This window comes from Lichenostomus cassidix, chromosome 4A (genome assembly GCF_008360975.1).
Source record: "Lichenostomus cassidix isolate B80296 chromosome 4A, HeHo_3.0, whole genome shotgun sequence".
NCBI lineage: Eukaryota > Metazoa > Chordata > Aves > Passeriformes > Meliphagidae > Lichenostomus > Lichenostomus cassidix.
The window spans coordinates 12,628,481-12,843,877 of NC_139485.1; the positions used below are offsets into that span (position 1 = coordinate 12,628,481).

Here is a 215,397-nt window from a genome sequence, read left to right on the forward strand (position 1 = left end):
ATGGGTGTTTTTCTTCCTTCCACCTTCTCCAGAGTGACACAGTTGCTGAGGGAACGTCAGTAACGGTGCCAGAGCTCAGGGGGCTGTATTTTTGGAATGAGCCCTTCGGTAGTTGCTGCATTTAGCAGAGGGATAGATACTTCCCTCTGGAAGAGAGGTACAAATTCCAGGAAAAATGAGCCTGTGCCTCAGCTAGATTGACTTGCAGGGTCTTCTGTGTGTTGCAAGCAAGGCAGGTGACCTGAATGCTCAGCTGAGCAGCTGCCCGAGATCCTGCTGAGATCAGTGTAAGAACTTAATCCTAAATTCTTTCTTTTCACCTTTTTTCAGAAAAACTTGAGTGTAAATGATCACCAACCCATAGAAACAAAACAAGTCTCCAAACTCTGGTGAGACTGAGATATTTCCATTTATAGATGTGTGCTGTGGTTCCAGTGTCAGTGCTGTGTTTGTGAGTCCAGCCCTGCTATTGTGCAATGAGTTGCCAGTGAAGTGATTGGAGGGACCTCTGGCACTCCATGAGCTTGAGAACAGCTTGTGCCTTCCTTAGCAGTCGTCATTTCAGAAATGTTCACTTTATGCTGTTGTATTCTTGCATATGTTGGAGTCGTAATTCATTTACTTAAAATAGAGAGCTTCAGGAGTCATAATTAAACTGTGTGAGCTCTTCCTATCCTGTTTTAAGCAACCTTTCTCATCACCAACAGGCAGATGGAGTTTAAGTTGATCCCTCTTCTCCTGGAAGCAACAAGTTAAAATATTTGTAAATGCAACTGAATGTTTACAGCTACAGTGCAGTAATTAAAACCTTACTGACACAGAGAGGAGTGATTGGCAAGAATCCTTTCGAATAGCTGGGCACAAAAATTGTCATCTCAGGTTCATTTTCTAGGGGTGATTGTTTTACCTGTACCAGTGGAGCCATCCCGTTTCTGCATATCTGGTGGGAGCATCCTTGTTTGATGAATGAGAGCAGTCACCAGCCAGCCCAGGCTGTGCTCAGGAGATGCCTTTCCTCTGCACAGAGCACTTGGGGCAGACAGACACCCTGCATCCCACAGACCCAGACCCCACACACATGCTGAGGCTGCTTCCACCACTGGGGCCTTGTGGTAGATGCATGAGAGAGGAGGCAAAAAAAATAAACCACTGAAGGCGAATAACCTTGTTTGACTTTCAGTAGCTGGCTCGGGAGCAGAAATTTCAGAAGGGGGGAGGAGTCGGGTGCATTTAAACCAAAACCAAACAGCCTCCCCATGCCTTCGTGCTGGCTCCCTTGTGTCTCTCAAGTACTGGTGAGATCCCCAATGCCACAAAGATTCCTCAGACAAAGCTGGCATTTATCAAATTTAAAATTCTTCTGTTAGTTTGGTTTCTTGTTCTTCTACTTGCTTCAAAAGAACCTTAGAAAATGCCATTTTAAGATTTCCTTCCATGAAAAATAATTACATGTTAATGTTTAGAATTTTGCTGGATGTCAACCCAGGTAGGAAGAGCTGCTCAAGACGAAGCAGGTTTTGCTGCAGGGACTAATCATTGAAAATGTAGTTCTCCTGGTTATTTCTTGTCTGTATGGAGAAAAACCAAACCCATGGTGTGCACAGCACATGTTGGGGTTTGTGGCACAGAAATCAGGTACTGTGTTGTCTTTCAAGGCAGTTTAAATAAAGCTGGCACTGAAATCGCTCCAAGAAGCTTCCTGCTAAAAATACATCAGCCTCCTTTCATTTTAAGTGCATTCACTTCAGCAGTCAATTTGGATTGTGGAGATTCCTGGCAGATTCCTGAGGGAATGGATTTGGTGACGTTGACGAAACACAGGTTTCCAGAGCCTTACTGCAGTTCCATTTGTCTCTTGATCGTGGTTTCTTGTTTGTCAAAGCAAATGCTCATCTAATACCTTGATGTTCATATCTCAAGCCACTGAGTGCACAGTTTTCTAGAGAAGAACACTCTCATTTTGTTACTGTAAATCACATTTTGATATTGAAAATTTTATTGCTAATTTTTTTTTTAAATACAGGAAACATGGATTAAAGTTCCATTACAGGGTGCCTGCTCCTCAGGTAGACCTTCCTGCCTGCCTTTTTCCTCACAGTGAGGAGACAACCATAGCTGTAATTGTGGTTGTGCTCTTGCTTAAGTTCTTCGCAGTCTCTGCTGTTTTGAGGACCAGCGTGGTCACTTTGCCTGCATGTAATTCCACTTCATACTGTCAGTGTGGTTATACAGCTTTGCAGATTTTCAAGAGCTGATGTGCATTAGCTACAGCTCATTATCCAAAGTAAACAGCTCGTTAGCGTTCAGTTGAGAGCTTCTGCAGAAGACAAAAATACACCCAAAAGTGAGTGTATCCCCTTACCCAGCTTTGGCTGTGAGGCTGCGAGTGTCGTTTGCCTTCATTCCTCCTTTTTGGAGGATGAGTTTGTTCTCCAGGCTCCTTTCACTGAGGTCGTTATCTGTAAATGGCTCTTGCTGCTTGCACTGTGGTGGCTTCCCAATCCTCACCAGCTCCTGTGGGGCAGCAACAAGTGAGTGATGGGCTGCTGGCAGCAGTGAACTTCACTCCCCTTCAGTGGTTTCAGTCTTGATTTCATTTCCTCAGGCAGCACGCTATGCCTGCAGGAAAGAGACTCCAGCACGATTAACTTTGGCTGTTTCTCCTGCAGCTCTAGTGGGAGATGGAGCTTCCCCTACACTGCAGGGAGCAGATGAGTGCCCTGTTCCCCAGGGAACCTGTTTTCCACACTACTTGGCCCCTCTCTCTGCACACAGCTGGCAGGAGGGTCAATACCAGGACTGCTCAGCCCTGCATGCTTTGTAGGGCAGTGTGTTCGTTCTTTTCTCTGCCCAGAGGGGTTCATGCAAGGTCAGAGGGCAAAGCACCTGAGCTGCTCTGACCCAACAACTCAAATTCCCACCTGGCAGAGAAAACGATTCAAGGTTTAGGGGTTTTTTTTAAGGCCTCCTGATTCTTAAATTTGAAGTTGCCCTGCAAGTAAGTCTGAATTGTGAGATTGACACTCCTGATTAAGGAAAGGGGCAACGGAACTTGGCATTTATAAGGAAAGCTGTTACAAGTAAAACGAGGTATCTTAAATGTACATTGACAAATGAGGACTAAAATACAATGATTTATTGCCAAACCTATTTGGCAGCCTTTTTCCAGTTTAGGCTTGTTAGTTATCAGATACTTGTATGTATGCATGAGCCTAAGATTAAATAACATATGATTGGCTTTGACAGTGCTTAATTAGCTGATTGCAGGATTTCTCTCTTTTATGTGGAAGGCACAGTTCTGTGCATGGCTCCTCTTGGAGCTGCTGCAAATGCCCCGTGGAGCTGTTTCAAGAGGAGCAGTGACTGTTCCCATCTGACAGCAACACTCTGTTCTCCTCCTGGGGCACATCTTGAGACGTGTCAGCAGCAGCTCAGCTTTTCCCTTCAAAGCAGGGACTGATGTATTTCCAGGTGGTGGCCATGTGAGGGATGCTGGACCTGCTCTCTGAGGCTCCATCATCAGCTGCAATCCCTGGAGGAATGAACTGACTCTCTGGGAGCCCCATCTGCCCCTGGAGCTCTGGAGCAGTGACACCAGTCTACTGCAGTTCCAAGCACTCTGTGATTCACTCCTCCAGAGGAACAGGATGGTCTCAGGATTTTCTGATGCAGACAAGTGCAAACACCTAGAGAAGATCGTGTACCAAGCCTGCAGCGACTGGGAGGGCCACTCCCCAGAGCGAATTCGGCAGCGTTCCCACTTCCTGCTGCCAGCACGGCTCGGCTGAGATATCAGTGCCATAGCAAGTGCTGGGTAAACACCAGGATTGTTTCTGCTGGATGAGCTCAAAGCCCTCCCAACTGTCTGCTGAAAATACTTGCCCATTGCAAGGAAATGACTGTTTGTTTGTGTTAGGAGTCAGGAATGGGAAATGACGTGAACACTTAACTGCTTTTCCTGGTGTTTCTAAGAGGTATATTCACCCTCGGGTCGTATTTCCAAAGGCGTTCAGTGTTTTCTGAAATTCTAGTGTGTAAGTACCAGAGGTGTGAGCATGCACATAAATATATATGAAACCAGGAAATATCTTACAAATCTTGTGTATCCACCTGGTAAAATTTTACTGGTGTCCTGCTATGACTGTGCTGCAACATAATTTGATGTATTCCCCCTCAGTGCTGAACCGACACTGTCTTCAGGTCTTGTTTTCCCAACTGCGATAAATCTGCGATCTTGCAGTGTGCTGCAACCTCCCTGAAGGAGAAAAGTCAGAATTCACACTTGTCATCCTTATTTCACCCAAGCACCAGTTTTATCTGCATCTGTTGAGTTATACTGTGCATTTAATATTTTTCTTTTCTGTGTATTGCTCCTTGCTTGCCTTGACAAAGAAGTGGTCCAATGCTTTTAGTCCTTTTGGTTGATGATAGGTTTTTGTTCCTAATTTCTTTGGTTGAGGTGTTTTTCTAAACCAATCATTTATCTTCAGATTCCTTGAAAACAACTGCTGGCATCTGTGTCCTGTGATTTCCCTTCTCTGCATGTGATCTCCCTTCTCTGCTGCCTCAGGACTGAGGCAGCTGCAGGTGTCAGAGACTCTGAGCTCCTACAGGTGAGATTGTCACTTCTGTCCTTCTGCAACTGCCTGGCAAAATATGATCTTGGTCCATGACTGGAAAGCCAGGATATAGGAAAAAAAGTAGGTTTGCATAGTGCTTTTAAAATCAGGTTGGGCACAATAAAATGTTTAGCCTGGCTGTTGGGTGCTAAGATAAGGTACCACATGGTGCTTTCATCTCCCCAACTTCTGTTCCATTCCCTCGCCTCTCTGCAGGCAGCAGCAGGCTAAAGCACCTCGTGAAAATCAGAATTCACAGTGTAGGTACTGAGGAACAGTGAAGCTGCAAGAACAGAGCCCTGCAGAAAACACTGACCCAGCCACAAGCTCAGTGCTGGAGGGAAGTGCTGTGCCTGCAGCAGGCTCTGGCACATGGCCTTCTCAACCAGCTGGGAACCCTTTTTTGGCTTTTTTTTACTGAATGTTAATGTTTGACTTTATCATCTGATGCTGATAGATGACACAATCCCAGTTCTTCTGAGAATCAAACTGAAGTAACATTATATAAGAAAAAAATGTAGTGGTTAACAACTTTTTTCAACTTCTCTTTCTCTTTTTTTTTTTTAAGGAACACTGGTTTTTGCACAGTTTCTTTTTATTTCCATGCATAAGCAGAAAAGTGACCCATAACAGGGGGAAAGAAAGTTTGATTTCCAAACTGTTTTTTATTCATATCAGAGCATACTCTATAGACTTCTTACAAACAAAGATTTGTCTGTATGAATCCAACGCAGTAATAGCTGCCCTTTTAAAATGAACATCTCAACAATGAAATGTCAAATGAAGGGGAATACTTGTTGTATGAAACAAGATTAATGTTCACCTCAAATATGAAACTGGCATTTGAGCAGGAGTTTCTGATAGAAAAGAAGTCCCTATGGTAGATGGGGGGGGAGGGATGTAGAGAAATGCTTTAGCTATTACACTTAGTTTGGTCTAAAACAGAAAAAATGGTGAATTTTGTATTAGTATGAGTTCAGCTTCCATTAATGCCACTTCCATGCATCCCTAAGAAATGAAGGGATCTGATTACAGAACTTGGTTTTATTGTCTACAATTGTGGTACAAAATGGCTGTTGCAAGAAATTATTCCCCCAGGTAAGAAAACGAGCACTCAACAATATATTGGTAATGATGAAGTAAGAAATTTGAGAATTACTTCTTCACCTAAAATTCATGGTTTATTTCATAATTTCACTGATGGAATTTTTCATTTTCTTCAATGATCAGTCCCAACTCTCAGCCCTCTGGTATGTATATACAGAAGTGTTATGTGCCAGCTTCAGCAGGTACAACCACAAACCAAATGAGCGTTTTTACAGAAGACAGTATGCTTTTATAGTGATCACGCACTGATGTGAACATAGACTAAAAATAACAAATGTTGCTTTAATAAGGATTTTTTACAGTAGGCATAGATATAAAAGTTTTTTCAAATTATTTTCACAGGTATCACTGAACATTTCATAGCTGTCTGTTACAGAAGCACCGCAAAGTGCTTTGAGTCTTTCATTTATTATACACAGTTAAAATATATTACACTTCTGAAGGTATCTTAAATCACTGAACAGTTTTGCTAGCATCTTAACGAGCCAAATGGGAGTAAAAGGCAGTCCACATTCATGATGTGAATATACAGTAAGGTGTTTGACATCCTATGAACTCATTGCTCATGTTCTCAAAATAACCATGGTGATGAGACCTGAAAGACAAGAATTAAAAACTAAGCACTTCAATTTCACTGAATAAAACATTTAAAATACAGACAGTTTACCCTGTCACAGGCCAGAAAATATGGTAAAAGTGCATAAATACATGCAGAATGCATTTATATGTACACTTAAATATTAGAAGTATCGCTCCAAATTTTGATGTACTCAAAAATCATCGCTGAAGTGTGGTATATCTAATAACTGAATGTCAGAGAACAGATAAATACTCCAAACAATTACTGATCTCTCTACTGGAAAATCTTAAGCTTTTAAAATTGAGCTTTTGAGTTGGGTAAGTGTAACACTAAAACCCAAACCCCATTTTTCATGGGGGCCAGTTATGGGCAGTCATTTGAATGCTGAATCATCAGTGAGGCAGATTAGTTGAAGGCTCCAAGGCTTTTTTTTCTGCTCTGTGCATAATAACTGATCAAAGACCAGTTTTAGACAAAGATATTAAGCTTCCTTGTCAGTCTGCAGAGGGAGCTTTCAACAGATTCTTTGTTGTGACCTTTAAAGAGGGAGGCAAAAAAAGAACTGCTCTGATAGAGGTCAAAACCAATTAAAACCAGATGAAAACAGGAAATAGGGGCTAATAAACCTACTCATGACACACTGAAAAGTTCACTTTAATTATGTGCTGATACAGGAAAAAGTACAGATCTGCAGTACTTAGCTATGGGTTATACTGCACAAGGTAAGGGAGGTGGAAGAACATAAGGGTTCCCTGAATTCCAGCCTTATGTAACATGAAAATAACAATTTATCAGTTCTTGGGCAATCTCACTTTCTTGCAGGCTCAGATGATGTCACTGTAACAGCCTCTCGCTGCAGAGAGCTCAGCCAAAGCCTACAGATCTCACCATGGATAAAGACATTTCTGAGACTATTTTATCTCCTGCCACTCCATAGTGATGGAACTTGGCTACTTTATGAAGATAGTGAAGGCAGAAGCACAACAGAACAGATATGCAACACTGCCTTCCATTAGATCAGCAATTTATCCCTTAAAGAAGGACTACAGCTCAGCTATTTATTAAGGTCTGTATTGGTTCAGACAACCAGTGCTCCCAGAACTGCTGGTTCCTTATTTGGATCAATTCCATCATCTCAGAGGAACAACAGAGACTCCTGGAGAACACCCTGTACCACTTGTACAGGGACTTCCAGACAATAAAGGGTTTAACTCATTTCTGTAAATCAAATACTTCTCAAATGTCATATAGTTGGTGTGGTATAATAACCCTTTCCACTTAAATGGTCCACAACCCGGTTGTACTTCCTTGTGGAAGAAAGTGGTTTCATCTTCTCAAGAGCAATTGACTTTCTACATGAGCAAGAGCAGCACACAAAAGAATTTGTCCATGAACATTAAAAATGCTGCCAGCAAAGAAGTCAAAACCTGACAAAACTTCATAGAGAATCTAGAAACAGGTTCTATTGTTGCAAATGTATAAAGTCAAAGGGCTTAAAACTGCAGCTGGCACCAGCAGAACCTGGAGTAATTTTCAAAAGCAGAGATAAAAACAAAGTGAGGATTACTGCAAGGTCCTGATCTGAGAATCCATCAGCATCAGCTTGGGCAAAGAGCCACACGTGAGATTTCAAACCCCTTCAGCAGATGGACCTTTGTGAGTCAGCAGAGTGTGCATGAACCATCACGAACTTGCACCTTTCCCCATCACTACCTCACCTCTAGCTATCAGTTTGAAGCTGCCTAGCTCTTTTCCTTTAAATCCTCATTTCTGCCAGGTAGTGGGACAGGAGAATTGAGTTTAGTGTGACTGTTCTTCAAATCTGAAATAGTTACAGAGAAATAGTCATAACAAATGAAATGTGCAACTCATCTATGCTGGCGAATGCAGGAGCAAGTTACAAATCAGGAAGAGCTGTGGATGGCAGTGGTTTCAGACAGGGTTTACAACAACTTCTTGATTCACCTGCTTATCAAACAGGTACTGAGAACGAAGCATTAAAAAAAGCTCAGGGGGGCTGGAGGGAGAAACAGAGTAACACATTCTACATGCTGCAATAGAGTAACTACTGCAATGCAAGAGTAAGAAACAGCACATTCCGTTCAGGTTTGTTGGCAGATGACTGTGGCTGGCCCATCATCAAATGAAGCTGAAATTAGCATGTAGGGGCCTGTGTGCAATGGGTATTAACTCAAATCTGGTCTAAAACACTTACAACAACTAATTTACCCTGCTATCACCACGGCTGCAAATTAAGATCTAAGCCGAGATGCAAAACAAAATGTAATGTGGTGCTTTGTCTCCATCCAGTTTCCTGAGGCCACTGGCAAAGATGGGCAAAGGTTTCCAAACTCATAGATGTTGCAGGAAAAAATGTTTATAAAATCCAAAGTACTTACCTAAAACATAAGCAGCTACTAACTTTTGATTCACACTTAAGTGGAGGTAGAGAGGCACCAGGGATTCCATTTCCCCCAATGTAGGTAGCATTAGTGCTGCGACACACACCACTCCAAGGAAGACTGTGAGTAAACTAGGTCCCGACGAGGCAGTTCTGTTTTCTGAAAAAGCAAGACAACACCAATTGTAAGGAAGATCTAACTAATATAAATGTTAAATATTCTGAAAAAATGTCTGCAGTACATGGGAGCTGAAATATTCTCCGATTTTCCTTTTTGCTCTGAAGTTTGGAGGGGGTGGAAGACAACTCTTAAAGCCACCCTTCTAAACCTTCTGCATTCTGCAGTGGAGGAGGCTGCTCCCTGTTCTGATGCTGGAACTTGTTTTCACATGACTTCCCAAATCCCTCCCTTCTGGAGGAACAGAGCCTGCCAGGCCCAGTTGCTATATATACACACTCAGGACAGCTGGATGTCTCAGCAAGTGCATCCTGACTCCATTCCTTGATATGTTCCTTCAGTGATTAGTAATCAATCAGTTAGGAGCACCCAAAAGAGCTGCACAGGCAGGTAACTGCTCACATGTCCTGAACAAAACCTGCCTGCAGCAGAAGCACAGGTTCTTGTGCCAGATGAGCTCCCCTTCATTTACAGGGCTCATGGGCTACACCTGCCAGAGTCAGTCTAGATGCCACAAATTAGTAAAATTTGAATCTTACTTTAAAAACTGTGAGAGTGAACCACTCTGACAGTCCAGTATTACCAGAATAAGGAAATGCAAACCATGGACAATAAAGAGTCCTTCATAGTCTTTATTGCCCTGCACTTTAATAGCAGGAACCTACTCAAAGGCCCACTGTGTTATCTTTGAAAAGAGTTGTTAACATGTTAGCTGAATACTTCTAACCAAATCCTTAATACCCACTGGAAAATAGCCAATGTTTTTATCAACTTCTATCCTCAGTGACTAGCAATATGTGCTTTAATTCCATCAATCTCTTATTTCCAGGTTGCAGGTTACATGCAAAGACTGCAGTTTCTTTGTTTACTGCTTTTCCTGTAAGTAAACAATATAATGTAGTCAACAAGGTTTTTAAGCAGAGAAATAGCATTTGGATTAAGACCAGTATCAGATTGCTCAGGATGGCTCAAGCCCTCCACCCTGGAACAACTACTACAGGAACATTTTGTTCTGTGAGCCCAGAGATCTCTGTAGGTTTGCTTTAACTGTGTATCATGCTAATATCTGTTGTGAGCGGGTTTTTTAATAAAAAGTGTTTCACCAGTCAACAAACTCAGGATAAATAGTGGAACAGATTCATGTTAACAACATGAACACTCTCAAGGAGGCTCGTCTATTTTTTGCAATTGCTTTCTGTTGTCCTGAAAAGTGCAACAGTGACAAGAACATTTCACTATAAATCAGTAATAGTAACAAGTATGTAAACCATCCAAAATGAGTTTGATTCAACTCAGGTACAACTTGACACTTTTTATTCTGCACCTTCAATTTAACTCTCTGGCCCAGGTTTTCCAGACTGTTGATTCACTTCCTCACATATGAAACACTCAGAGTTTTCAGCCACCAACTGTGCTCTTCTGTTCTCGTGGGACAGACAAAGGAGAGGGCGCAGAACAAGGAGCACTTTAGAAGATGTTCTGACAGTATTTCCTGCTCATCAGGAAACAGGGGATTAAGGGTTTGGAACTAACTCAGAAGGGGGCATATGCTCTGAAAGAGCCCAAGTGAAAAAATAACTACCATCCTTTCACAGATGAATTCCCATATCTGTATGAGAACTCCTGCTCCAGAGGAACAGTGGATGCACTCTCCAGGTTAAGACAACACAGGGCAGCAAAGGGTCTTGACTGATCAAGACAGCATAAATAGAATAGCCACAGTTTGGGTTCTTGGGCACTGTCATCCTCAAGTGATAAAGACAGCAGTCTTACAGGTAATTAAAAAGAATAATTTTAAAATTTATTTCATTTTATATTTTAAAAATATTTTAAGTCTAGTCTTTCTAGTCACTTGAGCTATTCAAAACTGATTCAGAACACAGGAAAGGTAAAAGATTTAGCTACCTGGTTGACACAAAGTCTGCTCAAAAAAGACACTTTCAGCCAGGTGTTCTTTTATTCGTTTTTCCTCCTCTTCCTTTTGTTGTTGTTGTTCCTTTGCAGATGGAAGCAGAGTAGCAATAATCTCCTTTTTCCCTAATGCTTTCCTCTGGCTCTGCTCAGACACTTGAAGACGGAATTTATCTATGACACCATAGTAAGAAGCCCGAACGTCTCTGTGACGAATCACACTGCAGAGAAAAACAACATTTTCAAACAGATGAACTATTAAGAAGCATGTCTGTTGTGGAATTATATCCTATATCACAAAGTTTGCCCTCTGTCCCCCTCTCCAGATAAACTGGAATAATCCAGACCTCCATTACCTCCTCCATCACTCAATGTTCTTGAAGGGTTGACCTTACTTCCTCTCTCCCCTCCTCATATTTGCTTTACTTCCTAAATATAAATGCTCCTGGTCAAACAGGACAGTTAAGTCTCTATCTCAAGCCCATCTTTGCCTCAGTCTGAGGCCCAGCTGCCAATTGATGAAACATCAATTATTTCAAAGATCCCTCCTCCTGTGTCAAGGCTGTTTGATGCTGGCCAATGATTTTAAAAGGCATGAGGGGACTGGAGTGGACAGGGAAGGAAAGGAGTTGGACAGGTGTTTGGCAAGCAGAAGTCCAGCTTCTTGAGGAAACCAGGCTCAAAGCTTTACAATTCTACTTTCTCAGAAGCAAAACTCATTCCCACTATAGACAAGAGTCAGCTACAGATTTTCAAATTCAGAAACCCACAACTGAGAGCATGTTTGGAACCTATAAAAAGCACAGCTTTAAAATAGCACTGATCAACAACAAAACAGACCTCTAAGCAGGGCTATTCTCAATTGCCTCCTCTCTGTATTCGTGATTCATCATGAGAACACACATCTAGCATTGAAAAGCTACAATGTTTAGGTTTTGAAGTGGTGTCAGCTCTTAGGGTAAATAAGGATTTCAATTCTTTTTCTAAATGTTTTTTCTGAAAGGTTATTCCAAGTTTCTAAGATAAGAGCAGCTAATCTGAAAAAGATACATACAAATAAGAAGGCTGCCATCTCATGAGGGAAAAAAATGACTACCCTTAGTAACACATGATAGTAGTCTTAAAATCGTTTCAAGAAAGTGATCTTTGTGATAATATATACATTAAAATGCTGCAAGAAATGGATTTTTGTTTTTCAGTCTTCATTTAAAGCAACTATATCACATCAAGATATCTACAAGCATTAGCACGTAGCCAGTGCTTGCAACTGGTATCTAGTTTGAATAGACTATTCAACACAGAAACAGAGACCAAGTCATCCCCTCAGCAAGAGGGCTGCAGGGATGTTTTACGTCACTTCAATGGCAAAGGAGTGTGCCTATGACAGGCTTTCAGCAAGTGGAGCGTTGGCTGGGCAACTGCCTTCACTAAAACAAAAGGCTTTTTCCCCCCATAACCCTAATTCATACAGTTCTCAGCATATCAACCCTGATTTCATCCTTTCACACTTCCTTTAAAATTGGTGTTTCTACTCCCAGTACCACGGTACTAACTACCAACCTAAACAGAATCTTTACATAACACTGTGCTAGGAGAACACATATCTGCTGCCAGGCAAAGAGATATTTTCTGCAGACCCTTATAAACAGATACATTCTCCTGTTTCTTTTTAGACATCATTGCATAATTGGAAGCTCTGTAGAATATCTGTTTGTCTGGCAAATGGCTACACTTGCATAGTACTGCTCATATCCTAGCAGTAAACACTGCCCTTAGACAGCAACCAGTGGAACGGGATGGGAGGTTTTGCTACACAAAAAAATCCCCTTGGAACATGTGTATGTCTTATTTTCCTTTATTTAATAAAATCCATTTGTTTAACCAAATGTAATCAAGCTTGTGCAAATGTCTGCTAAACACTAGAATAGTTCACTGATACATTGGTATATTTTGACCTGCTTTGTTCTGTTTTTAGCATGGTTGCCCCTGCTCACTGAAACTTTCTAGCTCCATGTTTTAAACTTCCTTTCGATTTGATGAGTCCTTGGAATTTTTCAAATTTCATCTATGGAAAACAGTCCCTAAGAAAGAACCATTCCCCAAGTTGTTATTTATCTGACAAAAGACAGATCATTCAGTAGTGGAGGTTTCTGTATATGGCCATTTGTTAGCCAGAGATTCCAGAAGGTGTTTTACAGTTTGAAAAATTCCTATTCAAAAAGCTCAGTGTGCTCTATTAGGAACTTCAGACTTTCTTCAGCTGTATCTGTACATCAGCACAGAATTAACATGGCAAATGGAAGATAAAAAGAGTTGGTCTATTTTAGCTTATACACCTACTCTGCTTTGATTTTCAACAGCCTACAGACCCTGTACATTACTGTGGTCACTTAACCAGCCTCCTTCTGTTCCGAGTTACTGCATTGAGACCTGACAGGAGAAACAAGTAAAGAGGAGACACAGAGATCTGAGAATGAGAGGGGTGGTCAGGGTGAAAGGTAGGCAAAAGTACTTGTATTAAACATGGCCCAGGAAAATGTGCTCAGCAGAACTGCTTACATTTCCATTTTGCCAATCTGCAAACAAGTATTTCTCACAAAGAAATCCCAGCCCCGGGGGGTTTTGCTTTTCTTGCTATTTCTAACAAAAAGGTACTCAGAGGAGACTCATATTACTCTCACTCCTGGTTTACAAACTACATTACAAGATGTATTTACTGGCATTTTATTTATGCCTAAGGACAAAATTAAAGAAGGAGATATCTCCAATACAGTAATACCTCTGCCCTAGAGGGAAAGAACAGCAAAAACCAGAGGCACAAGTATACAGGAGATTAGAAAAACATACCTTTATCCTACCTATATTTTATAAGATGCATGCTGTCATTTACAACCTCTTAAATGATAAAAGAAATTAAGATAATAAAATGTTGTACATTAGGAAAAAACCAACCAACTTTTACTTACATATCAACACAGCACTGAGGCTTCACTGCACCAGTAGCATCAACCACTGCATATTTATTTGGAGTTGTACAAAGAACTGTAAGGAAAAGGACAGGAGTGGTAATAAATCAAGAATTAACCCATCACCAACTTCATCAACAGATACATGTAGAGACACGAATTTGGTTTTGTCACAGATATTATTTGTTACATGAATTATAATTGGACTGTTCAAGATCACCAACTAACCCTTAAATAGAACTTAACCTAAGAAACCCACCTTTGAATTTTAAGGCAAACTCATAGGGGTTATATAGAGTCAACACCTGCTTGTGTGTTGACTGGTCATCTGCATAAAATATAAGTTCTGTAGGAAAAACAAAAACAGGAAGATTTCCTTCCACTAACTCTGGCTGTCTTTTTTGTTGCTGCATTGGCACTGAATCCTCCTTGCTGCTTCTTGTGTTCTTATGATTTTGTATCCTCAGAGACTTCAGTTTTTGAATCGTTTAAGAATTCCAAAGCATTTTGGCAATTCTAAAGGAAAAAATGGGAAAAAAAGAGAAAAGGCAAGAAGATTATTTCCATAAGTCTATACTAAACTGAGGCAGTTAACAAAGGTGTAAAAATATAGAACATGACGATTGATTATGAATCTACCTCTACTTACATTCCTTCAAAAATACTAAAATAGAAAAAATACTAGCATCAGGTTTCCATGTCTTTAACAAACTGCTATAAAGTAAATGGATAAGCACCTCTCAAATGTATTATGGCAGCACTTGGGGGCCCAGTCCATGACCAGGGCTGCTTATGCTGGGTCTTTGCAACACAAACCAAACAGTGACAACAAAAAGAAATCCCATCCTTGCCTCAGGACATCAACCAGGGCAGAAATGAGGAAACACAAGGACATTGAGGCAGCAGAAGTCACTGTTTATGCAGGAACCTTTCTGTAGGGATGACCTCTCCGGATGAGGTATCACAAGTTAGGAATCTCATCACCTAGGCACCCAGGTGTGTCACATCCCAGGGATTCAGAACAAAGGAATGGGGAACACCTTCATGTCTTGTTTAAACTAAACTAAACTGTTCCAACTGCGCAGTAGTTACAGGTAATGAATGGAAAAATTACTGGGATGAATAACACCAAACAGATTTGGGATTTATTATTTTACTAAGAGACAACAGGTTTTCTACCACCACTGCCTCTAACCAAAGTATCATCGCAATTCTCCCTCTGCCACCCCCCACAGTTCTGTTTTATTTTGAGTGACATTCCAGAACTAAAACCAGAACCCATGACCCAACCAAGAAACAATCCCAAATGTAATTCATAAAATAAAATTAAGGCCAGACTCCTCAGCACACATACCATTGACTTTACACATGACAGAGAGAACAAAGTCTTCTCCTCTCGCCCCACCCCCACCCAGAACATCATATTTTACTTCAGCTTCTGCTGGTTAATTATCAAACTGAAGGTGTCCTTTGAGGCTTAACTTTATAGTAAAAAATATTAAAGAACAAAAAGTTCCTACTGACTCATTAGATGTCATTTCCAATTCCCATAAAGCTTTATAAAATAAAGTACATTTCCCCTGTTCTCGAGTCTAACACACTGGTTTAGTTGCACCTTTAAGAATTTAGTTTCTGAACCTTTTTGCAGCAAATAGCCAAACACTGTGAACAATCAAAAACAAACACTTGTTTCTGCATTCTAAACACCATGATGATCACATTTCCAAGCACCAGATACGTGTTCCATACTTGAAACATGACACATGTTCATGTGTTTACTAAAGTGTATCTGTCATACCATCAGATTTACAGGTTCTGATTCTTATTCACAAACTAAGCTTTTAAATTTATTTATTTATTAAAACAGCAAATTATCTCTGTAGAATTTAAATTCACAGATCTCACTGGAATGTCTTTCCCCATGATCCAGTTTCTTTTCAGAGCACAGGTTTGTTTCCACTTCACTGAAATGCTACTAATAATATTCTGAAAACAAATCCCCAATGATAGTGTTCCAAGCTGATGTTCTGTTACCTTATTAAGAAGAGTCTAGAAAAAGAAATGGCTCTGTAAGTAGAAATTTGGGTTCTGAGTGCTTCTTGGAATTTTGGTGAATCCCTTTTGTTTCAGAAGAATCAACAAACTCTGGAGTGACTTTGTACAGCAAGAATTATTTCTTGAACAACTTCATGTAGTATTGCAAAGTGAGGTTCATTGTTCCATTTAAACATATTAGGACTATATGAAAAGCTAATGTGGAAAAACTACCAGCTCATAGGAATACAAAATAACCTCTTTTGATGCTTGTCATAGGCAGAAGATTAAAAATTATTTATTTAAATTTTTTTACCAAAGTTAACTCAATGCAGTAAGAATATGTCGGAATCTTTGGTTTTTATACCTATCTACACTGTGCACATCATGTGTAACAGAAACATAGGCAACATTTGACATTAACAAAAGGGATTTTTTCAAAATAAATATTTTAAGCTACCATAAGACCAACAGCAAGCTACTGCTACGCATCTTAAGTGACAACATTTAATAAAATTTTCAAGTACTATTTATAATAATGGTCATTATTTTGATGTTTTAGTTTCTTATTTAAACACTGCACATGTTTTGTTCCAATTCCTGGCTTCATACCACATCTCCAGTTTCTTCAGCTCAGCCTATGGCAAGTGTTCAGTGTCCAAAACCTCACAGATCTCAGTATCAGTGGAGGTATGGATCACTAAGCCTACCAACAGGCTCATTTTTCTTACACATCTGTGGAAAACAGTGCTCAAGCCTCCCAGGATTCCACAACCTGCATGCGGAAAGCCACCAATCTTAAAAAAGTATATCCTATTATTGCTTCCTTTTCCTATTTAACTTGGCTGGATGAGGAGCTACCGCCCAAACTGGCAAAAGTAACATCTGGCAAAACCAGGCCTATAGTAGAACATTTGCTGACACAGCAGTGTCATTCAGAGTATAAATTTTTGGATTCCTAAGCAAGCAACCAGCATCCTTTTCGAGACAACGTTTTCAGCTTAGAAGTCATCTTGCTGGGACATCTCACCAAGTGACAGCAGTAAAAGCACTTTTCCCAGACTGACTGACAAACCACACATTATGGTGGGGAGATGTGACAGTTTAGTATCAAGAGCCTTCATCACAGCACACCTTTCACATTTACGAGAAACTGCCTACACTTTTACTGAGAAAGTTTGTATCACCACAACTTCTCTGCCCAGACTAACCCTGCAGCAGCTCTCATGGTGAGAATAAAGTCATGTAGCCCAGACAGTTCATGAACAGAAACTCAGCTGCCGCTCTTCTGCACCTCCACTGCAACACAACCACTAAATTTTGTGGTCAACAGTCACCACGATTACTTGCAGCACATAAAAGTCAGCACAAGCAAAGGTGTTCTGACACAAGATCTGTGGTCTCAGGTCTGTGATTTGCACTGCACAGATGGGCTTCTCCCAGCAGCGCCGATGAAATTCCCACAGGAGCAGAGATCTGTCAGAGGTAACGCTCGCCAGGGCCAGCGTGTAACACCTGAACAATGCCAGCTCACTTCCCAGCGCCCTTTGAAGTCCTGACAAACAATTGTCACTGATACTTTTGCAGCACAATAAGGATCTTTCCTCCCTGAAGTTACTAAATATATACTGCTGGTGTCACAATAGCAAAGATCTGCCAGTGTTTCCTTTGAAATCCCTTTCTTCGTAAATTTAACTTGACAGAGAAAAACACGAAGTGAAACACAGCTTCTCTCCAGGGTCAGAAATAACATCAGTTGTGATTTCTTTTTACTTAACGAGTATCTGCTGAATAAATAAATCAACTGAGGAACTTTTTTGTTCCCATTTTAACTTCCAACAGCCTCATTGCCATGGCTTTCCAGTGCATTTGTTGATAGTTTTTCTTCATAAGAACTGCAAATAACTCTACAGAATGTCATCGAGTAAACACTTAATTAAGAAGAAAACCTCTTTACATTCATGTCTCCACACTGCTGCTTTAAAAGTTGCCAAATTACAGTGTAATCTATTTTTGTTACTTCTCATGATCTACCCCCTAAATCTACACAAGCCTTTCTACACCATATATTCAGTAAAATTGATGCCTTTTGAGTGCCTATTTACAAAATACACCACAAACTCTTCTTCAAAATCCCCTCTGTCAAGCTGAGCAATCACTTTAAGCTACATGCAAATGCAGCACGGGATCTGAAGCACTCCATAAACATTTTGCTCCTCCAAAATGTTTTGAAGTCCTCAACATGCACTTACGCAAACCAATGTTTAAACTACCTGCAATTATTTGGGAGAGTCACCCAACGATGGGAGCACAGACCCAGCAGCCAGGATGGCTGGATTCCATTATTGCTAACTCTGTCACTGACACTCCATGACCTTGAGCAAGTTGGTTAACCTCACCTCAATTTGCTGATCTATGAAGGCACAAATTCTGCAAAGTATTTCGGTAGGCGGACGGTTCCCTTTGAACTAGCAGAACTGCTCTGATACTTTGCAAAACTGCTACTGTTTACCCCTCCACAGGATGGTGAGAAATGTCATCAGTAACTGTCTCCAGGATGCTGTAAAATGAAATAGTCTCGGAGCATTAACTATTAGCATCGATGACAACATGCATAAATCACGCTGATAGTGACAGCAAAATGCATTAGGACCACGTTATTTTTTTAAATGTTGAAAAGGTGACTAACAAAAGGAAATACTCAAAATGCAACTAAGAGGCACGTAAAGCCGGGAAAAATTAGGTAACAGCTGTGCATTGCTTCTGATCCATTCTGCCACAGGCTCACAAGAATCCTAGAGAAGACATTCAAGGGCACATCTGCTTCAGTCTATTTTCTCACTTTCGGTTGTGTTTAATGCACTAGACCGCCTGATTTTTAAACGCGTACTGTGCTCATTAGCACTCCGCGGCCCCAATCCGCCTCAGACTAACAGAGGGGAGCACTCTTCCCCGGGAGAGCGACGGGAGCAAAGGCGTTCCGAGCTGTGCCTACTGCCGGCAGGGCACGGCGGTAATTGCACACTCTTAATTGATCCTCTTTGTTCTCCAACGAGGAGCAGCAGCGATACGGGCTGAGGCAGCTGCGCGATAACGGCGCCTCCCGCAGCCGGCCCGGCACCCCGCACCGCCCCCGGCCCGCAGCGAGCCCTGGCCCGCACCGCCCGCAGCGAGCCCTGGCCCCGCAAAGAGCCCCGGCCCCGCGGGGAACCGGCGCCAGGCCGGGCCCTCGGAGCGCGGCCGCCGCCCGCTCCCCATGCCGGCCCCGCCGCGCTCCCGCAGGGCCCGCGGAGGGCAGGGGCGGCAGGCGCGGCCCGCGGGGCCACACGGCCCGGGACAGGCCGCTGTCGCCGCTCCCCTCGCCCGCCCCGCGCCCGCTGTCGCCCCCCGGCCCGACTCACCCGCCCGGGGCCGCTGGTGCGGGCTGGCGCGGCGCCCCTTTGTCCGCCCGTCACTGCGGGCAGCGCTGGGGCTGCCGGGACCGACCGGCCGCCGCCGCCGCCGCGTCACCGCCCCGCCCGCCGCCCGCCCCCGCCGCCATGTCGGGGAGCCCCGGCCCGCCGAGCTCCGGCACGGCCCGGCCCGGCACCGAACCGAACCGAGCCGAGCCGAGCCGCACCGCTCCGCGGGGTTCGCCGCTGCTTCCCCGCCCGGGCAGCCCCGCCGCACCACCGGCTCCCCGGGCAGCGGGGCTTGTGCGGCCGGCCCGGCGCCCCTCACCTGCAGGGAGGTGTTTTTTAATAATCCTTCACCTCACCGGATGGTTGCCGAGGTCCGAGCCCGTCCCGGAGGGGTTGCTCCCCGCTCCCGGCTCCCGCTGTTCTGCGCGGCGGGTCGCGGAGCAGCTCGGGCTCCCCTCGGTGCCGCCCATCGCTGGCAGGTCCCCCTGGCAGGGTCGGCGAGTGTCACCCCTGGGCTGAATCAGGAAAAAAGTATTAGCGAGCCGAACATGCAGGCGTGACCGCCTGATCATCCAGCAGCACGGCTTAAACGGGACACGCTGTCCCTGTAAACACTTCCATGCTGTTACCTTTGTTCTCTATTCCTCTTATTTACTTAATGTGCTTTGATTCAATTAGACTATTTGTGGACTTCAGCTCGTGTTATGCATTATCCACTTTATCATCTTCGCTTGGTTTTCTTCCCAACTTCCCCTCTGTATAATACAAACAAATCCATGTGTAATCACCGCCCAATATAAGCCCAAACTTTAAGCTCCTTAATGCATCAAAATGTTTTGTTGCAAGGCAGGTGGGTAATTAAGGTTTATATTGAGCCACCCACTGTAGGATTGCAAAATCTTTTACCTATTGCCAAGCTTTACCCCTCAGTGAAATGAACACACATCCGTGGTGAAATAAACACAGCAGCCACGGGTGTTTCACAACAACATCATGAAACAAACCAGGACAGGAAGTAACATATTTTGTCTATGTAAAATCATGGAGGACATTAAATAAAGAAATCCTAAAAAGTACATTTTCTAACTTAGGTGAGATGCGTGTGTTAGCACTCACCTTTCCTGCAGATCTAATGGTTCATTAAGAAGTTCAGTCCTAGAGCCACAAATTACATAATATTTTTAAATTACTATATATAGAAATTATAATGTCAGAATTTCTGAAAATCTATGCAGTGAAAACTGGCAAAATATTTTGTTTCTTGATGAGTGCACGTTTCAGATTCTAGCACATTTAAAAATAAACTGAAATTCTTGTTTTTAAACAGACTATTAGACTTCAGCCTTTCAGGATATGTTCAGAAAATTATTATGTTTTTACTGAGTATTAATCCAATGGAGGGTGTTCCTCATCTTGGAAACCTGTCTCAGGAGAAGCGGCAGACATAAACACACCTCAGAGATATTCAAATTAATAACAAACAGACTGATCAAATAAAAACAAAATCTAAAATGGCTAGACTTAGAATCACATTCATTAGACAAATTGGTATGTTCCATTTCATCCAGCTCATTTACAAAGAAAGTTTAGTCTCTCTAAAAGCAGGTTTTATGCCTTGCTCTTTAAGTTTCCCAGGATCCAAAGTTTTCCTGTCACACATTTAACAAGGTTTGCATCCACCTGTTGAAAACCAGGAATCATGCTGGTGTCCTTCCTCTCCCACCCGTTGATCACTGCAGCTTGTGTCCAGGCTGTTTTGTGATTTTCAAAAGCCCTGTGTTAACTCCAATTAAATGTGAAAACTTGTATGCATGTGAGTAGGACTCGGTGGGGTTCTGTCCTGGCCGCTGCTGCTGATGCCTCAGAGATGCTGATGCCTTGTGTGGCAGTAACTGGGATTATCTCAGATCTGTGGGAAGTTCTCTCCTTTATAATTTCTATTGTTTCTTTTCCTTTCTCCTTTTTGGGCTGCTTTATTCTGCCCAAATAATTAATGATCTCCAGGATCAGAGGCAGATTGAGGTTGCATTCTTTGTTACTATGCTGGTAGAGCAGGGAAAAGATGAGAAGAGAAAATGGATAAAGAAGACAACAGAAATACAAATGCAAAGGAACAGAGACATAAAATGCAGCAAAGAATCTGCAACAAGTTTGTCAGGTCATCTTAAGAGTGATCCAAGGTGTAAAAACATGCTGTTCCTGCAGCTTATGTTTGGTCCTCTGACTTTCTTCCTACCTTACAAAGTGCTGTGAGTTACCTAAAAGCATTGTCTAGTCTTCTGTTACATAAAATATTACCTCCTTACAGCATGAAACCTGAGAGTGGAGTGTGCAGAGATGAAATGCTCCTGAATGACTCTGTGGTGGTTTTGGTTGCTGTGGTGATTATCCATCTGTTTAAATACTTCATATGGGAGATTCACAACTCATTTATCATGGAGAAGACTTTCTTAAGTTGTGAGAAACACAGCATTATGCCTGATTCCTATAATTTTGCACACTTGATTATCAAAATATTCCACTTTATCTGCCATGGCATAAGGACATGGTGTGGCATTTAGAAAGAGAGGGTACCACACTTGGATTCTGTGTTACCACTAGCCCTGTGGCTCTGGAGCATTAGCACATGTGCAGTTGCAGAGCCTGACTGCCAACACTTCATGAGGCCCTCCTTTAATGAATCCTCAGTCTGAAGAAGTCACACAGATTAAATAGTATGTTTACAAAGTCTGATACAAAAAGAACAAGCCAGCAGACAGAAGAGAACTAAACATTTTATGTATCTGAATATTACCAATAACTTGTAATGCATTTAATTTTTACTGGTGAATATTCTTAATGTGATGTTTTGTTTTTCTTGACAGTTCCCTTCTCCATGGCACAACATGGCAGATTCTCTTTGGCTTTGAAGCAACTGAGGAAAGGGAGTGATATATCTGCCTTTCCATTTGCACTCATGTTGTCTTTCTGTAGAAAATTATTTGAGTTTTCTTTCTAATTAATACCAATTTATTCAAAAGTCTCCACAACAGATATTTTTTTTCCACTTTAAAAGACTAGCAGAAGAAACAATACTGCATTTAAACTACCATCTTAAAGCAGCATGTTCTGGCTTACAGTAGAAGCAAGAATTGCTCAACATAAATTGTCCAAGCTGTTCTTGTAACTTTAATTCACCAGCAAAAGTGTTTTGGTTTTTTAAAACTTGCTTATGTGGCAGGTTTTCAAATTTCCCCCCTCCAGTGGCAGCGAGCTGTATTCCCATTTCTTGTCACTGGGGATTTAGATGTACTCGTGTGCATTTTTTTGTGTCAGAGGTTAGACTGTTTGTTTTTATGACTAATGATGTGGACCTTGGGAGCCACATATCTAAGCACCGTTGAGGAAATATCTAGCTTCTGTTAAAGTGTAATCCCTTTCAGGGCATGCTTATGCAGGAGAGCTAAAGGCAGCTCGAAGCTCTCTCTGCCCATGCTCCCCACTGGCTGGAGCCAAGCCAGTTCCATCTTAAGAATCTTTTAGCTCAGCTCTCTGCCTGTGCTGCTGGGTCCCTGCGATGTGCCTATGGACATGGTGAGCACAGCATGCTGGAGAATCACATTTACTGCAGAACAAATAAAATTATTTGATGAAAATATATTGTCAAGTGTCCCTCTCTTTAAAATACGAAATATTAACAAGGGCAGGATTCATGCATGCTCAGTGAGTAAGGCTAAGTTTAAGATCTAAGGGATCAAGTCCCTGTTGGGTCTGGTATTGAGTGAATTTTGCCCAAAATATGTTTGCATTACACTTCAGACAGGCATCAGGGTTCACTTCCTTGTACTTGGTGTCTCATGGTTCTTCGTGTGGGAGCTCCTGACATGCTGTGCTCCTAAGCTGTACGAAAGAAGCCATAATTGAGTCTTAGACACCGTGGTATTTATAATCATTTTGAAACCTCAGAGAGAACAAACATTTAGAGGTTTATAGACAGTCATCATCTTTATGAAGTGTAGGATCTATTTCTGCATTGTCTGCAGCACCCTGCTGAGAATCTCCATGTCCTGCTCATCAGAAAGCTGCAAACCCAGCATGGGCTCTACTTTTTTTCCAAGGATGTGCGCATACATCTCTTATAAATAAGCAGTTATGGTTGTTTCATTAGACCTCTAATAACATCTCTATTTTATTTTCCTTTCAAAGATGTTTATTCAGTGTTGACACATATTTATAATATCATCTCAACAGCAAGAGTCTATCCTGTCAGATTTACAGCTATTATAAAATATGATGCTATCTGCATACAAATGGATGGTGGGAGCCCTACAGACATTTCCCCTATTATTACTGCCTAAAGAAGCAATAAAAATTTAACATTTACCATTGGGAAACACCTGCAGAGATTAAATTAAAACTAGATTATATGCTTATCAGTTATATGTTACAAAAGCAAACTCTTTAGAGATTAACATAAAAATCATTGTTATCAAAATCTTATTAAAAGCTTCAGTTAATACGCTCCATTTTGCACCTCTGCTGCTCAAGCGTTCTCCATGTGTGACTTATTGAGTCTTTGTGCAGCTGTGGGGAGGGGAGGCAGGGCAGCTTTGCTATCGCCTCAGCAAATGCCTGCCCTGATATTTGGATTTGTCGTTAAAAGCTGACCACAGGTACCATTTGTCCTTCTCTCTCTGATCCTGGCTGCTCTCTGAAGGGCTCTCCACACTGCATGCTCTGTTTCTTGAGCATGGCGCCAAGGCAGGCTCCAGGCTTCCTCGTGGAGCTCTGCTGGGAATTACTCTGGAGAGCACTTGTCCTTCCTGCTGAACTTGTTCCTTAGTATGGTCAGCAGGACCAAGACAAGGGATTTTTAAGAGGCTAGAAGTTCAGGACAAGGAGCTGCTGTTGCTGCTAAGCAGATGGTCTGGTGTTTAGTTCCTGCAGCCCTTGGTACATTGCAAACATGCTGCAGAAAAGAGACCTGGGAGGTGACTGGGCTGGAGTTGATCTCTGACCTGGAAATTCAAAACACTTCTGGATTTGGGCTTTGCTGCCACCAACGACTGAGAAGCTTAGAGTGCAGATAATCTACCTGCTCTGGCTCGAAGAGGACACGCAGATCCTACCTGTGCCTGATTTGCACACACACTGGTTAGGGTTTATTTCTCCATCTGGTGTTACAATGACCCCTTTGACTCCAGGCATTAGAACAAACTGCCTTGGGCATATTACAAACTGTATGGGAGAGTACAACTCAGGAACAATCTGAATTGTTTACCTGAAGGCCCAGGCCAAAACTCCCTTTCCAGAGATTCTGCCCAGTTTGGTGGATCTGGAGAAGGTCACACTAAGAAGAGGTTGAGATCACTGTTTCTGTGACTGTAAAATAACTGGAGTCATGTAGTTTAGGAAAGGCCAAGCCCAGGAGAGGACTAGGGAGTGTCAGACCATGGTTTCCTCAAGACATTTATCCTGAAGACAAATTTGATGTAGGGAACCTTCTGGCCATTTTTCAACCCCTCGCCATCTCCTCTGGTGTGTTGGCACAGACTGTAACATTTAATTAAGTGAATGAGGGGGTTTGGGGGAGTCCAACCTAAAAAAAACCCAGTAACAGCTCAGTTTTATAGAAATAGACAAAATAGTACACAGAGCTGTGGGGTGGGAGAGGCAGAGCCAAAGAGGAACCAAAGATTACGGGACTAGAAATGGCTTGAGCTTGCTTTGCAGGGAAGAAAAATGTCTGTGCAACCATGGCCTAACATTTTAAGTAATAAGGATTTGCTGGCCCAGCTGATTTTCACTGAAATAGGTTAGGGAGTGTTCAAACAAGTATATCCAGATCAGAGGGGTGGTAACCTATTGCTGGGCAATGCTCACCAGCCTCTGGGCAGACTGGGAGAGGACTGTGCTGTCAACAGAGGTGGATTTGGGAGGAGACACGTGTCCACAGCCTGACTCCCAGCACTGTCACAGCCTAACCCAGGCGTGCTGTGTGCCTGCCTCTCAGAGCAGCTGGAGAGTGCACTTTGCCTTCCCTCATGCCTGCAGGGACAGGCTGTACATTAGCCTTTTTATAACAAGCTCTCCTTTGAGGGGAGCTAATAGCCAGACTTGGCCACTTCAGCAGCAGCCATGGGCACATCCAAATTCTGCGTGGAAGCTTGAGTTCTGTCATTTTACTTGGACAAATCACTGTATTTAACTTGGAAAGGCCTGCTCATCCTCTCTTGCTCCACTTTCAGGCTCTGAGCAGCATGAATTACTGACAAGGGGATTCAAGATTTCATTTTTCAAAAATGACGCACATTTTTGTATGCACATACCTGTAGCCAAGATGTAGAACCCCCTTAACTGTAATCTGAATTTTCCATCGTCATTATGCTAAATAATTCACTTCTGCTGCCACTAGAGGTATAACATTCACTTGAACAAATACCAAAGGAAACATTTAGTTGGAAACCTTGCCCATATTAATATTTCATTTTTCAAATAATGTTTTTGATCTGGGTTCTTTTGGAGGCCTCAGCCTACTTTGCCTATTCCTGTTGGGCAGCCTTTCTTTTATTGAACTACAGCTGGCTACTCCTGAGATGAAATGCCACTTTGTGATTAAAGGGTACAGAATTGAGTGCTCATTTAAGCAGCATAAAAAGCTAAATTACAGTATCAGTCATTGTATCAATCATCTGTGACTACCTCATGTGCAGCCTTGTACCAACACATTTTTAAGTCTCATTCCACATCAATTCTGGTGCAAATTTACATTTATTCTGAAATGCAAACATAACAAAATTTATTTTAAATGAATTTGCTTTTTTTCCCCCCATGTAATAACCAGCTCTCACATATAATCTCCCTCTTGAAAGTCATGAAAATGTCAGTGGGGACAAGGGTAGCAGTGAAGTTCCCAGATTTCCTTTGGCACTGGTAGGAGATTTACTGCGTAACCTGGGGTTTCACAGCAGACCTGCAGTGCCTACGTGGTCTGAGTGCAGCCCGAGGGATGGCTCAGCTCAGGGATGATGGTTTGTTGTAAGGGGTCTAAATTACACCTGCCCTCAACCTGGTGGGAACATAATCTTTATCTGTTTGAAGTGTTCTGCCAGGCTCAGAGCCAGGCTCTGCTCAGTGGGCTCTGCAGAGCCAGGGAGCCTCAGGGAGGTTTCTGTGGGCACCCCCAGCTCTCCTGCTGCCTTTTGCATGGCCCCCTTCGCCTTCCCACTGCAGTTCCACGTGCTGCTTCCCACCTCCCCCTCAGCTGTGCCTGAGCAGTGCAGCCCAGCCAGACACCAGCAACAGCTCGGGAGTGAGCGTGGGGACAGCGAGTGATGCCAGCCAGAGCTGCAAACCTGCGTGGAGAGCAAGCCCCAAAACAGACTTCCTGTTCTCCATGCTCTCCTTGCACCCACCTCGCTCCAGGGAGAAGTGGAAGAAAGCAGGAAACAGCACCATGAATGCTGGAGGGAGAGATCTCCGTCACCAGTTTTGTGAAGTTTAATTTGTTTGGGTAAAATTGCAGCATTCAGAAAATAAAGGTGTGATGGACAGACTGAAATGTGGGCTTTAATTTAGAATCTCCTGCACTGCAGCATGATGTACCCCATTTATAGGTCCTGTACTACATGTCACAGGAAAATTATTTTGGAAAGAAAATATTGAAACAAGACACCAGATGATCTCAGAAGTTTCCCTCTAAAATGAAATTTTGGGAAAATTATTGATTACTGGAAGCCTTTCATTACATTCAGTAAAAGTGGGCTTTAGCTGGGAGAGGTGCTCCCATCATAAGTGAAGCACAGATCCTCATAAAACTCCTGGCCTAGTGCAGTCTTTCCCCAATACAACACTAATAGCACAGTTTGGATAGACCACATGCAAATTGCATTTGGTGTATTCTTACTTTTAGTTTCTTTGTACCTTTTTGGTAATACTGATAAATTTTCTGAAGTCTTATTACACTTTCAAGAAATATTTTATTAAGAGAAACAATGTACAGTTGGGATACTTGGATTATATTAGGATAAAAGTCAATAAAGTGATACCACTGAAATTATAGCAATGGGAGATAAAAATTAGATCCATGGAATTTATTGAAAAAATACAGCACTGCTCTCTGACCTTATTTCTTCCCTCTGCACAGTCATTAGCAAGACTGTGCCATTTATTTACAGCATCCTCCTATTGCAGGCCCCATGTTAGGCAGTAAATTCAATTGCAGAAGTATTCTCATTGAAGCAGTTGTGTTTAGAATAAAGTTACCAACATGCTTTCTCCCAAAAATCAAGAAAATGTGTGGCAACCTTGTAAGCTTTGTCCACAATTTTGATAACTCTTCCCAATGATACAGTTTAGAGTCAAGTTGACCTTTATGGGTTTCACAGCTAAGGCAACAGTTACATAAAAAGGATGAATGAGCAACAACAAAAGAGGAAGGCTGGGATCATATAATCTGAACACCAGAACTGCCTGCATTTATACTTTACTATTTCATTGAGTGAGGCAGCACTGGAGAGTGGTAAAGCTCATAACTTTAAGTAAGGAAACTGAGGTTCTGCTCTCATTTCTGCCTTTTATTCCCTGTATTGCTGTAAGTCATTTAAGACCAGACTGCAAATGTTACCTAACATCTATTAAAAAGGCAGAAAGTGTATAATTAAAAACAAACAAACCAACAAAAACCAAATCAAATTTGTTACTTATAGTCAAAATTCTGCTGGGTGGTGAAGAAAAGGGAACATACAGCAGTCAAGGTGATTTTCAATGACAAAAGTGCCTTTGGCTCCTATGATTAGATGCTGATTTCTTCCTCAGTGAATGAGAATAAAGCACTGACACCATGTGAAGCATGTTGGATGTGAGTTGGTTTATATGACTGTTAACAGTTGGGACTAATATTTGTAACCAAACTAAAATATTGGCAACTACACAAGTAACAGGAGAGCGTCTCTGTTGCTCAGTCTTGCTGGTTGGTTATGCTCCCCTCTTTAGTTCTTGATGAGATACAAAAGGCTCAGTTTTCACAAAAACTAATAATTTAATTATTACAAGAGATGTATGACATGCCCATAACCATAGTTGGAAGAAGTATTTAAATTTGTTATGATCCTAGACCAGATCTGGGCTCATGTGGAGAGCTTCTTCCAGTGTGGTGATACTTGGTTTTAATGGGACATTCTTTTCTTTCTCTGCAGGATTCTGGGGAGACATCTGGGATGGCTTAAGGAACTGGATAAAGTTTGGGTTCCCTTTTGTGACTAGCAAAGAGCCCTTAGCTTTTGAGGCCACAAATTCATATTTTCATCACTGAGTTCCCAAAAATTGACCTGTTTGTCCCTGTCTCCCAAGATTCAAACTAAAAGGGACTCCTTTGGAGAATCAGCAGGCTGGCCTCAGTGCTGTTCAAGCCAACAGAGTTTTTGTTCAGCTGCTGTATTTGAGGCATACCTACTTCTGATTTTAACTGTTCTTAAATAGTTCTGCACTAACAATGTGGAATATTAGCACACATAAATCTGCGGGTCTTGATGAAACAGTTTGCTTATAGTTTCATTGACCTTGACAGCAATAAACAATAGTTTTTCCAGAGGGAAAACTGAGTTTCTCTGTATGTTTGTTGTGCTAGTTCTTGGTTCAGGATCTTTTCCCTCTATTGTCTGTTAAAATTTGTTTTATGGCCTGTGTGACACAGTAACTGATGCTGAAATCCTCTGATGTCTTTTAGAAATGCAATAGAAGCAATTTCCAGCCCATGTTGCAGGAAATTTGCATGTTCCAATGAATAAAATTTAAGATGAAAGCAGGATGTGTGGGAAGACCTGGTAGTGACAGAATCATTCCCAGCTGCTTTCTTGGTTGCAGAGTAATCACAAAATGAGGATTTTTACCAAGCTTGTTTAAATCCTCATCACCAGATTTTGGAAGGATGTGGCCACTACCAGCTGCCTTGTTCACTTATGTGTATGTTCTGTACTTCTGTAAAACTCATGATTAGGCTCTGACCAGAAAACAAACTTCAGTGAGAAAGAACAGTCAGCAAACCCCTAAAGTCCACTGTCTGCAGTGCCCTTTCTTAAATGGGCTGGCTTTGTTTTAATGGTGTTCAGGAAAAACTCTGTTTGCAGTGAGAAGGCAGAGTGTAGCCCTGGCCTCTGAAATCAGATTCCACTCCTTTGCCTATCTACTGAGAAAGGAGCAGCTGAGGATAAAGCTTACACACAGGCAGCTCTGTATAGTGTTTCAAGGAAAGCTTTGGAAAAGATAAGATTCTCATTTTGTACTTTGACAAAGAGCTGCACTGACTGCAGGAGTCTCCATGTTAGGCTCTCAGCAAGTGCAGCAGTTTTCCATGGCATTGCTGCAGCACTGCCCTACCTCATTTTATGGCCCTTGCTGTTTGCCACATCACCAGCTCCTGGGAGTTGGGGATGCTGTGGAGGTGCCAGTCTCAGAGCCTGGAGGCAAAGGGTTCATGGGAGAGCTTTCTGAGTCCCTGCAAGCAATGGGAAGTTAAGAGTCCAGACAGCCTTTGCTGCTTTTGCTTGAAAATAGTAAATAAGTAAGGGAAATATTATGGTTGTATCTGGTATGCAGCAAGGCTTTACATTTGAGTTTACCTACTTTTCAAGTGCTCCACATATCCCTTACTTGACCAGGGGTTTGCAAACGTGGCCCTGGGAGGGTTGCAGGGGTAATTGGCTGACAGCCTAGGACTGTATTTAATCAGCAAGGAATGCACCGGCCCTAACTGCATTCCCTGTAGGAGCCACAGCCCACATGGCTACAGGTGCTGTCCTGCTCTCTCCTCAGGCCCAGGGACTGCCCTTCCTCAGGCAGGAGAGCTGCATGTTGCAGCTTGTGCTGCATTTGGAAAAGAATACATTTGGATACCACTATCAGGACAAGAGTCTTTCTATGTTCTGTTTTTTGCTCTGCCATGATGGCAGGCAATATGCTTGCATGTAGGGCCCTGCTGCCCTCTTAGTACATGAACCCCTGGTTGCCATAACCTTGCTCGATTCACATTTTTAAATGCCTCTTTGATCAACCATTTTGGGTCAGCTGGGCCTAACTCTGACTAGCATCAGCTGCTGATCTTTCTGAGTTCACCTGGAGTTTCAAGTGATTGATACCTCAGAGAATTAAGCTCAAAGTGCACCAGGCGAGACTGCCTAGAGCTAAAATACCCACAGTCAAAGCCCATTAACTGAAACGTCTGTGTTTCGCTGAAAGTCTCTTTGGAAAGCCAAAACGGATTTTTTTCTTTGTTGCCACTATTCTGAAGTATTCTGCCTTGATACACTAAGATGTAATATACTGTTCTGGTTTTTTAAGCAGTCTGATGGCTAAATACTCTCTTCAGTACTAATTTCTGAATTTTAAAAAGTTTACTTCTATTTTTATGGTGATTTTAGCTTTATCAGGTGATTGTTTGCCTGGGATGTGATTCAGGTAAGCTCCTCTTATGTGTAGTGTATCAGAGGGTAATTTATGGTTTCAATCCATTAAGCTATGTGTTTTGCATCATTGTGGCTCCTCCTGGAGAACAACTGGAACCTTGTAGAGTTGTGCTTCTCTCGTTGCTTGTTTTCCTTCTGATTGTGGACGTGTGTTGGGGGGAAAGGACAGCTTGCACAGGGAGATGGCAGGGGGTGGCAGGAGGGTGGTACTGCTGGGGATAAGGGACAAGCTGCCTGTCCCTGGCTCGGTGGTGATGTGGAGTGTGTGTTGTGCAAGGCTGCAGAAGTGTTGGGGTGACGAATGAGTGTGTTGTGACATGGGAAAGGACTGGCACAAAGTCCCAGTTCAGTTGGATTTTCCTTGCAAACACAATGGGTTTAGCTGAATAGGGAACAATTGAAGTTTGAAAATGTTTGGATGAGAATTGGTATTATTACAGCTTTTTTTTTTTTTTTTTTTTTAAATAAAAGGGTGAGCATAATCTTAAATGGGAATTTTGGTCCTTTATATGAATGTTGAATAGAAATTTTTTCTTGCAGATCCTATTTTTTAAAAGTTAACCTGAGTGACTTCAGGGTGGAGTGTTCTGGTTTTTCTTTTTGTTTGTTTGGTTTTCCTTGCTGTCTGAGGTAAATTGTTACTTTCACTTGGCTATGGAGAGTAGTTGTTTGGTTGCTTTGCCTTTCTTTCTTTTTGTAGAAAGCACTGAATTATTATTGGGGACTGATGAGCTTTTTGACCAATAATGGAGGCAGCTACACTTTTTACCCTTTAAATATGAGATAAATGCTACAATTAAGTGCCAAAACATAGGATTGAAATTTTCCTTGGTTTAACCTGAGCTAATGCAATATTCTCTCTCAGCACAATTATAAGTGTGGTTGCACTAGGGAAAATGGGGGGAGGGTTGATTATAAAGCTCTGCCAGAAGCCTCTCCTGCCCCCAGAGAAAGCCTGCTGGAAGATAGAGCAGGGCAGAAGAATTAAGAGAAGGCTTACTGCTCCTTAGTGATGTACAACACCCGGGCTCATGGCTCAGCACGGAACAACAGGAACTGCCACGCTGTTTCCAGGAACAGCCACCAGTACTCAGGAAGGGAGGAAAAGGCCAAATACCGAATCAGCTTGACTTGATGCCTCCTCCCAGCTCTGGGTAAACGTTTGAAAACCCAAAAGTTTCACCAAAGCTACAGGGGGTTTTTGCTGTTGATCACACTGTCCCACATGAATTTGTTTAATGCCTTCTAAAATGCATTTTCAGTCTCCATAACCTCCTGAGGCACTGACTGCCACAATGCAATTATGGATGGTAGGAAAGAGTACTTCCTTTTGGGTGTGTTTGTTTTAAACCTGCTGCTAAATGCCTTTGTTGGATGCCCTCTCAGCTTTTGTACTGCAAGAGAAAGTGAACAATTACTCTGCATTTACCTTCTCCATTTGGCGTTTTACGGACTGCCATCATTTCCCTCTGCAGTCATTTTTCTTTTCCATCCTGAAGAGCCTTTGTCTATTTCATTTCTTCTTGCAGTGAAACAGTTCTGTATCTCAAAAAAGATAAATATGGGCTTTTTATTACTCCTCTCTTTTTTTCTCCTCTCAGACAAAACTGTCAAGGAAAAACTATACAGGAATGCCATGGTTAAAAGATTCTTAGGTGCTTCTTCATGCCAAAATAATTAGCTTTTGACTCTTGGAAATTACCAAAAGCTTCTGAAAAGAAAGCCTCGTTCTTGTAACTCCCTCTGCTATGAGATTGTGTTCACATCCAAAACTAGGTAAGAGAATGCAGCAAGTAAACAGAAGTGTCTGGATTTGAAGTTCTCCTTTATTACCAACAAACCCTCCAACTTAATACACAAAAATCAAGTGAGTGAAAGGAAGTGACAAAACTGGGACCTGAGAGTTCAGGAAGTTCAGTAATTCAGTCTGTACTGAGCAAGGTCGGCAGCACTAACAGGACACAGAGAGCAGCTCCAGAGACAGTGAGGCTGTTTTATTCTACCTAGTCCAGAATAAGGGCAGTATCTTTTATTGTGTCTAAATCTGAAGTGACAAAGGAGAGCACATTTTTTATTTTAAGTTTCTGTGTTCCTATCTGGCACAAATGGAGGGGCAAATGCAAATGTCTCCAGATCTGAGCACAACCATCTGCAGGGAACACCTTGCTGTCCTTTCAGCCTGGCAAAGTCACAAAACTCTTCTACCTTGTGCCCCTTTTTCCTATCCTGTCACATTTGAGCTGACTCTTCAAGACTCTGCACACCTACTTCTTGCTTCCTGCTGTGTCTCAGTTCTTTGGATTTCTCATCTGCTGTGTGCTGCTGGCAGTGCTGCTGCCCTGCACTGTCTGCTTCTGCCATCTCCTCTTTCCATGCCCCTACACATAAAATGAGGTTGTGTCCCTGCCTAAGTCTTCCTGGAAACTTGTTTCTTCCGAACACCTACCAGATACCTCAGGAGATGAGCTTTCACTTCCTCTTCCTCATTATCAATCTAAAAAAAAAAATTATATATATATATAAATGAAAATATCTTTGTTTTATTTTCCCATGCACATGCTTTTTGCTGAATTTCCTGCTAAGCTCCCAGTGTTGCTTGGGCCTCTTTCCCTCCTGTCTCTCCTCGTTGTCTTGTTACCACCCACTCATTAGATCATGGCTGAAATTAGCTGGTGAGAACTACAGGGCAGGCTTGATTCCTCTCGCCTTTGTAGCGAGGGCTTGATACGCTTTTAAGTGGTTTAAAAAAAAATTGAGAAAAACAAAATAAGTGCTTCTGCAATTGGGGAAACCAAGGTAGGAAGGCCAGGTATCCATGGAAAGTGCTGGTGAAAGTCTTTAACAGAGCCAGTGAGAGCTGACGTGGCACCAAAGCCTTGTGTTCCAAGTAGATCATTCTGTTCATTTTTGTAACTGCCTTTAAAGACAAATAGTCTTTAGGATTAAATATGGGATTCCTTTTGGGGAAAAGAATATTTTGTGAAAATTTCTTATGGTGAAATGCAATGCTTTTATGTCACAGTGTTTTCTGTAGTATCTTTGGGTGTTTTGGGGGAACTAAATAATGATAAATATACTGATGTCATAGAAGTGTTTGGTTTCGGTAAGATGATGACGATCTGTTAAGGATATGCTGGAAATGTTAATATTCATCCCTAAATGATATGTCATATTTCCTGTTTGGGACCATAAAGTTACTTTAGATGCCCTTAGCACGGAGTTAATGTCCCATGGAGTGGTTCTCAATATTTTGGAGACTGTCCCTAACTTTTTTTTTAAGACCCAAGGTGCCATGCCAATGGTGGACAGTGGGTGTTCCCAGTGCAGTGAAATGATGGTGAAGGGTGAAAAGTGACCTGCTGAGCTGAAATCAGAGGCCTGAGGCTTCCAGCAGGGTCTGGTCTGCTTTGGATCAGGCACAAACTTCATGTGGAGTGCAGTCAGGTTAACTAAACTTTCTCTGTGGGAGACACTTTGAACTCTGCAAGGGAGAATTTCTGTTGCAGACAAGCCACGTATATAGTAAAAAATCATAACTGTGTCCAGAAATGAAACAGCCAAGTGTGGCTTTTGCTTTATGATAAATCCTGTCAGTTCAGAGCAGGTCCTCAGCCCATGAGTATTTATTTATTTAAAATAAATGCTGATAGGTAATAGATGAAGCAGTGTGAATTGCACTTGGTGACACAAATCTGTGTAGCATAGCCTGGGAAAATGACTCTCCTAACTAGTCCCTGCTTGCTCCAGTCTGTTTAAATGTATGTGTTTTCAGGTTTCAGTTCTGGTAACGATATGCTGCTTTTATGACTCTTCCTCAGAGGAACCCAGGCAGAAGGATGTAGTTTTCCTCAGAAGTGGTAGTTTTTTAGTCTGTCTTTATATTTTACATTGCAGCATGCAATAAAATCCAAATCCTGCCACTTTGCACATTCATTTAATTCATATTGTTGCTTTCCACATGGGTAATACTCTGGATTTTTGGTTGGGGTTGGTTTGTATTTTGGTTTTTTTTTAATGCCTTTCATCCAAAGATCCCAAGCTGATTTGGCCTGATTCCCAGGTACAGCTTAGCAACACTTAGCATAAGACCAGTAAAAGGAAGTAATGGGGAGTTTCATGCAGTTCTTGGCTGGCTGTCAATTCAAATGCACCTACAGTTGGAGCATCCCTGGCCCGTGGCCCCCTTCTTCCCGGGTGCAAGGCTCCTGTCTTGGCCACAAATCCCTCTCCCTTTCTCTTACCCCCCCAGAACAAGCTCTGTTGTCTCCCAGTGTTTATGAGTGAGAGATGATAAATCTTTCTGCGGGGAGAGCTTGGCAGGACATCTTGGGGTTTGGGGCTGGGGGTGCCACCTCATTAATCTGATGTTAGCTGTTGCTGGATCACAAACATGCACTAGGCTGAAGCACGCACTTTCAGTTTTGTATCTCCCTGCATAGGTATGTGCAGAATTTTAATTTCTTTTTCTTGTCTTCAGATTTCGAGTAACTCAGTTCTCCAGTTTGCTAAACTGGAAAGGGTTTCAGTTTCTTTTTCAGCAGACAGAATGTTTTTCAAACTTTTATTCTGAGTGTTGTTTTCCCTTTAGAGAGACTCTTGGACTTTGAAACCCGTTCTCATATGGAAAGCCTTGCCTGCCTGGAAATCTGTTCTGGCTTGCTGTGCTGTTCAAAGTGCTGCTTCGTGGGTTCATTTTACGTCTCCTCGGAGACATTTTGTCAGAATTTTGCTTATCTACCAGTATTGCAAAACGATCCCCCATCTTAGGCAACCAATCACTTCCTCATCCCCTTCTCATTGGTCTTTAAAGCAAAATGGAAATTAAACCGTGTCTGCTGTTATGCAGGCTGTGGATCTGGCTTTCACCTTTGGACTGTGGGCAGTATTAGCTGTGCTCGCATGAAAACCTAGCAGGAAGAGGAAAGGTGCTCTGAACTGTGCACAGCAAAGGGTTAACACATGTCTGGGGGAGAAGGGAAATCAGGATGGCTGGACTCTGCCTCTTTGCTAAGTGGCTGCTTTTTTCTGAAGTATGTGTAAGACAGATGAAAAACCTCAGAGTTGCCTTGAATTATCTTCCTGAGCAAACAGCTCTCTCTTTTTGTGGTTAAATATGACAGTTATAGTGCAGTATTTATGCACAGTCAATAAATCAGCAGAAAACCTGCTGCAGTCAGGGCATGTATCCATAGTCTGTTCCTTATACTTTAGCTGAAAATGGGATTCCTGAATTTGCTGAAGCCTGTGGAAAGGAATTCAGGTGCACATCTCCATGGTAGACTTACACAAAGTCTGATGGCCTACAGCAACCAGGGTTTGCTGCTCAGCTTCCATTAGTGTCCTCCCATCTGCAAACCTAGACCCCTGAAAGGCAGTGAAAAGGCAAGTTTTGGATCAGGTTCCCAAACTCTTGAGTGGAATGATTGCAGAAAGGAGATGGAGCAAGTGAAAGGGGCAGAAATCTTTAAGGGTGAGTTACAATTTTGTGGAAGTTTTAGTGTCGTTACAGAATAGGAAAAAAAAAAAGGTCCTGCTGAGCAATATCCTGGAAAATACTGGTTTGGGGGTTTTGTTTGTGTTTGTTGGTTTGGGGTTTTTCTCTGTTTTGTTTTTCCAGAAGGGGCTATGTGACACACACTGGAAGAAGTAGCCTGGCCTTTTCCAGTGTCTGGCTTAAGAGCAGCTAACTGCTGACAGGGGAGAATATTTAGCCCTGATACAGCACACACTATCAAAGGACTTGAATTTGCTCAGCCTCTGCCATCTTGAATATAGCTCTGAAGGAGTTGTTACTTAGTACAATTTCTTACCTTTCATACCCAAGTCCAGCTGCACACAAATTCTTTAATTTAACAGGAGATTTTACCTTTCTGAAAGGGATAGCACGGATCTGTGGCTGGCCAAGAGCTAAACCCTTCTGAATTCTCACTGTGGTACTGAAAATTGCACCCTGTGTGCTGCCAAGCAAGTCCCTTAGCTCTGGTGGCAGCCCCTTTTTTTGTGTGTTAGGGATCATACCTCCCAGCTCACGGCGTGGATTAATCCATATTTTTGTTGTGATTTAGCAGTGACCATTTCTGCTCTGACTTGGAAGCATTTTAAATTAAGCAGGAAAGTCATCAGGGCAGCTGTATTACATGACCAAGATAGGGAGCCATAGCAGCAGAGGGAGGTTTGAAGGGTTTAGCTGTTGATCCAGATTTTAAGTAGATAATTTCTGACTAATGTATCCAGTGTGGCCCAAATTCAGGGCTAATTGGTGCCAAAGCTGAACACCTTTGGTGTCTAAAGCAGCATGGCTTCTGTCTCACAGGTGTATTTCTTGTTCAGCTAGGTGAGAAAAAAGTAACAGATGAAGCAATATAAAAGTATTAAGAAATGAACTATTAGTGCTAAAATCCTATTAGATGCAACATCTTAGATGTTAAGCTGTGTTAGGACAAGAAACAGAAAAATAGTACTTTATCAGCACAACAGTGGAAAATACCACTGATCTGTTTTGTTCAAACCTTGACTGGAATTATTAATCCAGAATTCTCTTCTTTTTTACTGTGGTATGGAATATCTACACAGAAACTATTTCAAAATATTTAATTACAGGAGAGCTTAATCTGCTGTAGTTGTTGTGATTAATTTCCCCATAGAGACAATTTCTTTAACTATTGCTGTTGAAGAAATGTTGATGACTGTACTTTCAATTAAAAACCAAGAAAAGTTTAAACTTTATAGAGATGATGAATGTCTGCTGCCATAGCTGCCAGGTAGTCAGCACTGCAAACACAAATTGTACAGAGCAGCAGTAAAAGCCACTCTAGCTGCATTCATGCATGTTAGCAACCATGGTGTCTGTAATTTCAGGAATAAAAAGTGTCTCATTAAACTAAATAAATGTCTTGCATTGTGCCTAGAAGATTGCTAGACTTCAGCTCTTGTGGTGTCCAGCTGGAGCAGGATCCAAAAAAACGAGATCCTCAACAGAGAAAGAGGGAGAGTATGTGAACTTTGTCTTCTGCTGCCCTTGGAAAGGTCAACCTGTAAAATGGGAAGCAAGAGTTTAATCTTGACCTTTAAATACTATGTTTGGATGGGAAAGAAGTGGCTTTTAGGTATCTGGCAGTCTGAGATTAAAAAAAAAGAGGTGAGGATATGAACTTGTAATTGTTTAGCATTTCATACAGCCAGTGGAGGAGGCTGCAGGACACAGGGCCGCTGGGTTGCCAGCTGGAATTGACTGAGGTCAGCTGGAGGCAGAAGGGAGTCTCTGATCTCATCTGGTTGACATGAGAGCCATGCAAAGGTGGCCTCATCGAGTTCCCAGGGCTGGGACCTGGCAGTGTTAGGTGGCATCTTCTACCAATAGTTCAGTTTCCATTCAGGCCTTTGCAAATCCATTCCTGTCCAGAAGTTATCTTTCTAGACTAATATGCAGCAGTACAAAAATACAGTATCTGCATTTTTATCTTATCTATAGAGATTCAAATCCCATTTGTTTCAGTCTGGCTCCATTCATGTGCACTAATCACTTGCATAAAAATATTTATCTGTTTATCCCTCCTGGCATTTCTAATATGATTGTTAAAATTCAGAAACCTTGATCAGAGATACACTCACACATACACAACTTATGGAGAGGGCCTGGATAATGGAATGGAGTCTCCAAGTTTGACAGAATTCTTTTCCAAAACGAGCTGCTTTTCAAGTGTTAATTTACCCCCTTTTGGTTCAATAGGATTAAATAATGCGATAATGTTACTTGAAAAATATCTGCAGCAGTTTTTTTAAAAGACAAACTTCTTTCTAAAGCAAATATAGAGACTTTGCAGGTCCTGTGTTCAGGTGTTGAGCTTTTTCTGGTGACAAAAGGGATGAGTACATGCCTGAATTAAATGAGTTTACACCTCTGATTGTTCTGATCAAAATGGGCATTGGTATCTTTACCAACATTCATATTTTGTAATGCTTTGTGATGGGGACATTAGAATTCACCACAACAACAGTATTGTTCAAGTGGTTCACAGAAATGGAGTGAGAACTGAAACTGACACTGCTTGCTCTTGAAATGAATGGCAGAAAAAATATGTGGAAAAAGCCTTTGAATTCAAAAGCATTGGAAAATATTATCAGTTTCTTTATTATTTTAAAGTAAGATCCATGTTGACAGTGCTGCTTTTGTGTGTTTTGGATTTACTCCTGGAAGCAAACAAGCATTCATGAGTGGACATAGTGCTAAATGTTTCCTCAGTCCCCTTCCCCTTATCTGGTTAGTGTCGATGGTGGCTGCTGGGTCCATCAGAGCAGGACACCTTGAAGAGGAGGTTCAGGGAGGACCTTATTTCTCTTTAATATTACCTGAAAGGAGGTTGTAGCCAGGTGCAAGTTGGGCTCTTCTCCAAGGCAACCAGGGGCAGGACAAGCAGACATGGTCTTGAGCTCTATCAGGGGAGGGTTAGGTTGGATAACAGGAGGCATTTATTCACAGAAAGGGTGATTAGACATCGGAACAGGCTGCCCAGGGAGGTGCTGGAGTCACTGTCCCAGGAGGTGTTTAAGGAAAGGCTGGATGTGACACTCAGTGCCAGGGTCTGGTTGACAGGGTGGTGTTGGGCCACAGGTTGGACTCAATGATCTCAGAGATACTTTCCAGGCTAATTGATTCTGCGATTCCTCCTTTCACATAATTTTTTTTTTTTTTAAAGTCTGAGTGGTAGGAAATACCGCAGGGTTTATGTATTTTCAGTTTTGCCACACTTAATTTGCCATCCTGCCTCGATCCAGGTACAGAGGTGCCCAGCTGCTGTGTGATGCCCAGATCCACGCATTGCCTGTGGGAGATGGCTGCTACCTGACCTGGGAAAGGATCGCCCGTGGAGGGCTGGGGATTTAGTGCTTAAGTGAAACCTCCGGAGACCAGGAACGGGGGCGATTATGTCACCGGGTGACCAGCTGGGAGGCTTCGCTCGGCCCCTCGGGGCTAACGCGCAGCTCCCGCACACTCCCCGCAGCCCCGCGGGGCTCCCCAGCCACCGAGGGCTGCGCGGGCCGAGGGGAGGCGGCGGCGGGGAGGTGTGAGGCGGCGCGGCGGTGACTCAGCCCGGGGTGCCGGGAGGTACCGAGGCCACACGGCCGGACCGGCCCGGACCGTGAGGGGGCGGGCGGGGCGCCCCTGGGGCGCGGGGCGGGGGACCCCGCAGAGGGGCGGGGCGGGCGCCGTGTGTGTGTGACAGGTGCGGCGCGCGCGCGCCCGCCGTCACCCCGCTTCCCCCCCTTCCCTTCCTTCCCCCCCGCCCCGCGCGCGCCGCCATGAATATGCAAATGCAGGTATAATTGCCAGCCAATGGCGTGCGCGCTGGTCACATGGTGCTGGTGGAGGCTCAGGGAAGAGAAGTTGAGTCCGGGCGAGCTCGGGCAGCGCCGCCAGAGCCGAGCGAGCCGCGGGCGAGCGCCGCGCCTCCTCCGCAGGGAGCCCGCCGGCCGGGGCTCTGCCTGGACCATGCCGATCCTCCTCTTCCTCATAGACACGTCCGCCTCCATGAACCAGCGGGCGTACCTGGGCACCAGCTACCTGGACATCGCCAAGGGCGCCGTGGAGATCTTCATGAAGGTGAGTGCGCGGCGCCGGGGGAGCCGCCGCCCCCCTCGCCCCCTTCGCCCCGCTCACGCCGCTTCTCTCCGCTCTCTCCGCAGCTGCGGGCCCGGGACCCGGCCAGCCGCGGCGACAGGTACATGCTGGTTACGTTCGACGAGCCGCCCTACTGCATCAAGGTAATGACCCCCCCCGGCCGCCTCGGCCTCGCGGCGGGGCCGCCCTTGGCGCGGTGCGGCCCCGTCCGGCCCGGCGGCGGCAGCAGCAGCCTGTGAAGATGGCGGACATTTTGCTTTTGTATGGAGGAGAGAGGCTGAGGGCGCTGCTGAGATGGAGGAGGGGGGGGGAGGAGACGGGCGGGCCGTGATTCACCGCCCCGGCGCAACGAGGGGCGGCCGCGCTCCGCCCCCCGCGGGGCGGTGGCTCCGGCGGGGCCATCTCCGCGCTCGGGCCCCGCGCAGCCAGGAGCCCCCCGGGACACGCGGGCAGGGTGGGGTGGGCAGTGCCCGACCCCGCCGGGCAGGGCAGGGCACGGCGAGTTACCTCGCACGGCTGCGGGGCAGGGGCAGCGCGGAGCCTCGGCCCTAGCGCGGCTGTGGGACAGAGCGCCCGCGGCTGTTTCCGCCTCTGCGAGGCAAAACCCCCCAGTATTGGGGGTCTCCCGGTCCATCCCCTTGTTCCTGCTGCTGAGCACGGCAGCCTGCACCAGTTCTGTGGAAGGTGCTCGCAGCCGCCGCTCCGTTCAGGGTTGGGGTGAGCTGGATGTGGAGCCATCGAATCACCAAGGTTGGAAGAGACCTTTAAGATCACCAAGTCCCACCACCAGCCCAGTACTGCTACTGTAATTCCTAAACTACTAAACCACATCATCCAGTGCCAGCCTCATAAACACCTCCAAGAACAGTGATTCCACCACATCCCTAAACAGCCTGACCTCCTGAATCACGGAATTTTTTTTCAAGTATCTAATCTGAATCTCCTGTGTCCCAATTTATGGCCATTTTCTCTGGTCCTCACTGCAGGCACAGCAGAAGAAACCAGTCCCCACCTCACTACAGCCTTCTGTAAAGGAGTTGTAGAGAGCTATGAGCTTTCCCCGTGAGCCTCCTTGAGAGTAAACAAATCTGCCTGGCTGGCTCCTCTGTCCCTGTTTTCTCATTCCTCGAGCTTGAGGCAAGTAGGGCCATGCCGTTCACATCACATTGGCTGCACTGTGAGGTTTAGGCAAAAGTTTAAAAAAAAAAAAAAAAACAAAAGGTGGTGCTGCATCCCTTATGCTGTAGGCTGCAGCTTGCTGATAGAAACAGCCTGACTTAAAATACTTAGATCGAGTGTGTCACAGAAAGCATTGCTACAGGACTTTTAGAATCCTTCCGAGTAGCCCTGGATTAGGACTGTATTTGCCCAGAGTAATACAGTGGTTATTGTAACTGTTGGGCTGTAGACCCATGCTATGAAGGCCAAAGAAGTTAACGTACAAATACGTTGTTGGTCATCCTAGAGGAAAAAGGAAAACATTCTCTAGATCTCACAGCTAGAATTTCTTGCGATGTTTTAAAAAGGAGTGTGCTCACTACTGCTGTCTTATTCACATATTTGATAATGAGGAAATGCAGTTATTATGAGCTATGAATCTTGGCTCCTTTCATCAGTAATAAATTTACACAGCTTTCTTAAGTGACAAGTCACAGAGTAAGTATTTATTGTTTGGTACTGCACCTTTCATTTCCTCAGAAGAAGGCATGGAAGTAATTTCTGAGAATTGAAACTGTCCTTGATTTAGAGAAACCTGCTGTCAAAAAACCTACGTCTGCCTAGGAAAGGTGTTTCTTAGCCATGATGCACACACCATTTGCTCTATCCATGACTGTGGCTGAATGCAAACCCCAAGTCTTTGTTACGCTAGTGTTAACAGTGGATTTCTTGTGTTCTAGATTTCTTTTCTCCTAGTTTTGTGTCAAATATTTCACAAGTATATCTTACGTTTCAGAAATGAACTTGCTCCCTGTAGTGACAGCAAGCATACTGGTGATTTAATAAAAAAACTACTTTGCTGCTGTAGGTCTGTGTGCTAATGCTACAGGTTATTACCACATCTGTACTCAAATTTGCTGAGGAAGATCCTTGTGTTTAATGAGCATCTGTGTACATTCTGATGTGCTAATGAGCATCTGACTGTTCACAGTTTTAGTAAATAGTAATTGAAATAAATAGGACTGTGATACCCATCATAGCATTCAATCATATTTAATATACATTAAATAGCCAAGGGGAAAAAAAGTATTGTTGTTCTTGTAACTTGCTAATGTCTCTTTTTAGAAATTTATATTTCTGCCTTTAGTACGCTGGTTTTTAAATTGGACCTCAAACAGTTTTAAAATATTTTTTTCAAAAATTAGTAACTTTTCTAGGAACAGGCTGCAGATTCAATAAATATCTGATTATAGTAATTACCATCACAAGTGCAGCTCAGCTATTGCATGAAGACTTCATAGCATAAATAAGTGTTATTGGGCTGTCATCATGTCTATTCCTCAAGCAGAAAGCCTCACAGCAGTGATGACTCCCTGTTTGAAGACTTGTTCTCAAGACCTGTACTGGTATTTTGATGTTCCCTCCGTTGTGTTTTCTAACAACCATAGTTGTACCAGGAAAACTTCCTGGTCTAGGCCGGATTCTCTATGTCTTACAGAGCATGTGTGTAAAAGACATAAAATTTAGTTTCTTTGTTAATGCTGCTGCAGTTAAATGCTTTATTTCTGTTGATTTAGAGAAGGTGAAAACAAACTTGGCAAGTGAGTGTATTTTGCAGGCTTGTTTTCCAAGTATGTGCAGCAGTGGCTGCTTTATCATCTTGTTTTCTTTATGATTTATACTAATTAAATTATGTAGTCTCTCAGATAGTTTACCAGTGAAGCACTTGAGGGAAATAATCTGATGGTGGAGTTGGGACCACCTAGGAGGCAGAGGAATTACAGGAACTTGAGCTTTGGAGCAGGGGTAGCTGAGATAAGTGAATTGGGGTTTGTTAGTTTCAGAATTCGTTTGCCTGTAGCATTAAAGTATTTCAGACCAATAGCACTGGTTCACTTTTGATGGACAAGAATATGTCAGGAAAATATTGTGCATCTATATGTATTGTGCTAAATGGAAGGATCATGCTATTGCACAAATGATTTGCCAAAATCTGTGAAAATAAGGTGATGCTTTTGAAACTGTCTTTAGTACAGAGGGTTTGAAATTATTTTCAAGACCTGTTGCTTCTGTTTAATTGGCTGCTGTGCCACTTTTTATGTCTTAAATATAAATATCTTTTAAATATCTCTCTGTGCCACTTTTTTAAAATTGAATTATTTAGTCTCTGAGTTTGCAGTGGGGCTTTGCAAAGAACTGTGATACTGAGTGTCTGGAGAGGAGTCAGGGTGCTGTCCTGGGAAGCTGGGGACAGGAAGATGGGGATGGCAGGAATTTCAGCCCCACTCTGGCAGCAGATGCTTCTGGAACCTCGTCAGCTGTTTGGCTCCTCTTTGTTATATAATGTATAGGTGGTGATTTGTGATAGCAATTATGGTGCAACCATTTATAACTCTTTACTTTGTTTCCGAAATACTGTACAGTAAGAGACAAGTATTTAATATTTTTAAAGCATGTTATGAAATGTATTAACCTTACAATAGTCAAGTGATGTGATCCTGTATAGGTCAGTGGAAAAATACCTGCAAGTTCCATTGGATGTTGAGTCAAACTCTTCATTTTATGAACTAGGAAGGAAAATTGTATGTTATTTCATGAAGCAAGAATGTTCAGCCTAATGTTTTTAGTGTGTTTTTTAGATTAAAATTGTGCTAGGGTGCTATCAAGTGAATCTCTCTTAGTTAGTGGCATGTTAAACATGGAAGTGAGCTGGTCTATTGTGGTATTTGGGTATTTGGCATGTTTGGGAAGGTAATGATAAGTATAGTAAAGCACCTTTGTAAAAGGTGTCTATTATTATTGAAACACTAGTGCTTAAATTTGGGTATGACAGGAGTTTATTCTCCAGTGTGTATTGAGTTGGACAAGAAAAATGGGTTCAAGAACAGCCTTGGTACCTGGCAGAGTATTTGGTGTTCTTGGCCTTCTAGCTAAGAGAAATGCATTCATTATCTGATTCAGGGAATATGGTACCTGATGTGTCCTTGTTTTGAAGACTTTATGTCCATGGATTGCTGGAACCCTTAGCTTGCCCACTGCAGCCATGCTGTGAGTGGTGCTGCAGTAGCTCCCAGCCTTGTGTTCCAGCCCCACCCTTCTCATCCCTTCTGCACAACGTGGCTGATCCGGAATGCCTGGGCAGCAGGGTGGGAACAGGCCAGGCCTGTTACTGACAGTTCTGCACAGCACTTCCCGAGCTGCCATGGTTTCAGGGTCAGGGAACCGTGATGAGCTGTTAGTATGGCCCTAATGGTCTTCTGTGGCTTTTTCCATGTATTTGCCCAGTTGATTTTTTTTCTTTTTTTTGAAATCACTTAAATTTCATCATCCTCTATCAAATACAGATGTTTCCCTATATGTAAGCACATGCTGTGGTATAAGTGGACAGAATGTTGAGCCATTTTATTTAATTTTTCTAATTAAGTGATGGTGCTAGAGTAAAAGTACAGGGAAAAGGGATCAGTCTTCCCATCTGCCCTTTTCCTGTTTTCCAGTGATGTTTCAGCAAGATCTAGCTAGATTTCTATGAAAATGGAGCTCATGCTAAAATCTTAACCTAGAAATAGTTTCTGAAAAGGAAAGCAAGGCTTAGATCTTAGTTTATTTTTTTCCATTCTTGATTTTTGTGAAACCTCACATCCTGCAGTTTGTGGTTTGCTTGTGGATTTGGGCTGCAAATGGCGAGTTCAGGCCCAGACCAAAAACACAATGGTGGCCTTATGTGAAGTTATTGATTAACTGGACTGCCCTGTTCCCTTGTGACTGATATCTGGCTGCTGGCAGTGATACTGCCTTTCCTCAGGGCTCGAGGAATATTATTTATGGTCTGGTCACAGAAATATGACTTCTGTTTTATGTTCCTGTGAGACTGTATAGTCTGACCTTCATAAATGATCTGGTCACAAGTCAGAGGACTGAGAGAACATAAGTTATGTTCTGAAATACGTATTTTCCTCCTTCTGTTATGTGTTACACTGAATTCAAGAGTCAGCTGTGACTGCACTACAGAAATAGGCTCCACGAATTTGAGTGCAGAAATATGTACGGAGCTGTCTAAGAAGTAGCTCAAATTACTTTATACAGTGTGTGTGAAACACTGCACTGTTTGAGATGTGCAAACTGGAGCTGATGGATAGGATGCCTTCCAGTTCCGCTGCTGTTCCCTGCTAGCCTGAACATATGTTACACTGCTAAAGAGCTCCCTTGTGGAAGCAGCTCTTCATGATGGACGCTGAGCAACCTCTTCTTTTTTCCCCTGAAATTCTGGAGTTGGATTGGGATATCTTAGAGGCTGGAGCAGGAATTTGTAGAAGGATTTTTTTAAACATCTGTCTGAGAGTAGTTACTGTATGTAAATAACCTGTTCATTTATGATATTGTAATAGTGCTTCAAAACTGAGCCTTCATAAGGTTGCATTTGAGGAGACTAACTTTCTGTCTCCTATTTCAGTGACACAGAAGCTTTTGCCAGCATTTTTAAAATTTTGCTTTCACATAGAAGCTATGCTGGTGCAGAATGGAACTGATTACCACTGACTCTGCACAGGTCCGTGGCAAATGAATAGGCTATGCTGCAGAAAGAGAGATGAGAGATCTGTTTGTTTCTTGAAGAAATTAGATCAGAGCTCCTGATCCTGAGCTGCAGGGAGAAAGAGAAACCCAGCTGTGAAACCTGTTGGGTTTGAGGCAGAGATCTGCAGGAATGCTGCCTGAGGTGGTAGGAAATGCATTTGTGTGTTTTTTCACTTCTGTGAAGGAAGAAAACCAGAGGAATACCTAATAAGCCAAACTGTAGCAGATCGACAGAATAAGCCTAACGTGATTAAGATTTTACAAGAACCTTGAGACACTGAAACTCATCGGATTTCATATGTAAAAGGTCTGACTTCTGGCAAGCACAAGTACTTGGTGGTCTGGCCTGTGCTGAGGAAGGGGTGGTGTGAACAGCTGGGAATACGGTTGGAGGTTTGCAAGCTGGCAGTGGGGTGTGCAGGCAGAATTGTTGGTGCAAGGCAGATAGCAGCTGCAGGGGCAGGAGGGAAGCTGCTATCCGAGAGGTGCAAAAGGGAAAGAAAGCTGAGGTCAGTGAGAGAGGCCTATCTTTCTCTCCAGATACGCTGTTAATAATGTACACACTTAGTGAACCTACTAGCCAGGCGTTGTTGGGAGGAGGGAAAAAAGGTGCAGAATGTAGTACTGAGGAACTGAATGAAATGTAGGCAGCACACATGGTGTCTGTTCTTGATAACTAATTCAGGAGACCACATTCTGTACTTGCTTATGGGGAGAGATAACTATTCCTGCTCTGCCACCATAAACTTTTTGGGTCAGTTACAGCAGTATTTTTATTTCTGAGCACCAACATCTTCCATTGCCTGTGAAGTACTACACACACCTCTCCTCCACTTCTTTCTCTGTGTTTGCTTGAGGTTTTGTTGTGAAATTTGTGTATTTTCAGAAGGCTGTCGTTGAGCAGAAATGACTGGCAGGTTAAAGTCAACAATTGCTTTTCCTCTGTTAAACACAATGACTTAAGGAAGAGAAACAGCAGTCAGTTGTTTAAGGAGCACTCATGCAAATCCTGGTTGTCTAGTTCTTTTTGAAGCAAAAGGAAATCAACTTAATACTGTTTGGGCATAACCACCAAACAATTTAACTGCTTTATGACTTAAATCTGACTGAAGAATGTGTGAAAAAAGTTCCTTTTTTTTTTTAAATTAAGCATCTATTTTGAAATTGGATAAATAAAGCCATAGAAGATTCTTGTTGGTGCAAGTGGTAGGTTTTTATTTTATATACTGCAGCGTATGTCTCAGAATCTGAAAACATCTAAAAATCTATTTCACTAAAATCTTACCAATTTTAGTGAATTGGTAAGATTTTAGTGGTAATTGGTAATTACCAATCAGTATCCCTGTGGCAAGCAATGAAGTAGTGTAGCCCCTTTTAGCTTATAAAGGTACTAAATTGATTCCTATAGAGAGTGTCCTTTAAAAAACACATTCCCACTTCTGAGAAACATCATACTAGGTAGTGTAAAACATGTTAAAATGCTTTTAAATGTGCATAAGCATGCTGTCTTACTTCTTTGTCTCCTGTTTGAGTTCTAGTCAATGTCTTCTTCCAGGAACTGGTGTGGTGAGGACAGAACATTCTAATGAGGAATTTTGTGAAAAGTAATGTACATTTTGCTTTAAAAAAAAACCCCAAAGCAGTAATAATCAGAGTGATTCATTTTTCTAAAAGGAGTAGTTTTGTGCGTTCTGAAATTGAGGTCTTTTGTGAAAAATCACGTTCATGCGAGACCTTAAAGGTGGTGGTTAAATTTTTGAAAGGAATTGATTTAAATGGAAGGACAGTTCAGAAATTAACTTCTTGGTAGATATGATGGACTGAGCTCTGCTTAGCTGTCCTTTTTATTATTGTAATTTTGAAGTAGTTAAATACTTGGAACTTGTGCTTTCACCTGCTCCTTGTCTTCACAGAAGGGCGAGTCTCTTGCTAGGTTAATTCTCAATGAAAATATTTTAACTGGTTCTGTTCCTACTGGAATCTGCAAAGGAAAAGCTTGCTTTTTCATCTGAGGTGGGTTTCTGCTTTGTACTGTACAACAGACGAGATGCCAGAGGCCTTGAGTGGAAACCAGCATCTGTTCATAGCCACTATAGAAATTTGTATTTTCATCATTTTATTTGGTTCTTTATTTGGGCTTGGACACATTCGAAGATGTAAGCCCTTAAGACTACAGGATAAACTAGACAAAAGTAGATATGTTTGCATTAAGAGGCTTAACTCATCCTCAGTGCAAAGGTCACTTTTATTTTAAAAATAGAAGCTTAAAATGTGGAATCAAACAGTTGAGTTGGATCTCCCTAGTTGTATTTTTGTAGGGAGTTGTTCTGTAAGGAGGAAGGTGCTTTGTGAAGTTGGTGGTTCCTGCCACCTGGAATCTTTATGGTCTGCCTCTTCCCCTTTTGTGCTGTTACTATTTGAGCTTCAAATATGAGGTTTTTGAAAGATGTCTTTTTTCTTGGTATGTATATGTAAGAAGGCCTGGGCCTTGTACCCTGGCTGTGTGGTGTGGCTAAAAATATGCACAAAGTACATCTGTGATACCTTGAAAATGGGCATTCATTCCTTTTAAACCTGATGAGAACTAATGCAGCATGAAGTGCTTATTGACTCACATTTTAACAGTGGAAAAAGGGTAATTAAGATTGTAGACACTTTTACCCTGTTCACTCCTGCATATTTTGTGACAGCTTGCCAGGAGGAGCTTTGATTTGCAGCGGTGGTGCAACAATGATGTTTTTTGAGCTTGCTGTGATCTAGAAAAGATGTAACTTAGTGCTGTCTCCTGCAGTGTTCTTGTACCTCAGGCAGTTGGGATCCAGAGGGAAAGAGCACGTTCTGTGCTGTGTGACCTGTGTTCTGGAGCTGAGTGCCTTGTCAGAAGGTTCCAGATGGCTCCAGCCTTAGTGATTCTCTTCATTGTCTGTATTTTAAATGTTTGTAGCCTTGATTTTATTTAATAACATAGGCAAAAAAAGGCAGTTGGTGCTGTTCTGAATTTTAAATGCAGATTGTTACTTAAGTAATGCACTCTTGTAGATTGAGTCTTGGAATTTTTTCTTCTTTCTTAAACTTTATCCTTACAATGTACCTCTTAATAACTCTTGTGCTACCTCTTGTAACTCTTGTTCTTTTATAACCCCAAAAAAGTATAGCAGGCAGTAAATTAAAGGAATTTTTTTGCTTCGTGTTTTTTCTGGCTAATTTTAGAATAGTTAGAAAACACTTATGTAGCAATCAATTTCAGCTGTAAGTAGCATGTTCTAGGGTTGAGGTTTTAGGAAGGTGCCAAGAAAAAGATATGTTTTTATAATGAGACTCTGTTTTTGTGCAGATCAGAATCTGTGGTTGCCCATAGACTTGTATTGATCTGTATATTTTCTCTGTAGAGTATTGAAAAGATAAAATTTTTGGTGTTAGAACTGAGATTGACAAGGATCTCTGAAATTTGAACTGCTTATTGTCAGATAAGTAAACAAGTAGTTTTATTTTCAAGTAGCTATTATTATTGTTGTTTTTATTTTCTAGCTCACAATCTCACAGCTTACCCAGTTATGATTCTTTCCTTGTGTATGTATGCAAATTTCAGGATAAGCAGAACTAGATGTGTTAAATACTATTCTAGACTAAAATCTAACAGTTCAGAACTGCTTAATTTTGCTTTTTGAAGATAAGGCAGTTGTTGATTTTTCTGTGTTCTCACAGATGCTTTTAAAATCTTAAATGTGTAAAATAGTATTTAAAAAAATAAACGTCTTGGTAAGATGGATGTTGTCGAACAATTAATTGAACAGAAGACAAAGATCTACAGTGTGGTTAAGCTGGTGTTGCCATGCTCTGCTTCTAAGTGAGAATAATGCATTAGCACTGGTCTTCATAGCATGCTAATGGTGCAGCCAGTGAGTTTTGATTAAAAAAAAAAAAGTTAAGCTCTGCTTTGTGGGAGAATGTGCATCTGTTGACACAGAACACTTGGTGCCTTTAGCTGCTGCCAGGTCTCCCGAGGGTGCTGCTGGCCTGGGACTGGTGGGACCAGAGGGCTGGGTTGGGACCATGTGCTCTGCACTCAGAGGGCCTGGCCTGGGGGTGCCTCCTCTGATCAAAAGAGTTTAAGCTCAGGTAGTTTCTTTTGATCTAGATGACTCTTGCATTGTAAATAAATCTAACCTTGCCATCATCTGAAATAAATACCTGACCAGTAGAAATGCTTCCAAGGCCACCAGTGTGTTTTTGGCTGTATCAGAGTGATTGTGAAGTTATTTGCTAGGCTGGCTAGTTAATAATGCAGTGACTATATGAACTTAATCATCATCTAAAGTTTGGGGTTTTTTTTTCTCAGCAGTGCCTTGAACAACATTTCAGACACGAGTTGAGGAAAGCTGTTGATAACTTCTTCTAGATTTACCTTCTTGAGTTTTGAAGTAAATTTGCAATACCTGCAGCACTTTGGTGTGCTGCTCTAGTTCTGTGATGTGCTTTTGGAAGGAAGGAGGAAGGAATGTGGCAGTTTTAAAAACAAACATGAATCATATTGTGTTGTTTCAGCTCTAGGCTGTAAGGCTAGAGTATCATCAGTAGTGCTCTTCCACTTGATTTCCAAAGATGTGCCATGAAGAATCCCTTGTGCTGGTAGCACCTACTCTGTAATCTCTTAGCTATTGCCTTTGTGCCTTGTGACTTTTCTAGCCATGCTGAGTGTGGGAAGGGACCAGGAGAAGGACAGAGCTGTGGCTGGCTGGTATTGAAAGTGTATTTGATAGGCTGGAAGAGCAACAGGCACTGTGAGTAGCTGAAAATGTTTGTTTGAAACCTCCACATTTCAGCAGTTGCACTCTCTACAGTGTTTGGATAAGATGCACCTGTAATGGTATTTCTGAAATGACTGCTATGCTGCTGAACAGGAGCATGGAGCCTCTTGTTATGCTTACTGTGCTAGGGCTGCAAACTGTTACTATTTCTGTGTTCCCTCTCCATTAAGCTGTTGTGTGAAATGTAGCTTGTTCTGGTTCAGCTCTGTACTGAAATATTCTTGGGTGTTTCTCAGAAATAGGTGCATTTTTAACTGGATAGTGTTTTTCTACTTAAATAAGAATGCTTTGTGGAACAGGGTGATACCATGATCTCTTTGGTATTTGTGCTTTCCTTTCTTCAGGTCTTTCCTTTTATCCTTGTGCAGGAAAAAGAGTAACTGTCAAAATACGTTAAATACTGTTGACCAAAAAGCTAAATCCAGAGATGGATTGAAGCAGGAGCAGCAGGTAGTGAATAAAAAGGTAGTGTAGGCTTTTTTCTTTCTGCTTGGCATTGATAATTATCACTTGGTTCCAAGCAGATTCCAGCTTTGAGTTGTTCATACAGCATCTGCATTTGACATTCCTACAGGAGGAGGTGCTGCTTCTCTCTACATGCTTATATTAACAAAAGGCCCCAGTACTCATTTTGTAACTGGAGCTTAAGAACCTCTCTGCTAGTGTTTTGCAGGGGTGCTGTGCTTAAATATTATTTGAGTTGTTCTTACATAAATATATTGAATTCTTCTCGAAGCAGAAGTGTTTCTATATATATTTTTTAATGGCGAAGTCATCTTGAAAGGACAGTGAACTGCGTGGTGTAGTTTGACTGAGCTTGTTTCTTTGGGTTTTTTTATTTTAAGGTTTTGTGGAGAAATACTTCTTCCTCTACAAGATAAAATCTTTTTCTATGTAGCTGACTGCCTGTAATAAAAACTGGCACTTACATACCATGCTGGAATGCAGTTTTGATCTTGTTCATATTCACTAACGTGCTTTAGAAAACCAGCTGGTTCGATCTGCCTTTAGAAATGGTTTAATCTGATGGGTGCAGGTACAGGACAGTTCAGCTTAGAAATGTGCAATAGAAGGGCATCCTGTGCACCTCACTTCACACTGCAGCCCTTCCTTGGAGTTCAAGGTCTGGGTTGGTTTGAGGTGAAGTGAAACTGGAGGATGCTCCCCAGGCACTGTGTGATGAGTGTCCAGGAAGGGCCATAGCGTGGCTGTTGTCCCTCGAGGGATACCTGCCCTGTCTGTGCACTGCCCACGGGCCTGGAGGTGCATGATGCTGTCCCTGCACTGTTTCCAGCTGTGCAGGGAAAAATAGTGTGGGTGAGGGAAGGAGGGGTGCTGTGTTATCAAGGTACATAGTGTGTCTCAGAGAAAAAGGAAGAATTGTGGTACCTGGCGCTGGATGGAGATAGAAGGGTGTGCATCAGCTCTGTGGGATTAAAGGAATCATCTACTCCAGTGTCTTTTTTTCTAAGATGTGTTCTTTTCTAAAGATGTATTAAAGCAGTTAATGCTTCTCTGGTCTCTTGGAGACATTTTGTGTATATTAAGCCTCTGTGATGTTTTATTTGACTGAAATTTAAGTGCTTTTTAAAAAATTTTCAGAAAGTCCCCTCTGGGTTTAAAGAAGCACATTTAGTGGCTAGTTTTCAGTTTGAGTGTTCTACAAAAGTAGCAGAAATAACTTTACAGGAAGAAACAATTAGCTTACTATTCACTATACCTAGCCTTAACACTCTGACCTGATTCTCACTAGCTCTCATGTAAGGAGGACCAAGTGATGCTTTTGTAGACTCTTTACTGTACTTGACTGCTCTGTAGGCTTTTTGAGGGAGTAGTTTAAATCTGTGACTTGGTTACCTGCTAAAGTACTCCTCAGATGAGAACTGAGAAGGAGGATTTTTGTTAGGCAGGTCTCACAGCAGACAGCAGTGTACACTTGCTGGAGCCACCAGTGAGCCCTGGCTGCTTCCTGCATTCAGCACTGCCCCAGTGATAAGCTGATTTCAGACCTGTGTGCCAGTATCGTTCTGTGCTGGAGCTGTGCTGATCTCAGATATGAGAGGTGGGTGCTGTGCTGCTCTCCTGTGCCAAGAACAAAAAAAATAATTGATTTTGGGAGTTTCTTTGCTAAGGGTTTGCTTGATGCTGTGCGGTGGCAGGACTGGTGTGTTGTATGGAACAAATTAGAGAAGAGGTGCTGAAAGGAGAGAAGAGCTCTCCTGCAGCCAAAGAGTACAGAAAAGCTGAGAGATCTGTAGCCTCAAAAATGGGATTCATAAGTATTTGGAGTGGAGTCAATGTCTGTAAATGTCTTCTAGAACTGTTTTTCTGCCCCATTTGCACAAACATTTGTGAGGATGAAATTAGTAGATGATCGAGGTCATGTGATTTTGAATTATCTTAGGACGTGAAAAATGTTAAATAAAAATGTATATGGTGTTCCTACTATAGTCAGTGCCTTTCTTCTCCTCTGTGCTAATTTTTGCTAGCAAATTGCTGAACATCAAATAAAACACGTGGGGGTGGTGTGGGCATTGGCTCTTCTGTACTGACAAGCAGCCTTACCTTGTCCTTCATGGGCCACATGATGCCAGCACCTCTCCCTTTCCCTGTTTGCTGAGTTTTATTCTAGCAAAACTGGGGTGACCAAAACAGTCTTCATTTGCTAGAGCTCCTATCCCAGAGTTGCTGAAGCTGGGACAGGGAAGCTCAAGGCTCCATAGGAAGTTGTTCCCTGCTGAGAACCCACTGAGCAGTGCTGGGGCTGGGATCAGGAGATTACAAAGAGGTGAAAGTACTTGGACATTTGGGAAGTAGCCCCTTGCATTGTAGGGGGTCCAAAAGAATAATTCACCTCTGTACAAAAGAAACACCTGCTTGAATTTGGCTCAAACAAGGCAGGTCTGAGTTGTGACTGTGTGTCCAGTCACCAGTGAACAGAAGGGGAACTTAATAATGAACCATTCTGATAATGTGGGAGGCAAAATGCTCTGCTGGTTTCACTGTCTTCCCAAGGTATTTCAAAATTCCATAGCAGGAGTGGTTTCATATTTCAACAGCTGGATTTTTTTCTTACCTTATTTTTTCCAAACGATTGCTACTGACAAGCTAGGATGCCACAGGCATGTTATCCTGAGCTAGTCTGTTTTCCTAAGATGCATACATTTAATAATAGCTTGAATTATTGAGATACTTAAATACTTCAAACAATTTGTAATATCTGAAATGCAGTTGTTCTTTCTAGGAACACATTAGCAGAACTCTTAAAAAATCTGTATGTTTGAATAAATATTGAGTACTTACTGTAACACAGGCTGTTGTGATTGGCATGAAGGATTGCAAATTGTCTTCCTGGAAGATTATTTTTAGTAATGTTGCAATTTTTGAACCAGATCTGAAAGCAATCCAGTGAACAATAAACTATACAGTTCAGTCTTTTGGCATTGCTTATTGGAAGCATTGAAGATAAAGATTTGAAGCCTCAAAAGCACCACCTCCCTGGACTTCATGGAGCTGGTGAAATTGGGAACTGCTTTGGAGCTGGAATTCTTGAGCTCTAATGCTCAGCCTTTGGCTCTGCCCCTTTTTTTACCAGCTGACCAAACGGTGCCAAGAAATAGTTGGAAGGAATAAAAGAAAAGAAACACAGCACCAATCAAAGCCAGAGCAAGCCAACAGTGAACCAATAAAAAAATGACAGTACGACCAGTAAATCTGACAGTTAAGCCAGTGTAGCTGAGACTACAAGATCTGTGTGTTACACCTACTCAAAACTTGGTAATGTTTTACTTGTACTTTGGTATTGCTCCCTTTTATGTGATAAAGGTGGGGTGGAGTGGTTTGTTTTTGTTTTTTAAACTCCCACTACAGCATTTTATACGATTTTCTTTCCTGTCTCTCAAAACTAAAATGTTTTGTTTCTCCTAAGTCTTGAAGGTCTTCTTAAGCTCCTGATTCTGACCAAGATTTCCTTTTGCTGCTTAAATCTGTTCTTTTGATGTTCAGTTACCCCTGATCTGGTTGGTCTAAATAAGGCCTCCTTTTCTTCGCTGGATTTCTCACCTTGGTGTTTGAATTCTCAGTAATCTGTGCCTTTCTCCTGCCGAATTAAACTGTTTTGACCTTACCTACTTCTTGAGGCAGCTGAAATACTTCCATAGCTCTATGGTGAAATAGAGCAGGGCATGGATTTGTCTGAAAATGAAGTCACCAGAGAAAAATGTTACTTTTTAAGTATTTTATTTCTTGTCAGTATGATTTACTTTCAAAGGCTGAAGCTGGGAGCTGGAAGGTGGTGTGGTACTTCCAAATCTCTGGGTGGTTTGTAGAATGGTATCCAAAGCTTGCAGAAGGCCAAATGACACTGCATTTTTGCCTGTTGTTGGCATAAGTAAAGAGGGTGAGATCTCTGCTTTTAGTACTTGTTTCTTCCTAGGTATTTTCTAAAGTCTTTTGCTATGTGTTTAGAGTCTAAAATTATTTGTCCATATAAATTATCAAAGGAAAGGCCAGTAACATACTGGTGAGGTAAGGGCTGCTCAGATTGCTATTAATAAATTCTGGGCATAAAAGTGACTAAGTTGGAATGTAATATTGAAGATTAGGAGGAACTACTCTCAGTGTTCAAATTGGTTCATAAACAACTGAAAAAACTAATATTCAGTTCTGACTTCTTAGCTACTGACATGTAGAGGATATGTGGTTTTCTGGAATATGTTTGTGTTTGGTCCTTAAAGGTTTTGGGGTGTTGGTTGGGTTTTTTTTGGTCATTAGTGTTTCTGCTGGCAAATAGAGCCAGTGGTTTTTTTTGTAAGCAGCGTTAGTGGCAGTGTTTGAATTCAGGAAGGATTATTATTTAATCACTTTAACATGAACTCATTGTGCATCTGCTCTGTGTTGGGAACTTGACTCTGTTTTGCCCTAAGAATGTTCCTACTGTATATGTGGAAGGGAGAACGTACAGACTTCTTTGAGGCTAGAGTTTCTGTCCCTGAAAGACGTGTTTCATTATATACATTGGCTTGAGTCTTTCTGGAGAAAAGCATTTTACAGAAATAGACCTTCTTATTGGTTTGTGTTTTTGATTCAAGTATCTTTTCTTGAGGATAAGGTGGAGAATGTAGTATATTAACTACTCAGACTTTTATTTAAAGCTGGGTAAGGAAATCTTGCATTTGCTGCTCTTGTTCTCATAATGAAAAGTTCTTCCATTTTACTCTGTACATTTCAAAGGTACAGCTCTCCTTGGCATTAGCTTTAAAGATCCTGTGAGATGAAAAATAGTTTTCTTGGACAGCAAACCATTGGTGATCAGCTGTTCCTAGTACCTTCATCTTCCCTCCTTATGCCTGGGGAAATGGTACGAATTTTATTTTGCAGGCAGTTGACCACACTGCAGCGAGATCAAACAGAGAGCTGGAAGCTGAGCAAACATTTTCACAACAGGAAAATAGCAGAATCTCCAAATATCAATGAAGACTCTTACTGTTTATTTTATAAAGAATACTCTTAAATTCATTGGAGTTCAAATCAAGCAGTGTAGACTGGGAATAGCGTTTCCTTTGTAAATGTTTTGTTCCCCCATGTGCTTTTGTAACAATGTAACTCAAATGGTTTATGTTGGAAAACACTTTGTGAACTCCAGCCTGTCCCTTCCCAAGAAGCTGGACTCAGTGATGAGTATTCTTGCCAGACAAAAGGGAGCAGTCTCACCTACATTTACCAGTCCATAGATTTCAGACAAAACTATTTTGGTAATTGTTCACTTAAATTGTTTAAGGGAAGCATTTTTTTGGGGTTTGACAAATTATCTTGTTGGGATTTGGTGCTATTTCACTCTGAAAAAATCATGTTACCTGAGTTACTCTAACTCCGTAACAGTGACCCTGTGCTTACACTTTTTTCTTGCCTTGAGCTGACCACAGGTGTGGGAGGTTGCTGTGGCTCTGTTGATGAGATGCTATATTTTGTTCAATTGTGGTTGTGTGTGAGTGTTGATGATATTTTATTGAGAATTATCTAGTTCTTTTGAGCTTCCAGGGCAGTTTATTCATACAGCTGGACCAGTCTTGCCGAAAGTGTGTTTGTTTTTTGCCCCATTGTAGAGTTTTCTCTCTTACATCCCTTGCATTAATCTCAAGCTTGAAGAACTGGTTAAGGGAGCTAAACCTGACCAAAATGTTTTTGTTGTATCATCTTAGGATAATTTTCCACTCTGGAAAGAAACCCACCCAGCTTTGGCTTGTCAACTCAGCAGAGATATTGATCATCACATCTCCTTCCTTCTACTCCATTCTTACATTCTTTTATGGCTCTGAACATGTCTATCCTAAGACCATTTCAGAGCCCTCAGTGTGTACTAAAGGTTGGCAATGGTATATAGCTGCTTAAAAATGCACAGGAAAATCCTGTCCTCTCGTGTTCTTGCACAGCTTGTCACAGTCAGCAGGTGGTTGCTGCTGAGCCCAGTGCACGGGGAGCAGAACCTGCTTCAGCTGGAGGATGTGCTGCTCAGAGGTTGTCCCAGCAAAAGTCAGGCTTTCTGAAATGATTTTCTCCATGTCTGCGTGGCTGGGATTCCTGGTGGAGCATGGGAGTGTCTCTGGTGCCAAATGTTAGTGAGCCTGGGTGAATAACTGCTTGCCTGCTGGAGTGATTTGAAGAGTACCTTGTAATAGCAAGGCTGAGAGTTGTGGGAATATCCAGGACTTTCAAGCTTTGGTGGTTTTAGCAGAGGCATCTTTAAATCCTGTACCAATTCCCCTGTGAGCTGGTCTGTTCTAAAATAGCTTCCCAACTGTGCAGCAAAACACTTTCAAGGGAAGGGTATGTCAATCACACCTGTTGGGCCTGTTCACCAGAGGGTCCAGAGTGCTTGGTTGGACTGGTCCATCCTCATCACTTGCTGTTCCTTTGATCCCCTTGGTCTGCAATAGCTTCTTTAAATGTCTCCAAAATTTCAGGCTGTTACAATGAGACACTCTAAACAGTGATTTCGTTCTGTCTCAGATAGTGTTTGCAGCCACTCCTTTCTTTACTTTCAACCTCAGATGATGGAAGAAAGGACAAAAGGGGAATGGGTATATGCCAGAAGAGGCAGTGACATTATGCTGCTTTTATGTTGGTTTTACCTTTGCTGTTACTTTGGCAGCTGCATTTCTGATTTCCAAACTTGGCAGTTTCTTCTAAAAAAAAAAATTCATATGCGAAATCCAAATACTTCTATTAACAGCATCATCTCCACAGCAATTTTCATGGTAATGCATTTTTTTCCAGTGCTTGGCAGTGTGTGTTTCTTGAGACTCCTATTGTAGGTGTAACCATGTTTCACATCAAGTTGTGCATACCTGGATTAGGTGTGTGCAGCATGTAAATGGTGCAGTGCATCTGTTAATCAGGAATATAATTAATTTTTGTTGGGAAGAGAGATAAATGCCAACTTGCAGTTGATTGCAGTTTGCTGCTAGAATAACTAATAAGCTTTTTTTGTTTTATGTAACAGGCTGGATGGAAAGAAAACCACGCAACATTCATGAATGAACTGAAAAACCTTCAGGCTTCAGGACTAACAACCCTTGGTCAGGCACTCAGGTCGTCGTTTGACTTGTTAAATCTCAATAGATTAGTGTCTGGAATAGACAATTATGGACAGGTAACAAATCTATTCATAGTTTTCTGTCTTTCATATGTCTGTGTTTTTTGAAATTACGGTTGGGGAGGGATTTTGGTGGTTCAAGTTAGGTTTTGCATTTAACTTTTTTAATGTTGGATAGCTCTGTGTAAAAGCTTGAACTGGGAACTTGGGAACTCTTTTTTTTTCTTATTATGGCTGCTGAAAACACCCTGGAAAATGCTGGCATTTTTTTTCCTTACTGAAGTACAAAGAAGTGAAATATAAATACCCCAACTGTAGACGCACAAGAATGGCCCATCTTGTGTAGTTCTGTGATGTTCCACACCTATTAAAAATTACAGGATTATTTTGAAAGATTGCTTATCTTACTGTTTATTTTATACTGATAAAAATACAAGCTTGTGCATCCTGACTGTTATGATTTCTCTTAGCATTCCTGTGTTTTTTTCTGTAGGGAAGGAATCCGTTCTTTTTGGAGCCATCTATTTTGATTACCATCACAGACGGAAACAAACTGACAAATACGGCTGGAGTCCAAGAGGAGGTAAACTCGCATTAAGTTCTTTCAGGTTATGATTGTGCAAGTTGGTGGTATGCTGAGGTGAATATTAATTGTTTTTTTCCTGCTAATTGTACTTCTGCATCATTGATCTGTTTTTATAGAGACTAGAAACCAGCTATCATGTCACTGCCCAGCCACTAAATTCAGAGTCTGTAAGGGTTTTGAGATGAGAACATCAGATAAATTAGTGGGTTGGAGAGAAATGGGGTCTTTTACAGAGAAGTGAATGAATTTGGATATGTTTTGAGATGGTTTGTCAAATACTGGAAAATATTTTTAAATCTTTTTTTACCAGCTTCATCTTCCGTTGAATTCTCCTTTGCCTGGAAGTGAACTAACCAAAGAACCATTCCGTTGGGATCAAAGGCTGTTTGCTCTGGTACTGCGTTTGCCAGGAGCTGCATCTGCTGAACCAGAGCAGCTTGGGAGTGTGCCTACTGATGAGTCTGCTATCACACAGATGTGTGAGGTTACAGGAGGTAACTGAATGCTCTCTTGCTTTGCTTCATATTTGGTGTTAGCCTTGAAATATTTCTTTTCCTTTAATTCGCCTTTACCTCTTCCTGTTCTCTCTGTCTGAATTACTCAGTGCCCATGTGAATCCATGTGGTGCTTTCTTGGATTCCAGTAGCACAGGAGAACTTCAAAATAAAGCAATATTCCTATTTGAGATCTAGATGTTGAGAGCATTTTCTAAATGCAGTAGGAGGCTTTGGAAAATTTCTTTGGTTATTCTGGAGGTTGGCTTTTCTCTTCACAAGATTTTTTTTTTTTTTTTAATTTAAGTGTTGAATTGAGCAGGACTGCTATTAGGGAGTTGTTAATTCTACTGCAGGGCTGATAAGCTAAATTTAATCTTAAAAGAATTAATTCTGGAGCCTATTGCTTGATATGTTGATCAGAATTTTTTTTAATTGGTGCTTGGAGAAATCGTTGTGTGGGAGGAGGAGGAGGTTTGGGTAGACAAAAGCAGATAGATTACATAGTCTTGCTGAAATCAGGCCTTCTTGACGGCCTCTATAAACCTGGCATTGGTCCAGCCTGATGAAGCTTTAATGGCCTCTTTTAGTAACAAGTAAAGTCTCAGCAGGTTGTGGGATTTTGGTGCTTTTTCTTTGTTGTATTGCACTTGCAAAGTATTTTGCCTTTTACATAAACTTGTACAGATTTTCTTGCCATTATTTTGGATGAAATGTCAAGCCTTGGTAGAGTGACTTTGAACATGAAACATCTTCCTCAATTAAGATTACTCAAAATGTGCTCTTCTATTTCCCCATGTAATTTCTCTCTTGCATAGGTCGTTCATACTGCGTTCGGACACAAAGAATGTTGAATCAGTGTTTAGAATCTTTAGTTCAAAAAGTCCAAAGTGGTGTTGTTATTAACTTTGAGAAGTCAGGACCAGACCCAGCTCCTATTGGAGAAGGTACAGTGATTGTTGGGCTTTTTTCCCCCCTCCTAATGATTAAGACAAAATGTTTTGTTTGTATGTAAATGTCCTTAAGTGTCTTCCATGTCCTTCCTGCCAGCTTTTCCCTGTAGTGTACAGGATGCATCTTTTACAAATGTTAGTTTGATCCTTGCTAAGTTAAATGATGCCGTATGTCTGCACATGCTTGTATGGATCATCAACTGCTGGCTGGCTCTGTGTCACTCTTTTACCTCTTTTGGGTGGCTGAGGAAAGTGAATGTGTGCAGGAAGCATTTAAGTTTGAATTACAGTGTTGTCAAGACTGTGCTTAAAATAATTAAATCTAGCAGTAGTGTATTTAAACACTTAAACATCTCTAAAGCAATCTCAATGCTTAATTTTCTGTACATTTTCATTCTGCTAATTGATCACAGAACAGTTAGTTTCAGGTGCATGTTCTTAGCTGCAACTGAAAAACTGTGCAAAGAGCAAGGAATTACTTTGCTGCCTGTAAGTCAAGTGCATAAGAGGAAAGAGGACAGTGCACTTCAGGTTTGCAGAAGTTCATGGTTTAAAGGAAGAGGAGAGGGCTGACCAGTTCCAATTTAAGAAGTTAGGATCCTGGAATATCAGAAAACATAATAGCTTTTAGCATCACCTGAACATTCGAGCAAAGCCAGCTTTATTCCTGCTTTCATTCTGGAATCACCTTTTTCTATGTTTGTTTTCTCCCTTTGCTTACTTGAATGTCATTTTATTGGAAGGCTTTCCTATAATACTGTGCAGGACAGTGCAGCAGCAAATTCCCATGTCTCTGGTGGCCCAAATGTTCTCTCCTATGTGGCAAAATGACTGGTGAAATTTGGGAGTTTTTTTGTTTACTTCATTTTTTGTCACATTTGAATGCTGATGGAGTGTGGATATGAATGTATAAAAATGTCAAGACTTTTCATCTCTATGGGAGTTGATGAAGTCCTGAACTAGAGGGAAATATGATAGTATTTACCCAAGCTATAAAAATCACTGTTTTTATAATGCAGAGAAACCAAACCGAGATGTCACTGAAAGATGGTTTCCACAGTACTGCTGGCCAGTTTTCTAAATCAAGGAAAACTAGTAGTGTAAAATCATTTAAAAACAAAGAAGGTTCTTTAAGTGGGTGATCTCTGCTGTGCTGTTTGCTTTGAAGAGCAGTCTTTGAAAACTAGTGGTCACATCTGTAGAGCTGCAAAGTTCTTCATCCTCAGTGTGCAGGAGGTTCTGTGCTGGTGCACTGCAGTGAACTGGCAGGGAACACTGGCCTTTCCAGCAGGCTGTGGGGTTTTAGTAATCTGTGAATTCTTGTAACTAAAAATGTGACAAAAGCTGCCTCTTGCAAGATGCATCCAACTTTACCGTGAAACTTTTCTCCTCTCTCAGTTTCCACTAGTGGCAGCATCAGTCAGTGAGCATTGCAGCCCATGTAGAAATGTGAATGTCAGTTCTCAGCCTTTCCAGGTGCAGCAGCAGTAGCTTGGTGCTGCCTGTGGGAACTGTGGCAGACACTGAGCTTAAGCAAATACACTTTCCATAATATGTGAGTATGCCTTGCTGCACTCACTGTGTAATGGCTGTGCCACGGGAGCAGAAGTGAGATCAGGGTGAATGTTGTAATTGTTTCTCAGATGATTCTGTGATACCCCTGGATGCATAGGTTATTTCAGCTTCTGATGTAAAGATCTGTATGTGTTTGGAACAAGAGTAATGAAATGCCTTAATGGCTGCTAATACAGAGATTCTGCTAGCAGACAAATGCATGCACGTAGCTTTTCATTTTCTTTTTGTTTGTTATTTTGCTTTGTTTAAATTTTAGATGGACTTGTTGATTCATCCAGGCCCATCAATTCATTTGCTTCTCAGCCGTGGCATAGTTGTCATAAACTCATTTATGTACGGCCTAACCCTAAAACGGGTGTTCCTGTGGGGCATTGGCCAATCCCAGAATCTTTTTGGCCTGATCAGAATTCACCAACACTGGTAAGTAAAATAAGAACTGAAAAAGGATTCTACACTAATAGTTGAACAGCCTGAAAATTGATAATGGATAGAGTAGTTTTTGTTTTCTCTGTTTTATAATATTGTGTGACTTTGCTTTAAAAGGTTAAAACTGTTTTTAACAGTGGTATAATCTAATGTGGATACTGTAACCTGTGACATTTCATGTATTCAGAAAGTTCACTTCCATGTATATGGTTAGTTAATTTGGTGAATGGTTTTTAAAGGTTTTAAAATTGAACTGTAAGTTACTTCACATACCACGAATCATAGTGAGCCTATTAAATTTTAATCTGAGCTTTATAAAATTCATTTACATGGAAAAAGGAGTACTTATTTTTGTAAGAAGATCAACCATGGGGTTTTTTGCTTAGTATTACTTCATGTGTGGATTCTTCTTTCACTAGCAGGAAGAATTAAAACTTAAAAAGAGCTACTCCCTGCAGAAAATGAGGAGAAAACAGTATTCATTTCTCCTTTTCTTACTGAAATTATCATATGTTTTGCATGCCTTACTAGCCTTTCTAAACATCTCTCTTTTGTTAGGCATGTTCTGTTCCTGCACTTTTCAAGTGCTCAAGGTACTGTCTGTCCATTCCCCTTGCTCCCACCTCCTGAATAAAGAGGGGAAAAAAAAAAGATTTCTAGAGAATTCCTTGAGAGATTCTCTGTGAAATGAGTGCAGTCTCACATCTGTTTTTCTGTGAATGTCAAGCTGGGAAGCAGAATTGAAGTTTCCTTTAAACCTATCTGTGTTGCTGTAGCTTGATTGAGATAAGTAGTGGCATATTAACCATGTTTTTCTCTTGGTGGGAAGAATGTATCTGTGTGTGAGCTTTTTTTTTCAATTAGAGAAATATTTAGTTAATCTATATTCTATTGTGGGAGCTTGTATTTTATTCTCTTTGGAGGAAAATTGTGGAAACTGAGTGTTTCAAGATTTATAGGATGGTAAAATACCTGTCTATGTTTTTAAGAGAATTGATTTGTTTGCCATAAATGTGTGAAAATTGATACCCTTTTCCCCCTTCAGCCTCCGCGCACAGCTCACCCCGTGGTGAGGTTCTCCTGTGTGGATTGTGAGCCCATGGTCATAGACAAGCTTCCTTTTGACAAGTATGAGCTTGAGCCTTCTCCCCTCACCCAGTACATCTTGGAACGAAAGTCTCCCCATACCTGCTGGCAGGTACTTGCCCTTTATGATTCTGGAAATGTAATGGGTGATCTGAGGTACTTCAGTCTTTGCAAGCCTGGAGAATTGGGGTCTGGTTCAAACTCTGCAGCAGATGAGAAGAAACATGTCAAGGTTTCACTTACCTCCTTTCTAAGAGAATTATCAGCAGTCAGAATGAGTGTTCCCTCCACAGGCTTTGTAATCTCATTTAATTCTCTTTCTAGGTCCATCTCATTTTGCTAAGAAATGTGCCCCCCAGGTTCCATTTTTGGCTAAATTGAAATTCTCTGCAGGCTTCCATTTGCTTACAGGGAAAACCAGCACTAGTTTCCATCATGTTACCTAATGAACAGCTGCAAATCATTTTCAGTAGATGGTTGAAGCTGCTAATGGGAATTGAATGGAAGCTGTTGATCCTGTTGACTAGAATGGCCTTGAAGAGGTCAAAATTCTATTGCTGAAATCCTTTGTCACATGCTCCTTTTGTAATTTTTTTTGTAAGTCTTTGTGTCCTCTGTAAAATAAGACTCCCTTCTTGGTGATGTTCATGTAAGTACTTGCTTAATGTGTACACCATGTGTATGCATATTCAGAAGAAAAATTCAAATTACTTTGAAAAAAACCTAATTTCAGAAATATCCCTTAAACATTCATAGGTACAATATTTGCCTGAGTTACTAAAATTACTCTGTTGTTTTTCAAAAACTGCTTTTCTTCTCCCAGCTACACATCAGACCCTTACAAATCAGAGAAATAGGCTCATTGTCATAGAAACCATGTAACAAACTCAGTTCCTTATGCCCTGAAAAAACAGAGGAAAACCACTTGGTATCTGCTGCAGGGTTTATTTTTTCTAGGAAAACTATTTTTGACTTAGATGTGGGTTATTTTGCTTGCCTCAGTCAAGAATATCTACCATTTTTATCCTGTTGAAATACTGTTTACATATATTGCTTTTCAGGGTTCATACCCTCATACATGTGCACTTAAAAAAGTAAAGTCAATTTTAAGAATGTTGGCACTGAGCATAATCAAGACATTTCTTGAATGTTTGTTTGTTTTGATTAATTTCTATGCTTAAAGTTTTGCATTTCTTTTTATCAGTGTTGTGAATTTTAGTTGTGCTATTTTATGAGTCAGAAGACTAAGTTCAAATAGTTGGTTTATTTAACATTCCTTCAACAGACGTCCCCTACCTTATTTTAAATAATTTCAAAAACTCTTCAGGGCATCACTTCACAGTAGTTTCACTAAAGCAGTAAAGATTATTCTGTGAAGAGCATTTCCACACTCACTGGGAGTACACTAAATGTTGCATGTCTCAGTTTTGTGACTGGGAAATATAAGTCCTTACTCACCCTGATGTGTTTGGGTTTGTCTGTTCTTGGTAATTTACTGTCTTAATGCAATTGGATTCAGATTGATTTGAATTTTTAAATGCCCCATGTTTAATATTTTTCTCGTTCTTCTTTCTAATACAGTGATCTTTCTTATTCTTTGTCAGGTATTTGTGAGTAGCAGCGGAAAGTACAGCGAACTTGGCCACCCGTTTGGGTATTTAAAAGCAAGCACTACTTTAACCTGTGTAAACCTCTTTGTGATGCCTTACAACTACCCTGTTTTACTTCCATTGTTGGGTAGGTAACACATCTGCATTGGACTGCCAGTGCAGCTCCTTCAGAGTAAAAGCAAAACAATAATGGTTGGTGTTCTGCCTTAGTTTGAGACATTATAAAATAATGGAGATCAGAGAGTAGAGAATGTTGCAAACTCTTTTAACATACTTTGGGAGGAGAGGATTTTCATACCCCCTCTCCCTTTTTTTCTCTCCAGCAGAGGAGGAGAGCTACCTGCTTCCAGTGCATGTTTGATGCTGTTCACCTCCTAGACACGTAGCCTCTTCCTTAACCTGGAGTAAGCTTCAACCTCCATTCTTTTCCCTCATTTAGGGTGTGGTATATCCAGGTTTTGCAGTTGCTCTTGTAGCAGCTTATTTTTTACTGGAAGATGAGATGCAGTGTTTGTCACGGGTGCTGGGAAGAGGGAATTCCCTAATGCAGTTTAGAGCAGTAAGAAGGAATTGAGCAGTGAAACAGTCTGCATTTCTTTCTTGCCCAAAGGACCAGGTTTTGTTTTTGTTTTTTTTACTCCCACAATGAAATTATTTTCTAAGGAAAGACGATATGAAGAGGTGCTGTGTGAGTAACTGCCACAGTAATTGTGGTTAGTAGGGATCTGGCATAAAGGTAATGGCAGAGAGGAGTTTCCAGGGTGCCACTAACCCTTTCAGTTGCACATGCTGTAAGGCTTTTTTGTTCTAGTTTTTGTGGGTGTGTTTAGTGATACAGAAGAACAGTGATGGAGAGAATTAACAGTGAGTCTTACTGTCTTACACAAGATTTTTCCATTCATTTCTAGGAAAAAAAGAACAGAACACAATTCAGAAATGCTTTTTCATAATCCTGGTCATAACCAAAAAAGAAGAAACTTGTCCTTGCTGATAATGTGTCTTTTATAGTTATCTATGTAGCCTGATAATTGTCCCAAAGTATGCGAGGAGGATGAGAGTTTCTGTGATTGTGGTTTCGGAAATACTGCAGCAGATCCACTACTTGAAAAGCCATCACTGATCCTAAATTAATTTCCCTGTTCATTTGGGTGTTGACATTTGCAGTTCTGCTGTGTCTTCATTGGCAGCTCTTGTCTTCCCCCTGCCATTTTTTTAAAGGGGTGTAAAGCTCTTCCTTCTCTTCGAGGAAAGGCACTTTTCAGTGTGTGCAGTGCTATTCTGCAGTTTACTCACCTGGTAATCCCACTTCTTAAATTTCTGAAGGCTCTTTAAAGGAAAATGCAGAGCTTCCACATTGCCTGAGTTGTAAAGCGGTTATTTTCTTTAGGGCACAAATCCCATGCATTCCATATTGTTCACACAAGCACACACAATGTTACCTTCAGATCTCCTTCCAGGACTTTATCCTTGGGCTCTAAGGCATGGTGGAGTTAAGTTCTGTGGAATATACATTCAACACAAAAGTAGGGCCCTTTGCAACTTAGCAGTATGGAAAATGAGTGAGATGATAAGCAGCATACCTGGTAAATTATTTGTAGATGTTTCTAACAATACTGACTCTGTGTTTTGCTCTGTAGGGTAGGTAGGAGCACTCCCCATGTCTTGCTTCATATATGCCAATAGTGGATACTGATGGTTCAACAGAGGACAGATTTGAGTGCATAAAATCAGTTTTTCATTACTTTCACCATGATTTAAAAGGATGTGAAAACTCCCAAGACCAGGAGAAGTCTGTTCCATTCAACCACTATCTCCCATATTGGTGCATCAGTTCAGTTCTGGTGGCTCCTGCCCTACTGGTAGAATGTTGTGTTGGAAGATTTGTTGGGATAGTACCATGGATAATCTCTGTTCCTTCTGGTGACTCTTTCAAAGACAAAACCACTTTACAACTGTATATTTGTACTGTATTATCAAATGTGTTTGATCTTATAAACAGGTAGTGAGATGCTTAAGAATTTTTTTGCTTGCATTTTTGTTTTCCTCCTGCATTCCTGAGCAGCAGGGGAAGTTTTAATTCTCTTTTTGAAAAGTAGTGTGAGACACAGCCCTAAAAACAGCTAAGATAAGTAGGGATGAGGAAGCTTGCTGGTGAAACTTGAGCAAACTGAGTGGTCTGTAGCTGAATTAGGTAAATTGTGCCATATCCTATAGCTTTGGTGATTTTATGTCTTGGTTTCTGCAAGAGTGGATTTGGGAGTGCCGTAGCTTCTCCTGGCGTTTGACTTACAGAGCCAGCTTTCAGAAGCTTTTTAAGGGAAAGGAGCCAATTAATAGGACTTGATAAATCAGTGAAGCTGCACAGTCTGTGTGTTAACCTGACTTGTGCACTGTATTTGGTTATCTGACAAAAACACTGCTCTCTGGTCCATTTCCAGTGGTGATGGATAATGTGGGATGTGCAGCTGGAGCCGAGCAGCTCCAGTTTTCTCTCAGAAGGCTAGAGAGAAGTCCTGACTAGCTTGGTGGTGGTTTGCTCCCAGAACTGAGGAGGTGGGGTGCAGTTCTTTCTGTTCAGTGGGAGGCTGCTGAAGGCAGAGCTTTTTTCACAGGCAGATGCTGACATGCTTGAATACTGAATGCTTGGCCCACAGATGATAAAAATTTCCTCTTGAAGGGTTGTTGCAAAGCTGTTGTACTTCAGGTGCTGTTTTGTTTCAAAATACTTTTCAGCCAAGTTCATGAAGCAGAACTCAAAAGAGGGGTTTCAGGGAGAGCTGAGTAAAGATGGGGTATATTTCTAAATGCTTCTGCCTTGCCTGAGATTTTTTATTTGGCTGCTTTTAGCTGCATGGGTGGGAGGGCAGGCACTGCTGGGCAGTAGGAGTGACTGTTCGTTGGGAATGCCAGCAGAAGCTGCAGTGAAACAATCATGCGGGAGGAAATGCCTTGAGAAGGTGGTTAATACTGTATTTCTGTGAGTCTAAATATGCATCAGGATGAGAATTTAGAAGATGTCTGCCTACGAGGGACTGCAGCATGGACAGTTTCCTTTGATGCTTCTACAGGCTCTGTGAGAGAACCTGCAAATAATGATTTTATATTTTGGAAATCAAGGGCTGTGTTCACACACCCCTGTGAACACAGCGTGCTGTGGCTCTGGGAGGGAGAGCCAAATACATTTTGATACGTTTTGTATCAGTGGAGAAACAGTGACACAATACCTTTCTTAGTTACTGATGGATGCTATTTTCCATTGCAGTACTTTATTTTTGACTAGATGGTTTGCAGGGAAGGGTACTGTTTTCTGTGAATGTAAAATCATGAGTCTCTACTAACTAGAATAGAGCAGTGTATCTATCTACTAGTGCATAATTAGGATAATTACAGGAGTCAACAGGGAATGATGGTGTACTTGCTCAGATGGAATTTAATGTGAGTGGTGGTTTAAAAAAAAGAGTGTTAAGTTTTACTTTGGGTTACATGGTGCATGAACTGTTGTAATTTGGGCTCCAGCTGAACTACTGAAATTACCTGCTGACTCTTCTCTCTCATGCTCTATTTTTTTTTAACTGTTCACTGATCTTAAAAGGTACATCCAGCCCTGTTCTATAGTACTGAGTTTTAAAGGTGTGTGTTGTCCTGATTGTCACAATTTGGTTGTTTTGTACATTATTCTGAAGTGGATAAAAACTTTGCAATACAGTTTTTGGTTAACTGGTTTGTGTGGTTTTACCTGATTTCTTGAGTTGTAGCAGCTTGTAGCCCTTTCCTAATGGTTTTTAATACCATGTTCCCAATTATCCAGTGCTTTTAGCTCCCTCTGAGTTCAGAAGTAAAAAGAATTCTGCAATAAGTGGACTATAAAGAAATCAGTATTTGAAAATTAATAGGCTGAAGTAAAACTAAATCATGTAAGGATTTTTTTTTTGCTACTTTTTAATTTTTATTTGCAAAAGTTTGGGGGTTAATCTGTGAAAGACATAGTTAACTGGATTATTGTTAGTTTTCTTATTTGTATAAATCATCATGTGCTGCCCAGGGCAAAGGGGGGAAAGTGCCTTTCAAGTGCTTGTATTGCAATCTGCTGACAGTGTGTGTCTCAAACTCTCAAGGTAGAGGCAGGTAAGATGCTGATGGTGAAGTTCTTTTTGAAACTTGTGGCTGTGTTTACCACCCTTTTCAGAGGGTGCCGGTTCCTGCAGTGAGTTTGTGCTGTGGGGAGACTCTAGTTTTAAAAAGACAAATCTTTGCTGAAGCTCTGCATAGGTTTGAGAACTTTCTCCTTGGATAGCAGAGATCAGGGAGGTGCTTTTGCACTTGATGTCTGGGAGTAGAGCTGTGCTGTGGATGGAGACTCTCAGCTGGCTGAGCTAAAAGAGTGGCTGTGCCATGTCGCAGTGCCTGTGCAATTACTGCTGCAACCTCACAGTGCAGGAAGTGAGACACTAATCAAGTGCTGATAAGGGGTTTAAGGTTCAAGCTGTACTCAACCAACTCATAGACTGTAAAACATTAGGACATACTTTACTAAATACTGAACATCTTGCATTTCAATTTTTTTTATGTTAAATTTTGAGAGGGTGTGTAGTTTAACAGTTTGTTGCAAAAAGGTAATAGGTTTATGAGATAAGAATGGATGTTATTTTATATTTGCCATATGTCATGATATCATTCCTGGTTCTTTTGGATAATAGTGCTAAGCTTGTGGTATATTGAGATTTCAAATGGAATTTCGATTTGTGCTGTCAAACTCCAGCCCACTTTCTTCAGGCCAGGGAAGAGAAGAAGTAGCGTCTGTAGTGTGGTTTTTATATGTAATCCAGAATTCATTTAGATTGGAAAATACCTGTAATTGAGTGTGGTTTGTCTATGAGAACTTGGGAAGTAGTATCATAACATCTGTTCAATTTGTGCAGAGTACTATGCAAGTCGAATTTTCTTCTCCTAATATATCTTCCTGAAAGCTCAATCTGGAGAAAACAATTTCCTTGCTGCATCTGTCTTTTGCACACCCTCTTCTGTGCATCTCTGTCTCCTGCAGCTCTCCCCAGTTAATTTTTGGACATCCCTTTCTCCAGACCTGCATATCCTTCCATTAGCCTCACTTTGCCAGCATGCTACAACCCTACTAAGAAGAAACTTTATTTCAGTGGATAATTCATAATTTCAAATGGTAAATTGCAGGATGCTGTGTTTGGTGTAGAGACCACTGTCACAGTTCATAGTGTGCACAACAAATAGGTCCACGTTCCACCTCAGTGATTCCTGAACAGCCAGGTGCACACCTGTAGTGAGCAAAGTGCTTCTAAAATAGTATCCAAAGGAAATGAGTGTCTGGTTGGCCCTCTCTTAAAGGACAGCAGGTTTTTTTAGCTAATTTCTGTCTCTTTTCTGTTCCTGTGGGAGACTTTGCTGCCCTGGCATGAGGCTCAGGTGGTGTGGCTGGAGGTAACCCCCTTCTCTACCAGGGTGCAGCTGCTGTTGGCAGGAAGGCCAGCAAAGGTGGCCAGAAGGATTCCCTGATTATATTTTTTTAATTCTTCCCCTTTGATGCCAAAGGATACTTTTACTGGAGACTAGAATTCATCATACATGTTGAACAGAAGAAAGCTGGTCTGAAAATGGAAATTGAACCAAATTAACGTTGTTTGGTTTAATCAGATACAGGGACTCCCTGATGATGCAAGAGTGGGGCAAGGGAGGTGAAACCCTTAACAGGTGGATGTGTTGTACCTTCCATGCTGCTGGTAGTTGTGTGCAGTGTTTAAGTCTGGTGTACCTTTTAAGTTTGCTTGTACTGGGGACTTGCTCTGGATTGCCTACTGCAGCTAAGACTGGGGATTCCCAATCTTTCACAACTAAGGTTAAGAGCAGTTGTTTTGGGGGGAAGCCCCACTGGGAGATGGGTGGAGGGAGGAAATGGGGGGAAATCTGGCACGTACGATTTTGGACAAAGCTAAAGGTCTGGGATTGTATAAATGACACCTACTTTTGTTGTTTTCCTTGTTGCAGATGACTTGTTTAAGGTTCACAAACTTAAGCCAAATCTGAAGTGGCGACAGGCTTTTGACAACTACTTAAAAACAATGCCTCCTTACTACTTACTGGTATGTTCTTCTTCTCATCTCATCCTCCGGGGTATAATGGCTGGTGTGACCAGAGTCCTTTGCATCATACTTCTTCCTAGAAATTTTTTTTAACATAATTATGATGGCATTTTAGGTAGTTAACATTCTGCCTTTTAGAGGTATGTAGATTAGAACAAATGTTTTCAAGAATTAAATAAATTCGTAGAAATACTGAGTTGTAGTAGCTATGTTAAGATAATAAGTGTTTATTAAAAGTGTTTTCTGATCATTAAATATTAAATGAGCTTTGATCAAAAATACATTAGAATGTTCAGAGAACCCTAATTTGGCATTATTTTTGTAACTGGACAAGGGAAATGCAGATTAGTTTGTTTATTAATGTGGGTGAAGTGCTAGAACTTGGGAAACTGATACTGACTGAGCCAAATGAAGGGTGGGGGGAGGCACCGTGTCACCTCTTACGTGTAGCTTGGACAATGCACCTCAATATGGACTTGCATCATCCCGGCTATTCTGGACCTGAGCCTTGGAGTGGAAATTGCTAGTGGCACCACATAGTGGTGTCTTGGTGATGTGGCATAACGTCCATTGTGAGCTAGTTAGACACCAAACTCTTGTCACATGTTATCTGAATAGACTTGAATTTTAGTGGCCAAAAGTGGAAAAGCTAGAGCACTAATCTATGTGCCTTAGCTTCCTATAATTGAGCTTATAAATTTCTTTTTTAAATACTTATTCTCTTACTATTGTGTATTTTGTTTTCCTTATAGCCATTAAAGAAAGCCCTAAGGATGATGGGAGCTCCAAATCTGATATCAGATAATTTAGATTGTGGACTTAGTTACAGTGTTATCTCTTACCTTAAAAAACTCAGCCAACAGGTAGTATTGATAAAACCTTTGCAATTAGAAGTGCGTTGATTATTTAGTTTGTGGTAATCTCATAAAGCAGTTAATCCCTGGGGGAGTTCATATGGGTGTGCAGCATATATTATAATTGAAGATTGGTGAGCATTTCCACTGCAAATATGGATGAATCCAGTGTGGTTCTGTAGCCAGTGATTGTGCCTTCTGTAAGTGGTGGAGACGAATGCAAAGGAGACCTCCTCAGCTATATTTAAAATATCTGCTAGACTTTAAACTCCAAAGATAATCACTAATTGGATTTCTGGCTGCTCTTGCCATTGTTCTTCACAGCTGAAGTCAGAGGCTTGCTCTCAGTCTCATGTTTATTTCCATGTGTCCCTTGGCAATGTGTATTTTCCAAAAAGTGTTCTTGTCCATGGCAAGTAAAATCATAGCTCAACCTTTATATTTGAGCTTCTTGTTACCTTCAAGTCAAAGTCACTCTATGTATTGTGACCTGGTGGGAAATAGTCTTACATACCTTTTTTTCAAGATTGCTATTCTAGGTGTAAGGGCCTGGAAGCTCTTTCTCCTTAGCATTGTAAGAGGGGCTCTTACAACAGTAGTGTCATATCTAGAAGGCAGTGGGGAAGCAATGCAGCCTTTGAAATTACAAAGAAAAAATCCTCCGCCTTAAAGAATGCACAAAATACATCCCAAAGCCTCCGAATGACTGAGCATCTCCTAGACATAAAACTTCCAGTGTTATTTTGGTAATCTAATGATATGCAAATTCATATTATTTATCTGCACTATGGAGTTGGAATGACTCGAGATGGCTGCTGTGGCTTTCACAGACATTCTCAGTACATGGAACAGTTTGAATGTGTGGAATGCATTAGAAGCTCCTGTATAGGCACAGGCAGTTCCAGAATTCTGCTGTGCTCCTGCTGTCCTTAAATTCAGTTTCCCACAGATAATGAAGGAAACTCTGCAGAGGAGGAGATCTGAGGGAAGTGGGTTGCAATCACTGTGGGTTTTGGTTGGTTGGGTGTTGGGGTTTTTTTGTTTGTTTGTGTTTTTTCCTTTGGAGGTATTGCTAGTGGGTAAAAAAAGAACTTATTCTGAATACAGTTAGAGCTTAATACAGTAAAATTCTATCTAGCTATAATAAGAAATCTGTGCTAGTTGGAGAAGTGATACGTTTTTAGAAATTTACTCATAAAACAGATTTCTTTTACAACTTTTCTCCATTATATTGTCACAAACATACAGAGCAAACCTTAGTTCATAGGTTGCTTCAAAAATAAACTGAAATTGTATTACTATATTTGAATAATACTGTTGGTTTAGATGCAACTTTACTGTAACCTAAGGCATCCTACCTTCAATTTTGTGTTTTCTTTCCCTTTAAAGATGGTTCTTCCGGGACACAAGAGAGTCACAGACTTGCAGCAAAATCAGGGATGTTCACAGACCTCCTACTGACATATAAATTTAGATACACTGGCTAAATATTTTTCCATATGCTAGCACATTAGGATTTCTTTATGCTTGAGATCTAATCTATGTAATCCAATATATCCCTGGGTAGTTAGTTGGGAACTAAATTTGTAGGTTTATTCTGCTAATGTACTGTGTGTTTTGTACTGGAAATGTGCAATGCCTGCTGATTCTTTAACTCACGGTGTGATTCCATTTTAGACAAAAATAGAATCGGAACGGATAATAGGTTCAGTGGGTAAGAAAGTTCCACAAGAAATTGGAATAAAAGTGAAAAATCACTCCAGTGGCCTCTCCTTGGTACACAGTAGGGATTTTAAACAACTGCTGCAAGGGATCACTGGGGAATCTCCACTGAGGCTGTCGGAAATGAATGTCAAAGAATTTGCTGGATTCCACATAGGACTTTTAAACAAGGTAAACAGCACAGTGATCTTGCATGACTAAGCAGTTAATCTCATCTGTTTTTTAAATGGGTGACTTTCCTGGACTTAGTATAGAAGGAAGTACCTTCACTGAACTGTGATGAGTACAGCATAGACATAAAGAGGGAGAAGAGTAAATGCAATTTTTTTGCACTTGATTTTGGGACACTTTGAAAACATCATGGTAGTGAACAAAAATTATTGTGTCTTAAGTGGCAGTCTCTGCAAAAGACAACCATTGTTCATCCAGGAATTAACGTGCTTACTCTTAATGGGGCTGAAAGCACTCATTCTGAATAAGATCGTGGTGAAAAGACAGCCAGTGAACTTGTTGTATCCAGTTACAAAGCTCTAAAGTTACTTAAGAATATTTTTTTAATAGTTAATGTTATTACAGTTCATAGTGGAATTTCTGCATGCATGAAAACTGATGGATTAACTGAAAGTTACTTATTTTGTTACAAAACTAGGACTTGAAGCCACAGGCATTCAGAAATGCATATGATATTCCTCGTCGCAGTCTTCTAGACCAGCTAACTAGAATGAGAACGAATCTTCTGAAAACACACAGGCTTATCTTGGGGCAGGATGAAGGTAAGGAGTCACAGTTCTTCATTAGTAGTTTGAAGAGAATACAGCTATTTTTGTTATTTCCCTAAAGGTAGTGATCTTTGTCTGTCACTGCTGTGGGAGCAGAAGTGGCTGTTGTACCTCTTGCGGAGTCAGAAAATGTCCTTTTCTTGACTCTGAAGGGGAGGGAAGGAAATTTTTGCCTTCTGTCATTCAAGATGTCATGTTTGCTTTGAAATTTAAAAATAAGTTTCATGGGAGAGCTTACGTGTTATAAAGTGATGGGGGCTTAAGGCAGAGAGGAGCTCTCTTTTGTTTTTTGTGAGTTGCTGGTGGTCTGAAGATGCAGTTGTCAGTATAGAAATTAAACTTGCTTATTCTTCATTCTTCTGTCAATTAAACTCAGCTCTTGCCAGGCTTATTTCCACAATTGTAGTAATCAGCTCTTCCTCTGCAGTGAAAAGAAACAGTCAGTTGTAGTTCTCAAATGATAAAACTTGAAACTGAGGTGTGTGAAGTTTGTATTGCCTTAATTTTGAGATCTCTATTTTATTGCAGACTGCCTTCATAGTGTTCCTGTTGCTCAGATGGGAAATTACCAGGAATACCTGAAAATGATGCCTTCACCCCTTCGGGAAATTGACCCGGATCAACCAAAAAGACTTCATACATTTGGCAATCCATTTAAACAGGATAAGAAGGTAGGAGGGGGCTTGCTGCCTGCTGTGCTTTTATATTTAACACAGCTTGAAATAATTTGTGAGTAGAATTTCTCCCCCACAACTGCAGTATATTGCTAACCTGTGCAGCCTGTGGAAAGGAGGGATGTCTCCCATGTGGTCCAAGACGAATGTGTACAGAGTCATACTGGCTTGGAGTGGCACTGAGCTTTCTGCTTACATTGGGCATCTCTTTTCTGAAAGCTGACAAGTTTTCTGAAAGCCACTTGAATCTGAGCACAGAGGGACTCAACTCACCAGCTGATTGGTGCAACAACTGCCGGTTTGTACCGTGACTTAAATTATTCCTTTCTCTTCAGGGTATGATGATAGACGAGGCCGATGAGTTTGTGGCAGGGCCCCAGAACAAGGTCAAGCGGCCCGGGGAGCCCAACACGCCGGCATCGCTGAAGAGGCGGCGCAGCATGTCCCCCCTGCTGCGGCGGCCGCAGTCACCGCCCGTTGTCACCAACCACGTGGGAGGGAAGGGGCCACCTGCTGCTCCTGGCTCCCCCTCCTACCTGAACCTCAAGGGTGTCCCAGCAAATAAAGGTATGCTGAGCTGTGGTACAGCAGCTTGGGTCGTGGGGATATCTAGGGAGGGAGGGAGAAGGTTCTGTCAGTGCGTCTGTGCTTCGCTCTTGTGTAGGAGTGAGTTTCTTTTGTTGGCCTAGATAAGCAGGCTGGTGCTACAGCTAATGCAATCTGAAATAAAAAAAAATGTTTGGAGATAGAAGTACCTCAGATCAGCTTTTAGGGTTTTTTTGTGTATTCTGTGGTGAAGAAGGAAAGTTAAAATATGGTTATTTCATTTTCCACAAATAGTAATTTCCGTACCAGCAGAGTAAGAAGCAAACTCTGTTAGCTGGGTTTGGGGACGAGGAGGAAGTGAGTTTACTTAGGAGTCATCACATTGCCCTAGTTACACAGAACTTGGTGACTTCCTGATAGTGATATGAGCTGGTAACCTTCCAAAGGGGAATTGTTCCCTTGGTCACATCTAAAGTTGAATAAAAGTATTGGAACATTGTGTGGCACTGTCAGATCACTATACAGCACATCAGACATAAAGAAAGGATACAAAACTGTTTCTTTCTGGGGTTTTTTTTGATGCTGCAGTTATCCACTAGTAAGATATGTATTTTTCACTTGTAGATACCAATAACAGTGTTGTCCAGGATGGCAATGGAGAGAAGAAAGCAGAAAACTGTCAGTTGTTGGAAAAGCAAATTGATGGCTTACCTGTGCAAATGGCTCCCGTGGTTCCATCTGCTGTGGGAGAGGATGAGATGTTACCCAACGACTTAGACTCTCTACCAGTTGAATTCAACTGTTTGAGTGAAGATGGGCTGGATCATAAACCTGGTACCAATGCACTTGTGCGAGGGCCTCTGAATTACAGTGTGAGTGGAGATGACCAAAAGCGGGCCATGGAGTCTACTTCTGAATCTGTGCCAAATTCCTTTAAAATAACACCTACCATGTTAGAGGGAAACAATGCTGACATCAAAATTAAAGTGATGAAAGAGGTTCGCAAACCTGGAAGAAGTAAGTAATTTGGGTTTGTTTATTTTAGTAGTATATTATATGTGGTGTGAGAGAGAAGGCTTTTCCTTGAAGGAAGGAGCTTTTTTCAATATACACACAACTTAAGATTTTGAGTAATTTCTGCTTTCAGAAATGATGGTTCCAGGCCAGATCAGGGCTTGGTGGCACCCTGTGTGTTAACTGTGATCATGGAAATGGGAGGCTTCTCTGCCCAGCCTGCATTTTCTGTGGATATGTGTTCCTAGCTGCTCCTCTTTAAAGAGAACCTTAATCTGTGGTGTCACATTTGAATTCCCAGATCATCAGTATCACTTCAAATGATTCTATCACCTGTGTTCTGCTCTTAAAGCTAATGCAGGTGTTTTTCTTGCTTTACGTGTTTTATTGTACACAGATATATGAAACTGGGCTTTGTTTTTCCTTTTGGGCTCTTAAACTTTTCTGAAATTGCATCTGCAGCATTCATTTTTAATACATGGTTGAATTTTTCTCTTTTTTAGATTATGAAAAAATATTTTCTCTTCTTGAGGAGGTGCAAGGACCTATGGAAATTCAGAAGTATTTCATTGAATTTGCTATCAAGGAAGCAGCAAGGTTTGTATTGTTAGAAATTACTTGGGGTCATAAACATTAATTTAGATCCTGGGAGTAAATAGTAAACTTCATCAGTGCTAGTATTTTGATTTTGTTCTGACATATTTAAATTATAATTGTTTTAGGGGTCAAACTACCGTTACATTTTTATGGAGTAAATAATCTTTACTTAATGTTTAAATGTGAATTAGAGACATGGGTTGTTATTGAAGACCAGCCCAAAATTTGGGTGGATTGGGAAGGGGCAGATGTATTAAATTAAATTTTCTAGCCATTCTAATGCCAGAAGTAAAGTAAGTTCTTCCATAGTGGAAACAGGGTTTCTGGTAATATGATTCATCATGGCTGAATATTCCTGAGTTGTTCAACTGTATTTTTGGAAAAAGAAATTTATATTTCTCTCCTTCTCTTCTCTAGGTTTAAAAAACGGGTCTTAATACAACACTTAGAGAGAATACTAGAGGAACTAGATTTCACCAGCCCACCCAACAGAGTTAATCATGTCAACAGTAGATAATAATGTACCGGCCAGACGAATGCGGACCAGGAATGAGTTTGCTGTGCCACAGAAGAGTGGAAGAGGATGTAGCTGCTGCCCTCACCATCTTGGCAGTCAAGTGATTTTACTGTCACAGTCTGAGAAGAAGCAGTGGAGCTTTAACTTTAAGAGCCTGATTCGGCAGAAGCTGGGCTATAACCTTAAGGATTTGCTATGAAAGGTGTGGCTTTTTCCTGTGGAGGGTGCTGTTTGCTCAACAGGCGGAAGAAAATAACCATTGCTGCCCCTCCTGCAGGTGATGAGAATTTACTCATTTGAACGCTGTCATTAGACATTTACGTGCTATAGGCAGCAGGTTGCACTAAAATGGGGCACTGTCAAATGCACACACTGTCTGCATCGTGGAGAGAGCCCGTGTGTTCCCAAAAAAACCCTCCCAGAAACACCTGCACTGGTAAAATTGCATGTTGCCACCACAGAGACAAGGGTCTTGTTCCCAAGAACTGCTAGCCATGCCTTTAAACTTGAGATTCAGTGTAGATTGAGAGTAAAGAAACTGCTATTGTGTTAATGAAAGCTAAAGACAGCCCTGTGACTGTTACCACCTGATGGTCACTAAACAATCTACCTCAGACTCTCTTCTGTTTTGTCTGCAGACATTATGAAAGTGCACCTGAGGCTTCCCAGGTCCCCGACTTCAGTTCTCTTTCATCCTGTGAGGAGGACGGAGATTCTTCAGGTGGCCTTGGCACACGCTGTGCTTTGGAAGCACTAAAAGGAAACGCTTTTAAAAACGTGTATTTTAATGTTCATACAAAAGAGATTATTTTGAACAGTATTGTTACCAGATCACTAATTTGATATTTTAACTGTATAAATTTTTTGGAACATATGTATATATAAAATAAACCATTTTATTAATTTTTAAGAAGTGCTAATCTGAGGAGTCTGTAGCGGGCAGCACTGAGTTCCTCCAGTTGTCTGTTACCGACAGACTGAGGATATTTTTGTAAAACCAGCTGAACCTGGTCTTGCACACCCTCAAACACAGCTTGTGGTGGTAGCTGCAGAATGTGTTTTTGCCTGGAGCACCTGCTCAGGTGTCACTCAGCTTGGCCTCTGTGGGCTGCACATTTTTACTCAGTTTTGAGGGTACTAAGTTCCAGTTTACCAAGCCCCTGGTTACCTTAGCTGGTATCTTCTCCTCTGTTCCTCTTACTATTTTGTCCAAAGGTAATTCTATATCTGACAGAACATACAAAGAAGACTGAAGCCACCTGCATGTAATTTTTTCTTCTCTTTAAAGCAGTACCAATAATGTGCCAGTATTAAGTGGCTCTTGGGATGAGTGTGAATTTTCAGTTGTTTGCGCATAGCATCCTCTGATCCTCTAACAGCTTTTTTACAGACAGGTTGAAGCTGTGCTCGTGTTAACTTGTGCTCGTGTTAACTTGTGCTCTTGGCCTTGTATGGGAAATATCCCAGGGATTCCAGTGGACTGGTCAGGCAGGGAAACAGATTTTTGTGGTGAGCCTGTACTTCTCTGTTCCTGCTGGTATTTTTAGTACAAACCAGTCTGTGAGACGTCTTTTCCATCCGTTCTGAAACAGTGGCCTTGGTCTCCTTGGAAGATGCAGTTTGACCATTGGAATAGCACCAGTGAAATTCAAGAAGGAAATTAAATTCAAGAAGGAAATGAAATCCAGCAACAGCAAATCTCTGTCATGGTGTATATGAATGAAGTGACATAGGGGAAGGCCTTATAAATGTGCCCTGATTCTTAGAAGTAACTTTCATTCATCTGTGCAAGTGAATAAAACCAAATATTCTTTTAAAAACCCCACAGAAATAGCTTGGAATGATACAAAGGGGAATTTACTCCTTCAAAATTTCACATGGAAGCTGTTTGTCATCATGATGGACCTCCCATGCCAAATGCTGGACTCAAAAGGGATTTTATTTACAGAGGGTCAGATATACTGTGCATATCTAGTTGTAGAATGGCCTGGTTAAATGCATCAAGTTGCGTGTAATGTGCTATTCCTGAAATAGTAGGTCATAAGAGGAGACAGCTTTCTTCCATCCAGTTAATGGCTGTTTAATTTTCATCACTGATTCCAGAGACACTTACTTGATCATTCTGTGTCTGAGCAGGGGCCAGATTTTTAACTAGTGACCTTGTTAGTGTGTAAAGCTTCTTTTCTGGTGGGATGCAGTTGGCTGCCAAATCAGCTGCAGGGAGCTGGTAGCTTCAATTCACTTGTTTGGAGTCTTGCACTTCAGAAACAAGAAGATACTCTATGCAAGTGCAAGCAGTGAGAATTTTCCTTTACCTCGCCATTGTTTTATCTGAATAGATTGAATTTGGGTTAGAATAGTGGAGCAGAAGAAACCATATTGTGAACTGGACATGAGAACTGGACTTCCATCATAAGAAGGAGGGAAGGAAGATGTCCTCAGGAATTGTGTCAGTGCAGAGATGAAGTAGAAGGAGCAACAGCAATTGATGAGAAGCACACACAGCCCTGAATTCAGCATGGAGCACAACATGGATGTGACTCCTTTTAGGAAGCAGAAAATGCTCCACAGCCAGGTTAAGGAGACTCTTAATGGAGAGAATTCCTTGTGAGCCCAGACCACAGTGGGTGGTCTTGAACAAATACAGTCCCAAGCTGTGCTGGCACTTCAGGGACAGCCAGGAAGGGTCATGTTGATGTCAGCCTTGCCTTTCCTGGTGCAGACCATGGCACAGCAGCAAGAGCTGCGTCACCAGGCCTGTGACCTGTGTGACAGGTGAGCCTTTCACAGCAGGAGTGTCCCTTGGCAAGGGCTCAGGAGAGAGGATGGGTCCACTCATGCATCCAGGAATTGGAAGCTGTTGGTGCTTTGCTTGAATTTACATTTTTGAGCCCTTATGTAAGGTTGAAATAATGTGGCACAGTTGAATGTTGTGAACTAGGGAAGAAATATGGCTCTGTGTGTCCTGTAAGGAGCATTGTTGAACAATCTGAATTAATCTAAATTTAGCACTTGCCTTCCTGCTGTGGATAGAGGGGTTGTGAGGTGCTTTGGAGTTTTGATACCAGTGTGAGTTCTGCTGTGTCCATTTTCTGACCCTTGCTTAACTGGGTCTCCTCAGTGCATGTTATCTGTGTTTTTTCCCTTGTAGACATCAAAGGTTTTTTCTTCTAAGCCATGCAGCTCCCAGGCTGGTCACTATGGCAGGTGTTTGTTGGGTGCTGCTGTTCCCAGTTTGGGGGCACGCTGCATTTAGGGTGGGCATGTATATTCTTGCCCAGGTTTAACCAGCATCAGAGAGTGGTTGTCATCTTCCAAAATTAGCAGCTGCAGAGGCTGTTACTGTACTATGCTTGACTTTGCTGTGGTCAGGAAATTGTATGTCTCCCTTTTCAGGAAACTGTAAAAAACATCCCCAAACCTATTTTTTGTTCACTTTTTAAAAAAATCTGGTAGTTTTCTTCAGGTTCTTCCTGTAAATTGCCTGACTGAATGGCAGCAGCGTAGGCTGTTAAGTTTGATTTCTTTTGGTCTGTTCTTTAGTATCTACTCACAAACTTCTGATGGAAAAATACAAGAAGAAATGCATTACCTAACAGAAACAAATTGTTAAAAAAAACTATCAAGCTCAATTACAGTGTTTCATACCAGCAACATGGCAACATCACACCTTTAGCAAGTGGACTTGAGAGTGCTTGTCTTGAGAATGTGCAACCTAGTTAAGCAGAAAACAAGGCCAAAGACACTTCAGATCTGGCAGAAAGGAGGTTTGGCAGAGATCTGAAGGAAGGATGTTAGTCACTGGATTTAAAAGGAGCTGCTGCTTGCAGGTCTGCAAAAACAAGTTGAAGTCTATCCTAAGTGGAAAAGGAAGAAACTAGAAAAGAAAAATGCCTTGGGATTTAGCAAAAATCTTGTGGCCTGCAGGAATTGTTCAGCTGTATTCTAAATCTGAATCTTGGGATCATTTCAAGGAGGACAGACTGAAAAACCGTTGAACGTTTTTGAAGTTATCCATTCAGTTGAGGTGCAAGCTGGCTTGTTTCATCCCTGAAAGTAGCCTTGGCTTGGCTTTGGCATTGGTGTTTTTCTTCTCTCAGTTAGTTTCTGATGTGTTTGTTGTTGTCTCTTGGTAGTGGTTAAAGCAGCATGGCAGGGGAGCCCTGTTGTTGTCCATGGAGCTGGGAGTGCAGGCAGGAGCTGTGGGAAGAGTTGGTGGGAAAGGCAGTTGCTGCTTGTGTGCTGAGGGAAGTGGTTCAGCTTCACCTGTTCCACTTCAGAGCCTTCATTTTAAAGATGGACAAGATGCTTCTCAGGACTGGTAGCACAGATCTGGTGCTTTGAGCAGCTGATGACTCAGAGTTCAGAGGATGGATGCACCAAGGAAGGAGTTAAATTGTTGTACAGGCTTGTACAGCCTCGTGGTAAATGCTGGAGGATATTTCCATAGGCAGTGGAAGAACTGAGCTGTACATGCCTTCAGCCACATGGCTTTGCCAGGAATGGGAACTGCTGGTACCATGTAAGGAAAATTGCCCTTTACCAGGAGCTGGGGAGTGCTCGAAGCAGCTGCATATTTCTTCAGATTTTGAGCTTGGGCTGAAGCTCTCAAACAATTTACTTGAAGTCCAGAAGAATAGTTTGGCCTGGGAAAGGCGGTGGAATGGAAACCTCTGATGAGATTTTTGCTGGAGATGTGGTTTTTTGAGAGCTTGGGGAAGTTTAATCTTCATATCTGCAGTGGGAATTTCACAGCTGTTTCCTAGTCCTGGATCAGCTCCAGCTGCAATGGAAGTAGCTGGATAGTTTGCATTTGTATATGTTTGCTGTCATCTCAATCACTGACACTCCTCTAATGCAAACAGTCTTGCATAATGTCCCTTAAAGTATTGGATACCTCTGGAATGTGTTGTGTCCCAGAGCTCCACTCGCCACTGCTGAGCAGCTGGTAGGAGGGACAGAGCTTTTTTGGAATGATCCCCATGGTGTGTGCTCATTTACAAAGTGCTTAGAGCCCTGCAGGATGCTGAACAGCAGGAGTGGGTTATAAAGCATTTTGTTAGTTACAAGAGCAAAGCTCTTTTTGCGTGGTCAGCCTGTTTCTTGTAATTTACTTCAGAGTAGGTGTATATTTTAATGTTAAATTGTATTTGTAAATATTTAATATGTAGAATATATCAAGGAGAGGTTTACCCTTTTGTAAAGGATGGAGTTGGGAGACTTCCCCCCCCCTTGCTTCATCTTGCAGCTGTGACCCATGTGTGCAGAAGTGGCCCTTGCAGGGAAGGATGCTGGGCTGTGCTCAGGTTTTCCACAGGGAGGGACTCTGCTCTGGAATCATCCCAGGTCTTGGATAAGTGACAATAGGCAACTGGAGCTGGATTTTTGCTGGCTTTGTGGAAATGCACTTACAGTTTCTTGAGGTGGTGGTAGCAGTGTGAGCAGTTCCTGTCTGGGCACAACTTTCAGAGCTGAGGAGGCTGTCAGGGTATTTGGGATTTGAGCAGCCGCAGGTCTGGTCAGGGCACGCTGCTGTAGTGGCTGCCTGATCCCTTGGCAGTTCCCCCTCAGGGATCAAGGGTGCTTTCCTAAGTAGGACAGAAATAAAAAATGAGCCCTGTTCCCCAAGACTAGAAAGTGATTAAAAAAAAAGGCATTTTGCTGATTGCAGATGATTATAATGCAGCTGCTCGACAGTGACATCCCTGCCATGGAAAAATAACATTGATTCTTTGAGCTGTTTTCCAGTCTGCGCAGCATATTAAAACCCTTCATGCACAGCTGGCACATTTAACTTTGATTATGTTGTTGAAGTGACTGATCTGAGAGCAGCCTGGATCCTGGTTGCTTGCAGAATTTGAAAATAAGATTGTTCCAATTCATCTGCAGTTGGTTATTTTGGAAGAGAGACAAACTATCTCGAGCACTTTTACGGCTGCTAATTAAAGTCTTGTGGCTCTCCTCTGAGAGAGTCTTTAAAGATGGATGGAGGGACTTACCCAAGGTCATATAGTGTGTCACTAGCAAAGATGGTTATAAAATCAGTGCCCTAATTTGGTCTTCCACACTTGAATTATTTCCGTGGTGTGGACAATCCCACCACAAACCAACGCACTGGCTGCTGTGCTCTTGTACATGTCAGTGGGTTCCTTATCCCTGTGCTCTCCCACCTGCCAGCCTGGGTTTGGCATGGGTGCAGCACGAGGTGGAGATGGGACAGTGGCTGCAAGGGGTGCCTTTTGCTGGAAGTGTGCTTCTGGGGCTGGAAAAAAAGCAGGAGCTTGGAAAGGAAAACAGGAGAGCTGCAGAGAAGCTGTACAAGCCTGTAGGCACTTGTGGTGGTACTGTCTCTTAGAGTTTGGCTTCTGACCCGAGCTGCTCCAGCACCTTTCCTTTCCCAGCTGTGTGAGAGAGTATTTTGAAATTCTGCTGGCATCCATGGGTTCAGGGCTCCTCCCTCTGCACATACGGAACTTAAAAGCCGCTCTCCAAAATGATCATTAGTGGAAAAGGAGACGGTGGAGGACTCGGGAGCTCTGGAAGAGGCTGTTTTAAGTGTATCACATCCATCAAATCCTCCCGCAGGAGTTCTGTCAGAGAACAGGAATGCCAGTGTGCAGGGGCAGCGTTTGGCTCGCTGGGAGCTGGATGTGGGCAGGACATGCCAGGGCTCGGCGTGCTGGGAAGGCTCTCAGCGAGCTGCTGCTGCGGCAGCCCCTGCGGCTTCCAGCAGGTGAAACCGGGTCAGAGCGGCTCCTGGGAACTGTCTGTGAATCCCCCGCAGGAAAGGCAGTTACTGGTGAGTCATGGCCCAGGCCGTGATGGGAAACCGTTGCTGGATAATAGGTTATGTGATGGCTTTTCTTCACACACCAGGACCCTGAGGAGGCTCTGACCTCGGGAGGCAGCTGAAAGCTGGTTTTTGTCTGGGTTCCAGGTGGCCAGAGGTGAATTCCTGCAGATGTAGATATGACAGGCTCTCCTTCCCGGGGTCTGCCTTGTGCCCCTGGACTCGGTGTGCCCACAGCTGAAGGGAGAAGGGGTTGTGAAAGTAAGGAGATGAAAGGGACAGCTCTTGTCATGATAGGAAACCAAAACTGTTGAAAGCCTTTCCCTGTTCATTGTCAGGCACAGTGTGGGAGCTCCTCTGAGGCACTGACCTGTAGTGAGTTGGGGAGGTTGGTGCTGTGCTCAGTGTGGGGCTGGCGTGGGGCCTCGTGAGTGGGGTTCGTGCTGATGGAGTGCTCTGTTCTGTCTGGAGCTCATCTGATGTGACTCACCCCTTATTCCAGTGCTCCTGTTTTAACTTGCACTTGATCTCTGTGGAACATCCCGTTGCTCTGCTCCCAGAATGTGTTGGTGTTGAGCCTCAGGTCTGCCTCTTTCAAGCTCTGCAATTGCTGCCTGAGCACAAGAAGCAAAGGCAGAGAAGAGAGTGTGTTGCAGAGCTCCCCTGCCCACTGCTCCTGTCTTTGGACACAGCTCAGGCTGTTACCAAGGTTGTCCTCCCTGCCAGCCCAGGACAACCCAAGGCAGCAGTGTGGCTGTACTCAACCACCAGCAGACCTGGGTTTGTTGACCAGCCCTGTGCATCCTGTAGGATATGGGTGTCCCTCCCATGGGAGATAAACATGGGCCTCACTCAGCTGTGGCTTTTCCTTTGTGATCTGAAGCTGGTGTATTCATATAGGTATGGAAGGAGCAGCTGGCTCCAGCTTCAGAGTGGTGATGGTGACTTTGACATTGAAATGGTGCCACCGTTCCCAAGGTCCCTCAGCAGAGATCTGTGTGTGACAGGAGGCTGCAGAGCAGCCCTGGTGGTGCCCTTGGGGAAGGGAAAGGGCATTATTTGACCCCTTCTCTCCCTTCCACTGCTTTGCATTGTGCTGGAGAGTTGGTGCCTCCCTGGGGACTCACCCCAGCCTGTGGGTACCTTGGAGGCTCTGGTAATGGCCCAGGGAGTGACAGCTTGCTGTGGATGTAGGGAAGAGAAGCCCCTCTTTGGAGTGCCTGCTGAACTGGCTGCTCTCTGATGCAAGTGGCTTGTTTTGTGCACTTCTGCATCCAGGATGGGGAATAAATCACTGCTTCAGTATTTGCTGTGCACACAGGACGCTCCTCCTGCATCCTGCACTGCACCAGAGACCTCCTGGGGCAAGGACGAGGGATTGTGGAGCAGCCTGGGGCTCCGAGGACATCAGCACTGGCCTTTCGTGGCTGGCCCTGAACTGCTCTAAAATACATAGAAGAAATACCTTGGGGGAGGAGGGGAATATTTCCCTTCTTTTTTACTTTATTTTATTTATTTTATTCCGAAATCCAAAGTGAGGTGCCCCTGCAGCATGGCCTGCCTCTGGCAGATCCTGGGGAAACTGGTTCAGCCAGCACCAGTCTGGGCAGGGAGGGCACTGCCAGTGCTGGGTGCTCTGCCTGGCAGCACTGGGATATGAACTGGGAATAAACAGCCACATCTCTTTCTGTGGGGGGCTGTGGGTTCCCCAGGACCACCGGCATAGGGTGAGCCATTGGTTTGATAATCCAAATGTCACCTTTTAATTTTTTTTTCCATCTCCCTTCCTATTAAAATGGCCTGAGAAGCTCTGACACCACACAGCCTGGGTCCCTGCCAAGGAGCCCTGGGGCTTGTGTTCCTGCTCAGGCTGCCAGGCTCCCGGCTGCCTTGCTGCTCTGTGAACTCCCATTTGCCTTTCTTGGCTGGAAAAAGGATTAAGTTAGCAGGACAGGAAAATTAATTAGCTGCCATTTTAAGGATGTATTTTTCGTTGCAGTCCAAAGTGTTTTGAAATGGCATTGTGTCACTCAGACCAACCTGGGACTGATTGAAAGACTTTAACCTGCCGGAATATCAGATTTATTTCCGCTGGGGTTCTGCCCCTGGTGATTATGGCTTCAAGGTGAACCTCAAGGCCAAATCCAAGGAGTGTTTTGCCTTTGCTGTTAGTTCTGGCTGTGGAAAGTTGGTACCAAAGTCTTTTATGCTTGTTTAACATTCAAAATAGCCTTGCTTTGCCCTTCCCCTCTGCAGGCAGCCTGCCAACCTGGCACAGCACAGCCAGGACAGCAGGGAACTGCAGAGCTGCAGCTTCCCTGTCTGGCTGGGGGGCTTCCCACAGGGAGCCTGGGGGCAGCACTGTGGGCCTGGATGCTGCAGGGTGAGCTTCAGCCTTCCCAAACCATCTGCCAGAAAATTGCTGCCTTTTGGTGCAGGTGGCCCCAAAAGGGAGCAGAAATGGTGCCACTCTGGGGGGGTTCTGTATCCAGCTGGAGGATGACCCCACAGTTAATGTCCTTGCTGAAGGTGTCAGAGATGGAGAAGGGCAGCTCTGCTGCAGTGTGGTGAAGGGCGAGGGAACCCAAATCATGGGAAGAGAGTGATAAGGAAGCAAAAAATAATTTTAGGGTTACAAAGTCAGTGTCATTGCCTGCTTTCTCCGGCGAGGAGGGCTGTGTGGGTGCTCCAGAGCACTGGGCAGGGACTGTTAGCCACCAGCTTTCCTGAGCACACTGTGCTCCAGCTCTGGGCAGCAGTGGGGCACGGAGCACATGGGTCCCAGCGCCAGGCTGCAGCCATGGCTCCGTCTGGGATGCGCAGAGGGAACACACCAGATGTGTGACCAGGAGGGATTTCCCCACATGGTGCTGCAGTTCAGCCCTCACTGACCTCTAGAATAAGTGATTCTGCCAGCTGCACTTCCATTCTGGCTTCACATGGAAGGGCTGCACCAGTGACCAACCTCTGACATAAACTGTGCTCCCCATCCCCTCACATGCAAGGGTGTAAATGACTCCTGCCCTCCTTAGCAATTCCCCACTGAGATCTCACTGGAGCAGCTGAAAAACCCAGCAAAGTTAATGCAGATTAAACCTGCTACTTCAGCAATGAATGGAAATTACCAGCACATATTTTCTATTTTACTATTTAATGTAGTAGAAATATCACGGCTTGTAGCCAAAGCAATTCAAGATGTGATGGCTGTAAATGTGCGTTGGGCGAGGCTGGAAACTCTCCAGTCTAATTCAAGAAGCTCTTGGCTCAACTCTTGCTTTGCTTTTGAAGAAGAGAAGCTCATCTGTGATGAGATGAGAAGAACCCCACACTGCAGGGTAAGCACAAGGTGGCTTTGGGAGCTGGTTAAGGAGCCCCTTCCCAAAACACCCGTGTTTTACCCCCTCATATTCCGTGGTGGATGCAGAGCTGCAGCAGCACAGAAGGCAGATGAAGGGTGAGTCTGCTGCTCTCTCTGGTGCAATCCTGATAATGCTGTAGTTGAGCAAACTCTTCCAGTGCTGTGCTAACTTTTCAACCTCCCCCAGTGGAAAAGCAGAGCAGAGTGAAAAGTGATCTTGCTCAAGTCCAGGATTTTAACTATCGCCAGCCTCGGGAGCAGCCCGAGTGCTTCCCCCAGTGACTGTTGCAATACCAGACCTTGCAGCAGCCTGTCCTGTGGGCTGGCAGGGGATTAGCACATGGTAGAAAAGCCTTTACTGTGGTTAAAGTAAAGGCAGAAAATATGTCAGCTCTGCCAGAGAGGATGACGAGGAGCCTCAAAGGCAGGCAGACCCTCAGGCTGGTAATATTTCCCTCTTAAATGTTTTACTCAGCTACTTGCAGCTATTTTGATCTCCCCCTACTGATCTTACCTCCCAGTAATGAACACCAGGCCAGACAGCACTTTCACACAGAGCTGCCATAATTAAGGCAATCGCTTCATGTCAGTGCTGGGCAGTCACTTTTTAAAAGTCACTCACCAGGGATTTGCTACAGCAGGCTCCAGGATGGTCAGAAATAAACAAATAAACAATTTAAGGATATCAATTTTTATTTGACATTGTGAGATCAATAAGAAAAAATAATTTGTACAGCTTTGTGATAGAACTGTTGCTGCTGCAGAGTCAGACTGCTCCTCATGAGAAGAGCCCTGATGTGGCCACAGGGTGTTCCCAGCAGGACCTGCTCTGAGCAGCAGGTGATGTTCTCCACCTCCCTGTCCCACAGCAGCACCTCCCACCTCGGGCAGGTCCCTGTAGCCTTCCAGCAGCACAAATGGGGCTTCAGACATTCTGTGTGAGGACTTCTGCTCTAAGACCCTCTGCAAAGGGCTCAGTGCAACCACAGCTGCAGGACCAATCTGCTGTGTGGTTACTAAGCTCCTGCTGTGCTTCTCCCTCCCTCTGCTAATTCTGTCTCTCCTCTGCCCCACAAGGTCACCTGGCCCATGTTCAGCCTCCCCTCTGTGCAGCAGCTGCTGCACAGCAGCCTTATTCCCCAAGGGAAGAGCTCTGTCCGCAATGGAGAGATGACCCAATACTGTTTCTGAGGCCTTTGCTGCTGGCAGGAGCTGATTTGTGACACCAGCAAGGGGGGGACCAGGACACTTTAGGAACTAATCCTGCAGACCAGATGCTTTCAGCTGGCAGAGTAACCCTTTCTAATCAAACCCAGATACTTAAGAGTGATTGTAGAGCAGCAGCCACAGATATTGCTTGAGCACTGGGGCACCCACTCCATAGGACGGGCAGAGCTAGAAAGAGAGGCTTCAGTTTACACAGTATTTTTGCCAAGCTTTTTGCCTTTGACAGTTCTTAACAGTTTTAAAAAAAACCCAAACACAACAGATGTCAGGACAAAAGGCTGAGTTTCCACTGTGCCAGTGAAACATCCTCAAACCAGGCAAAATTTTCGCTGGCCCCACCAGTATCTCGACCTACCCTCCCTTTGCTGCATCAGGGAGGTGAAATGCCAGACCACAAGAGATTTTAGCATTGATTAAGCCCCTGAGGGGAGATAATTTAGACATAAGTAAGAGTTAAGGACAGTATGATCAGTTCTAATACATGAAATCAAGACAGTAATCTTAAATCAACGAAGGGCTCAGCTGGAAAAATCAAGGTGAAAGGCTCTGTTGGTAGAAAAAGGGTAGTTGTCCTGGGTTAGTGCCAGCAAACACAGCGAGCTGCTAGACCCTAGCCCTGGATCACTGACAGAAGGGACAGTTCTTACCCATACTTAAATATGAAGATGACTTGGAGGTTCACCTGGTGCCAACACCATGTTCAGGATGTTCACAACATTCAACATTCCCCAATTCACAGCCAGAGAACACAGACTGGTGTGTGAACACGGAGTGTGGCAGATTATCCACGAGAGCTGCCTCCCCCACACAAGCACCAATACACAGCCCAGGCAACCTGGGGCAACTTATATGAAACAAAGGAGGGCAACAAGGAAATAACGTGGTAATGAAAAACCAGGAAAGAAAAGAATAACCCTTCACACAACTGTTTTTCAGCACTGTAAAAAAAATAAAAATGAAAGCAATCTTTTTGACTTCCCCTGCCACACCATGCTGGTCTCCCACAGGCATTCTAGGATCAGATGCTGCCCCTTTCCCTGCTGTTCAGTGATGCAGTGCACACAGCATTTCTGAGGGGGTCCATAGACTGTAGTGCAAGCAAACTGAGAAAATAAATACACTCAAACATTCCCTCCTGTCAAAGAACATTAATTGCAGGAAAAACTAGCTTGCTTTTTGTTTTAACTGAAGTTAAGTCAGCTGCAACTCGTTTTAATATCTGAAACTTTGAAGATGTGTTTCACAGCATAACTGTAGAATTTACACTGCATTGCCAATCCACAATTCGGTCATTCTCATTAACAGTGTACAAAGAAGGTCATTAGTTTTTATATATATATATATATATATACTTTATAAAGTCTGGAAGATCAATATAAATACTGCTCCAGAAATTAAAAAAGTGTTTACATCCCCGGCTTGAATATTACATCTCAGTGTCCTGGGTTATTGGTATCATCTGTAAAAGTCTTAGCGGCGCAGAGGTTCAAGTTTTCGAAATTTCAGTGCCGAGCTGGATGACAAAGCATCTTGGTTTGAAGAAGAATTCACTGTGTCTGGGGACTGGAACAATACTCTACCACGATGATTAAATACATAAAAAGACGGATGGTTCCTTAATGTGTCAAATGTCCTTCAAAATAAATGTAAAAAGCCAAGGTTAATACTCTCTCAGAGCAGGGCGTTTAGAACAGTCAGTGTAGGGCTTATTGACTTTAGACACAGAAATACAAGTTTTCAATCCAAAACTCTTGCTTGCTTTTAAGTCTCCTGAACTAAACCACTGAGGAAATACACAGCCAGTTGTGAAAAAGACCACAGGATGTCCACGTCACAAACTTCCCCTTCCTTCCTTGAGCTCAGGGGCAGCCTGTGGTTGCTGCCTGCAGACACACCATGTGCCAGCCTTAGTTCAGCTGTCACTTGGGTTAATACCTTGATGACCTTCAGCTTTCCATCCCCCTGGGTGCCTCAAGCTAAAGGCTTTAGTGAACACTCAGAAATACAATTATGTCAACTTGTTCCCTTTCCATACTCCCCTGTGTTTTTGGAAATGGCCAGCGAGGCAATGTCTGCCCATCCAATTTCCTGTGAGAATCACAGAATATTCTGAGTTGGAAGGGACCCACAAGGATCACTGAGTCCAACTCTGAGGTGAATGGCTCACACAGGGATTGAACTCATGACCTTGGCATGCTTGGCATGAACTATTCTCCTCAAAATCTCGATTCAAAAGCCCTTATTTTCTTAGTCTTTCAGATGTCCTGCCTTGAATAGCCTGTGTGAGATTCAAGTGGCAGACTCTCATGAGGAAGCAGACACGAGCAGAGTGTGAGCCAGGCCCTGCAGTCTGAGACCAAGTCACAGCAGCAGGTTGTGACTCCTGAGCTCTACTTCCTGTGTGCACATTTCATTCCTCTACCGACTCTGCACAGCAGGATTTTGGATGAGGAAGAGCAAGAAGTTTAATTTCTGCCTCTTATCTAACCCACCCTAGAACCCAAGACACTGCTGGCTTTCCCAAGTGTGGCTGTTCCCCTTGGGTCACTGCCTACAACATGCATTCAAGGACTGAGCTCAAGATGAGCCATTTCAGGGTGCAGTTTGTACAGAGCAGCAGATACTGGTGCATACAAAAAGAAGTAGCAAAACATACTTATTTTTGAGTTCTGAAGTGGCATCCATGTCTTTAAACTCTCCTGCAATGTGTGCTATCCCATAGCAGGTGACTGCAAAGGCCAGCAGAGTCTGCAGGACTATCTGCAACAGAAGGAGCAACACACACATCACTGAGTGCTCTGCACGTTTACCAAAACATCTCAGCTTCCTCAGTGTCTCTTGGGCCTTTCATCCACTGACAGCAGACAGAGGTGGGCAATGCAGCAGTGGGGAAACTGAGGCACAGGAGAATTAAAAATCCCTATTTGCATGGCAAAACTCTGTCAGAGCTCCAGCTGCCCCAGCACAGGTCTGGGTTGCACCAACTGAATTGACTCTCAGGGCTTCTCAGCAAGAGCCTGAGACCAAACAGAGTGTTCTGTGCACTCCAGGATGCAAACTCCTGCCAGGAACACACCAGGAGCCCTGGGTGAGGCACTGTGCCTGGCTCTCCTGGGCACCTGACCTCCCTGCCCTGCTGATTGAGGAGAAGGGAAACAGATAACTGAAGTGCAAATTTAAAAAGCAAGCAAATCAAGTAAATAAAACCCCCCTTCCTGAAGCAGGCTGTGCTGGGATCAAACAGGCACATGAGCACACTGATAAACATGTGTCAGCTGATCAGGACCAAGGGGTGCAGGATGTTTATGCTGCAAAGGAGGAGATGGATGCAAAAGCTCTCTGAACAACGTTCAGGGAACCCTCAAGATGCTCCCTCTCTAAAGGGGAGGGAGGTCTGGACCTGGGGTTTGATTTCACTGACAGCTACAACACACTCAGGAAGTTGGGATGGAAAGTGTGGTTCTTTTTGACAGTGGGAGCTCCAATGAAAATGCAACTTAAAAACCACTTTACCCTTTGCACTTGCCTACCACATTAAAAGGAAGCAACTGAGATACTAAACCAGCCCCACAGTTACACCTTTCAAACACTGCAAAAACTTACATCTATGGGCAACGTTTCATCTTCCTTCTCTGTCAACCTCATGTAAGAACGATCTACAAAACAGAAACACGCACAGACACACATCAACCACACTGCGTATGCGAATAAACATCCTGGCGACACAAACCCCCCAGAGAAGCGGCTGCAGCTCCGACACACGTGTCAGCCCCGACCCTCCCCCGGTCCCGCGGTGAGGCTGCGCTGCTCCGCAGCACAGCTGGCCCTACCCCGGGCAGCCAGGAGGGAGGCGGGCCGGCGGGACGGCAGGCAGCGGGACAGCAGAAGCCAGGCTGAAGCCGCGACCCGACGGGCGCCAGTTCCCCGTTCACATCCTTCTTTTCTGCCTCCCCTCCCGGCTGCTGCGGCGCCCGCACGAGGCGAGCCCCGCGCTCGCCCCGGCAAGCCCCCAGCTCCGCTCTGCCCGCCGCCCGGCCCGCAAGGACAGGGCCGCCCCCGCCGGCGCGCTCACGGCTGAGGACGATGATGATGCCGGCCCGGCCCGCTCCCCGCCCCGGGAGCTCCCCGGCGGCCGTGCCGGGATCCCGGAGCGCCCCGGCCCGCAGCCCCGCGGTGACTCACGCTGCGCCGCCGAGAAGGCCGCGTGTGCGAGGGCGAACAGGCCGAGCCCCACCAGCCCCTTCCACACCGACCCCGCCGCCATCGCCGCCCGCCGCCAGGGCGCCCCGGCGCGCGATGATGGCGTCACCCAGGGGGCGGGGCCAGCCGCGCCCGCGATGCGCGAGGCAGGCAGGGGAGGCGTGGCTTAGCGGCAGGGGGCGTGGCCAGCGCGCCGCTTTCCCACGCGGGGCCATTGATAAAATCCGAGGGGATCCCCGAGCCGGGATGGTCCTGCGGGGCGGCTGAGGGACAAGGGGGCCATCGACCCCCCGGACATGCCCATTCCCTCCACCGGGCCAGGCCGGACCCCTTCCAGCCGAAAACAGAGCGTAGGGCCAGTGGTGCCCGGGGCTAATTCCCGCTTTCCTCGTGTTTAACCTCAAAGCTTGAGAAAGCGGTGCGAGACAAACGGTGTACAGGGATGCACACAGCACGTGCAGGAGGGACACCCCTGGCCCAGCCAGGCTGGGGGTAAAGCAAGGAAACACGCAGCCAAACATCGTGGGTCTTCCACGCTCCCAAGGCACAAAGGCAATTCTCTGAGGGCGTTTCCTACAAGTCACCTTTGAGCTGATCAGTGGCATTAATCGCAGCCTTTACCCCACCGGCTGCACGCAGCCCCCCTGCTTCTTGGTAAACAAGGTGGGAAGTTTACCCTGACCCCACTTCGCGGCTGTCGGCGGCTCTCAGCACCATCCCCGTGCCTTGGCACGGTGAGAAGGCACGACAGCCCCCAGGATCCCCCCGGACCGCATCCCCCCGAGCCCGGGATGGGGTGTGTCCCGCAGGACATCCCTGCACAGCACCCCGCACACACAGCACCCAGCCGCTCCTGTGCTAAACTACCTCGCACCAGTCTGTCTGGCGATTTCTTTTCCCTCCTGCACATTTCCTTGAACCCTGCCCACCTTCCCCCTTCTTCCTCCCTCGCATCCCCTTCCCTAGGGCTCATCCCGTTCCCCTGGCAGCTCCAGGCACTCCTTCCCCTCCCTTCCGAGCTCCCCAGGGCCGCCCCTGTCCCGTTCCCCTGCTCCCCCGCTGTCCCCGCTCTCTGTCCCCGCTGTCCCCGCTGTCCCCGCTGTCCCCGCTGTCCCCGCTCTCTGTCCCCGCTGTCCCCGCTGTCCCCGCTCTCTGTCCCCGCTGTCCCCGCTCCGTGGCTCCGGGCGCTCCCCGCTCGCTGCCGGCCCGTCCCTATCCGGGCTCCCCGCGCTGTTCCCGCCCCCGGCGCCTGCGCCCAGCGCCGCTTCCTGGTGTCGGCGGGGCCGGGCCGGTGCCGGGGCGATGGCGGGGCCGGGGCCGCTGCTGGCTGCGGCCGCGGGGCTATGGGCGCGGGGAGCGGCGGCCGCCGAGGTGGTGGCGGCTCGTCCCGGGGCGCTGGAGGAGGAGATCGTGTCGGAGAAGGCGGCGGAGGAGAGTCACCGTCAGGACAGCGCCAACCTGCTCGTCTTCATCCTGCTGCTCACCCTCACCATCCTCACCATCTGGCTCTTCAAGCATCGCCGCGCTCGGTTCCTCCACGAGACCGGGCTGGCCATGATCTACGGTGAGCGGCGCCGCGCCCCGCGGAGCATCCCCGGCGTGCATCCCCGCCTGCATCCCCGCCTGCATCCCCCGCCTCCCGCACCCTGCCCGGCAGAGCCGTGCGGAGCTGCCCCGAGCGCCGGCAGCGCATCCCGCCCGGTCCCGGCTCCGCTGGGCCAGCTGCGGGGCTGGGTGCTCGCCTGGCCGCCCACTGCCACGGCAGCACCTGTGGCGACCAGCAGCCCACTCTTCCCTCGGTCAGCCCCTGGCCGAGGGGCTGCGACAGGGCTGGTTGGTGGGCGAAGGGGTGCGGGGGACACGACACATCCCCTGGTGGGTGCAGCTGGACGCTGCTGTGTCACCGGGACAGCCGCGTTCTGGTGTGCCCCGTGCTGAGCCTTATCTGGGTGTTGCTGGAGGGAGGGTTGGTTGTTTTCCAAACCCGAGATGTGGAGGGCTCTCGAGGGCAGAGTTACTCCCAAATCTCTGGCAGTGAGGAGCTGGTTGGGTTTTTCCAGACGGCCTCACAGGGTGAAACTGGCAGGGTCATGGGTTACCACGTCACCGAGCACTGGCAAGTCCCAATTACCTGTTCCAGGGTTGAGAGTGGGGACTTGGGGCAGCACAGAGCAGTCGTTGTACTGGTCAGAGACTTTGCACAGGTCAGGAGCCTTGCATTCCATGCTGGATGGGGCTCTGAGCAACCTGGTCTAGTGGAAGGTGTCCTGCCCATGGCAGGGGGTGGTTGGTTCTGGATGATCTTCAAGGTCCCTTTCCAACCCAAATCGTTCTGTGATTCTGTGATCCCACAAGCTGGGGCCACAGGCTACAGTTACTCACTATGTTTAGAGTGTCTGAATTTTCAGAAGCTGTCCAAGAAGAGTGGAAAGGCCATTTGGGGGATGCTCCCACCCTTTGCCATGCTCAGAGCCAGCAGCCTTAGGTCCTGCTGCCTGGGGACCTGTGTGCACAAGTTCTGCCTTTGGAGTTCCTCCTCCCACTGTGACAGGGTGTCTTGGAGAGGAGCCCTGTGGGTGTTCTGCAAGAAGTGGAGTGAGGCTGTGGGTCAGGGGAGTGGGGCTGTAGACATTTGGGTTTTGTTCGTGGCCTGTGACTTACTGAGGTGACCTGGCCTTGTGAAGTGGCCTGAATCACTGTATGTAGGGGCCATATGTGGCTCTCCCTGGGTTATCTAACATGGCTTTGAGTTCAACCAAAGCAGGACTAGGAGTTGCGCTGGTGAAGTGATTAAATGGCCATGGATATGTATCTAGGGAAGATACATTCTTCCTAGATACAAATTGAATGGAGGATTGAGAAGGCATCTCCTGCTGTGTGCTGTGGTTAATGTCTGTCCTCTGTGTGGCCCTTGCTGGCTGGGGGTGATGTGTGACCACACAGAGTCAGAATGGCAGAATCCCCCACCCAGCAGACAGCTTTGATCTGAAGGCTGTGACTTGACCTCTTTGGGCCACTGGCTTTTTTGATCCCAAGTTTCAGTTAATTGGAAGTGTCCTTCCAAATGAAGGGGTGGAGACACTTGCGTCAGCCCAGAGGCACGAAATGCTGGTTTGCTTTTTCAGGGGCACAAAATACTGCTCTGCCTTTTCAGATTCCTTCCAGCCACCACTCAGAAGGGTTCAGACATTTCTGTCCAGGGCAGGGATGGTGACCTCCTGGGACAGGAGCTGTGCTGTGGGAATACATGCTTCCAGCAAGGAAGGTCTTCCCTCTCCTGCTGCCTCAGAACTCCTGACATGCGACTTTCTATTCCTTTCATGCTTTCACACTTGCCCTTAACCTTGTTCTTCTTCTCCTGGAGCTTTCTTCCTCTTGATTCTCCTCTCTGCCTGACCTACCTGAGTGCTCACTTTGTTCTCAGAGCACAGCCTGGGTCGTTTCAGTCTCCTGCCAATCCATAAAATGCACCTCTTCTGTCTGCTCTTCTGCAGACTGCTTAGAGAATTGCTGGTGAAATCAGTAATGTCACCTGTCTGATCATGCAGAAAATCCCAAGTTTTCCCTGGTATCAAGGCTTTTGGCATTTGCTTCTCAGGTAGTGGCAGCTGCCATAGGAAAAGGGATGTGTAATTCCCAAGGAGTGGTGAGGTGCTGTTGTTTTACAGTGACAGCTTAAAATCTGCAGGGAAGAAAGCAGATATCACTGTCCCTGGCTCCCTGCGATGCTTTTAGCCCCAAGGAAGTTCACTGAAAACGTGGAAGGGCTGAAAACAGACCCTGAAATCCGAGCAAGAGAAGCACTTTGCAAAAGCTTGACTTTTTCTGCTTAAAAAACCCAACAACAACTAAGTCAAAACTTTTGCATATATCTCTTTTGGCAAAACACATCAGTTTCCATGTTGTCTTTGTTTTTTCTGGAAGTTACAAGATCGTGCTCCAGCTGAATTTCTGTCTTGCAAATCACACTGTCAGCTCAGAGTTGATGTTCAAGAGCTGGACACTGGCTGGAGTAATTTCACAGTGATAGACAGTAGGTGCTTAGTGTCCCTTAAGCTTCATTCCAGTGTTTAAAATGAGGTTCCCACATCTGAGGTACTCAGCATTTAGGATGATTAATTGAACAATTTTCTTTCAGTTCTTCTCAGAGTCTGATGGTGGGTGTGGGAGAAGCTTCTCTAGAAGTTTAGTTTCCTTGTACTTGTTCCCACTTAGCCCCTGGATTCTTTGTGTCTAAACTGCTTGTTGTCAGGTTGTCTTCAGTTGCTACAGTTTTCTTTCCTTTTGCTGTCCAGATTAATGCTCGCCTGGGGATCCTGTCTGCTTGCATTGTTGTTAAGTGCTGGGTTTGGTAATATATTAGTCTCCATTTAAAACATTACCTCGGAAATGTTCAACAGCACCTTAAAAAAAAAGCCCATGGGCTTTTGTTCTTTTTAATGAAGTTGGGAGAAATGCAATGAAAATAATCTCTTGCACTTTGCATAAAAGAACTCAATTAATTTGCTGGCTTTGCCTTCAGCTTCTCAACTCTTTGCAGCTTTCGGCTGGCAGTTTCCTTGGTGTCAGGTTCCCTCTGCTCAGCTCAGCTCAGCTCAGCTCCCTCCCAGGGCTCAGTTTTGTAAAACTTTTGGCTGCAAAAGCAAGTCGATACTGGCTCACAGGTTGCTGCTGGGGCAGCCCTGAGAGTGCCAGGAGAGTCTGAACCATTTCCTAAGAGCCTGTTGGAACCAGGAGCACCTACAGAGTCCCCTGGGCTTGGTCCAGGGAGTGTGAGCTCAGGACTGGACTTGGTGTCTGGAAAACCTTGTCAGGTTTGTCCCAAGTGCCTGCAGTGAGCATTGTTGGGTGGGGAGGGTTGGTTAGATTAGATCCACCATGGGGCAGGAGGGGCTGCTGGTGGGGTCATTTAGTGTTGGTGGAATAATTGGTTTCCAGCAGAGCAGCAGGATGGTTTACCTGCAGGTAACTGATGGTGTCCCTGTGTCAGGGGCTGCTGGCAGGGTCACACGGGGTGCCCAGGAGCAATTTGTGTATTTGCATGTGGGTGTGTTTCCCCACCTGATCTGGGGAGCTCTGGCAGCCTTCCAGGCAGCCTATTAGTGGGCAAGACAAAAAGCCTGATTTTGGGACTCCCAAACAGGGCTCTTTGGCAGATATTGTAGGTTTATCTGTCCCTTTTTCCTTAACCCATTCCTGGCTAGAGGGGGAATTTGGCCTGTCTGGAGCTCGGCTGGCATGCAGGGCCAGGAGCAGCTGCCCGGATGAGGAGATGGCAGAGCAGCAGGGGTGCTATCAGATGTAGCACTGCTCTGGAACAGGGATTAGGAGTGGAGAGGTGGGTGAGTCAGGATCCCTTCTGAATTCTCAGCTGTGACTCCTTCTGTCTGTCCCTCCTTCCTCCTATGGGGCCTCATCTCACAGTGCTGAGCACAGATATTGGAGGGTTGCTGGGTGGGTTTCCTTGCATCTGAGCTGCTGGTTTCTGATTCCTGCATGGGGTTCTGAAATCAACTTTTGTTTTAAGAAAATACTTATTTAGAAATCACCCCAGGTAGCTCTGGAGGGCTGCAAAGTATGGTGTACCTTAACAGCCATAAGCAGATGTAAACAACCCTTTGATACTCTCTTTATCCCAGGGATGAGATAAAGGTTTTGGTTATTTCCTGTGGTATCTCTGGAATCAGCATCTTCTGGGTGAGAGGAAAATGGGGTGTTTTGTCCCACTGCTGTGGTGCCATGCAGCCCCTGCCACATGCTCATGTAAATAAGTGCTGTGGCATCTTGATGTGCTTGACATCCTTGCTTTCGTTCTATACTTTTGTTTCTGGAGCACTGGAAGATCACAGGAGCAGAGGCTGGCAGAAAAGTGAGCTAGAGGATTCCTTTTGGTGTCCCTTCTAAGTGGTGGTGTAAGAGCAGCTCTCAGCTGCTCTGCACAGTGTGACATGCCCTAAACTCTCCTTGCTGGAGCTGACCATGCCTGGCTGTGCCCAGAGGGAACTGTTCTGCTGCTGTTGAGGTGATTCAGGGCAAGATAAAGCCCAAAGTGGTGAGCACCTGGTTGATGGTGCATGGCTTAAAAGCATTGGTAGCTCACCTTTTAGCTCACCTGTGCTGCAAAATGCCATATTAGATGGGGGGTTTGGGTCTGTCCAGCTCCTTTGGTGGGTCATCAGTGGTCACTGTGTGCAGCCACCTCCTCTGCCTCTGCTCATGGCCTGGGGGTGTGCTTGGGTTGCCCTGCTGTGTGTGGCACCCCCCGGCATGGGAGGTGGGTACTTTTCCTCTGGCCATCTGGAAAACCAGCAAATCTTGTCCTGGAAAAACTGTGGCCAGGGGAGGAGAAGTCAAAAAGTGGGTGGCAGACCAGGCAGTGGCTGCAGGAGATGCTGGATGAGCTGCCCCACAGTGTCCTGGCCAGGCTCTGCTCCCTGGCAGTGATGGCACAGGAAGGGTTGGGTGTTGCCATCAGTCAGGGCTGTGCCCTGCCTGTAGGAAAGCACAGAGCAAGGTCCTAATTAAGGCAGCAGTAAGGAAGCAGGAGCATCCTGGGAGGCAAATGGAGAAGCCTTCAGAGCGTTGCGGTCTGTGTTTAGTTCCCACGTGTCTGAAAGCTTTTCATAAACGTGTGGTTCAGAGATGGGGTTAAGGTCTGGGATTTCTGTGGCAGCTCGGGGCTGCCTCAATCCAGGAGTTTCCAAACCCTTTTGTGCTGAAGGCTACATGGAAAGGTGTCTTGTGGGACACCCCTCTTCCCCAGCCTGCAGATGTCAAAACACTCTGCCAGGAGAATACTCAACACACTTGGATCTGGATTCGAGACCTCAGACAACAAAAGAAAAATGCCTTATAAATTGCTGACTTGCAAATTAACCCCACGATGCCCCTAGTAGCAGCTGAGCTGGAGGCAGAGTTGCCTCACGGGGCTGTCCTGGGGCTGCTTCTTGCAGTGCAGAGCTGAAGTTTGCAGGGGCAAGGAGTAGATATGAGGGGTCAGCCTGGACTGGGAAACAGTTTTATATGTTTATATTTTAAAATGTGGTTTTATAAAAATGGGGAGAGCTGGGAGGAGGCTGTATGGTGCTACAGCCTCAAAGTGTTCAGGGTGGTTGCTGAATATTGTCTTTAATCCCTGCCAAAATGAAGAGTTTAATGTATCAATGTCAGGTGTTGAGGTGCAATGGGCACAGTTTGGGTACATGTGAGCAGCACCTGGTCCAGTTCCCAGCTGTGCCAGAGTGCTCACCCTAAAAAACCGAGCATGCCCTCAATGTTGGCTGTTTGCTGCACTGGAGGGAGGGTCTGACTGATTTCTGGGTAATTAAAATCCTTCAGGACCCATGGCTGTGTTAGAAAGTCCCCACAAGCACAGAGCATTTGCCTGGCTGAAGGGGGATGAAGATGGTTCAGTTCACACGGGCAGTTCTTGGGCTGGTGGTTGTGCTCAGCAGCTGAGCAGAGGGTCAGGATCCTGGTGCTGCATCCATGCTCAGAGGGGTCATCTGGGGGTTTGCCATGGCTTGTCTCACAGACTGTGTCCCTCCCCAGGTGTCCTGGTTGGCGTGGTCCTGCGCTATGGCATCCACGTCCCCAGTGATGTCAACAACGTGACCCTGAGCTGCCAGGTGCAGACCAGCCCTGCCACCCTGCTGGTGAACGTCAGTGGCAAGTTCTATGAGTACACCCTGAAGGGGGAAATCAGTGCCCAGGAGCTCAACAACGTCCAGGATAATGAGATGCTGAGAAAGGTAAGGGAGGCAGTGACTGGAGAGGTGAGTGGTGCTTCCCACTCCCTTCGTGGGGACAGGTCCTGGATCTGCTGGATTAAGTGATTTTATTTCATTTTTTTCTAAACTTGTGACTGTGATCAGCCATAAATTATACGTTGGACACAATATAATGAAACTCTAGTTTTAGCTGATCTTAATTTAAGCTGTTTAGACTCTGGGATTTGTCTCCAGAAGATCCCAGACACATCCTCAGCATTGACCCAACAGTATTCACCTGGTGAGGTACAGGGCTTCCTCCATATATTAGTTTCTTATTTGTGTTTTGCAGAGTTTTCTTATTTGTCTTGCAAAGTTTTGACAAATAATTTTATTGTTGCCTTTTTTTTTTTTATTTCTTAACAGGTGACTTTTGATCCTGAAGTATTCTTCAACATTTTGCTTCCTCCCATCATATTTTATGCAGGCTACAGCTTGAAAAGGGTACGTGCCTTTACAGTGCCGATGTTTTTAATTCCTCTGCCTCCAGAGAATTTTTAATACTTGTGAGTGCTTTAATGCTTGCTCAGCAGGCTGAGGCTGTGGGGGTGGGTATGGTTTCCCCCAGAAAATGTGGGATTGTGGGAAGCAGAGCTGAGAGTGCCCCTGTCATTCTCGTCTGCCCCTCTGCCCCAGGAGGGGTCAGCGACTTCAGCTGTGTCCAGCAGGGGTTTTTGAGGTCAGCCAGGCCATTTCAGCCATCCCTGCTTTCTGAGCACATGGGAGTGTGGGAAGGTTTTAGAAAGCAGCAGCTCTCTGAAATGCTGACTTGGAAGGAGAGGAGAATGATGCAGTTTAGCTTGCGGGAGAAGGAAAAAGGAATGCTGCTGGGTTAGGAAATCAGTTCCCAGGACTTGGAATAGCACCTTATTAAATGCACAGGTATGAGAAAATGGTACATTCATGTTTATTAATGCTGCATTAACTGCTGGTCTGGCACTATGCTTTGCTGGGTGCCCTGTGCCTGTCCAGCTCCTGGTGTCTGAGCAGGGTCCAAGTTGCTGTGGACACTGGGTGCCTGTGTAGGCTTGAAACAAATTGTTAGCAAAATATAATTCAGTTTTTGGTTTCTTTCTCCTGCTAGAGGCACTTCTTCAGAAACTTGGGATCCATCCTGGCATATGCTTTCCTTGGCACTGCCATTTCCTGCCTGGTGATCGGGTGAGTAGATGGAGCTGGTTCTTCCACAGGGGTTTGAGCTGTGCTTGGGTAAAGTGCTCTGAGCCTGGAGCTGAAACTGCTAATTCCAGCCCCGAAAGGTCACACAGGCTCTGCTACTGCTGCTCAGCAGCAGCAAATAGTACTATTTACTGTCCAAACTTCTGCTGCATGAACAGTGTGGTTGCTGTCTAATTGCATAGTGCTCTCTCAGCATCTCAGCGTCCCATGAGAATAGTTATTCATTGCAAGGAAAGTTTCACACTTTGCTGAAGATTGTCTTGAAAAATCAGCAACTTCAAATTATTGAAGGCATAAGCCCTCATAAACTTGAGACACAAGAGCAGAGGGCAGGACCATAAAGGTAGGTGTCCAGTGAGCACAGATGTGTTTCAAATTATTTATCCTTCTGTGCAGAGGCAGCTGGATGATTCCTGCTCTGGATAGTAGCACACAGGCTGGCATAGGGTGTTTTCTACTGGAGTGCAATGGATTCAAGCAAACTCAGTATCTGCATTATCTGTTCATCACTGAAAGTTTAGGCCATTTCAGAGTCAGGCCAAGGTCACCTCACTGAGTTGTGTTAATTTGCAGCACTGCAAAGTGATTGTGAGACCCCAGGAGCCTGGCTGCTTCTTTTCTTTAGCCATGTTGTGCTCCTGGAGGAGTTTTGGTCCCAGTTCCTCACCACTGGACCACAGTTTGGAGGGTGCTTTGGTGTGTGTGGTCCAGCACTCACCTCTGAAGTCATGGCCTGGGGTCTCACCAGGCTCAGTCCATCCCATACAGTTCTTTGGTGTTCTGGCATTTGGATAGCATTGATCTGACAAATTCAGGGGAATTGAGCCTCTGTGAATCTTGTTTTAATGCATTTTAGAGATGTGTAATTGCCTCTTCTGATCCCCAGCTCTGTCATCTATGGCTGTGTGGCACTGATGAAAGTCACTGGGCAGCTTGGGGGAGATTTCTACTTCACTGACTGCCTCCTGTTTGGGGCCATTGTGTCAGCCACTGACCCAGGTATGTTACATGCTTTTTCTACATTTTGGTCTAGTTTGAACTGTGGGACAAAGGGGAAAAAAGTCTGAAACCCCTGCGAATTCCCTCCTTCCAAATTTTGGAGCTTAATTTATTTGTGACATTCTTAGAGATCAGATTTGTCTCTCTGCCTTTTAATTTTCTTCAGTTGTAATACAGCTTCCAAACGTCTGCTTTCCTGAATCCTTGTTTGCAGTGAAGTCCTAGACAGCCTCTCTCTTGACTTTGCTGGGGTTTGGGGCAGGACCATTGTGTCTCTGCCACTGTGTGCCAGCAGCTGATGCAGAACAAGATGCATAAATGTGGAAAGGGTTCAGTTGATAGTTTTAGTTAGTTTAGAGATTTTTCTCCTGCTTCCAGTTTGGTTGGGTTTTGGCAGGGGCTAATCTAATTGAAATTAGGAATGAGATACCTTAATGAGCACTACTGAAGGCAGTAGTGACATCTTGGTTTACTGATGCACTTTATAAATCAAAACCATGGAAAACATGCCTTGCCCAACTGAATTAAACTTTGTTCACGATTGCTTGCATGTGGTAGCTGTTTACTTGCATTCTCTCACTTCATGTGAAAACACAGGACCACAAAAAGGCCTCTCTTTGTTCCTGCCCTTTGCTGAGCAGAGCTGGAAATCTTTTAAGGCTTAGAAATGCTGCAGACAAGCTGTCAGTGTCACGTCCCTTTTTTGGACTTGAAATAGGAACAAAAAGATTTCACAGGTAGAAATTGAGCATTTTCCCATGCATACATGGGTTAAACCCCCTTCAGTGTGCCCTGAGTGCCATTTGAAAAGACTTTCACAGAAGTTGATTGGAATTGGCTCAAGCCTCAGCCTGAACTGTGCCCAAGGCACCATGTGTTACATCTTACTTGCTTTGGATGTTGTGGTCTTTCTGCAAGGCTGATCTGCAAAACCTGCTGCTTTCCATTATCTTCTTGGAGCTGCTGGATCATGGAAGAGCTTGAGGGAACTCTGATCTCTGCCATGTGGCCACAAATCACAGAAACTCCCACATGGGGTTTGAGCTGATGCTTGGCTATTTCCAGTCAGGTCTGAAATGTTACAGGTCTGTGCTGGCACTTAGAGTGTGTTGAGCTCAGGGATTTCTCTTGGAGTATCAGGAATGGAAAGAAAAGGCAGTCATTGTCCTGGACAAGCCTGATCCTTGTGGCCTTTTGCAGGTGGAGGAAGGCTCTCCCTGGTGCTCCAAGCTAGCGTCATCCCAACAGCTGGATGGCTCATGCCAGCCTGGTACCATGGCCCAGCCCATGAGCTCAGACCCTGGGAAGCTCAGAGCAGAGTTTGTTTCTGTCTGCCTGCAAAAGATTCAATAGGCCAGGATGTGTTTTACTAAAAGGAGGAGGGAAATGATGAATCAAATCCAAATCTGAAAGAGCAGAAGGAAGGCTATCAAAGGGAGCACGGGGGGCAGCTGGCACTGTCGCAGCAGTGGCACAGATGTGCAGGAAGGCAGCTTTCTAAAAAGGACGTTCTGTCTGTGATTACATTGAAATAACAGCACCTTTTTGAATGTCTCTCTGTTTTTCTATTTGTCAGTGACTGTCCTTGCCATATTCCATGAACTCCAGGTCGATGTTGAGCTGTATGCCCTTCTCTTTGGCGAAAGCGTCCTCAACGATGCCGTTGCCATAGTGCTCTCCTCGTAAGTGTCCTCTGCTTTTATTTGGAATTGCTATGTATGTTACTTGTCAGGAGCTGAGGGGAGCCACTCAGCCTTGCTCCTGTGAAATAGGAACATTTCACAGGGTGTTTGCAAAAGCATCTTAAGTGTCCCAAAAAGCTGTAGTGACCTTCTGATGCATGTCCTAATTGCTTATTAATTGGGATTACGAGTTGTCCTTACAACTTCCCCCTACATGATGGATAGTTTTGTTTTGCTATTGTGATCAGTTGACCCACCATAGGGAAGTTTTTATGTCACTCTGAAACAGGAAAAGCACCATGTCTGCTTTTCAGCCACAAGATACCACTGAAACCCAGTGCTGATGGCTTTGCTCCTACCTGCATTGCTTCCCATCCACAAATACCTGCTTTTGTTTAGGTGGAAATAGCTGGTGAAGCAGCTGTTTCCTTTCTCTCCCCACTTCAAGGAGTTAATGTTCTTACAGCTGGAGTTAATGCCCTTGACTGAACACACAGGAAACTTGCTGCCTTTCTAAAGAATGTTTTATATTCTTTAATATTTTATGTCCTCTGCATGCAGGACGTATTTCATCTGCATTTTCACTGTGTTGTCATCATGGGAATTCGTTTGGGAATATATAATACCTGCAATGGTGACAGCTTAACATATAGCTAAGACTAATGGAGAAAATATTTCTGGAATACTTGTCACTCCAGCGTGCTGCTTGTGTGGGTTTCACTGGAGGCAGCAAGTAACACACTGTGAGCTGTGTGTTGTATTAACTGAATTGAGTGTTTCTCTTGAGGTTTCTGGAACTCTTTGTGTTGCTCACTCTGGCTTTTTTGCTGGCTGTGTCACTGCTGGTGTGAGAGGAAATGCTGCACAGCCAGATAGCATTTCAGAAGTGATCATGAGTGAGGAGGGGATGGGGTGGTCCAGCCTGTGCTGGGAGGTCCTGGTTGGGAGTGGGTGGATTCAGCTTCAGAGTAATGCAATTTGTGGTGGATCTCAGCACGTGTGGGTGATGGCACTGCTCACAGTGATTTGCCTCTTGCACTGCATCATCTCTGTAGCTGCTGCTTTGATTTCCTGCTTTCCTCTCTCCACATGCTGAGCTCAGTTCACCCCCTCCCCAAAACAGGATAATTTGCACCAAGGCAGCAGCTCCGAGTTCACTCAGCAGTTATTTTATTTTCCTCAGCACTGCAGACAAGGGAGGATGAGGAGCTGGGCTCTTCAGTGGCTTCTGCCAGGTCTGGGTGCCCCAAGGCTCCTCTCCTCCCTGCTTTCAGCCCTGCACAAATGTCTGTTCCTGTGCTTAAGGAGCAGGATCTGTGCCTTTCTGTTCCTGCCTTGGCCTGGTGTGGCTTGGCAGCAGGAACTTGTTGCAGGATGAAGAGGAACTGAACCCAGAACTGAAAGCTGGTGGGCAGTGAGGTGCCAGGGCTGCAGTTTGGGAGCAGGGGGGTAAATGCAGCTGCAGGGTCTCTACCTGCTCCTTCCAAAGAGAGGATTCACAGGAATTAAACACCACAGGGAGCCCCATGGGCAGGGACAGGGGAAGTAAAGGGCAGCTGGCAGTAATGGTTTATTAGTGATGCAAAAAGCAAAACCAGAAGGAGAATTGTAAGAGGTTAAAATGCAAAACCAACATCCAAAGAGTTGGTTGTGGAGAGGAAATGGAACCATTCTGGATTAAAAAACGAACAAAAAAACCTGAAACCCCAGAATAAGAGCATGTTGGTGAATGAGAAGTATAAGATGGGGTTGGTGAATGGAGAAATCTGCAGCTTGCAGTGTAAAAGGCAATTGTCAGTGAATTATTTGGATACTCAGCCTGGTTCATGCAAAGTCCCATTTATTGTACAGAAAGCGTCATGTTTATATACTGTTACAAACTTTTTCTCTGCTGTTTCCTTCTTTTGCTACATTTTCACATGGGTGCCCTTGGCTTCCCAGGACCATGAGCCGTCTCATAGCTTTTATCTTTCTTGACAATTTCTATCTGTTTTATGTCTCTGAATGCCTTTGATTTCAGCCTGGCTTCCCTTTTCCCATATTCAAGCTCAGAGGCAGAGGCAGCCCAGCTGAGATGCACATCTCCACGGATGTTAGATGTCTCCAGGGTTGATGTCTACATTGGAGCTGGTGCTCTAGATTCCCTGTAGCATCCATTGAGAGAAATGAGTGACTAAACCACGATTTATCTGAGCTACTTGAGGCATCTGAGCTTAGTGGGGGGTAATTCCTGCCTCACAAGCATCTCTTTTGCTCAATTAGCAACCAATGGAGAAGTCAACATCAGAAGTCAATGATGTTCACATCAGCTGCCTCGGTGGAGAAACACAAGTTTTCCACTGGAATGCTTTGTGGTCCCACAGCTCCTGGCATTACAGAGAGCTGGTGCCAAACCCCCCAAACACCACCATAAATGACACATCACACGAGACAGGGGTTTGGTCTGATGCTGTCTAATGTCCAGGAGTGAAAGCAGAGGCAGGCCTGGGTGGGTTGGGGTGGCTGATCCCAAACTCCACAGGACAGGGAGGCTGTGCAGCCACTGCATGCTGTGATCCCAGGGGATTGCAGTGTGTTGTGTCTCCCTGGTTCCTCAGGCTTGGTGTTTGCAGCAGTTGTAGCACTGTGCAAGGCTTGTGGAGCACCGTGAGGTGCCTCTGCCTCCAGACTAAGCAGTTTTGTTCTTGTGCTTCCCCTCCTCTTCCAGCTCAATAGTTGCGTATCAGCCGGCGGGTGACAACAGCCACACGTTTGATGTCACAGCAATGTTCAAATCCATCGGCATCTTCCTGGGGATATTCAGTGGATCCTTTGCAATGGGAGCAGCTACTGGAGTTGTGACAGCTTTAATATCCTTTTCGCTGTTTGGTTTTTTCCCCAAGTGTTTACATAACAGCATCTTTTTTTTGCTGGGCTGTGTTTCACTCAGATGTTTAATTTTTTTTTTTTCTTAAATTAATGGATGACAGTGCCATAGCCTTTTTAGGGGCGGACTGTGTAGCTGTGATACACAATTGGGTTTGATATGCTGTTAGCCTGATGTCTCTCCAAATTGTCCTTAACCATCTGCAACGTCACCAAGTTCACCAAACTTCGGGAGTTCCCATTGCTGGAGACTGGCTTGTTCTTCTTGATGTCCTGGAGCACATTCCTGCTGGCTGAAGCGTGTGGCTTTACAGGCAAGCTCCAGCACAGCCCTGCCCCTGGGATGGAGATCTGCAGGGATGATGGGGCCACTGAATTTTGTTTGACTCAGTATTGATTGCAGCCAGGGCTCTCCCTCTGCTTGCAGAAGTTTAATGATTCTGGGTTCTAGGATTAGAATTAGGTTCCCTGCAGTCTTGGGGTGCAGCTTGCCTCCCTTTATCTGACCAGGACTCTAATGTGATGCTCTGCTCCCCAGGTGTGGTGGCTGTGCTCTTCTGTGGGATCACACAGGCCCATTATACCTATAACAACTTATCTACAGAGTCCCAGCACAGAACTAAGCAGGTGAGAACTCCTCAGACCCCTTCAGCCTCTGTGAATTTCAAGTTTAATATTTTTTCCTTCCCTCTGGCCAGAATTAGGTGCATCTGTCTTTCCACAGCTGCATTTCACAGGGGTTGCTTCTGCAGAAGTGTTTATTGCATGATGGATGGAGTAACATGCTTTTCTTGTTACATCTGTATCGTGTCTAACTCACTTTTAATTTGTTTTTCTCTTTCAGTTGTTTGAGCTTCTGAATTTCTTGGCAGAAAACTTCATCTTCTCCTACATGGGACTTGCACTGTTCACCTTCCAGAACCATGTTTTTAACCCCACCTTTGTGGTGGGAGCCTTCGTATCCTTTGGAGCCTAATTTATAAGACAAAGAAAGAAAGGGAGAGGTGCCTCATTCTCAGTTTGTGTTTTTCATTCAAATGAGTGGGTTTGTTTTTTTTTCAATCAGTCTAGCTTTATTTTTAAAAGGGAATTTCTGCTATGTAGTGGTGCCTTTGCTGGTTATTTTAAGGAGACAGAGATTCTTTTTCCAGCTTTTCTGTTATTTTTTTTCCTTCCCCCTGTCTTCTCTCCTCTCGTGGGCATCCGAATCAGCTGCTGCAGGGACTCATCATTCAGTGTGACCATGATGCCAAGTGCCAGGCATTGTCATGTGGCACCAGCAGGGGCTTTGCAAAGAGGGGCTGCCTGGTTTTGCCATTTATTTCCTCTTTTCTCTGCTGGTGCACTTGGTTAACCCTGAAAAAAGCCTTTTTTTGGTCAAACAGCACAGTTACAGCTACAGTAGATGCCTCTGAATGACATCATGAGAAAGGATTTCCTGTTCTGCAGGCTGATGCTAAGGGGAACAAGGGCCCTGGTATTTCTCAGAAAAACAAGGATTTTGAAGGAATTTTTTTCATGTGACAGGGAAGCCAGTTCAACGTGCAGAATTATTTTCACCCTTTGCCAACACTGAAGCAAGTTTATACTGATAAACAAAACATTTTTGCCAGTGCTGGCCCCTGGGTTTGCAGCAGGCTCAGCTGAATTTTCACAATCAGCTTTTGTGGGGTTGCTATGGGGCAAAGAGGGTGGAGAGCAGAGAAATGCCATTTGGGCAGTTGCATTGGAATTTTGTGTTGTGCCTCTTCAGTGGGAACTAGCTAACTCACTGATGAAATAGCTCATTCATGAGAGAGATCATGAAATACGTCTCTTATGCAAATTGTGATGTTCAGGAAAGAACATAAAAGCTGGAAGCATTTTCCATATTATTCAAGGCTGTGCTGAATACTGGCTCCAAGATTATTTTTGCCATCTGGGTGCTGGTATTAAAAGACATGGCTTCAAAGATAAAAAGCAATATGAAGGAGCTGGTGATTCTTGTATCTCGCAGGCTATGAAAACAGAAAGAGTATTAGATTTTTTTTTTTCTCCTTCTCAACGGCTGCTGCTTTCATTTTGCTGAATAATCTTTGGGAATGGGACTTGGCTTAAAGCTTCAAACCCAGCTGTGAAGTGTGGCGTGCTGGGGAGTGTCAGAGGGGTTGTCATAGCTGTGATAACTTGAACTTCACAGAAGACAATTCTTGGGGTGCAAAATGGACCTGGCAGTGGAGAGCATACTGTGGGAAGTGGTGGTTTTTCTCTCCTCTCGCTTGTCTAACACGTCCTTTCATCATTTCCCTTGTTTATTTGTGCTTGTCTCTGTATGGTATTCCTGAATTGCAGTGTGTGCTGTGTTTCAGTGAGGCAGCAGCCTGCTCTTCCCACAGTGCTGTTGCACTGTTATTATCTTTGCAGCCAGAGCACTGGCATTTCTGTGACTCCCAGTTTCCGCTGGGCAGCAGAAACTGGCACTGCGTGCAGGTGGGATGTGATAGGAGACACAGGAAGAGCAATTTCCTTAACATGTGCAAATACAGCTTGCTATCTTCCTGGGAAGAGCTGCCAATATTTACCCACTGTCATTTTTACTGAATCTGGGGAGAAGAAATAAGATCGGAACGAATTTGCAGCACATGATGATGTTTGCTGGTACGTTACTGCATCCTCCCTCTGACCATGTGGCCCACTGGCACTTCCTTGCCCCTGAGAACCTGGAAATATTCCTTATTCTACTCTAAATCTCTTATGGACAATGTCTGGAGGGAAGCTGGGCAGGAAAAGTGCTTTGAGGTGTGGGAATGAGCTCCTCCTGCCCTGCTTTGATTGTGGGGCAGGAGGAAGGTTTGCCTCTCTGGGCTGGGAAAGAGCAGTGATAAAATCATCACTGTTCTCCTCTGGTGGTGGATATCCCATCAGAGGGGCATCAGGATGTAAACCCCGGGTGGGAAGCTGGCCATGGGGTGGCATGTGCTGGGAGCTGACACAACTGCTGTGCTGTCCCTTCCCTCAGGGCTGCGGGGAGCCATGGCCTTTGCCCTGGCCATCCGTGACACAGCCACGTACGCGCGGCAGATGATGTTCAGCACCACCCTGCTCATCGTCTTCTTCACCGTGTGGGTGTTTGGTGGGGGCACCACAGCCATGCTGTCCTGCCTCAACATCCGGTGAGTGGGGGGCTCCCCTGGCTCAGCAGGTCCCCCCCAGCCTGCTCCCAGCTCAAGGTGCTCGGGTTTGAGACCAGAGGGAGATCCCCTCCTTCCCCCCAGATCCCAAGCTGCACCCTGGCATTGTGTGTGATGCTGTGTTTGTTCTCTCCTCGCAGGGTTGGTGTGGATGCAGATCAGGAGAACGTGGTGAGTGTGCACTGCTGGGCACCTCTGCAGAGGAATCTGCACCCTCAGGGCAGGGGTTATATCCCAACCCTGTGAATGCCTGTCTGTGTTCTGCTTCCTTCCAGCTGCAGGAGTTTTTAGTTCCCCATGTTTGCAGTCAGTGGGAGTCACAGCTTTTCTGTGCTTTCTGGTTTTCATGAGCCTTATTTTGGCTCAGCTGGAAAGAAGGGCACAGAAGTAATGCTGGACTATTTAGTCAATCCATGTTGCTGCTGCAATAGATTCGGTCTCTCCCTTGATGGCTTTGAAATAAACCCCAAAGCAAGCATGATGTGGGGGCACTGCCTCACCCCAGTGTCTGGGGCAGTACAGAAACACCATTTACTGCCTCATTTTATGTTGGATCTCTGCCCCACTTTTACCCAGGGGTACCCTCAACCCCTCCTTACCCTCTTTTCCTGTGGGTAGTTGTGTGGCAGCCCCGGAACTACTGGCCACATTGAGATAAATGCTGGAGCCCCAGAGCCTTGGGAGTTTTCCTGCCTGGTAGCTCCAGCTGCCTCATTCTTGCATCTGCAGCCTGATTGTGCTGTGGCTGGGGCTCTCCTTGGTTTCAGTGTGGATTCTGCATTTTATTCAGAGCCATTTATTGGGCTGTTCACCTCCTGGAGAGAAAGCATCAAATGTGACAGGCAGCTCAGAGCTATAAATTTGTAAGCCAGATTTCTATGAAATATGTAATTGTATTCATAGTCCCCTCCATACAGTTTAATATTTTTTTCTCTGACTAAAAGGAAGCCTGGAGTCCCCATAACACACAATTATTTGCATACAGCAATCTCAGGCGAGATCTGATGGAGGTTGGACCTGTCAGTCCCTATTAAATGTGATGTCTGGATGCAGCTGCTGGCTCTGAGGCACTTTAAACCTTGGGGCCAGACACTGGAGGGTTCTAGCAGCGAAATTCTCACTCTGTGCCTTGATACCACCTCCCTAAGGTTGTTGAATGGTGCTAAATGCAGAGTGTGGACTGGAAGGACTTTCAGCCTGTAGTGGTGTGAATGTCCTTAATTCTCATAGCAAACCAAAGGCTTGTTCTGAAGAGGCAGTGGGAAAGTCTATGTCTCTTTATGCCCCCTGGAGATAATCCAGTGTCCCATGGGCCCTGATCCAGGTCATGGCATGTTGTCCTGCCCCTGTTTAATGTTTTGCTCTCCCACAGGGTGTCCCAGAGAGTGAGAGGAGGAGCACGAAGGCTGAAAGTGCTTGGCTGTTCCGCATGTGGTACAACTTCGATCACAAGTATCCTTGAGCAGCGCTCAGTGTGTGCTGTGTCAGATCCCACTGCCCAGACACCTCTGACTCGGAGCATGACTTGTTCCCTGCTTAGCAGAGGAGCCAGTGTTTCCTTTCCTGTGACATTGCTGTGTTTTGGTTTGTGCTTACTCGTGGCTGTGACTGTGAGGAATGACCATTTCTACCCACCATCCATGGGAATGCAGTGGCAGCTCTGTTCTAAGCAGGGCTCTCCAAGACTGTAATCCTGGGGGTCCTCAACCCGGGGGACAGGTGGGCAGGAAGGGCTGGGGATTTTTTCATTTGCAATCCTCTTGGTAGATCTGTGCCTCTCCTCCCTTCCAGATGCATGCTGTGAGTAAGTGGAGGGGTGATGTCAGGCTGAGGGGCACAGGGTGATGGGGCAGGCGATGCTGCTGAGCATCTTACCAGGACAGTGTCCTGCTGTGTTTGGTTGCATTCTTGTTGCACACACTCACAGCTTTTGTGCTTCCAGGCACTTGTGTTTCTGTGATTTCTTCAGGATGCCGAGTCCCTCAGTGCTGCCATCCCACCCCTTTACCCACCAACACGGCCCCATTCCTCCTTTTTCCTTAACCCTCTCTGTAGCTATCTAAAGCCTCTCCTGACACACAGTGGTCCCCCGCTGACCACCACACTCCCGGGGTGCTGTGGGCCTGTTGCCCGGTGTCTGACGAGCCCACAGGCATATGAGGTGAGTCCTTCTGTGTCCTTTCTGTCAGGGTTGGTGGATCTGACATGCTTGTGCTTCTCTTTTGGATGCTGGCACCAGGAAAAAGAGAGCTGGGAGAGCCCTTTTACACAGTCTGCAGAGAAATTCTGCGTGGTGTGAGTCACCTGGGCTCTGAGATGTGTGTGTACTGTCTGGTTTCTGGTCACGGTGCAGGAGAGTCTGTGACTCTGTGCCTCTGCCTCTGCTCAGTCAGCATCACCCTGCAACTGTAAATAGCTGTTCTGGAGGAGTTTAACAGCACTTCCCTCCTGTTTGTTCCCCAGAATCAAGAGCAGCTGAAGGACGACGACTCCGACCTCATTCTGAACGACGGGGACATCAGCCTGACGTACGGGGACTCCACGGTGAACACCGACTCAGTGGCATCCAGCGGCACATCCCGGCGGTTCGTGGGCAACAGCTCGGAGGATGCCCTGGACAGGGAGCTGGCTTTTGGGGACCATGAACTCGTAATCCGGGGAACACGCCTGGTCCTGCCCATGGACGATTCGGAGCCCCCGTCAAACGTCCTGGATAACGCGAGACATGGTGCAGCATAAGGTTGCTCGGTTTAATTGACAGTAATATTTGCATATATGATCAAGAAGTATGTACTACCTAAAGTCTAATGCATGTCTCAAAATGTCTAAGCTGTATAAATATTATTTATATGGTGTCAGAAGAATATAAATATTCTCTGCCAAGCACTTGTAAAGAACAAGCTGCAAATTTAAGTTAAAAACTGTGTTGACTGCACTATGTAGGGTGGAACTGTTTTAGCGTAAGAGTCTTTTGCACACAGTGAGCTTCGTTAATGTGTGATTTGATGAAGGGTTTAGTTCCCAGCGGGTAAGTAAAGGAGCTGTGACTCCATGTTCATCCTTTGAACCTGGGAGAGGAGGGTAGGGAGGTGCTGGTGAGCAGTGGAAATTGCTTTCTAGTCAGATGAGAATTGTTGAGTTTCTTTTGGTCTCTGATCTTTGGATAGTCACGTTTGAATTACCAGCAAAAAATCTGCCCACAGACCCTCTCACCAGGCAGTGGATGGTGATAAACTTGTTTCACTGTGGGAACCTGGAGACTTTCTGGTTTTTAGTGACCCTCTGACCAAGCCCTGCTTTAGTGGGCTCATGGCAGACCCTGGCCAAAGCTGACAGCAAGGGCTGCAGGCATCCAGCTGCTCAGATGGGAACAGGAAAGAGGGATGGTTGGTGTCTGTAGTTGTGTTCAGGAGAAGGAGGTGATCCCACAGAAACTACACCAGGCGTGCACAGATTTTAGGTCTGAGTCCATCTTTCAGTTGTGGCTCAAGCAGCTTTCTACAACCAGCCATCAATTCCTCTTTTGGCAACTAAATCTCATGTTTGGCAAGCGGCCGTGTCTTTGCACGGGTGAATCCCTGTCCTGCAGTCACAGATGTAGCCAAGGTGTGCAGAGCAGCTGCACATGGGGCTGTGGAGCCCAGCCAACCTCAAACTCGAGCTTTAGGTCTACAGATCCACACGGTACCTCCGGAGCTCTCCAGAGGCATCCAGCTGGTACTGAAGGGGAGCCGTCCGTCCGTCCTCCCGCAGAGTCAGAAACCATTGCACTTTGGTAACTCCTCAGCATGCTGTGTGTCTGCAGTCCCCACCCGACCTTTCTCGTGTCTCTTATCATTTAATGAGAAATGTTTGCGAGTTGATTTTTGGTTTTAATTTACTTTTTTTGTTTTCCGAGGGAGAGCACAGAACAATTTGTGATTCCACGCTAGTGTTAAAGGATTTATTCTGTAGTTATGGGAATGGCTAAAGGTGCAGTGAAACTGTAAACCCTGACATCTTTTTTCTCCTGGAAAGGGGGAATCATGGAAATTTACTGTATGCAATTTTATTGTCTATTTTATCTACAGTTTTGCTATAGAAACCTTTCAGGGTTACTGGTGCACTACAGACCCATTCTGGAGTTAACCCTCTCCAGAGGGCTTAAACAGAGGTATTTAAAATGAGAATACATGAAAGAGAGCAAGCTGAGTCTGAGCACTCACAGCTCCCATTAGCTGTCCTTGGAACAATCTCTGCATCTCTCAGGATCTCACCCTGAGACCTCAGAGCAGTGTCCCCATGGCTGTTTTCCCCAGCACCACCTGAGAGTTGGAGGAGACAGGAAATCCTGGAATTTGAAGTGTATATGTATAGTTGAGAAAATAAATTTACACTTTTTTGTTTTTCATTTTCTCAGGTCTAAGTAACATTGCCTTAAATTTATGGATGTGAAACGATATTATTTTGGCAGTTTTTCCCCAAGAAAATGCTTTCTTTTTCCTTCTGAACAAAATGTGTAAGTGTTGCCATAGGTCTCCCCTGGAAGGGGGGTAATGCTCTGTTTATATTTGGATATATTGGGGGCATCTTCCTTGCACCTGTAAATGGCATCCCGCTGTTAACAAAGCTGTTGGATTAGCGCTGGCCTTTGTTTCCTACTATGCAGGAATTCCATAAAGTGAGTGTGCATTTTATATGATGTCTGTAACTTAACTTCATGTGTTTAAAAAACAAGAAAAAAGAAAAAAAAAAGAAAAAAAATTAGGAACCTGTTGATTTTAGGTTTACTGCATCACTTCTACATCCTGTTTTATGTTCGTTCTGCCTTTTCAAAGAGGTATGATAAATAACTACCTCTTGTTTTTTCCTGTATAGCCTGACTATGAATTCAATTTACAGAGTTGGTGCAGCTGGAGGTGCAGGACAGTTCTGCTGCCCCAGGGCTCCCTCCCAGGCATTCCCAGCTGAGGTGCAAATTTGCTTCGTGGCCACATGGTGATGTTTTACTGTGGCTGAGGTAGCATTCCTCTCTTTCTCTGACCCTTTGACTTCAGTAATTTATCCACTCACTGTAAACTTGCCAACACATTACCCATAAGCCTCAACTTTTGACACCAATAACAGTTCAGTTAGAACATTAAAGGAAGAAAAAGTTAACCAATGATGATTTTATGGGTTACCTTATGATCCATATATAATATATCCAGAACTGTTTTGAATAGCCTTAGTCAATGAATGAATCTAAGCTGAAATTCAGGAGTAATTTCATAAATGAATGGTATTCATCCTCAGCTGATTATTTTCTTTACTGGCTGCAGCAGAGCACACAGGAATGCCTGGTGTGCAGAGGCAGAGCCCTGGTGCTTTGTGCTGCAGATGGAGTTCAGGGTACCTTGGAGAATCAGGGCCTGAGACCTTTTGCCAAATAGATCAGACAGCCCTGGGGAGGCAGTTTACAGCCCCCACGAAGATTTAGAGAAGGTGCCCTTCTTCTGTAAATTGAATTTTCATGGTTTTTGCACATGAAAAAGCATTGTAGGTAAAGTTATGATTTCTACTGGTACTGTCAATTCGTGTGGTAATGGCATTAACCCCGTAGCTGTGGTGTTTGTGCAGCTGATCTGTGATAGCTGATGATCACTATTGGACCTTCTGTTTACACTGACTAAATCCTTTACTGTTGCGTTGTACTGTGAAAGAAGGATTATGGGCCTATAAAAGATTATTATTTTTTTTTTTGGAATTGTGTGTACCGTTTCATTAATTCACACAGAAATAAATCTGTAGCAAAGTGACGACGTGCCGCTCGACCTTCTCAGACCAGTTTGTTCATGACCTTTGGCAGCAGCCACAGATGCTGGGCACTGAGGATTGGAGGGCTGGGGTGCACTCTGCCTTCACCCCAGCTCCTGGGGCACACCTTCCTTGCAGGAACAGTGGGAGAGCAGTGATGCTGGTTGCTAAAAACTGCTCCAGGAGCAGCAAATCCAGCTGGGATAGTGCTGCTCATTCCCAGCCATGGGGCAGTAAGTGGATCTGCACAGAGGCATCACGATGGGGTGTTAAAATCAAAGTTCTTTCCCAGGCATTTATATCCCCTGGGTCTGTGGAATTTGCAGTTGGGCTCCTGGCTGGTGATTCTGCCCTCTGACTCCCACCTGTACCATTTTTTCTTGGGGCCCTGTGCTGAAAAGGCAAGTTGTTCAAATGCTTTACAGTCCTTCAATACAGAGAGCACCTCAAAAACTTCAGGAATCTCTGTCTGGGGGCTTTGGTTCGCCAAGGACAACATTCAACCCTTGAATGGTGTAAAACCACATTGTTACACTCTGCCTCACTGTGGGAGGGTAGCCCTGACACCTATTTGAACACCCTTATCCCCCACCCATTGCAGTGGGCAGCAAAGGGGGTGTCTGTGCTGCTTTCCAAAGGGACTGAGGTCTGTGCTTTCCAAAGGGACTGTGCTGCTTTCCAAAGGGACTGAGGTCCTTCTGAGGGGTGGTGAATCCTGAGCTGTCCTGCTGGGCTGTCCCAAAACCAAGACAGCAGCTCATAAAAGCTGCGAGTGAGAGTGGCTTGCCTGGTGTCACACTGGTTGTGGGTGGCCTGTGCTACTGGAAGTCACAGCAGTGGGACAGGAGACAAAGGTGTTATATTATTTTCTTGCTGTGAAATGATGCTAATTCCACTGTACACTCACACCTCAAAATCCTGACAGTTGGAATAAACACCACTAATCCCACTGGATACGTGCTGTCCAGCCCAGCTTGGGTCAGACTTGGGCATGTAACTAAAACAAACAAGGACATCATTTAGCAGTTGAACAAATGCCTTTTAGCAGCTCTTCCCCTTCCCAAACACTCAGAAGAAGAGCAGTAGCTCTCCAAATCCTTCAAATGGATTGTTTCCTTGAAACAAGGTATGATTCTGGCCCCTCACCTTTGGTCAGTGGTATCCCCAGCACCCAAAATGTAGCTGGGACCCTCTGGTGTTTATCCACCCCCCCCCCCAGCACAGGCAGCTGCAGGTGGGCACCCTCTGGGATGGGTTTACTGTGCCAGGAGCTGGCTTGTCATGCCAGCCATGCAAAAATATTTTGGATAGGTGCTGTTCAGATGCACTGGAAGCAGAGACAAGGCAGTTCCCTGCATGGTCTGGGGAGGGGGATTTGCCCTGCAGGCAGGTGCACAGAGCTGCCATTTGCTGATTAGTCCCTGTTTTATTAGTTCCCTTCAGTTTGAGATGATGAGGGGCAGCTCTCAGTCAGTACCATCTGTCCACCTTCATGTGGGGATCAGTAAAGCTCTGGGAAATGGGCCAGCACTGGGTATCTACAGCCTCAAAAAAATCACAGGGCTGTTTTTAGAGCAATCCTGTAAATTGCCTGCCCAAAGCCACAGACAGTTCTGCACACTCAGCTCTGTATCTCCACATCATGCTGGGGTAGCATTTACATGAGGTAAAATTGAAGAAAAAAAAAGCAAGTTTTTGACTCTTCTTTCTTATCTCATCATGGCCTGCAAGAAGCTCTGGTCCTTGCTGGGTCCTCTAGATGGCAATATTGGAAAGGACAGTAATTGTCTATCACCATGGTGTCCCTGCAGGGCTGGGGTGTGCAGAACCCACCAGCCCACCCTGGCTCTGGAGGTCCTCCCCATCCCCTGCCTCATGCACCATCCAGCTGAGTCCTTATCAGCACAAAGGAGAGCAGACTGAGGAGGAGGAGACAGTGCTGAAACACTGACTACTCTGACACCCTGAGCCCCTCACAGGAGCCACCAGCTTCTCAAACACCTGGGAGTATGGAGGTGCTCACAGACAGCTCCCCTGCACCTTGTTTTCCTCTTTGAGCCCAGCTGCTTGTTGGCTGTTTTTCTCCCTGATAGGATTTAAGAATCAGGAATTTCAGCTCAGTGGCCACAAGATGACTGCAGGATCAATTTTGGTCAGAGATGAGCTGCAGCCCTTGCTGGAACTGCTGATACATCTCAGAGCTGGTTCAAACCCCTCACACCCAGCACTGAGCCTGCAAGGGCACCTTGCCCCATGTGCTCCCCAGGTCTCACAGGTATGTGTCTCTAACCACCTGGGCACTAAGCCATTCCTAGCACTAGGCTTTGCTGATGTCTGCAGCCAGTTTGTCTGCAAAACAGTGTTTCTCACCAGATGTGGGCACTTTTCTGGGGGAAACATCTTGGTGAGGAGAGGAGGTGGGGATGGAAGTGCCTCTCGGATGCTAAGGGGCCCAAATATAATCTCACAATAGCAAATTGCAAAAAATCCTTTAGGCCACATGTGTCTGTGATTGGAGAATAATTGGAAGACAAGGCAAGTAATACGGAAACAGAGAAATGGTGTCCTTTCTGGCAATCCTAACAAAATCTGCCAAGCTGTTGAGGGAACCCAGGGACTGAGAGTGCTCTCTGTGTCCAGTGCAAGCACAACAGCACTGCCCAGCACAAACACTGTGTGTATCCCCTGCTTCCCACCTCCCATGCTCAGCTGGGAGCCATGGGTGTGTCATTTATCCCAAAAGTATTTACAGCACACCTGGTGCTTTAGCCATCTGTACATCCCCTTGGGCAGCACTGGGGACAGTTTGGCTCCAGGTACCCTGCTCCCTGCCATGGCTAAGAGGGGAGTGGCACAGCAGCACAGTGGCTCTGATGTCCCTCCTGGACCTCAGAGAAGAAAGGCAGAATCTCAGTGTGTTGGCTGCAGCAGAGATGAGGTGTAGGGGTGAGACTGTGACTGGAGAGCCCAAAGCCAGGGAAAGTGGAATTCCAGCTGTCACCACTCAGTGCTACAGGTTTGCTCTCAGAACAGTGTTTGGGGACCAGGGGCACTGGAGCATATTCCTTTGGGACTTGCAGTCATTTCACAGCCCATCTCGGTGCTTTTCCTTTCTCCAGCCTTCACAGTCCCTGCACTCAGAACCTGGGTCAGAGGCTACAAGTCTCTTAATGAGTGCAGGAGTCCTGTAAGGTTCAGGACTCTGGGGTAGCAAAGCCTTGAGTTTGTTGTCCAATATTTAGACATGTGTATATACAAAAGGATTTGGTCTTTATTAATTGGCCTTTCATAGGAAATTCCACCAGCTGTGCTCCTCCCAGGGGTGCCAGGGAGGCTCCAGCCCCAAGGAGCCCATATATGGTTGCAATCTCCTAACCCTGCATGTTCCACAATGGTGTGGTCATGGCTACTTTTAAGGCTATGTGTGAACATTGCTCCTTTTCCTGAGTGCATAAGCTCCCAGGAATGCGGACAAAGATAAAAAATGTGCATAAATTAAAGCTGTCAGCTCAGTACAGCCCTTCCACCTGCAGCAGCAAGGGTAGCTATGCCAGCCTACCCACACAGGTGCTGTGCTGGGCAGGGCAGGCACTGAAGGGCAAAGGATGCTTTGAGAATAGGAAAACACCAACTGGCTGAGCATGGAAACCCTTGGCAAAGTAAACATGCCAGGGCTGAGACAACAACAAAAATTTTCTCTTGTCTTTTCTCCTCCTAGCACTGGTCTGGACCAAAATGCAGTTTTCTGTGTAGCAGCTCCAAGGGCATAACCTGAAAGGCAGATAAGGGTGGTGATGTCTCCACATCCTCATTCTCTGCAGTGCCTTGAAGTATCTCCTCTGCACCCTTTGATGATGGATGGCTGAATCTGCTCTTTTGTGATACAGCTCACTCTTAGAATTCCCAGAGGTACACGAGGAAGGAGAACAAGAGATGCAGCATTGCTTGCTTTTCCCTTTTCTCAGGTAGTTAATATTAATCACTGGTGCTTTGGACATGTTTTGTGAATTCTCCCAGCTTCTGAAGCTTTTGAGATCTGCAATAAGAGAGAATTGGAAATGCCTGTGTATCTCAATGACGGATGGGCCTGGTTTAACACAAATTTCTTCCCTTGTCCATGTACTCTGCCATTAATTTTTAACTTTGAAATAACCCTGAATATCCTAAAGCTGTTTAGCTAAATGATGTCTGAGTGGTCTGAGGTCACTATTTGCATTATTGTCCTTTTCTCAAAGTCCAAAACCAAGGATTCCTCTGACAAGCCAGGTCAAGTGACACAGTTCTGCAACTACCTAAGGTGTGTCTGGATTATGTTTTCCACCCTGGGACCACAGAGCTGTGTCTGCTGCTCACACAAAAAGGTCCAAATTCTTACAAAAGGCAAACAAATTTCCCTTGCGACTTGGTTTCTGCTCTGCACGGGCTGGAGCTCTGTTGCTGAGATATTTGCTGTCGATAAAATACCTCAGCTGGGTCAGATGCCTTAGAGGGCTCAGGGCTATTGTCCTGCTAGAGAGCAGCCAGGCCATTGGCACAAACTCAGCTCCATCAGAGACTTGTTGCTTCAGCTGCAATCTGTGCCCTGATGACAGAGCTGATAATAGACTGCTGGTGCTCGTGACAAGGGTGTAGGGGTTGAGTGAAAAAACTCCCTGGAAAAAATGGATCATCCTGGCTTTGCAGATATTTAGTTTGAGATTCCACAGCTAACATTTGGCCTCGGCAATGCTGGCAAGACTGAATTCTGTCGCTCTTGGGAGGAGAGCCCAGCTGGGGGCCTGGCAGTCCTGCCCAGATGGCACTGGAGCTGCTCTGCTTGCAGCAGCATGAACTGGCTGGGCTGTCCTGGGAGCATGGGCAAAATTTGATGGATATACCACCATCAGAGAGGATGTGTTGGCTCCTCTGGCTGGGAACAGGAGCATCCATTGGCCTCCCCAGGAGTGGATCTGACTCTGGATACTGAGATGGTGGGGATTATGGTCTGGCTGGGGGTTCTGGAGCACGACAAACAGGACAGTTAATACCTGGACTCTGCGGCCTGCTGTGCCTCTGATGCAGCAGAACGAGGAAAGCCGAGGAGCAGTGTGTAAATATTTATAGCCAGTTACCAGGTTTCATATTTGGCCAATCCCTCTGTCCCTCCTGGCTCCTGCCACTTGATGTTTGTGGCTCTGAGTTGCCAAGGACACTGGCAGGGGCAGGATCCTCCCTGCAGGGAGCATTGCTGTGGCACTGCTCCGAGGCACGGCACTGTCCGGCAGCACCAGGGCTCTGAGTGACCCTTCCTGCAGCCAGAGCTGTGCTGGCTGTGCTGCCACATCACAGCAGCACCCACTGCACCCACCAGCACCTGCATCCCAGCCAGCAGCTTTGGGAAGGGGGACACGAGGCACTGTTAGCCCCCCAGAGTTGGTCTGGCAGCATTTGTCACTGACAAGCTCAGGTCTGTGTGAGGGAGGTGGGAAGGGAATGTGCAGCACCCAGAGCCTTTTTTGTCTTGGGACATGTCTCTGTCACCCCTCATGGTAGGGATCTGGCCTCCTGAGGGGCTACTTCATCAAAATCTAAGCAGTCTGTGCACAATTCTCCTGTTCTTCCTCAGATCCAGAATATCTAATGCCAAATATTTTTCCCTGCTGTTAGTTCAGTTTCTTCTTCTGTTCCCAACTCTCACTTGAGCTGCTGAGGGGGAAAAAAAATCCCAATCTGCTTTTACTGAAGAGATTTATTTCAGTCTGGAAGTGGCAGGAAGACAGCTTCTCTGTATCTGTGCATATGTCTGAGATCTTTCTCTTGAGTCTCACAGTTTCACTTCAAATCATCTTTAAATCACTTTTCTTCAACAGAACTCAGCAAAGAAGTGAGTTCTGTCATTTTTACTGAAGAGATGATTACCAGAAAATCTGGTTGAAACCAAAGGAAACACACCCATGCTCCCTTTGTTCCAGCTAAACTAAGCCAGTTGAAAATCCCATCTGACTGGAAGGAGAGCAAAAGTCCAGCACAGACAAATCTCCTTCACAGCTGGGTATCAAGTCTAAAATCTTTTGTTTGAGAAAGCTGCCTGACAGCTATTTACTGCAGCTCCTTCAGCACACTGAGCTCAGGAAATTGCATTCATAATTTCCTTAGTGCCAAATGGTTTGTAATTTTCCCATGGCTATTTCTCTTTTTGTTTGTGAAACAAAGCCTTTGGAAACCTTGCACAAATTTACTTTTTGCCTAAGTATGAAGCTAACACAAAGTATATAGTTTAATGGGATACCAGTCACTTGATTTGTTTGGCATAGATAATAAAAACCCCAACCATATTTGTGAATAAGTTTTCCATCAATAATCTTATATTTTTAATACAATCTTTTTTTTAGCGAAGGGAAAAGTGATCTGATATAGAAATTCAAAATGAGCAAAAAAGCAGCAAGCAGAAAAACTGGAAAGGTGTGACCTGACTTTTCCACATTGCCATCAGTGCAGTAAGTATGATTCCCAGTGCCTTTATGAAAAAGAACATACCAGTTAAGAACACTTAACTGTGGTTTATGCAGAGGCACTTGGGTGTGGTGAGCTGGGCTGGAGTTCAGTTGCAGCCCTGGGACAGATCCCATCCATAGCCTTGGACAAGTGGCTGCTTTCTCCACTTTGTCCCTGATGTCACCCTGGGCACCACATGGGTTGTTCAGGTTGGTACCTTGGAGCACACCAAATTTAAGCCTCTGCACAGCTTCAGATGCCATTAACTATCTCACTAAATATGACTTTCACTGGCATTAACTGTGAGTCACACAAAATGTGTTCGTGTTTATGTTCATGGACTGGTCTAATCCAGGTGTATGTGTTTCTTCATGGTCCTCAGCTCTCTGATTTATTTGATTTTAGCTGCAGACTCAAGCAAAATGAAATCTGTCATGCTTTGAAAACCTCTTCTGCAATTAAAATGTGTATTTTACTTATGTTAGCCTGGGTACCTTGAATTAATTTTTTTCCCTAGACTAAAATCTAAAGCTAAAATTATTAAAGAAGCTTAATTTTGGTCTGATGCCTAGAAACCATGTTTTCAAATCTGGAACATGAAATGCCTGGTAAGCCTTGCACCAAGGAAAAAGACCAATGTTAGGGTAATTATGTATATAGTAAGATAAAGATATACATGTGTCTATAATACATATAATCACAAATCCCTTTGCTCTGTTTGAAGGAAATCTTTATATTATATTGTTATTGCTTTACCTCATTGCTATTAGAAATCTTTATTAAATCTCTCTCGATAGGTATCCACCCAGGAATTGATAACTGATAAGGACTAAGGACCAAACGTTTCCTCAAATTTTATCTTCTTAGCCTATGCAAATACTCAAATATTTTATGGATTCCTGTTATTGTTTAATGTCTGGCCAAGGTGTTTGCTAGAAGGGCCAAAGTCTGGAAACACTTAAGCAAACTGTGCCCCAGCAGTTGTTGAAGTCAATGGAAATTTACTTGACTTCACCAGAGCGTGGCTGAAAAGTTCCACTGATAGCAGTAGCTGTGCAGGAGCAGTTATTTGCTGGCCCAGGCTGCTCCCCATGCTTCAGTCTGTGGGCTTTGCTCAGGTTTAGGCAGGATTTACACAACCACGAGGTCAGTGTGTGGGGATGCAGAGGTGACCCCAGCCACAGGGCTACCCTGTCCCAGGTGGGGCAATGCCTGTGGCCACAAGCTGCTCCCACATCCCTGCTTGGGATCCAGCAGGACAAAACACCAGCACCCAGCACATGAATGTGCATGGAAATGCTGAAGTTCAAATGACCATAGAGCAGAAAACATCAAGCCCTGTCCTTGGCAGAAAACCTGGCGTGTTTGAATAGCCCCTTGCAGGCTGCAGATAAATAGCTGTGATTGCTGCCAGCATTCCTTGAAAACTTAAATTATTGCTGGAAAGACTGTTGGAAACCTTAATTTCTCTTGCCTTTTCCAAATGTAGCCTTGCTGCAGTCAACAGATGGGTCCATTCCTGCAGGGCTCTGGTGCATCATCCTTTATAAATGGGAGTCACCTTTGTAATTTTCCATGCACAGAAGGAGCAACTTGTACTGGGAGAAGCATTTTGGACTCTGCCAAAGGACACCAAGAGGGCTGACACGCCTGCTCCTCTTAATCTGATAGCTGAGCCATCCCTGCAGCTGCTTTTTAAAGGTGGGAACAATCTTTAGCTGGATCCCTTATCCAGATTCTGGTGTCACTCAGGAAAATCTGAGTAGCAGTGATGTCACAAATAACACAGCCACTGTAATTACTCATGGGCTTATTCACTAGCAGGCTCTCAGCAGGTGATTTTCCAGCTTTTGGAAATCTGCTTTGATCCCTTGATCCAGGTTTGCTGATGGTATCTTAGGGCTATGCTACAGAAATACTTTGACACTAAACTGGGGAAAGCTGAGCAGTCTTGTGCATATCACCTAATACAATCACAGTCCTTTTTTCATGGCTTGCTGTTTTGCCCACTAAATTAAAGGAATCATAGAATCATTAAAACTGGAAAAATTTTCTAAGACTATTGAGTCCCACCATTAACTCAGCACTGCCAATCCCAGCTCTAAACCATGTTTCTAAGCACCACATCTTCCTGTTTTTTGAACACTCACTGGGACAGTGGTTCCACCACTTCCCTGGGCAGCCTGTTTCAGTGTCTGACCACCCTTGGAGTGAAGAAATTTTTCCTAATATCCAATCTAAACCTTCCCTGGTGCAACTTGAGACCAGGACAACTTGGTCCTTTTCTGGTTTGCACAACCACTGGTGAAGAGGAATCCACAGATGCCACTCAGCAGCAATTTCACCCTTACTCCCTTGCATGTGTGTGGTTTCCAAACCATGCTGATAGGAAGAATTGCAGCAGATGCACAGAGAGCTGGGAGATGTCTGTTTTTTGGCAGCCTGGCTGCTCCCACTGAGGATCACAGCCCACGGCACGTGGCCAACAGGTTGGGATGCTCTCCTTTGCATCAGCTTGGAAAGCAGTGTGTTATGTGTTTAAACTCCATGGAAAAGGCTTTGCATTACTGATGTTTTAACCACACCATTCCAAACCTTCCATAACCCCTCCCTTGCTTACTCCCAGAGAGGAATGACTCTGAAGTGTTTCAGCTTTTCCATTACTTTGCCTGCCTGGAGACCTTTCACTGATGGCTGTGAGGTAACTAGCTGGTGTCAGGTGAGTTCCAGCTGCCTGCAGGGCTGGGGCTCCATCTGGCCACCAGTTAGTCCCCAGAGTAGCAGAATGATGGGATGGTTGAGGGTGTGGAGATTGATGGATCTCTTTCCCTGTTTCTTTTCCTCTTTTTACCCCTGTCTCAGATCTCTTGAAATTACTCACTGCAGTGTCTTCCTCTGTGCATCTGGGGCTGAAAACTGCCTTTGGAAAAGTCAGAGGACAGATTGAGGAGGGAGATATCACTGGGGCCTCAAGGGATCAGCTTTTCAACCCGACACTTCTCCTTTCAGCTGGGAAGCCCTGTGTGGACCACGGATGCTTTATATTCCAGTGGGAAAAGAACTCATCCAAAATAAGGCATGACTGATTTCCTCCATCAGGGACATAGATGTCACAGGAGCAGCCAGCCTGTGTGCCTTCCTGCTCTCAGAGGCTGGTGAAAGCAGGCTTTGTGGTGAAAGGAGGATGGATCCTGTCAGTTAGGGAAATAACAGGGCAGTGACCCTGGGGAGTCAGAGTGGATGGGGAGTCAAGAGGGTTTTTGATGGTACCTTAAACCAAAATAGCTGCATCCCTCAGACTGCAACTTGGAAGGGAAAAAGAGCCCTTCCCAGCTCTTTTGGACAAAGCGGGGAGAGGGGATAAGGAGTGGTAATTACTTTAATAGGGGGATTGGTAATTGCTTTCACCTGGAGCTGAGGCAGCTGAGGGAAGGGCTGAGGTGTTTGCTGGGAAAGGAGAGCTCTGAAGGGATTGTGTGCAGAGATTGTCCCTGCTGGTGTGAAGAGCTGCTGTGGCTCTGGCTGGCCATGGTGTCCCACTGAGGACAGGTGAGTGGGGCTGCCCCATCTCCTCACACAGGGTGGTTGTCCCAGCTTGGCATGTGGAAACCAGGACAGCCAAACCTGCCCATGGGGTACATGAATGCTGTTCTGCATGGATTCACCCCAAGATGTAATGGCTTCCTTCCCCTGGCAAAACCATCCTCTGCTTTGTAGAAAACTTTCCCTCTCTGTGGCTGCAGAGTGATTTAATGGAATCAGCATGGAGACCCAAGGGATGGATCAAAGCACATGTTTTCTCCACCAGTGGAGCTGATCCCTGCTCTGAGGTGAGCCCTTGGCTTTGGGGGTGTCCTGCCCTGGGGGGTTCTTGGAGAGCACTTGGCTGTAGAGCAGCCTCCACACCCTCTGTGAGTTCCACCATCTCCAAATAAAGTTTTCCAGCAGTTAGATTTGAGTTAGTAATTCAACTAACTTAGTTTTAAGTGCTTCTGCTTATAATTCATTTTGTTTGGATAACTAGTCAAGGATATATTGGGTCATTGGAGTCCTTCTCTTCTAGATTTATTTCTTGCATTTGCCAAAAATCAATTTGCAGGGTAACTGATTATCCTCCTTAGCAAGCACTGGTGGTAGTAAGGGGTTGACTCAGAGTTGACTCAGCCCTTTGCAATGAGTTGTGTCATTCTTGCACTTTATTCTTGTTTAATCCAATGCTTTGGCAGAGATTTTTATAGTGCTCTGCCATGTCTGTAATATGGCAGTGCCCCAGTGCCTGTTCCTTGACTCTGGTTGTGTGCTGTCCTTGCTCCCTAAATCATCCACTGCTCTTTTCCAAACAGAATAAAGCTGCTGCTGTGATAAGTGCAAGCTTTGGAGTGCTAAATTCTTCTCTGTCAGGTATACTGGTCATTTTAAGGTCTGATTTAAGGTCTGATCCTGCACACACTTAGTTTCTGGCAGGAGTGGTAATAGAGAAGGTGGGGTAAAGCACTTGCTCTGTGCAATGTGCCTTTGCAGACCTTTATCCTGCTTTTTTTTCGTTTGTTTGTTTGTTTTCTGGATGTGGTATTGTGCACATGGGACTAAATGGTGAATCCAACAGGGATCTAAAGGATGCAGCAATTGCAGGATGAGGCCTGGAGCTGCAATCCAATGAGAGCAATGAATGACTCAAATAACAACCTGCTCTGCTGTAATCAGTGAGTGCCACATTAAATAGATGAATTTATTATTTAGCTGCTACTCCATTAAGCTGGCTGCCAAGGGTTTGCTTTTGATGGTAGCTGGTGTTTAGGATTTGGCCATGAAATCTCTGGTTTGTATTGTGTGTGGAAGGTATCTAATATTTTAAATAAGAGGTAAAGGATCCTGATAGCAGCCATGCAAACACGTAACAAACATCACACCTTAGTGGCAGAGGGGGTTTGCTAATATTCTTGTAAGTCTGATGGTTGGTTACAGCCATTGGAGAGAAGCTCTCACTAATGGTGAGTAAGTTTTATGCTTGTTGGGAGAGCTGTTGGAAAAATGAGCTGGAAATGGGTATTTGGATTCCTTTGAAAATCAAATGTAAACTTCAGTCCTGGGTGATAAATGATGTTGGTGTTTCACATCTGTGTTTTATGCATGCCTGAAGTTATTCTTGGCAAGTGGTAGTGGTCTAAGCCTTGAACCTCAGGGCAGCCCAGTGTCCTTGTCCCTGCTAGGGATGTTGTTAATATGAGTGATGCAGTGTTGGAGGAATCTGTGGCACTTACCTGCTGAATGAACAGAGACACAGAAAAACACAAATGTTTTTGTAAAGAGAGTATGTTTGCTCTTACCCAGTGTTTTTGTTTTACTAACAAAGAGAAATTCCTTGGCTCAAGTATAGTGATTTGCTTTCCAGGGATACTAATGCTGTGTCCAGCACACCTACCAGCCTCTCCTGCCATCAGTCAGGAGCTCTGGGGTGGCTCTCCAAGGCACCACTAAAGCCTGTTGGTAGAGCAAGAGCTCCAACACAAGCACCTCTTGCTAAAAAACAAACTTAGTTACTTGCTGGACCATGTGTCCAAAAGCAGAAGAATGGAAGAAAGTGGGATAAACTTGGAAGAATAGAAAGAGGAATAAGGGATGGAGAAAGGGAGAAAAGACAACTAATATGAATGTTGTGAGATTTGTCTGGTGTGGTGCAGCAGAGGCAGGCAGATTTATTAAAAAATAGAAATTACTTGCTACCTGACAGTACTTTTTCTCATGTCTGCTTTGAAGAAAATGCTCTGCTTCTGGCATAATTTTTTTTTCTGTGCTATCTTCAGTTGGGTCCCTTCCCTCCCTGCAGACTTCTCACTTGAAATACATCCCTGCTGTTCGTTTTGTGTCCTGGAAACTCTGTCTGTGAACCTGAAGGTGATGTGTAACTGAGATTCCAGGAAAGGCTTTAGTGCTGAGAGAGGGTTGTTTGTACAGGACAGGAACCTGGCGATGCATCCTCCTGCAAAGACTTTGTGCCTCATTTTCCTCATCTGGGAGTGCAGCTGCTGGCACTTTGGGGGCAGCGAGGCTTTTCCCAGCCTGCTGCTTCCTACGGTTCCCATGACAGCGCCGTGCTGTTGTGGGGAAGCAGGGAACAGCTCTGCTGGCAGAATGCCTCGCTGGTTGGGGTTTTCCCCCATGGATGCTGCTGGAGGAGCAGGCTGCTCCCACCTCCAGCTGCTCCCGGGGCAGGATCTCTGCTATGGGCTGGACTAACTTTTTTTTTTTTGCCACGCACCTCCCTGCTATAAGCGAGGAAGCCGCGTCTCTCCCGCTGGACACCCCAGCCCAGCTCTGGAGCAAAGCGCTCCCGTGTCCATCCCGCAGCCTCTCGGTCCATCCATCCCTCCTCCGGCAGCAGCAGCCTCGCAGCATCCCCAGCTCTCCGGCAGCCAGTAAGCACATGCCTCCCTCTCTCCCTCTCCAGCATCGTCTCGCTGAGCAGGGCAGGGAGTGTTTCAGCATCCCACGCGTCGAAAATCTTTGGATTTCAGGGCTGGTGCTGGTCTTTTCTCTGCCTTGTGACTGCTCTGCTGGAGCAGGGTTTGTGAGCAGGGACGGGGAGTGGGAAGCCTGTGGGTGTGCGATGTACTTCTGAAACACTCTCTTGCAGCAATTTCTTCGTGGTTCACTGAGTTAACCTCAGAAACTGCCTGTTTTATGGGTTGTTTTGGAAATGGGATTAATCTAAATTCTGGCGTCTGATTTCTCTTGCATCCTCTTTTTCTCATATGCATATTCCCTGCTGAAGGTGTTGCTCCAAAAGTGCTGGCAGACACTGGGGTATAAATACAACTTTTCTCTTTGCTTCAGTTGAGCTGGTGCTTCGGGAGCATTTGCAGTGCTGCTGAGTTGTGTAAGAGCTGTCAGCTCTGTGCTTTCCCGGGCAGGTGATCAGATGTGCCTCTTTGAGGCTTTTAATGAGAGCTGGGGAGGAAATAGCTAAAGCAGAGGCTGTGTTGTGAGCTCTCAGGTGATGTGAGGAGCAATCCTGGGAGCAGGTTGGCAGTAATAGAACTGGAGAGCAAGAAAATGCAAGCTTTTACCTAATAATTATTGTGCTTTCCTTCTGTGTTATTGAATATCAGGGAGTTGCAGAGCTCCTGCAGCTGCACCCATGTGAAAACAAATACCTTTAGATTTACACAAATGCTGCACCTCTGTATTAATATAGATTTGGGGAGTTACTTCCATGAGTGAAGTTGTATTTGCCCATGTGTTTGCAAGATGGGTGTTTCTGTAGTTAATTTTTCCTTTATTAATTGGTCAAAAGGTAATGTGTGTGACTCTGGTCCAGTTGTGTTGTGTAAGCAGGAGCCAGTCTGTGGTTAAGAAAGGGACATGACTGTTTCTTAAACCACTGAAATCTAGCACATGGCATGGGGAAAAATTATTGAAACAATCCACCTTCCAATTAGTCTTTTACCCTGATTTGAGAGGAAAAGTGTTTTTTAAAAACAACAACAACAAAACTTCCGAGAGGAAACTGATTAAATTCTTAAGCCATGATGTACAAAGCAAGCAGCTGATCAAGGAACCAAATATGGCTTTAAAACTTCAACTTTCTTTTGTAATGATAAAAGCACCCACATATTTCAGTGACAACACCCTTTTCTTTTTTTTCCCAAATACCTCATTCTTGAATACAAACCAATTCCTAATTTTTCCTTAAGGAGTTCAGTACATAAAAATTCCTTCTTGACTAATACCTGAGAGAAAAATGTGGGTAGGTGTTTCAGAGCTGGCACCACAAGTGCAAAAACCCCAAACCCCTGCAGATCTCAGTGCAGGAGAAAGCCAGTTGCTCAGATTTTGGACTGTGGCTCTGAGGAATGAGTTCAGGGCGGGGATTTTACAGCTGGCTTCTGGTGTGCACTGCTCTTCGGGAATTTTGGCTGCGGAAGGTTTTTAGGATTGGGCCCTGTACTGTTTCTGCCAGAAGTTATTGCCTGCTGTGAGTGATGGCTTGTCTCCCCTATGCTGGTAAAATTCTCTGCTTGGATGTAAACAATGGCAGCTGTTCAAAAGGAGGCAACGTTCAGGGTACTCAAACACTGGAAAATAAACATTCTCCAGCCCGTCTTGGCTGGCCTTTATTTCAGAAGCAGCCTGTCCATCGAAGTGTACCATGAATGGAAAATCCAGACATATGGTACAAAGCAGCTGGTGAGAGCCTGGTCAGGTCCTGTTGATGGCCATGGATAGGGGAATGATGCTGTAGGATGCACTTTATCTGACATCTAAATCCTTATTGCATGAATGTGACTTGCAGTCCACACCCATTGCACTAGTATGTAACAAAAGCTTTAGGGAACTGATCTCCTTGCCCCCAGGAAGCAACTTACGTCCTTTTGTATCACAGAACAGTTTGGCTTGGAAGGGACCTTTAAAGGCCATTTAAAGGCACAGGGACATCTTCAACTAGACCAGCTTGCTCAGAGTCCAGTTCAACCTGGCCTTGAACACTTCCAGGGATGGGACATCTACCAATTCTCTGGGCAATACGTGCCAGTGTTTTACCAGTTTTGCCAGTGTAAAAATCTCTTTCCTTGTATCTATTCTAAATCTAACTTGTTTCAGTTTAAAACCTTTGCCCCTCGTCTTGTTGCAGCAGACCCTGATAAAAAGTTTGTTCCCATCTTTCTTGTGAGCCCCCTTGAAGTACTGAAATACACTACTGCAATGAGGTATTCCTGGAGCCTTCTCTTCTTCAGCCTGAACCATCCCAGCTCTCTCAGCCTGTCTCCACAGGAGAGATGCTCCATCCCTCAGAGCATCATCATTGTCTCCCCTGGGCTCTCTCCAGCAGCTCCCTGTCCTTCCTGTGCTGGGACCCCAGGGGTGGATGCAGCTCTGCAGATTGGGTCTCACAAAGTGGAGCAGAGAGGCAGATGTGAGCCAGAAATCATATTGTCCCCGCAGCAGTAGCCTGGGTGAATTATGTTCTTTTAAGTTTATTCACCATCCAGTGGATGCATTGGGGGATTTAGGTGGAAAATTCCTCTGATCTTTGCTGATGAGACAAGGATCACAGAAACCTGTGTTTAGCATTTCCCTTTTTGTGGTGTTGTTTTAGCCCTGAATTCCCAGTGGCATTAAATGCAGCAAGATCAGCCTCACCACCAGCAATGTGCAGAGTTTGCTCAGGCTTTTGATTGGTTTTGATTTGATTACTCCTAAATCAGAGCAGCTCCCTGGAGAGCCATGGGCAGGCTCTGGTGCCAGGCTTCCACAAGGGTCACAGTGAGATGCAGATGTGTGGAGGGCTGAGCCAAGCAGTTAATGCCTGCCTGTCACCCTCCTGGTCCCCAGCCACTGTCACCTTGTGCCCTGCTGGTAGGAGTGCAAAGGGAGCAACGCTGAGATTTCAGATTCAATTCCATGCCTTGAGCTGTGTGGAGTCACTTTTGCTTGAAAAGAGAATGGAAATCATGACTATACAATAAACATTCTCAGAACTGACCTGTGATTACATGAAAAGAAAAAAAACCACTGTAAGTCAAAATGGTACAGCTTGATTCATTTGGATCTCTTCTTATTTAATTTCTCCATTATAGAAATGCAGACAGGGAGAGTTAAAAAGAAGAAATGTCTGAGATCAGTAATTTCATCTCTGATTTTGGCATAGGGAGTATGAGAGGAAGAAAAGGACCTCATATTTCATTAAGATACTCCATTTGGAGATGAGTTTTTAGGCAGATGGCTTTTGAGACACTGGGACCCTAAAGAATTAAATGCTATTTAAATAAATACATGTTTCCACTTCTGCAGTGTGGTTTTAGAAGGACTGTGCCATACATTCTGGCTTCTTTTATCCTTGGGTGCAGTTTGCAGACTCTTGTCTGGGTATAGGACCAAAGGACTGGAGCTTCCCTGGGGTTCAGAGACAGGACATAGCCCAGCATGCTCCACTCCCTGATGTGCTTTCAATGGGGCTTTCTGAAGATGAGCAGTCCAGAGCCAGCTCTGGGAATATCACCTCAGCTGGCTTCTGTGGGAATGAACTGGAGCTGAGAGGCCAAGGCTGATCTGTGATGAGCATTTCTCTCTGCCAAACCTCCCCAGATCTGTCAGCAAAACTCTCCTACCAGTACCAGCAAATTTTGCTGCTCAGAATATTTCCTGCAAAAGCTTTGCTCTGCTCCAAGCTGCTGTTGGAAAGCCACAGAAAAGCCCTTGATGGAGCAATGTTCACCCTCCCTGCAGCACACAGTGAGGCAGGAGCTGGCTCTTGATGCTTCCAGAGTGATTCAGGAGTGTGGTGCCAAGAATCCTACCAGAGCAAACTCCCTCTGACAGAGCCAGAGAACGTGGCATTGTCTGGGGGACAGAGGGATGGATGGATGGATGCTCTTCTGCTTTTCCAGCTTTTTCATCTCCATCAGAATAGGTGGGAAATGGGGTTTGTGTCCTATGGCAAGGCAAGGCTAAAATTACATTTAAGGCTTTGGAGAAAATCAAAGTAGGGCAAGGATTGCATTATAGCCATGCTGGAATGGGATAGACAGGGTTGCAAGCATTCTTTCAAAACAGGCTGAACTAGAGTTCCGTGGAAGAAGCTGGAGAGCTAGGGCAGGGTTCCTGGCAGTGATGGAGCTGCAATCCAGGGAGGAAGGGCAGCTATTTTGCTCTGCGCCTGACTGGAAACTTTCAGGCAGAGTTACAATTTTGGTTTGGATGCTGTTACAGAGTTGCATTATTTTTGTAAATAACAAATTCAAACCCTCTTGACTCTTGGACTGATGTTTTCAGAAGGCCCACTCATTCCCCAGATGTGCCTCATCTTTCTTCTGTTCCTTGAGGTGACCCCAGGGATTGGTGTCATTTGGGATGCATCCCTCCTCCTGCTGCTTGGCAGAGCTGTCTGTTGTGTGAGCTGATAGCCAAGAGTCATGAGCTGAGAGGGATGAGAGTGATGGGACATTGCTGTGTTTGTTGTCTGTTGGGATCAAATACAGAATTCCCCTTGTCACCCAGACATCTAATGAAGAACAGGGCAAAACTATTCCTGCTGGGAAGAAGCACTGCAGGGCAGCTTTTTGGCTTCCTTGTTTCTAATCCCTTCCCACCCCTGGAAAGGGGAAATGAGCTGAGTGGAAAAGAGGAGACTAAAATCTGCCTCAAAGAGGCTGCCTAACAGGTATAGCTTGAGATTTAATAGTTTGGATCAAAATGTTTCAGAGCCAGTTTACTTGTAGAACTGCAGAGCTACAGTGAAATGAGCCTGTTCTCCTGTCTCTACTGTGATGTGGATGGGGAGGTAGAACAGGAAAAATAGCTAAAATGACCAAATGAAATAGAAAAGCTTTCCCTCCTGGAAAATCCTACCAGTTGTCTTCAAGACATAAGAGACCTTTGTGCTTTATGGTGCTTTGATATATGAGGGAGCTTCAAAACAAATACTGGCTGGTTCCAGTGGTGTCTGTCCACTGAAATGTTGGGTCTAAGAGAGTGCTGTTCCCAAGCAATTGCATGTGCTCCATATACCAAAGGACTCCTGCATGAAGGCACAGCTGGTACAGGGATCTATAATCCACCTATTTTGCTTTAAGGTCCCTTTAGCCCCACAGCAGCTGTCCCAGAGTGTGAGGGTTCTTGTGTTACACCAGCTCTCAGCTGCAGAGGAGTTCAGAGCTTCTGGCAGAGCAAGAATTGCTCTTGCTGTTTTGCTTGGACAGAGCAAAAAATCCACTCAATCCTCCAAAACTCTGTCTTATGAACCAGAGTGCTGGACATGCCTTTCTTCTTGTGCTAAGAAAAATAGAAATGGTTCATCACACTAAAGCCATGGCTGGTCCAGCCCACAGTGGTTGTTAGTTGACTTTCCTGCAGGGAATTGGCTCCCAGCTCTTCCTCAGAGCCTTCATTTGTGAATAGTCAGTTTTCAAATGCTTCCAGTGGTCTCTGACCAAAGATCCCCTCAAGTGTGACACTACCCTAAATACAGCACCCCTACTGCTGGGGTGGGAGAAAATAATGTCCTTTCTTTTACAGAAATGCCCCAAATTGTGGGAACCATCTGGACTTGGCAGGCTGCTCCCAAGGCATTTGCTGTTTGTTTACCTTGGGACTGGCTGCCCCTGGCAGTTGTTACCATCAGCCTTTCTTATCTGTTCTTTTCTATAATAAACACTGGAGCAAAGGTTTTGAATTAGTCACTTCTGAGGCACTGCCTGCCTCCCTTTCCAGCTTCTGTCTTATCGTCTCGTTTTTGGACTCCTGAGCCTTTTCCACTTCATTCTGTGCCTCTTGGTTTTCCCCTCTTCTCATTGCACTGAGATAGTTTTCTAAAATTCCCAGTAGGTGTGTCATCCCCAGAGCTGCAGCATCCCAGGAAACTGCTGCCCTGGGACAGCTGTGTGCACTCACAGTGCTCTTGCTGTGTGCTGCAGAGATTTTTCTAGCTTCACTTACCTCATCCAGTGGATGGTTTTGCTGGTTTTCTGACTGTTGCCTGTTCAGTTGAAGAGCCCACAGAGGTACAGTGTTAACCACAGGGCAGCTGGTTTGAGGGAATGCAAACACAGGCAGAACCTCCAGAACACAGGTGTGTGGTCCTCATCTGTAGGCTGAGTAATTGGAGAGAGTAATCTGGAGACTGAGTGGCTTTGCTGCCACTTGGAAATTCCCTGATTCTCTCTAAGCATTGTCCTGATGTGATCCTGCATCTGACAGTACTGTGGAGAGGATATAATGAACAGCCCAGGGTGCAAGGATTTCTCTCTCTCTGCTCTCATCTCCCTTTAAAAATACACAGAGCTCTGTATTTCACTCAAGACGTGCAAATACAGTTTCCTGTCTACCCTGGCTCTGCCCATTGGAAGCTAGTTTGGCTTCCCCATGGGACAGCCTGCCAGGTGAATGCCACTTGATGTATAACATATTTCAGTGCTGCCTCTGGAAACGGCCAGGATGACAGTGTGGGATCAGGATTGGAGAGCAGCCCACGTTCTCCTCACAGCAGCACAAAGGCACCTGGTGGGGATGCAAATCTGTTAAATTCTGTCTGGATTTGCTTTGATGGGTGCTTGAACATGTCATCCACCCCTTGCCATAACATTCTCTTCTCTCTTATGCCATTATCACCATAATGGTTTGTAGCCAAAGGTGGAAACTTCAACTCTGGATCTGTCTCTGTGGTGGGATGGGTTTCTTGCAGTGGGTGGGTGACACACCATTGCTGTTAGGGGAAAGATTTGCTGATCTTTGGCTGGAGAGGTTTGCAAACAGCATCCCTGTGGTTATTCTGATGTGCTGGAGAGGCTGTAACACTCGTTTGGGGTGGCAGGGGCTGTCTGAAAGGCTTACCTGCAGCGTGTGTGAGTGAAAAGCAGCATCTCACCTCCCTTCCTCAGTTCCATGTGGCTGGGGGAGCCCAAAGGCAGCTTTCCCTCTGCCCTGCACTGCTCACACTGCCCATCTCCAGAGCACTGCCTGCGAACATCTCCTGCCCTCCCAGCAATTCCCCCAGCCGTGTTGGTGCTGCAGTGTGGGGAAGTCTCTGTTTACTCCACTAGACACCGAACCAAACAACCAATAAATCTCCCATAAACCCAGGAGTAACTTGTTTTGGTTACCAGGGAGATTGCCAAGTGCAAATTCAACCTGAAATAGCGATGAGCTCATCCTTGGAGCAGCGTGGTGCCTGAGCCGGAGCAGCCGGATGGAAAGGGAGCCAGCGCCAGGAATGCTGTCTGCTCCATCGGCGTTTGCATGCTGTGGGAGCTGTTTTGCCAAACAGCTTTTGCCTTGCAAATGAGCTTGTGCAGGGGATGGTGCGTGAGGCTGGCTGCTGAGACGGGGCTTTTACAATTCTGGAAGTATGGCAATGATATTCCTCATGGGACTGTGGGCTGGAGAGCCCTGGGATGGGTTAAGATGCTGCAAAGGTGGCCTTCTCTGCCATCTCCCCTATCCTGGAAACTTCTCCCTGTGAAAGGATTGTAGGGAAACCTGAAGTGCTTGACTGGTAGATTAGGGCTGGCTCTGATCAGCTGGTTAGACAGGAGTGCTGACAGGCAGAGCCTCTCCCTGCTGCTGCTCCAGGGGCTGGAGAAAGAGCTTGGAAAATCCTCACCCTCCTCTGCAATGTACCTGGGGCAGCAGCTTGAAAATTTGGACTCTGGCATTATTTTGCCCTGAAGTGTCCCCAGTTTAAGTAGGTCAGGATTGGACTTTTGGACTCACCTCCTCCAGGGCACAGTGGGCACTGTGGGAGCAGCTGCTGCAAGCAGAGATATCTTTTCTGGGATGATGGAGGTTGGGGTTGGAGGGAGCTCTCGTGGGGTGCTAGCCATGCCTCAGAAAGGCAGGATAAGGAGACTGTGCTGCATTCAGTGTCTTGGCAGCCCAGGCAGGGCTCCTGTAGCATGCTGCACTTTCTCTGCTAAGACAGAGATGTTTTCAGATGCACATGTATTCATGAACTCGCAGTTGCTGAAGAAATGCAACTTTAAGTTGAAAAGGTCTTTCTGTAGGAGGAAGTACTGCCTGTCCCTCTGCACGTGGTACTGCAGGGGGGAAGCTGACAAAGGTGTGGTAGTGGTCCCTGCTGCTCCCTTTTCTTGGGTTTTGCTCCCAATTGCTGAATTATCAAATATATTATGTAGAAATCCATGAGAACATCACCTGGCAGCTGTCTTGCTGAAGCAATGCGTGAGCCACTTACCAGGGATCCACTGATGGATTTCAGCAAATCTTTTAAGACACAGTTACCAGTGGCTGAAAACAGAGAACAATTATCAACAGCACAAATGCAAACAATAGCTGAGTCCCTGAAAAGTGATCTCTGAACCCACTCACATGATGCAAAAACATGATATTTATTTTTGGATTAAATTCATGGCTTTTGAAACAAGGGATGAAGGCTGCATCTATAAAAACAGTTCGGTTTCAGCAGGGGTATTTTGTATTTTGGAAGTCTTTCATTATAATTTTACAATCATGGAGCACTCTGTAAAATTATGTGTTCTTGCAAGTCCCTTCCAGGACTGTGGGTGGATTTTTTCCAGCTCCTTTCTGGAGCCATGTAGGAAATGTTTTGGTGACATGACCAAGTCCCTCAGCATCACGGGCAGCTCTCAGTGCCATCAGTGCATTCAGCCATCAGCTCCAGGGAAAGGTTTCAGGAAAACTTGGTTATTGGAGTAGCTCAGCATTTGGAGAAAGTGATTTTCATGTGAAGATTTATAGCTCAGTGAGATCTGGGTGAGACAGACATGAGTTCAGCTTTCACAGCTGCAGGGTGGGCAGTGGTCTGGGGTGCCTGGGCTGTCCCTGTGGCTGGGTTTGAGTCCATGGGACCTTGCTGTGGAGCACAGCCCTGAGCCCCAGCAATGACCCCAAACTGCCCATGGCTGAGCTGGGCACGATGCTAAAATGCTTTAAAATTTTTACTGCAAATGCCACTTGCAGTATTTTATCTTCTATTTTCAGCAATTCTTTGGAGGTGAGAGACTGCTTGTCTACTGTGAATTGTTTGCATGTGCAGTCTGATGTTTGTTTGTGTCCCTTCTTTTCTGTGGGGTGCAGCACTGCATGTTAATATTTGGGAGCAGGACGGGCAACTCTGCAGATCTTCCCCATGTCCTTCCCCAGTGTTTCACTTACCTGGTATCAAGATGTGTTATTTTTTGGCTGACTGGGTGACTAAACCCACTGCTGTACTTTGCAGATCCAGAACCAAGCCTAACTTTGTTCAGCACTGGCACAAAGCAGGAAAGGATTCCTACCAGGCTTCCTTCTAGCACAGCTGAGAATTTGTCTCAAGGGGTGTAACTTTACCAGAGGGACAGCAGAGTAAAGCTATTGGAATAGCAATAGCTATTCCTTGCTATTGCAGGAAAAACCCTTGATGATTTGGAAACCTCACCCTTACCCCATTGTCCTGCAGCATTCCTGGAGGGACACAGTGCTTGTGGGCTCTCATGCAATGAGGTTGCACAAACTGATTTTAAAAGAAAGCAAACCACTCTTTCACATCTGGTTTAGCTTTTTGACAGTTTTCTCTGGTGTTTGTGTGCAATTAGCACTGCTTTTCTGTCACATGGAGCCCATCCTCGAATAGCTGGATGTGGATGGTGTTTGGAGAGCTTGCAGTGATTGTATTGAGAAGGGCTGTTTCTCTTTGCAGGCTGTGTTTCTCGTTGTCCCTGGATTTATTGTCTCTCTGCTACTAGAAAAAGAAAACAAAATAATTTTTTGGGCCTGAATCCAGCCCCAGAGCAGGGGATGGCTTAATCAGACACACAAGTGCTTTTACCAGCTCCAGTTGGTTTATTTCTATGTTTAAAATCAAACACTCTTCTAAGTATCTTACTTTTTCTATTCTAAAGTTTGTGTTTAATGAATATATCCACACACACAGGGATTTTGCCCATTGCTCCAAGAGTCAGCACTGATAGAAATGCTGTAATGTGCAGAGCTGCTGTGAGCCCCTTGGAGGAGCTTGGGAGAAGAGACCTTCTCTTGCCTGTGAATGCTCTGGCCTTGTGGTGCAGGGGGATGAAGGTATTAAATTTAATAATTAAATTAAATTATTAAATTTAGGTATTAAAGTTTCAGTAACCTCACCTCCCCATGCTCCTTTGGCCTGAACTGTCTCTTACCAAGTATTAGTCTACTGATCTTAACATTTCCAACACACTAAAGGAACTCAAATTTTGCTAGGTTACCGAAAAACTAGAGTGGAGTATGCTGGGGGAGGAGAATTCCCCTGCTTCCCTCTCCAAAACAGCCTCTATCCTGCAGATAGTGACACTCAGCTGGGATACCACAAACCAGGACAGGGCTCTGAAAACCATTCTGGGTTAGGACTCCCTGATTTTGGCTGAAATTGAAACCTAACCCAGATGAAAGATTTAAAGATGTTTGTTCCTTTTTTTAACAGGGGAAGCTATGTTTTCTAACTGATCCCACAGGGAATGCTTTCCTGTGTAGTCCTTGCCCAGCTCTGATCTGACGTATTTCCAGAGAGACTCAGGATCCTTATCACTTTATGAAAAATGAGATTTACATTCCTGTATCACACAGGCACTTTGAAAATATTATCCCTGACTCCAGAGAAATGGCTCATACATTTTAATGCCGTTATTAGAAATTGAATTGACAACACTTATCCTCAGTGGAAATTGCTCTGCAGCTCGGGGGAAAAATGTGCAGAGAGCACTGGTGGAGACTTCAGAGAGCTCTTGTCATCTTGAGATGTGTGTGCTTCTGGTGCAGTGTGTCTGCTGAATGAGAAGAGCAAGGCTTGATATATGCCAGAGAAAGGGGGAAGAAAAAGTCCAAGGGCCAACTGCATGGGCTGAGAGAGCAGTGGGGCTTAAAGCATCCCAAAGAGCTTCTGGGCTGAAAGGGAGAGCAAAGTGGTGGGGAAATGTGGGCTGCTTGTGTGTCCCAGGGTGTTGTGGAGACATGGCACACGGGTTCTTTATTTGCTGTCTTAGTAAACGTAGAGAAAGTGAACTGGATGAGTTCTGGCTTAAACTGGTGTGTGAGTGAAGAGCTGCTGAGGTGCTCAGGTTGGTGAAAGATGCTCTTAGGAGGAGAAGCAGCAAGGAACTGCAGCAAACAAACCCACTCAAAACAGGATGCCTTTAGAATAAAGTCTTTTTAATGGTAAATAAACTTGCAAGAACTGCAAGTTTAAACTTGCAAGAGCACTTTACATTGGGCTGCAGGACATCAGGGCTCTGGAGCCTCTGAGCTGGGAGCTCTTGCTCCTGAGAGTGGAGGGAGGAAGAGGGACAAAATTGGCAAAATACTCGATGTGATGCCAAAGAAGCACTTATGAATCTGAAGGCACTCCAAGGTGAAGAGTTTCCAATTCTCCTGCCCTTGCTGGTGCAATGTGGCCCATCCTGGCCCAACCTTTGTGCTGAGTGTTGGGGTGCAAGGAATTTAACAACCTTCCATTTGAAACTGCATTTATCTGAAGCTGGAAGCTAAATCAAACCTTCCTAAGGCAGAGACTTATGAAAATAACTCTTGTGACTAATCCAACCCCTTAGGCCTCACTGGAGGAGACTTTGCAGCTTTGTTTTTCCTTGTAAAGAATGCTCAGCATATGTCCTGACAATTAGTCAGAGTGCCCAAAAATACCCATCAGCCCTGCAAGCTGATCCCCTTCAGCTCTGGGAGCTGAGACAGACACAGGGTTATGCACTGTGGGGCTTTGGGAAAGGTTATTTTTAAAATGGCCACATAACAAGGGTGATTTGGTCCTTTCAGGCACCAGCTCTGGCTAACAACTGAGGGTGCAGACAGCCAAATGTTAATCTTGCTCGAGGTGACTGTCCTGTGCCCTGGGTATTGGGCTGCTTCTCCTGCTAAAGCCATGTGCCAGGGCTGGCTCTGTCAGCTCTAAATCAGTGCTGGGGACACGTCCCTGTGGCCTGTGCCAAGCTCGGGCAGTGCTTTGATGGTGTGCTGGATGCCAGGGAGTCTTCCCAACTGGCATGCCAATGCTTGGAAGGGCACGTCCTCATCAAAAAGGTGGCCTGTCTTCACCCTTAGCCAGGCAGCCCTTTTGCTTTGTCCTTCTCTGACCACCTGAACTGAAGTTTTTTATCTTTGGTGTCTCTCACATGCTGAATTTTTGGAGAACGTTTTGCCAGAATCACAGCCCAACCACAAACAGCCCTTTCTTCTCCTCCTCTGAAAATCAAGATCTGTAAGGGGAAACACCAAGGCTCCTTAGTGCCTCAGAGCACTGCTGGTGTGGGGATTTGCCTTGGCCACTGTGCTGTATGGGCAGAGGATGGAGGTCTAAAGGACCATCTGCCCAGCAGCTTCCTGGGAACATGGTGTTTTGCTAGAAACACCACATGGAAAGCATTCCCAGCCTCTGGAGGAAGAGCTTGGGCAGAGCCTGCAGCACTCACCTTGTGAGTCTTCCTTGCTGCCAGGTCCTGTTGAATGAACACAGGAGGATGTCAGGGGATGCTGGAGAGCATGTGTGTTGTAGCTGATGCCTGAGTAGCTGCTAATTTCTGACTCCTAGTGGGTAGATTGCCAAGGACTGGCCCAGCAGTGAAGCAAACTAGTAGCTGAACTTCCTTCCATGTGTTCCACAGTGAGCTGTTTGACCTCACTGGGGCAGAGCATCACCCAGCCAGCTGCTGTGCCCATGAGAAGGAGCTGGGAGCAATTAGGAGTGCAGAGAGCCTGATGGACACTTTGAAATATTATTTCAGGGATGGCTCACTCACTACTTGGTGAAGCCCTGACACGAACATTTATTGTGTGGGTATAGCAGGATTATGTTGCTGTGCCTGTTCCTCACACCTCATCTGTCCTAGGAAAGACTGCCGTGCTGCCTGGCTGGATCACTCTAATATTTATTTGACAGGGACTTGAGCTACTTTTCTCAACTCTGAAGCCAGGGCTAAGCTAGGAGGGGAAAGCTGTGGCTGGCAATTATTTGCCTCGTGTTTGGCTCCACTGGCACATGAGTGCAATTAAACTTGAAGAAAGAAAGACCCCAAGTTGGCCAAGATGGCCCCATGGAGTTCCATTGTCCTAAGTGTGAAGCTTTGTAGTAACAAGCTGGAGAATAACTGAGTTGTGGGTTGCCCCCACAGCTCCTCCCAGGACCACATCAGCTGGTGGAAGTGACTGAGAGGCATCACAGCACTGCTGGGTGGGTCTGTCCATGACCCAGTTATAGGGCTGCTGGGGAGCAAGAGGTAAATGCAGTATTTTAAGACTTTTAGCCCAGTGATGGGCTTGGTGCTCTTATGAGGTATCTGAATCAGACCAGTCTTGGCAGTACATGTGGATCTTTCTCTCAAGAGGAGCAAAGGAAGTCTTTGCCTCTTCTTAGGGCTCATGGGCATGTTCAGACTGCTGTTTTCATCTTGCAGCTTGTTCAGGGGGCTCTGGGCAGCCTGCTGAGCCTCCCAGTCCACTGCCTGCACATTCACAGCAGGGCAGGGGAGACAGAGCTGGGGAGAGAAACATGGCTCAGGTTTAACTGAATGCATTTAAGACTAAGACATTTGTCTTTTTAAGAGATTAAAAAAAAAAATCTTCAGCCTTTTGGGACTGTCCCTCTTTGAGCCTGTACTGAAGGTCTAAATCTAACTGTTGGGGCTACACCATGCACTCAACACCCTTGCTGCTGGGAGATACAGCCTTGGCATCTTATCTGTAATGCGTGAAAGAGGCCCAGGGAGGAGGGAGCAGGGATAGGAGGAAATGGACTTCCCCAAGCAGCTGATTCAAAGCCAGCCCTGCCCAGCACCTGCTGCAGCCTTCCTCTCCCCAGTCCTCTCTGGAGCCTGGGGCTGCTGCCACGGGGCTGTTTGGTGCCTGCATCCCACCACACTGCCATGGCCAGGACGGGGAACAGGAGCTGAACAAAGCTTTGGGACTACAAAGCAGCTCCTGATTTATGTGCAGACACTCCCCCCAGGCCTCAGTGTCACTTGGCTCTCAGCATGAGTGAGAGGTCTGCCCTGTCAGCAACAGGTGATGGGCAGAAGTGCCAGTCAGGAGCGTGTGTGGAGGGGAGCCACAGAGCAGATGGCAGAAGGGAAATAAATTTGGAGCTGCCATGAGAATAGTCCTGGAAACAGTCCAGCCTGTGGATGGAGGCAGATGGGGAAAAACTTGGCTTATATCTCTTCCCAGTTTTGCTTTTTTTCAGGTGCCTTTATTTCCAGCTCTGTTATCTCTTGGCCATTCCTTCCTGTCTGTTACTACACCCTCATCCCTTTTTTTTTGTCTCTTCTTATCCTGCCTTCTTTTCCGCCTTTTGTTTCTACTCACACTATGTGAGCTCATGAAGGTTGCCCACCCTGTGTGCTTCCTTATGAATCTGTTCCCAGTTGCTCTATCCCTACCTCCACCACTGATCCAGAAATCTTCCCTTGGCACTGAAAGGCTCAGCACACTGCTCTGACCCAGCTGTGAGCTGGAGTTCAGCATGGAAGAATTGTGCCTTTGCCACACGTTGCCCATTTTCTTCTCCACTGTCCCCTCTGAGTTTGCTCCCAGGGGCTCAGCTGGTGCCTGGTGTGTTTGCTCTCCTGTCACTGCAGTGATGTCCTTGCTGGTTTTGCTCTGGATGTGGGTACCCCCTGAGCATCTCTGCCTTATGTTCCTGTGAGTGCCTGTGGGATGCTTCAGGGGTGTGGAGGCACATCCTTGTACACAGAGCTGGATATGAGACTTCTGGAGCATTTTTGGGGTACTTCAAAGAGAAACTGAACAGTTTTGAAAGGACTAGGTGGAAAATCCCCATTCTGGTTCAGCTGTGATTGTGTCACACAGGGTCCCTGGCTGGGGGACAGGGACCATCCCCTGCCTCTCCAGATGATCTGCAAACACTGCTCTGCAGTGCCTTCTGCCAGTGCTGGGAGCAGGAAGCAGGTTGGACACGGAGTGCTTGGAGAGCTGGATCAGCCCCCAGCGTCAGTCCTGGTGCCAAACCAACCCAGCATTTCTGTGGCACTGGGGGCTGCTGCCTCTTACTTTTCTCTGATGGACCAGCCACAATTGTAAAGATGAGCTTTCTCTTGGAGAGAGCTGTATCTCTGTCCTCTCCTCTCAAACCCAACTCCCATATTGGTTGTCTTCCGGCAAACTCTGTCTTTATATAAAAACAAACAAAAAACCAGTTTAAAAAATTGTTTCATTTCTGCCTCAGAAGAGCCAAGGAAGTTTATAACTGATGTCTGTTGGGCAAGAGTGCTCTGCTGTGGAAGGACACATGCAGGCAACCTCAGAGATCTAAAATAAAATAAAAAAAATGTGTTCCCTCAGAACAGGAAGGGTAGGGAGCAATGTGGGACTCTAATTTTATGGGAAGCCTGGTGAATGGCAGTGTGATCTTCTGTGCAGGTGCACTGTGCATTGCCAGCAGGAGGCACAGCATTACCTTAAGAGGTGCACAGGTGCTCTGCTGCTGGTGTTTACTGCTGCTTTCTTTGATGATGGTGACTAATAGTTCATCAATGCCTGGGTTAGAACAGCTCTCTAGGAGTTTCTGCCTGTTGAGTGACAGCAGGATGTGTGAGCAAGCTGAGAGACCCAGACCTTTTCTGGCAGGATTCTTAGGGCAAGAAAATACTCTGGGAATCACAACGTGAATCATTTGTTTATCCGAGTGGATGACACTATGCCCCAGCCATGCTGCTCTGCAGTCAGACCCGTGGGGTGGATCAGTGTGTCCAGGGCAGCTCCCTGGAAAACCTACAGGACAGGTTTAATGTTAAAAACATGACATCCCAAGCCTGCTATGCCCTGCTGTGCACTCACTGGTGTATTTGTAGCACTCTTCCCTGTGGGAGCTGTGGGTGCTTGGTGCACGGAGAGGTGCTCAGGCAGGGCTGGCACAGCTCCATTCTGGGGCACCCTCTCTTTCCTGGAGGTGTCTGCTCCCTGACACGTTTCACAGTGCATCAATGTCCCTCCTTGGCACTTGTCTTATACCTGCACCACCACTGTGTTTAATCACCTGGGCTTGTGTGGATGAAGAGGGGCTTGGGAAGGAGATGGGAATTGTCCAAGGTCATCTAGATAAAACCAGGCAAGGAACCAAGAGCAGCACTAAGGTTGTTTCCCAACCTATTCCTGCTATGCTGGACCAGGATGCCACAAATTAACAAAAAAAAGGCCTGTTTATTAAAGTCTGGTCTGGGGGATCAGCAGAGTCTTTGCAAAGTGAGCTGTGCCAGGGAGCTCCAGGGGCATCAGCAGGTCTGGGTCTTCCTCCTGTTTCTTAGCCAAGCTTTCTCCCTCCTGCTTCCACCATCCCGAGCCTTTTGTGGTGCTTTGAACGCACGTGTGTTTGTGCACATGAAATGTTGTGACATCCAAGTGTCCATCCCTGCTCTCCACACCCCTCTGCAGCTGCCAGACCACTGCTGATTGCAGCCACCTCTGGGTGGGACGTGGCAGCTGCTGGCACTGCAGAGACACAGCTCCATAGCTCAGGATGGGAGCAAAGGCTTCTGACGGAAATACCAGGATATTCTGGGGGAAGTAGGAAATGACTGCCGGGTGGGAAGGTGCCAGAGCTTTGTGTAGGGAACTAGAAAGGAATGAGAATGGTTAATGGTGCAAACTCTACGAGCATTGCCAAAAATGAACTCATGTCTGTAAATGTTACACTGCGCGCAGCAAGATTAGCACAGGAAAATACCAGTTGTTAGGGTTCCTGTTGCCATCTGAATTATGCAAACAATTTGCTGGAGTTTATAGATGAGCTGGGGCAGAATAACATTGGGTTTTTCCTTGCCAAAGTGTTTCAGTGCATTAGTGTTTTTGCACGTTTCCCAGCCTCAATCTGCTACATCAGTGGATCCATGCTGTGCTCTTTTGGAATGGCACACTGTCAAGAGTGGCCTTTTCCAGGCCATGTTGGAAACTTGGAGATGTCAGGATGCTGGTGGGATGCTGAGTTTGTGCATGTGCTACCAGGGGGCCTAGGAGGGGTGTGAAGGCTCAGGGGCTCACCAGGCCCAGTGCTGAGGCTAGAGACTGTGTGTGCATCTGAGGAGCTCTTGGGAAGAGCTCTGCAAGCGGGAAGCAGAGATGTTCCTGGCTCTAGCAGGGTTGCTCTTCAGAGTCCAGACACCACCACAATGGGTTCCCTGGAAGGAATGATAAACATTGGCTCTTCCCAGTGGCTGTCAGGGAGGTTCAGTGACTTTCCCACGGCCGTGCAGTGCGTCAGTGGGGAGGCAGGATTAGCAGCTGGGTGTCCCTGGCCACCAGCCCTGAGCGTCACCGACAGCAGTTGCATAACCCAGAGTGAGTGTGGGGCTGCAGGGCTGCTGCAGCCTGGAGATCACCATGGGAGTGACCCCTGAGCTCCCTCCCCTCCTGTGTGACTTGGGTGGAAAGAGGTCAGTTGGAGCCGTGGAGCTGGGATCTTCCTGAGAGCTTTGTGGACACCTGAGTGAGGAGGACAGAGGCATGAGCCAGTGCCCTCTAAAGCCATGCTAGATGCTAGAGAAGCCCCACATCATGAAATTCATCTTTCTAAGTGCTGCTCTTCGGGGACTCATTCCCTTTGAACATTTAATGCTGTGAGCTTCCTTAGGGTAAAAGCTGGGGGAGAACCAGGCATTGCAGTTTTACTGGCAGTAAGACTTCAGCACAACCTTCATGTTGAGAGCAAGTCCAACCTGCCCATGAATGTATCTGCTCGTACTTTGTCACCTGAGTCCCCAGGGCTACAACCACAGCTTTTCTGGGCCCTAGAAGCAGAAGACAGCCCCTTGCTGGCTCCTGGGACTGCAGCCCCTCTGGCCCCCACAGGGCTGTGATTCACCTCTTCCCTTCAGCCATGGCAGAGCAGCATTAACGGTGGGTCTGTAATTTAGCTCAGGACTGTTACGAGACACAATCTCACTCTAAAGCCAAGGCCAAATACTACCAGCATGGGGTCAAGTTCATGAGTTCATTCTGCCTTTGGGACTAATTTGGGTGCTGAGTAGCTGGGCAGGTATTTGACTGTTGCCTGCAGAGACCTAGAGGTCTCAGGATCCTATTCTTCTCCCCCAGATCACCTAAAATGGTAAGAATTTCCAAGGGGGATTAAGGTTGTGATCTCTGGGGAGGGGAGTGGACATCTGGTAGGAGTCCTGTCCATATTAATAGCCTCCATTTAAATGTATGTTATCAGATGGGGCAGCTCCTTATCAGCCTGGAGACTGTGAACTCAATTACCTGAGGGGCTGCTGCTGACTTTGGGCTGCTGACCATGGCTTTCCACAGGCACACAGGTAAAGGGGATGTGCTGCCTGGTAAATGGGGAGGAAGGTTTTGCTAATAGGCTCCTGTGCCAGAGAAATAACTCTTTTGAATGCAGTCTTAAACCTCAGCAATCTGCAGCTGTAACTCCTGATGGCAAATGGGCTGATAACCAGCATGGGGACTGGTGCTGGAGCAGGGTGGTGGTGGCAGCCTTGTTTATTTTGTAAAATGCATTGGATGGCAAATGTTTTTGTATCTGCTGCTGTGGGAAGGCTGGGGTTAGCTGTTATTTGAGGAAGACTTGGTGAAAATGGGGGACAATGCTCCTCCTTGCTGCAAGTTTATTGCAGTGAGCAGGGAACACCAGAGCAGAGTGTGTAAACCCAGATGGTTTGCTCTGCTCTGGTGAGAAGTTTGTGGTTACTCCCTCTTCTCTGTTTGTCTTTTAATTCAGATGAGCTGACCCTCACCAGTGATAGGAAAATGTTAATTTTTCCATTAACACTGACTGGAATCTTGAGATCATGTTTTACATGTCTCCATGATATGCAGATGTGTGGTGTCTTCCCATCCTAATTCTTCTAGCCCTGCAGCTGAAGACAATCAGAAGCTCTTTGGGAGTTTTAAAAGCCCATCTGACTTTTGGAAGCTGTTTTTGTGCATATCCAGTGTGTATTCACAGCCCTACACCACAGCAGAGTAGCAGTGCCACTGCATCTCTAGTGAGACAGCCCAGAGGGTGGGTGTGCCTGGGGAGAGGGTGTCAGTTTGGGGCAAAGCTCCTGTGGGCATCAAACTGAGCTGCTGCACACCAGCAGCCTGGGGTGCTTGTGAGACTTGGGAACACAGAGCTGCCTCAAAACTGGGGAGAAAATTCTCAGTTTGCTGCTCAGCTTTCTGCTCAGCTTCCCAGGACAAGGCACACACTTGAGGCTGCATGTAACTGCTTAAGATTTGCTACTGGGATGTACACTTACTTTATGCAGAGCACCATTCTAAGTGAAATCTGATTTCTGTGGTATCATTTGACATAAGAAGTAATTTATTTTTTTAACTTCAGCCCACAAGACTGACCAATGCTGTAGCATCCTTCCATTATATTCCCTGCCATATCTCTGTTTTCTTTCTCACATTCCTCAGGGGATGTCCCCTGGGGCATGAACTCACAGACTTGGTGCTGTGCTAATATAAAATGCTGAAGGGTGTTCTGAGAAAACGCTGAAGTTGGAGTGCTGCTGCCAGAAAGTCACAGTGTGGAGTCTGATTCTGCAGAACACTGGGAACTCCAGCTCAGCTGTGTGGTACCAGAGTGCCTGCTCAGAATCCTCCAGAGCAGCAGGAAATCTCATGTTTGGCACTGGAAAGCACCTGGGAGCACCTGGGTGTGAGAAGGGCATCCAGCTGCTGGGGTGGGGCAGATCAGTGTATAGCTTGAAACATAACAGGGGAGTCTCAAAGGACAAAAGTTAATGCAGCCACAGTTAGTTACTGAACAGGATTTGTTTAGTTTTGAAAGGTTTGGACTTTGTTGCTTAAACTCTGCCTAAAGTGCTCAGCCTTACTCGAGGCAGTGGTGCCTCATTAGCCTTTGCTGAGCTCTTCACTGAGTGCCAAAGCAATCCCTTGGGGAAGTGTTTGCAAGGCTGGGACAGTGGTTTTTAATAAATAGCATGTCCCTCCTTCCCTGGGGAGATTTAGTAATGACTGGGATGTGCACAGACATGGTGGCAATAGGACCGTAGGGAATGTTTTTGGCAACTGCCTGAGGAGCTTGGAGTTGTTCTTGTTCTAAATAAAGAAGCTTCCATTTTATCAACAGACTAATTTTTGAATTATAGAGTATGAGACTCGCACGTGCCCCAGCCTGGCAATGGCAGAGCACAGCTCTGGTATTTGCAGCCTCCCAGCAAAAATGACCTGCAAGAGATTTCTTTCCTTTCTTTTCTTGGGTCTTGAAAATGTTTGTTGCCCAGGGCATTTTGCCAGTGCAGTCCTGAGTGTCACTTTGCATTTGGGATTAACAGGACCCTTCTTTTAAGGGTTTCCCTGGTATTTATAGCAAACCATGCACATTGCATAGAGGAATGCTGAGAATAGTAACTCAGGTGACAGACCAGGGCTGCCAGGATGAGCTGAAACAGGCAGGTGTAGCCAGTGCCTGGCAGTGTGGGGCTGTGTACTCAGTCTGCTGAGAAAAACAAACCTAATGGAGAGTCAAAAAGCAATCGCTCTTTTTCTTCCATATGCAACTGTGTGTCGGGCAGAGGGTTAATAACTCTAACCTCATCTTCTTTCTTAAGTGGCAGAATAATCTGTAAAGTGTAAGTACAGTTTCTCTGGTAGTTATTAGAGACCACACTTCAAGTTCTTCCTTGGTGGTTTATCACATTTAAACATACTCTCCAGAGACATTAACACATATCCTGTGCTAAGTGCTTTGCTTATCAGCTGTGCTTCAGCTCCCTTTGCTGAATGCTTTGGTTCCTTTTGTTGCAAACCCTTGCAATGCTGCTTGGGGTGTAGGGCTGAAATGAGGTGAAGCAGCCTGGGGGTGATGGGAGACAGGAACCCTGGGGGATACAGGGGGCTGTGTGAATGCAGCAGCTTTTGTGGGGTGGCACTTCTTAGGTCTGTACCCTTTCCATCCCAAAGCTGGCCATGCTGCAGATGTGGCCCTGAGCCTGGGGTGTGCTGCTCGATGTTGGTACCCCTTGAGGTGTGTGGAAGCTGCTGGGGCCCAAGTGTTTGAGGTCTCTGAAGGATGGAAGGTGTGGTTGTCCAAGGGCTGTGGTGCTGTTTTTGAAAAGCAGATGCTTCCAGAGGTCAAGTGGCAAACTGGCACCTCTGTGGTCAGGTAAATGTTAGGGTTGTATTCCAGTGGCTCTTTGTGCCAAATACCCTGATACCTGAGAAGGCCACTGGCCTGGCCTTCTGCCCTCCAGCTGTAGCCAAATCCATCAGGGAGCTACATTTAGAGAACGTCCTGCCAGGGCTGGTGGGACAGGGTTGCCTTGCCTAGAGGGGGATTAGTTTCTGGAAGTATAGCTGTATTTTTCTTCATCCCTTATTGAGGGTCCTCTAGGCTATTTAAAGATGGCCACATTCTGCATTTACCCCTCTCCCCAGCTGCCTGTGCTCTCTGTTTTCACCTGCTTCTCTCCAGTAGAGCAATCCTCTGCACATGCCTGGGTGAGAGAATAGCTCCAGCCTGTCCCTACTTTTCCTCTACTTTCTAAATCCATTCTGCAGCCTCAGTGTCAAGCTGACATGGAGTTTGGATCAGTGCATGTCCTCAGGGTATATGATTCTCCTGGGGCTAAACAAGAGACACTTGACCAGGCTGTCAGCTCGGAGATGCCACAGTCTTGTGTAAAGCCACAGCCACAGAAACTTGTGTTCAAGTAACTTCCAAGTTAAAACATCTGCATGTATAGCTCTCATTTTAAGCACAGCAGTGTGAAAAGAAGCACAGAGGTTCAGTGCTCTGGGTTTTAGTGGTAGCTTGCTTACCCTGGTTTTGGGTTGTTGTAGCACTGTTGTAGCCCTGGTGTGGATCCCTATCCTGTGTTCAGATGCTGCTGCACTGTTCACAGGGGAAGTAATGTAGAGAGCACTAAATAAAGACCCCGGGGAAGTAATGATTTTTCCATGTACCCAGTGTGCCTTTAGTTTCATAACTTGCCTATTTTTCAGGCAGTAAAGGCAGGCCAGGGTTAATATACCTGGAAACTCTGGAAAGTTGAGCTGTGGGGACCTGGTCCATCTGGAGGGTGAGCAGGTTATTAAGGAGATAAACAACTCCAACCCATGAACTGCTGCAAAACAGGCTTTAGAAATACATTTGTTTTTATAAAGAGCACAAGAAATATCTGCTCTGTTTACCTTCCATGAGAGGGTACAGGACTGCTGAGGGGAGCAGCTGTAGGATACCAAATGAAGCTGAACTCTGGAGTGTCCACAGATGTTTGCTCCATTTGGGGAAAATAATCTGGTGGTCCCAGCACAGCTGCTACTGGCCTGGGGCTCTGCTCTGTCACACATTGGTGGCTTCCAGAGCTCTTGTGCACTGTACCCTGGGTGGGCTGCTCCTGTGGGGGGTTTGTGGGAGATGGTGTGGCTGGTGTGGGCTCTTGGCATGGCAAAGGTGAGCAGAGCCCACGAGCAGCCAGCACATTTTCAGGGACTATGAGACAAGCACATCTTCACTGCAGGCAAGGAGACAGAGGTGCCTTTCCTGGCTCTAGATCAGGAATTCAGGAAAGATAGTGCTGAGGGCAGAAAGCTCCTGGAAAAGCTGGAAGCAAATTCATGCCCCTGCCTGTGTATGAGAGGGGTTGTCTTGAGTGTGAGATGGCATGAGGCAGGCAGAAGCTGCATGCACAGCCCACTCTGGGGGCTGCCAGACCCAGTGTTAATTTCCTGGGGAGCTCCAGAGCTGCTGTGATAAATGTGTCTCGCATTAGAGCGTGATGGGAACACAGGATTGGATTGCTCCCTGAGCCATACTTCTGAGATTATGTGTTCTGGTAGAAAGCAACCCTAAACCTGAGATCAGGAACGTTTCAACCATTTGCCCTGGACTGTGCAATTGCATTTCTTCCAAATAAAACCCACCTGCTTGCTAGAGCTCTGCAGAGCTGGCAGTGGCTCACATAGTTTCCATGTTTCCCAGCTGTTTCTCTGTTTCATTTGCTTGAGCAGGTACCTCATAGCCCTTGGTGTAGTTGTCAGCAGGACATGACCTCTCCTGGCCTTGCCAAGGGGGCATTTGCAGACCTTAGTCCCCCCACAGAGTGCAATTCCTACCAGCTGAGCCTCCAGCCTGCCTCTGTCAGTTTTAGGGGAAGGAAAAGGGTGTGAACACAGCCTCCACCACTGCTGCAGCCTCCCCGTATGATGCTTCTCTTTACGACTCTCTGTCCTGCTTTCTGAAATGTAAATCCTTCAGTTTGTCCTGACCTGATGTTACTGAGAGGGTGACAAAGGGGACATAGTGTGATAACTCTTGGATTTTAAAACCTGCAAGGTAACAGTGTGAGTCTCATTATTCCTAAGCCCAGATGAGGCAGAAGAAAAGCTCTGCTATGATGGCAAAACGTTCATTTGCAGGTAGATGCCTCCCCTGGCTTTGCAATCAGCTGTGTTGGGCTGTTCCTGGTGTGCTGCAGTGGTCTGGTGAGGTTGGGCCCTGCAGCTGATGGTAAATCCAGAATTTCTGGGGTGGGCAAATGTCCATAAAAATCTGTGTGAACAGATCCTCAGGCTGCAACAACAGGGCAGACCAAGAGCATCCTGAGCCAAGGGCGAGCTCAGCAGGGTCCCACTGACGCTGCTTTGTTGTGAGGGCACAGCCAGGAGTGACACACCCTCTCTGCAGCCCCCAAACCCCCCACCACTGGTTTGGTTTATAAAGGCACATTGTGCTGGACTTGGAGCAGCACGGCTAGAATGAGCACTGTTGTACCACTGAGCTCACACAGGAAAAGGCTCCAAGGCAGAGTCCAGGGCTGGGTGGGGTGGTCTGAACTGAGGCCACATGATGGAGGCAGCAGCAATTTGTATGGCCTGACCACATCCTCTCCCTTCCTTGCTCTGTGCTGACAGTGCTGCTCTATCAGGAAGAGAGGACATTTCCTCTTGGCAGCCCCTGCTGCCAGACCATGGCTACATCTCCCATCCAGCTGGTGATGATGCAGAAATTTCAAGGCTGTGTCCTGGGGTGTTGAGTGGGCAGGGAAACAGAGCTCTGCAGTGCTGGGTTTACAGGGGCAGGGATGGAGCTGCCTCTGTGGGACTTACATAATGGATGGGCACAATCCTTATGCCCAATCTCTGGAAGTGTTCCAGGCCACGTTGGATGGGGTTTTGAGCAACCTGATCTAGTGAGTAGCACCTCTGCCCACAGTAGCGGGGTTGGAACAAGATGATCTTTACAGCTCTTTGAAACCCAAACCGTCCCAGGATTCTCTGAATCCTGACAGAGCCCTTGCAGCCCCCTTGCAGGAGTTGTTGGTGGCTTCTGCTGAGGAAGGGTGCATGGAATGGAGGGAGCCATTAGCAGAAGACTGGGAGTGCAGGATAGGATGGGTGTCTGGGGAGAAAGTGTGAGCCAAAGTGGAAAATCCCCTAGTCAAGATCCCCCACACCCACTGACAGCTCCCTGGCCATGGTAGAACATCAGACTTTGGCAGAACCTCATTGGCATGAACTGAAGTATCTCTCCATGGAAGGAGATTTTTTCTTTTTTTCCTTATGATTTTTTATGTGAAAGCCTGGTGAAAAGAGAGGCAGCTGGAAGCTGCACAACTATCTAGCACAAAAGGGCTTGAAGGGCTGCAGCTGGCTGTGGGTTCAGGCTGGAAATATGGAAATAATTCTGCTCTGCTCATGTTTGTTGGTGATTTCTGCACACAAGAGATGCAGTGCCTCAGCCAGGACCTCACTGAGGCCTGCAGGAATGAATTAAGGGACTCTTGGGGAGTGATTAGGTGTCATTACCCTTGCTTGATGTGCAATATATAAACAAGGCATCCTTCCACTTAACAAGGGGATTGGGAAAGGCTGATTTGGGACTCTGCTCTCCCTGACTGGAACTGCTTTGTCTACCAAGGAACCCTCGAGGAGTGTGACACCACATGCTCACTCCTGAGCCATCTTCTTCCTCCTGACCTGCACAGCCCCAAGAAGCTGGAGCAGTTTCCAGGGCCTCACTGCTGTCCCCTCACTCTGTGTGCTCTTGCAGGGCCTGGCAGCTACACCGTGGGCACGATGTCGGAGCGATTCGACTGCCACTACTGCCGCGATCCCCTGCAGGGCAAGAAGTACGTGCAGAAGGAGGGGAGGCACTGCTGTGTCAAGTGCTTCGAGAAGTTCTGTGCCAACACCTGCACCGAGTGCAAGAAACCCATCGGGGCTGACTCCAAGGTCAGTGCTGAGCATCTCAGAGGGGATGAGGAGAGGCAGATGCTGATCACCCTCCTGTTTGGCTCTGGTCTGGCTCTGAGCTCTGTGAAAGAGCAGTTCTTGCGAGTCCTCTGGCTGCCAGCTGTGTGCTCCTTGGGCAAAGGGTAGCACTGGGGTGTGCACAGGAATGCCCATGGTGAGCTGTTTTGGCACAGGACCTCATTTCAGGGTCTAGATTGAGCCATATGAACTGCAGCAAATGCTGAATTGCCCTGGAGAGAGAACTGCAGGGAGCCAGTCTGCACAGAGCCTGCAAAACTCGCCTTCTGGGCAAAGTACTCAGCTCTGATTTTTCTCAGTTGGTTACTGCTTCATGATAGAAATAAGAGTTCTTTCAAAATATGTATTGAGAGCAGCTGGATGGCAAAATGGTTCTGTTGGGTTTTTCCTTATGTTAGTTTATAATAGTATCTCTGATGTTCAGACGTCGTAATACCAGGCAGGACATGAAGAAACAAAAACTGCAGATCTGCTAGCCTGGTGGTTGAAACTGTTTTGATCTCCATGTAAATTGGAAATTGGTTTGTTGCTAGTGTATAGAAATACGGTATTACTGAAGTCATTAGTATGTACCTTCAGGGCCAGATAAATGTTTATGAAAATAATAATGTACACCTGAACTAGAGGGAACATAAGAACCTGAGAAGCACACACTTGCAGAACTTCAAAGCTCCAAGCTGTTAGTTTGAAGCATCTTCTGCCCCCCTGAAAGTCCAAAGTGAATGCAAGTGTGTCAGTGAGTTTGGTTAAATGTCATTCCCTTGAGTGACTGCAGAGGAGCCACAGCTCTACCCACTGAATCAGACATAGGAACAACAAACCTGTGCTTTACTGCCCAGACTGATGAAACAGGAGGTTGGCTTTGGGGCTGCTCAGGGGGAAAGAAAAGCTTCTCACCCTCTCCCTTTCTGTTCATTCCAGGAGCTGCATTTCAAGAACCGCTACTGGCACGACAACTGCTTCCGCTGCTTCAAGTGCTACACATCCCTGGTCAACGAGCCCTTCATGCTGAGGGAGAACAACAAGGTTTGGTGCAGCAACTGCACTGCTGCCGAGGATGCACCCAGGTGTAAGGGCTGCTTCAAGCCCATTATTGCAGGTACTGTGCCAGTGACAGGGGTCCCAGGGCCACGTTCTGCTCTAGGGCACAACCAGGGTGGTTTATCAGGCTGTGGAGGCTGCAGTTAAGGTTTGGGCATCACAGTGGAAGGCTGGAGCACCTCAGAATAGTAAATTTTGACTGTTGCTCTCAGCTGTCCATATTATTTAAGTGTTGAAAGGCTGCTTTGCAGTTAGCCCTCATGTGGATAATTAACTCTAATGTCAGTCTTAAACCATTTTACTAAAAGCTTTGCTCTGTAAATCACGGTCCTCAAAAGCTCAGGCAGCAGGTCTGACAACTGTTTTAAGAAAATCAAGCAAGCCCTGGCTAAAATCAGATACAGAAATTACCAGCTCATCCCTTGTCTGCTTTCCAGTGGAATCCTGGGCATAGGTATGGACAGGTATTGCCCACAGATGTTACACTGCACAGGGGGTTTGTCACAGGCCTGAAATCCCACATGACAAGTTATTTTTGTCTGTTGTAGGAGACCAAAATGTTGAGTACAAGAAGATGGTCTGGCACAAGGACTGCTTCACCTGCAGCCAGTGCAAGCAAGTGATTGGATCCGGGAGCTTCTTCCCCAAGGGTGATGAATTCTACTGTGTCTCCTGCCATGAGCACAAGTTTGCCAAGACCTGTGCTAAGTGCAAGAATGTAAGTCTTCCTCTCTGCAGAGGCAGCTGCCAGACCCAGCCCTCGTGTGCCTTTTGGGAGCTGGGAGGGTGAACCAGCAGGCAGACCATGCTGAAGTTGTACCAATGCTGATGTTCCTTCCCTGAGATACTGGTGCCAGCAGCTGGTGGAACGAGGGGAAAGCTGATGGTTCCTGTGCATTACAGGATATGGGCAGGGGTTGTTGGGTTAGCTGATGGCAACACTGCAGAAACCAAGAGGGAGCCAGTCTTGCATTTGCCTTGGGGATAGTTTAAGCTCTGTAGTGGTATTGAATATTCAAGAAGTGAAACACTAGCTGTTTTACAACTGCTGCAACTGCTTAGTGTGGAATTGCAGTTAGTGCAGGTAAAAGAAAGTATTGTGAAAGCACCAGGTATGTGGGATTTCAAGGTTAGAGGGACTCAAGTGCGCTGCACAGCCCAATTTTAATGCAAACTTTGGAGAGATCCTCTCCATGGCCAAGCCTTCCCATGCTACACCCCATGCCTGTGTCACCTCTCTTCTCCCCTGCTGATTCTAAACCACACCTCTGCTCCTTCTCTCCCAGCCCATCACTTCTGGAGGCCTCACTTACCAGGAACAGCCTTGGCATTCCGAGTGTTTCATTTGCTCCAACTGCAAGAAGCAACTGGGTGGGAAGCGCTTCACAGCTGTGGAGGATGAGTTTTACTGCGTTGAATGCTACAAGGAATGTGTTGCCAAGAAGTGTGCTGGCTGCAAGAATCCTATTACAGGTATGCTGGGTTAAATGCAGCTCGAGGGCAGTGGGTGCTGAAGGTCAGGACAGTGATCCCCCAAAGACAGGGAGCCCAGGGTGGGGAACATCAGAAGCAGGTCTGGTAACCCAAGCCCAATCCCAGAATTTTACATGTGACCCGAGTGAGCCACATGCTTGGGTTGGATGGAGGCTGAGCCAGTAACTGAGCTCTTCAGCCTTTGCATGTCTCAAATTTACCTCCTTCAAAACTCCCCCAGCCAGAACTGTTCCCACCCTAAATATCTTTGTTTGGGACCCTTAAGTCTAAAATGAGCAATGTTTTATTGTCAAAAAGGGACATTTGTATCCCTTCTGATGTATTTTACACTTAAACTTACTGGATTTCAGAACTCATGTCTCAGTGTCCTGAAATGTGGACACTGTCCTGCCAGTCCCCCGAGACTCACATTCCTGCCTGCATTTTAGAGCACGGATCTGAGCCCAGAAGTGTTTAGCCCAACCTGTCCTTGCTCCACATCTCTCCTTGACTGTTTGCTGGAGAGAAGAGCCAAAGGAAAAAGCTTATTGCAGAGACAAGCCATACAAGCATTATGCTAAGATATTTGTTTCTCCAAGAAACATCAGAACATGCAAAAAAACCAGGCCTCAGTTGCCACTGACTGGTATTTCAAGCACACCCTGCAAGCCTAGGGAAGGACTGGGGCAGCAGGAACAGGCTCTGCTGTTTGGTGGGATAACCCAGCCAAGGCAAAGTTACTATCGCCGTCCTATAATTGTGTTCTCTCCTAGCAGGATTTGGAAGAGGAACCAGTGTGGTTAACTACGAAGATGAGTCCTGGCACGATTACTGTTTCAAATGCACAAAGTGTGCCCGTGGTCTGGCCAACAAGCGCTTTGTTTGCCATAATGGAAAAATTTATTGTGCTGAGTGTCCCAAACGACTGTAATGAGCAGATGTAAGATGGATTTTAAAGCCCTGCTTTCCCAAACAGTCCTGGTAAAGGAGCAGGTTTTTGCATGATGAGAATTTTAACTTTTTCCATTTTAGTTTAAGAACTAAATTAGCCTCAATATACTGGGTTTGACTCTTGAAGCTCCTGGCAGTATAAAAGCATGTAGCCTTGCAAAAATCTAACCTTGTTTCCAAGTAACTCCGAGTATAAAGGCTTGAAATGCTGTTAGATTTAGAGATCCACACACTGCATCATCTGTGTGTGGCTTAAACTAAAATTTAGTTGTAACTTGTCTGATACACATTTAAGGTTGGCACTTAACTGAAGTGGGTTTGACAATGCATGCACCTTGGACACAGACATGCCAAGATTGCACCTGGGATCAGAAGGATCCATTATTATGCTTTTACAAGCACAGACATACAACATACTCTAGACCATTAATATATAATAAATACCTTAGCTTACTCTACCACACTACATTGCAGCACGTGTAGGAATGGCTTCATGTTACAGATAACACTGTTTTGGCAGTGACATTTAGCTTAGTTAAGTTTCCATAAACTTGTTTTAGTCTTGATTTCCGCATGGTTTGCCCAAAAGTTTTGCTCATCAGCTTTTTTTATATCATTGTTTAAACAAGGCTGTCTATGTACAATTATTAATCCATTAACAAGTAGTAAATCTTTCACCTACAATATGCACATGCATTTACAAGTGCCTTAAAAATAGCTCAGACAACGACAGCTCTCCTATCATGTCAGTGTATGTTTAGTGACTGAATAAAAGTGAGACTAGTGCCTGCTTGGAATCCACAGTCTGGAAATTTTTTTTTTATTTTGTCATTGTACATGATTGATGGGCTGAGCTACTGAAACCAAGCCTACTACATTGATACTGGCAAAGTAAGAGTCAGCTGTGCTGTCAATGCACCCTTAAGTATCTGAGGACTGAAGCAACAATTTCCATAAACTAATTACTTTTTTAAACATATAAATGACACTGGACCATCTGTCAGAAACAGCCTGTGTGAAAAAGCCCTTTGGAGAGCGTATGTACAGCCAGTGTTCATGCACAGATCTACCACCCTTGAGCAACCTGAATGCTGGTTTAAGGAGGTTTTCTTAGCAGTGAAATACAGAAATACTTTATCAATTGGATGCTGCTCCAGCCATTCCCCTTCACCTACTGACAAAGAACCCTTGCAAGGAAAAGAAAAGGCAGCATCTGGCTGGTCACTGCTCCACTGCCAGACTCATCCTCACAACACAGATGCTGCTGCTGCAGAAGAAAGGCAAAGGCTGGTAGGGAAAAGCAGGTTAAAGAATTCCTCAGTTCAGAACATGCCATCAGCACAGACAAACACAGCAAGAGCTGAAGGTGTTAGTGCAAATCCCCTCCCAGCCACACAGATGCTGCTAGTTTGGAATCTGCAGCTGGAGCAGTTAGAGCAGCACCAGAGTGCATCCCAAGGCAGGTCAGCATTGCAAGGGCTGGAGAAGGCCTAGTAAGGTCACATTTAACATTACAGAAATAAAGCATTGTTCAACTGCAAAGTTTATTTAACAGTGCGCACATATTTACACAGGGCTGGATCAGACCATCCAACAAATCTCAGCACAGAAAAAAATATCGGCATCTTTGTTAGAATGATTGTCTCTGCCAGAACAAAACAGCTATCATACAAAAATACAGTCTTCCTTTTACCTAAGGCACTGCTCTAAAGTCTAAAACAGTTCTACAGTATTTCTGAATAGCAAGGAGGAGAAGGCTGAGAGCTCCTGTTGCAACTGAGGTGTCGAGGAAAGAACAGTTGTAGTTCCAGCAAACCCACTGCAAACACAGCTGCTGCTTGGATGCATCACTGGAATTGAGGGATCAGCCAACGGGTTGTAGCAGGATTTGAGACAGCTACTCTTTAAAGTAATCACCTATCCAGTCTATCTGTTACAGGAAACATCAGAACAAGGCTGCATTGTTACTTTTAGTAGCAACTTTCAGAAGATGCTTCGTTAATCTCTTCATGCTGAAAAAAGCAGGCAAGTTCAGGTTAAATAGAATATTTAATGCAGGCTTCAGGGGAAGGGAAGTATATATGCAGCTTGCAGCCACTGTTATAAAGCTGGAACTGGAACACATAGAATAATTAACATGAACAAAACATGACTTCAGTGGTCTAATACTGTTATGTACACAATAAAATAATACTTCCGTAAGTGTAGATAAATAAGTAATTCAAAAGGAAAACATTTTTTAAAAGCATGACACCTTAAACTGCACTGACAGACAAATCTAGGGACTCAACATTTTTGTAATATATTAGAGCACATGCTATAAAATGCTTATTGATGTTTGCCAATAGATTAAAACATATTAATGATGGTACAACACCGCATTTTGAAACTGCCAATATTTTTGCATTAGATAATAAGGAATTTTTCTTCTCCATTCAAAACTGAAGATATTCAATTTTGCATTTTTAAATAGCACGTGAACAAAACATAAACAAGCAAAAACATTTTTTAGACATTAAAAAGGGAGTTCCACTTTAACATACACTGAATGAGTCTTTTATTTCATCAAGGTCATTTTAGAAATATGCAAAGTCTGTAGCTAAATGGGGAGCCTCCAGTGCCATGTTGTTCTACATGATACTGATATGAAAAAAAAAAGACTCAAACAGGTTGCTGTAAAGTCTGTAGAGGGGAAACAAGGAATATTCAAACTAGGAAACCTTATCTAACAATTATCTAAATGAATGGAAAAAGGACATTAGCACAACAGTTTCCCTGAAATGTTTCAAGGTGCAAATTAGAAGTCATCCCTCCCCTGGTGTTATTTGCAAACTTGAAGATGGATAAAGGTAAACAAGCAGCTTTTCAAAACAAGGCCTTCGGTACTTGAGAAAACACTGGATTACTGAAGTGCAATCAGATTATTTCCAGGTCTCTAGTGTTCACAGTTCTGTCCAAAGAGCAAAGAGAAGAAAACATTTAACCATCATAACTGTGTGTATGCCACATGCATCCATCATCACTGTCAGTCTGCATCCAGGAGTGAGCACACAACCACTTGATCACTTACAGTCCAAAACCAGCACAGTAGGTTTTCTTTCTTTTCATAGGAATATTAGTTTTCAAAGTTAGGTACTGAATTCTTAAACCATATTATGCCTAAATATTTTCAAGTTCAAAATTAAAAAAGGCCACACTCTCTTCACTAAAAAGTTAATGATTTTGCTCACAATAAAATGTGATCAGGAGAACCACAATAAATCTGTCTATTCCCATGGCCCAGCTCCTCATGGCCTCAAGGGAAGCCTCCATCAGGCTGTGCCCATGGGACTAAAATTCACAAGACGCAGAGTGACAGAGGAGACTCGGCAAACAGTTCAGTCTAGAAAAGTGCTACACTTTAATCAAAGAAAGTGCTACACATCACTGGAAGGAAATGTGGATAGCAAGGCTTGTTTTTTCCACTAGCATTCACTTCAACTGATCACACAATCATTTATCCCATGGAAAGAGATCTCCTGCTGTGAATACAGCCCTTTGGGGTTTGGCTCCAACACCAGAGAAGTCTAGTCTTACATAAACTGGCTTCCTGAAGCCTCTCTGACACACTATGCTGTACTGCATCAGGGCTTGGCTTCTCAAGTACATGTGGCTTGAGATGCAGCCCTGCCTCTTCCAGAAAATTCAAAATATTTTGTGTGTGTACAGCTTTATTACTTCACCCAAAATGTAACACAACCATCTGGGGAATTCCAGATTGGTGTTACCTGCCTCAGTGAAGTAAAAGACTCTTCTACAATAAGTAGAGAGGACAGCTAATACACTGCTAAGAGTCTGAAGAGACTTGTAACACCTTGTAAGACCACACAGGTCAGCATCAAAAAGTTACAAAACGTGCCTAGGAGTGGAAAGGTCTGGTGTGTAGAGTTACATCAGACACCTTTTAAACTGTTAGTATCTTCAAAAGTAACATGTGCCATCTAACATATCTTAGAAGAACCTTAAAGTACCACAGATGAGCATCAATGCTGTTTGGAACTTCACAAGGGCTCAGCTGTGTCTTTGAAGAGCCTTAATGTTGGGCCTTAGCAAGTCCCTAAAAAGGCATCAGTTGGTGACTCCTTTTGACAGAATTCAAGTTAAAAGCACTAAAGAAAGAGCCTTCCCTCCAGTCTACACATTGGAAAAAGTGCCTTGAAAATAAGAAGCTCTAGTTAAGGCAAGGAGAGCAAAATGCAAGGAAGTTAATTGCCTAGCCAGGGGAAGAGACATACAGGGAAGTCAGCTTGGATTACCTGATGAAGCATCTATAGGTTTGGTCAATGAATTCACTGCACCATCTTCCTCAAAAGCCAATTTGGGACTAGAAGGTATTGTAGCAGCATCATTCAAGTTTTGATTACAGTTACCAGCAGAGATGCTGTCTGAGCTCAGTTTGGTTGACTTGGAATGCACTCCAACATCAATGAACTCCTCAAAAGTCCATGAACCAGATTTTCCATTAAGATTCTGAATAAGTCCAATTGTGTGATCAGCTTCATGAACACCCAACTTCCCCGAGTCATCGATGACCATTTCTTTTGCAGGGTGGCTAGGGAAAAAAAAAAGAATGGATACTTGTATTGTAATTTCCATATGTTTAACCTTTCCATTGATTCCAGGCCAGACAATTAACAGTCTGCATACCCTGCAAAGCACTGAATATCCCAAAGGGCATTCCCAGACAAGTGCCAGCTGCCTCCCAGGATCTCCCCTACAAGAGTCAATGGGGAAGAATAACTCAGCAATATACCCACTTTTTACTATACTAATAAGCTCTCAGGTAAGGTCTGGCTCTAGAAATTTGATATAAGAAAGCAACAAGTTTAAAGCCTTGCATCGTTAAGTCTTGATTTTTGTAGTGTGCATTTTTTCTTTTTTTCTCCAGCTATCACTTTTTAAACACAAAACTAAGACACTAAGTATCAGAAGGCCAGCAATTTTTAAAACAGATTCAAAATCTAAACCCAAATTACTGATCAATTTTCATTCATTCTTAGGAGAATCATGAAAAAGTTTTTATATTCCATCACTGGAGGAATGATGTTAATTTATCATCACTTTAAAAAAGCATTCACAATGTCATTTCGAAACCATTAGCATTTAGATGAGCAAAAGGAACAAGCATCAGAGGACAGATTTTCCTGTAGTAGATGAAAATGCTCTACATTCAAAAAGATAAAATCTGAAATACTAAAAAACCCAAATTCCTCACTAAGGGAGTCTTCTGCATTGTATCTGGCATTTCAGCACAAATGAGTGTTCTGGAGCTTTCTGTAGCTTATTCTTCCTTTTCAGTGTTATCCTCCTCCCTCTTATCTAATGTTTTGCTAATGAGAAGAACTGCAAGGCATTTCAAGGGAAAAGGTTTCAAGCCAATGTCAGTTCCTATAATCAACACTGCCATGTGCTGGCTGTGTCTCACTTCACAGCAAAGGCAGCACTGTTAACATGATGCCATCTAAACAAACAATTATCCTGAGCTAACTGCTCTGTGTGAGGCTGTGAGCTGACAGCACACACCACATGCCTGGAGAAAGGCACACAGACACCACAAAGCCAGCAGGGTGCTGCAGACAGCACTGCATTTAATTTAAACATAAACATAGACAGAGATTTCTTGTGTGAGGGGTAGGTGCTCCCACAGTACAGCAGACTCACCTGGAATCCTTTAGCTCAGTAACAGACCCCTCATCACTTTTCAAGTCGCTTCCATTCATGAACACTTCACTGGCCTTCAGCTCTGACTCGTCTTTTTCCTCAGATCCTGCAGAGATTATGCTTTGTGCAGTCTCTAAGCAATCCTCTGCCTCCCCCTTGACTTCCCGGAGCAAGTCAACACCATTTAGCTTTCCTGAATGTTGGAGTGGGGGGGAGAAAAAAGAAAATGTAAGGAATAAAACGAACTTGAGTAGCAGAATTGCTGCTCTAAATGAATAATATACAAGTGCCAAAATGACCTTTTCTAGCCAAAACCCAAGGCACCTGGCTTCAATAGATTCTTTGGTCTACAGAGAAGCTCCCTATAGCAACATGAAATAAGTTTTTCATCTTTAAAAATCCACTCGTAAAATGAAAGCATGCTGCCTGCATTTCACTCTTAATTTTGACTGATTCTCTGTTCAAGAAAGGAGTCCCCCTGGCATTTCTGGGACTGGTGTCTCAGACCATCACAGATCTGGTTAGGTGTGACCTTTTCAACAGAACTTAAACATCACTGGGACACTCAGTGCCACCCAGACCTGACTCATCCAGCTTCCTTACCTGGTTGATCAGTCTTCTCCATACCCAACTCTTCCTCCTCTTCAATATCCTCTCCCTCCATCACCTCTGACACAGACTTCCCTTCATTCTGCAACTGAATTGCCAGAGTGTTACATGGAGTAACTCCCTACCCTCTAGAATTTCACAAATTCAGTCACAGCTCCCACACAAGACCATTATGTGCCCAGCAGTGAGGCCACATGAGTTCAAATGCTCACAGACTACCAGGCCACCCAGCAACACATGTTCTGCTGAGCCAGAGCCTGTGGGACTCACTCACCTCCTACCTATTATTCCTGAGATCCTTTTCCCCTCATTTCTCCAAAGTGTGCGCTAAATTGATTTAATAATAAGTGTGCTTATTGATTTTCAGCTGTTTGAAGACTTGAATATTCGAATGTCCAAAGAAGAACAACTATTCCTCAATGTTCCACAAAAAAACTGGATTTAACAAAAATACATCCAGTTTACTGTAGCAATCCAAAGGAAATCCAAGACTTGCTTTAAGCAAATAGACGATGCCAGAAATCTAAGTTTTCCTGGGAAGAACTGTCCTGGCAGAATGCATACAGTTAAAAAAAAATCCATTACTAAGCAGTCTTTGTTTAAAAACAAAATGGAAGTGATAACACCAGATAACATTGTGTCTATAGGCCTTGAACAAAAATGTAACAAAGACTCTTCACCAGAGCAAGCAAACCAGAAGAATGTGTGCAATGGGAACCTACTGAAATTATTCTGCTGCACTAGAACTTTGCACTTCCTGTGGAAGCCAGTTTCTGTAAGGATAACAGAGAAAGACAGGATACAAGGCAAAAAATCCTATTCTGTCATTAAACAGATCTAAACAAAAAAGTACCTTGGATTCATTTTGATCAGATTTTCGTGTTCTTTTCATTATTTCTTCGATTCTCTGTTAAAACAGGGAAAACATTTGCAATGACATACAGAGCTTTATACTTCAGCATTCTGGTTAAATGTTCATCAACCATAATATATTTTCATGTTGCATGAATGTACTACTTTAATCACTGTTTTTAAAATTCACAAACCAGAGTTGGCATTCTTTTAAAAAAACACACTTCTGTTTAAATATGTCTGGGACCATTTGCCCGTTTGTTTTAGGCTGAGAATTCAAAATAGGCTACCTTTTTTCTTTCAAGCCTTTCCTGCATATTTTGCTGCATAATCCTCTCTCTTTCCAGTCGCTGTCTTTCAGCCTCTTCTTGAGCTTTTGCTTCAGCTTCTTCTCTCTAAAAATAAATAAAAAAGAAGAGAGCACCCAGTGCATAACTCACTCCCAACAGTCAAAAGCAATGCAGCTACAGATTCTGGATCAACACAGGCAGGAATATCAGACAATCACTTTTTAAAATGACCACACATTACAGCTAAATGTCAATTACCCAGCTACTGACATGGAAGATATATTCCTATGACATTCTGAAACTGAAACTCAACTATACTGAGATAATGCAAATGTTCTAAATGTTGCTGAACTACTGAATGTTGTTGTTCAAACTATGCTTTGGGATGAACATTTGGCTAAGAAGGACAATTTATAAAGTTACAAGACAAATTAAATTCTAAATGTGTCAAAGTTAACTTAAAAATCTTGGCAGTCAGGTATGGCTACCAAGACACTTGGTGCTGAACATCTTCTATTCCCCTTCTACACTGGAAAATCTTTTCCAGTGTGACTGGAAAGAAGATAGTAACATAGTTAACACTCTGAGTAATTTTTATAAACAAATGTTTAAAAAAATATCCAGACACATGGCAATACTATTCATAAGACAACTCTCTGAACACAAATAATTTCAATGTAAAACTGCTTTAGTTTTCAGAATTAATCTCATTTAAGGAAAGCCTAGTTTCTTCAGAACAGTGCCCTTCAGTTCAAAGGGTGCCTTTGTAAAGATACATGGATACTTGCTGTGGAAGATTATTCAGCAACATGAAAAGCAGACCTGGAAACACTACCCATCTTTCTTTGAGAGGAATCAGAGTAAGCCACATTACTTTCTAGACAGACCATCTCCTTGTAACTCACAGCAGTCTGCTGGTAAAGTGGGCTCAGTACAAATATTCTACATATGCAAAAGAGCATCCCTGATGGCTAAAAAAATACTCCAAAATAGCTACTTCTGCCCACATGTGAATTTATCAAATGCTGGGGAAAAAATATAAATCACAGAGACCAGGGCAAGGAAAGGACCTACAGACATTCTCAAATCCATCTCAGACAGGATGAACTCAGCTTCACATCACTCCTGACAGAGATTTGTCAAAACCATTCTGTGAAAGAAAAAACCTCCCGAAACCACAGCAGCAGCTTCTTCCAGCAACACAGCTGGAGTCACAGACCTGCTGCTGAAGCTCTGCGAGTTTTTCCTGCTCTTCCTGTTCCCGGCGGATCCTCTCCTCTTCAGCTTGTCTTTGCTGCTCTTCGTAAGTAATTCTCTTCTCCTCCTCCTGCTTCCGGAGCTCTTCCTCCCGTCGTGCTTTTTCCTCAGATGCTCTCCTGGCCATTTCTTCTTCCCTGATTCTAGAGTTTCCAAGGTACAGATTACAGGGTTTTTATTTCTTTAAAAGTGTGAATGCACAAAAGACAGAGTAGGAAAGCAAGAAAGTTCTAAACAATCCAGTCACAAAATAACTGCATAAAGACACTTTCTGGTGTGGATTTACAACTGCCACCATCCAGACTTGTCACAGGGAAAATCAGAGTAACTTGGAAGAAGTTATCTGTGAGTAAATGTTCTTTGCTGATTAAGTCATGGCAGGTTGTTCCAATAATGGAATGTTTGATTGAGAACTGGATTAAGCAACAACCATTTCATAAAAGCCATCTGCAACCATGACATGAATGAAGCTTTCAATCACTGTCAAACATAAATTTAGTGGTATTTCCTGAAATACTATTTCATCTATAGCCTGAATCCAGAGATACACTAAAGGTATACACTGCCAGCTCTTGCAGACATACAGAGCAGATCTGATGATGTATTTCTGATAAAACACCTACAGCAGTTTACATGCAAGTTTCTGAGAGCTTTACATCAACAACTGTGAAACAGACAAAATCTGATGTTCCACCATGTTCACAGAGGCACAGACAGGTGACCCCTGATCTGGAATAAAGTTAGTCAGCACTAGCTTAGCAATTTATTTTTAACAACTTCTATGCAGTGAACCAAATGCACACTGATGTAACACCGAATTACTTGTCTGCAACATTTCTGATCGAGATTTTGTATCACTAAAGCGAGATTTAATGTACCATCAAACCACACCCCGCCACTGAAAGTATTCCTCAACTGTTACCTTTCTTCTTCCTGTCTCTGAATTCTCTCTTGGTCTTCACGCTCTCTTTGCTCCCGTGCCAGACGTCGCTTCTCTGTCAAGATTTTAGCAGCTTCTTCAGCTGTGGTGGTCCCTGCTACTGTTTTGCTACCTGATTCTGCAAATGTTAAAAGAATCTGCTGTTAGAAAGCTCCAGTAACTTAAAATTAACAAAGATGTTATCGTTGTGAAATGAGATCCTACAGCAAACTGATTCACTATCTTTTCAATCAGTGCTCATCACTCAATAACTGCATCTTTATCTAAAGGCCTGCAAGAGCCAAAAGGGAGCCCTGAAGATGCAGAGCCACAGTATCTCACTAACACTGAAATAATAACAGCTCATTTCAACACTGAGCCAGCCATACTCCAGATGACACACTTGAAGATACTCTCTGATTATCATAGCACTTAAAAACGTGTTCCTGAAAATACACCCTTACTTCTGTAACACTTCAACACTGAAAATTGGAAAAAAAATACTGCTTTAGGAAATATCTTTCACTTCCTTCGAATAAAACTGAACGCACATGACCCTAGAGAAGAAATTATCTTTCTTTTATTTTTCTTGCTTCATAACATTAACATTCATGCCTTTATATTTATGCAGTATCTTAGGGTGCAAATAATCACCATTTTATCTGGCCCTGAAGGCACATACTAATGACTTTAGTAATACCATATTTCGGTACATTAGCAACAAATCAATTTTAATCTACATGGAAATCAAAACAGCTTCAACCAACCAGGCGAGCAGATCGTTGCAGGTCCTGCTGCTTATGTTTCTTCACGTCCTGCCTGGTGTCTGAACATCAGAGACACTCTTATAAATTAACATTAGGAAAAAAGTCAAACCAGAATGATCTTGCTATCCAGCTGCTCTGAATATGCATATTGAAAGAACTCTGATTTCCGTCAGTTATTCCCATTCTCTAGAAATATTTGTTTCAATGTGACTCAAGAACTTGTTATCTGAATATTCTGAGAATTACCTCCTGATGTCAGTAGAACAGCAGCATCATAATGTTGGTGTGGACCTGCCCTTCTTAACATTTCACAAATCAGCACATATATGCTCGCTTACCATTTATAAAGCCTTCAAGTCAAGGTAATTTTAATGAACTATGACATCAGGGTTTGACCACTTACTTTGCTTCTGATCTGAAGACAAATCATTCAAAACAGAATGTCATCATTAGGAACCGTAATACCTGAAAAGCTGCTTAAACCCCATGGACATATAATCACTACCTGCAGCTGCAGGGTATAATTACACAGAGCAAACGCTCAGCAGCTGAATCATGGCTGTGTTTTGTGCATAAAAGTTGTTGCAGTCCTAGGAAAAGCATTTCAGCACTGACGGAGTGCAGGCACAGAGAGTGTTCTAACATTTAGATTTATCCAAAGCTGAGAAAACACCACCTCCCTAGACAACACATCGCTTCTGATTTGGGAAAAAGTTGCAGACATGTTGGTACTAACAAAAATCAGCCATGACTGTTCCAAATTTGAACTCAGTAAAAAGGGGTCCTCCCCCTCCTGAGCAAGAAAGACCACTTTGCATTTATAAAAACCATTAGCAGATCTGCCTTTTCAAGACCGGCAGATGCTTTCCTTCCTACATTCTGTAACTTACTAGGTTTCATCTACTGTTGCCAGTGTACAGCCATGAAGTCAAAATATCTCTTCCTCTGCCGTATGAGTGTATTACCAGTTCAGACTACTCACTCTTTACAGCAGAGGCCATTTTTTTGCTGTGCATTTACAACTTCTCCCAGTTGTATCAAATCTGGTTGACATTTAATGTCAGGTTTCACCTATTTCCCCTCCTCAAAACAGAACCTAAATAAGACAACCTAATGCTCAGTAAGAAGCCTAAAGGTTTTAAAGTTCTAGAGTTACAACATGGTAATGACAGTTTAAATATTGTATCTGGTATTGACAGAAGAAAATTAGTCACAACAGTTCAGAACACTGAAGATATGGAAAGAACAGGGGGAAAAGAAACCAAAAGAAAGGGTTTGGGACCTTCCCACTGCATTTTCATTCCTGCAGTTTTACTGATGCTTTCCATATGGGTACTTCAATACTGTTTTCATCTCCATGCACCCCTGTACAGCCTGTTTCCATAGGGCAGGGCATGAGACTTCCCAACATGATTGCTAACACACCTTAAGAAAATTCTGACAGTCTTTTACACTCAGCTTCCTTTTCCTTGTACTCCTACTCACCACTGGTAAGAACAGTCTTTTTATCAAAGGACCCTTTTATAAGGGAAGGGGAAAGAGAGAAATAGGCAAGAGGAACAATCTCTGAACACTTGCAAAATGTAGTACTAGCTGGATGGAGGGAAGACTCCAACAGATTTCAAGGTAAGTAATTTATTCAAAATTAATCTAGGAATCATATTTCAAAGCCCTGAATACCCAGATACAAAAAGTGAGGCTCCATGATAGTTTATTACCTATCATCATGCATAAGGTGAGAGCTCATGAAGGAGCACTTCTTATGCTTTAAGTTGAACAAGCCTTTTAATTCTCAGAGAAGCTGCGAGAGGCTGCTGCCAGAAATGACAACTGCTCCAAGTCACTGAAAAATAAAAAGTGTTTTACTGCAGAACAGTATATTGCAGTAGGAAGACACAAAAAACAAGACAAAAACTTGATTGCTGTCAGCAACAGGCAAACAAGTCCAGTTGGAAGGAGAAGTGATGGGATGAAGATACAAGTGCACAAAGCTGAAATTAGGCTAAACCTACAAGACCTAGAGACTGATGTGCCACATGCCATTTGCTGGTGTGAATTCTGACTTCAGAAGCTGTCTGGGATAGGGAATTGCACCAACCCACGGGGTGAACTGCTGACACAGATGGGTAAAATGGAAATTGCCTTGAAAATTGAAAACAACTTTTTCTTTTTAAAATATTTTGCCTCACTTAACAATATTGTAGTGTACCAAAACATTCAAAGAGATAATGAAATCATCTGTGTGTTGAAGAACATGCCCAACATTTCCTTCTGCTCTCTGTGTCAAAGAAAAGGAGCTTTGTCCAGCCCCAGCAGGAATCACTACAAAGATGACTATCTTGAGATTAGAAATATACTAAAAGGGAAACAGATAAACTGGGTTAATACAGTTTCAGAAGTCAGTGTAGAGAGGAGACAGATCAGGCATCCAAGGAACAAGGACAGGCGTTCTTGTTCCAGAACAACTGGAAGATACAGGACTAGGACACATTGTTATGGAGGCTTCAACCAACTGAGGACATTGATCAGAAGTGATGATGCCCTGAGGCACACAAGACATTTATCAATAATATGGCAGGGATGGACATTCTGACTGCAAAGACAGAGGATGTGACACCAAAGATGGATGTGCAACTTTGTACAAACATCCACCTCTGACAGCCAGGCTTCCTTCCACAGGAGCACATGCTCACAGAGCTGTACCACGAGTTCTTCAGCTGAATGACACTGCTTCACATCCAACATGAGCAGTACCAGGAGGAGCCTCAGAAGTGGCAGAGAACAGAAGCAGCTGAGGAATGCACACAGGAACCCCACATGCAGTAACGTGCAGCAAGCACATGTTCCCACTTACCTGGTGTCTGAGGGGTTCACCCCCAGTACTGTAACCCCACTGGCTGTAACTTACATTCTAAAGATCCCTCCTTTTCCTCCCAAGGGTCCCCTAAGCCCTTCTCCACTGTGAACTGCCTGCCAGACTTCATCAGCAGGCTCTGCCAGATTCTGTTGGAAATGGCAGCTGGCATTTTTCCCAGTGAGGGACAGAGGCTGGGCTCGCATGGCACAATGAAGAGGACTAGGACACTAACTGCTTATCTGGTATACGGCTCTCCTTAATCTACCAGGATAATTTCTCAGTGTGACCTGTGAATTGATCACTCTCCCTAAGGCAGCAATGATTACACATTCACTGGTACTGAGGCTGAGGCAGCCTTTGAGCATTGTGAAAACTCTCTCTCAGCCTGTGATGAACAGGAGCTGATCTCATTGTCTAAGCAGGTCTCTACAGAAATATTTTAAGTACTACCAACTGAACTGAAAGACCTTTGTGTAGTTTAACTACTGACTTCATAAACCTAAGCTAGTAGATCCCTCAGTTCGAGCAGCTGAAGCCCAGAAGGCAAAGAGGCTTTCTGCTTTTCTTAAAATTACAGTACAAGTAGTAGTATCAAAAGCTCCTGACTTAAATCTCCAAGTCAAATAAACAACATTAAAATTCACATCCCAAAGTCATACCATGTAAAATTATTATATAATCAGCAACGAACAGCTTCTGCCTTAAAGCATCCTACCCTCTAGTGCTCTGCCTCACGAACCAGTTGTTTCCCCAGTGCTAGCACACACTGGAAAGGCCTCGAGCAGGAGTGAGTCAGACACTGAGAAACACCCACCTTCTTTGGTCTTTATGCTGGCTGCTCCTGCATCCCTGTCCAAGGCTGGGGAAGCACCTTGCTCTTGTCCTGTTCCTTCTGTGCTCTTATCCTTTGGTTTGCTCTCTGCTTCAGTTTTCTTTTTGGTAATGTTTATAACACCTGGTGTGAGAGGTGGACGCTGGATGGGTGCTGGTTTAGAGACTGGAGTAGGAGATGGAGGTCTTTGTTTCGACACACCAGGTGAAGGTGGGCGAGTCTTCTGTCTGTTGAAATAAAGAATGTTTTTCAGAGCTAACACTGAAAACCTCAACCACACACCTGAGGGGAGCAGTCTCCTTGTTTAGTTTATATTACATACCTCATTTTGAAAAATAAATCCATCCACAAACTACTGGTGCCTACCCCATAAAACTTAAACCAGGATTCCGAAACACCCTGGGCACCTGGACTTGCCACTTGTGGGCTAACATCAAAACAGGACTGCTAGCCCAGATCTCCATTTACTCCACCCTTAGGATGAACCTCATGATTCCAATCCAAAAAACTTCCTGAACTAATACAGCTGGATCAGTTTATTCAAAGGCTTGCAGGCCTCCTGCTGGTCTTAGTGCACAGACTGCACAGAAAATCAGGGTGTATTCTGTCTGCACAACAAAGGCTGAAGTAAAAGCCGCATCTCTACTGTGGGAAACTGGATGGAAAATGAAGTCTTTTCTGTACAAACATGGCATAGCATGGGTCATTCAAACTCTTAAGAGCACAGCTGTCTTGAAACAGGAAGCACCCTTCATTTTGTGCTGAATAAAAGGTGTTTAATCTGGACACTACCTAACTGCAGAAGTGGTTAAATCTGGACACATACCTGACTGCAGCAGGGGTTTAACCTGCACACATAGCTGACTGCAGAAGGGGTTTAACCTGGACACATACCTGACTGCAGAAGGGGTTTAACTTGGACATGTACCAGACTGCAGAAGGGGTTTAACCTGCACACATACCTGACTGCAGCAGGGGTTTAACCTGGACACATACCTGACTGCAGAAGGGGTTTCACCTGGACACATACCTGACTGCAGAAGGGGTTTCACCTGGACACATACCTGACTGCAGCAGGGGTTTCACCTGGACACATACCTGACTGCAGAAGGGGTTTCACCTGGACACATACCTGACTGCAGCAGGGGTTTCACCTGGACACATACCTGACTGCAGAAGGGGACGGAGGACGCTTCACCACATTAGCAGGAGAGGGGGATCTTCTAGACACGGACGGTGAGGGAGGGCGCCTCACACCAGAACCCGGGGATGGTTTTTCTGTCTCTGATTTCTAAAAGATACACAAAACCAAAATACTGTTGACTCTCTAGGATACATTGCAGACAGAGGAGCTGTATTCCAACAAACATGTAAGTTCTCAACAAGATGCACTTTGAATTCCCTTTATGCTCCAAAACACAGACATGGCCTATGTTTACTTTTTACATAAATTAAACTTTGAGAACCATAAGCAGAAAACAATATACCTTCAAGATACAAGAGAGATCAGTACTGTAAAATTCCAATTTGATTTTAATACTGTATATTTTTTAGGCAAATGCTATTGTACATTTCATTAATGATTGTTGAAAGCAACACCAAAGAGGTGAAATAGGACCCCAACCTACTGGGGAAAAAAAAAGCCCCTGGATTACTAGAAATCCTAAAGCCCCTGGATTACTACAAACTTAACTCCTGTGTGTTTTCAACAAACCTGGGTTGAATCAGGTGAACTTGCATCAGATGAAGATACAGAGGACTTCAACCTGTCGATGCTATGGCTGCGCACGGGCACTTTGGGAGCTGGGACTGGGGAATTGATGGAACTGGCTGAAGCTGAACGAGGACAGAGGTGAGATTCTATAAAAGTTAGGAATTTGACAAGACAAAACGAGAACCAAGTGCATAGCATAAGAACAGGAGAGAAGGAAGAGGGAGAAAAAGAGAAAGAGAATTGTGTGTGTTAGAAACCATACAGGGAAACACCGCAGGCAGTGCACAGTGCAACGGGTCACAGACAGACACCACCACCACACAATTAGTACTTGGAAAGCAACAGCACCAAGAATAAAACCACTCTGAAAGCAGCAGTCTGGAGTAGATAAAAATAAAATGCTTTTCCAAAAATGGACTATAGTTGCAGTACACCAGCATTCATTTAAATTTAGTCAGATTGCATTTGATCACAAATAGTTTGGTTTTAATGGTTTGGCATCTTTCCTGACAATTTTTTCATGACAGGGTCAGATTTTAAGCATGTTTCCTCTATACTCAAGGAGGAAACCTTCCTTCTTTTCAAAGGTGGTGTAAAAGAAATCTATCAAGAGAAAAAGGTCAACTATTTAACTATGATACCTGTCCTACCTGAAGTGTGAATTTCTTCACATATAAGATATGGAAAGAAATTTTATCTTATTACTTTTTTCACTAACACGATCATAGACAAGTACACACAAATGCAAAAATATTCTAAAACTAGATATTGGATTCTTCTATAATCCAAATAAATTGCAACAGATGCCAGCACTTAGTTTTATAACTTTATGGAAAATACATTTTATTTTTGTATTTGCAGCATTTGTGCAAGGAGACCTGCATTCTGTTTGTGCAGAGGTTATGCTAAAGCACAGGTACTTTTCTACTGAAATGAAAAAAGTACCTCTAACTAAACTTATATTTGTGACACTATTTAATTCAGCAATAGTGTCACATGCTAACAGTAACAGCAAAAAAGATGGTATTTCCCCACATGACATGAACTGAAGTATTCATGGTAAAATAAAAGCAGCACATACACAGGTGTGTAAAAATATGACTATTGACAACAAACAAAAAAAAACCCCTCATTATTACACAAGGGGAACAGTGTGGAGATGTCACCATTACCAACAAGGACCAAGTGAAGTGGTTTAAGATAAAAAATAAAGATGGGATAACACACTTAAGAGAAAACAAGCAAAACTGGGAACACAAGTTATAAGATAAAGAGGAGAAAGGACTCCACATTGGTTCCAGAGATGCATTTACTGGACATTATTAATTAACCAGTAACAATTCCCAGACATATGGGATGCAGATATGGGGCTTGCCCACGATGCAAATCCCTGCTCTAGTACTAAACTGAGCCCCAGTGTGGACATATCAGCTCAGTCTGGACCAACATAAAACTGCATTTCTCTCTTCTCCTATTATGCCTCGAGTTCTACAATCAGGTGAACAAAGCCAGGTCAGGGCCCCCTGTATTTATCTTAAGATAACCCCATTGTCGTGCTCCTGCAAGAGTTTCTTCCCCTAAAGAAATTTAGGTTTTGCACTTTGTAATTACAGGTTTGTTTGGGTTTCTTTTTTGCCTTTTATTTCCTAGCAGTGCTCTGATCAGAATATCTCAGATTAATTTGATGGTACAAATGCAGATCTCTGTCAGTTAAAAAAACCACACATAAAATCCCCAGAACGAATACCAGCATTTGGTTCTCTGTAGAGCAAGTAAACTAGCACTGGAGTTTAAAATCCAGTATTATTCTATGGTTTTGTAAAGTAAACATGCAACATAGCACATGAATTGGGTATTAATGACCACAGAAAATACTGGGTAAGTAATATTACACACAACCACGTATTAACTGTCTGACTGACACCGAAGTGCAGCACAGTTAGCAACTATCATCTAATCTCTTGCTTGAAGAGCATAAGACTTGGAGGCTTTGCTGCCCTCCTGTTACCTGAGGGGTCCTGTCCATCAGCCGACAAGGTAGCAGCACTTTTACTCCTAGCTAGGGAGGCCTGTGTGGGGGCGAGGAGGCGGCTGATTACGCTACTGTCCAGGGGACTGAGCTGGGAGCGACGAGCTGAATGACAGGAACAAATCAAAAAGGATCCAACATGAAATCATATCATGGAAAAGACAAGCAGTACAAAGAAAAGGAAGACTGAGCAAATTTTTGCAAATCATAACGGTTTTGGAAGAACAACACTGTAGCCATGGAGAGGGAAATCCAGACTAAAAGCACAGAAAGGTTAAACACTGCAATCTCTTATGTTGCACTTCTTGTTCTTGCCTTGCTTAGTCATTTTAACGTGCAGAGGCTGGCACATGTACAACAGAGGTGAATGCTGAATCCAGTCAAAGTATGAGACATTTTTGACTGAGCTCTTCAGAGCTACATTCTCTAGACTGCAGAAAAGGCTGTTTTGAAATAATAAAGAGAAGACTTGCAAGTCAAAGCGAGCAGTTATGGTCAAGCACTGCCTGCACACACAGATTCACATGGACGGCACCCATCATTCTCTCATACAGGAAAAATTCTGAAGCAGAATGTAATTTCAATTGTTGGCAACAGCTGCTAAAAAGGAAGTTTCAGAATTGTTAACTCAGAGAGAAAAACATGTTAGAGAAGGTGCTAGTCTTCAGGTTTAGGAAGAATTCCTAGAAAAGAGGTTATTTGTAACCTAGTGGGGAATACACAGACCAAAAGACACTGAACTGAGAACAGGCTTCTTCCTTCTGCATGCACAAGGTTTACACCAGCAGCAGGAACAGAGAAGTTGCTTTTAAATTGAATGATGAAGGAGAACTTCAAGAAGCAAAGGTAAGGTTTAACTAAGAAATTAACAGATCAATAGTATTTTTACCATTTCTGACATTTAAACCTACCAGCTCTCAAATACATTGCTCTCTTAAACAGAGAGATGTATTGCTATCTGCTTGTAGTGCCATTTAACAAAGACAAAAGCCTTCTTAGAGGATTTCTTTTTGTCCAAAAGGATAAATTTAACTTTTACCATTTTATCTTTAACACTGGGTAACTAAAAAGCCATTAAAAAGTCCTAGAAATTTAAGAACCTAGGAAACTAATACAAGTAAGCCTATCCAAATTTTACTGTGAGTGACTTAAAAAAAAAATACTCAGTTTTATGAAACAACCACCTGGTTTTTCTTCCTTTTTCACTTTTTCTAGCTCTGGAGAGGATTGGGGTTTACTACTCATTCTACTCAAAGATGTGCTCCTCTTCTTTTCTGTTCCTCCTAGAGACCAAGCGTAAGGAAGATTATTTTTAACAAGATATTTATATACATGACTTTCTAAAATGCCATCCCATGCTTTGTTTTCAGTAATCAGCTAAACCAATCAATATATCATTATGAAGCACTATTTTCTCATGAGTTATATGGTTTGACTGCCATTTTTCTACTCTCCCCCCACCCACTTTTCAGAGGAATAAGGCTGGTTTGCAGACAGTCACCCAATATCTGGCGCTGCAGTGTGGATAATGATATTTATGCCACAGTGCACAGGCTACATGAATGCCTGAGTGAAAACACTTATAATGAAACTGGGACATGATTTAAATTCAACTTCAAATATCCCGTTCACTGCCTCCCACTTCTCAAAACAAACTGGTTTCTAGCACCTTTCTGTTCCACCTGTGAACCTTTGGGTGCTGACTGCTGGGAATGTGGAGGAACTTTGTTATTCAGTCTGTTTAATGAGGCACTTCTCTTTGTGGTACCTGGAAGTGAAAGTGAATTGATTAATTATGCTGAAAAGCCCAGAGGTCCCCTCCAACACCTGCCCCAGTTCCCTAATAGAGAGAAGAATGATTAAAGTCACTTTATAATATTGAATTCTTCACAAGCAGAAAAACTGGATCAGGGAAGAATCGCTTCATATAAAGCATTATTTCTTATATTCCTGCACATTTCTGATCACAGCAGCAGGATGTCAGTCACAACAGATTCTTGTTTCATCTACTGAGGCCATCCTTACACACCTCTTAAAATACATGAGAATTTAAAAAGGCAATTGCTCACATTCTCTATGAGTGAGCCTAGAATTAACACAGAACACAGTGTTAAGTGGAGATACTCCACTGATCCAGGACAGGCATCATCTTCTCATTTCCACATTCTGCTCCTTCACCCTCCCAGGCACACATGCATGACAGAAGCAATCTGGTTCATTCAGTGACTGTATTTTCTGTCCTCTGAATTTACCCATCTTTTTACCTCACCGACATTTCCCCGAGTGTCAGATTGAGAGCACAGCATCATTCTAAGTCAACCTCTACATCCTGACCATGTAGATCACTTGGGAGTCCTGCCCAAATGTGTTGTATTTCAGGCCACCTGAGAATATTTTCTCCAAAGCAACTAAGGATTCACAAAGGATTTCAAGGCACGACAGTAAGTTTGAAAGCAATCCCAATTAGTCGATAATTAGTGACTTCCTTTGTAAGCAGTTTAATTTGTACTTTAGAGCCCTGCTTCTGACTCATACCCAAAGCTGAACCCTGCAGACACATAATATATAAATATACTTTAAAATCACAAGCAGCCTCCAGTGACTCAGAGTCCCTGCCAGTATAGATATAGTCACTGATTTCCCCACTAGGCATACAGTGTATGTGCACAAATTTTTTTGCTGCATCACCTTCCAACATGAACCAGCAAAACCACCTTTAGCTGTGTCTGTGTCAGGGATTCTTCTAGCACAGTTTGTTTGATCAGAGGCTGCAGACTGGCAGAACGCTACAGCACAGACCTAGATGAATCTGCTTTTGAATTAAAAAGCGTTTCACTTATTCATCATTTTGGAAAAACAAAAAAACAAAAGCAAAAATCTCTGTATTTGCAAAACAGGCAGGTTCCTATGAAACTCTGGGAAGATTCCCCATAAGGAAATTTTATGCTAAACCAAGACAAAATATGTGCTCCTACAAATAGTTTTTATTTATCTCAACAAGTAGATTAGGACAATTCCTTGCCAAAATTAAGTTGATTTTTTTCCTTCCCACTGGCAATCAAATGACTGAAGCAAGGCAAACTTTATTTTTCTACTATTTCTATTTTGCCAAAATTTCAGGGTGTGAATTAAGGCATGCAAATCCATTGAGATGATGGGAAATTATCCGTGAATCATTCACTAAGATTTGACTTCAGTAACAGAATTACAGAAATAAAAAAACAAACCAGCAATTTTTACCGTTGCTCTTCTCCTCTAACAGAGATCACATCAACTGGGTCAAAGCCCTGAACAGTCAAGCTGGATTAACAAATTGCATGAAATGCATCTGAGATCAAAATACGCAGTGAGTCACACAGCAGGGGAGGAGGGAGGAGTTTCATCCCCCCTCTTGCCTCCTCCCCAGCCCCAGCTCAGCAGTGCCCTGCTCCCAGCAGCCACACAGAACACTTACTTCGCTCAGAGGTGTTTAAAAGCGCTGCAGACGACGACAGGCGTTTGCTCACAGCAGCCTCTGCCTGTTTGAGGTTGGCTGTGGAGGGCGAGCGTTTGCTGGCTGTGGAGAGAAGGGATGACTTTAGAACTGCCTTCATACTGAACCTTTCACACCCTGCTGAGAGCTCACTCTCCAAGCATTACATCCTGAAAGCTGTGTCCACTTTTGTTTAATGAGAAACACAAATGATTTTGTTTTCCTTCGAACAGGCTTGATGCCATTAGCACCAGTTGGGACAGGCACAGAAAATGCAGGGTTTAGTGGTGTCGTGCCAGGATTCATGCATGTGGGTGCAAACAAGGGATTTGTAAACCCTGTGCTCCTAATGTGTAAAGAAAAAAGCTACTGAGGTTGTGTGTTGTTACCAGACTGGCAAGACAGAGAAAATAACAACAGAACCTGGAAAATTTTCTTTCTTTATTCCTTCCACATCGGTACTTTAAAAGTAGTTTTTAAATCACTAGCTAATAAATCCAAACCAAAATAATTTATTTTGGAGGGATAAAACCAAATCCTGAGAAAAGCCAAGAAAGCATTCCTATTTCTGATTGATTCACAAAGGTTGCTGTAATTTAGAAATTTCCAAATTTTCTCTAAAAGCTATTCTTAAATTAATGTTTCCTATCAAATCTGCAATTCTTCTGAAAAAAACCCCAAACAAACCTGCCACAAGAGGCATTAATTTTTTTTTGGTATGTGTATACACAGACACATATACACACATAAAAATCACATCTCATGTGGCAGGATTTATTGCAAGGCAGATAAATAACTTCTTTTTAATTTCAAATAATGTACTTTCAGGATGAACACTACTCCAGAGTGTGAAAGCCTTGGAAAAGCATGTACCTGTTGCTATAGAAACTCAATAAGCAGAAAACACTAATGCACACAGAGTAGTGCAGACCAGCATAACAAACACATGAAATTCTATACATCTAACACAAGTAATCAATTTTACTGACATACTGGACAGCAAAGATGATTAATCTGAACTCATTAGTGCACAAGTACCAAAGGACAAAGCAGCACTACTCACCACAGAGGCAGTATCTTTTCCCTTTGCCAGCATGCCACAAAGTTCCTTATGGCCAGAGCCAGGATATAAGGATTCCTATGGACAGCCCTGTGGGAAGCTCTTGTGACAGTGAACAAGAGCAAAGCCCCCATGGGATAAGAGGGGCATCTACTGAATCTAGCTGAGAAATCTAGTTGAAGTTGAAGATCTGAGTTTAGTGGATACTTTCCCAACATAACCAAAAAAAAAAAAAAAAAAAAAGTGGGTATTTTATGAATGGAATCTGAGAACTGGGATAACTAAACAGCCTTAAGAGGTTTTATATACGAAAATCAGGAAACTCATAATTCATGTAATTGGGTGGTTTTGAAGGGGAAGGCTACCCTCTAGTGTCTGCTCTTAAAAGGAAATCTTGGCTCCTGCCTGAACTCAACAGAGTCCAAGGCCTCCAAGCATGACAGAGACATTTCACACAGATTTCTCTTACTTCAAAACAGCACTTCAGCACTTGCATGAAATCTGAGATTTGGTCTATCACCTACTGGGACCCAATTAAAGAGGTCAATGCTTTTTTGATCAATACATTTGCATGATCAGATGGGCTCAACTTCTTCCCTATTTCATTTACAGAACAGCTTCTGCAAACTTTAAAGCCCTTTTCACTAGAAAAGAAAGCTTTAAAAGACAGGATATTCCTGAGCCAGTCAGTCTGGTTATGTAGCTATTTACAAAACACAATTTGAAAAATTACCTCCAATATCTTCTTTGGGAGACAATTAGAAAGCCTCCATCAGGGGGTTTGAAATGGAAGAAGCACACAGCCCATGTGACACCAACTTCTCTATTTTTCTAATGGAAGGGGGAAAGCAAACTGCAGCAGCAGAGCCAAAGAAAGAACATGTTTGCCATGCAGCAGGGCTTGGAACTGGGGAAGGAGCTGGGAAACATGGGATCTTACGAAAATCATTCAGAGTGAGGAGCTTTCAATCCTCACAGGATTTCACTGAGAGAGGGTGCTGCAGCATTGCCTGAGGCTGGATAACATGAAGCTACATAAAGTAAGTACATAAAGTCTCTCACTTCCTTCCAAATTTCTGCTAGGACAAGGAAGCTCTTTATTTAGCAAGGAGAGACTCTGGCAGCCCCATTTCTATTCTAATGGCACATCTCCAGTCCTGATGCACCTGAAACTCTAGTTCTGCTCAGCAGGCACCACTAAACCACCCCCTTTACCAGGACTGTCATCAAGGATGCTTTATTGCACAGCCTGGCCGTTTCTCTTGGCAGACCCACACCCTGCCTGTTTCATCTTAGCACTGACAGCAATGCCATTAATGTAACACTTGACTCTGGGGCTTTCATCAATTTTTACATTTCCCCATCAGCGGGATCCCTGCTGTGGTCTCATGAATCACACTCTACATCCCACAGAAATGCTGATGGCCAGGGAAATGTTCCATTACATGGGCTTCACTTTCCAGAGCACACTATCAGCCCAAACTTCTGCTCTGCTACTTAGTGTTCCTAAATATTACTGTTGACACACCCAGTTCATAGAAGACATATCTGATTCTGCATTTTTTTTGCACAGCAACACAACAGACATGAAAGCCTTTTGTCCTAAAATAATTAAAGAATGTTTGAAATCAGTTCCCCAGATGGTTGCCATTTTAAGAAATGGGGCTTTAATCCTAAATCTACCACAGAATTTGATGGTGGAAAAATAATATCGCATTGAAATTTGCTCTAGATGTGCAGTTAGAGAAGGTGCACTATTCAGCCACAATGATGTAATAGAGCAGAGCTCATACAGTGTCATTTCTCAGAGAAAAAAAAAAGTGTAATTGTTGCCTTTCCAGCAATTATGCAAATATAAGGCAAAATGGATCATCTAAAGATTTTTTAGAAAGCCAGCTGGACTTAAGTATTCTGCATAGCTTGGGTAGATTTTTAATAATAATTAAGTAATGAGCTATCAAAAATAATTACCGTGAAATACGAATAAATAAGACAAACATAAAACCAGCCATGGTTCCACATTATCCACCCCATGCATGACAAGCTTCATGTTTGAAACATTAACATAAAATCAAACACAATTTTAAAACAATGTGGATGCACAAGCATTTGCCTAGGACACTGCATTATCTGTTTATCTCCAAAGCAATTTCTTTTCCAGATTGGTATCAAGTTACACAAATTGATCTACTGTTGCTGAACTATCTGCATAGTTACTTTATGATGCATAAGTCATAGTTTAAGCATCTATTACATCAGGAGCATTTGTGCTGGAAGATATTTTATCTTAAATATGTTTCAGCAGCACTGAAGATCTTGTTCTACAATGAAAAGGACAGACAAGGCTCATTTCCTCACATAAATCAGGAGAGAGCAAGGAACATTATTTGATGTTTGTTAGTAGAAAAATCTCAGTGCTTTCCTTAACATGTGAGACAACTGTGATTTCCCAGTTTCAACGTTAAATGATGTTTGGTAGTGTGAGATCCAGTAATTTGATCTGTATTTGTATCCAAGGAACACATGCAAAGCAGGTAAACCAATCCAGCCAAACTGGCTGATTTTAAAGAAAATTAGAGGCTCATGATGTGGAGAGTAAGGGAAAAGTTAAGTAAAATACACATAAAAATGCTTCTGCTATGTTGCCAGAGTAGTTAAATCATACTCAGACCTTCACTGCATTTTCAAGTCTCACTTGACTGTGTCACAGACAGCTGCAGTGCATTAGTAATGCTGTGGGCATGCACAGACTGTCAGGATTCAGATTCAGCTGGGTCTCAGCTGAATCTGAGTTTTCATCTCAAAAATAATTTTGCTAATTGAATATATGTATCAGTGATCTAAAGCATTTCTATAAATGGCTCAGTGTGTGTACTGGAAAGTGCCAGAAATCCAATGAAAACACATTTAATGTATAGAATTATCTTTAGATAATTGGGACAACTCTGATTTTGCAAAACCCTTCATAGAAAAAGTATCAAACTGCACAAGGGACCCACTCCCTTTCACAAAGTTTCTGCAAAGTATCATTTGATCTTGCAAATGTTACTTCAACTGCTGGTAGAACAAAACAAGAAGGAAACAAACCAAGCACTCCCATGCACTTTTTGCAAATTAGGAAGCAATGAAAGGGTTTGAAACTGCACTTAAAAACCCCAAAACATAAACTACTGAATTAATTTATATTCAAATACTTGCCACTAAGAATTTTTCTTCTCACTGTGCTGTATCAAGCCATCTTTAAAAACCCAAATGCACACAGCCTTTCCCTGAAAATTCCCTCAGGATGCCATGACTTAAGCTGTAGTTGAATTAGCTGGAAGGGATGGTTAAAATGAGGGGGGCTGCCTTCTACTTAGGGATCACATTTGTTGCACAGCTGGCCAAGATCCAGGAAAAGATCTATAAGAAGATGGTTTTCCTTAGTTTCTGAGAAAGAACTCAAGTTTAAGGGGTTAGTAGTGAGTATAAAACAACAGAAAAAGAACGTATTAGAAGTCAATACCACCAGTTCCACCTTCATCTGTGCTCTGTTGTTCTGTGGAAGAAGAAGGTTTGTAAGCTAAGTCACTAGGTCAAACAGCAAAAAAATGCAAGTTAACTAAAAAATGGGGATGCTGCATATCATAATGACAACTTATATCAAAGCACTTTCAAACACGTTACAAACAAACACTCAAGCTGAAAGAAAATGACACTACTAAAACACATTCAGTACAATTCCACCAATACAGAAGATAGGCTGAATTGAAGCATTTTTTGATTTATTTTATTCCTGGCCAATAACTTATTTTATTTATTGGTGGTTAGGTAGTGCATGAAAAGATCCTTTCCACTGCAATCCTTATTTGCTGGTCTGATTTCGGAATGTTTACAAGCAGAAACAGTTAATTCTGAAACAGGAAATTATCTGAGTTCAAATTAAAGAGAGTTAAAATGCATCACCTAATCCAGAATGGAAACCATGCTTCAAGAAGCTTGGACTCTCCATTGTGTCTCCTTACCCATTACTGGGCATTAAAATAAGCAGTCAGGATTCTGTAACTCTAAGGGTGTGTTTAAAACATTTTAGATGTGACATTAGAATACAGCTGGGCATTTCTGTTTTTATCACCAGTCTTAGCACTCCATTACACACACTGCAACTGAAGGACTCTGAATTATTTTAACATTACACATTGTAATTCCCCTGATCTGATGTTTGGGGGCTGGCAGTGCTGTCACGTGTTGTATTTCCCAGGGAGCTTCTCTCCAGCTCTTCCCAAGGTCAAAAATAGCTCTAAGTCTGAGCAGCACTTCAGGGCAAGTACAGATACGATACTTTTCCCATGAGCTACCCACAGATCCTGCTTTAAGATCCAAGACAGGAAAGGATGCCCAGGTCCCTATGAATAGTGCTGCATCTGCCAGGGTTCACGCATAATATTCTGTGATTTTAGCCCTACTAAAAAGGGTGCTGCTTACCTGTTTTGCTTTCAGAGTCTGGAGTTACAGATCCCCCCCACGACCATCTCTTCTGCCGTGTTTCCAGCCGCTGACTCCGTTCCAAGGTGCGATGTAGAACTGCTTCATAGCGCTCCTACCAAACAACATCCCCATGGAGTTTGTAACTGTTAACCACAACCACAGGAGAAAACAAAATACAGACCCACCCCCAAGTATGATTTATAACCTGTTTTATCAGGCTTTTGGTACAAAAATTATAATGCGAAGAATGTTGAAGGCAATTAATGGCTTCAAAACACTGCAAACATGATTAGGTCGAGCTAAAGCGCAGATAATCTATTCTACTCTTTACTTAAAATAGCTACCAAACAGATTTCCTATTAAGTAAACAGCACTACTTATTTTCTAAATAGGGATGAACCCCAAACTGAGCAAAGTAATTGATTACCCTTGAAACTATTTATATTATGAAGTTATTTCTAAAAGGTGATAAAAATTCTCCACTATAAAATGGTGATAAAATATAAAATATATAAAATAAAATATATACAATACCAAGTATAAGGTTATTTGTATTTTCAAAGAACTATAAAAACAATGACCCAGGTCTCACCAGACACTGACATTAAGAGAGATATGATGAAATTAGAAACAGCAAGACATAAAGACCAGACCTCAGCAACCACTGCTGACAGGACAAATGGGGCTGAAAGAAGTTTTTGCTGCTGTCTCCAGAATAACTGCTAACAGGGGAGCTTTAGCCCTTGTGCATAAAGATGAACTGTAACCACGCTAGACTCTTTCTTGCCAGCCAGGTTTCCACACGTGTCAACAACAGATTTCTCATTTGGAATAGTTATATCCCAACTGATCTTTTGAAGCAGTATTTGCTGTTGATACACTGCAGTAAGATGTCAAGGGAACTCATTATACAGCCATTTCTCCCTTTCAAGGACACAAGACTTCCACCTTCTTTCAACACCATTTCACAACACAAACTAAAAACATCTCTGTGAAGAACAGACAATGTAAACTTGGAAGGAAGGGAGGAGGATTCTGCTCACTGACAAAAGATAAAACTAAAGGTTTTTGTTTGAAATACACAGCTGAGCTTCCCCTTTTAGAGAAACCTGAACTAGAGTTTACCTAAGGTGTCAAAGTACCCAGACATTATGTAATCTGTAGATTGTATTTCCATGGAGGTATCTGCAGTGCAGTAATTCTTCAGTCAGAGTTAAAGACATATGCTTCACTTTACAAATGACAGAAATGAGCTCGAGTATGTATTTTCGATGCACTTCTATTTACCAGATTTACAGCTGAAGATGGTATCTGGCTGGCAGAATTGCCCTAAGATAGTTTAGCTTCTTTAGAAGTGATTATTTTCTCATGGCTGACTACCAAAGTCAAGATTTGTTTTCACTTTCTGATTGAAGGCAAGGTTTTACAGGTCAAATCCATACTGTCTCCCCACCTGCCAGATTCATAATGTGTAAGTCTCTATGTAGAAGGTAATCTCCGGGGACATGAGTAAAAGACAAGGTTAACATCAGCCAAACACTCATGGCTAGTCCTTGTCTTCCTTGATTATTCACCCTAGTGGCCACTTAAAACTATCTACCATCCTCAAAACTACATGAATAAATGGAATAAATGGAATAAATGTAAACCTTTTAGAAGCATAAGGGATGCTTTTTGCATAAAAGTAGTTGCTTAAAGAAATGACACTGCACTGGACTGCAGTCACAGCCCACCCAAACATTTCTGTTCTCCAGCAATGTAAACTATTCCATGAAGTTCAAATGGAATATCAATCTGATCACACCCAGGAGCTGATTACAGAAAACCAAACACCAGTGTAGAATACTGCCAGTTAAAAAGGGTAAAAAAAATGAATTGTTAGAACAGTATAATAACACTGGACTCCAAAGGAGCAGCCAGCCAGGCTTACACGCTCTTCACCACTAACCCACAGCAAGTTCTTACAACCAACTTATGAAAGCACAGATGTGTGATGCTTCAACTACTGACATCCTGGAAATGAACCCTTTCAGAACTTGCACATTTAATACCCACTAGCACAGCTACTTGTCAAAAGGATGTAATAACTTCATGTACTTGTTACTTCTGTCAGCTTCTATCCATTTGCAGTGAGTCCCAAACTCAACCACTGCTCTGCCTGCTCATGTGCCATCAGAGCAAAGGCCAGTGAGAACAGACACTACACAGTTCAAAGCAGAAAATGGCAAATAAAAAGATAACATCACCACCTTTCATCACAGGGGAGTGAATCCTAATGGAAAAGAATTAAGAGAATGAGAGTCTCTCAGGCCACAGCAGGTCTCCCAAGAAGCAGGACAAAGGAGTAAGAGAGGTCTAAGACATCTCACCTACACTGATTTACAGACAGACTTCAAAGTGCTCTGAAGGCATCTGGAAATCAAGGAATATGGGGTGGGGTTTTTGCTCATGTGAAAAATAACCAGTGGTCAAAGAGCCACAGCTCCTGAAGTCTTGACTGCCTCAGCTATAGCTAAAGGTCTATGGGGAAGGTGGACACATGTCTACATATCCCATTGTAGAGGTGGACAACACTTCAGTGTTCTAATACATTCATCATTTCCATAACTTTCTCATTCACACCACTTCAGAGCATGGTAATATAGGAAAACAGAGTAGTTTTTTAAAACTATAGAACTTTGATGTGTGTTACCTTTTCCTCCTCTATTTTTTGTTTTCTCTTTTCTTCTACTGCTGCCCTCCGTTGTTCCTCTTTCTGCTTCATTTCTTTTAGCTTTCTCTGCCTCTCTTCTAACTGTTTTTCATACTGGAGTTTCGCTTTTCTCTCCTTTTCAAGGATTTGTGTCTCTTTGGCAGCTGTAAGGATATTTTGAAGGAAAAAAGTCAAACTTAGCCATTCATTGATATTGCAATGCAACTTACAAGCAAGAGACTACCCAAGCCAAATTAATACCACTTGAAGTGAAAATGTATAGGAAGATGAGCTTGCAGAGGTGGATGACATCACACATGACAACAGAGACCTCTTTAATTCTGTCCCCAGGTTGGAACTGGAATTAGAACCTTGCCTGCCACTAGGCTTTACTGTCTAGACAGGAATATCAGGATATGTACATTCCCTATGTGTATATTCCACTTTCCTTAACAACATAACAGTGAAGTCTCTGTAAGGAAGCAGTAAATTAAGAATCAAAAAGCAGAATTTTCTATGTTGCATTCTTCTTTTTTTTTTTTTTAGAACAAAATATAATGAAAATATTTAAAGCACTGAGTGACAAGATTGGAAGATCCTACAGTTCCTGCATCTGAGTTCAGAATAGTTATATCACTATTCTCTGCAGCCTCCACCAAGGAACAGCTGTGTGCAGTTCAACAGGAAGCCTCAGGTCCTGTGACACAAAGCTAGTGGGTGAATGCACAGGGTATTTTCCATGGCCAGATAGATGACATGAACCAACAGACCAGATAATTACACCAACAATGCACAGGAAGCATCAACACATATAGGGCCCCCAAAATATTTCTGAATTTTATATGCATCATAATCCTACCCTCTTCCCATGTCAGGATAACACAATAATTCCTGCTGTTGTGGATCTTTGCTTTTATATTAAGAAACAAACATACAGCTCAGAAAGACATGACTCCTCACTTGTTGGGAGCCCAAGACCCAGGTCTGCAGGGCACACTGAGACCCCTCCATCTCCTGCCACACACACATGCACTGATTCACATCACATACACCATAAAGCTGGGCACGAGCTTTCTGCTGTTCTCTATGTCTCAGATTCCCTGCTAAGATAAAGTGTATACTGCTGACACTTCAATCCAGGAGTCATTTCAGTGTGCTGGGAAACAAGGGAAGCAGTGTTCAAGGCAAACAAGCCATTCAACTAGCTAAATCTTTTTTGGTTTTCTCTGAATCAGCATTCTCCAATCCTCAGTCTTCAGGGCTATAGGAAGAAGTTCTAAGCTAAAAGTTTTATTTTCTAAAGTGGTTTTGTTACAGCTTTCAATAAGGAATTGGCTAAATTTGCTGGGTGGTCACTAAGAAATGGAAGGTCAGAAGTGACAAAAAACTTAAGAAGCTAAAACTCTCTACAGTGTTTTTCTCCCAAATTAAAACTTCTTCATTCAGGTTCACAGATAGACACTGATGCAAGACCAAGTGCAGACCTTGCCTCTTGTCCCCAGCAAGCTGACAAAAAAGTGGAGTAAGGGGGACAGTAATTTCTTTATCACAAACATTTTAGAAAACTATATTTTAAGTGAAACACAAAAATACCATGTTGCTTTTCCCGCTCTTCTCTACGCTCCCTGGCCAGTCTTTGCCTTTCTTCTGTTCTTAGCATAGAGCCATCTATCACTGTCAAAATAAAAATTGAAGACATATAATTGTCAGTGATTTTGAACATTCAAATTTAAATAAAAAGTCAAAGGTCTTTACTATCAAAAGGAGAATGAAACCTTCTGAGAGATATACACACCACCAAATCACTGCACACTCTATATAGGATTAAAGATGTCACCTGAAAAATTCACAGAAAGCTGAATATCCTCCTTTTCCACCCTTTCCTTTCCATCACAACACTATTTTTAATAGGTGCAAGAGAAAGCAGACACCATATTAAAGGCTCAATAGGTATAGTCAAAAGATAGTCTAAAAAGTCATTCATATGTGAGAACACACCCATTTCCAAATTCAGCTCTGATCCTTATTCTTGCACATATTAACTCCCATGAACAAGAATGACAGGAATTTAGGGAAATGTCATCTGGGAACAGATAGTTCATGACAGATAGTCATGACAAATTCAGAGCACTGTAGGGCAGCTCATTTGTAGACTAAGCAGAACAAAGACTTAAGCAGGTATAAAAACTTGAATTTCAGCAAGAAGTGTGCTGGTAACTTGCCCAGAGCACAAAACCATCATTTATCTTTGCTGTCATGCCCTGCTTACAAGACAGGCAACTTCAACTGAACTCTGAGCCAGCCAAAACCAAAAATCTGTCACCAACACCAGACCTACAAACCATCTACCAGGTGCTCTGTGCTCTGATGCCCCCAGAAAGAGCACCAAACTTCTTTTTAAATATGTTCAGTTTAATCCTCACTAACTCTCCCTTCTGAACCCAGCACTTCATTAAGAGCAATGACCTATAATTATACCTGGTTTAGTTGCTGTCTTTATTGAGGTCTGGACTGGAAGAGGGCTAATGCCACTTTGGCTTCTTCTTTCTTCTGCTATGGCTTGGGCTGCAGCAACTGTGAGAAAAAATCATTCCACATTAAGAAAAGCTCTACAACTCAAACTCATTAAACAAATATCTAAAATAAATACATAGAATTATTTTTTGAGGTTGCTGATGCTTTTATTAAATAACTAACAGGGGACTGCTCAACTTGTAAGGAAAAACTTTGTCACATGAGACTCGAGACCTGGCATAGCTTTTCACTGTAAAAACAACAGTTACCAAACCTGATGTTTTAAGATTATAGAATTTCAAAGATAACACTTATTTAACAACACTTCTAAGACAAACCCCATTATTTTGCAAAGTTATTTGTCTGACTGACCCTTAATAATAAAAACTCTTTGCTACCACATGTGCATGTGTGGGCTGGACACATGTATGTAACAGTCCATTAGCACTGGTAGAATCATATTCTGATGAAAGCCAAGCAGGGAGAGGTTTGTGAAGACCTGTCATTACTTCATGATATGAAACAGAAAGGGGATTAGCTGCATAAAGTAAACCACTAAGGGATGCTTACAACATACTTCTGAAACTGGATCTTCAAAAGTAAATTTTAATTATAAATTAAACTCCAAAACAGTAATTTGAACATTTGTGCAGCGACCCATTCACCTTATCTGAGTTTCACCAAGGTGAGTTCAGCAAAATGCAGGGCAGCGACTTGCAGATAATCACACAGAAAGGAAATGCTACCAATATTAATTTCACTGAATAACAAAACCCATTAACAAGTATGGGAGACTAATTTACTGTATCACTCTCCCAAGATTTTCTTTGTTTTGGTATCAACTGTCACTAATCACCTTGCAGGGTGTGAAGGTGAAGTGTTACAGGGAAAGCAGGCAAGGCAACCTGTAAGACAGCATTACCCCAGTGCCCTGCACAGCTCAACAGCAGTGTCCTCACACACTGCCACCTTGTTCTCACCTTGGCTGACAGACACTGGGAACTCAGCTGGGCTCCTTGGAAAAACCCAACGTCAGGGGAAGCAAGGGAACACATCACAAAACCACCCAAACACGAGAAAGTTGAGGCCAGTTTTACACAGAAAAGGCAAATCCACAACAGGAATACGTAACATGCTGTGATCTCAAACAGAACGTGAAAGACCAATAGCACAATTTGCTGTTATATTTTAAAAAAGAAGACTACAACTTTGCCAGTGATCTGACTTTCCTTTAATAAGAGTAGTGCCGAATGCAAAAGAGGAAGGAAGAGTCTCCCTCCTCTCCACGAATTGCCATGACAACTAGTTGTGTCATGGTAATAACCCTCCCTAAGGCTGTGCCCAAGAACAATCACCTCAAAGTGTTTAATCCCATGTGATGTCAGTGATAAATGCTGATTACAATACTTATTCAGCAACTCTAAATTGTCACCCGCAGCTGTTGCCATGTCTTGAATGAATTTTTCACTGCAGCAGCAAATGAAAGTCTTCCTCGATCCCACCCTATACATCTCTGAGGCTCTTTTCAAACAAGTCAGAGACCAGATATACCACAACACGATGAGATTACCAATTGGCAAAGAAAACAGCTTTAAAAGGGCTCACAGTAATTTCACTATCTAGATCAAAGTCTGACAAAAATCTGATTTTTGTACACTGTTGCATGTTACACGGATGGGAATACAGCCCAAAAAAACACCAAGTGGAGAACAACAGAATTATCTATTCTAACAGCAGCAGAAGTGAAAACAGCCAGAGGAAAAGCAGCCCACTGCAGGTGTTGTGAGAGCAGAAAAGTACAGCCAGGGCATTCATACCCAATGACACCTTTGTACATCACAAAGGCTGAAGGAACATAAACTTCTTCAAATACCATTTATATTTCAAATAAATATAGAAATCCAGGTACATCATTCCACAAGGAAGGAGACAGAGGTGCCCAGGCAGCCATAGCCAACTCAACTCAGCTGGGAAATTATGCCAACAGAACAAATCCACTCTGCACCTACACCAGCTTCAGTTAAGACCAACACTGGAATTTTGCCTCAACTCTCAAATTTTAAATATCCAAATTTCCATAATGAAGTTATAGCAAGAAGCAAGCTGCAATTAAAGATCTACAATAATAATTTTATTTTACTTGCAGAAGTATTTTACTAGTAGAAATCTTGCTGAACAAACCAGTCATTGTGGATGAGGGGGATTATGTATTTATTTATTAATTCAAAAATAAACATACAGTTGGAATAACGTTCATGATTAGAAGGCATTCATTTAAAAATGTGTCACATCTGCAAAGCAATTAGTCAGTTCATCTTAATTAATTAAGGTTGCAAAAGATTACTTGAGGTTCTTACAAAATAGGAAAGTGGGTTACAGAAATGGTTCAGCTTGCAGAGGACACAGAGGTGAAAAAAAGTCCAGAGGACTTTGCACATCAAGGTTTTTTGTATGTCAGATAAAATATTTTATGGTCACTCCTTCAATGCTTCATTATTTGCATAGAAACAATGTACTTACAAATTTGAAAGTAGCAGATTTAAGGCACAAGGAGTGCACCTTCATGTCACATGGATGTGATCCATTTAACCAACAGAAAGACAGAATTCAGTGTGAACTGGGGATCTGAACAAAAGGTTAATAAAAGGGGAACAGACACCACATTAGATATATCCCTGAGATATGTGAGCTCAACTTCACCAAGTCCCTGGTCAACAGACAGGTTTTATGGCCCTTGACATTTTTATGGTAAATTTAAAATACAAAACTGTGATTTTTGAAGTCCAGATTTTACTACAGTAAGAGAAAATGAATATTGCTACAGTAAGAGAAAATGCTTATTGTTGCACTAAGCAATCTTTAGAAAATACCTGTCTTTTTAATATGATAAAAGAAACCTCAGTAATTATTTAAATTATTTTGGCAGAGATATCTATAATTTCTTTGCCTAGTTTTCCATAATGGATGTAGCAGTCTGCTAGGAGCAAAGCTTCATGGAAAAAAATTTTCCAAAAAATCTACCTCTGTAAAATAAACCTAATACTGTAATGAATCCAAATACCCCAGAACAGGAAACCAGTTAACAACCACTTCATTAGAACCTGTGTCACATGTTTCATTACTGGGGGGGTGCCTTTATGAACTTCTCCAGCAAACTCCCTGGAGAAGAAAAATTCTCTTAAGAGTCAAATTAAATCTCATTTCTATTCTGAGCTTGCCCTTCCCAAGTAGTCTTTCCCAACAATACTTTGTGATCAGCATAATGTGTGTGTTTAACAGTAGTTCTACCTTTAAATGCTCTGGGTAAAATTAATACAAGTATAAGACATGCATGAGGCTAATAATAATAATAATAATAATAATAATAATATCTGCATTCATGCATAATAAAATAGAGCTATTGGGAACATAAAATGATTAGGTAATTTGGGAAGCAGTTTTCCTTCTGGGCTCTCATCACCATTTAGCACCACAGGTCTGGCCAAGCAAATCAGAGATAAACCAAACCCACAGAAGCACCAGGAGGTGACATTCCAGATAAATCAAACTCCACCAATTTCACCTCCAGCTCACGATCCACTGACAGGGCAGGTGCTGAGGTGCTTCCCTCACACTGAGCATGATTCCCTTCCCTGATCAGGTTTCCAATATGCCCTGAAGAGACTGGTGCTAAAAATAAACCTTGATTTCTATTTCAAACCCTGCACACAGCTAATACCCTTGGCCCCTGCCAAGACTGGCAAAGGACCCGCTGCTGTTCTTAGTAAACCTCATTAGGGACTGAAGCAGCTCCATCCCTTTACCTAGCAAGTTTCAGGGCTTCCATCCCATCCCTTTCCCAGCGTCCATGACCCAGCTGGACGCTGCCCCACTCACTCTTCCCTTCCCTTCCCCTGTGGAACCACAAAGGAGAGCACAACGTGCTAACTTTCACAGCAATCCTTCTGTTTCTTATATTTAATGACTCATTATGTAAAGCAAACAAACAAAAAAATCCCAGGCTAAGCCTCTGAAACAGGGGGTGTTAGGAGGTCTCCTGAATGTTAAGCATTGTTATGAATCTGAGTGTTTCCATAAAAGTTTAAAGCATGTAACAAGTAGCCAATAAGCAATTTGTGAACCAGAAGTGAACTTTCCAGCAAAATATCTCTGATTTTATAGCAAACTGTGCCAAATCTGCAAGAAACCATTTTTATCTTGCTCCACTACAGGGAGCTACTGTTTGTCAATAAATGATCAGATCCTTTTAATATTTTTTGTACATACTTCCAGGAAAGATGAGGAAAGTCAGCCTCCAAGTTTGAGATTTCTGTGCCCTGCCTTTTAAGCTGATTTCCACTCATTAATTAACCCAGGTTAAGACAAATGGATGCAAGATCGTATGTTTGATGCTTTAAAAAAATAGGTATTAGTTTTTACATCATTACTCCTTGTTCAGATGACACCACAGGAAGGATGCACCTTCACACAAACAGGTGGACAACACAGAAAGTTTCTAATGATGAAGAGAAAGCCTTCTCTGCATGCAATTCCTCTTTTCCCTGTTTCCCCCTTTTTTGTCCCTCCCCGTTGATCCTCACATCCCATCTTTGGGCTGCAAGGACTGACAGGCTCCACCAGCAAAGACGTGAGCTTCCCGGTAGGCACCTTCTGACGGACCAGCTGGAAGGCAGATGGTTCTCCTGTTTTGTCTGGGCAGCCACCAGATGGGAAGCACACAGATCTCCAGAAAGCAGTGCACACTGTCTCTCAGCTTCAGCAGGCCAGAAGTGCTCCCTGTTGTCTTATCCCTATCCCAGACTCTATTTGCAAACTTTGTCATATATTTATTCCCTACATGGGATACCTATTTTACTAACTTTGTGTGCTTTCCTCCCTTAAGACCATATCTGCAGCTAACTCTGTACAACAGTTTTGCTCCCAAAGTTCAAGGCAGTTTAGGGTGATTTCTTCAGCTCATCACTTTTTGATCCCTCTGGAAAACTCAACACAAGAATTCCTTTGCAGTATACAAATTAGTAGCTCCATAAGTAAGTATTTGAGACATACTTGCAAGAACTTAAGTTTCTACTTATCTTCAAGCATCTGCATTCAGATTAAGAGCTTGAATTTTTTTTTAAAGATCACATAATTAACAAAATTAATTATTTCTTATAAGGAAACCTGAAAAGATACAGCTGAAACAATCTCAAAGACATGTTGGGATACTCACTCAGCCTAGCACATGACCAGAAAGCCACCAGGAAGGCTGTTAGTTAATTTTTGCATTGATCTCTGTATTTTAACCTTGCTTACACTGCTCAGCCACGAGTTATGCTTCTTGCTACTTAATGGGAAAAGCAACTGCCACCACAATGCTCAGGAAGGACAAAGACATGTCACCAACTCTGGCAGAAGCCATCATCAGGTTAGTAAGAAGCACTGTCTGAACTGTGAGAAGCTAAATCCACCCCCTTCTCTGGAAAAGACACCTGACTTCCACAATTATGGTTCTTTATTAGTAAGGCACATTATTATTCATCTCTTGAAAGAAATTAAATGGAATGACAGCAGGAACTCTACTCTCACAAAGACCCTTGTGAACCTTCTCAAGTTTAGCATAAATATTTACCTGTTTCTGCATCCTGAAAATTCCAAAGCATCCTAACACACAGGACTAAAATGAAAGCAGTCTATGCAATGAATATGTCCTTGCATAATTTCAAGTGGATTCAATGTAAAATTTACTAATTTATGTGACACAAATGCTTATATATAGGTGTATAAAGATGTAACACTCCAAACTAGACAGAATTAGACACAGGTTTAACAGCTACAGAAGGACCCAAAAGGTAAAATGGTGCTGTTTTAAAGACAGAGTGGAAGACAATCAGTACCCAGTCTGCTGTACAGATAATTTTCTCTCTTTAATAGCACTGTCCAGTGCCCCAGGAGTATGTGTGCTATCCCTCAATGCTGGAGTGGCTTCACAGATGCCAGAGCAGTCCCACTTTAACCCGCTCTGAGCAGCTCAGGTCCCGCTGGAATTCTAGCTCAAGCACTGGCAAAAGCCACAGACAGAAATCAGCTCCCTGCTTTAGTCCTCCAACTCTGGAGGCTGCATAACACTGACTCCTCTCCACACTCCTGCACAGCCACGGCAGAAAGTAACTTCAAGACAAACTCTTCCCCTCTCCTCTTATTTCACATCTGTTTTTTTCATTGTCTTATTTCTTTCTTTTACAGTGCACTATCCATAACACAGGCAATAGCTTAACTTCTCTCCACGACTTCCCTCTTTCCTGAACAGTCTGTTTTTTTCGCTTGCTGGAAGCATGGCCTTGAAAACGCTTTTGTCCTCTTGTTTGCAGGCTGTGGCTACTGTTTAATTCACCCAGCCCAAACAATGCCAGCCCAGAACACAGCCTAGCACGGCGAGTCACAACGGATTGGAGACAAACCCTGTGAAAACACCATTTTGAGCATTCTTTACATGGAAGGATAGCAGCTCCTTTACAAGACAGCCATGAAAACTACTGCTTTTGCCTTTTACATTTGATGAATTTCTTATGGGAAATTTAGAGCTCATTCAAACACTTCCGTGCTTCAGAAGAAGAGACACAGACACTGGTATTGGCATTTAATCCCAAGAGACCAGTCTCAAATCAAATCACTCAATACAGAAAAGTGCTGCAGGACACTGACAGATCCACAGTGTGTTTAATGCAGCAAACCCTCTGTCTAAAGCAGAACACTAGTGTACAAAACGTAAAAGAAAAAAACCCGCAAATTTTCTTAAAGCTGTACAGTTCACCCAGCTAATTAAAAAAGGAAGGCTCTGAGACATTCCATTACACACAATGTAAGACCCCAGCAAAGTAATCATGAATCAGCCCCTGCCCCAAAGAGCATGAAAAATAGTTAAGTGAAAAGTGGCAAATGGGTGTAAAAAAAGCAAGCAGGCAAAAAGACCAAAGAGACCAATAAAGAGACTATATTTTTTTTCTTAATTCATTACCTAGTAGCAGGAAGTCTTTTAAAGCAATCTGAAAGTAAGGTGACACTCAGAGATCTGATCTGGAGATGACTGCCCTTGGTTTTCAGCGTCCAGAACACAACTTACACACTATTGATCAACACTGTGCTGCAAAAATATGTTCCTCTAAGAAATTCTCTTGGCAAAACTTAACAGAGGATAAGCTTTGAAATTAACAAATGTGTTCTTTTAAATGATGTTCTTTAAGTATAAAGATCCCTACAGGATTTCTATATTCTTGTAGCCAAACCCTCTTGGACTTGGGAGAAGAATTTTAACACTTGGAAGCTTTGAAACATGTGCCCAGAGAACAAGCCACTACCATATCATCCCAAGATTCAGGTCAGTGCATTTAAACAACAGAGAGTGTCTGTAAATTAAGAGTCAGTTAAGTACTCATAAAAGAGTATTTCAGAAGTTCCCTGTGAATTATCAAGACAACTCTATGAGAAAAGGGAGAGGTATTCTGAGCATGGCCCGTGGTAACTGATTTCTTCAAAGGCAACATCAGCTGGGGATCCTTCACCTAGAAAGCAGAAGTTCCACACTGACTGGAATATAAAAATAATCTAGAAGAAAACAAATGCCAAGCAAGTAGGTCAGCCTTCCTTAAAAGCAAAGGCTTGTGTCCATTTATGCACAGGCATTATGCAGCACAGCATAGGTTTCTATCTCTTTTAAAAAAAAAACAATCCTGAGCAACATTTGATTTCTCTTTCATGAACCCCACACTCCAAACAATTTAATCACCAGCATCTAGAAAGGTTTTGGTTATTGGACAGGCATATGCAAACACACTGAAAGCATATAATCAATTAAGATTAACCTGGTTGTAAGCTGCATAATTGGAAGCTAAATGGCACTAATTTATTTGTGGCAGACAAGAAATTGGCAGTGCCAGTTGGATTTTAAAGTATCACAAGTAATCTGGTAGAGTCATATTCACAGAAGTCATTAAAATTGCATGCTCAGAATTTTATTTGCTACGGTGTCCTTTCACAAGAGGACTTCACACACCTTCAATCATTTAATCAAATTTAAAGACAACCAGCAGCTTTTGATACCCCTATTACTATGACTAACCTAGATTATTTCTTCCATTTATCTCACTGTAACCCTTCTTTACTCTCTTATCACCTTTAAGAACTGACAATTAATAATAGTGTATCAGTACTTTAAATACTCCTCTGTTTTCTTTTTCAAAAACATGGGTGTATGAAGAAGCAGCAGTTCTTAATTCCCGTCAGATTTTAAGACTACGCACAGTTAGGGACAGTGTAAGCCACACCATCTTCTCTGGGCTCTCACCATTGGAGTTATGACCCTTGCAAGTCATTATTTGATAAATAACTTCATCTGAATTGAACCATGGAAGCCAAATTTATATTCTACCATTTCAACACATGAAGAGATATGTAGAGAATGGAACACTGCATAAGAAACTGAAAAAAAATATACCATATGCGCACACGGTTTGGGTTTTTTGTTTGTTTGCTTTTTTGTCCTTACTGCAAGGAGGATATGTCTCTTGACTGTATTTGGAGAAATCTCCAGAATTTAAAGTTTTAAATTTGAATAAAACCTTTTATAAACCACTTACAACTGGGAGTAATCTTCAGAATACTAAGCACTTAAATACATAGCACTCATCTTTATGAATCAGCATGAAATTATCCCTACCCTATATGATTGTATTTCCATGAACAACAAGAAAATGAAATTAAAGCTCATAGCCATCACAATTACATTAAGTTCTCAGCCTGATTTGGGAATGTTCTCTCACCACTGAGATCTATATGAAATCCAATTTCTGTGCAGTTCTTTGCATTTATCACCTTGGCACTCTGCAAAGCAGTGTTACTACCTTCATGCAAGGAAAAAAGATAAAGCACAAAATACCCTTAAAACTTTCTCCACAGTTCTGAGGAGTCTGACAAAACAAGAAATTGAAGCCAGCCCCAGAGATCATTAGCTGAATGCCCCAGCCATGGGCTGCCTTTGCTCCTCAGATGGAGCCTGTACCACCCACCCATTCAAACATCACCAAGTAAGACAACTGAATGCTCAAGATGCTTTTAATGTAGCACTCCTCTGTCTGTGAGAAACCTGACAAAGGATGGTTTCCTTGTCTTGCAGCTTCCCAGGTAAGATCTGAAGCCCACCTCTACCAAGAGGCACACTGCAAATCCCAAAGGCTTCCAAGGATCCAAATTAAAAAATTCTTTCTTTCTTCCAGCAAGCAGCTCTGATGCACAATTCATCCACTGTCTGACTGATAAATGCTTCTGGATGCCAAATAATTTCCTGTAGACAGCACTCACCACCTTCTGTTGTGGAACCAAGATTGTAATCAAGAGTTATCTAGTACTCCCACAGGTGTTGACAGAAGCTTGTGTTCTTCAGTCATGTTTTATAACTAATACCTAGAGATCAGACAGATCTGTGCATGTTCCTGACTAATTGCTTGAGCAATGAAGTTGCACTGTTAGTTATCCATCCATCCATCCATCCTTCTTTCCATGCCAATTCTGTGCACATGCACTTGGTACAGATGATGCTAAGAACTGTGGTCCAGGCAAGATGGACAAAGCCAGACAGTGTCGCTTACACCGGAACAAAAAACTGATTACATGGAATGTAATTGTTTGTTTTATTAGAAAACTTCCAGCCAAACTGGGACCTGCACGTCATGATGCCTACAGCTATTTTTGTCAATAAAGGCTCTTTATTTTTATCCCAAACCTGAGACAGGTTTCCCATAAGATCATGCAGGTCTTGGAAAGAAAATACATATTATAAAGCTTTTAAATATACTGTTTTGAACAACCTTCACAACAGCAATTCAATACATGAATGGAAATCCTGGCAACAGCACAGGATTACCAAGCTCTGGTAAAAAAAAACAAAACAAAACCAAAACAACATTCTCTACCACCCATACTACAAAAGACAGGAGTTTCTAGTATTCCAGTGAATATGAAGATAAAACAACAAATGAAGGCTACAGCAGCCTAAATTATAGGTATTTTTCCTCTGATTACCCACACCACTCAAGGAAAACCTCACTTACTGGATAAACCACAAGTACCCGACTATTCCCCTCTTCTTACATGTTAACAAGCTCAGAAGTACTTATGGCATTAGAATAGGATCAAAAATTCCTCTTCATCCCTGAGGGATGACAGCAGCAAGCATGGATCACAAAAATGTGGTAAGCAACTGCCTTCTATGCATTGCTGGTTCAGTGTACAACTACAATTCATTTCCAGTGTTAAGTAATGTTCAGAAACCTTAACTGCCTTCTAGCTGTATCTTAACTGCCTTCTAGTTGTAGTAGCAAATTCTGTTTTTTGTCATCCACCTAAAGGAAATAAAATTGGACAAGTGTGTCAGGGCAGAAAATGATTACAAAAGAACTGTAGAACTGGCACTGCAGGCATGAGTTGGCCTGCAGAATCTTAATTACAGTTGATATTAAGAGAAGGAGAAACACCTTTTGCTTACTTCAATACTAGACTGAATTTAAGAGAATATTTTTCTTGCTAGACATACCAAATTGGTATGAAAGTTAGTTATAAGTGGCACCATGGGATTCTACACTTGCAAGGCCTAAAATAATTAACAAGCACAATCATACACAGATAAAGCCAGTATCAAGAGGCTGTTAACAGAGAGCAGAAGTGGGGAACAAGAACTCAAAAGTGTCTTTTAATAAGGACCCAAAAAGGAACCTGTGCAGAATGTGACTATACAAACAGTATGTATACACACCTCTTAGCCAGGCTCCCAGAAAGAGCTGTGATTTCTCAGCAAGATGCTCTTTATTTTTATTTATTGTCTTTAAATGTGAGATTCCCAGCCAGAAGTTCACTGGCAAATGACTGAAGGCACACAACGCTATTTATTTTGCATAGATGGTTGTTCTCCAGATTGATTAAGACAGCAAAGTACACAACTGCCCACAGAGCAGCAGAAAGTGGGTCCAAGCATTCTAGTTAGCAGGTATTTTGGAATTGAGCAGTCCCCCCACGCAGCCAACTGAGCTCAGAGAAGCAGGAAGTTATCTCCCTCCCCAAACATGCCGAAGCATAGCGTGGGACTGAACATCAAGGTTCCTTTGGGTGTCTTTTTTTTCCTACATCTTTTCCAAACAGCTGCAATATCAGACTTGTTTGCTGCTCACAACTTCTCCAAAGAGCAGCAAACACCGTGGCAAATTATCTTGCAAATTCCACTGTCAACCACTGGATTGCAAGGAAGATTTCTAAACATCATTTGCTCTCTCCAGGGAGTGCTACTGACAAGAAGTCAGGAGCAGAGCAGCAGCAGCCTGTGGGCTCACAGACAACATTGATTCAATGCACATTAGCACTGAGTTTATTTTTGAGCACATAACTGCTGGAAATGCATTCTATGTACACTGAAGTTTAGATTCTGGTTCAGTGGCTTCTACCCCCTCAGGGAAAAAAATTCAAAGTCTAGTCTTTCCAGGATCTAGTGAGGGGGTTTGTTTTTTTAAAATGATGTGCATATTATAGCCTGAGCATATCTAAATGGAGATGGAGCTGCCTGGCCCAAGAAGCATTTCCTCTCTGATTTTGGGACTAAATCTAGGTCATGACAGCTGTCAGCAGATATGGGTGCCCATCTTTAGAAAAACTTAGGAGCCATCAAGTAACTGCATCCAATATGCAAAATACAATCCAGCAGCTCTAGCTGAAGACTAGAATAAGGCTCAAACAGACATAGTCTGTGCAGACGAGAAGTGCTATCTTTTGGCAGATCTTTATCCTTCTGGAGCACTTAACCGTCTTAATTTTGGAACAGAAACAAAATGCAATTAAATAGTATTTCTGACAGCCAACACACTGAAGAAGAATGCCAGGTGAGAGCTCTGCAGTCAGGACCCTTTGCCAGCACTCTTCTTCATGTAATTACACAGATACACTGAAAATAATCATGCAAGAGGTTGTCAGAGTAGTTTCTGTACCTAGTCCAAGTTAGTCAGCTTTGATCAAACCACAATTCCCCTTACTTATTCTTTTTGTGACTGGGATAAGAAAATGTTTATCCTTTCTAATGGCTCACCCACAAAGCTTCTGTGGAGATGTGCCATGAAATTATGCTGCAAACACGTATCGTGCATGCACAATACTCGTTCCAGAGTATGATATTATTAAGGACCTTAAGTATAAATAGGCATACAAACATAGTCAAAGACAAAACCAAAGCAGAGCTTATTTAGTCCTCTTATAACGCCAGGGGAAAAATAAAATCGGGTATGATTCACTCTTCGCTCAGAAATCAATGCCAGGGGCTGTCTCTGCCTCCTGCACTCGGGACCGACCACATCGCTGGGCAAACCCTGTGCAGGCAAGCGCCACCAGAGACACGGACAAACGAGAGCCGGTGACAAACGGGCGGCTCGTACCGCAGCCTCCCCGCAACCGCCTGTGCTCTGCCCGCGAGCTCCGGGAGCTGCCGAGCCGCAACCACCGCCCGGAGCTGGGCACAGCGCGGAGCGGCCGGGCGGGAGCGGGGCTGGGCCGGGCAGCCCCGGCGGCCTCCACTCGCGGCGCCCCTTCCCCGCCCCGGGACGGGACCGGACGGCCAGCGGGGCGACCGAGGGGGGGGCGGCCGGCGCCAGCCGCGCCCTTGGGCCGCCGGACCCCCCACACGCACCCCCTGTGCTACCCCTCCCTGCCCGCTCTCACCCATCTGCTCCCGCAGCCCCTTCAAGGAGGAGGAGGAGGAGGAAGCGCAGGACGGGGGCGCCGCACCGCCCTCCGCCATCTTCAGCGCCGGGCCGCGGGAGTGCCGGTCGGGCCGCGGAGCGCGGGGCGCAGTGCGCAGGCTCCGCCCGCTCCCGCCCTGCCCGGCTCGGCGAGCGCGCTCTCGTCCATCCGGGGCGGCCGCGGGGGAGCGCCGGGCGCTGCTCTAGGGCTGAGTGCCACTGGGCGCTGCCCCCGGGCTGGGATGGCACAGGGCGCTGCCCTCGGGCTGAGATGGCACAGGGCGCTGCCCTCGGGCTGAGATGGCACAGGGCATCTGAGATGTCGCCGGGCGCTGCCCTCGGGCTGAGTGGCACAGGGCGCTGCCCTCGGGCTGAGATGGCACGGCGCTGGGGGCTGCTAGAGCTTGTCCCGCCAAGGGCAGCGAGCCTCCTCTGAGACTAGAGAAGGTGTGTGATGAGCAGCGGCTGAGGGAGCTGAAGGTCTGCAGGAGGCTGGGGGGATCTCATCGCTCCCTGACGGGAGGGTGTAGTGAGGGGCGGATCGCTCTCTTCTGCCGTGTCTGCAGGGAGGGCCGGAGGAAAAGGCCTTAAACGGTGACAGCAGAGGTGCAGGTTAGACATTAAAAAAAAAACCCAAAAAAATCACTGTTCAGGTGATGAGGTATGGGAATAGGCTGCAAAGTTGGAGTCACCATCCCTGGAGGTGTTTAACAGGGGTCTGGACCTGGCGCTGGGCGATGTGGTTTGGATTCGTGGAATTTGCCGAATTTGGAAGACACCTTCAAGATCGAGTCCAGCCTTACTGCAACCTCTCAACCACATCAGCCAGCGCCAGATCCAGACCCCTCTTAAACACGCCTTTGGTTTAGTGGTTTAGGGATTGAATCTTTTGAATATTCTACGAACTTGTGCCAAAGGGGCCGATAGAGCTGGCTGACCCATCGTGATCCCCCTTGGGGCAGTGCTGAGGGGAGCCCAGCACCTCTGGCCAGCTCCCCGCGGGATGGACACGAGAAATCTGCCCAAATACCTCCCAGGCCAGGGGTAATTGTGTCCCCACAGCTGCAAATGTCATCCCATCACTGCAAGGGGGTTGGAACTGGGTGATCGTTAAGGTCCCTTCCAACCTAAAGCAGTGTGTTATTAGTGATGGTGAATTGCCTTCTGATAGAGAGCTCTCAAGCAGTGATGCTGCTCTAGTTGGTTATCAATAAATTCGGGGATAATCTCATTCTGCCTCTGGTTTTACACTCTGAGAAGAGTGAGGATAAAATGCATCCTTTATAGTGCAGGCTCTTTTGGCCTGATGCCCAAATCATGATGCCCAAAACATGATCATGATGTGATCATGAAAAGAAAGTTTGCCTGCAGTGGGCCAAAAAATGATCCCATAAATGTGATGAGTGCATAAAAAGTAGCAGTAAGATAAGGTAGTATTTCAAAAGAACAAAAAAGGAACCTTTTAAATATTCCAAGCAGGGCTCTATTTTGTCTTGAATATTCAGACCACAGACTTGCCCTGTTCTTTGTTTCTATTTTTGTTACATTGGCTATATGTGTGTGCAGAGAATCCTTTATCTGTTGTTTCTTTTCAATGCTAATAGGATGTCAATTATTATTAGTATTATTTTAAGCAAAAGGGCATCTAAAGGGGAAAAAACCCAAACGCATACAATGCCGAATTTCCCAGGTTTATGTTTATAATATATGGTAATAATACCTTGCCACTTAGTGATCTCCATGCACTTTATACACGTGCTGAAATTAAATTTCACCATTCCACTGAGAGACATTCAGATGTTATCCTCATTTTATAGATGAGAAGACTGAGTCCCTGAAATCAAAGTCTCTGGTTATGCCATGAGCAAAGCAGCACAGCAAAAAAACCCAGCCCACATTTCTTGATTCCCTTTTCTGTATCCATGTCTTTTTCCATCTTCCTTAAATCAGCATCTATCAGAAAATATCACCAAAATAATTTGTGTTGACTCTCAACAGCATAAAGTACAAGAGGTGTGGTATGAAAAAATGGTCAAACTACCTGACAGAATGTAATTTTTATGTTTTGCAAGCCCCAAAAGTAGTGTAGCTATGGGGCTGTACTTTCCATATCTGTAATAATAAAGTCTACATTAAGGTTTTGAGATGCATCTTAATTTTTATTGGGTTATATTTATTTTCCTTAACTTTCCCATTTATTTAACACACCGTGCAATAAAAGGGGTCAGAGTCTATTTATACATTTCTGTTCCTCTGAAAAAGATGAGATAACTGGCATGGGAGCAGTCACTCTGAAGGGGATGCTTGCAAACAGAATGGGCAACTAAAATTAATTTTCAAATTAAATGGCCTTTTCTTTCCATTTCAACAGACACATAGATGAGTGGTCTCACTGCTTGCAATTTGACACGCCTGATATTCTGCACATGCAAAGCTCCAGAGTAGAAGGTATGAATTACAGGAAAGGAAATAAACCAAGTGTTGCACACTCAGGATGTTTGTGGTGGTGCAGTGGAGGCTGCAAAGTTAAAATAAAAAGGCCAAGCACATACAAATTCATGAGACATAAAAGGACTCTTGAGGTAGAAGGGGGGCATTGTCCCTCCCTGCTCTCCATGTATCTACATACTGCTTGATAAGCATATCTTTCATCTTCAGGCACACAGGAACTGAGCTGAGAAAATCTGCCCCAATGTGGAAAATGTGTTATCTTTTTCTCTGATGAGCAGTTTAGGAATGTTTGAGCTAATGTTGCAGCAATTGCAAATGTAACATCCATCTTATTTCCTTTTAAACCTTGTTTCTCAGATTTTCAGTTCAGTCATGCAATTACTGCTTGTGCATTTTTAGTGGGACTTCATTAAAATGTTGACTTCATGTGATTTCAGCAGCGCTTGGAATCGCCTTTCAATTTTGCAGCATTTGCAGATTTGATTGCAATAGCTGATTTATTTTAATCCCTTAAAGACTATCCTTTTTTCCATGTCCCTGTGGAAAAAAGAATAACTTAATTTTACAGTTATTTCTTCTGTCCTTTTAGTTTTCTTGTGATAGTTTCTGACAAATCTTTCAAAACTGTTTCAGGCCAAATCACTGATGGGTGCATATTGGCAGTGTGAGATCAGAATCAATAGAGCCCTGGCACAGCATGCAATGTGAGATTCTAGGGGGTTATACTATCCATTTCAGTTTAAGGAATACTGAAAGTAGTTGAAATAATAGTCCCTAAAATTAATCAGGTAGAAGCCTGCACAAGTGATGACCCAGATGCAAAAAGAAATGTTCAGAAAATACCTAAGCCACTGGTAGATCTGGGGAGGGTGTTAGAGGAGGAAGCACCTGCCTATTAATTTATTCCTTACCCTGTTTCCCAAAGTATCCATTGTTACACATTATTAGATGTTGTGCTTATCTGGACTCAGTCTGAAATCTGGTTATAATGGTTTTTATATTCTGGTTCAAGAAAACAGCCCCCAGATTTTCTGTGAGACTGCATGTCCTAATTGCTTTGGTCATTGAAGTATCTAACAGCAAAATGTTTGTATATATTCAACTTTATTTATGTCAGAGCCTCGCTGAGTAAAAGCTAGAACAAGAAACCAGGGAAATGAAATGTATTTGTATATTTCTATCCATGTGTAGGATTTTTAAAAATTATGAACAAGTATTTCAAAATTTTCAAAGTGCAAAAGTGTAAGGCCTGTATTGTGACAGATTATAGTGGGTTTCCTGTGGTGAATGAAACTGCCATGGCTGATGGAAAGAAAATCGGTGGCATGAAAATTACTGTAGCTGCCCAGTCTTTGTTCCAAATGGGCTTTAACTGCACATTCTTGTTTATTACTCTCCTGCTGTGACAAATACCTGCAACCCTCGGTGTTACTAATGCATTTGAACCCTAAGGACCTCATTTCTCAGCCATGGCTCAGGTTCACTTGTATTTATCTGGGTGAATAGTTCTTTAGATGTGAAATTATTAGACAATAGTGCCCAATAGAAGGGATAGAGAATCCAGCCCTTAGTTTGTCCTTGGCCCAGTATGTTTATTAGTTACCTGGAGGATGGAATGGAAAGCATTCCTGTAACATTTGTATGCACTGCTGATATGGTAGAGCACCAGCTTAGAATTCAAAATTATCTTGAATGTTAGAAATACAGTCCAGGAGAAGATGAGGGTACATAGAGACTGTTGCAAGATAAAACATTTAGACAAGAACAATTCAGTGCAGAAAGGCATGACAGAGGACAGCTTGCTAAATAGCAGATAGAGCAGAAAATAATCTGGGATGTCACAAGCTGAGCATGAGTCAACAGTGGCCTGGTGTTGTGAAAAGGGAAGCGCCCGAAAGCAGGGACAGGAGGTGGGCTCTGGGACACACAGCCCCTCTCTGCTCATCAGCAGGGCTGGGGATCAGCAGAACCACTCTTGGGGTGCTGCCTGAGAAGATACAAGGCAACTGTCTGGAGAAAATCAGCAGAAATAATGAGAAGATCAATGAAGAAAGTAAAAGAATTGGATTTTTTTTTTCAGTCTAAAGAAGAGGTAAATGAAAGGCGATAATCTGCTTTCTTTGAAACAGAGAGAATAAAAGGCAATAGACTTGATTTTAATCAGGGCAGATTTTTCCATTTTAAGGAAAAAATGAAGTGGTAGGGATAGGCAAGTATATTGTGATGAATTGCTGTGAAAAGCAGTAAAGCTCCAGCATGGGGGATTTGTGTCTGGATGAGTGTCAACCCAGAAAGGCAGGTCTGATCAGAGGGACCCCATGACCTCTTGAGCTCTGTCCCAGCTCTGTGTTTCTGGCATCTCTCTTGTGCATTTTGGGAGTATTGGCCAGAACAAGTATTATTCACTGCAAGGGCTGCAGAACTGCCTTCTAAAATTAGACAGAGTGTCCTAAGCAGTGACAAAAGATAAATGAGTTCAAGGAAAGACATGGTGGTCATGTGGTTGGCTGGCAGAAAGGGTTTGATGCTTCAGTGCATGACACCAGTTCTGTGTCTGAGATCATCCTTTCTGTAAAATAGTTTAGTAAGGGCAGGAGACCCATTTATACAGAAAGGAATTAAGTGAGAAAGAGCATGCACACGTAACATATGGAAACAGATCCACTCCTGTCCTATCTACCATCCTTGTGCCTGCCCACCAGTTCTCACCTCATATAATTACACCTGTGTGTTGTCTTAGAAAACATATTCCCATAGAAGTTCTAGTTCTTGCAGGGGTCAAAATGGGGATAAGCAAGTCTGTTCTCACCATCTCTTTTCAGTGTTTATATATCTACTTATTTATTCTGTGGCTTTCCGTCAAGCATAAGCTCACTCTGAGGTAAGCAGCTGCTGTATTTATGTATGTGGGTGTGTCTGGGAGGTTGAGCACACTGAAGACAGTAAACAAATAATTGTAAATAATAAAAGTTAAGTTCTTGGGCCAATTCTTGTGAAAGTGGCTGTCTAACAGTGTGTCTCAGAGCTGCCTCTGTTCAACCAAACTGAGATCCTCTGTGCTCAAGTTCTCAGTGCATGTATGATCATCACTGGCTATTTATTTGTGTTGCCACATGGTCTAGGAGCCTGCAGGAATAGTGGCTAAACACAGACCACAGTAGGCTACTCCCCACCCCAGAGTCCAAACCTGAATTTGCTACAGGAGCTGTAGAGCAGCTGGCTAGTTTTAAAAATAATTTTCTTACTTGTTTCCCTCCTGTCCTGCTCTGATTTGCAGCAGTGCATTCCCCAAAGGAAAGATTAAGGGGAATCAGCTCAGTCAATTTTCTTAAGGTACAAATCCCATCACACTGAGTCATTGTACCAATTTGGTGCTGGCTGTGCAGATTCCAGCATCTTCCTTTGCCTACAGCACAATCTGGTAATTATTACTGAATCATTTGAAATAATCCAGAATTTTGATGTGATTACCGTCAATGGCACTAGGTAATATGATTTCAACAAGCTAAACACTGATATGGTAATCCTTATCAGTTCTAACACCAAACAATTTAATCTTATCACCATGTGCTGATGAGATAATATATTCCAGTAGTGGCTTTTTATTAATATTTTATTGTTCCAAGTGGTGTTGAGATAAAACACCAATATGGTGAGTTACAGTATTTTGTTAGCAGTGCTGTGCATCTGACTGAGAGGACATTTTTGAAGACTCTTAAATGACTTCTCAAATCTATGTAATGATCTAAAAATCCATCTGATTGATCCCTGCCTAGAAGTGAGCACTTACGGGAGATTTGAGAATACAGAATAATTTTTCAGTTCTTTGAGCATGAAAATATTTCTAAGAAACTTAGTGCTGCTTAGATGTTTTACTTTGTAACAGCTCGAAGGTCGCTGCTTTTGAAAGATCAGTTGTCCAGGAAGTCTCCTTGGACAAAAAAGAATAGTCAGTCATGCAAATTTTATTATGTGCAGAGCTCCTTGGCAGAGAACAGGAGAGTCCCTGGTAACTGCCTCACTCTCTTTGGAAAAAGCAAGAATAAAGAGCAGGTTGTAGTGATGATGGGGAAGGTTCTTAGCACAAGGACAAGATCTTGGTCTGAAGTATTTGGTTCCCTAAGTTGATGTAAAATGTTTGCTTGGGGTTTGAAGAGTGGCTCTGCTGCAGTAAAAATGAGATTTTTCCATTTTCATTTCCTAAACTTTGTGTAGACATTTTGCTTCATAATACCACCTGCTCTCCCTGCATTTCCTGGCAAGCCTGGATTTAATAGCCTCCTTACATTATCTGGATTCCCTGCAGAGGTTTGGTACAGGCAACGAGTTGCCTTTGGCCAGCCGTTCCCATTCCAAAGGAAAGTGGACTTGAGCCAACCCTGGAAGTGATGGTTACTCTGTCCCGCTCAAAGGGGGTCAAAGGTGGAAGGAGAAAGAAATGGCTTTTCAGCAGCGTCACCAAAAATCCAATATTGATTTTATGACTGTACTTGATAGCTGGAGCTAATTTAATCCAAATTTTAACTTTCTGCAGCATTTTGGCATTTACTTACCTGAAAACTCCTCCTTTGTGCCAATGCCTTCTAGCTGTTGTTCCAAGCAGCTTATAAGGGGAGTGGGGACTAGCAAGTTGTGGTTTAGGATGACTTCCTCCAGTTTGCTTTCCTCCCTCCCCAGGGTCAAAGATGCTTTTTGTGTGGGATGGATGCTGTTGGGGCTGCACCATAAGGGCCCATATGTGAATGTGGCACAGGAAAGTGCTGGCTGCATTCATGGTGCTGAGAAGCTGTGGTTCCATTTCTCCTCTGGGAGCAATAATCAATAATTCTGCTGCTGAATTTGCCTCTCCCCCATTCAATTAATCCAATCTTACCAAGTTCAATATGGGGTAAAAGCTATTGGTCTGATTCAGGAGCATCAAGAAAAATTCTCAGCTCTTGGATTACTTAATCAGTCCTAAAGACCAATTTCATACTGAAATAATCTTTAGGCAGAGAAGCTTCTTTCTTTAAGAAAAAGTATGTGGAGAAGAGCTTTAGCAGTGTAGTTGTTACTGAACTCCATGGTGTTCCTTCCTGTTTTGGCTTGGAGATTGCTGCTTTGGCAAATCCCACTGGCTTCTTACATGGCTTGGAAAGACCCTGGTCTCACAGGCTGCTACACCATAGACCCTACCTTGTCCTCCCATGAAATGGGCCCTCTGCTCCTGACCAGCTGAATGAACTGAAGTGGGATTCTGCAAGGACAGCGGGAGGCCCCTGCCACGGTTTGGGACTGTAACACTGTGCAGCTCCTGTATTCCAGCACAGAGAGAGGGAAAGGAGATAAATGACTCCAGTGTTTGTTTGTTTGTTTTGCCTAAAGAAGGTTCTTTGTAAGCGTATTCCACATGAGGATTCTTCTATCCACGTAAATAGATCCCTTGTGTCTGAATTTAAGTCTCTGTATATTGTTACTTGTGCAATGGCTTAGAAATACTTTGGAGGCATTATCTGGGAGCTTTTATGGCTTCTCTCACATATTTCCTCTGCCTCCCTGCTCCCACACATCCATGCACACACAGTGAGAGATTCAGGGTCAAATTCTGATCAGACTTCTGCTCATTTTACACACACAAAACTCTCTTTTTGCACTTTTTTATTTTCTGAATTTCACCCATAAATTACTTTTGGACCTGCTAGATAGTCCTTGGTAAACATTTGTCCAACAAGAGATGTGCTACTGAGGACCTCAGGCTCCAGAAGGAGTGACAAATGGCCAGATTTGGAACCGAGAGCCTTAAAACACAAGCACCAGTCCATCTGCGGCTGGTTTCCCTGCCTGGTGGGGCTGTTTTGTGAAGTTGTTACTACAGAATCACAGCAGTGCCATTTATTCTTGACACTATGTGTTGCATTGCAGGGACAGCCCTAACAAATCACTTGCATCTGTCATGAGCACATTTCCCATTTGGGTTACTCTTCATTTAAAGCTCTGACTGGTGGCATGGAGCAGGAAGAGAAAAGGCCAGATGTTTCTCCTTGAGCATCTTCTGATTGTCTCTCCCTCAAAAGTTAACCATTCCATGGTTTCTTTGGCTTCACATTTTTATTTAATGTCAGCATTGGAAAGTCTTCAAGATTAAAATCTAAAGAAAGCATTTTCTAGCTTTCCTAGCAGAACACATTCCAAAATGTGGCTGCAACAGAATTAGTCTTTACTTCACAGAAAAAGGATATTTGCTCCACTTATAAAAAAGGAAATTAATTAGTAAAAATTACTACTATAAAATGATCAGTTTTTAACTGGTGGTTAACAAGAGGTGCCTGCATGGACTGTGTGAAGGTGATATATGTGAGGCCTGTCTATCTGTGTGAGTCCTTTCTGCGGTATCTGGAGTTTTCAAAGTCAGAGACACAAATAATGCAGATGCTACAAGTCTGGCAGTGCCACTCTGCTGCAGAGCCAATCAGTGATCCAGCCCCTCCAAAGCAATCAGAGATGTGCTCTGCAATTAGGCCCCAGGTGTAGCTGTCACTAATGAGTACTGGCTCAGTTCTTGAGTGTAAAATAATAAGTAAGTTCCCTATTATGAGAAAATTGATGCTGTGGGCCATGGATTCAGCAACATGAAGGATAGTAGTCCCCCCGTGAAGTCCACTCAGTCCAGTCTGTTGCCTTCTAGATTTACATTTATTTACATCTTTGGCAAGGACTGCCAGATTTCTTCCTTCTAGAAATTAAAAAGCCAAACTTGCAAGACATTTAAATATTTCTGAAATAAGTGAGATGTAGTAGTAGCATGTAGGAATCCTTTAGATACATTTTGTGGCAATGCTGGATGATAAATGGTATTATGTCCAGAAGAGCCCTCCAGAAAGGTAATTCTCTTCCATACCCATGCAGAGTGAACCAGGCACAACAGAAACCAGCCACCAGAACACCCAGTACCCAGCAAAACAGCTTCAGCCAAGCACTGAGCAGATGCACTATGAGCTTTTCAAGGCAAACCCTTCAGGTTTAGTACTCTCCAACCCTCATTCAGCTAACAGAAACTTCTATGGCTCTGTTTTCTGGGAGTTAATGGCTTTCAGTATGACTGCTATTAGCACAGGTCACAGCATTGCTAATAGTTTCCACCAGTTTCCTTGACACGACTTCTGTTTTCATGTGTGAAGGTTTCTGTCTCAAGTCAGCAGTGGTGAGCCCTGAGTGGTTTGAAATCCTGTGGTGAGTGGCTTGGTATAAATGGCTGTGAACAGAGTGTGATAATACCCATGTGTGCATAAACTGGGCTGCAAGCGTGTTGTTGAGGTTGAATGGTTTGTTCAGTGAAGAAGAAAAAGGGAGAGAAGCTTGAAGAGCCCTGGAGATTCTCCTTTGCCTTACTGTGGTGATGCAGCACCTGCTTTGGCATCTGAGATTCCCACCTCCAAGGTGTTCTAGCCCTGGATCAAAGCAGTTGGCTGTCACAGGAGCCCTTTGAAGCTTGTTCTGCTACAGGAAATGAAAAAGAAAGGAGCAGCCAGTGCCTCAGCAGGGCTGAGCATGAGGCACTGGCTTTCCTCCAGCAGTACTGGTTCTTCTTCTTAGTATGACAACAACCTGCTCAGGCTACCAGGACTGGAGCTGTGTCTGTTCTCAGGCAATTCCTGGGGGGCAGCATTTTCAGCCAACCTGCACCCCACTGCCCAAGGGGGTATTAGGGCTGTGCAACTTGTGTGAAATGAAGTTGTGACAAGTCCTGTCATGGCAGCACTTCAGTTGTACAAATTCAGCTGCCGAGTGGGTGGGGGACTGGATGGGGGTGGGGGGTTTCCATTTGAAGTTTCATTTAAATACTGACATTTGCCAGTTATTACTGTACAGTGCATCTGAGCAAACTTGAATACTTTGCTGTTCCACACCTGAAAAAATAACTCCTGTAGTTCAGACCTCAGGGTAGTAAGTGTTGGCTGCTACTTACTTTTCAGTGGTAGCTCCTTATCTGCTTAAAGGTGATGCCATGAACCTCAATTAGTTAGTGCTTATACAGTGCTTTGAAATTATAAGACACTATTTACCTTTTAAGTATGATAATGTTTCTATAACATATTCTAACAAGTACATGCTTCAGTACACAGCTGCACTCAGCAGTAGGCCAGAAATGCTTCCTAAGGGAAATAAGCCAGCAATTTCTGTCTGCATAGCACAAGGAAATCAAGAAAAATCTTCATCAGTTTTAAATTTGTAGTGTGTATACCCTGAAAGCATGGATAGCTCAGATAAGAAAAACAGAGTACAAATAGCTGCCAAATAAAAGAATATTTGGTGTAGTATAAAACCTCTGTGCAGTGTAGAGAAGGGCTGGAGGAGGATGGAGCAGGTATAGCATCATTGATTTCAGTTATTTCCTCCAGTGTCCAGCCCAGGAGCTCCTGGCTGCTGGGAGTGTGCTGTGCAGTGCTATAAATGTTCTTATCTTTTGATGCATTGGAGACAAGGATGAATCTGACTTCCTCATTCAGCCTGTGCTGCCAGTAGTGAATTAAATGCCTTGCTGAATTAATAAGTCATAATGTTTTTGGGCTGGGGCCAGGGAGCTGTTGCTCTGTGCTTTGCATGCGAGCATGGCAGATATGCTATCCTGGGGATAGAGTGACAACTCCAAAGGATGCAGTGAAACGCAATCTGTATCGGACATAGAGAAGCCAGTTGGGCCAGCTGCGGGAAGGAGCACCCAAAAAGGTAACTGGCTCAGTTGGGTAATTCCCAACAGTCTCAAAAACTCAAAGCACCCAGCCTGGTTGTATGTGGGAGCTTATATTTTACAAATTTGAGAGCTGTGACTGTGGCACTAAGGTTTTACAGTGATGGCAAGTGGTTAGGAATATGGATATTCAGTTTCTATATTTTGTCCACTTGAGTCCTGAGTCTTTCCCTGACTCATCAGATCAGTGTGGGGTGTGGATTAGCCAGAGCTGCCACAGAACAGGGCTCTCTGGCATGGTTTGAGCACATGGCTCTGCAGACCTCAGTGCTCAAAAGATGCCCTGGTCATGCAACACCAGCCCTTTGGTGTCTCTGTCTCTGAAATCAGCATAAAACAATCCTGTGAGAGGGTCTGAGGACGCAGCAGCAGCTCAGACAGTTTGGGAGGATGGGATGAGATGTGGGTAGGACTGCTGGGCTGGGGTAGGGGGCTAGTTAGTGACACCCCCACCAAGCTCTTGGCTTGCTACGGCTGTAATCCCACACTCACTTGTGCCACTGGCTCCTGTCCAGTCCTCACCCTGGCTGGGCTATCCATGCCTCACACCTCGGCTCCCACTGCCATCCCAGAGACAACGAGGATTGATGGGTGAACCACTGACCAGCTGGCCCTGGAACACAGGCTCACAGAGCTGCAGAGAGGCCATGTGCCGGCACAGAGGGTCTGCAGAGCAGCAGATCATCTTTTAGGAGTTCAAAATAGCTTTAGAAGAACAAATATGTCTCAGAACTAAATGCTTGGTGCCACCTGCAGAAATAAAAGGAGAACTACTCATGCCTGTTTGCTGCTTTTCTGACAAACAGCTCAGTTCCAGAGAGAAGTGGTACAAGCACAAAGCTGTCCTCTGCATTCAGATTT

At 44.0% G+C, this 215,397-nt stretch overlaps 6 protein-coding genes and 1 long non-coding RNA gene across 18 annotated transcripts; 3 read left to right on the forward strand and 4 right to left on the reverse strand.

The window, feature by feature from the left end:
- Window positions 1–5,778: 5,778 nt before the first annotated feature.
- On the reverse strand, window positions 5,779–19,689 carry MOSPD1 (motile sperm domain containing 1). 5 transcript variants are annotated; one of them, XM_085060569.1, is made up of 8 exons: window positions 19,198–19,259; window positions 18,196–18,356; window positions 14,022–14,278; window positions 13,763–13,838; window positions 10,791–11,017; window positions 8,706–8,867; window positions 8,025–8,128; window positions 5,779–6,321 (listed from the first exon to the last, which is right to left on the reverse strand). In XM_085060569.1, the coding sequence occupies exons 3-7, from the start codon at window positions 14,173–14,175 to the stop codon at window positions 8,049–8,051; spliced, it is 699 nt and encodes a 232-aa protein (XP_084916695.1). In that variant the 5' UTR covers window positions 14,176–14,278; window positions 18,196–18,356; window positions 19,198–19,259; the 3' UTR covers window positions 5,779–6,321; window positions 8,025–8,048. The 5 variants fall into 5 exon arrangements, with proteins under 5 accessions (XP_084916695.1, XP_084916696.1, XP_084916694.1 ...); XM_085060570.1 differs by lacking the exons at window positions 18,196–18,356; window positions 19,198–19,259 and adding an exon at window positions 19,554–19,689; XM_085060568.1 differs by lacking the exons at window positions 18,196–18,356; window positions 19,198–19,259 and adding an exon at window positions 19,517–19,670.
- Window positions 19,690–27,186: 7,497 nt separating this feature from the next.
- Window positions 27,187–39,818, reverse strand: LOC146437499 (uncharacterized). The gene is made up of 3 exons (XR_014852260.1): window positions 38,988–39,818; window positions 33,085–33,132; window positions 27,187–32,183 (listed from the first exon to the last, which is right to left on the reverse strand). It is a non-coding gene; the product is annotated as an uncharacterized LOC146437499 (long non-coding RNA).
- A 139-nt stretch (window positions 39,819–39,957) lies between these two features.
- On the forward strand, window positions 39,958–78,845 carry LOC146437500 (integrator complex subunit 6-like). 4 transcript variants are annotated; one of them, XR_014852258.1, is made up of 19 exons: window positions 39,958–40,239; window positions 40,323–40,400; window positions 58,297–58,446; window positions 58,883–58,972; window positions 59,286–59,469; window positions 60,288–60,416; window positions 62,254–62,417; window positions 63,469–63,621; window positions 65,114–65,246; window positions 71,135–71,229; window positions 71,982–72,092; window positions 73,761–73,976; window positions 74,455–74,578; window positions 75,113–75,255; window positions 75,594–75,825; window positions 76,429–76,821; window positions 77,322–77,415; window positions 77,833–78,209; window positions 78,571–78,845. XR_014852258.1 is itself a non-coding variant. In XM_085060572.1 (18 exons), exons 1-18 carry the CDS (start codon window positions 39,973–39,975, stop codon window positions 77,930–77,932), a joined length of 2,856 nt encoding a protein of 951 aa, XP_084916698.1. In that variant the 5' UTR covers window positions 39,958–39,972; the 3' UTR covers window positions 77,933–78,845. The 4 variants fall into 4 exon arrangements, 2 of the variants coding, with proteins under 2 accessions (XP_084916698.1, XP_084916699.1); XR_014852259.1 differs by having other exon boundaries at window positions 77,833–78,134; XM_085060572.1 differs by having other exon boundaries at window positions 77,833–78,845.
- A 9,910-nt stretch (window positions 78,846–88,755) lies between these two features.
- MMGT1 (membrane magnesium transporter 1) lies at window positions 88,756–94,165 on the reverse strand. The gene is made up of 4 exons (XM_085060575.1): window positions 93,490–94,165; window positions 92,911–92,963; window positions 91,964–92,067; window positions 88,756–90,940 (listed from the first exon to the last, which is right to left on the reverse strand). Exons 1-4 carry the CDS (start codon window positions 93,569–93,571, stop codon window positions 90,778–90,780), a joined length of 402 nt encoding a protein of 133 aa, XP_084916701.1. The 5' UTR covers window positions 93,572–94,165; the 3' UTR covers window positions 88,756–90,777.
- A 605-nt stretch (window positions 94,166–94,770) lies between these two features.
- Window positions 94,771–116,948, forward strand: SLC9A6 (solute carrier family 9 member A6). The gene is made up of 16 exons (XM_085060576.1): window positions 94,771–95,071; window positions 101,059–101,258; window positions 101,643–101,720; window positions 102,361–102,437; window positions 103,342–103,454; window positions 105,031–105,136; window positions 107,844–107,990; window positions 108,215–108,315; window positions 108,540–108,628; window positions 108,846–108,959; window positions 110,527–110,638; window positions 111,000–111,153; window positions 111,312–111,342; window positions 112,544–112,623; window positions 113,227–113,332; window positions 113,635–116,948. Exons 1-16 carry the CDS (start codon window positions 94,810–94,812, stop codon window positions 113,908–113,910), a joined length of 2,046 nt encoding a protein of 681 aa, XP_084916702.1. The 5' UTR covers window positions 94,771–94,809; the 3' UTR covers window positions 113,911–116,948.
- A 12,734-nt stretch (window positions 116,949–129,682) lies between these two features.
- FHL1 (four and a half LIM domains 1) lies at window positions 129,683–159,374 on the forward strand. Of its 4 annotated transcripts, none has more exons than XM_085060580.1 (6): window positions 129,683–129,836; window positions 154,892–155,073; window positions 156,034–156,211; window positions 156,702–156,871; window positions 157,440–157,626; window positions 158,400–159,374. In XM_085060580.1, the coding sequence occupies exons 2-6, from the start codon at window positions 154,918–154,920 to the stop codon at window positions 158,555–158,557; spliced, it is 849 nt and encodes a 282-aa protein (XP_084916706.1). In that variant the 5' UTR covers window positions 129,683–129,836; window positions 154,892–154,917; the 3' UTR covers window positions 158,558–159,374. The 4 variants fall into 4 exon arrangements, with proteins under 4 accessions (XP_084916706.1, XP_084916707.1, XP_084916708.1 ...); XM_085060581.1 differs by having other exon boundaries at window positions 129,684–129,836; window positions 158,403–159,374; XM_085060582.1 differs by lacking the exon at window positions 129,683–129,836 and adding an exon at window positions 148,020–148,178.
- A 728-nt stretch (window positions 159,375–160,102) lies between these two features.
- On the reverse strand, window positions 160,103–203,497 carry MAP7D3 (MAP7 domain containing 3). Of its 2 annotated transcripts, XM_085060579.1 has the most exons (21): window positions 203,338–203,497; window positions 190,573–190,668; window positions 189,688–189,768; window positions 188,095–188,258; window positions 185,400–185,514; window positions 184,441–184,473; window positions 179,858–179,959; window positions 178,073–178,171; window positions 177,588–177,686; window positions 176,383–176,508; window positions 174,375–174,520; window positions 173,827–173,951; window positions 172,643–172,887; window positions 168,208–168,343; window positions 167,248–167,428; window positions 166,029–166,133; window positions 165,740–165,793; window positions 164,881–164,974; window positions 164,278–164,470; window positions 162,873–163,168; window positions 160,103–161,527 (listed from the first exon to the last, which is right to left on the reverse strand). In XM_085060579.1, exons 1-21 carry the CDS (start codon window positions 203,414–203,416, stop codon window positions 161,520–161,522), a joined length of 2,577 nt encoding a protein of 858 aa, XP_084916705.1. In that variant the 5' UTR covers window positions 203,417–203,497; the 3' UTR covers window positions 160,103–161,519. The 2 variants fall into 2 exon arrangements, with proteins under 2 accessions (XP_084916705.1, XP_084916704.1); XM_085060578.1 differs by having other exon boundaries at window positions 160,103–163,168.
- Window positions 203,498–215,397: the final 11,900 nt, after the last annotated feature.

Bases quoted from the DNA above. Each gene is read 5' to 3' on its own strand.
- MOSPD1 (XM_085060570.1), bottom strand. From the start codon at position 14,175: ATGCAGCAACAAAAAAGACAGCCAGAGTTAGTGGAAGGAAATCTTCCT. The intron at 13,839-14,021 runs GTGGGTTTCTTA...TTTTCCTTACAG, and splicing joins GTTTGCCTTAAAATTCAAAG to TTCTTTGTACAACTCCAAAT. The intron at 11,018-13,762 runs GTAAGTAAAAGT...TTTTCTCTGCAG, and splicing joins CCTCAGTGCTGTGTTGATAT to TGTGATTCGTCACAGAGACG.
- LOC146437500 (XM_085060572.1), top strand. From the start codon at position 39,973: ATGGCGTGCGCGCTGGTCACATGGTGCTGGTGGAGGCTCAGGGAAGAG. The intron at 40,240-40,322 runs GTGAGTGCGCGG...CTCTCTCCGCAG, and splicing joins CCGTGGAGATCTTCATGAAG to CTGCGGGCCCGGGACCCGGC. The intron at 76,822-77,321 runs GTAAGTAATTTG...TCTCTTTTTTAG, and splicing joins GGTTCGCAAACCTGGAAGAA to ATTATGAAAAAATATTTTCT.
- MMGT1 (XM_085060575.1), bottom strand. From the start codon at position 93,571: ATGGCGGCGGGGTCGGTGTGGAAGGGGCTGGTGGGGCTCGGCCTGTTC. The intron at 92,964-93,489 runs GTGAGTCACCGC...TCTGTTTTGTAG, and splicing joins GGCCTTCTCGGCGGCGCAGC to ATCGTTCTTACATGAGGTTG. The intron at 92,068-92,910 runs GTAAGTTTTTGC...CTTCTGTTGCAG, and splicing joins ATGAAACGTTGCCCATAGAT to ATAGTCCTGCAGACTCTGCT.
- SLC9A6 (XM_085060576.1), top strand. From the start codon at position 94,810: ATGGCGGGGCCGGGGCCGCTGCTGGCTGCGGCCGCGGGGCTATGGGCG. The intron at 102,438-103,341 runs GTGAGTAGATGG...TCTGATCCCCAG, and splicing joins ATTTCCTGCCTGGTGATCGG to CTCTGTCATCTATGGCTGTG. The intron at 108,629-108,845 runs GTGAGAACTCCT...TTTCTCTTTCAG, and splicing joins CCCAGCACAGAACTAAGCAG to TTGTTTGAGCTTCTGAATTT.
- FHL1 (XM_085060582.1), top strand. From the start codon at position 148,157: ATGGCTTTCCACAGGCACACAG. The intron at 155,074-156,033 runs GTCAGTGCTGAG...TGTTCATTCCAG, and splicing joins CCATCGGGGCTGACTCCAAG to GAGCTGCATTTCAAGAACCG. The intron at 156,872-157,439 runs GTAAGTCTTCCT...CTTCTCTCCCAG, and splicing joins CCTGTGCTAAGTGCAAGAAT to CCCATCACTTCTGGAGGCCT.
- MAP7D3 (XM_085060578.1), bottom strand. From the start codon at position 203,416: ATGGCGGAGGGCGGTGCGGCGCCCCCGTCCTGCGCTTCCTCCTCCTCC. The intron at 174,521-176,382 runs GTAACAGGAGGG...TAACTTTTATAG, and splicing joins TGATGGACAGGACCCCTCAG to AATCTCACCTCTGTCCTCGT. The intron at 165,794-166,028 runs GTAGCCTATTTT...CTGTTTTAACAG, and splicing joins AAAGGCTTGAAAGAAAAAAG to AGAATCGAAGAAATAATGAA.